General features: G+C 40.5%; 13 protein-coding genes across 17 annotated transcripts; 7 read left to right on the top strand and 6 right to left on the bottom strand.

Annotated features, from left to right (window-relative positions):
* Nucleotides 1-4,093: 4,093 nt before the first annotated feature.
* On the top strand, nucleotides 4,094-33,693 carry pdgfrb (platelet-derived growth factor receptor, beta polypeptide). Its single transcript, XM_085362305.1, has 23 exons — nucleotides 4,094-4,478; nucleotides 15,445-15,519; nucleotides 16,119-16,436; nucleotides 16,688-16,945; nucleotides 17,094-17,224; nucleotides 17,619-17,784; nucleotides 19,641-19,821; nucleotides 21,457-21,572; nucleotides 21,757-21,880; nucleotides 22,018-22,229; nucleotides 22,626-22,720; nucleotides 22,798-22,930; nucleotides 23,959-24,063; nucleotides 24,437-24,547; nucleotides 25,757-25,913; nucleotides 26,169-26,335; nucleotides 26,664-26,776; nucleotides 27,103-27,225; nucleotides 27,448-27,559; nucleotides 29,748-29,847; nucleotides 29,944-30,049; nucleotides 31,022-31,311; nucleotides 31,950-33,693. The coding sequence occupies exons 2-23, from the start codon at nucleotides 15,471-15,473 to the stop codon at nucleotides 32,095-32,097; spliced, it is 3,315 nt and encodes a 1,104-aa protein (XP_085218431.1). The 5' UTR covers nucleotides 4,094-4,478; nucleotides 15,445-15,470; the 3' UTR covers nucleotides 32,098-33,693.
* Nucleotides 33,694-34,154: 461 nt separating this feature from the next.
* Nucleotides 34,155-46,037, top strand: csf1ra (colony stimulating factor 1 receptor, a). The gene is made up of 22 exons (XM_085362295.1): nucleotides 34,155-34,269; nucleotides 34,630-34,692; nucleotides 36,130-36,408; nucleotides 36,522-36,809; nucleotides 37,160-37,296; nucleotides 37,393-37,558; nucleotides 37,690-37,891; nucleotides 38,225-38,340; nucleotides 38,462-38,573; nucleotides 38,719-38,918; nucleotides 39,191-39,282; nucleotides 39,414-39,540; nucleotides 39,675-39,779; nucleotides 39,946-40,056; nucleotides 40,195-40,357; nucleotides 40,437-40,528; nucleotides 40,623-40,726; nucleotides 41,951-42,073; nucleotides 42,164-42,275; nucleotides 43,362-43,461; nucleotides 44,487-44,598; nucleotides 44,895-46,037. The coding sequence occupies exons 2-22, from the start codon at nucleotides 34,647-34,649 to the stop codon at nucleotides 45,033-45,035; spliced, it is 2,928 nt and encodes a 975-aa protein (XP_085218421.1). The 5' UTR covers nucleotides 34,155-34,269; nucleotides 34,630-34,646; the 3' UTR covers nucleotides 45,036-46,037.
* A 6,301-nt stretch (nucleotides 46,038-52,338) lies between these two features.
* hmgxb3 (HMG box domain containing 3) lies at nucleotides 52,339-67,575 on the bottom strand. Of its 2 annotated transcripts, none has more exons than XM_085370713.1 (21): nucleotides 67,414-67,575; nucleotides 66,461-66,612; nucleotides 66,165-66,339; nucleotides 64,216-64,722; nucleotides 63,990-64,097; nucleotides 63,745-63,879; nucleotides 63,426-63,661; nucleotides 62,252-62,361; nucleotides 62,084-62,164; nucleotides 61,800-61,882; nucleotides 61,588-61,695; nucleotides 61,333-61,473; nucleotides 60,792-61,099; nucleotides 60,003-60,130; nucleotides 58,232-58,363; nucleotides 57,940-58,124; nucleotides 57,591-57,813; nucleotides 53,975-54,108; nucleotides 53,654-53,773; nucleotides 53,250-53,459; nucleotides 52,339-53,123 (listed from the first exon to the last, which is right to left on the bottom strand). In XM_085370713.1, the coding sequence occupies exons 2-21, from the start codon at nucleotides 66,598-66,600 to the stop codon at nucleotides 52,530-52,532; spliced, it is 3,858 nt and encodes a 1,285-aa protein (XP_085226839.1). In that variant the 5' UTR covers nucleotides 66,601-66,612; nucleotides 67,414-67,575; the 3' UTR covers nucleotides 52,339-52,529. The 2 variants fall into 2 exon arrangements, with proteins under 2 accessions (XP_085226839.1, XP_085226831.1); XM_085370705.1 differs by lacking the exon at nucleotides 67,414-67,575 and adding an exon at nucleotides 67,119-67,250.
* Nucleotides 67,576-68,106: 531 nt separating this feature from the next.
* Nucleotides 68,107-70,051, top strand: LOC146638708 (SLC35A4 upstream open reading frame protein-like). The gene is made up of 3 exons (XM_085362283.1): nucleotides 68,107-68,132; nucleotides 68,475-68,573; nucleotides 69,564-70,051. The coding sequence occupies exons 1-3, from the start codon at nucleotides 68,118-68,120 to the stop codon at nucleotides 69,759-69,761; spliced, it is 312 nt and encodes a 103-aa protein (XP_085218409.1). The 5' UTR covers nucleotides 68,107-68,117; the 3' UTR covers nucleotides 69,762-70,051.
* On the top strand, nucleotides 70,052-71,303 carry LOC146638707 (putative UDP-sugar transporter protein SLC35A4). The gene has a single exon (XM_085362271.1). It carries the CDS (start codon nucleotides 70,280-70,282, stop codon nucleotides 71,255-71,257), a length of 978 nt encoding a protein of 325 aa, XP_085218397.1. The 5' UTR covers nucleotides 70,052-70,279; the 3' UTR covers nucleotides 71,258-71,303.
* Nucleotides 71,304-71,722: 419 nt separating this feature from the next.
* LOC146638706 (uncharacterized) lies at nucleotides 71,723-78,965 on the bottom strand. Its single transcript, XM_085370693.1, has 13 exons — nucleotides 78,837-78,965; nucleotides 78,679-78,753; nucleotides 78,510-78,592; nucleotides 78,296-78,406; nucleotides 77,941-78,069; nucleotides 75,244-75,383; nucleotides 74,802-75,159; nucleotides 74,570-74,696; nucleotides 74,364-74,488; nucleotides 73,563-73,682; nucleotides 73,226-73,393; nucleotides 71,883-72,033; nucleotides 71,723-71,799 (listed from the first exon to the last, which is right to left on the bottom strand). Exons 7-13 carry the CDS (start codon nucleotides 74,865-74,867, stop codon nucleotides 71,723-71,725), a joined length of 834 nt encoding a protein of 277 aa, XP_085226819.1. The 5' UTR covers nucleotides 74,868-75,159; nucleotides 75,244-75,383; nucleotides 77,941-78,069; nucleotides 78,296-78,406; nucleotides 78,510-78,592; nucleotides 78,679-78,753; nucleotides 78,837-78,965.
* Nucleotides 78,966-82,357: 3,392 nt separating this feature from the next.
* Nucleotides 82,358-87,204, bottom strand: cd74a (CD74 molecule, major histocompatibility complex, class II invariant chain a). The gene is made up of 9 exons (XM_085362260.1): nucleotides 87,004-87,204; nucleotides 85,161-85,330; nucleotides 84,610-84,704; nucleotides 84,416-84,472; nucleotides 84,244-84,327; nucleotides 84,059-84,137; nucleotides 83,511-83,711; nucleotides 83,351-83,413; nucleotides 82,358-83,239 (listed from the first exon to the last, which is right to left on the bottom strand). The coding sequence occupies exons 1-9, from the start codon at nucleotides 87,090-87,092 to the stop codon at nucleotides 83,223-83,225; spliced, it is 855 nt and encodes a 284-aa protein (XP_085218386.1). The 5' UTR covers nucleotides 87,093-87,204; the 3' UTR covers nucleotides 82,358-83,222.
* A 2,785-nt stretch (nucleotides 87,205-89,989) lies between these two features.
* Nucleotides 89,990-139,112, bottom strand: LOC146638704 (bifunctional heparan sulfate N-deacetylase/N-sulfotransferase 1-like). Its single transcript, XM_085362248.1, has 15 exons — nucleotides 138,948-139,112; nucleotides 105,038-106,055; nucleotides 102,062-102,544; nucleotides 101,219-101,306; nucleotides 100,671-100,825; nucleotides 99,656-99,841; nucleotides 98,356-98,484; nucleotides 96,180-96,362; nucleotides 95,638-95,734; nucleotides 95,195-95,318; nucleotides 94,155-94,329; nucleotides 93,865-94,035; nucleotides 92,585-92,694; nucleotides 91,941-92,043; nucleotides 89,990-91,854 (listed from the first exon to the last, which is right to left on the bottom strand). Exons 2-15 carry the CDS (start codon nucleotides 105,581-105,583, stop codon nucleotides 91,735-91,737), a joined length of 2,670 nt encoding a protein of 889 aa, XP_085218374.1. The 5' UTR covers nucleotides 105,584-106,055; nucleotides 138,948-139,112; the 3' UTR covers nucleotides 89,990-91,734.
* Nucleotides 139,113-141,569: 2,457 nt separating this feature from the next.
* rbm22 (RNA binding motif protein 22) lies at nucleotides 141,570-147,460 on the top strand. Its single transcript, XM_085362223.1, has 11 exons — nucleotides 141,570-141,631; nucleotides 142,750-142,803; nucleotides 142,910-142,939; nucleotides 143,081-143,213; nucleotides 143,312-143,412; nucleotides 143,612-143,784; nucleotides 143,920-144,120; nucleotides 144,961-145,125; nucleotides 145,500-145,588; nucleotides 146,382-146,510; nucleotides 146,667-147,460. Exons 1-11 carry the CDS (start codon nucleotides 141,578-141,580, stop codon nucleotides 146,819-146,821), a joined length of 1,284 nt encoding a protein of 427 aa, XP_085218349.1. The 5' UTR covers nucleotides 141,570-141,577; the 3' UTR covers nucleotides 146,822-147,460.
* Nucleotides 145,298-154,633, bottom strand: LOC146638702 (myozenin-2-like). 2 transcript variants are annotated; one of them, XM_085362237.1, is made up of 6 exons: nucleotides 154,490-154,633; nucleotides 152,004-152,097; nucleotides 149,911-150,059; nucleotides 149,584-149,665; nucleotides 148,741-148,924; nucleotides 145,298-147,971 (listed from the first exon to the last, which is right to left on the bottom strand). In XM_085362237.1, the coding sequence occupies exons 2-6, from the start codon at nucleotides 152,083-152,085 to the stop codon at nucleotides 147,788-147,790; spliced, it is 681 nt and encodes a 226-aa protein (XP_085218363.1). In that variant the 5' UTR covers nucleotides 152,086-152,097; nucleotides 154,490-154,633; the 3' UTR covers nucleotides 145,298-147,787. The 2 variants fall into 2 exon arrangements, with proteins under 2 accessions (XP_085218363.1, XP_085218357.1); XM_085362231.1 differs by having other exon boundaries at nucleotides 145,299-147,971; nucleotides 149,512-149,665.
* Nucleotides 154,634-167,514: 12,881 nt separating this feature from the next.
* On the bottom strand, nucleotides 167,515-171,380 carry arl3l1 (ADP ribosylation factor like GTPase 3, like 1). The gene is made up of 6 exons (XM_085370681.1): nucleotides 171,363-171,380; nucleotides 170,132-170,275; nucleotides 168,430-168,546; nucleotides 168,120-168,170; nucleotides 167,835-168,020; nucleotides 167,515-167,612 (listed from the first exon to the last, which is right to left on the bottom strand). The coding sequence occupies exons 1-6, from the start codon at nucleotides 171,378-171,380 to the stop codon at nucleotides 167,565-167,567; spliced, it is 564 nt and encodes a 187-aa protein (XP_085226807.1). The 3' UTR covers nucleotides 167,515-167,564.
* A 6,474-nt stretch (nucleotides 171,381-177,854) lies between these two features.
* rgs14b (regulator of G protein signaling 14b) lies at nucleotides 177,855-191,269 on the top strand. 3 transcript variants are annotated; one of them, XM_085370644.1, is made up of 15 exons: nucleotides 177,855-177,980; nucleotides 181,333-181,354; nucleotides 181,514-181,665; nucleotides 181,784-181,876; nucleotides 183,537-183,680; nucleotides 183,777-183,950; nucleotides 184,797-184,878; nucleotides 185,009-185,073; nucleotides 185,255-185,473; nucleotides 185,711-185,787; nucleotides 186,144-186,270; nucleotides 187,233-187,314; nucleotides 188,139-188,188; nucleotides 190,124-190,223; nucleotides 190,958-191,269. In XM_085370644.1, the coding sequence occupies exons 1-15, from the start codon at nucleotides 177,855-177,857 to the stop codon at nucleotides 191,230-191,232; spliced, it is 1,788 nt and encodes a 595-aa protein (XP_085226770.1). In that variant the 3' UTR covers nucleotides 191,233-191,269. The 3 variants fall into 3 exon arrangements, with proteins under 3 accessions (XP_085226770.1, XP_085226786.1, XP_085226778.1); XM_085370660.1 differs by lacking the exon at nucleotides 177,855-177,980 and adding an exon at nucleotides 178,640-178,725 and having other exon boundaries at nucleotides 190,130-190,223; XM_085370652.1 differs by lacking the exon at nucleotides 177,855-177,980 and adding an exon at nucleotides 178,640-178,725 and having other exon boundaries at nucleotides 184,973-185,073.
* Nucleotides 191,270-201,381: 10,112 nt separating this feature from the next.
* slc34a1b (solute carrier family 34 member 1b) lies at nucleotides 201,382-215,158 on the top strand. Its single transcript, XM_085370632.1, has 12 exons — nucleotides 201,382-201,442; nucleotides 201,517-201,702; nucleotides 202,056-202,202; nucleotides 202,482-202,625; nucleotides 205,262-205,373; nucleotides 205,756-205,951; nucleotides 206,623-206,718; nucleotides 207,179-207,242; nucleotides 207,620-207,787; nucleotides 209,546-209,662; nucleotides 213,898-214,022; nucleotides 214,580-215,158. The coding sequence occupies exons 1-12, from the start codon at nucleotides 201,382-201,384 to the stop codon at nucleotides 215,156-215,158; spliced, it is 1,995 nt and encodes a 664-aa protein (XP_085226758.1).
* Nucleotides 215,159-227,704: the final 12,546 nt, after the last annotated feature.

Here is a 227,704-nt window from a genome sequence, read left to right as displayed (position 1 = left end):
TACAACTTAAATATATAAAATTAAAGGTTTATTTACTCAAATAAGAAATCGTGAGGAAAAACGTGCATTGTATGAACTAAATGTAAACCAATCAAGCATATTACATTTGCATACTGTATTGAAAAAAACATGGAAAATGTACATGTAATTAAATTAGTTAAAGTCCATATTTTAATTCTATACATCACAGGAACATTAGAACATGTAGAAAACATAGCTGTAGAAATGGGCTGCTTCCCTTCAGTGGCAGCTATGGCTCTGACCAGATAATACACTTCAGTATCATCATTATGGCAAATATAAAGAATTTTTTATTCTCTTAAGCTGTTTAATATACATTTGTAGTCCTTCAGACTACATAGGTTTTTCTCCTATTTTGTCTTTTTCTTTTTTAGTTTCTCACAAAACAAAATCGAACATGGTTCTCCTTTGTAACTCTTTGTGTTGTGAGCTTGATTAACCAGAAAAACAAATGATAAAAATCCTGAAAAACCACTCCAGTGCTCTTTATCATTTATAGTCTGCTCTGATGTAAGACCAATAGTGACATAGGTCAAGCAAAAGCAAAGTTGCTTTGCTCCCCGCTATGTCATGGCTCAAAACGTCCATATGAGGGCAGCAAAAAGCTGAATAATAGCAGATAACTTTCCTGGTTTGGAGTCTTTCAAGTTCAGTCATACAACTGACCTGTCGTTAACAAGATGCACACAGTTTATTTGTCATCATCATTCTCACTGTTAGCTTTTTATTCTTTCCATCTTCTGTTGACACTGTGCCTTATGCTATATATTGCACTTATCAAGTCCGTGCATGAGGTCCTCTATATAAAACGATCATAAAAGATTCATGTCACTATCAAGATAATCATTCTCAGCTACAGTGCCTATCAGCTGTTAGCAGGAAGCTGGCTGAAGTTAATGGACATGGCCTGATCATTAAGGAAATTGCAACATAAACATGAAAACATATCATCCAACGCTTGAAATACATTGATGGCGACCACAATGCAAGCCAGCTTGCCTGAAAATAAATAAATGTGGTAAAAGCACTTATGAGGGTATGTCTTAATGTACAAAGTAAAGTTTGACCTCGATAAACCCTAAACATTTCTATTACTGTATAGTTATAATTCCATATATAGAGATTTAGTTTAAATCTGTTTAACCTTAAGATGCCTGTTTCCTTTTTTAATCTATTCAAAAATCACCGCTCCAAAAAGAGAGCTGGTATAAGGAATGTTTTACCCTTTACAATCAGCATCATGGTAAGTTATATATTTAGTTTAAATTTAAGCCAACCACACTCCCTAAATGCAAAATAGATAGCAATGCATTGTTGTTTTGTTGCCTGTCCCACTTTGTCTTCTCTTTTTTGACAATGTGTTAGACACCATGCAACTAAATTGCACTAAGATGTGAGTGTAGAGAGAGGGCGCGGATGCAGTTTCTGTCATTTCTCCTCCAGTAATCTCATTCATTCCCATAACTAGTTCTTGGAGTAACAGATCAAACAAATCGTTCCATTTGAACAGTAGCCCTAAACTAAATATCTGTAAATTGATCACAACATTTGGCTAAGACAAGCAGAAACTCTTTTGCACTGGAGAAGCCTGAACCATAGAAGGTTTTCTGTTTTTGGTTTAGTTTATAAACTAGTTGATTAACCATTAACCATTGTTAACAATATTGCTTCACGGAAGGAAACTCTGGGTTTGAATCCAGCACCCAGCTGGGGCCTTTCTTTGTGGTGTTTGTAGGTTTTCCTGTCGTTGCATCATGGGTTCTCTGTGGGTACACAGTTCCACAATCTAAAGTCATGCATCTTATGTTAACTGGTGATTCTAAACCGGCTTTAGGTGTGAATGTGAGCTGTCTGTTTCTGTGTCTTAGCGAGTGATAGCAGCTTCACCAAGTTGTATGTCGTCTTTTGGTGTATATTAGCTGGGATAGGCTCCAGGGCCCCTAAGACGCCAAACTGGATAAGGAGAAGAAAGTGGATGGATGTGTGTTTGCGGCGGGGTGTAGTTTGCAGATCAGCTGCAGTGGGGGTGGGGGGTGGAGTAAAGGGTTCAGGAAATGGCGTTAGGGGAGGTTGACCAACACAGCTAGCCTTCCCTATTTCAGTAGGTTGCTGAGACTTGACAGGAGTTGTTGTGTGTGGTGTGGAGCAACAAAGGCAACTGGAAGGCTGCGCTAATAAAAGCCCTGCAAATAAATATCAGCTGACTTGTAAGGCTGTGTTCTTCGGGTCCTTTTGTTATCGTGTTTTATTATCTCATATGTGATGATGCTGTTATGATGATGTTATATGTTGTATTGCTTCTTCTTGATTTTTGCTATCTCGTCTATCTCGAATGTCTATCTCGAATGTCTTATAACTGTGGTTCATTCTCAGATTTAGTCCCATCACATTGCCGAAATCAAGCTTTAAGGTGCCCCAAAGTCATATATCCTTTATCGGGACAACTTGAAATGGAGGCAGGCGTAGTTCAAACATTTCTGTCAGTCTTCATCTATCAGAGGTCCAGCAGGTTCAGCTCCAGGTCTAGAGTATATATGCTCCCTGCCTCTCCAGGTCTTTGTCTCAACTCTTGTACCTCTATAATGGCCTATGCTTGACAAACACAGCGGTGTAACTTTTACCTTTTCCTGAAACCCAGCAGGAAAACAAGCGTATAGTGTGTTTGCACTGCTTTGCACTCAAGCTATAACACTAATTCAGATCAGCAGTGAGAGAAACTACTTGTTAGCTGCTGACAGGCTGAAGAGACTCAGTATTGTTGAGGCAGAATATTTTGGAATCCCACTTGTTAAGAGCTGCTCCACTCTGTGGGGGTAAACAAGGACTGCTGCCATATATAGAGCAGTAGACATCCCGTTGTGGACTCTCTCCAGCACTGCTTTGTAAAAAGATGCTAAAATTATACATCTCATGCTGATAAAGAATCGTGTGTTCATGAGTGTTTACATACGTGACTGACGAGCACGTTATTGCTGTATTACTGCCTTTTTATCTTTTGGGTCTACAGTTTTATTGACATTACAAGCAATGAAACGCCTACAAATAGATTCAAGAGTTCAAATAAGTGGATTTAGAGCAGGTTTATTGCAAGTAGGTGCTAATTACATAGGTAGAATTAGAAAGATGTAAAAGGAGGAACTGTCCCTGTGTGGTGTTGCTCCCCTCCTATCTAATAACTGGAGGGGGCTTGCTGGCACTCTAATTAGTGCGAGCAGGTCTTTTAGATTTGCCCTCTCAATTAAAGGAGAACATGTTAGTTTCCAATTTAGCTCCTGTTCCCCTCCCCTCCCCCCATCTGCCCCAACCTGCTTGTTAGATAGAACAGGTCTTTATTCAGCTGCAGTGTTGCGTAGCGAATCTCAGATCATCCTCTCATATCCTGGGAAAGGATTGAATTAGGAAGAAAGCTAGTATTGAGAGCAGACATATTTACATGGTTTTGCTTGTGTTTATAAAAGAGAGGATAAAAGGCCAAGGGAAAAAAAGGGAGAAAGAGGGAGTGGGGATGGTGGGAGGTGTTGAGTTATTTCATGCAGGGGAAAAAGAAAACACGTGAAAAAAATATGATATAAAAAGCGATGTAAAAAAAAAGTTGGTTCACTAAAGCTAAAGTCCCCACTTTTAACCACTTTTATACCTGTTTTTAAGAGTGTGATTATGTAAGGGAAGTTATTTTTCCTGAGAAACTGAGACTTCCATGTTTGTTTCCAAAGCAGGGTGCAATCAGCGCTGCCAAAATCTTTTTTTTTTCTCCTGGCTGGACCACTCACTCACTCTCTCACTCTTTCTCCTCCTTTTTATTGTGTTTGTTGTTTTATGGAGGGGGTTAGATGCGGTCCAGATTGCCGTTGCCAATAGAGACAGTCTCAGTTCACCTCCACTCCATTCATAAACAAATCGCTCCGGCTCAGACCTCTGAGCCTCTACCTTAGAACAACAAGCAGAACTGGATTTGTATTTTGAAGTTTCGTCGCCCTGCTAGAAACTTCTTGCTTTCTGCTTCAGCTCTGTTTCACTGCTCCCTCCCTCCTCTCCCTCGTCCTGCTCTCTCTCAGCTTCAGCAGGGGTGGACACTGGCGCTCTGCTTAGTGTGGATCTGTCAGGGGTGGAGTGTGCACAGTTTGTGTGTGCGTGTGTGTGCATGTTTCTGTTGGGAACTTTTTTTTTCTTAGAACACTCTTTCTGAGTGTGAGAGTGGAGAGAGAGAGAGAGAGAGACACCCGCGGTGATGTGATTTGACTAAACAAACAGCCGGGCTCACTGCAGTACCTCCTCCAACGGACTCCTGGGACAGGAGAGATTAACCTCAGAGTGAACATCAGAGGGATCTATACATTTGAAGCAGCAGCCCCTGTAGAGACATCTCACTGGAAGTCTCTCCAATTTCCTTCTGCTGGCCGGCAACCTTCTTGGTCAAAGAGGAAAGATTCTTCTGTGTTTCTGGGGTTCGTCTGAAGGTAAGAAGCATACTTCTCTGTCACCGTCAAGTATTTTAGTATAAGTTCCAGCTGCTCGACAGCTGCTGGCAGAAGTAAAAAAGGGCTGTGCAAAGTGTTGAAAATTCACTTATCCTGTACGGGAAGCCCACTGTGACAGATTGACTTTCACAGCCATCTGACATAGATGCACTTCATCCTGAACACTGGACCCAAGTTTCTTATAGCTTTTTTAAACAAAAAATCTGATTCGATTTGACAAGAGAACAACTGTATGTCTTTGTGATGTTGTTGCTGTCTCTTGGTGGTGTTCGTTACCCACATACTTGTGTGTGTGTGTGTGTGTGTGTGTGTGTGTGTGTGTGTGTGTGTGTGTGTGTGTGTGTGTGTGTGTGTGTGTGTGTGTGTCTGTGTATATACAACAGCCATTGCAACGCTGCGTGAAAGAGCGTAAGCAACCTGTTCAAACATCAGCAAAGTGATGGCTTGCATCTCTGTACACAGCAACTGTTTGACACTTTGACATTGGACAACTTTAACATTGTTTATTTTCCCACTAACAGAATGCATTTGACAAGGTGTCCCGGGGTCTAGCGTACACACAAACACAGTAGGGTTTATAGTACAAGCTGTTTGTACGCTCTCCACTTTGTGCTTCGCTGCTAAAGGGCTTGTTTGTACAGCCCTCTTCAGTCACCCAGAGTGAACCAGGGGTCCTCTACACCAAACCATTGGTCACTTTCCTCCCTTTTCAATCTTCTCTGCATTGATTCATGGAGAAGCTCATTGAAGAGCAATGGCTGTGAACTGATATCAGCATCTATCACTGTCAACAGCATCCTCTTTGGAGGAATTCCCTTTAAGTGTTAACACATACCACCCTAAATTTATAGTTGTGTTACTCAGTCTCCCTTTTGTAATGTAGATATGTCGTAAAACCAGCAACCTGGTCTCATCTCAAGAATGCCGAGTCCAGCCGGCATAATTAGTTGAATCATCGCTTCCTGTTCATCAGAAGATTTTAGTAGCTGGAACGAGTTATATTATAGCACTGTGAGCCATTTTAATGGCTGTGACACATGTGGCATACATGTCTTTTCAGTATATTCCAACACATGTTTTGCACCTGAAAGCCTTCCTGCCTGACTGTTGTGTATGGTGACTTTGGTATTTGTTGTTGGGTTCGTTAGCTGCACATTCATCTTCTGCATACAGGGGACCTTTTTGACATCTGCTGTAATCAAAATGTTGTTGGCATGTGTTTTGTGGATGCTCTTCTCCTCCTCTACAGACAGGAGTGTCCTTTTGAAGTTTTTGATCTTCTCTGGCGCTGTGGATGTTTCACTCCAGGCACTGTCTGGCATTGTTTTTGTAGATGAACCGCTGGAAGACTGCATGCATGTCATACTTTTACCATCAATGGTGCTAGACTGCATTGCATTCGTTTCATAGCTTTAAAGTCGGCTTCTACTTTCACGGCACCAACTTATAAAACACTTGATCAGCTGTGACAAATCTTTATTGTAAGATTTGCAAAACTTAGTTTAGTTTTGACTCTGACAAGTGGGGATTTTCCTGTCTTGCGTCAGGCTGCTGGTATGTACTCCAGCGGAGTGCTCCTCTCCGGCCCCGATGAAGTGCAGCCCAGCCGGCTCCATTCCCCCTGGCCCGGACCTAATCCGTCGACATCAGCTGTTTCCTGGCTCTCTAGGCCTTCTGCATGCCAGCAGCTTTGAGAAAATGTGCTTCACATTATGACCATGCAGAAAGCATGCCAGGAGTCTGATTTAACTCACATGTGCAGATATGTAACATTTTGAGCTCAACAACAACTTTTGAAAAATACTGATCCCATTCTGTCCTGTTTTCATTTATCCTCTGTGACTTCAACTCAAAGTTGAGCAACCCTCATCTAAAAAAACTTGTTTACAGAGGAAACACTGAGTTAAAATACTTACACACTCTCACATCATGTTGTCGTGACACGGATTGGTTCGTTTTTCAGATTCACAGAACAAACTCTGACTCATCCCCTGGTGGACACTCATTGGCTTACTCATTATCCACCACCAATATTTTTTGAATGAGCTGTTGCTTTTCTTAACACTATCAGTCTAGAGCCTCTTTTTACGTCGCTGGTTCTTTCATGCTGTACTTAGATTTTATACTTGAGTCACACAGCTTTAATGAAAAGCACCAAGTGGTGCTGCAGTAAAGCATCCTGTATGGCTGTCCATCTGGCCTCCCCCTCATTGTTTCCCTCCCACTCACACAGAGCTGTCAGGCAGCTGCATCTCATCTTAAGACAGGAAGTGAGTTTGTTCATTGAGAAAACATTCATTTGATTTATTATATATATACTCTTGTCGCACAATAACAAACTTTTGAAAGGGGATCAGCCTAAAATCGCAAAGAAAGGTGTCATAATCATGGAAAAAAAAACCATTGCACTGTGAATACAGTACAGAAAAATACTAGAAGACTATTAAGAGACTACTTCCTCCATAATGACTTATCTTGTTGTAAACACCCAGTCACATTCCAGGTTTCCTCAGATCAAGATTTAGTAACATTTTAACTAAGATCTAATAACAGCTGCTGAGTTGTCGCTAAAGGGAAATAACAGCCTGACACAAATGAGCTTGTTGTATCTTTTGATGCATTTCTGAAATAAATATTTTTTATTTATTTATGTAACTAAATGCAGTTTGACATAAGGCCAGTATAGAGCATGGGACTGATGTGCTGCACACAGTTTATACCTATTGCTTATTTCCAACCCTTGTCTTTTGTTGGGCTTTTTGTGCAAAAAGAAAATTTATATCATTCATTTACATAAAACCACAATACACTTTGAATGCAAAACTACACTAAATCCACATATTACAAAAATATAGTGTAAAAAAAGATAAATAAAGCTTAAATAAGTGTAAAACCAAGAAACTGATGAGAAAGGTCCACTACATCTTTCCCTTGTTTTCAGTCTATGTGCTAAGCTAAGCTAATCAGTACCCCCAGAGTTGCATTAATGTTTTCACTGAACTCTTTGCAAAAGATGAAAAATATTTATTTCACAAAATATTGAGCTTTTATTTAAAGTGTAGGACTTTGACTTATAATGTGGTCTTTTTTTATTGATTTTCCTGCCTTTACTCAAGTAAATGACTTGACAGCTGTGTCCAACCTTGTATGAGTGTAACATTAGTAAGGTGTTATTATGAGTTCCTCTCTGGATTTATTGCATAAGGATTAATACAGGCTTACTTTCAACAGGAAGTTTTGGTCTCCATCAGATTCGTTTAAAGCACCAGGCTTTCTCCCTGGAGTTTGTTCTGTCCTCTTTCCAACAAAAACATGTTGGAAATGGTGATGCAGTGCAATGAGAAAGGAGGATAAAGGAAAACAGTCTTTTGTGAGATAAGAATATTTTGCACAGTTAAAAATGAAGGAGCATTTTGTTAAGTTAATCTGCACAGTTTAGCTTCACTGAAAGCAAGACACAAAAATGTGGGAAACTGCACAGCAGTTAAAATTACAGAATTTATGCACAAATAGCACAAGTTATCCACTAAAAAGAAATTCCCTGTGACTGTTATTCTTCCTTCTCCGTCTCCTTGGGTTTTTTTTTTTTTTTAGGTAAACAGATGGAATTTAAAGTCAGTCAGTCCTAATTGTATTCAGCTGTTTCAATTTCTTTCTTTTTGGGAGGGAGTGCAGGGACTGGAAGTGTGTGTAGGCGTATTTCATTTCTCATGAGGCAGGGGGTCTCATATCGTGCAGCAAAAAAGGAGGGTACCACAATGAACATGGGTGGAGACGTTTTTGGAGGAAAATCTTTGAAGGATGTTGTGTCGCTTATGCTAGCAAATGTATCTGCATGAGCTGCATTATCTGTATACCCTATAAGCAATTTTATTGAGTTGACTGGCAGTGACAAAATCACATCCAGCTGATTTGAAAGAGGAAAACTGACTTCAATGACAGAGGCTGCTTAAGTTTGTAAATCGTAATCCCTTTTTCCTTCATTTTGGTTCCTGAAAAGTCATTAAATTGATCTCAAACGCTAGCCACATCTAAGGCTGTCATTCTACATCCATGGGTTTCACACAGAAGCTCTTTACATCTCCCCCGACTGCCACTACACACAGCATTTACAACTCTGTTTAAAAGGCACTGAACCAAAATCCGCAGTCTCCCAAACATGTGTTGCCTCAGCATGAGTATAGAGTTACTTTGGTTTCTGTGATAAGACCTCACAAGCACTGTGTCCAAATACCGAACAGAAGGAAACCTGTTACAGGAGTACTAGGCAGATTTTTCAGTGCTGATAATGCAAACTTGAGATGGTTTCAGTGCAGCTGTAGCTTTTTAAGTTTCAGCGTACAAGCACTTTTTGTCCAGCAGAGACTTTTCTAATAGTCTAACAGTTTTCTAATAGTGTCCTGCTGCATAATAGTGAAACCTACTTTGAGGTCAGAACAAGTGAGTCACACATCTGAAGAAACCTTTTTAGTCATGACCACAAAAACACAAAAAAATGCCCTTTATACAAGTTGGCTGGCATGAAAATACATCATGACACCTAAGGCTCTGGAGTGGAAAGACATGTGGGGTATGACATGTGCATTATTGGCAAATGGCAACTGTTAGATCATCAGTGAGTGAGAGGTTAGAGATTAAATTTGTTTAGTTTGTTAAAGATGCTAAAATTAGATAGATGAGATCAACTGGAAGGACACTCAAAAAGTGCAGTTATATCTTTAAAGAAAGTGACCCTGATTCAGACCAACGTTTAAGAGCTGCTCCCTGTGTGCTCTAAGCTTTCTGCCGAGGCTGAGGAGGGTGTGCAAATTTTCCGGGCAGTAAAACTGCTTTATTCACACGTGGACTCAGTAGGAGATTATATGGACTTTAACCTGGGGAATGATAAGGTAAAGTCTTCTCGTGTCATTTTTATGCAGATGATCTTCATTTACATTTCAGTAAAAAGAAATGATATCAGGACATAAAAGCATCGATATGCTTAATTTTTTTTAATATTTCAGTGAAAGTAAAACTAAGGCTATTGTGTTCAGACCCAGTGGTGATTGTGCTGATCCTCTCTTGGACTTGGGCCATATGTAAAACCCACAATAACCAACCTTAAGTGTCAAACCTGAGTCTGATCTTAAACTAGATAAGGAGATGAATTGTCTCACAGAGGCTTTTATCCAAGGTGAAATCTTATCAGTTTTACAACTCATTTGAAGAGTTACACTTCCTTAACAACATTTTATTTGCACAATTGTCAAAATGCTGCTAATCTTTAATCAAATACTTATAAAGAGGAGCAACTTTTCCACTCAGCCTCCTTCCCCTGACTCCCCAGTCGTTTTAGGATTCTTTTAACATTTTTATTTATTTTAAATCAGCACCAAGATATATGGCTGAGCTATTGTCTACACATTTCACATCAAGGTCGTTGAGATTTGTGGAGTCTCTAAGATTAAACTGAATACCAGTTGCAACTGTGCTTTTTTTCTCTGGAGTCGTATCTGCCCATATTAGGTTGAGAATTAGCTGTTTGATGTTTTGGTGTAATGTACAAAGTGCTGTATGAATAAAACTGGATTGGATTCAGACATCATTATTCTTAGTGGTCTTCCAATGTCTTGAGGAGTTCAGGGGTGCAGTGCATGAATGAAACACTTCTGGAATAACTGAGTAAACATCATGAGTCGCAGCCAGTATGTTTGATCAACGTGCACTGCAAAGTGCAGATCAGACAACTTGAAGCCTTTCAGTGAAGAGTCTTGGCAAAGAGAGTCTTGATAGAGAGACGGGTCCCCACATTTGAAGGGAATCACTGATTACAGGCCAAAGTATTAACTCTGTGTCATTCTAGTATGCCACTTTTAAACATGTTATGGTATTTTTTCAAGTGCTTTCTGAGACATGAGGACTCTCCTCCCAGTTAAGAGCAGGTCATCTCACCAGATACCCTGGTGGTCAGTGTCCTCTGTGATCCCTGAAAGAAGAGTCTCGTTTCCTTTTTCGGTAATTTGACCCTGGATCTAATGCCTGTAGCATTACAATATCTTTCTTTTTCTTTTTCTTTTTTGCTAGAAGATGATCTCAGAGTTTAAAAATAACATTTTCCTGCTACTTTGAACTTAAACATTTATTTTTGATAGCATAATGCAACCTCTGTAGACTTTGGTAATCTTTTATTTACAAATGTAGATATAAGATGCACATTTCACTAGAAATTAAGAAAAAAAAATTGTTGTATTTTTGTAGCATTTTAATTTGTGTCTTAAGATTAATTGCACTGCACTGATTTTCTTTTACGTAATCATCAAAGGACATCCTAGCTGCTTGTGTCTAGCTGCTTTTTTCTGCTGGTCCCTGGTTGCCAATAACATTAATTAATGTTACTTTAAATGCAATATATTGTTCCAAGATTATACTACAAATCAAAGAAAAGAACAATTTCCATTGCAGTTGTATTTGTAAATCAAAAAGTATTCAGTTTCACACAATCTCCAAAAGCAGTTCCTGCTAAAAATCAGTTGTATGAGATTGTAGCCGAACCTTTCATAGGGCTTCACTGTGCTATCATTTTTACAGCTCCTGTAATGTACAAAGTGTGCATTAGTAGAGTTATTGGAGTTGATGGACAATGAGGCCGCCTGGGGTGGGAATAGTGCATCATGGGTCTGCTACAGAGAGACCAGAAGGTTTTCCTCAGGGGGGATGATCAGTTCAAGATGAGTGATAAAAATGGAGGTTTATTTTAACAAAGAATCACTGGGTCAGTTTTTTCCCACAGAGCTTGCCAAGTCCTGCTGTTCAGAGATACGTCAGGAAAACGTCGCATCCTTCAAAAAACTAAAACTAAAAAAGACAAATGTGGCATGTGCATTTATTCTGCACTGTAGATAGTCTAATGATACACTGCATGCCCTATAAAAATCTTGATTGTCAGCAATAGTTCACATTCTGAGCTATAATTGTTTTCATTGGAAAGATGTGACTGCTAAATTGGAGAAGTTTGTTTTTTTTGTATGGTGGCTTCCTGGGCACTTCAGCAGAGTAAACATCACAGTCTGTGATGCAAGTCTGCGTGTGTGCGCCTTCTGCTGGCTCACTCCGTTCTTTGATGTGGTTTTACCCATAAGGTATATTCCGTATGTTTGCGTGCTCCCTTTGCTGTTTATCCCACCGTCTGGTCTGGTGATGTGTGCAGTTTTTTTTGTGGTGTGTTAATGGTTTGTCATGCTTTGTCATTGGTTTAATTGGTCTATTCTTGCCTGCCGTTGTTTTGTTTCTGTTTCTCTGTTGTTTTTCATATCTGGTGGTGAGTTTACATCTTTCGTCTGTGAAGCTGGTGAATCAAAGAATGTTTTTTTCCTCCTTGTAGAAGTCTTATTGCTGTTAGATTTCTACTGATTGTTGTTTCTGAGCCTATTTGGATTGGTGGTTGTGATGGTCTGCTGTGTCCATGACACACATTTGGTTAACACCCACACAGGACCGCAAAATTTCCCAGAAACAGGAAGTCGGAGCCTTCCAGCTGCACTTTGGGAGGCTTTTCGAAAATCCTTCTCTTTTGTTAGAGATTACACTTTCCCCCCCTCCCTTTTTTCCAAGTGCAAGCTTACCCCCGCTCGGGAGACGCTCAAGCAAACAGTTTGCTACAAATGTGGTTCTGACAGTCGTTCCCACCTCATCGAGGACTGCTTTATCATTGCCAGATGTTTAACTGAAACATGGAGCTACAGTATATATAGATAATCCCTGGAGTGGGATTACGGGGTGCTGGGGACTGGCGTTTACACACTTAGCTGAATCCTGAGGCTGAGCGTGGGCTGCGTGCATCCCAAGGAGGTTGACTTTAGCATTCTTCCTCATTAGCTGGTGACACTTTGAGTGTAGTAGGATTGTTTATGAAAACTGGGAAGGGTCAATCAGCCACCAAATTCCCAAGCATCTGTGGGAAACCTCATGCAGAGTGATAAGAATTTATCCCCCATTGTGATTACTATGCCATCACTAACACAAATATCACTTGTGGTTTTTTGTTTGTTTGTTTTTTTTGTTGTTGTTTTTTCCAGACCTCCAAGATTACTACAGGAATGCAGTATACCATTTCAAAGATTCAAAAGACACCAATAAACATCTGGGTTAGAAAAATGCTTTTGAGATCCTTTAAGATCCTCTACACGTTCTAATTCTCAGATTGAGAAGCCCTTCACTTAGTTTATGGACCTTTCTTACTGTAAATGACTCTTTTGCCTCTGTGGTGCAGACAAAGAGCTGTCCTGTGGTTCAGGGATCAAACTGTTACCAAGTGCTTTATTAACATCTCTGAAAGGTTGCCAAGCATTCTTGGCAGATTCACTAGTGGCCTGACCCTTTTAAGGCTTCATAACACTGTTTGTTCCCATCTCGCACAAAGATCTGACCAAGGCAAAGATGAGCATTAATCTCAGTGTTAAAAGTATCCCTCCTGTGGTAATGTTCACTCTCCTAACTCCTGTGTAAGTGGTCTTCTGACTCCTTTGGGCCATGATCCTTGAGAGCACATCCCACTTTGAGGTCAGTGGCTCCACAGTGTAGTGCTTTACACGTTTGCTTAACAAGCAAAAGATAATTGGTTTGAACCTGGAAGAAAGCACAAAAGGGTTCAGGAAGAGGATCCAGCATAAGAACTTTAACCAATCAAACACCCACTGTAGTGACTCCTGTGAGTATGGGGGCAGCTGAAAGTAGCTTTTCCCCCTCAGTGTTCTCTGGTCATGTTGTCCCAATGCCCATCAACCAGTGTTGGAACAACCAAACATTGTTTTTCTGTCCCTTCTCAAGCCTAATGAAAACACCTCGACTCTTGTTAATCTCAGCATGATCTCTGTTGTTTGATTTTTAGATGTGAATTTACATCCTGTAGTAGCCCTTAATGTACCAGTTTGGCTTGTTTTAGCAAACATATCATCAGCAGCCAGTCACAGAGCTATTTGTTTTGTTTTCATACTGCCAAAAGACACATGCCTTTGGCATCTCTGCGTTTGGCTGTTGTCGCTATCGTTGACACTGAGGTTACTAGTACTTGTAGAGTGCTGATGTATGGCTTCCTCGGCGGACCGGACCTTGTCGCATGTTGGCGGGGTCCCCCGGGAATGAGGTGACCCCTCCTCTTCTGCCGTCATCACCAGCAGGGTCCCCAGTGTATCAGCAGCCCTGGGAAAGTTTCAGTTTTTCTGTGGGAACGTGAACTGTACACCCAAATCAGTGACAAAAAGGGGAAAAGGCAGGAGAGGTCTGGCGAGTGTTTCTGTGTGTGTGTGTAAGTTGTATGTATGACAGGACTCTTGTACAGCATGTGTCTGTGTGTACATTATATGCATCCAGTATCCATTATGTGCCACTAAGAATGTTTACGTGCACATGTGAATGAACTACGACACAATAAAAACATAACATCTCTTTCACTCGCTCTTGCTCTCTCTGTCTGTTTCTCCTTCACCCTTTTTTATTGGAAGCAAGAGGCAGGGGAGGAAATGGACCAGTCATGTTTTTGGAGCAACTCAAGAGCTGTGAGCTTTTCGTTTTGGGAGCGGAAGTGCCAGAGGCAGTTAATTTAGAGAGACAACATGTATCTGGTTTGAGTAAATGTCCTTGGGTTAGTCACAGAACTTTTTGTGCTTCACCACCACTATCAAACTAATCAGCTGTGTCGTCTTGTTTAAACCTCAAAACACCACCTTTAGTAACGTTGTGCAGCTCGATGGATACAGCAAAGGAGGTCTTGCCAAAGATATTTAGTTGATGAATGAAGCGTGAAGCCTTTTTGTTCGTGATTAGATGGAGAGATGTAATCTTCAAAACATGTGTTCTATTATGTAATGCAGGAAAATGGCCCAGTTTCTTAAAATAGAGGTGGTGCAATTGGTGTACATTATCTTATAAAAATGTTAAATTGGGGAGCGATTTCTAGAGATACATTTCACAATTTTTCCATTGGCTCACTCCCTCTCTTCCTTCTCCACCCTCGCTCTTCCCAAGAATCAGTCTTCCGCCCTCTCTTTTTCCCACCCTCGTATAGGCCTGTGATCCATCCTTAACTGTTTCCAGACGCCTCTGTGCTGCAGGCCTTAACCCCTATCCTAAACATAACAGCAAACCACCTCTCCCCACTTTCCTTTGGCCTCTCACTGTGCTGTACAATTAGAACTTCAAGGTCTTTGATAACAGTTTCGATGATGGTAAGCATGGGTCAACTTTGACCCCCCCAAGTGCTGAATCCATTGATGCTGACATTGCTTTGCTGTACAACTCGATACCCTATTAGTAATGCCAAACCATAGCAACCTTTCAAAGGTTGCTTTGTCAGCAGCTTTTGTGACTGCCCTCATTTTTACTTTTGTTTTTAGCAAAACCAATTAATGGCTCAGCATGGCTGTGGAATAGCTCGGACGCAGCATTGTTGCCAGCGAGCGCGTTGCAAAGCCGAACACAGTGACCCGTTTGTTAGCGGGCAGAATGCTGGTGAACCGGGAACAAAAAGAGCCAGACATTGTTGCTCTGTCCTGGTGCAGCGAGGCATCAAATACCTGATGAGTTGCATCGGTACCTCAGTTTCTCTGTGAGGGCCAGTCGCTATTAAAGAAAGCAGCCTGATAACAAACTCAATACTTTTTGTTTCTATTTAGTGGGAGAAAAGCATAGTTTGGTATCATTCTCTTTCATTTGACGCCGTTTGTTCTGACACACACGATTTATTTTCTCACTTAACCTGACTTTGTGGAGCCTGCGAGAGCAGAAACCAATCCATCATGATATGAAGCTCATCCTCACATGGACAGATATTAAGTCTGTTCAAGATTTGTCTTCATTGATTTGAATAGAAAACAGAATTTTGCTGTTGTGTTCATTTTCACTTAACTGTTGAGGCAAAATACTTCTGAAAAGGATCACTCTTGTTGTTTGTTTGTTTTTCTTTTTGCAGAACAAAGTGACTTGAAGGCCTCCGTGATGAGGAAGGTGACAGCATCCCCGCTCCACCTAACAGTCACATTTACAGGTGAGGCCTAAATTTTACTTCAGCAACAAAAAGTGAAACTGTGTAAGAAGAAGCAAAAGTCATTTGCAGGGAAGCAAGAAGCTTGAAGCTAAGTTTGGATGGAGTATTTTACAATTAGGGGAAATAGATACTGCAAGACTGGGACTCTTTTATAACAAATCACACTTAATATGATTTGGATATCTAATATAACAATTTAATATAAAAAATGGATATAATTCAATGGGTTATAACTTATATCTTATTAAATTTGCAAAACATGTGGTCAGGATTATGGGGACAGCATGTTTCAGGTTTTATTAAGTAAGTATGAAGTCATTCTGTTCAGAATGTTTAAAGAATACAGCGACTTCTTCTGTGATTCATTAGCTGTGGGATTTCACAACACAACTGATGCATTCACTCACCTCTTTCAATTTAAATGTATTTATCAATGACAAGGCGTCGTCGCCCTCCCACTAAATTGCTGCAGACAACTCACATCCTTCATCATTTAAAGATAGCGCAGGACTAACACTGTTGATTTAACCTTTCACCTCCTGCTGCAGTCTCTGTGACCTCCATCCTGACCTTTTTTTGTCTTGCTGTGCAAACTGCAGCTCTGCTGTGTTTCTGCACTGAGCTGCGCTGCCTGGAGATCACGCCCGGTGACAAAGAGTTTGTTCTGGCCGAGGGCTCCTCTCTTACCCTTACCTGCAGCGGCTCAGGGGAGACCACGTGGAAGTTTAAGATGGACGACGTGCCGTACTTTCAGCTGGAACCATCTAAACCGGGTCACCAGAGTTACGAGATCGTGCAAAGCGGAGCCACATCCAGCGTTCTGACGTTGTTCAATGTGAGCTGGAAGCACACAGGCGTGTATCAGTGCATTGATCAGCGCACGCGAGACACAGAGGAGGTGGCTGTGTTTGTCCCAGGTGGGGCCTGGTTTGCTTACCTTTGGTTTACCTTCCTGATTCAGAGTTTGCAAAGCTAACTGTACAGTACAATTGAACAAAAACTGTCTAAGTTCCATGCTGCATGTAAATAAAGAGCTTCTGAAAACACTGTGATTTTGAAAGCGCTCTGAAGAAGAGTAAGGTGAAAAACCTCCAGGAAGTTCTTTGAGGAAGACGCAGTAAATCAATAGAAAAATATTTTTTGTCATAAAAAATGTGTCTGTCTGCAGATCCTGACGTGTGGTTCATAGAGAGCTCTCACGGCATGGTAACAAAGACCAGTGAAGAAAGCACCATCCCCTGTGTGGTCACCAATCCAAAAATCACTGTCACCTTGCACGAGAGGGACACTGACATACCCGTAAGTGGGGTGTATGTTCCTAGTGAGGGCTACAAGGCGCCGGTGGAGGACAGGAATTATGTGTGTCGGGGAAAGCTGAACGAGGAAGTGCGAGAGTCTCAGGCTTTCTATGTCTTCAGCATTGTGGGTAGGTGTTCAGGTTGAAGAGCTTGTTTTAGAAGTAGTTCTTTCCAACTTAATAACTTGATCAGCCTTAGTGCAGACATTATTGTTTAGTTACATTACATTACCACACCCTTTTCACTTCTCCCTTGTGTTTTCTCTTCTCGTCCCAGTCCCAGAGGCCATTGACGCCTACATCAATGCCTCGAAGACGGTCCTGAAGCAGGGTGAACCACTGACAGTAAACTGCACAGTGCACGGAGTGGAGCTGGTGAATTTTTCTTGGGATATTCCCAATAGAGGGGTGAGTAGGAGTGGAGCAGAACAAGCGCTATTGTTCCGTTTTCCCTTTGTGATCACTCTAAGGCCTCTGGACCAAGCCCAAATTATATCAAGATGTGGAGACACACCTCATAGTTTTTATTCTGCTGTGAAACTTTACTCACAGCTCACATTAGGCTGGTATTGTAATAACTGGGTCTCTGTAGGTCCTTGTTTGGATAACAGCGAAGCTGAAATGTTTCCGTTTTATCTTTGATGATGAAGTTTTATTTTTATGGCTTTATTAGAACATGTTTTAAAACGAACTCACAGCTTTTCCTAATAAGTCTGACTGCAAAAATAAGAGCTCACTGAAAGTCCGATTTCAATAAATTCATATTAAAACATCACATCTTATTCTTGTACTTGTCTCTAAGCTTGACTTCTATGAGCCACTGACTGATGTCCTGTCCCCCACGAGCATGCGCTCCTGCCTGGTCTTCTCCCAGGCCACGGTGGACCACAGTGGAAAATATGTCTGCCACGTCCATGAGGGCATACAAGACCAGAGAGCCTCTGCCAGCGTCAACATCACTGTGCTTGGTAAGATAAAACCCCCCTTGCACACCCCCAACCTTTCTCCCACCTTCCTCCCACACACACACATAGACACAAAAGTAAAACAAACTGATGCTGTGCAGATTATTATTACCTTTTGCTGACATAGGAAAGACTGCTTATTATGTCAACCTCTGGATGTTACGGTGGGAGAGGAGTTACTTTTAAAGGAAATGAAGATCACTTCTATTTGTTTTTCTTCAAAGTGTGAAATAAACTTTTGACACGGTGTGGATCCCTCGAGTGATACATTGAGAAACAGAGCTGTAAATCAGTGGGTACAGCAACTTTATATTTAGACTCACAGTGTTTATGTAACTGGGGTTTGACTTCAAATGTTAACATACAGAAAGTCAGCATCTTAGCTGCTAAGGTAAGCGGGATTCATCATATGTACTCTTAATGCTCTGTCTCCTGACCGTCACTGCATGCCGTATAGGTCAGTTAATGCTTATTCCACCTGCACTGAGGTGTGTTATATTTATACAAGCTCGAAGCTCCATGTTTAGTAGAGACAGGAGGCCAGGACAGTTTAATGGTGGACACTGGACATCTCAGTGGAAAAGATGCATAGTGTCTGACCACAGAGGTTCAAGAATGTAGAGCAGCAGTACAGAAGCAGCTTAATAAATGGTTTTGTACAGAGAAATGGTCACATCAAAAAGCCTTAGACCAAGAAAAGCAGTCTGAATAGAAACAGGGGAAAGTAGTGCCCAGCTATGTGAAACTAGAAAGTATCTTTTAGGATTTTTCTTTTTATTCTCTGGCCTGCAGAGTTTTGGTTTTGGTTCAGTCTCACTGCTCTCCTGGACAAAATCTTTGGTTGCAAAAATATCAGTGGAGTGGAGAGTAGGTATTCTGCAAAAGTCTTGTGCCACCTCTTATGTCTTTATATTTTGCTTCCTAGGAGACAGACTTGCTTTGAATTTCTTTTAAAGTGGTCTTGAGTAATAGTTTTCCAGGCTTCCTTAAGATGAAAATTAAGATAATTAAGATTTTGATACTGGCTGCTTTTCCAACTCATTTTCTGTCCAATTTTAAATTGTATTTTGAAGCATCATCCTGTTGTTGTTGTTATTGTTGTTGTTGTTGTTGTTTTCTGGTTAAAGCTATGAAAAATTCCAAAGATAAGACAGTTTGACAGACATAAAATAGTATTTTTGCACTGACAAGGTGATTCCCAAAGAGGCTTTAGCCAAAAACTGGGAATACCTAAGCAGGATGTGCAGCATGTCCTTAAAAAAATTGAGGAAATCTGAATAAGAGAAGAATAAAAGAGAAGTCACAGGCCTAAAAAATAACCTAGAGCAGATGAACAGGACCTGAAAGTTATGTCTTTAAGAAATAGGAAAACAATCCAACAAAGACCTGAAGCAGGATCTGAGAGATGCATCTTTGCCTTTATTTGATCCATCTATTGTTCTCTGATGCCTCATCATAATGGTCTCAGTGGTAGAAGCCATTCTTTAGGAAAGCCAAATTACACACAAACTGGACTGAAAATCAGTGGCAACGGGACTTAAGCAGTGAGAGTCTACAGCCATCTGTAGAATACAGCTGATACTCTGTCATGAAACAAAAAGCGCCAACATCTAAAGAAGAACCTTGAATGTTCATTAAGTAGTCTGAGAGAACTATTCCTGAAGAATACTTGCTGTACCTCTTGGAATGTTTGCACGTGCATCAATAAGTCACTACATGTGTTTTCTATTTTCCTAGGAAAATGTAAAAAAATGAGCTTTGGCAACAGACTTTTTCACAGTACTGTAGTTAAGCTAAAGAGAAAAATAATTTACTACATTTAGTGCATTGCATATATACTTTGCTCTTTTTCTTGTTAGAAAACGGCTTTGTGGACATCAAACCGCCTCAGCAACGAAACATTTCCGTCAAGCTACAAGAGAACGTGGAGCTGAGAGTGGCGATGGAGGCGTACCCTCCCCCACAGGTTTACTGGACCAAGGATGGCGCCACCATCAAGGGAGACAAAATCATCAACACGAGACAAGAGCATGAAATAAGGTAGAACATCCAACCAGTATTTAGTTTCACGCACACCACAAAGCACCCAAACACGTCTACGGCCTTGATACATTTAAACAATTAGCACAGGACCTATGATAGGGCGACAGCCTCCACAGGTCAGTCTGCTCCTGTCAGTCATCGCCAGATAAGGGTCTCCACAGAGAGAAACACGATACCCTCTGGAGGGCTGGACGCCATCGTTCATCACACAGGAACCATAAACACCAAATGCTTGTCACAACTTACTGAGTTGTGTCTTTCAAACGGATGTCAAATAAAGCTTAAATTTGAAGGCTATGTTTTCACATTCCTGCCAACACACATTAAATATCTAAGTGAGATATCAACCACAGGGATGATGATAGGTAGCTAGAAAGAAACAACCCATGTTAACGAGTTCCATGAAGTCTCCGGCCGTAATAAATAAGAAAGAGAAACATCAAGATGTTTTTTTTCTAGTAGTTCACAAATAGAGAGAAAAAGTCACCACCTCCATGCTGACAGCTATGTACAACACATGAGACAAAACTGTCATGTCCCCTGATAATGAGGTACATCATAAACTTTATATCTTCTTTTGTGTTGTTTAAAATTTTAACCCGGGGTGCTTCTTAATATTTTCATATCTTACAAAGTCTCTTGAAGACTTTAGAAATAAGATAAGATAAGATAAGATAACCTTTATTAGTCCCACACGTGGGAAATTTGTTTTGTCACAGCAGGAAGTGGACAGTGCAAAAGTTATGAGGCAAAAATTAGAATACAATAAGAATAAATACAGTACACAACTGTACAGAATAGAATAAAATAAAATACTATATACAGTAGAATAAAATAAAATAAATATACAATAAGATAAAAATAGAATACAAATACAAATACTATATACAACTGAGTAAAAATACAACGATGACAGAAAGGATTATTGCACTTAGTATTATTGCATATGTATGGATGTGTGTGCTTGATCAGTTAAAGTCTTTATTATGGAGTCTGACAGCAGTGGGGAGGAAAGACCTGCGAAATCTCTCCGTCCCACACCGTGGGTGCCGCAGTCTCCCACTGAAGGAGCTGCTCAGTGCTGTCACAGTCTGCTGCATGGGGTGGGAGATGTTGTCCATCAGGGATGACAGCTTAGCCGCCGTTCTCCTGTCACTCACCACCTCCACTGGGTCCAGAGGGCATCCTAGAACAGAGCTTATATGAGTTTGCTCTCATATCTAAAGAACAGTTCATTTAGTGTTCAGCCCCATTTCCACAAAAGCTGGAACACTGTATGAAATGTAAATGCAAACAGAATTCACTGATTTAGAAATTTTATATAACCACATTTTTTCACAACAGAACATGAAAAACATAATTAATATTTAAATTTACAATATTTTTACATAACAGTAAAATTAAAAAAATGATTTTACACATGGATCATTGCATTTTGTTTTTATTTACATTTTAAACAGTGTTGCTGCTTTTTGGTTTAAGAGTGTTGTGTCTCTTATTAAAGTAGGTCTGATTAAATTTGTAACTTTTTGCCAGTCAGCTTTGATTTCTCCAGACAAATAGTCAACATTTTCAGTACTGGAAGAAAAAGTGTATATTTTATTTTTTAAAAATGAATTTTTTGTACCTCAGGTATGTCAGTGTCCTCACCTTGGTGAGGGTGAGGACAGACCAGAAGGGCCTCTACACTGTCCTTGTTACCAATGGAGACGACTCAAAGGAAATGACCTTTGACCTGGAGGTCCAAGGTGAGCCTTTTTTTTAAGCTGAAATGTTCCCACGTGTTTTGTGTGCTGTGGGGTTTTGTGTGGTGTTTTATATTTTTTGACCGACTGTCTGAAAGTGGTGTTTGTGAATGGAAAAAAGCTGAGGACAGATTGTGTTTTTCTCCGAGTCAGCAATGATTAATGGCTGCTGCCACCCTGTGTTTAGTTCCCGCTCAGATTAAAGACCTGACCGACCACAGTCTCCCAGGGAAAAAACACTTGGTGACCTGTGTTGCAGAAGGGGTGCCAGCCCCAACCATACAATGGTACAGCTGTGGCAGCATGCTCAAGTGAGTCCCTACCACCCATTTCTCCATTGAACTGTCACAGAAGGAACACTAGGTGGCTGACCAAAACACGCTTTGCTTTCAGTGCGTCTGTATTTGACTGGAAATATTTCACCCTCCGATCTAATGTTCTTCTGCAGGTGTAGCAACCAGACAGAGGTGTGGAAGCCGCTGACACCAGAGCCAGAGGTGCTGAGCATCCATACGAACGTGAGCTACAATGAGACAAGAAAGGTCAGTCAGGTTCGCAGCCAGCTGACCTTCCAGACACCTCAGCAGGCCGCAGTTCGGTGTGAGACCAGCAATCAAGAGGGGCTCATCAGCAGGCGGGACATCAAACTGGTATTCAGCTGTAGGTGTCATGGGATTATTTATATATATATATATATATATATATATATATATATATATATATATATATATTAGGATAGATGAAGGATATTATAGAACATTATACTTTAAGTTTGTCATTTTTTTATTATACAAATATAGACTATGCCACTTTACTATTAAATGGGTAAATGATAATATAGGATTAAATTAAATTGTATTTGGCTCAAACTGCACAAACACTATAGGAAAGTCTGATAAGTTTATAGAGACACAAAGCAAACTTTGTATCCTTTAGTAGACTGTATGTCTTAGACAAAACATAGCTTCATTTATACTTATAAATTAATTTCCAGCATGTGGAGATTCATGTTATTTATATTGTGTTTAATGTTCTGTGTACTCTTGCCTATTGCAGCCCTTTTCTCCCAGGTGGCAGTGTTGGCTGCTGTTTTAGCCTTAGTGGTCATTGTTATCATGTCTTTCATCATCCTCATTGCAATCTGGAGGAAGGTAAGAGAAACTCAAACATTTTTTAGTTTCCATTTTTCAATTTTCCTTTCTTCAAAAGCAATACTGTTTGTTCTCAGAAACCTCGCTATGAGATCAGATGGAAGGTGATAGAATCTGTGAGCCAGGATGGGCATGAGTATATCTACGTGGACCCCATCCACCTGCCCTATGACCTGGCCTGGGAAATGCGCCGTGACCACCTAGTGCTGGGTGAGTCCTCAGTTAAGAGAGATGATGAGCTAAGCTCAGCTAAAAAAAACTAGTCCTGATGGAAATCCTAATATCTTGCATGTGTGCAGTTTAACTTAAATCTGCTCCCGTTCATGCAAATTAGGGAAACCCAACTTAATGAAGATCAGAAATTGCAGTGTTACAAATGATGCTGAAAACAAAGGCAACAACAACATAAAAATATGAATCATATTTTTATGTTGTGAAGCATAATAGCAAATTTAAATGGCATAACCAAATTAAATTAGATTAAACTATTAAAAAATAATTAAAAAAAAAAAAAAGGGAAAAAAAGAAACAGAACAGAAAATGTCTTTGTAATTTTCTCCCACTACATTAAACCTTTTTAATAGAGGTTTTCCATAAATGGTAAAATATTATGTGTGGTTAAAAAAATATGAAAAAAATTATGTGGCACAAAAAACAGAGTTTTAAATCTATTAAAGCATCAACACACTGAGGATTGAACAAATATTTATTATCTTAGGCATTAAAATTAGCCTAGTCAACTGAGGACACTAATTCGTTGTTAGCTGCAGCTAAATTTTCAGCTTGTCACTTTTTATTTGTCTTAATAGACGCATTTGCTTCCAGACATTTTAAACTGGAGCTTTTGCCCGGTAGCTCTAGTGCTGTGGGTGGTTTGTGTTGTCTGGGCACAGTCGACACTGGAATACTAAACAAACCTTGTTAAACGTCTCTTATCAGCTCCAGTGGCACTTCATTTTTAAAGCCCTATTCACAGAGAGCTTTTAAACCTTCATGTCTAATGACTGACATGTTCATAGTCAGCTGCTCACCTACAAACAGGACACATCTCAACATCGAGAAAAACATCATATGCTCTTAATAAATACTATTTATCTGCAATAATCTTCCCTTCTTCAGAAAATAACATACATTTGCTGACACCAATATTTTAGTTAAAAATGGTCTCCCTTACTTTTGCAGGTCCAATGTGGGCCCCATTCAGACTCTGTCCTTCTGAGCTCCTCTTTGTGTTTCAGGTCGCACTCTTGGATCAGGAGCGTTTGGCAGGGTGGTCGAGGCAACTGCGTATGGTCTCACGCATTCGCAGTCCAGCACAAAGGTGGCAGTGAAAATGCTGAAATGTAAGCCCTACAATATAAAAACAAAGCAGAAAGCCATGTGCGTAATTTGTGTGAACAGTATATTGTCGAATTTCCCAGAGGAACCCACCCGAGGGATTAATAAAGTTCTATCTTATCTTATATGAACCCCCGCATAGCTGTCAGATGTTGTGACACCAGTGCCATATTCCTTTGGGCTCATAGAGAGCAGCAGCCTGCTGAGCTTTAGTTTGCTTGCCAGCCTGATTCAAGTCATAGCTCACAGGTCATTGAGCAGTTTGGCAAAGGCACAGTGTGTCCTGCTCTCAGGGTATCTATTTCCAACTACCCTAAGTTTATGCATCTAATTTTTCCAGCTTTTTCTTCCCTTCTTTTTCCATCTTCTGACATCCAGCTACAGCCAGAAGGAGTGAAACTCAGGCCCTGATGTCAGAATTAAAGATCATGAGTCATCTGGGTCCTCACCTCAACATCGTAAACTTGCTAGGGGCTTGTACCAAACATGGTGAGCATGCATCACAATGACAAACTGTGGAAAACTGCTTTGATACACATGTCTGTCTGCTCATTTTAGCTTTGTTTAATGCAAAAGGTACCGGATAATAGTGGTGAAGATTTGTTTAAGTCAAAGGCGGGAAGTTCAGTGGCATTTGGTGCTGGATTGGCCTATATTTTTTTAACATTAAAGTCACAATACATTTACCATCAAAATAATCAGTACAAAAGGTTACAAGTAAGAAAATGTGACTAATAGAAAATGATTTTTTAAATATAGAAAAGTACAATTTATCATTTTGGAAGTTTGCTTTTCTTGCACAGAAACAAGTTTATTTCACTGGTCAAAGGAATAGAAAAGCATTCTTGGCTTTCTTACACATGATTAAAAACAAAACTACTGGAAACTGAAAGCATAATGAAATGGACAAAATTAGTCAACCAAGTAAAAATAAGGTTTTGAACCAGCCTGTTTGTTAGAAATTTGATGTAACCCATTTACCATAGCATGCTTTTTAAATGGACCTTTCTAAATGGCTCTTTATACTACCTCACCAGACTTCCTAAACCCTTGTCTAACTTCTTAAAACAGTGCTTTGATTTACCCTAAAATGGCATGCAATGCTTCTGAGTGTGACTCTACCATTCATAGCAAAAGGGTTCTCAGAATAATACCCTTGGAAATGTAAAAGTTTGCTACATCTAATAGTGAATATACTCACATCACTACTGACTACTGACTCTACTGACTCTACAACAGAAAAAAGTATCCATTATTCTACTCCCACCCCACTTTTTTTGGGTAACGATGTGAGAACTCCTGCTCTAGATTATATAATTCACATTACATTGCACTTTGGATAATGAGTTAATGAGTGTTGGCATGTCTTGCACTTTAAATAGCTGTGGAATTTCTTTAAAGAATGCTGAATGAAAGAAAACAGCCAAGTGCATTAACTGTAACACATCAGAGCTTACAAGTGGGGTTTTTTTTACATCTAGAACAGCTGCTTTTGCAAAGAGAAGCAGCAAAAGAGAGTCCCTCAGTTAAATATGCTCAAAGCATAGAGTCAGCCACACAGTGAAAAAAGTACTGTATAAAAGCTCTATATTTTTGAAAGTTATAGTTGATTTTATGAGGCATACATAATACATACAAGTATAAAGAACATATTGTATTAATATTGTTATTGTTTTACTTCTTGTTCCCTGATCACAGGCCCTTTGTACCTGGTGACTGAGTACTGTCGCTATGGCGACCTGGTGGACTACCTGCACAGGAACAAGCACACGTTCCTGCAGTACTATGCTGAGAAAAACCAGGACTACAGTTGTCTCATCTCCAGAGGAAGCACCCCTCTCAGCCAGAGGAAAGGGTGAGCGAAGCAGACTGGAGCTTTCAGAGCTGCACAAAGGGCGTTTTTGTATGATGTGGGAGGTTCTTTTTATTAAAACCTCCTCTTATGTACTTTGAAACATTAGGTAAATATACTTTATTGATTCCTAAGGGGATATTTTTCTGTTGTAAAGTTTCAGATGATGAAGGAGCATAAATAAACAAATATGCCTTTAAGGTCAGTTTAGTGCACTTTTCAGACACAATAAATATATATATATCTCCATCCCTCCAGCTATGTGTCTTTCGGAAGTGAGAGTGATGGAGGATACATGGACATGAGCAAAGATGAGCCCTCAGTCTACGTTCCCATGCAAGAGCAGATAGATTCCATCAAATATGCAGATATCCAGCCTTCTCCGTACGAGGCTCTCTACCAACACGGCTTCTACCAGGAACAAGGTTTGATTTGAGCCAGTTTACCACTGTTTTAAAATCACTTTAACCATGATGGATGATGAACTCTGCCACTATAAGCTGTACTTCTGGTTGAAAAGCACAGTGCTTTACATATAATAGACTAATGAATACTTGTTTTCTTAACTGATCAAATGCTGGAGATAATGTACAGACAAATGTGGCAACATATAAAGAGCCTGATCTCTTTTTACCCAGGCAGTCACAGGACAGCCAGAGTTCCCCCATCACAAAAGACAATGTCTTCATTCATGTTCATCACCTTCCTTTTTTTTTTCTCCTGCTGATCCTTTCACCTTGTCACTGTGTTCAGGAGTCAACAGATTAGACCTGGTGATCAGCGACTCTCCCAGTCTCACCTACGAAGATCTTTTAGGATTCAGCTACCAAGTGGCGAAGGGGATGGAGTTCCTTGCCTCTAAGAACGTATGATATTTTATAAAATACTCATCTCAACCTTCTAGATAACTGCCATTTTGTGCCCATTTAAACAAAGATGAAATTAGAAAATTAGTCTTAATTTTCCGATTATGTAGAGAAGAATTGGAAGCTTAGTTTAGCATAAAAAAATTTTGAAACAGAGAAAAGAAACTGGAGAAAGCAGGTAGCCTGACTGTGTCAAAAGAAGACAGAAGAAATAGAGATCAGCTAATCAGCATCCAAATTTGCAGCAATATGTAAAAGGAAAAATTGTGCTTATGTGGCAACCTCATGATGATTACAACAGGTATATTCGTTTTCCTCCTCCGCAGTGTGTCCATCGTGACCTGGCTGCCAGGAACGTCCTGATCTGTGAGGGCAAGCTGGTGAAGATTTGTGACTTCGGCCTGGCCAGAGACATCATGCATGACTCCAACTACATCTCTAAAGGCAACGTAAGTATAAAAAAAAACCAGTGGTTTATGGAAAAACTTATGGAAAGTTATTCTATTCTGTTCTGACAAGTTTTCACCTGTTTTGGCTTTTTATCCGCGTATAACAGAAATTTAATAGCAGCAAATAAATTCTAGCTGGACTCTTTTAGCCCTCCTGACTGTTGCATGTTTCAAATTAGGAACAGTGGTTCTTTAATAAGATGTGTTTCTTCTTTCATTCAGACGTTCCTTCCCTTGAAGTGGATGGCACCTGAAAGCATTTTCCATAATTTGTATACCACCCTAAGCGATGTGTGGTCATATGGCATTCTGCTTTGGGAGATTTTCACACTGGGTCAGTTCAGGCACACTCACATCAACACACAAAAAGCTTTTAGTCCTACTACTGAAGTGCTGTATTCATATTGTAGAAGAGAATCACCTTATTTGTAAGTGATAATATAGGACACTTTGTTCCAATGTTCCCACTAAATTTTCATGTGTCTGAGCGAACACACAAACTCCCTGAGCGATCCCTTGGACAACTGTGAGCAACAGCAGACGTGTGCACTGTGGTCATGCCAGCATCCAAGTTACATGGTTTATTATTATATTTATTATTTATTATTAAAATAATCAAATTACAGCATTTACATTTTTGTTAGACTACTTTTAATTAACTGCTTTAACCCACTTACAATGAAAATTAAAAAAAATCTTGTTCATGTCCTGTGTAGTATGTTAACACTATTGGAAGTAAAAATAACTTGAACTCCAATTTTGAAAACAAAACTTTTTTTTTCTTTTTGTACAGTGTATAATGACCAATGTTGGGCAATTAATTATATAGTTACTTCTTCAAAAAAGTAACTGAGTTATGCAAACAGAAAAGTTTTTTGCAGCTATTTACTTAAAAATGCAGCCAAGGTGTTTTTTTAAATATACATTTCAAACTATTTACAGAACAATCAGCTCTTCTGCATGAAATTTGATGCCACACAAATTATTTGTGCCACTCCAAAAAATAATTTCTGTCCACTATGAGATAAAGGAGAACAACAGCCTGATACCTGCAGGCCTGACAACAGGAGCTGTATCACTCCTGTAACACCTGTAGCATTCAGTATTCGCCTCATTGTTCTGACACACAACAAAACTATTGACTACACTACACACTAACTACACAAGATTTGCGCTAAACATTGCAAATCTCTCACATCTCAAAACACCTCCGTCACTCCTAAAACTTCCCTCTTCCTAAACATCTAAATACCATGTTGCCATATCATTTTTTGATTTGTCGACATGGTACATTTTTCCACCAATAGGAAAGGGTGGGGTTTTTTGGTGTTGTTTTTGCTCACAGGCGGAGAGTGCTTTCGAGCGTTTTCCTAATAAAACGCTGTTTTTACCGTTTCTTCCTGCAGTAAATATAAACAATGATAATATTCAGGAAGAAAACCAAATATTGCAGATATTTTTATCATAACTCTGGTTTTACGTGGCCTATCGACACAATTTAAAAACTAGTATAAAGTCCACACTCTAGTATAAAGTCCAAAACTAGTATAAAGTCCACACAACGTGTACAATCATCTCCGATGATTGTACACGTTGTCATTAACGTGGCTTCACTCCACATCAGCCACGCCGCTTTGCTAGCTAAAACACAGGTGTCGGCACATAAGGACGCTGTCATAGCCTGTCAACGACGTTGATTAGCTGCGTATATACAAGTGTGAATTGCATTATAGGCTGGACTATGGGATAAGGGGGCATCGTTCTAATCCCATACGGGAGCAGCCAGTCACTTACTGACTAACACTGCAAAACAGAATTGTTAGTGTATTAATCTTAATTTCAATTCAGGTTAGAACTCTCCTGGACTCTTTACAAACTTCTCTATCCTAAAGTGTAACCAATAAAGAGACATACAATTTCCATGTGACAGTAAAGGAGAGTATAGGAGGCCATGGCAAATCTTCTGTTCTATGTCTAATTGCAAGTACGTACCAGTTTCTTTGAAGCTTCATATGAGGTCAGTCTTCCAATTAGGCACAGTCAAGCTTTGAAATCAGCATTTCCTTACTCGGAGTATAGTGAGTTTTTTGTTGTTTGTTTTTAAGCATCCTTTCACCATTTTTTTGAAAGTACCATAAAAACAAAGTTGACAGTTTGTAGGATATGCACTTGTAAGCAAGAGTGGTGAAAACATACAATCCACTTTTGTAAGCGAGACACTTACGAAATTCTCTGTATTTCCTTGTCTAAATGTGAAATTAACTGGACTTTATGGGTCAATTTTTCTCACAGATCTGGGTCAGAATAAATACTTTACTTTACTGAAGTTGAAATAATAAGTCAGTGTTCTGCTTCTTGGAAAACCCATTAAATTCACTCAATGTCTCAGTGTCTCATAGGCTGAAACAATGTAATTCTGTGTGCAAGGTTGCATTATGTTGGATACAGATCTCAATTAGATTCCTAGCCTTTGCTTCTGATTTCTAAGTCAGCTTTTGAATGATCTCAAATGTTCTCTGCAGGAGGGACCCCCTACCCTGATTTGCCCATGAATGAATTATTCTACAGTGCTTTGAAGAGAGGCTACCGAATGGCCAAACCCACCCATGCCTCCGATGACGTGTGAGTCTCACTTTCACCGTGACATTTTCTTGCCTTTTCAACAACTTTTGAAAAGAAACACACTTATTTCCTTATTTCATGTTGCTCATGTTGCAGTTATGAGATTATGAAGAAATGCTGGGATGAAAAGTATGAGAAAAGGCCCGAGTTCTCATTTCTGGTCCACAGCGTGGGGAATATGCTGACAGACAGCTATAAAAAGGTACATAATAACACTTCCTAGTAGCTGGATGAGATATTGGCAAGCATTCAAGTACTTTACATTGGTGCAATTTCACAGTAATTTCACTTTAACCTTAAAATTGAACTGTAAAAAATTTGTAAAAAAACAAAAACAAATTGTACTTCAGTTTTATGGTTATATTTTTATGCTTCTGCTTCAGCCAAACTCAGATGGAAATCTGGTGTTTTTTAAGTTCTTTTTCAGTCACCTTATGACATTAGCAATAATAGTTACTTGTTTTTTATTCTTTAAAATAAAGCAGTTCCACACTAAACCCTAACCCCTTCTTTTATTCAGTATTTGTATTACCTCCCACCAATACAGTGATTTAAATATATTTTTAAACTCTTTTACAGTCATTTACCATTAATACATATTTTATAAGTAACACATATTACATATGTTGCAAGTGTTTTCAGAAAGTGTTGGCAATATAACCTCAAAATGAAATCACAATATTTAAAAATCTTTCTAACAATTTTGATATTTTTGACAAACAGAAAACAGAATAGAAATACTGAATGATTTATTTAGTAATATTTTATTTATTCCAGTAAGTAATAATAAGTAAATGAATGACATTTTCCATGTTTTTATTGCATTCATTATTATAATGAGCTAATGTCACCAATGCCACACTACCTACCTTGAAGTGTGAAGCAAGGTGCCAAAAGCAGGAGCATCATAGCGCAGTAGTTGCACTCCATATGACAGCTCTTCCTGTCAAATGGAGTGCAACTAGTGACTTGGAGACTATTGATGTAGCTCTCTTTTGAATATATTAAATCATCATCAGAGGTTAAAGAAATTACCCCTTCCTGAGTTTAGGTTTGTCACAGTCAATAAAAAACACAAGTAATTTCACTAAAATGCTCATCATCATTCTTCTTACAAGCTCATCAGACTGCTCCTACGCTGTTAAGGTAATCAAACTCTCTCTCCTGACAACAGAGATACAACCAAGCCAACGAAAACTTCACGAAGAGTGACCACCCGGCAGTCGCCCGCACCAAACCTCGGCTGACCTCACCCTTTCCAATCACCAACCCAGCATTTGGCACCCCATCTCCTGTCACACTCCAATCTCCACTGGATGCCTACAACCAAAACTCAAGGCCTAGACAAGACTTCAGACAAGAGGCACAGGAAGTCATACCGTCATACAACGAGTACATCATTCCCATTCCGGACCCGAAGCCAGAAGACGCTTTCACTGACGTGCCATCGGAAAGTCCTGGAAGGTACAGAGTCACTGAAAGGATGCTGCAAATGTGTGCCAAGAGCAGGGATTGAAACAAAGATGAATTCGTGTTTGCTTAACCCAAGCAGTTTTTTCATCCAAACACCCACTCATCCAGATGTTGAGCTGAAACAATAGCCTTATTATGGAGAATTGTTTTTACTGCTTAGATAAACACACACTCAGCATTAATGAGAAAATGAATGTTTGAACCACCAAAGTTTTAGTTTTAGTCACATTTAACTTGAACATAGATTTTTTTTCCCAGTTTGGGAGTGATCCAAACCAGTGATGGAAATGTTTTTGTTTTATATTTGAAGTCTTACCTTGTAACCTTTGTCCAAGATCACTGACACAGATCACTGATTTTTTTTAGATCATATTTGGTAATAAAAACCAAATAAACATCCACCATTTAGCTGGCATATGAAAATAATATATACGGATATAATAAGACAGCTAGCACCTTGGGCTTTTATACCACCAATATATGTTTTGGTGGTTTTTATGAACCTTTTTATGAACAAGTTCATGTTGAAATACTTCATCTAGAACAACACCTCAAAAAGAGCCGTCTGTGTACGACTTTGTGATTAAATGCACTGTGTGAACTTGTGAATGGTTTTTTTTCACCTTCAGCTCTGTAGTTGTGGGGGAGGAGACCGACTCCATGTCTCAGGACACTGCTGACACCCTTCCAGAGGAGGACCGGCTGGAAGAGACCAGCGAGAGAGACGCTCTGTTGGGCTCCTCCGGGACACCCGAGGTAGAAGACAGCTTCCTGTAGCCAGATGTAGGAGCCCAGAGGAAACAGATTTCCTTTCTGGGGCTGAAAAGGGAACGTGAATAAACTAAAATGTAGCATAGAGACTGAGATGGAAATCTCTGTATTTTCACTAAGCACACAGAAAGTTTCTTCTTTTGTTTTTTAACTACAAGTAGTTAACTACAAAATTGTCTTCTGTCATTCGGTTGTATTAGGAAATTTGCTACAAATTAATGCGGTACCCTCCTCACAATTTACACTTAGTTTACAACGTGTAGTGAGGCTTATGAGGCCTTATTAAATAAGTGCTTTATCTTTTAGATAACTAATCAACAACTGTTCCCCATATTCACTGTTCAAAAGTAGGCTGCATTTCCTTTTTTTAAAAAGTACAAAATCATTGACACAATATTGTGAGAAAACCTCGAATCCATTTTTCTGTGTAGAATTCGTCCACGTTGCAACAGGCTTAAGTGGCCGATTGAAGCCAACTAGACTTCTATTTAGGTTTCTGAAGACATTTCACCTCTCATCTGAAAGGCTCCTTGGAGGTAGTCCTAAGAGTTGCTCACCCACCCTGTTATCATGTGAGTTCTTAGGATCACCAGACCCAAGGCATGGGTCAAAGTGTGAGTTTCACCCATGTTTCCCTAATGACTCACATGATGAGGACCACCTACAGATGACAATCAGGCGTGAGGTTAAAGACCTGCTAGCCCACATCAGGGTTTTTAGAGCTAAAGAGGCTTTTCAGGTAAGAGGTTAAACATCCTCAAGAACCTGAAAAGAAGTTAATTTGCCTTTAAATGACAAGTTCGACAACATGACAACATTTTGTCCTAAAGCATGATCAGATGTGAAATGGCGATATATAAATGAAAACCTTACCTTGGGTACAGTCAAGAGGACTAATCGTAGTAAATACAAACAGGTTCCACATGCACTGTTTTAATGTGAGATATACTTTATTTTTTAGTTTAATATGCCACAGCGTCTGTGTTTTTATTTGTGTATTTTGAATATTATCTTGTATGTGATGTGTGTGTATGAAAACTTTTGGGAGTTTTTTTTGTCCTGTATGCTTAACTCATAGTTCTGTGCCAGATTTGCACTTTATGTAGAAAATGTGGATATTCATAACAAAAAAATAATTTCAATTATGTGAAAGTTACATCGCAGCAACTGGGGATCTAATGTTAGAGTGATTATGATATGCAGTTTCTGTGACTCTCAAGTGAAAACAATAAATACAGCATATCACTGCCTTAGCACAAGATGGCACAGATGAGTGCCTTTGTATAGACTGATTGTTGTCTCGGGCTGTTGTTGCTTGCATATGAAGGGCTGCTGCTCAAGAAATAGATAGCCATAAATATGTACACATGAAAAAAATCGAAAAAAAAAAAAATACCTGTAGTCTTCTGTTGCTTTGGATAACACTAACTGTGTTTCAACGTAATTCACCACTTAAAGGAAGAACACGTCTTTTTATGTCCTGTAGCCTTTCTTACTCTATGTAAAATGCACAAGATCACTGTTATCACAAGCTATGGTACCAAAGCTCTTCTTAACGTTTACAAATGTATTTTTTATATGTGTCATTTTCTATGTTGTAAATGTGACAATAAAGTGTATAATCGTAGTATTGCTTGGATAACTGGTGTTTTCTTTGGTGTCTCTCACTGTCATTTCTGCTGTTAATGAAACTCAAGCACATTAAAAAGAGGAAAACTTTCTGTAATATTTCTGTGATTTAATTTTCTCACTCTCCATTTTCACAGTTTATTACCGAGCTGCATTTCTAAGCCTGACGCATGTCCAAAGTTCAGCGGAAATGAAGATGATTGGTCTCACCTCTGCGGATGTTTCGATATTATTGTGCCTTTCAGAGGCCAATTGACACTGCCTCATTAATTTGTTGAGCATGATATGCTGACTGCCCCCCCACCCCCAACACGTCGCCTCTCTCTCACACACACACACACACACATTGTTCCTCCACCCCTCTACCACTTGCTCTCAAGACAACTTTCTGTTTGCTGTGTGACTTGTGGCAAAAAGCCTGTAAACAAGAAAGAAGAAGGAGCGCGGAGACGCACAGAAAGGGAACGAGGAACTCAGCTGTGTCAGCTCTGGATGCTGGAAACTTCTGACTCAGGGAAGTTATTAGATCCAAGCTGAAGACATCTGCAGGTGAAAACACTGGAAAGAAATATGGGCTGCTTCTATAATTCATAATTCTGTGTTTCAAGTTAGAGTGACTCTTTACTTTTAATACATGCACCAATGAAATTCTTTCTCGGGGTATGTCATTCTTTAATTGTTTTTATGATCTCAAGTTTTAATATTTCAATTCTGGTTTTATTACACTGGTAATAATAATGGAAACAGTTTGTTCAGTGTTTTTCTTGATCATTCAGAAAGAAGTAAAAGATGAAATTCAGTGATAGCAACAGTTGCTTCTTTGGGGGGTTTTGTTTTTAAGCTCGCACCCATCACTACAAATCAGGTTTTTTCTTCCTGCGCTAATAAGTAACAATGTTTAAACTCCAGGTCTGAGTTGATCAAGGATGTTGTCCTACCTTATGCTGTGGCTTGTGGCCTCCACTGCTTCAGGTAAGCTCTGAAAAGCAACAATTTCAATTGCTGTGATTTTGCCCCCTTATATCAGATGTTTGCTTTTCATTTTTGTCTTGTTTTTGAAAACTAATGTGGACTTACATGTTAAAACCACAATTTGTTAGATGTGAAAGATGACTGGGTAAAGCACGTAACTGTCACATTCCCCGATAGACTTAAAGAATGAAAAGTACTGTGTGAGTAAAGTTTGTGTAACACTAAAAGATTAAGTTAGTGAAATCAAATTAAATGTGCTTACAGAAAATAGCATTCATCTGTTTATGTTTTTAAATGTGAGATGTAAACATGTCAACAACATACTCATCATATTTGGACTGATGCACTTGTACTCACAGCAGAGAAGAGCTGACAGCCTTCTCAGCTGTTGATTGTCTTCAGTTTTGGGGGTTTAGGGTTGTTCTTGTGATAATATTTAACATCACAAATATAAGTATCACCTGACAGCCATCCAACTGCAATTTCATTTATTTGCATTTTAATAGATAAAAGCATCTCTTGTTTCGCTGAGTTAGGTCTGAATGAATTAGCTTTGCTTTCTGGTTGATTATTGTATAACGTTTATAATGGGTCATATTGAGGTTGCATGAATAGCTCTTTTAAACAGCTGAAGGACTTTGGGGCAAAGGTAGCTGTTTACACTGCTGAGCAGGACATCAGAAATAAAATGCTGGCTTCACATGACATTTAATTTTCAGTGTCTTACATTGTGCTCTGTGTCGAATACAAAATGCTGAACGTGGAATCTCAGTTCTGCTTCAAGATTCAACACGCACTGTAAGAAAGGCCGAATGGAAAATTTTATGACCTCTAACTGGAAAGACGTCTCAGCTTCTCCAGTGTCGGTAATTTGGCGTAATGCACTATCCAGTTTTTAAAAACGTCCAGATTCTCACCAAAGTAATCAAAGAAATCAGTGTTCTTTGTTGCAAAAAGATATGCTTTATTAACCCCTCAGGGTTTGGCCCATTACACGAAATCCCTTCCTCAGAAATGGCTAATAAATATTTCTCCGCTCTCATGTGTTTAAAATTCTTAAATGTGTCTCTAGTTTTATTTTTGATGTCAAAGGCAAAGGGTCTAAGCAAAAATGACAGCAGTAATATTTGAAGTTTCCCATAGTAACTGTTTTTTTACCCCCACTGTTGAGATATAACAACAATGTGAAAAGCAGAAGTATCAAGTATAGATGGAGCCAAGAGTCTTCAATCTGTTTCCTGAATCATACTCTTAAAATAATTCTGAGTCACAGAGCAGATGAGATAATGAAATGGCGAGAACAAAAATAATATGCAACACAAAAAAAAATAAATAAATAAAAACCCTCAGAGACCATCAGGAACAAATTCAGTTCATTAAATCGTTTTACCCTATTTTTCTATGTCATTTTAATTTGTGCCATTTTCTTATTTTTAGCTGAGTGGAGGCGTCCAGTGATCAAGTTAAACTCCAAGGTGGTTAAGAGCGCTGAGGTGGTGGTCAGAGCTGGAAGACCTCTGGATCTGAGGTGTGAGGGTGAAGCACCTGTAATCTGGCAAACCAGACTACCCAAACACAGACGCTACATATCCAGGGGCAATGGGACTGTCCGTACTTTTAAAGTCGAACGTCCCACCGCAGAATTCACTGGAACGTACAAGTGTTATTACACCAGCGGGTCCCATCGTGACTCCTCGGTGTATGTGTATGTAAAAGGTGAGCTTCTGTTGTTCTGCTGCAAGCTTCCTGAAGTTTGTGCTTAGCTGGATGTTTATTAGTGTTCAGGCTAAGTTTCGCATTAGTTAATTGTTTGAAAATCCTTCTTCCAGATCCAAGTCATGTTTTCTGGACCAGCAGCACATCCCTGCAGGTGGTAGCGAAGGAGGGTGAGAGCTACCTGCTGCCCTGCCTACTGACCAACCCAGAAGCTACAGACATAAGCCTGCGCATGAACAATGGCACTTCTGTGCCACCAGGAATGAACTTTACCATCTTCAGAGACCGTGGCATTCTCATCCACAGCCTTCACCCCAGCTTTAATGCTGACTACATGTGCACGGCCAGGGTCAACGGAGTGGAGATGACTTCTAAGGCTTTTTCCATCAATGTCATTCAGAGTGAGAAAAATAATTTCCCAAAGCTTTTTTTTTTTTTTTTTAGAATTCCTCTAAACTGAAACTTGTCTGGGGTGGCTGTAACTCAGGAGGTAGAGCAGGTGGTTCAGTCACTGGCTGCTTCTGTCTCTGGTCTGCATGCCTAAGTATCCTTGGGCAAGATGCTCAACCCAAGTTGCTCTCTGATGCGTTTATAGGATTTGAATATGTGTGAATATTAGATAGAAAGCACTTAGGTGTAGAAAAATGTGCTTTGAGTGCTCAAGTAGGCACTCAAAACACAAATATAAGAATCAGCCCATTACCACTTGTGTCTATTTTGACATTTGGGTATGATTTTTCTCTTTTTCTAGAGCTCCGTTTCCCTCCATACGTCTTCTTGGAGACAGAGGAATATGTACGCATAGTTGGGGAAGAACTCAAGATCCCATGCACAACACACAATCCCAACTTCTACTACAACGTCACCTGGAAATACACAACCAAATCAGTCAGTACAAGATATTTCTACGTTTTACAGTGATACTAATCAAAATTTTAATTTTTTCTTTTTCTTCTTTAAACATCTTTATGTATTTGTCTTCAGGTCCCAAAAATCACTGAGATAGTTCGCTCCAATGGTGAAAATCGCCTGGACATAGAGAGCACACTGACTATTGCTGCTGTGAACCTGGCAGACACAGGAAACATCTCCTGCATCGGTTCTAACGAAGCAGGGGTGAACACTTCGACCACATACCTGCTGGTTGTGGGTAAGCCACAAAAAAACACCCAACAGCTAAAACCTCTTGGAATTTATAAAGAAGAGCCTAACGTATTCACTTTATAAACTGTTTAATGATTTCAATAAACTAAAATGTTTGTCTCTTCATTGTTTGAGCAGACAAGCCTTACATCAGACTATCACCCCAGCTGTCGCCTAAGCTGGCCCACAAGGGCCTCTTGGTCGAGGTGAACGAGGGAGACGATCTGGAGCTCAGCGTGCTCATCGAAGCATACCCCCACATCACAAAGCACAGATGGGACACGCCGACATCTCTCAACACAGCCACACAGGAGAACAAGCTCATCCGATACAACAACAGGTGGACTAAAATAGCTTCATGGGAAAGAAACGTGCAATACCCCTACTCATCATTCTGGTATCTCAGCAGTACAGTTAGAAAAGTGCGAAAATCAAGTGTACTACAGGAAGAGGAAGTTTTACTAAATTTAAGATTTGCTGTCCTTGCATTCTGTGTAAATCTGACCAGGTCATTATATTTCCTCAGGTCATGAAACTCAAAGAGGGAAGAGTGCTGTTCTCTTTTTATTTCACCAATGATGCATAGGAGCTGTCTGAATTCAAGACACCAAATTAGTCACTTCTGGTTCTGTAGATATTCCTCTTTTTCACCATTTATTTATTTTTGTTTTAGATACCATGCTATTCTGCAGCTGAAAAGAATGAATATACAGGAGCAGGGCCAGTACACCTTCTATGCTCAGAGTGAAATGACCAACGCATCCATCACATTTCAAGTCCAGATGTATCGTACGTGACAGAAACACAAACTAACATCGTTAAATTTTTTTCTTTGTCAACTGGTCGTATATCTCGATCATTCACTGTTGACTAATTATTGTTTTTCCCCCTCATTTCTTCCCACTGGCAGAGAGACCAATTGCTGTCGTGAAATGGGAAAATGTAACCACACTTACTTGCACTTCGCATGGCTATCCTCCTCCCAGAATCCTCTGGTATCAGTGTTTTGGAATCCGACCCACGTAAGTATAACTGCGCATAAAAGACCTCACCCAGTCTCTGACCCTGTGAATGAACACAAACTGTAGTGATTTTAGTGATTTCTCTCTGAGATAAGATTAAGCACTGACGTTTCTGTCAGTTTATTGCCTTTCTCTATCTGTGCAGGTGCAATGAAAACAATACTGGACTGCAGCTGGCAATCCCTCTCCGAGCTCCTACAGTGGAGGTCCAGAGGGAGGAGTACGGGGCTGTGGAAGTGGAAAGCGTCCTCACTGTGGCGTTTTCCAACAGGAGGATGACGGTTGAGTGTGTGGCTTTCAACCTCGCTGGCGTCAGCAGTGACACTCTTGCTGTGAACGTTAACGGTGAGCACTCGATCATATGTCCATTTTAAGGCTGCTCTCTAAATTTCTAATTTCTCTAGAGTACCATTACTGGATGTGGTTCAGATCTAATCTAATGTTTCTTTCATGGAAAGAAAAAAAATGTTATTTCTCTTCTTTTCTGAGCATGTTTATTAATTATCCTCAATAAATATGCAAGTGCTAGATAAATTCTGTTTAAGGACATCAGCTTGTATGTCACACAGCCAGTCTTAATGAGGTTAACTCACATTGAAATCTCTCTCTATGAACAGACTGGCCCTTTACTTCCCTTCTGATTGGAGCGGCAGCGATTTTGACCATCCTTCTTGTGCTCCTCATTTTCCTGTTTTACAAATACAAGCAGGTAGGTTGAGTCAATTCTTAAAAAATAACATCGCAAAATAAACTGTAAGAAGCATCTCCAACATCCAAATATGACGCCCAAAAACATTTATGAAAGCAGTTACTCCATTCTTTACTGACTTTATTTTTAAGAAACCGAGGTATGAGATCCGCTGGAAGATCATTGAGGCGAGAGATGGGAACAATTACACCTTCATTGACCCCACGCAGCTGCCCTACAATGAAAAGTGGGAGTTCCCTAGAGACAAGCTCAAATTAGGTGTGCAACGTGTTTGTCAAATTGACTAAATTCTCATTATATTACATCAAAATAATAATAATTGAATATTTGATTGTAAATTGCAGACTAGGTTGAAGTCAAAATGCTCCTCTGTGTATTTTCTCTACAAACAGGGAAGATCCTGGGTGCAGGCGCATTTGGAAAAGTTGTTGAGGCCACTGCTTATGGAATGGGAAAGGAAGACAATGTGATGCGCGTAGCTGTGAAAATGTTAAAAGGTTTGGATCCACTGTTGCACTGTGAGTTTTTTTGAGTTGAGCGTGACAGATCTTTCATGGAAAATAGGACCTAACTGAGAGGTTATTGTCCACATGAGCAAGTCAGACTGACTCTGTGTAAAAGACATTATATTTAGACCTCTGAAAAAAAAACCTGTTTCTGCAGCCCGTGCCCATTCAGATGAGAGGGAGGCTCTAATGTCTGAACTGAAGATCTTGAGTCACCTGGGTCACCACCAGAACATCGTCAACCTACTTGGAGCCTGCACCTATGGAGGTCAGAGAACGCAGATGAAACGGAAATACTGCAAAAACTTGTGTTAAAATTAGAAGTCATCCATATCATGGAAAATCCTGTTTAACTAAGCATGCAAGCTCATTTCAACGGTCATAAGATAGCGGGTTTCCTCATCAGGTCCAGTGCTTGTGATCACTGAGTACTGCAGCCTCGGCGACCTCCTGAACTTCCTTCGCCAGAAGGCAGAGACATTTGTGAACTTTGTCATGAATATTCCCGACATCATGGAAAATTCTACCGACTACAAGAACATCTGCAATCAGAAGCAGTTCATTCGAAGGTACATCAGCAAACACACTTAATGAAAGAGGACATGTGAAATGTATCCAAGCACTGATATCTCTGTTTACTTTTAACAGCGATAGCGGGATCTCCAGTGAAACCTCGAGCACCTACTTGGAGATGAGACCCAGCCGCTTAGCAGAGTTGCCAACTGTGGAATCATCTGATGGTAAGCTCGTCATCAGCCTGAGGTTTAAATTGTTGAAAATGATCAGATCAGTGTGCTGATCGCAGGATTTTATTCCTATCTGATTCTTTTCTAGACCTTGTCTGTGAGGAGAGTGGTGACTGGCCGCTGGATATTGATGACCTGCTCAGATTTTCCTTCCAAGTAGCTCAGGGCCTCGACTTTTTGGCCAGGAAAAATGTGAGTTTAACACTCCATTAACAAATTAGAAATTTGACGCTTTCTGGTTTGTGAATAAGAACAGAATGTGATTCACAAATTGTTACAGCACCGCATTTAATTTGAAATAGTACAACACAACAATGCTGAAACTTTGTTGTTTTTTTATATGACAAATTATTTCATGATTTCAATTTCATACCAGAGACAAAAAAAATCATGCATTGGAAAGCAGGATGGATGTGAGGTTAACTGGTCAGAGGGCCCGGTGGCGCCAGTGTCCGGCAGCCTCGCCTCTGTCAGTGCGCCCCAGGGTCGCGCTGGCTACAATGTAGCTTGCCATCACCAGTGTGTGAATGTGTGTGTGAATGGGTGGATGACTGGATATGTAAAGCGCTTTGGGGTCCTTAGGGACTAGTAAAGCGCTATATAAATACAGGCCATTTAACTGACCGCAGGTGTAACATGATTTCATTAAGAAGCTTCCAGGAAAGGCTCAGACTTTTAGAAGTAACAATGTGGAGAGCGTCACCAAACAGTTTAGGATAATGTTTCTCTGTTTAATATTGCAGATGATGTAGATAGTAGATTATCTAAGATACATAATGTCATTATAAAAATCATACAAGGAGCAATGGCTGATCTTTAATCCGTAAGTGACATTCCAATAAAAATAGACAACGAAGAGGAACTGTGGTTTGGCTAATTTAAAAATCTTTATGGGAACAGGGGGAGCTTTAAATGGACATAAAAATGCAAACCCACATTATGCATGTATTGCTGGAGTGTGGCTCCATAGCAAGAATTATGAATATGAGGCATTATCTGATTTAAAAAAAAATGTGACAAAGAATGCATTTGAAATCTTTTATCTCATAAGGTGAGACAACCTGCTGTGACCAGTCCCCTTTCCATGTTTTTAAAGCTGATATCAAAATCATATATTTCTTTCAGTTTTAAAATCTTTTTTATTTCCTTTTTGCTGTTTAAAAAAAAGGGGTCTTAATGTCTTACAAAAACATTGCTTTCAGCTTTCATTTGTTTTTACACAGCGTCCCTGTGTGTTAAACCACTCCTCTGGGCTTATGATGGGTATTTCCCATCACATATTTAGTCATAGTTTGACGTTGTACATTTCTTAATGGAGATCTTTCGTTCTAAATTAAGCCTTCCACTGATCTTATTGTCTTTCACTGGGCAAAGCTCTACAAGCAGAAACAAACTGTGTGAAATGCGTGTGTGCAGTGTATTCACAGAGATGTGGCTGCGAGGAATGTGCTCCTGACCAGTCGCAGAGAGGCAAAGATCTGTGACTTCGGTCTGGCACGGGACATCATGAATGACTCCAACTATGTGGTGAAAGGCAATGTAAGCATTTGATCTGATAAGAGCTAAATATTGCTTACATGGTATCCACTGCAAATCACTTAATTTGTTTGTGTGTTGTTTTGTGCAAAGGCACGTCTGCCAGTGAAGTGGATGGCTCCCGAGAGCATCTTTGACTGCGTGTACACCGTTCAGAGTGACGTCTGGTCCTATGGCATCCTCTTGTGGGAGATCTTCTCTTTAGGTAAGAATGCGTAAACATGTGATCTGTGCTTGTATTTATTTCATGGGTTGGTGCTGAAAATCACATGTTATTCACTACCAGAGATGGGCAGTAACGCGTTACTGTAATCCGATTACTTTTTCAAGTAACGAGTAAAGTAAGGGATTACTATTGCAAAAACGGTAATTAGATTACCTTTACTTTCCCGTAGGAATGCTGCGTTACTGCGTTACTAAAACCGTGAATCTTTTGCGAGAATGTCTCACGACAGTGACGTAAGCGAGTGCGCCGTTGGTGACAACAGCTGTGTGCAGATCAACAGTGGATCACATATCGAGTGCAGGAGAGAGTATGAGCGTGCAGCGTTTAAAGTGTGGAAGTACTGACCTTACTTTGAGTTTGATTCCATAAAAAGTGACAAAAACATTAGTGTCCGCTGTGCGTGGGAAGAAAACTTCTTTTTACAGCGAAAAAAAACCCTAAACTTCCAAGGAAGCACCGAGTAGCTACGACGTAATGGGAAACTCACAGAGCTGCCATATCCTTCCACTGACCGCAGCACACCTGCACCAGGGTAAACCTCCGCCTACCCAACTCCTGCTTTACAGGTGAAAATAGAGCAACAGGACCGCTGAGTCTTTGACTTTATTTATTTTCTGCTGTGTTTTACTTGCATCTATTTGAAAGACTGAGTGTAAACACACAAAATATTTTATTTTATGTGGTGGAATGTGCAGAAAATAGGTTTAAATGTTAAACTAATTTCTTCCAGTCAGAGAATGTTGCATATAATTAAATTTTTGCTTGATGCATAAAGTTAAAAGATTAAAACTAATAAAACAAGTTAAAAAGAGACTTTTCCATTTGATTACATTTTGTATGATGGATTATGCAGAAAAAGTAGAATTGGGCTGAAAGATCTATCGCTTTATCACCTCTTCAGGTTGTAAATCGTGTTTTTAAAAAGTAACTAAGTAACTAAGTAATTAATTACTTTTGAAAATAAGTAATCAGTAAAGTAACGGGATTACTTTTTGGGGGAGGTAATCAGTAATTAGTTACTGATTACTTTTTTCAAGTAACTTGACCAACACTGTTCACTACTAGGCAAAAGCCCCTACCCCAGCATGGCTGTGGACACTAGGTTCTACAAGATGGTGAAGCGTGGCTACCAGATGTCCCAACCAGACTTTGCTCCACCTGAAATGTAAGTTTGACACTTCAGCAGCATGGCTCATTCAGGGATGAGTCACTGCTTCCCCTTTTTCTCAAACACTTTATTTTGTCTGAGGCTCTTATCCTGCTAACCATCACCTGATTATCAGTTGAGTTTTACGGGCGTATCAAGTGACTATCAGCAGAGTTTTTACGACTGATACAATGACAAATAATCCAATTAAAGGCCTTCGTATCAGCTCCTGACACGTAGTTAAGCAATAGTAGGAGTAATACTATGGTTATGCTTACTAACCAGTGAGATCAGCTGATAACATGCGGTGACTTTTGACTAGTAATAGGTTAATTTAATATAACAGACTTATTAATGTAGCTGATTGTGAATAGGCGCTAGCCTCCCAAAGTTCAAACAGTCTGCTTTCTAAATGGTCTTTATGAATGAACAAAGATCCTATTTTTTCCCCTTCCTGCAGTCTCGCGGGCTATCTGACATCTGAAATAACCGACAGATGAGATAACCTCATAATGCACTTCCATTATTCATGAATTTCATTTGCTTTTGGGTTCTCCCTTGACCTCAAACCTAAAACTAAATAAGTCCAAACTCCAAACTTTGCAAGCCATCGAAATTTAAAAAAAAAAACGATTTTATTTTTTTGCGATACAGCCCTAACATCTGTGTGTGCTGATTTGCCATGGCATGTCACACTAGCCAGGAATAAATGTGCTGTGGAAATAGACTGAATCTGAGTCAGGGCCAATTCATTTCTTGTTCTGCTGTGAGTCAGGCCTCAGTTCTGCCTGTTAGCCACATGATCTCAAAGCTAGAGAACCATGTAACTGCTATTTCATGGCAACTAAATGGAACTGGAGGGGCAGGGGTCCTTATAAACAAGTCTGTCTTTTTTTTTAACTGCGTCACCGCCTCCATAAGCCTCTCCTTATTCATCTAACTCGGCTTTACACCACACAGTCTGAGGAGTGAAAATAAGAGTGCAAAACCCCTTTAATGTACACCATGAATTGTTTCTCTGAAAGAACTCTTTTTGATTTCAGCTACGGTATCATGAAGATGTGCTGGAATCTGGAGCCGACAGAGCGTCCCACCTTCAGCAAAATCTGTCACATGATTCAAAGGCTACTTGGGGACCAACCTGAGCAGGGACAGGTGAGTTAGTCTGCATGTGCAGTGTGGGAGAAAGCACCCAGGGAGAAAAACATGTGGCGGCCCGGCCAAGATGACCTCGGGAAACCCTGTTTCTTTTAATGCTCCTTAAGAGACAGCAAATTTAGTTGTGAAGTCCAAGACCAATTACACGATTTAGATTCTTTGCGATAATGTCTGTTTGGGTGTTGTTCCAACTGAAGATACTCACAATGCCACTATTTATGTCAGTCTAAAATATAAACTCTGTAATCATGTTTTGTATAACTCTCACCATCTTGATGATACCTCTTCCGCAGTTAATGTACCAGAATGTGCAGGAGCAGGTCACGGAGGGTGAAGGGTGTGACGAGTGCTTCGACAGCCCCTGTGACCAGTCTTGTGACCACCAAGAAGAAGAGCAGCCTCTGATGAAGACCAACAACTACCAGTTTTGTTGAAAGGCCTTACGCTCAAATCAATCAGCAAACCAATCACTCTTCAACAAGGATCAGAAAACTGGCATGATCTCTAGTTTGCAGCTTGTTTCAATTGCCGGAGAGTCGTCTTATCAGCTATTTTTTGCCTGTCGTGCCTGCTCTCCAGACAGACGAGCAGCTGCGGCAAGCATGTGACCTGCCTCTTTTGCATGCGATCCATGACTAGAAATTGCCACGTCTAAAATGAAAGGAGGAAACAATGTCAACAAGTCACACAAGGTATCAAAGGGTAGTTTATTCTAAAGATTGCTCCATGGCAGACTGTTTATTAGCCCTTCTTCTGTTCTCTATTTGAGGTCAAATCTGTCAGTTTTTCCAAGCAAGAATCCGCCTGATTCTTTTGTTTTATACTTGTGAGTGTGCTCTTAATTATCTATTGCACACCATGTTTATTATACTTTTTATTACCGCCAAAGGAGACTCAGAATTATGTGTTCTTCCATCAGGATCACTGTCTTTCATTATTTTGGGGGTACAACAGTCGGAAACACTGAATTAAAACAATGAGAGCCTTTCTTCTCTCCAGACAACTTGTGTTATATTAATTACAATCAAAAAATATAAAGCGCTCAAGTTTTTCCCTTGATTAAAACATGCTAAAGGAGCCAAAGAGGAGGCAGATAATGAGTGCAGTGTTTTCCTCGCTGGGCTTTGGTCACGGCTGTATTTCTTGTGACACACTTGCAGTAGCTGTTAGTGGGTTGCAGCATGTGATTGTTCGACTTCAATCTAATTAGTCAGCGTGATTTTAGAACAAGGAGTACGACTGAGCTGAGCAGGGAAATCGGTAGATGTCTTATGGAGCAAAAGAACAATGTTTGGTGTTTGGGGTTGATGGGGTTAGCAGGGTGCAGCTGAATCTTGTACTTTCCTGTAGCGTTACATGATAAGTTTCATGCACATGTGTATGTAGCAGTCAGCCTACACTGCCAAATGTATGAAGATTATATGATCATATAAATATATATATATATAAGCTATACGAGAGACAGAGACTGCCAATTTCTGTGACTTTGGCTACTTTAAATGTGCTTGTATCTGAATGAAACAGAAGTGAGATGTCGAATAATGTACATATAACACATGAATCAAGAATGATCTTTATTTTCACTTAGAAGAGAAACATGAATATTTCATAGATGTGTTATGTCTCGTTTTTTTCTTTTGTGCAAATGAGACAATCAACAAAAAAGCTGCAAATTAAGTTGTTGCATAACTGCAGAGGCGTTCATTAAAAGATTTATCACCGAAACTCTGTGTTTCAATGTAAAGTTTTATATTATCCAACTGAAATGTTGTATTTCACACCATTTTTTTCCTTTGTTGTTCCTAACTGTGCCGACAGAAACTGTTTCCTTCGTGTTCTTCTCTCCTCGCTTCCTGTTTTTATTGGATAACATCCAGTCCACATTTCCCACAGTGTCTGTCAACAATTGCGCAACTCTAAAATCTTTATAGGGAAGTAATAATCCGGCTTCAGTTTCTATGTCAGTCTGGACTCTTTTCCTTCTCCGTGTGGGTTCAGTTAGAAACCTATTTCATTCTCTATCAGTTTCAGACACTTTTCAGGAACTATCTTGCTCTACTTTATCAGGTGCTGAAATTTGCTCTATCAAGAAGCTGAGATATTACTGATTTTGAGCAAAGCATGATCATCATCACTATCGTCACTGGGTTGTACTCTTTTTGTCAGCTGCTGTGTGTAAAACTTTAAAAGAATCTACTCTCATATATGTGACGTGCGTTCTTACTGTGGCTTGAAACATATGACAAACTGTAAAGTATCTGTTTTGTCCACTCAAATTGTTCCTACTTTATTTTAAATGAATATAAATGTTTTATCAAGAAGCTGGTTCAGATTTGAATCTTATTTCTCATGAAAAACGTGAAAGTCGTGGAGTAAATAACAGTACTTCTGTTTACATTTTAGCTTTTAAGCATTTGCTGGGACTTCATAGATGCTTCTCTTCATGCCTTGATTACAAGAGGAAGTTCATGTGCGTAATGAGGTTCATAATTTGCTGGAAGAAATTGCAGCAATTTTTCTACACAGTCACCCATTTTCTCAGAATTAACTGGACAATTTATTGACAGGGTGTTATTTTAAAAAAAAAAACGAAGCAGACTTAATATCTGTTGATTCCAAGTGTCAAATTTGAATTTTATAGTTTTTCATTGTAATTTTAAATGTGATACTCAAAGAGATCTCAGTGTGAAGAACGACATCATTATACTGGAAAAAAAAATGAAGAGAAAGAGTAAAAGGTTTAGGAGTGTCCAAAGCAACAGGAATGAATGCAATGACCAGCTCAGCAACACCAACAGGCCTGAAAGACCTCAGAGGACAACTCAAGTGCATGAAGATCTTCACAACATCTAACTAAAGGAAGTCCTGAGTCAGAAGAAGTCACATTGTTTTCAAGCTCTGCAATTATGAGTGGAAATAGAGGTTTTACACCAACATACAGTATACTTAAAAAAGTTTAAGGTCGAGATATATTTGTTCGTTCATTTTATAATTGCACTTTCATGAACTTTAACGTCTAATGTGTTAACTGTGCCTGTAGAGTTTGACATGTCACGCTTTTTATTCTTGCAGTTTCTCTGACCTTGGGGTGAATTGACTCTTGGGAATACTGCCAACTGTTTTAAAGCTTCTTCTTTTTTCATAATCTTTCTCACTGTAGAATGATGAACTTCAAATTGGTCCCAGATTACAATTATAATCATTCTCTGATGAATAGCAACAGCTGTTCCTTTAACATCATTGCTGAAGTCTAAAGCCTGATGTCCTTAATGGCATTGCGTTAACACTTGAATGTGTCAACCAAGCCAATACTTTTATAGAAGTGCTCACATTAATGCTAATGAGGTGAATCAGGTGCATCTGATCATCAGCACCTTGCTGCTAATAAATAAATAAATAAATAAATAAATAAATGAATAAAAAATAAATTAAATGAATGTAAATTTTTTCAAACACAAGTTCCTGGGGCCCGGCAAAGGCTCCGATCTAGTCCCCTGGATAACTTTGGAAAATGTGAGGGACGGCTTTAATTTTGGACTTCTAACTACATTTATGTATATGTAATATCTTATACAGCATTGGATATTTATTAAAAAACAAACAAACTTCCTCATGGCTTCCTCAAACTTCCTCATATTACATTAAAGTAATTTTGTAATAGATAAAAAAGGAAATCACAAAAAAGTTCATTTTTCCCCCAAAAATCTACCAAAATGTGTGTTTTTTAATGAATCCATAATAATAATACTAAAAAATTAATTCACATTATCTGTGAATTAACAAAATCTTTCAATTTTATAGTTTCTGGGCATTCTTGAAAATAAGCTAGCACAACTTTTTTCTGTAATTTTATACATTTATTTCTTGCAATTTAACTCCAAAGAGTCATGCAGATGGAGTTCATTTACTTCAGCAGCATTTCTTTATCATGCAGAAAAAAAATATATATGGTTGAACTTGCACTTCTTTTTCTAATGTTAAAGAGGACATGAAACACTACACATATCAAGGCTAACACACATTGTGGAGCGCTGCTCTCAAAAACTGAAATAGTTGTAAGTAAACTTTATTTATTAAGCGCTTTTCACGGACAGACAATCACAAAGCGCTGTACACAAATATTAAAATAAACAATAAAATCAATAGACATTATATACAATGTAAAAGATCAAATGTAAATAATGTAAAAAATATAAAATATGTAGATAAACAAAAGGCTTGTTTGAACAGAGGAGTTTTTAACTGTTTTTTAAAAGAATCCACAGAGTCAAGCAAACGTAATTGTAGTGGTAAACTGTTCCACAGCCTTGGTGCAACAGACTGAAAGGCTCTGTCCCCTTTTGTCATTAGTCATGTACGGGGAACAACTAAGAGACTGAGTGGAGATGACGAGCAGCAGTGTATTTTATAAGAAGCTTGTATAAGTAATCTGGCCATTTAGTGCTCTGTATGTTAAAACAAGAATTTTAAAGCGAATTCTAAACTCTATTGGGAGCCAATGTAAAGAATATAAGATGGGAGTGATGTGAACACGCTTAGTAGAGCGAGTTAGTAATCTGGCTGCTGCGTTTTGTATTGTCTGGAGGCGGGAGAGAGATGATTTATCCAAGCTAGTAAACAGGGAATTACAGTAATCTAAGCGTGATGACACAAATGCATGAATGAGCTTTTCCAGTTCAGCTGAGGAAACCATATGTCGCAGTTTAGATACGTTTCTTAAATGATAGAAACAGGAACGAGACAAAGATTTTACATGAGAGTCAAGGCTCAGAGAAGAGTCAAATATTACTCCAAGATTTCGAATATTTGACTTGACAGATGGACAGAAAGAGGCAAGAACCTGACTGATTTTAGAATGTAGCTCAGGAGGAGCTATGATCATGGTCTCGGTCTTGTTAGTATTTAGAACGAGGTAGTTGCTTGAAAGCCAATCAGAAACCTGGGTTAAGCACTGGACTAGGGTGGACAGCCTATCCAGATGATGAGGCTTAAAGGACATATGGAGCTGAATGTCATCAGCATAAAAATGATAAGACAGGTCGCTAAAAGATTGAATGATACCAGCTAAAGGAAGCATATAAAAAGTTGTAACGCTGTCTGTGACACTGGATTGAAGAAATGCTTAAGTGGTTAAAGTGTAAGATTTGAGACTGAGCATGTGTAGCACCTTCTTATGCCTGTATAAAACATTATGTCACTGGGATGGTCTGTTGGTTGTTGCCGCTAATACATTTAAATTAGTTTATTTTAGCTAATTAGTGACAGAATTGTTGTAACGTTTGGGTTAGTACGGAGCATCTATTCAGTTACTGAAGGCAAATCATCTCAAGGCAGAAGACAGAATTTGTTGATGTCCATGGATTCTAGACTTAAGGTAGTTATTCACTACAAAGGATTTTCAAGTAAATTCACAACTTTTATAAACCCCTTCAATTAAAGCTGAATGTCAAGTGTTCCTTTGACTGTGAGGTGTCCACACTTGAAAAAGACCAGACTTTGAATTTCACTCAACTTTATTTAGACCAACTAGTTTGATAGCTGGTAGGTAGCAGCAGGTAAAAAACCTTTCAACACAAAAATAAAGAACATTTCATTAACCATTCAGATAAATTACATGCATTACACAAAAGACAGATGAAATAACAAAATACACTTCAGTAAAGCCATTTACCATGTGGTTAACTGTGTTAATTTAACTGTGGTTCTTAAATAAATATACACAATGTGTCTTCTTTGCATTTAACACTTTTTTATAAACAATTGTATTTTAAAGTATACATTTTAGAGTTCAACCATTTTAATAGAGACTTTAACTAAGGATTTTCCTTACAAAGAATTATTTTCTTTAAATCAAAACCAAACATTTATTCACTAGTTTTACGATCCACCCAAGGATTTGGGGTAACTATTTTTAATATTAAGTAACATAAATATGTGGGAACACTAACTGCACAAACAATTTATTCAAACTTAAACATTCTTTTTTGTCAATATAATTTTTTAAACTTAAATGCAGCAACTATTTCCCTAAGCGTAAAACATTTGCACAACTGAGCTTCCATAGTTCCAAATATATGTGCAGCAAATGTGAGCTCAAGAGCTTACCGATAGCCCGTCTTGTTCAAAGTCTTCGTCACAGTGGAAAAGTGGATCGTACTTTGTTTGCTGTCCTCTCAGTATGTCGCACACGGGTCAAATGACTGCTGCATGCATTTTAAGGTCTACTAGGCACGCCCACCCTTGATTGCTCTAATGTGGCTCACCTGGCAGGGCGGCGCACACCAGGCCGTGCTTGGTTGTTGATTGCACCCAAGGTCTAATCAGCGGCCATGCACAAACAGCAGCACCGAACAGGTAGTGGGCAGGAGGAGGAAGAGAGGAATAACAGCCACACCTACTAGGTCAGCGCGACACTGAATGCTTGCCGTCTAATTGTTTACTTAATATTTGATTAAAAATCCAGTGTTGCAAAAAAACAACAGAAACTTGCTTTTTTTCCCTTCACATCTATTCTAATCATCTAATTATATATTAATTAATCATAATTATATATTAATTCATTAATCCCCAAAGTACACCCAACATTGACTGAATTAATAACATAATTAGTAATTTGCTTACTTGTAAACCTCTCTTCATTTCCTCAAGCAATGAATGATGTCAGAAACTGTATCCTGGAGCTGTTTCACTTCTTTTACCTTTGTGGGACTTCAAAAACCATCCTGATGTTTGCAGCCTCTTTCATGTGATGACTTCTTGTCATTCTGAATGTCAGTGTTGCTTGTGGGTGGCTTTGATGTAGAACTGAGTAAGGAAACTTCACAGACAACAGATTTACAGTAGCAGACATTAAACCGTTACAAAGTTTCAGATTTCCTGTTGTCAAGTCTAAGTTTATCAGTTTATACACATGTTATTTATACATTTAAATAAAGCTGCAAAGCCATTAATTTCTTTATATTTATTTGTGACAGAAGCAGTTTAATTTACAGACTACTTTTGCATATTACCACTATACACGGCTGCTTCGGTGCCACTTGATCAACAGGTGTCCCTACTAACAACTCTGCAGCCCCAATACTTCCATAGAGATTCTGTTCATCCATTGTTCATTTTAACTGCCAGGCAAAGTCTACGTTATCTTTATCAACACCAGAAAAAATGAAAAAAAAAAACCACGAATACTTCACATAGACAGATATATTACATATCTTTTATGCAGCTGTTTCTTTAAAGGTTGGCTACTTCACTTGAGTCAACCCAACTCATTCAGTGTGGCACAAATTAAAGCAAAAACTACCAACAACGGTCTATCACCACATTATCATATATTACAATTAACATTTTATAATCGCTTCCCAAAATAAACATCAGTCCAAAAGGCAGCGGGTGGCAGTTGAGAGGTAAGAGTGTAAAAATGTAAAGCAGGAACGCCAAAGGGTTATAAATATACCAAATAATTCAAAGCTAAATATTTACTTTCATGTTTGAAGTCGTAGCTGAGTGAATAAAACCCTGCTTACATTCTTTCAGTCAGAGGAAAGCACTCATTTACGAGCAGGACTCAAGGTTACTTACATACATTACATATATGTTCTGTTCTTTTTTCAATCTTTATTTCCTGTTGCTAAAAAAACATATATATACATAGGTTACATTCATTTAGTCAACTGAGAAGGACAGCTTTGACATTTCATTACCATCAATCTGATCTACTTGTTCTCACACTTAATCTCTAAAACTGTTTCAACAACTTGATACAAGATCACCATCTTAAAAATACTACCGGTACTATTGTCAGGGTTAACCCTACAATCACTACAATCACTAGTAGAACTTGCATGTTTCTAAATTTTTGCAGCCATTATACATTCAGTCCACCTCCCTGCCTGCTTGCTCACATATCTCGCTTTCTAAGCCAAATTAGCTTATTCATCCAGAACAACCTCAAACGTCTCTATTACTTCCTCCTGTGCCTGTCCCTCCACCCCACTTCCTTCATCTTCCTCGCCATCCGTTTTTATCTGCGCCACTCCCAGTCGGTACAGAGAATCCCTGATCACGACCTCTCCAGGCTGGCAGGCCTTTACAACTTGACTGATCTGCTGGCTCACGATGTCTCTGCTGGTGAGAAAATCCACCAGACGGTTGTACAGGTAATAATAAGCAGTGTTGTTGAAAACAATAGGTTGTTTCAGCGCACGGCTCACAGAAGGAACGCTAGAAGAACTTTCTGTGGAGTCACTCTTCAGTGTATCTGACTGTTCTTTATCCGGAGCACTCTTGTCATCTTCCTCGCCCTTCTCCATCTCTATCTCAGCTACCAGGCTAACATAGGGCTCGAGGTCTTTGCAGACGACCATAGAATGATGTTCTGGAGCAGCAGGCTTCTGGGTTTCCTGTGGAGGATGAACCAGCCAGCAGGAAGAGGACTTGGTGATGGGGTGGACCTGCTGGTTCTCTGCTCCGGAGGACAGGTCAGCACTGTACAGCTGGTCCTGGAGCTCCGGACATGACACGAGCTAAAGAAGACAAAGGACAGTTTGTCTGAGGAAGGCACCACACAGAGTGTTTACCTCGTAACTTTTGAATGCAAACTACTATAATAACAGCTTATTTCGATCACACTAAACACTGGAATCACACACCACTGGTTTTTCAAAAGGGTCAGAGAAGCAGCCTTGATTTCTGCCCCACATTTGTTTCGCCAGCTGTGGGTACTGCAGGTCAGTGCAAAGGGCCACCTGACGAGCACTGTCACAAACATAGACTGGAGGCCAGTAGCGAGATGACAGCAGCAGATCAACATGGTCACGAGCCGTCTCTCCTTTCACCAAGTACTTAGACGCGCACATGACCTGGGCACAGGCATCACAGAGAAAACAATTATACTTTTTAAAGTGTGTAAAATCACTTTTGTTTGTTACTTCTTTAAAATACTTTGGTGTGTTTGCGCCAAATGACACTTGCAGATGGATGCATGTGATACAAGTTGATCCATTTAATTCATTTGTTTTGACACATCTGGATAACATCTGGCTGCTGTTTTTACCTTGTGGGGGCAGACTTTGGACAGCTTGCCAGCAGTGAGGTGTGCAGGGGGTTGTGTGGCAGTGGAGAGGCCGCTATGAACGACTGCGTATAAGGAGATCAGAGAGGCCAGCAGCTCATTCTAATTCATTCAAATGGAGACAGAAAGCAGGGTTTTATTATTACAAACTCTCACACAAATATGAGAAAATGAACGAATTAACAAAGCAAATTAATGATCAAGAAAACAGATTTTTGAAGATTTTGCTTCATAAGTAGTAAATTTAGTTCCAGTTCCAGTTATTTAGTAGGAAAAAAGTGACACACACACACACACACGTACCTTAGTGGAACCTGGGGCGATGTTTGCCCCACAGCAGTCCAGGACTTTTCTCAACTCGTCCTCAGTGTGATCTTCAATCTTGTCGAGTCTCAGCTGACTGTCGTGAATGAGGCGTACCAAAACTGATGGATCTCCTGAAGCACATGATGAACAATGCTGTCTTAAAAAATGGCTACATCCCTACTCCATCATCTTAAAGTCACTAGTAACATTATTAGATACATTTTCCTAGTACTGGGTTGCACTTTATTGTCCAAATGGTGACAGATACAACAAAGTGCTGGAAACATTCCTCAGGGATTTTAGTCCATACTGACATGAATGATGTGACTCTCCGGTTCAACCACATCCCAGAGGTGCTCTATCACAACGAGATTTTTTACTGCTAAGGCCATTTGAGTGCAGTGAACTCACTGTCATGTTCAATAAAGATGTTTAAGATGATTTGAGCTTTGTGACATGGTGTATTATACATTAGAAGATGGGTACACTGGATGGATCCATGCTTCCATGTTGTTTATGCCAGATTCTCACCCTAAAATCTAAACGTGGCAGCAAAAGTCCAGACTCCTCAGACCAGTCTTCTGTGGTCTTATTGTAGCCTTGGTTTCCTGTTGTTAACTAACAGGCGTGAAAACCATGTGCTCTCCTACTAAAGTGGCCCATCTGCTCACATTCACTCCTGCATTCACACCTATGGGCAATTTGGATTAACCAATTAACCTATCCCCACTAACTGCATGTCTTTGGACTGTGGGAGGAAGCCGGAGTACCCGGAGGGAACCCACGCAAACACGGGGAGAACCTGCAAACTTCACACAGAAAGACCCCAGCCTGATGGTGGAATTGAACAGCACCTTCTTGCTGTGCGGCAAGATGCTGCTGATGATGATGATGGATTTTTCCTCTTCTTCAAATTATTCTCTGTAAACCATCTCTGTGAGATGCTGTTGTTTAGGAAAATTCCAGTACATTAGCAGTTTGCAAATTACCACCCCACGTGGCAACAATGCCCCAGTCAAAGTCATTTAAATCATAATTCTAATGATGTGTTTGATCTTCAGCAGGTTGTCTTGGCCACGTCTACATGCTTAAATGCATCGAGTTGCTGTCAGATGATTGGTTTACACATGTATTAATGACCTGTTGAACCAGTATATCTAATAAAGTGGCCAGTGAGGGTATATTAAGCTCAAATATTATGGCTAGGCTACCTGTGAGATTTCATAGTTTTGCTTTTTCATTGCAATGACTTCTTCTAGCAGTGGATACCGATCTAATACCCGTTACTAAATCACCATATTGGTGCAACAATCCCCTAATCTATGTTCTCCCGCCGCTCCTGTGGTTCTGTAACATTTCCATGTTATCGGCAGTCCGAGTAAAGAAATCCTTGATCTCACTTTTAGTATGTTTTTAATCCTCCGTTTCCTGTTTACAGCATCTTACGCACATACAGTGCACATGAATGGTCATGTGAGATGTGTTTACTAGGGGTGCAACGATACACAAAATTCACGGTTCGGTTCGATACTTTGGTGTCACGGTTCGATATTTTTTCGATACAAAAAAATTTTCATGCCTTTTTAATTTGTCATTTATTAAAATTATAAATATATATTTTAACACAAAAGTACAGTTTTTAAATTTAACCCTAACCCTTGTGCGTGTTGTTTTTTAGCTCGTCATATTGCAGCCACAGAAATTCTTTTGTCCATGAAACCATAAAGCTGCACTTTCTTTTTGCCTTATAGTCTGATTTGTCATAACTTCTCCGTTTTGTGGTAAGCTTTTCTTTGGCTGTCACTTCTTCACCCTGACCTGTCTTATTTGGCTCAGCAGAACTAAAATATATATCTGTCTGTGAAGGTTCTCAGTCATCCAGGTCATCGTAGTGAAATATATATCCTGCCGCACTCACATAAGCTCAGCGATTCTCTGCGCGATCAACCTCTCACATGTTTAAGCTGCGGGAGATTTCACTTGTCATGTTTGCATAGTAAGCTAACAATTAATAAGACGATGTCAGAGGAATTGGTGCACAAATTATCATCACTCACAGATCAGTGCTGTCGCTCTCTATACACAGTTCGCGCGATTGCAAAGTGAAAGCAAAAAAACAAGCGCAAATTCAAACACGATTTCAATATGTCACATATTGACAGTGGCTCACCCAATGACATAATTACCCAGCTACATTTCTGAAAGAATGCAAAAGCATTGACATATATTTTTCCTTCCTACAATAGCCCGACAGGCAGGGGAGAGATAGCCCCGGGACGTTGGGCTAGCGATATTGCGAGCCCTGTATCTGATTGAGGAATCACTCATCTTTGGAAAAGAGAGTTTATTACAGAGAAATGTCTCTTTCCAAAATAAAAGCTATACTATCCGTTTCTTCTGGGCTATATTCTCAGCAGCATATTAAACATATCAGGTCTCCATAAGGAGAATCCTGTGCTAACAGCTGTCTAAATGACTCGGCTAAAGTTTGTAGCATGCATGCTTGTTTTTGTCTTTGCACTAGGATGATGTCGGTGTAAATGTGCAGTCATATTCGTTGTGTTCCCACTAGTGCTTTCAGGTTAATCTCGTTGAAATAACCTTAACGCCACAACACGGCAAATCTCCGTTAACGAGCTACCCTATACAGAGGGGCTAGACGGCCAACACGTTAACGAGCTAACTGCGCTAACACACTAGCTCCCACCCATGTAATTGAGCATTGCATGGCACATCCAACATACTGTTTTACTTTAGTCCATGACTCGCTTACCTTCAGGGTCATATGTCACATGAAAACCAAAATAATTCCAAACGCCAGATCTGAATGAGGGTGGGGAGGTCCACTTCTGTCTCGCTAGCTTGCCCTGCGCTCTTCCTTCTGACCATCCTGTCTGTGTTGAGTGCTCAGTGAATCTGCGTTCGACTACTCCGCCTAGGCTGCACTCTCGAGCCTAGACGGAGTAGTCAAATGCAGATTCACTGAGCGCTCAACACAGACAGCATCGTCAGAAGGAAAGTTGATAAAATAAATTACAAATTTTGTATTGTTCTTTTTTTTTCTCCCCTTTGGTTTTCTTTCTTTCTCTCCCCCTCTTTCTTTCATTCTTTCCCCCTGTCCTATCCCACAGTCATGTCTGTCCCGTTTGCAACTGAAAATAAAATAAATTCATAATTATAATAAAGGTCAATCAAATGGACCAATATGATGATCCACTTAAAATAAATCCTCTTGGCATCTTTCTTGGCCTCAAGACAACAATTCTGATGGCTATAGATCCAAACGGGACACAAAAAAAAAAAATTGAAAAAAAAAAAAATTGAAAAAAATTGTATTGTTCGATACATATGCGTACCGAACCGAAAGCACTGTATCGAACGGTTCAATATCGATACGAATATCGTTGCACCCCTAGTGTTTACTACAAAACTGTTTTTTTTAAACACTATTACGTATTTATGTTCTTTTAGCCTTAAAAATCTCCATTATATTTGCTTGAATATAGTACTTATTGCACTAGAATTTAATCACTGGAACATCGGACACCCCTTAATAAAAATGATTTATGCATGTGGAGATTAAAATCAGCAGTAATTTACAGGAAGAACATACCCGAGGACTGCTCAGGGTGTGGCAAGACCTTGTCCTTCTCTGTGTTGATAACAGTGGGGCTCCTCATCAAAGGTGGAATGAAGGGAGCAATTATGGAAGCATCTACCCGTGTGATAGGGATGTCTGTGGGGAAAGCTGCTTGCTCAATAGCCTCACTCTCCATGGTCAGCCAGAAGTCATCCACATGTACCTCATCTGACACTGAAAACTCAGGCCAGGTAAACTGCAGAAAGGTCACAAGAGGACACAACAAAAGAGCACACAGTCAAACACATATCTAAACAAAGCAGCCATTGCCAAAACAAAAGTTATGTGGCATTAATTACAGTTGTTATCACCAAACTCTCACTTCTACATTCTTGAGCTCCAGGACATTGTTTGTGTCTCTCTGTGCAATTTCTATCTTTGGAGCAACGCCGCAAATGCCACAGATCATATCGTTGTAATCTCGGATGGTGAGGCACTCAAAGGCCCAGTAGCCACTCAGGAGAAGCTCTTGAATTTGAGATGATTCATCTGGATTAAGAGAATGGACTGGGGGCCAAAACCAAAGGAGAAAACAGACTGTCAAAGCCATTTTTAAAAATGTAGACCCTTACAAAGTAGAAGCAATAAATGCTGAGTGTAATAGAGGATTTTACCAGGATGACTGGGGACGTGGTCCACTATAGTCTTGGCTGCCTGATAGGGTGACTGGCCTAGTTTGATGCTGGCCCTGATCTTCAGAAAGAGGTCAATGCTCACCAGCAGTCTGTTCCCAATGTTGAACAGACCTGTTAGAATAAAGAAAGATTCATTTAGTATTTATTAGTATTAGTATTTATTTATTTATTGTCATTGTCAAGAACAATGAAATTGCGTTTGGGGCTTCCATACAACCCAAAAAAAAGAAGAAAATAATAAATACCCCTTAAAACCCAAGTGTACATATTTAACCCAGTGTGACTCCAATGCAATAAGACAATCCTTAGCAATAATGTTCATCCACTCGACGCCAGAGAATATGGCTACAGGCTAAACCACACCTTATAAAAAAGCTTCCTCAGTAAGAGCTGTTTATATCCACTCAATGCTTTTGGTATGAATACACAAGGAAAATATTGTTTCTCCATGGTCAGCCAAAAGTCATCAACATCATCAACAACCCCATCTGATACTTTGACCATATTGAGGCAGGTTGAAACGTTAACCTGTCCTTATATTATTAAAGGTTAGTATGGAGTTGAAAGACGATGACAACAGTTTTTGAAAATACTGATAGATTTGCATTCACTGGAGTCTTATATGCTAGGCTTTTAACCAATCAGTGAAATAATTACTGCAACTGGTAAATGCAACATTTTACTGCAGAAGCTGACCTTTAAGGGCACTTTTTGAAGAAGAGCTATCCCAGGGCAGGTACTGATGGAGTTAACATTTGAACAAGCACCAATTTCTTTTTTGAAAAAGGAGCGACTGATGAGTAGCAAGGCTAAAAGTAGTGGACTGCTGTCTTTTCTAACATTTTAAGCAAACAGAATTGCAGCACCCTTCTTAGTTTTACTGTTTTGGTCTCACAGAGCCACCGTTACTCATAATAGCATTGCTGTTTTGGTAACACTGGAATTTCCATCACGACTGAAGACTTTGCCAACTTCTTTTCTGTCCAGTGGATCACAGAAGCACAGTGTACTAAAAACTGGATAAGTCAAATTGGGAGCATGGGCCTATAAATGTACAGATGTTGTCAGAAGTTTACATACAGCATAAATGTCGTGGTATTTTGGGGTATTGTTGATTTTTTAGCTGTTTTTCAGGGTGTAATGATTGTGAAGCATACATCTTTAACAACTTTAGAAAACAAGAACTGGTGCATAGGATTGAATTTATTTTAAATTTTCTCTAATCCACATAGAGTCAAAGGTTTTATGCATTTTAAGCATAAGGTTAGTTCATTCATTTTTAAAAACGTTTAAGCTGGGGCTTTAGGAAGACCATTCCAGAAGTCTAATGTCAGCTTGTTTTATCCTTTCAAAACCAGTTTTGATGTTGTTTGGGATCACCAGCGAGAATTTAATAGGCTTTGGCCTCATCACGTTAAAAAACACAGTAGAACCTCAGCACCACTTATTGAAAGATTTAGATGAGTCTGTGTATGTTTTTGACCCTGTCTGGATTAGAGAAAATCCAGAATAAATTCAGAACCAATACTTCTTTGAAAAAGAACAGTTCAAATAAATAATTAAAATTACCATGGCATTCATGCCTATGATAACTGAATGTAAATTTCTGGTCATTACTACATATGTGCCAGCTTGTGCCTACTGAGAGCTTCTGCAGACAAAAGGTAGCCAGTCTCCTGAAGAATCTTTATTTAATTCAAACAAATCCCATAATTATATGTGCAATATACCTTCAATTGGCTCTGCTTACCTGGATGAAGGTCAGTGAAGCTGTGCAGGGCCAGACACTGAACATTGAGACAAACCTTGAGCTGCAGAGAGACTGTCTGCATTAGAGTTTCAGTGAGCAGCCAGCAGTTCTCCTGTCCTGCAACAGTGCTAAAATGTACAGATACAGATAATGTAAGATACCAGATATTACAATAATAACTTTTTTAGCATTTTTCAAAACACAGAGTTACAAAGTGCTTAACAGTTTGAATAAAAGCCACAGAGTGATGATAACCACACAGAAACAAAATCAACCATATACGGTCAGACACTCATTCCAACATACAAGCAAATAGTTGCAAATTACGGTCAAAGTCAAGGGGGAAAATATTAAGGGAAAGCTAACCTATAAAAATGACTTTTCAGCAGTTAAAACCAGTAACAGTGAAGTTGACCTGATGAGTGTGGAAGGCTAATCCACAGTTTAGGTGCAACAACCTCAAATGCACAATCACCTCTATTTTTAAAACCCTGGTTTAAGGATCGGAGAGGCCGGCTGCAGTGACGAGGTTTCAGAAGCTCTGCTATTTAAGCAGAGGTCAGAATTTTAAAGTGGATTCTCAAATTCACTGAAAGCCAGTGAAGGAATCAGAGAATAGGTGTAATATGTGACTGCTGACTAGTTTTTGTAAGCAGCCTTGCTGCTGTCCTGCTGTAACTGGGGGTTAGATATGGAGGACTGGGAGACACATGTGAAAAGTGAACTACAATAATCAAGGTGGGAGAATACTAAAGATATTAAAACTAATCTTGTCATGCATCTTCTTACCTCTGATCACCTTTGAAGAGAGGGTAGTTACACAGGCCACAGTGAGTAGCTGCTGACTCGTAGTACTGAGGCCACCTAGACTGAAGCATGGTCTCTGCCTCGGTGCTGTTTTCCTGCTCCTGATCAGCCACTTGAACAAAGACAACCTGGAAAGTGTTGAGCTCCTGGATGAGGGTTAATGTTTCCTGAAGCTCAGCCTCATTCTCAGGAATCTGCAAAGAGCTGCGCAGCAGCTGCACCGTATTTTGACGCTGGATGTCTTTTTGGGCAGGACTAAGGGGATTGTATGGACACAGCAGAGTCTCAGACTGAAAAGGGGAAATTAAGAAATCAATGGAGACAAATGGATCCGTATTGAAAAATACAAAAATGTTGGTTTTAAAGTAAAAGTAAAGCATTTAATACATTTGTGTTCAGAAGTTGCTAAAGGTTTCTGCAATAATTATAGTGAAGACAAGTAAACGAAAGTGTTACAGCTGTAACAGCACCTTACAGCACCTGCACTTTGGAGAAAAATTGGAGGAAGGAAGGTTTTGTGTACCTTTGTTGCCTTGGCATTCTTCTGGGTCAGCTCGCAGCCACATTTCGGGCACACTGCAGGTTTGTGCCTGTTCTTATAAATATAGTCGCAAGATGGGTTCTTACACCGACCCCTGCCTCGTGCTGTGGACAGTCCCAAATCCTTAAAGAATAAAGAAGTAAATTACCTAAATATCAACAAACAAGCAATATAGAGGGACAAAAGTACAGGTTTGTACACAATTACAGCAAAATAAACTGCAAAGAAGATACTCACAAAACTGGAAACTGTTTGCTGTTTGAAAGGCACAACTGACAGGATATTCACTCTCCTGTCAGTCAGAGAAGACGTGGGCTGGCCTCTGTCAGCTGCGCCCGGAAAATCCTATGCAAATGCATGCAGACAGTTAGAAAGAAGAATTAACTCTGCTGTTTTGCAGTTCTGTGTGAGGTTTTTCTCTGTGTGTGTAACCATATGTATGTGTTAACCTGGTTAGCTGTGGTCGTTGGGACAGCGTGGCCGAGCTGCTTTAAAGTGCTGGGTTTGAGACCTGAGAAACTCTCTGGTGGCACTGTGGTTAAAAAAGAACCAGATCAACTGAGAGCTAAAACCTCAGAAAATACAGTCACATCGAGACACTTCATGATAAAATTGGTCTGCATGTGTCAAGAACAAGTACAGAGCAGACATGTAATAAAACCAGACAGAAGCCACAAATGTGGAAATTGCACAGAATGAAGAATAATTAGAAATACAGTCAAATGATCATTACCATTCGGTGAATTATTGTTGTGTGAATACTGACATTTCTCTTTGTCAGGTGGAACAGTTATGATCTGAAACACAGCACGACCTAAAACACAAACACATATGTTGACGCTGTAAGAGCCCAATTAAGCACATGCACCAAAACATTACTGCTGGCTCTGTTTCATTTCACCTGTGTTGTAGCAGGCAGGAAGGATGGGCCTCACAGGCCTCTTCTGCACAGTGGTACTGCTCTTTTCCTGGCCTTGGATTGAGGCACTTTTAGGATTGTCTTTCACTTGTCTAGAAATAAAAGAGTAAGTATGTCAAGTCAGATACAGTCTAGTGTCAAAACACAGAGGGCAGCAGGCAGCTGTTTTAACAGCACAAAGAGGAAATGAGTATAATTCAACTTCATCCACATTTTCAAAATGGCCCTTTTTTCCACACATTTTTGGCAGTTCTTGTTATTAAGGAAGGTACAGTAAGTTAAAAGAGAAAAAACAAGATAAGTGTGCATTTTTAAAAATAAACAAATCCACTAATGCACATACAGTGCTGTGAAAAAGCATTGAGCCACCTCAAATTTCTTGACATTTGGTAGGAAAATGACAAATACGGGCATACAGATACAAATCTACAAATACAGGTACATGCCATTGATTTTAGTGCCTTTTTATGCTTCAGTTATTCTGATATTATTGTTACATGGCTTAACAAATATTAAAAAAAATTCAAGTACGAGATTAAAATGAGTTAACGAAAAATGTTGATAGTCCTTCAGAAAGCCCTGAGAATTAATACTCAAAATGACTTTGAACATTAAAAGAAAGTATTGAAGAAAAATGTAAATATAAATGACAGACTACAAGAAGCAATCTTGAGACTTTTGCATTGTACTTTTCATACTGCATGCCTTCTGCAGCTAAAGCATAAAAGCCATAATCCAGCGGTCCCCAACCCCCGGGCCTCGGACCGGTACCGGCCCGTGAGTCGTTTGGTACCGGGCCGCGAGAGTTGAGGCTCAGTGTGAAATGTATGGTTTTCAGGGTTTTTATCGTTTTTCAGCGTTATTTTGTTATAGTTTTTATCGTTAACTCGGTTTTCCTGCGTCTTTTCACATGTGTTATGAATAAGTCTTCTTTTTTCGGTACCGGTACTAGTTTTATTTTGTTGTATTTTTCCACGACACCTTAAAGGCCGGCCCGTGAAAATATTGTCGGGCATAAACCGGTCCATGGCGCAAAAAAGGTTGGGGACCGCTGATGTAATCAACTTGCTTCTTTAAAAGAACGAACACACTTAATATCTGATTTAATGGCCTTGTGAACTCTCAGACAGTAATAATCTGCAGAAATGACACGCACCTTGTTTGAGCCGGTTGTTTGGTGCTGCTGCCCTCTTGTGGCAATCCAGCTGAACGAACAGGCTGCTTTCTGGCGCGCCTCACAACTTGTCCTTCTTTGTTGACTCCAGTAGTATTTATTTTGCTGACAGCAGCACCTGCCTTCTGAGTTGTTGGTTGTGTGGTTTGACAGCTTTTATTAGCTTTTTTTTTAGCTTTTTGCCTTGAAGCAGCTTGCTTCTCGTGTGACTTTTTTGCCTATTAAGAAAATGGCAGCCAAAACTGATTAGAATCACAAGTAAATAGTGAATATTTTTTTCTTAGGTTTCATTAACACTTACAGCGGGTATCCATTTACCACCCAAGTGGCTCCCACACTCGGGGCATGTTGGTGGCTTGTGGCGGGTAACGTAGACAAATGAACAGCCAGGATTCAGACACCTCCCTCGACCTCTCCGAGTGTATGTCTTCACAGACTGATGAGAAGAAGAAAATATGTAACTTCAGGTCTTTCAAGTCCTAAAAATTAAATGTGTACTCTTCCAGATACAAGATTTTTCTTTATTTGACTAATATGCATGCTTACCATTTTATATGAAGGTTTGACACTTTGCTCTATGCTTGCTCTAACAGGGACCATCACCACCGGGCCCACAGAGCTCACAGTTGCCAAAGACTTGGGCTCCAGTAGGTTCTAGGGTAAGGCAAGAAGTAAGCAAAATACATGTGCTGTTATTAAAATTAGGTGATTATATAAGTTAATGAATATCAGTCTACAACCTGGCAGAAGATGGAGGACATTTAGGTTGTACCTGGGTGGGTATGATGGCCACCACCTGTGTGGTTTCCCCCTGTGTTTGCTGCACCATCGATGCACTGTAACTACTACTGCCAGCTTTTGCCTCATTTCCTTTCAGTATGACCCGATTTGCCATACAGTCACCAGAGCTCTGTGAGACACTGGAGTCTCCAGAAGCTGTTGCTTTCGGTGAGACAGAGGAGGAGGAAGAGGTGGGTGGAATTCCTTGGAGGGCAGGTGACACTACTGCTGTTTCCCCTGTTATTTCATCAACAACAATGGGGTGTTCAGAGAGTTCAACCTTACCAGCCAACCCTAAAGGTGTCAACTGGGGTTCCTGAATAAGGGAGACTGAGGGCAAGCCATTTTCAGGTGGATTCTCCGTAGACTCAATGCTGAGCTCTGATTGAGAGCTTCCCGGCTGGAGACTTGAAGAGCAGCCTTTGGACAATACAAAGTAACTGGTTCTTGGTAGGATTTTGCGGAAGCCTGGCAGATCTTTGGAGAGACTAACAGATGACTGAGGAAAAAGCACAATCGAGACATTTTTTTTATGGCCAAAAGAATTCATGATAAAGGAAATAAATGAATCTCACTGGAGGAAGGGCTTTTTAATCAGCTGTCTACCAGTGGCAATGTTTTTAAAAAGACAGGTTGACTTTGTGGAATAATGATTAATTTACTACTAGAGTGTCTACTAGTACAGTATTTATTATAATAAAAATACTTTTTACTGTTAAGTTTTTACTGAACTTTTTAACTCAGATGAGGGAAAATCTGGATGTTTTGTTCAGAAAACAGGAGTAATTTAAAATCTGAATCAGTTACCATAGTAACAAATTCTGACTCTTCACGTCCAGCTAAACACGGTTACATGGTTTCTTTTGTTGATTCATAGCTGATATTTCAAAGAAGATATCCATCCATCCATCCATTGGCTTCCGCTTATCCTTTTCAGGGTCGCAGGGGGCGCTGGAGCCTATCCCAGCTGTCATAGGGCGAGAGGCAGGGTACACCCTGGACAGGTCGCCAGTCTGTCGCAGGGCTAACACACAAGGACAGACAACCATTCACACTCACATTCACTCGCACATTCACACCTAGTGGCAATTTGGATTATTCAATTAACCTATCCCCACAAGCTGCATGTCTTTGGACGGTGGGAGGAAGCCGGAGTACCCGGAGAGAACCCACGAAGAAGATAATGGAATGCATTTATTTGCTAAAGTTTAGGTATTCAATTCATATTTACCTGGGACTTTGATGTTCCAGATAAATATGAATTGATGCTGCTGCCCTCTTGTGGCACTCCAGCCAACTAATAAATATTAGTTGACGACTGCCTTAACAAGCTGTTATCCTTGTAAGAGAAAGAGATCTAGCATATCTGTGGACATGCTAGATTTATTCTCAGATCTTCACTGAAAATGTTAACATCACTCACTGTTTAGAAGTTATAAAAAGTGATTGTTTTTCATGATGTGATTGGCTGCAGTGATGGGGCCCTCCTATTATATTTATAAAATCATATTCTACGATCATAGTAAGTCGTCCCTTGGAAATGACTTGTATACTTCAAAGGATGACTGCATGTTCACATATAGCAAAAGTAAGGTTATGTACCTGCGTTTATGAAGGCTGCAGACATTTTTCAACGTTCTGACACTATTGTTCACTATGTAGGAATATATACATATTTTGAAAGATAGTCAAACACTATTGAGGAAGGTCTTAAATGTAAATTAAATCTTTTTTCCCATATATTGAACTAAGTATTTTTCTAATTTATTTGTAACAGACTCATATTGCCAGGTGAAAGTGCGCCAGTTTTGAATTCTAGCATAAGTGTTTAAGAAGGTTTAATCTACAGATTAATGGATTTAAATAATATGGTCTTCTCAGCTAATCCGATACGCTGGTTTGTTTACATTTAAAAAAAAAAAAGTTGAGACTGCAGCTTACTGTATCTATGCCCTCCTTCTCCAACTTGGCTTTTTCCAGGTAGTAGCTTTTCTCAGCTACGCTGAGTCGTTTCCAGCTCTCACTGATACGCTTGTTGATCTCAGACTGTGGCATATTAGAGACTCCGAGTTGCATAATCTGGTGAACATCAAAGTAGTATAGCAGATAGGCAGACCTAAGGCAGACAACACATTCCAAGTCTACAATTAGAACATGACATTTTTAAGACATTTTTAATGCCTTTGAAGCTCAGCCAGTGATGAAAGAAGGGTTGAAAACCATTTTATTCATGTTACCTAGGCTTCTTAGGTTTCTCCACACTGTCATCTTGAGGTTTGCTCTTCCTCTTTTTAAAGGATGTCACCTCCATTTGGCTGTAGGCACTCTCCACCTCTTCTGTCACTTTAACAACCTCAAAAAGCTCCACTTTGTCCATGTTTCCAAAGATCTAGGACAAAAATGACACACAGCAGGGGATCCATGTTTGAACTGTCAAGAAGATGGAATTTATTGCAGGGGTGTTGTGTCAAAGCGTACCCATCTCCACTTCACTTCAAAAAGGGAAGCACCAAAAATAGAAGCATTTAGGCTTTATTTAACCAAGTAAAAGTCTCAGGGAGAATAAAGATCTCTTATTCGGCAGTTAACTTGCCAAGAGAGCAGTAAAATAGTTGTAAATAAAAACACAAACGATAAGAACAGACAAAAACACACATTAGACGAGTGAATACAATATCTCGTTCACATGCAGTAAATTCTAAAGCTCAAATTGGAAACAACTTGCAAATTTGTTTTTATGAAATTCCATGTTTGCACATCTTAGCTATTTTATGCCTAATAACATAATAACATGCAACTAAGGCACAAATCATTAGCGGGCACAATGTTTGAACAGTATGACAAGGGTGATTTTACATAGTAACTGCAGTGCTGTTGACATAAAGTTTATTTCACCTCCTTTCCTCGGGTGATGAGAGGCAAGCAGAGGTGCTCATAAAGGCTATAACTAATGAAAAATAATACTAATAAAAGTACTGGAGTGTGACTAAAGGTTATTATTTGAATATATCGCTGCAAAAATGCCATGCACTTTTATCCACATTGCTCAGGGAGAGAGATACTAAACCAAACAAACATGTAAAAACCACCGCTCCTTCCTCGTTTTAAAGGTAGGTTTAATGGCGTGTGTTAATACTGCCCGCACGGTCAGTCAGTTATCCAATGAAATGCCTTCTTATTGAAGTCTTACCTACGACGGCCCAAGGTACTACAAACTACTCTGAACAACGTTTAGAAGTCGCCGAAAATGTCCATGCATTGTGTTATTATGCTAAGTAATGCTACGTGTTGCCTGTTCTTTACATTAGATAAAGAATTTCACGACGCTAGTAAAGGTGTAAAGTAGCCTCGTTGCTAGTCGTCGCATGAAAAAAGATGGCGGTTTGTTGCCATTGTCATTAACCAATCACATGCCAGAATGTATACATTAAACCAATCACGTAAGACGTTTTTGCCACGTGAAAGTGCAGTGTGCGTCCTACGGAGTAGTGCTTGTGGACACAAGCAAGCGCAATTGTTTTCCGGTTAAATGCCTCTAGAGGGGCTACAGTAGAATAACAGGGTAGAGAGTGGCTTTGAGTGGGATACATAAATCGGACGCATTTAAAAATTAAATATTCCCCATAAATCCCAAAGCCAAAGAAATGCATTTGAAAAGTTTAAATGACGTGCATCCTGACAATGATTTTCATAACTTTGCACGACAGCGATATGGAAGGGAAACTCCAAACTTTTTCTAACCGTACTTTCTCATACGCCTGCCAACAGCACCAAATTTCCATTTGTATAACTAACGTATTGCAAAGCATTGATTTCCAGGCTATACCAATCGAGCGGACAAACAGCTGCAGCACAGACTTATGAGCCGAATGCCGATTAACGCACCGAGCAAAAATGGCGGATGACAAGGTTAGTGAGAGTGTGGTCAGGCTTAAAATGTTTATGTTGTGCGCTTAATCGTATGTTAGCGATTGCTAGAACAATAAAATATATTTTTCTGTTAACAGCGTTTATTTTGGCGTTTATTTTAACAGGGTAGGGATCACTTTTACATGAAATTGTTCGGCTTTAGTATTACCGCTTGTAGCTGTGATAACTTCGACAGAAGTGTGGAGTTTGTTGGAAAAAAACAAATGTGCTCTTCGTAAAACCGCTGGAGACAAGTTTAGGCTGACACCTGTCCTCGGGTAGATTAATTTCGAACTATCATATCATTTCTAATGGGAATTTGATTAACTGCTTTTATTACAGGATCCTCTGAAACAGTTAAGAGATCTAACACAGCTCAAAAATCAGCTGGATGAGATCCAGAGGCGAGTAGAGCACGAAGTATCTGCAGGAATTCCCCAGGTAAGTTATTACAAGTGTCCCAGATAAGTGGTCAGTACCTTGAAGCACGTTCTCCTTGTCTAATCTTGCTGTAGGAATATACAGTCGGTGGCCACTTTATAAGGTATATGATGCTATTACCGAGTTGGATCTTTTCTGTCTCCATTCTTTATGGCACAGATTAAACAAGCTACTGGAAACATTACTGACAGCTTTTTTTCTCCCCCCATCTTGACATGTAAGCATCAGATTTGTTGATCAAATGTCACACCACGTCCCAAAGGTGCTCTATTCCATTGAGATCAGCTGACATTTAAGTGGCATGAACTCATTGTGGCTTTCAAGAAACCAGTTTGACATGATTTGAGCTTTGTGACATCAGGTTTGAGATACTTTGTCTACCTGTAGGTAGATTTTGTCTGTAATAAGTCATCCATTCCCCACATTTTCATCAGAGACACAACAGATAAGTATAGTTCAAAATACCGAAAACAAAACTGACAATAATTTTGAGAACAAACAGCTTGTCGGACTGGGGAAACCTAAATAGGTGAGAACCGAAAGGAGCGTGTATAGAGGCGTGGTCCCGCTTCTGAAATTCCGATACTTAATCTCCAAGACAAGCTCACCTAGCACCAACAATCATGCCACATTCAAAGTCACTTAAAATCACCTTTCTTCCTTACCCTGATGCTTTGTTTGAACTTCAGCGTCTTGTCTTCACGACGTCTATATGGCTAAATGCACTGAGTTGCTGCCATGTGACTGGCTGACTGGATATTTGTGTTCATGAGCAGTTGAGTGGGTATACCTAATAAAGTGACCGGAGAGTGTATATCATTGTAAATGTAAAGCATTTCCGTTAGCAGTTGTATTACGACTGATGAATAAAAGTGAATACTGGTCACTCATTCAGACTAACGGAAGCTAAATTGTGATTGTGGTCTATGCAGAATATATATTTACCCTTAATGAAATATCTTCATTTGTGTATATTGTTTTGCCTTGTAGGGTGGTTCAGTGTTGGGATCGCCATTTTTGAAAGGCTTTTTGGCCGGTTATGTGGTGGCCAGACTACGTTCATCTGCCTTCCTGGGAGTACTGCTGGGAACAGTCACTGGCATGTATGCAGCGCAGAATTATCAAGTGCCCAACATTGAAAGGACCTTTAAGGAGTACATGAACAACTTGAAGAAAGGACCAAAGTAATCTGGGATGACTGTTTGTCTTTCCAGTGACTTTACAGAAGTACTACTCTTGGAGTTCCCGGCTCGTGATAGATCAGGACTTTTGCGTAGACTGAATTATGAATGTAAACATTTAACTCAAATTTTACTGGGGACTGAATTCTTGCTTCTTCTTTTTTTTCTTGCATTTTTGTTGTGAGGGAAGTTACATGCTACTGTTCCACTTGCATCTGTCCAATGTTAACCCTGACCTTGAGCCTTTATATTTCATGACCTGTCTTAGTTTTGGTCCAGCTGTTTACACCTGTCAGATTTTGAAGTAGTCATATAAAAACAATTGAAAATATTTCCTACATCTTTATTGTTCAGCTAAAACATGCTACATAGAGAAATATCTATCTATTGTGCAATTACCATTTAAATGGCTGTAATTTGCTGCTTGTCATTTCAAAGTAACCTTAAGTGGGGGGGTTGATGCACTTTAGCAAAGCTTGAGGTTCAGATTGTTGGAAAATAAGTATTTATTGTGTGTCATCGATTATGATTGTGATTGATAATGTGGGGCCCAGTCCCCCAGCAAGGATTAAGAGGCAGTTGGTGAAAAGAATTAGGTGGGGGTTTCTCCTGGGGCTTATGGTTCTCATCTATGGTTCTCATGCACCACTCATCACTCTCACTAAGGTAGATGGTAAAGTCCCTTTTAACCCTTCCTCGTGTGTTGTAATGATTGAGTTAGCTAAACTGCTCATCTCTCTGATGACTCTTGTTCTCACTGGTGGTACATCAAACTTGTGTGCTTTTCCACGCCTTGCCTTCGTGGCACCCTATGCAGTCCCTGCTATACTTTACGCCCTCAACAACAACCTGGTTGTTCTGATGCAGGCCTACATGGACCCAAGTTCATTCCAGGTACTGTCAAATCTTAAAATTGCCTCCACTGCCCTGCTTTACTCCCTCTGTTTGGGCAAGAGCTTCCGGCCTGCTCAGTGGTTAGGCCTGGGGCTCCTCATGTTTGCAGGCGTGTTCCACAGTTACAGTAACCTGGATTTGGAGGAACCTGAAAAGGGTGAAGCTGAGGAAGTTGAAAGGCTTCATATCACAGCCTGGGGGCTTTTCCTTGTGCTGGTGTACTGCTGTGTTTCAGGGCTGGCAGCAGTTTACACAGAGGGGATACTGAAGAGCCAGCAGCTTCCCCTGAGCCTACAGAACCTCTACCTCTATATATTTGGTGTGGTAATCAATGGACTGTCATCTTTTTCCTCTGCGGCAAGTGACAAAGGCTTTCTGGAAGGCTACTCGTGGATGGTTTGGGTTATCATTGCAGGACAAGCAGCAAATGGACTCCTGATGTCTGTGGTTCTCAAACATGGCAGTGGGATCACCAGACTGTTTGTCATTTCCTGCTCCATGCTGGTTAATGCTCTGTTGTCTTGGTCCACCTTAGGTTTGCAGCTGACTGCTTTATTCCCAGTACCTGTTGCTATGATTGGATTGGCAGCTTACCTTTACTACAGATAGTGCAGTCTTTAATAAAAGAACCACCAGCACAGTTTGACCCCACAAAAGCTCTCAGTGGAGGCTACCTAAACTTTTGTTTTTTAGGGTTTTTTAATGCCTTATCTTCCATCTGAAACTTGAAACTCTTCTTTTTTTTAATTTGGATTCAACACGTGTTTGTGACCATATTGCTCATACCTGTTAAGTCATGTTGCCTAATTTGACTTTCCGATTGTGTTACACTGCAGTAAATTCAGATCAGACAGTAAACAAATGTTATATGGAGTGAATTATTTCCGATGACTGCTGCTATTTTTTTTTTTTTTTTTTTTCATTTTTTATCACCTTCTCTGCCAAGAACAACATCAGAGATAAAGTGTTATGCAGTGTTTTAATAACCAATAAACTGTCAAAAAATAGTTTTTTTATTTGACATTTATTTCTCATGATTTACAGTCCGCACACTGCTGCGTAAAGACATTCAAGTCACACATTCAGTGTTGACGGGGGATCAGCCATGGGATCACCTTGTGCAGCTAGCATATCCTTCAGTTCTGCTGCTGCTGTTTAAATAAAAAAAACATTTTTTTAAGCATTTAGTTATACAACCACACATCTAGCAAAGGTTACATAATTTCAAACTGACATTTACGGAGTTGCTTATTCTCTGCCTGCAGCTGCTGGTTCTGTGCAGACAAGTAGATGGCATCCTGCACCGCTTCCAGCAGCACACTTCTGTATCTGCCCTCTGAAATCTTTCTCTGCTCTTCGCCTACCTGACGAAACACTCTGAACACCTAGGGAGATAACAGCAGGGGGGCAATGTAGAAAGGATATCATTTAGTAAAGCTTTATACAAGTATTTTTATGAAGCAGCTAACAAAGTCATTTTATATAGAGCATAGTCTTCTCTTTAAAGTCAAAACTGGTATTTGCTTACTATGATCAATATCAAACTGTGGTCTTGTAAGCTGCCTTACAAGCTGTTAACTTCAAAAACTCATCTTCTGAGTATGTGTGGCTTTCTTTCTGTGGATTTCTCTGTAGGAATAACCTACTCTTTTAAATGTCACGATGGTCTGTCTCGCTTGCATTCTTAATTGCCATGTTTATAGCAACACACAGCAACACTAGGCGAAATGCTTAATAATTTTAATGTAAGTCTGAAGTACTAAGAGCAGGAAAAGATGCAAAATATGAACTTTATATACGTGACTCCTCCCTCCTCATACAGCTGAATCAGCAAATATCATCACTCGTGGGGGATGTGTCAGCGCTGCATTATCCATCATCAGAGCATTACGGTCTATGGCAGTGCTTCCAAATATAAATATGTGATGTTTACTGTACATAAATCCTAACGGATACAGGAATATAGTAATCAACCATACAAAGATACATATTTTTAATAAAGTTATACAGTAAATTTAATTGCTGTTAATTTGATTAACTTTCCATAAAACATTTACAGGCAAGTTCATACGCATGTTTACAATAACTTGTCATCACTATGTGTTGTCATGCCCTGTGATGACCTGGCTGCCTGTCCTGAGTGTATCCCCCACCTTTCATCAAAAGTTAGCTAACAGGCGCTAGGATATAGATACTGTCTTTTGAGCTAAAGGGAAATCTTGTATTTGATAGCTCAGCTACTATAAAACTTGTTGCACATTTTTAAATCAAAGAGTTAAATGTCAGCTTGTGTTTTACGCAATTGTAGTTATCGAGAAGAACAATATTTACATGCATAGCTACGACCTCTCTTAAATAATCTGGAAATCCAGACGAATTGATGACAGCTAAAAATTTACACATGGTATTGATTTCCAAGACTGAGTCACAAATTCTGATCGTCCTTATGAAGATAGAAATGTAACTTTGGTGTTTTTAATTTCAGAGGCAGTTCAGGCAGACATGAGTTTGCTGAAAGTAACAAACTGATTAAATGTGAATAAGTCCTGTTATTTGAATCATGGTTATTTCTCCCACCTGCAGGCTCTCCTCCCTGAGACAGTGCAGCTCTGCTCGGTGTCTGTCATATTGATCCTGTAGGTCTTTTTCAGCTTGCTGGGCCTCGGCACGCAAGGCCTCTATCTGCAGTACTAGGACCTGTCTCTCTCTGGTCAGTACCAGCAAGTCCCTCTGAGGACCTTCTTTCTAATACAGGAATGCACAAACCATAAAATTATTCAAGAAAATAACATAATTATACAGTGAATTCCACTGCCTGCCATAAATCCAGCCTTGCATTAATTCAAACTGACTCAGCAACCTCAGTTAAGATGGATCACAAACAGAATAGTGTTAGTGTATCTCATTATCTCACCGGTAGGTTTTCCTGTGCCAAGTCTCTCTCCATCTTCTCCACCTCCTGCTGAATTAATCTCCCATGATCCTCCTTAAGTTGCCTCCTCCGTTCCTCTGCTTTGTTGTATTCCAACTGAGACTAATCATTAAATTGGCAAAACAAATGCCGTTGTGTGGGCTGCCCACTCTTGTGCACATAAATAATTTTTAGATGGTGAAAAGATTATTGATTCAGCCTTGTTACTGCATTATCCAACCACATGCATGGTTTTGGAAAATGCCCAAACCCCTTTTGTTCTTGCACATTTTAACATGTTGTCGGAAAACCAAATCTGGACGTCAGGTTAAAACCTAGAAGTCCAAGAAATTCGCTGTAGACTTGCGTCGATCAGGGCAGGAGTGTTGAACATCTTCCAACATTTCAACTGTTACCAGGAGCCAAATTGAAGTGGAAGCTTAAAACTTTGATGAGTTGGTGTTTCAACCGAAGTGAGCTGAAGGTCAGCATTACTCCAACATCATGCCTATAGAGAGGCTAGATGGAAGCTGGTCGTGCATAAAAGACAAACACCTACTTGCTTGGAGCTCACTGAAAGGACTAAGTTCAGATGTTTCAAAAAAAAGAGTAACACTGCTCATCTCATCCCCAAGGAAAAGCATTTCAGTGGCAGAATCGTGCTATGCATATGCTTCACTGCAGCATATGTGGGACTATATTCCCCATCTACATCATAGGGTATTCAAGTAGTGAAGGGGTCTGAGTATTTTCTAAATGATCTGTAATAAATTAGAGTTTGTAATGCCAGATGATGTGCTTTACTTGTTGACAGGCAGGGGAATTCCCAGTAGCAGCTCCACTCTTGAGTGTCTCCTCCCTGAGAGCCTCCTTCAGCTGCTGGATTCTCGCTACTCTCTCCTGGACCTTTTCTGCATTCTCTTTACCTTCTGGGAATATGAGAAACAAACAGAATACGCCGGCTGTGGTTAGCCATATGGAACCGTGACTTTTGAATCTGAGTATTTTACCTGTAATATGTTCTTCCATTTCCTGCCTCAGCTGGTCCTGTAGACATTTCATTGTATCTGTACCCTGCCTGCTGTTGGGGTGATGATCTCCAGAAAACAGCAGATTGCTATTTGAGGTCTTGCAAGTCTGCCAAGTAATATAAAACATGGAGCTCATTTTATTGTGTTGAAGACACTTTGTGTTCTAGTTTTTGCTACACTTGTGAATAAATGTAATAATTCGGATATAAACCTTTATTTTGACTTTTATCTTTTCTGATTCTTCCCGTCTCTTCTCCCATGATTGATTTTTCACCATCTGTTGTGGTGATCACAGCACAGACTCAAACTCATTATTTGGGAAGCATTATTTTCCATGAGGCTGATTTTATGAATTACCTGCAGGTTTTGCGTGAGCTCGGCCAGCTCGTAGATGCTGTGAACTTCACTGTCCCCCTGTGACATTATCACGCTTCTTAGATCAGTGATGCTGTCACGAATCTTTTGCTCAGTTGCCCTTGGACTCCAGCAACCAGTGGTGGGCTTAGTTGCAAAACCTCTCACTTTCTGGGCCAGATTTAAAGCAGAAGGTGTCTCGTTATCTAGAAGACCTGAAAGAAGGAGGGTTATTTTTGTTTTGTAAATCACACATGCATATTTATTTCTTTGTATGTTGATGTGGTGTAGCTCAGTACCTTGAGGGTTAATGCAGTAAATGAGGACAGTCCTGCTATTTCCTTTTAAGGCATCATTAAGCAAATGAGGCAGGAGGCTCACACTGATATTAGCAGCAGGATTTGGGATTTGGTCCAGGACCTTCAGCAGTGGGTTCACTCTGAAAATATATATCAAATATCACAAAGTGGATATGCTATCCAACCATCCAGTTATTTATATATATATATATATTTTTTTTGCCGTTAATCTGGGTTCAGGTCCCAAAGATGCCCAGACCTCCCTCTCCCCATCCACTTCCTCCACTTCCTTCAGGGGAACACCAATACATTCCCAAGCCAGCTGAGACACATAATGGGCCTGGATCTGGGTCTTCTCCTGGTAGGACATGCCTGAAACACCTCATTCAGAAGGGATCCTAGTCAGAAACCTAAACAACCTTAGCTGGCTCTTTTTGATATGAAGGATTAGCAGCTCTACTCGGAGCTCTTCACCCTGTCTCTAAGATATCAGGACATAATATAATATAGTAATAGCATATAATATCATATCAGAAATTAATCTGGGTATAAAATCAATACATAAAGATATCTAGGCCTTTACAGGTCTTTTAAAATGAGGTAAAAACAACTTGAGCTGAATTACAACACATGACAAATTACATCGTATTATTATTATTTTATCAAAAAACTAAGGCAAAATGCAAAGGAAGTATCTGAAAAACTAAGTACACCATCCACCCATCTTCATGTTGCAGGGGGAGAAGACTTAGCAGAGAAGCCCACACCTCCCTCTCCCCAGCTTATCTGAAAGAACACTGAGCCAACAGAGAGACATCATCTCTCTGGCATGTCCTGGTCTGCCCCGGGGCCTTCCCCTGGTAGGACATGCCTGAAGCATCTCACCTGGGAGGCATCCAGGAGGCCTCTTAGTCAGATACCTGACTAACCTCAGCCAGCTCTCTTTGATGTGGAGGAGTAGCGGCTCTACTCTGAGCCCCTCCCAAATGACTGAACTCTGCACCTTACCTCTAAGGGAGAGAGCAGCCATGCTAAAAGCCAATTCCAAATGACCTGCTGAGATTGAAAAGGCGGTTTGTGTTGTGTTCATGCTCTAGCACACCGACATAAGAAACCATGCTGTAAAATGTAGAATTAATAATTTTTAGCTTGAATAAAGCTTCTACTCATAAAGAGAACTGATATCAAAAAATTACATTTCTGAGGCAAATGCTGTCCTCCCTGTTGATCTGACCTAATTAACAGGACCATATAACTGCAGACATTTTTGACTCATCGCAGCCAGAAAAGTACAGGTTTTACTAATGAGGTGAAGGCTGCAAGATATTTCAGGCAATCACTCTAGTGTACTGCGGCACTCGCATTGGCATACTCCCCTCACATACCCAACACCCTTTTAATCATGCTGGTATAAGCTGTCAGTTCCCTGCTCATTCTTTCACTGCCTGCCTGTGAACACTGCTTTCCCCAAAAGCTATGCCGCTACTTCCTTCCATTGTTACTGAACATATTTCAAAAGGCCATCCCCCACCCCAGCATCTACCTGTAGGCTCTGAGTCAAATTCACTCCCTGTTGAGTTGGATATGTTTTCTTGTAGAGATGAAGATCTGAAGCTGGTTTGCTGAGTGAAATAACATTAGTGTCATATAGATTTTTGTTTGCAATGATGATGGACAGGCTGACAGATGAGGTCAGGCAGGAGTGTCCTTGGACTATAGTGTTTGTAGGCAACATTGTGGTCTTTAGTGAGAGTAGAGAGCACGCTGGATGAGGTAGGGTTAGAAGCAAGACAGAATACATGTGTGTGAATAAGAGGGACACCGGTGGAAAGGTGAAGCTGTAAGGAGCAGAGGTGGTGAAAGCAGATGAGTTAAAAAAAAAAAAAAAACTTGGTTTGTTTCAACCATCCAAAGAGGTGAAGAAGAGGCAAGTGGAGTGAGCGGAGACAAGGTTCAGGGGTGGTAAAGAAGTGAAAGGGAAGGTTTACAAGATGGTAATGAGACCTGCTGTGATGTATGGTTTGGAGGTGCTGACACTGACATAAAAAAGACAGGAAGCAGAGGTGGAGAGTCTCAGATTTTCAATAGAAGTGACCAGAACGGACAGGATTAGAAATGAGAACATCAGAGGGACAGCTCAGGTTGAGTGGTTTGGAGACAAAGTTAATGAGGCAAGGCTGAGAGGGTTTCAATATGTGCAGAGGAGGGATTCTGCATAAATTGGACAAAGGATGTTGAACATTGAGCTCCCAGATGGGAGGGAAAGAGGAAGACCTTAGATAAGATTACAATCCAAGGGATAGTGTGAGACGGGGGGCAGATGATACACTTTGGCTACCTTAAAGTTGTTTATAGGACAGATATAGAATCACTTTTGACTGGTGTAGATTTGGCCCCAACATCACTCTATTACAAAAACACCTACTCAGAAAGTCACAAGAGGTACATTCCTCAACTACAAGAATCCATCAAGAAAAGCAGTTGTTCCTACAAGAGGATTTTGTTCAGGAATAGCAATATATACTACTTATCTCCTATAATCTATGCCTACAGCCAGAGGTAAAATAAATAAATAAATATAGCACATCTCCCTCCAGATGATGACCACAATCAGAATAATGCTTTATCAGTTTGTGGTAGATCATTTCAAGTTCCACTTGCCCATGTAATAGAGATCTCACTGGCTATGTCACTGACCCTCTGAGGTCAGTCCTACTGGCTCCTCCTGCCAGGCTGAACAGCTGAAATCTGCTGCGGCAGACATCTGACTCCACCTCCTCTGGATGGAGTTTCCACTCAACAGTCACCATGAACAGGGAGCTACATCTGAGAGAAACACAGCATAAACATTTGACAAGTTCATATGGAAATTTATGAAAAAAAGGGCAAGCTGACTGACACCGTGCAGAACAACTCAATCATAAAAGCCAGAAGTAAATTTTTTATCGCTCAGGCACTTGGATTTATTGCAATTAACCAATTTAATGAATGGATCCAAAGTGATTTTGTAAATGGATTAGAGTTCATAAAAGTTGTGCTTTGTATGACCTACCGGCTGGAAATGGAGCCTGTGTTCGCCTTCAGTGTTTCCCTGCATGTTTCGTACAGGTTATAAGCGTCTTCAGCTGAACGCACACACACCTCACATAATCCTCCTATGAGACTGAGAGAGAAAAGCAGGCATGAGCATATATAATACAGCTTCAGTGTGTATATGTTTTATATGAGGTCTTTGTTTATCATTAAAATGCAAAATTGTGACACACCTTCCAAGCGCTGGATGTGTTACAGGTTGTAGAGTCTGTCTGTTGAGGCTCAAGAGATCCACTGCACTGCCGTCTGGATAAAACTGACATTGAAAAACATTAGCTGTCATCATGTGTTTTATTGCATCTATTATCCTTTGGGGCTCTGCTACTGAATACAAGGACAAACCTGAAGGGATGACACAGAGATGAATAACTCGCCTTTCACTCTTGACTCCATACAGCTGAACAGGTTAGCCACGACCTACAAGCAAATCAAGGGTATGATTGAAAATATAAACACATAAAATCTGCAAATATTAAATGCAGTTTTGTTTAGAGCTCCACCTGTCTGATGACACTGCTGTCAATAAGAGCTCTCGTCGTCTCTGTGGAGGCTCCACATATCAGCAGTGCTGCGTTACACCCACTGGACATGTACTCGGTGAGAGGCTGCAGGAGCTCAGGGTGAAAACTCTGCAGATTTACACTCAAGTCTTTCAGTTTCCAGCCATCAAAATATCAGGTAGTGAAAATATGTGCAGTGGAGCAGAAAAAGGTTAAAATAAGAGGTCAGGAGCTGTTTTGTACCTTTATGCTGTCAACAGTCACAACTTGGTCGAAAGAGAAGGCCTTGGCTGCCTGTTTGAAAGAATGTAAGCAAGCTTGAAAGCAAATTAACAGATACTTTCTGAAGCATGTGTGTGAAGTCAAATGACTTACCTCATTATTTGATGATTTGTAGTAAACACTATGTCCTTCTTCATCAATAACAACAGATTCTTTACTCTCTGTGCATTCAAAACCGAGTTACAGTCATTCTCCAGTGACAGTATAGCAAATATACAGGTATACTGTCACTGTCCCAGCCTTACCTGGTTTTGTTGTAAGTACAACTCCCACTCTCACTGCGTCAGCTCCCTAAAACATTAAAGATCAATGACAGAGACTCCAACAAGAGTGCCTTTAAATTCTGCATTATTCTGATGTAAATATACCCCTGCTTTAAAAAGATGCTATTTATATACTGTGTAGAATATGAATACTCACAGGTGCATCCATGTTAACAGTGGCCATCCTGCGTCTGACAGCCACTGGCGCACCTGGATTTCATTTCAGATGGATGAATTATTAATGATCCAGAGGCTACTTCCACTGGTGAAAGTGAGCAGGGTTCTGTTACCAAGACGGACAGAGCGGTCAGAAATGGGGTCACTGATCAGCAGTACTATCTTTTTAGGCAGGGAAAAATAAAATAGGATTTATGAAGACTCGCTCCATGATCACATATACAGTTTGTACACACTAGAGAAATACAACAGCTGTGACAGTATAATTAAAAACTCATTTGTCTTCTATTGCCCTTTTTATGAGAAGGCACACTTTATACAAGGGTTGTAAGTTAAATAATGGCTATACAATGGTTATACCATGGTTAATTATTAATTGCAAGAACATGCTGCTTGTGTTTTACTGACTTAACCTTGTAGGAAACATAAGGGTGATAGCCATTATTTATTTGAAAAATTGGCCATATATATAATATCCATTGGACCCAGTATTTTGAGTTTATTATATTTCGGTTTAATTCTGCTTCATGGATTGTTTTCTTTTTCTCGTAGTGATGATGATTATTATTAGTTTCTTGTTTCTGTTTATCCGTGCTTAAGGATTTGTTCTCGGTTATATCTCACGTTTAGTTTAGTTCAGGTTCCATGTGTCATTCTCTGTCTGTCTGTCTCTCAGTGTAAAGTCTGCGTGCTTGTTTAGTAATTCATGTTTCCTGTTTTATTGTGAAAGTCTTGTCTTATGTTAGTGTGTGCAGCTTGGTTCCCCCCGTCTCGTTAACCCTGATCTCTCCCAGCTGTGTCTCCCTCCTGTTGGCCATTTCCTGATTACCACCCTGTGTATATTAGCCCTGTGTTTTCCTGTGCTCAGTGTTGTGTCGTACCCTCAGACCCTGCCTGTGTGTTCCTGCTTGGTTTCATGGTTGGGTTGGTTTGGTTTGGTTTTTGTTTCATGCCAGCAATAAAAGCTGTGGTTTTAGTTACATTTCGTCTCGGAGTCCTGCATTTGGATCCACATTTCCACCTGCCTGCACACAGAGCCCTGACAATAGCAAGAAGGCTCCTGGTCTGGACTCCATCTGGGAGTCCAGACCATGAGTTTCCCCGTGCCTTTGAGGGTTTCTTCCAGGTATTCTGGCTTCCTCCCAAAGACGTTCACTTAATAATTTAAGACTCAATTGGGAGAGCAAAAAAGATCCACAAACTCTTTTAATAAATAGTTAATAAGTTGTCAATAGACTTCTCCTCTACTCTGGATGGATTCAAAAGACTTCCTCACAGCCCTGAAACTTTTTGTTATAGATTATTATTATTATGAAACCTCTAATTAGACCCTTTATAAAAGTTGAAAGTAGAACCCAACAAAGATGGATGCTGTAAATGTGGGCAAAAATAAATAGTGTCAAAAATCAAGTGTGATGTTGCATCCCGCTGCTCGGCTTCACATGCTTCAAGACACAAATTCATTATCAGAGTCTCCCGCTGGGCTGCTGGTGTGTCGCATACAAGTTCTCAGGCAAGTCCTCCACTACACACTTGTCTGTGTTATCCAGGAAGATGATGGCATCCCACTAATGGGGCTACTGCTGGCATAAAGAATATCATTCTGCTCCAGTTTGCGCAAAGCTGAAAAGCCTGGTAATAAATACACTTTGTGGGTTTCACGACTAAACTTAAAGCAAATCTTATCCTTGCTTAAAAAGCAAACTGAAGTGGCTGCTCTTAAAGTGGTAATAAGCCTCAAATGAAACGGATGACTCAGTGAGTCAGCAGAAGATAAAAAGTATCAGATCTAGAGAAGATAATATGTCATGGTTTCAGCGTTTAAATTTACGGCTTCAAATACAACAAAAAATGTTTTAATAAAGGAAAAGAATTCCTGTTAATATTAAAAAAGGAACTGGAACTAAGAGAAACTTTAATCTCAGAGAATCCACATAAAATTTCATTATAATACGTGTTTGCTTTATTTGACAGTTTGAAATGGTTCTTTAAGTACACATTTTTGTTTTTTATTCATATTTTTTAAGGGTTTCCTTGTCGTACAGTGAAGCCAAGCAGAGTTATAAACTCTTAACATCCACTTTTTACAGCTTGAGACCTTTTGGTTGCCAGAAGAATATCTCTGTAATAGACTGGCGCCGTGTCCGGGTATATCCTGCGTCTCACTGCATGCCAGCTGGGACAGGCTCCAGCCAGTGGTTAAGATAGTGGATGGATGGATATGGGAGAACAAATCTGTAGCTAAACGTGGATCTTATGTGTTTTCATGTCCAGCCAGTTTAGACATGGATGAGTATTTTTTGTGTGAGCTGTTCACCAAGTTGGAGCAGGTATGTGCAACTGGCTTAATCCATCAGTTATTTTCCTTTTCTTCACATCTTTTTTTTTTTTTTTTTTAAAGAGGACTCACTGAGAAAAAACCTAATGTTTTGTACATCTTCACCACTAATGACGAAGAAAATAAATTCACACTTTTGCACCCGTCGTCCCAGATATGCGAGCCTCAAGTGGGCAAATTTGCACCCTTAACATGATCTTGGGTAACTGTCAAAACAGAAGGGACAGAAGCGAGCACCGTGGTTTTCACCTTTGCCTGTTAGATCGTGTTAATTTGATGACTGATAGTGAGAGTGGTGCTTAAAAAAAGATGGGGGCACTCTTTTTTTTTAAGAAAATGTGAGAGAACTCAATTTCTAAAAGAACTAAAAGGATGAGTCGGTGCACTCATGCACATTTCAGGTTCTTTAACGGCAAATGTATTGAGTGTCAAAGTGTCTAATTTTTAAAAAATGCCACAAAATCCAGGACTGAGTGAGCAGCGTCACTGCATCTAATCAGGTTAAAGTTTATTCAGACCTTATTTTGATTACAGCTTAAGCAATGATTTCTCTTAACTGTAGATAATGTGAAAGATGTAATGCAAGTGGTGTTAATAGGAAAACTTTATTCATCAACCTTATTAAAACAAACATGTCATAAAAGAGTAACTTTATCATATTCACATCCTGTGAAGGATAGGTTAGCCCACAGTTTATGGTATGTATTTATGGTATGTAGATTTATACTAGCTAGATTTCTAGTTGGAAATGCAAATTATTCATTTATTTATATGTAAAATAGCAACATCTCTTTCCAGATTGTTCCTAGTTGCTTTGGGTTTTTTTCCTGACACTACTTTCTAGCAAAATATTAGAACCTATTTAAACTGCCCTCTGTGAGGTTTGGATTATCAGACCAGCACGGGAAGAAATTAGGCTGGTTTACATTAATAAATGCAATTTTTCAATGTTCAGAGCATCACAACCAAGCTTCCATTTTCCTGCATTGAGTTTAAGAGAAGGAGATGCGGTAAACCTACCCTTTAAGCATTCATCAGAACCAAACATATTAAACACTCACATAGTTTAATGTACTTATTGTAGATTATACAAATATACCCCAAAACAAATCTGACGTAAAGGCAATTTTTTTTTCAAAATTAAATGCACTAAGGTGTAACAGGCCTCTATTGATCCGATTTCAAGCAGCCACAAAAAAATGGTTAAAATCACGAGATTCCACGCAAAACGAGCTCATCAGGGATAGAAGCGTTAATAATTGAAGTGCGGCATGACGTCTGTCATTTGCAGAGATTGCTGGATGAAATCTTTCTTCAAGATTTGCTTCACTTTTGTTTTTCATCTGGAAAAAGAGATGAAAACAGCAAACAAAGTGATCATGATGATGATGCCAGTGAAAAATCTCACAAATGAAAAATCATCAAAAACAAAGAAACTAATCTGAAGCGCTCACCATCCATGTCGTATGTCTTCTGCATCAGCCTGGGTGCAACCATCATGCGACGAGGAAATGCAGCTAAAGTTAACAGGAAAAAAACCCATCTGGTGTCATTCACAACAGCCTCACCAAAACTACACATGTAAGAAAAGATCCTTTAATCCGTGTCCTCTACCTCTCTGGCACTCGGGACGGCCACGCATGGTGGTTCCCTCGATGGGATGGCCCTCGCTATCCACACACCAGCAGTAGCCGGTGGCGTGCCAGCACTGCATTGGCTTGTAGCGGCCCTGCTCGTCACACTGGGGCTTGTATGAACCAATCTTGCTGGGTCCGGGTGCTGCCTCCACCTGGCATTTGGTCTTGATGGTAGTGGCTGAGCGGAGAATATTCAGACATTCATTTTGGTTTTATTTACCAGTTAAAAATTAAAAAGTCGTTAATAAAGACTGTAAAAAAAAGACATTTTGTTGAGAGTTTAATGGGAATACAGATCTCAGATAGCTTAGCACAGCTCACAAACATGAAACACGCATGAACAACATCCAATAATTTTTCAACATTTTGTATTTCTTTCTTTTTATATATATAAATCTCTAAAAAAAATGACTTAAATGCCAAACTAGTGCATACTAGTAAAACAGGAAAATCTGTATTTGCTGTTATAGCAACTATTTGGGTAATAAAACACTTAAAAGTGAAGGAAAGAAAAGTTGAGCTAACCTGACTGAGGTGTGGGGGTTGCAGGCTGCTGCTGGGCCATGTTGAAGATAAGCCAGTAGCGCATCCAGGTCTCAAAGCTCTACAATACAGAAAGTGTTAGATAAGCATGGCTAAAAGGACAGTCGCCATTTTTCATTTCTATTTTAGCTACGTTAGCAATGTGATCACTGCGTGTGACGCTTCACCTTCCACTCGCTATCGTTCATCTGCTGCTTCAGGGTTTGCAGGTTGGCCAGGAAGGTCTCGTTGAACTGAGGCAGCTCGGAGTCCTGTTCAGAGCACGTTCGAGAGCTTACCGTCAGCAACACATCAACACGCAGGTAAGGAATGTGAGGCTAGACAGTGTTTGCAACCTACCTGCATGAGATCCATCAGCTGTTTCTCCACACTGACAATGGCAGTGTTCTGCAGTTTCTGGAGGAAGGGAGCATTCAAGTTGAAATTAATTATTCAACTTTTAAATCCAAGCATTAGCAATTAATTTGAAGCCTTAAATGAATCCCAGCTGCACACAAATATGAACTTTTTCCCAGAAGATGGTGTGCACTTACAGTCAAGGGGGTCTTGGGTGCTGTGGAGTCCTCGGTGAAGTCCATGAGGAGGGGCAGGCTGTTCATGGGCATGGCCATCCTCACTGGAGCCACAGCTGAAAAAAAAAATTAAAAAGAAGAAAAAAAATCAGCGACAACAACAAAAAACTTAAATAAATGCAAGTACAAGAAAAAGTAGCTCTTTTTATGTCTAAATTATTAATGCTCAGCAGAAACAAATTGAAAAGTTGGACTACATAATAAATAGAGAATTAAAAAAGGAATGTGTTTTTGTTTCTTTGTTTAACAGTATCTCTCGAGACGCCTCTGTTTGAAATCTTGTTTTAATGCTATTAACATAAAAATATCACACAGTTAACCTTTTTCTCCCCATGAGTCACAATAAACTTTCCATTTCTCCATCCACCTTCAAACTCAGCTTCTGTAAAGTAAACTCTCACTTCCCTCCTCAGCGTTCCAGCCCGCGTCCGCCTGTCTAATTAAAACTACTCAAAATGACACATCCCCTTAGGGCTCTGTGTGGCCATTAAGGTTTTAGCGCTCGACTTTACCGTGAGATGAGCGGGTCAGCTGTTTGTTAATTCTGTCCGAGTTCTTCTGTAGAGTGTGGATCTGCTGCTTTTGGCTAAACACCGTGTAGGCAGTGAAGACCTGGCTGGCCACCAGCAGGCAAGCCAAGGTTGTCAGACCCGCAATTTTCAAGGCACGACTGTTGGAGCCTCTGTGAGAAATAGAAAAGTATGTGTCACTAAAAGGTTGGAGGTAAATCAGGAGGTTTGGTGGAAGAAATGAAGGACATAAAAAACGGTAAAACAAAACATGGGATTCCAATAAAAAAATTCTTGGTTCGAAAGTGACGTGAGGGGATTTCTATAAGTGTGTGACATTTTTAAGGCCTGGGTGAGTCATTTGGATTTTGGACAGTCCACACACAAAAACACAATAACAAAAAAAAGGAAAGCCACAGTTTCCTTTAGTCAAACCTGTAGATGATGAAAAATGATCATGATTAGTGTGTAAAATGTTAATTTACCGCACATTACGTGATGTAAAGGAAGGGACAAATCTGTGAAGAAAACAAGGAGGGGGAGGGGGGGATTGGCCTTTGTCTCTCCTTTGTTTGCCTTTGAATTTCCTTTAAAATTTATTTTCTTTTGTTCCTTTTTTTAATTTGAATCTTTAAAGATATTTGTTTGGTTTTTCAGTGTGGGGGGCAGGAGTTGAAAATGGGTAGGATATGTTGGGGAGGAGAGATACAACACACAGCTGCGATCCAGCTGTCTGGGAATCAAATCAGTAAACCATAAAAAAACAATTATTTTCCATCATGTAAAGAGCAGCAAATCTGGAAAATATATAATTAAAAAAAAAAAATTAGATTAGATAAAAAAGAGTGATCTCAGATCTAATTACTGCTCCTTCTTTTATTTCAGCCAATAGAATGTGAGTATCACTAGTTACTAGGCAGATACATTCTTCTGGCTTCAGCAGGAAGTCATATTCAACTATGATTCAAGTTCAACTTGCAAATTAAACAAAGGTAGATAGGTGTAAAATGATTTTTCTCAAATGCAAACGTATAAGGACAATGTTACTTTTTCATTATTGCTGGAAAACATTAATAGTGAAAGTCAGAAAGTCATATGTTTACATATCCGCTTTTTAAATTGCGACATTAGTCTGTTCGATGCAATTTATTTTTTTATTTGTTTATCATAAATTCATGTATACCGCCAATATAATCTGTGTCGTAAAGGAAAATATAAAGTTTGTTTATCTATTATTTCCAATCAACAGTCCACACAAAACGTTTATTCATAAATCAGATTCTAATCGATTATTAAGTTGTAATTCTTGTAGACTGTATTTATTTCTAACTTGAATTGTTCCCAAAAAAAGGCATTTTCTTTTCTCTATTAGCCAATAACAACTGCTGCGTCACCAGTTACTAGGCAGACGCCTTGTCCTGGCTGAAAGGGGAAGTGCGGTTCAGTGAAATTAAGAAGTAAAACGAAATGTTTTAAAAGCATTATTTGTTGTAAACATGAATACATACATAAATAATATTATAATATATAATTATAAAAGATAAAAACGAAATAATTTTACTGCTCTTTTAACTAAAAAGGAATAAGTGCAAATCTGAAACAGATAGGCCTACCTTCAAAGTTAAATGTCATAAAATGTATCTTTGCTATTGCTAAATGAAATTAAAGGAAATGTGATACTGCTGCATGTAAGCAACTAACCTTTGGTGAAAAACTTCAGTTTTTTTTAATTTATTCTGCTCTATCTGTGTGAGCCAATTTAAAAAGGTGCACTTTATTGAAAATAATAATAATTTTTAAAGATACAGCACAAACAGCTGCTATGGATAAAGTACACTCTTCTCACCCTCTTGGTGCTGCAAGGGGAAGAAGCGTCTCCTCACTGTCTGCCAGGTTTCCCCTGGCCAGGGGTGCATCGTCTGGAGAGTGGGCCATCTGTGTTAGGAGTTCTTTCCGTTCCTTCAAGCAACAAACTGAACAAAGAGCAACACGTCTAGAGCATAAATTGCCTACAAAATGAGGAAAAGAAAACCAGACGGGTTCCACAGAAAGCCTCTCTATTTAAAAAAAAAAAAGAACAAGAAGTTGTGGGACGGATCACTAGCGCCACTCTGATTGGCTGATTTAATAGCATCATCTGTTGACAGAGGCAGACAGCAGCGACATAAGCGACGGTTTAAGATCTAGAATTTACCATTATTGTTTGATAGTATAGTATTTTCAGTTGCCTCTGCTAATTCTAGCAAGTAAACATTAATTATTTGTAAATATAGATAATGCTGCTAGTAATAATACTACAGTAGTTTATTAGATGACTGAATTACTACATCAGTGAAAATACATACTTTAGGTTTCATTACTAAATACTGCACATTATGACATTTAGGTAGTTGTATTAGTAGATAAAGTACATGTTATATAATTGAAAATAATATAATAATATTCCCATAATTACAAATAAAGGCTAATATTACTATTATAGCTTAAAGAATAAAGAAACAGTGAATCAAATCATAGTAATATGCAGTGTTCTTTTAAAACAAAGTTTTCGACATTACAATTACAACAATGTTAAGGGAAATGTGGTGAGTACATTTGTCTACTTTTTATGTTGGCCTTTTTAGGAATAAGATGAGACTTCTTTGTACACTTTAAGGTGTTTTCCCCAATGAGGAAACGAAAAGAAGAAATATGAATTACTTGTAAATCTGGTGGACTTTAGAGTAAAAGACTTATGTAAGTAAGTAAAAGTTTTTACTTAATAAAAGTTAGTGCTGAATGTGCTATCAAGGGATTTGGTTTGTCTGCTTCACGTCTCCATAAAGTGAAACAAAAAGAAAAACAGTTTGTTTTTCAATCCAAACCAGGAGACTGGGAAGCTTCTAGAAATCTCTGCATAATGGTCATCATCACGTTGAATGCTTTTAATTTACAGCTACCCCTAAAATAATAGTTCATACAAACTCCCACCTGTGGACTGTAATATATTTAAGGACTTATTTAGGACTGCAAAATTTACTACCACACGTTAACATTTTTACAGTCACATGACCTTGGTGCTTATAAGGCTGGGTCAAAATTAGGAGGTCTTTAAGCCAACTAATTATAACCAAAATATTTTTAGGCTTCTTATACCCATAATGATATTTTCAGGGCTGAAAAACATATTTACGCTCTGTTAAAAACTGCATGCACTTCGTGTCACAATTTAATACTCAAGTCTTTATAATTCACTGGAAAAAAATACTTTCAAATGTACATTTTGGTTAAGAAAGAGTTAGTGGAGTGGAAGTAGAGTGGAAGTGAGTGGCTAGTTAAAACAAGCCAGCATCAGAAAGGTGTCCTTTTATAGTAATGCAAAAAAGAAAGTACAGAGTACAGGCCACCTTTGGTAGCACTAACCATCCGTTGATGTTTGCAGGTGTTAGTTTATGCACAGCTCTCTTGAGGTCCCACCCCAGCAATTCAATCAGATTGAGATCTGAACTTTGATTAGGACATTTCTTTTTTGCCATTCTGTTGTAGATTTGCTGCTGTGCTTGGGATCACTGCGATGTTGCATGACCTAGTTTTGTCCGAGCTTTAGCTGCCGGACAGATGGCCTCTCATTTGACTGGAATACTTCAGTATACAGAGGAGTTTATGGTTGACTCAGTAACTGTAGGTGACCAGGTATTGTGGCTCCAAACCAAGCCCAAATCCTCTTGCCAACTATGCTTGACAGCTGCTATGAGGTGTTTGTGCTAATATGCTACGTTTGCTTTTCACCAAATGTGACTCTGGTGAAACATTTCTACTTTGTCCTTTAGACAGACAAGACCGTTCAAAACAATCTTGTGGTTTGTTCAACTTTCCAAACTTAAGCTGTGGTGACATGTTCATTTTAGAGAGAAGAGGCTTTTGGCTGGCAAAACCTTAAACAAGCCATACTTGTTCAGTCTTTTTCCAATTATACCGTCATGAACATTTAACATGCTAACAGAGGCCTGAAGAGTCTGACATGTAGCTGTTGGCCTTTTGTTGTGTGCAGTATCTGAGCATTGTACTGACTGACCTTTAGGGTGTCTTTGACGGGACTTTCACACCTGGGAAATTTGTAGTATTGTGTTACAAGACACAAACGAATGCTATAAAACCATCAAACCACCAAAACTGCTGTTCTAGAGGTGATCAGACTGTTTTCAAGCAATTAGCTTTTAGCTAGCAGCAACACAAAGTTGCTTACACTCCTTAATTCCTATGGATGGACTTCACAGGACTGCATCCAACCCTGGAAGAAACTTCCCTTTTCACAAGACTCTGTGAGCATTTTGACACTAGGCTCATCTTCTAATCTCAGGGGTGGATCTACAGGGAGGCAAAGGGGGGCAACTGACCCAATGCTGTAGATCCGTGCTCCCCCCACCCCAATTTTCTGTCCCCAACTAATTTTCTCAACCTAATTGTCTTTGTTTTCTTAGAAGAGATCATGCACTTAATAATTTAAAGTGTTTTGTGGATATTTTGTTGACATATTCATATAAATAATTTCCCCCAGGGATCAATAAAGTATTCTGATTCTGATAAGGGATTTTCACAACCTTCACTGAAGAGGTATGTGCCACCCTGCCTAGACCTCTTGCCCCCACCCAAATGTAGAGTTTTCTAGATCCGCCACTGTTTAATCTTGTTTCCATATTCTTATATAATCATAGCATGAGGTAGGCTTTTGCATGACTTTATTAAATGAAAGAGCTGTTTATGTAAAACAAACAAACAAAAACAGCTGGAAGCCAAACAGCAGAGAAAGGAGAGGAAAAAAGATCCAACTACTGAAAAATACAGTGGTGTTTTATTTGCAAATTAAAAAGCACCGACAATATTAGTTACACTGTAAAAATTATTGACAACAATTACAAATCTTTATCATACAGTCCAGGAGATTAGTACCATCGTTGCTGTTATGTGTTATCATTTAATACTTTATATGGAGAGACTCAGTACCTTTGTACAACAGTTGGCAGTGAGAGGACATGAGAGGAAAGAATCTCAGCGACACACCTCTGCACAGTGAGGAGAAAAATAAAATAAAATAAAAATTTCCACACTCCCCCTCAGTAGAGCACTGACATTTCACACAATGGGCTGATGGAGAGTGTAAACCCAAACACATTCAATAATTTAGGTCTACAGAGGGTTTTCGCATTATTTACATTATAAAGTCACCGTCATGTGCATTGTTATAACATCAGAACATCGTACAAAACTATTGCAAGAAGAGCAGCTTTTTGTTACCTACGTTTGACATCTAGTTGCAGTGGTAACACCTTGACCGACAACCAAAATGTCTGAGCGGTCTCTCTGGGCGAACTGTTGGTTTGCCGGGTGACTTTAAGTGTTTGTTCTGTTTTTAAATAAGCAGAGTCAGCTTTTAATCTCCCAAACGAAACCTTTTCTATTGAGTGACATGAAACAGAACATAAGAAAACATAAACAGCTGTGATTAAAAAACAAAACAAAACAAACAAACAAAAAACAACAACAATGCTGACACCAGATTTTGAGATGCACAATCTTCTGAATCTTGTGGGACCAGAGTGTGGCGTTAACATACAGTAGCTAGCTTATGATCTTCTTCTTCACAGATTGTAGTAGGAACAATTTCGTGAGTGTGCTTTCCAGTAACCTTTTATCTTCAAACAATGTGCTTTCATCACCCGTCCTATGTTCCTGCTGTAGCCAATCAAATGGTTGTAAAACTGGCTACAGAGCATGCTAAGCTGAAAACAGTGTACGCAACTGTACTGTACATCTGGCCCATATGAAACCAATGGCGCTAAAGTGTTTAATTTTGGTACATTCTACAGCAATGCATTGCCATCCGCATTACAGAGACGTTAAAATCAAAGTAAAGGAAAAAAAACACTTTAAAAAAAAGAGCCATGAAAAGTCCATGTGGTAATAGTTTAAGGAAGATTCTTGTCCTGGCACTTGTAACGTGATAACTAGATTCTACCAAGGCCTATCAAATAAGGCTACAACATGCAGCCTAAGTCAAGACTTCAGACGTCCCATTCTCCCTTCATACAAACACGTGCATCAAAGGCATTTGGAACCAATGTCTCTCAGGCGATCGGGATATCATCCATTAAGCCTGCTTTAATGTGCTCCTTACGTGAAAATTCATTGGCGGGGACACAGGTGATGCTCTCCATCACCTGTGTCCCACAACTGAAATTTCAGACTTTATTCCCTTCCTCTGATTTCCAGGAAGAAGTTCAAGTGATGATAAGTTTGATTGAGGAGAACGGCCATGTGATTATCAAACACCGACAATTCCTCGTGTGCGTCCTCTTGAGTCTTCCCCGGTCTCTTCTTCAGTGCACACCGTTAAGGCTTCCATGTTCCTGGTTTGCCCACTGTTGCCCTATTTAGGAAGATCACAGTTGAGTCTTGAGTTGTATGCGGATGTCTCATCCTCAAATCTCAGTCAAAACAAATTGGGATCTTCAACATTTCAGGCCATGAGGCCAGTGAGCCCCAGCAGGGAATATTAGTGGTTCAGTATGAGGAGGTGTGGTTTTCCCCTGTGGTGCTGCTACCTGGTGTGGACCAGCTCTTCTCGGAGCCAGCTTGGTAGAGGCTGTCCCATCCTGTAGAGCAGCTTAGACAGCTCAATGTTATGATCCCTATAGTACTCCCTGAGGAACGCCTGGGACTGGAGAATGCAAAAATAGAGCAAATATTAAACTAAAATATAGCAATTAAAAAAAGATCATACTATAATGTGATAATTCTTCCTACCTCAGGGTCCATATCAGGGTACCTGCGTCCTTTACTCTTTCCTAAACACTTTGTCTTCCCCCCCTCCAGCAGCTGACACCAAAAACCTTTTTTAGGGTCGAACCTGGACGTAAAAAACACAAGAATACACTGAGAAATAAGAAACGACTATTTAGAATTTCAATTCTAATATTGAAAATCTAAAATCTCCCCCCAGTTACTGTGTTTCCGTCATATTTTCTTTGCTCATATGTCCACGTGCTGTTTTCTAGCGCGTGGACATATGAGCATGTTTGACGGCTCCACAAATAATCCCATTCCAATAAGCAACTTAAAGAAGTGTGATGTTCACACTTAGAACTTTCAGCATGTATTTTAGGAGGGTGGGAGAAATCTTTTTTTGAGCTGACAAACCTTCAAATTAACCATGAGACAAACACATTTTTAAAAGCCAAGTGATTTAGATTTTTTTTAATGTAATGATTTTTTAAATGTCTTAATTCTTTACTAGCAGGAGCTGTTGATAGCTAAGGTTTTTTAATAAGCTAATGACTCAAATCCCATCTTTGTATTTACATTTGAAGGCAGGAAAGCTATTAATGCAGCTGCAAGTTCATTTGTAAACTTGGCAGCTGAAAGCAACATGCTGGGATGAAGATACTTACGCTAAGATCTTGTGATAGTTGATAATGTTAGTGAGGCCAAGAAACTTCTGGATTTTGTCCATGACTGAAGCAGGCTCGGTTTTCAGCATCTGTCCATCCAAAACTAACACCTGGGAAACAGTATGTGAACAGGAAGAGGATAGTTGGGTATGCAGAAAGCTATAAGACACTCTCAAATTAATAATGAGCAGAGCTGATAAAGGAGTTTTAAGACTGATACCAGTTTATTTGCTCATTTAAGAATCAGGTTTATCGGCCGATATTTCCTTTCATATGACGCATAAACAGATTTCCATAAAGTTTGATATGCGTAGTTAATTATGAGTCTTTACTAGGATAATATGGCAATGAAATAAAAAACATATCTTATTTAAACTTCACATGAAATTGTGCTTTACGATCTGCCCAACTCTGCTTGGACCAGCTGGTTGTTTGGCGTGTGGAAACGTGTCACGGACAGGAAAGTTGTGTAGTTCCCTCTAGTGAGCAAACTATGAACACGAACACTATAAACATGGTTGAAGAGAGATCCTCCAGCCACTTCTTTATTTTTTAAATTCTAATTTCTCAATAGGACTAACATATTGGCCAATATATTAGTCAAGCTTTAGAAGTATTATTTATTATAAATGATCATATTTTAGACCTGCAAGTCTGAATATAATGATCTGTTAGCCAGAATCCACCAGAGCTGACTCTTATGGACGTTCTTGTTCAGTAATGACGCTCACAGTTAATCCCGACTCATTGTGCAGCTTAGAGATTTTGAGCAACAAGTGTTCACTTTGCTGTTGAGTGTCCCCAAAGAGCAGCTCTCTTTCTTCAAGGTCACCCGCATTTGAAACACTGACTATGAGGAATACCAAAGAGAGAACAAGCCACCCTTACCACAAGTGATTTACCATACCTACATTTATACAACCTGAGTGTTAAATTCATTTAAATTCAACTATTAAATTAGTTGTATACTTTGTAATTAGTTTAGCATTTTTATTCTTTGATTTTATTTCAGTTTAGTTTAAGTGTGTTTGCTTGTTTTAGTTTAAAGTTTTGCCAAATTAATAAATAATAGAAGGACAGAAATATTCAATTCTTCTGTATTCTTATTTTATTTTTGTTAGTGTTCAAAGTCCACAAAACCTTTTCAGGTAGTTATCTTTATTTTTTCATAGTAGTGGTAAAGTTTTTTCACATCTAGCATTGTTTTAGTTTGTTATAATGACTTTGGGTGCATCTGCACATTTCCCCCCCCACTAAACAAAGCATCCTCCCCTCGGTACCTGGCTGGAGTGGTAGAAATTAAGCCAGCGCTCCAGATGGATGGCATACCAGCCTGGCACCAGACAGCGATTCTGGAGGACCCGTAGTTTGACAGGAGCATCACGCCCTGCAGTGATGACGTCGTGGAAAGAATATTTCAATGCCACTGGGTCATCGTGGGCTCTTTGGTGCTGCATACAGACACAAAAGGTGAAGAGAGTATTTTAATTGGGATGAAATAATTCTCTAACTATAATACAGCAGCGTTTATTCAAAAGTTTGGAGATTAGTGGAGTAGCAGGTCACCAACCTGGTACCACGAGTAAGCTCTGTCTGCTGGGCTGATGAGGATGGTGATGATCTTGGCTTTGGGTAGGAGAGCTGCAGCCCTCTGAGCTGCCACCTCAGAGTCAAAGTAGTTAGCACTCTTCTCAAAGTAGTAGTCTGAGCTAGTATTGGAAGGCAGAGGGAAGTATTCCATATACCTAATGCATTAAAAAAACACACAAAAACACAGCAAAAAAATTACAAGCAGCCAGAGTTGATCTGGTCCAATTTGCAACCTGCAGATAAGGATTATTTCTCTGTTCACTGTGTGGGTGATTGACCATGCACAACAGCTTGGCACCCCGAGTACAAAAAAACCATCTAACACTCTATAGTGTTATACAATGTTAATATTTGGGCAGCCCACTCATAGAAATTTCCAGCCTGCCAAGTAAATTTTGTGTTGGATTGTTTTCAGATTGTCTGCAGTGGCGCGTGAAGCTTCACTTTAATGCTGCTCGAAGTCAATTAAACCTGCAGGAAACTCAAAACAGTGACTTTTTTTTAGATGAATGGGTGTTAATTGCGTTGCTGGTCTTGCTCTCGGCAATGTCACAAATGAGTGGATTTGTTGTTGTGAGGTGGCGTCGTTTGCTTTTTTTTTTTTTTGCTTTTTACTAACAAAGTGAAAATAAATTGTTCACTGCCGTTGCCACTTTGTGTTTTTTTTTCTTTTGATTTAACTGCAAATGATCTAACCTGTGCTCCTACCTAAACATATGGGAGAACGTAACTCCAGATGCAGGTGCAGCAAAGTTGTGAAGCAACTGTGACTATAATTACAAGTGAAAACTGCCTTTTTCCACTCACAGTCCGGCGTATATGCCAACACGCCGAAGAGGGATGTTAAATTAAGAGCACTGTGAACAGTTGCTGTCAGTTGCTTCGATGCTGCAGCATCACACCAGACAAGGGGGGGTGGGGTGAAAAAATGTGAACATTAATTATATTATGGGGATATTTCTGACTCGTGAAGTGTTACTTCCCACTGCACAAAAAAGAGGCGAGTGTAAAAATACATACCAGTCAATGCCTCTGTGGTAGTTATGCCCATTGAAGAACTGGATCTCCTCAAAAGTCTCCTTGCTGGGGTAGTTACTGGTCAGATCAGGGTGCATGCCAAGAAACAGGTAGAGTGCTGTTGTCCCTGAGTGAAGAACAGCACAGCAAGCGTCACTGACATGATGAAGATGGTGAGAGGAAGAAAGAGGAAGTCTCTAACAATATAATTAGAAAGCAGATTTAAGTGTAATGTAACAGACATCTACAGTCAACCACGGTGACAACCTCTCATAAGATAACTTCTGCTTTTGAACTGAATGGCTGAATGTACTGAGTAAAGCTAAACATGTATATATTGTTTTTTCTGTATATGTCTGAAATAAAGATACAATAACAATGGCAATCGTCACATTTAATCACTTCTAGCTATGTCCTGTAGAGGGTGTTGAAGTACTGCTTCTCACCTGTCTTCTGAGGACCAATGACGAGCAGTTTGGGGAAGCGGTCACATGTTTTCTCTTTGGACCAGATGTCCTTGTGCCTTTTGTCCTCGCAAGGATCCTGTAGCCAACAGAAAACACATTGAAAAAACATCCAGTGTTACAAATTTTTAACAGATATGAGAGCAACCAAATGGTGAAGTGGCCATCATTAAGGTATTACGCACAGGCTTTGCTTGATTTATGACACGGCCTAACTTGGGAAAATCTAACTACACGTTGCAGTGTTGCAAATCTCAACAATTGCGATAGGCCTGTGCGGTGGTGATATATGGTGTATACTGACTACAGCAAGGATGATACCCCCGTAATGGGCTGTAATTGTATCTAGCCTGCTCATTAAGCTATGCAATAGCTGCCACTGTGAACATATGCTGTTTTTCTCATTTTCATAGCTCTAAGAATACGTGCGCAGACTTGGAGCAGGTTCTGGAATCGTCCCTCCTTTGTGAGTTTCAGTAAAATATAAAAAATAAGGAATATTACACTCAGTATGTTCTTTTCACCTGCCAGAGGGGATCTCTCTCAGATGGGAACAGGCTGAAGTACTTCTGAGCCAGCTGGACAGGCGGCAGGGTCTGCATTTTCAGGTTGGTCCATGTTTTGACAAACATGACCAGGCTTTTGAAGGTGTATAGGCCGAGGCGGTCGTTCCCATAGTTGGACAAATGGGTCATGAAGATGCTGATCTGCGAACGGAGAGGGAAACATGGAGAGAGAGTTATAAAAGGGGAAGAAGACAAACAAAATATGGTCTGAACTGAAAACGTGGTAAACTGTGTACATTATGTAACTGTCTGTGATTATGTGAATTTGACAGGAAATAAAACAACAGAAAATGACAAACATTTAGTGAGTCCAGCTTTTCAAGTGAGAAATGTCTGCCTATGTCAAACAAAAGCAAATCCTAACTCTGGTACATTATTATGAGCACACTTTGCCAACAGTACTACAGTACTGTGAAAAAGTCTTGAGCCACCTGTCTTTTAGAAAAATATTTTGCTTCCAAGTAGCCAGATTTCATTGCAAGGTTTTATGAAGGTCTTTCACTTTTTCTTACCATTATCAGAGGAATGTTCTCAGAGGAATGACACTAAACACTGACCTATGAATCATTCAAGCACAAAAAGGCCCCGAACTCAAGTGATGAACCAGTCGAGCCTACACATAACATAAGGCAACTTAGCAGTTTTGAAGTGCATCTTCAGGCACTTTGTTACTTTGTGCAAAAATGTGCAAGATAAAAGAGTTTTACACATGTAAAATAGTATTCTTGCAACACAAATGTGATTTCCAAAGAGCTATCGGCATACCTCACCACAGTGTACAGTGTGTTCTTTGAAAACCCCAAAGCAAAACATAACAAAACAGTTTAAGGAAACTAGATAACTGAAAGACAAAAGAAGAAGTGGTAAGCAAAAATGGTAAGCAAAATTACCCAAGAACTGAACTGAAAAAAGGTGACAAAAGGTCTTACAGGGTGATGAACTGAAACATAATTTTTTTTAATTTCAAATCACTCTTGAGACGTACGGAGGGGGTCAGGAGCCCAACACAATGGAGACTCTGTCATGGTTCGAGGGGCTGGGCTCTTGTCAAAAGTGAACTATGAACACAGAAATGTATCGACAGATTTGGATCCACCATGTGATAGCATCCAGAAAGCATCTGATTGGCAACAGCTTCCCTTTTCAGCATGACAAGAAACGCAAACGAATGGACCAATGCAGTAAACGGTCAGAAAAACAAAAACAAAAAATGCAGCACTATCAGTCATGGATTGGTCCAGACCTCAATATTATTGAAACAGTGTGGGAACATCTTAACAAAGGACATAGCAAAACACAGCCAACACCCCAAAATGAGCTTTGAATGTCTTTCGAGAAGCCTGGAGAGCTTTTCCTGAAAACTACATAAAAAAAGATGACAACAGAGCTTGCCTAACAATGTTTTGCCTGATGTGGTCAGTCTAAAATTTGACCTCCGCATGTTTTCAAATTGTACAAACTGTGGTTTTGCCCCGGATACTATTTTCCATTTATGCTTTACTGCATTTTCCTAGCAAAATATAAAGAAATGAGGGGTGGTTCGAGACTTTTGCACTACATTATTAAAAAAATAAAAATAAACATATTAATCACAGATGAATGACTCTGACATTCATTACTATCACTATACAGTATAATAGACTTTAAATATTAGAGCATGCTGCCCCAGTTCTCAATAAGCCACTAAAACCTTCAGATGAACTTTTCCTGGATCACAGTTAATTATACGCAGTATGAGGGAAAAGGTTTCGAGCAAAAGAGGAAGTGGCAGTTTAAAAAAAGAAAAAAAAACTGTTGAAACAACACTTTATAATTATGTGACACAAACAAGTCTCACTTAAAAAGTAAAGCCTTGCAAAAATTATCTTCAGACCAGACTAACCCATTTATATCATCTCAAACAAAACATGCTGACAAACACAACGAATTCTCAACACTGTTTTTGCTCCAGCGACAGAAGCTTTCGCAGCAGAGTAAAAAAAAAAGAGTGCGCTTGATGCAGACATCCCTGTGTGACTCACCGACTAGTCATTGTCCCGTCCCTCGTTTAAATTTCAATTTACACCATCAGTAAAACGGTTTTTCCAAGCTCGCAAGACTATCGAGGTGCTGTGCGGATGTGTAATTGACTCACGGGGTTCAGAAGAACAGTGAGGAAGAGCTCTCCACCATTGATGAGCTTGTCCAGCTCATTCGGACTGCCCGGGTAATCTTTGTAGAAGATAGTGTGCGTGAAAAGACCACAGGTCTGTCTGGGCAGCACCTGCGACACGAACAAAAACACAAAGTCACCAAACCAAGAGCGAGGAAACAAAAAGGGAATGAAGTTACACACTCACGTTAAAAAAAAAAAAGGATCATGAGAAGTGCATTGTCACAAATAAATACACACCATCAGCCCTCCGCTGAGAGCAGAGCGAAGCTGTCAGTACTTCAAGCAGTTACCCCACACATTGTTTGCTTCCAATAACATTCATATTATGCAGCTCATCTAGCCAAGGCAAACCTCTTATTCACTCCGAGTCTATATGGAAATTCATGGAAATGCGTTTACAGTTTGGAGTGTCAGGGGAACTGAATATCAATCATCAGTAAGCAGTGGAGACTGTCCATTCAGACTGCTCTATCTCAAGGACAGGAACAGAACTGTGGGACCACACAGGCTGACTGAATGCCAGCACTACAAAGCAACTGGACTGAGGCTGCACTGCCTCTTATCAGCAGTGAAGGTCAACCTGGGAAAGAAATGGATAAGATCCCCCCTTCACCCACCCACCTTTTAAAACCTCCTGAATGTATTCTATTCATCTTTAATTTTGCTCTCTTCAGCACCAACTCGGATCCGAAGCTGAATAAAGTCAAGTGTATTTTTCTTTCTGTTTTTTTTTTTTGAGGAGGGAGTGCTGACATTTCAATGATTGCTGTATGCAGACACTCGCTATGCTGTTGCCAAGGATGTCAGTCTCCATTATGCTGCTGAGGCCTCCTAGGCAGCGCAACCTAGACAGGTGTCTCATGCAAGACTGGTTCACTTGACTACATTATCATTTGGCACTCGATAGGAAATACAACCAAGCAGGACTGGCCTTTTGCAGGACTCCTGATTCCAAAGATGGAAAATAATAACACTGTCATCACAATTATCATCTAGGAAAAGCGGGCACGCTGAGAGCAGTAGATGAGGGGCAAAAGAACAGGTTGAAAAGAGAGTTGGTCATAAGAGAGGAATAAATATAAAAGAACTGAAGGAGGAGGGGGGAGTGATAAAATATGTAAATAGTAGAAGATAAATAGTAGAAGAGCCCCCTGAAAGGGATTATTGGCTCAGAAGGTAATGGATGTTGAGAAGCCAAGTGGAGAGAAAGCTAACAAGCCAGAGGTAAGAAGATAACGAGGCTTTTTCGAATGCCTGGGTGTATGAAAAGTTGCCTTACACTGATGCCGCTATGGATGAAACCTCGCCGGAAGCGAGCAGGCTTTAGATGCGGGTACTCTTCTGTGCTGGTCACCTTGATGCCCCACACCTTCTTCCAGGCGTCGTACAGCTGTATGTGCACAGGGTAAACGCCCGAGTGGTGAGGAGCCACCGCGTAGCCCATGTTAGTGGGGATCCCCTGCTCCTGGGGATGAAAAAGAAAACGAGGCGAGGTTTAACGACACCCGTCAAGCTCTGGGGATATTGAGAATTGTCTGAATTTGAAAAGGGTGTCTGCGTTTTCTTTGCTGTATTCACACTGACTGTATAAGCAGAAGGAATTCACAGGAAAACAATGCAGCGTGTGCAAATTTATGCAACTAATAACGGGCTCGCTGTTCTGTTGCTCATATTACACCATTTAAGAGCTCTACCAAACCTATAATTTCCCGTTGCTGCTGTGCAGTTAAATCTTAGACTTGTTTTTTAACTGTTAAAGGGGTCATAGAAGATGCGTCGCACGTGCTAACATTGTTAGTGGAGATGGAAATCATTCTTTTTGAACAAGTTCATTTTTATGCGTCTCTGTTTGAGGAGTGAGTGAGCGAGCAGTGAGGAAGGAAAGAGCAGCCACAGCGAGATATTAGATAAGAGCCGAACGACGCCTCAGCAAGCCTACTTCCACAGCGTCTTCTTGCACAGAAGACATGCAGGTCCGAATCTTCACATCTGATTAAAATTGCACTAGTTTTGCATTCTTAATCAAAACAACGCAAGACTTTTTTTTGGCTACAGGCACAGATGCACCAGATGCCCTTTTGTATTACAGACAAAACAGCTGCTCGAGGCACGTGTGCCGCTAACTGAAGTGAGCTTCAATCTTTATTGTTTTTGGGTTTTTTTACTTGCAAAAACGTCACCAGCTCGTCCGAGACTGCCTATTTAAATCAAAACAGCAGGATATGCAAAAGATAAGGCCGATCACTGTGTTTACTCAAAACAGCGATGTGACCTTTACCCCCAAGCTGACTCACCATGGCAAATTTCTTGTTGAGCAACATCTGCTCGGCCAGCACGGACTGGTTATGAAATAGATGGGGCTGCATGTGGCTCCACATGTGAGGAAACCACCAGAAATCCTTCACATAGGAAAGCAGCAGGTCATCTCCCAGGTCCTCCTCATCAGATCCTGGACGTAAGAGAGAATAGCATGGGAAAGGAAGAGGGGGAGATGGAGGGAGATGAACGGGGTTAGCGCAAAAATGAGGGGCGGCGGGTTATGAGGAAATTGAAGATATAAAAATGGGAGATGACAAAGAAGAGGCAAAGGTAAAATGGAGCGAGTGATGACAGGGAGAGGAAATGAAAGTCAGCAAGGCAAAGGGAGAGACAGAGTTCAAATATTAGAAGGAAGCATTTGAGAAATGAGAAGCAGGAAATGGACAAAGTCAGGGCATGACAGAGAGGACAGAGAGGAGAAGCAAAATTAAAGAATATGAATCACGACTTCACCAGCTTGAAGTTTTATTTATTTTAGTTTATCTCAGCAACTGGCAAAAGTTCTCGTCGGGTTGCATCTCACCAGCGTGAAAGAATTTCCCTGAGAAGCCCAGATTGAAGGTGAAGTTGGGCACATGGGTGCGCAGCTCCCTCTGTGTCTCCAGCAGGGCCTGAAACAGTAGGAGGAGAGGAGGGTGAGTCAATACACGATGCGCTGAAACCGGTGCACGAGCGCATTAATGAGAAAGCGCGAACACCCGTTCGGTCTTGTGCCCACATGCATATTTTATTCTGAAAGTTTCTTTCGGTAAACATCCAGCATCCACTCCCAGTTGCCTCACTCCTCTCCTCCATTCTGTTTGATATTTTGCTCTCCTCTGATTCGGGTGTTTGTTTCATTTGATCTCCGTGCTGGATGAGGCTCCCAGTGCACACCCCCTCTCTCTCGCTCAGATTTCTCCATCATGTCAGGGTGTGATGCGTCTCTAAAAGCTAGCTGCTGCGCTGCCAGTGAGGGGGGCCTTGATGCCTCTTCCATAACTTTTTCTCATACCCTCTGCCTCCACATGTGAGGCGAGCCTGTTCTGCTCTGAGGGGACGCAAGCAAGGAGCTTTTCAACATTCTTTGTATGTCTCTGGGCCCCTGAAATATTCATTGCTGTGGAGCTTCTGTGACAGTGTGAGCAGTGGGGCCTGTCAGCTTTGAGCAGCCTACTGGGACGAATGCATTCAAAAGGAGTAGAGGAGTGAGAAGAAGGGGTTTCTGTATGACTGGCAGAGGGTAGAACATGCTATGTGTGAGGCAATTTTTTATTTTCCAGCAAAGGGCTGTTGAAAAACAGCGGCTAATGAATAGATAAGTGGGTTCAGTTACTATTCTGAGAAGATGTTTTTCTTTTTTTAGCACTTTGAAACACAAACTCACCTTTACGTCAGGCACCTTCATGCGGGTACCCTCTCTGCCCACAAAGATGTCATCTATATCCACAAGGATGTAGCGCTCCAGAGAAAGCGAGAGTCGCTTCCCTGTCAAAAAGGCCACAGCGTCCACAAACACCAGCTTGTGCAGCCAGAAAGCCAGATTGTTGCCGAACAAGACCCTCTGGATGCCGTCGTGAAGCCCCAGGTCCTGCACCACTGATGGCAACAGAGCAGCATTCTGCCCCATCGACGCGACGCTCTCAGCTGATTGGGTCTTGGCCAGTAACACGGGTTCGTATGTCGAGTGGTTGGACTGAAAGACGGTCCAGTCATCTCCGGGGAGAGGACCTGGCAGCGGCTGCCCAGATCGAGTGATAAAGAGAAGCGGGGACTTGGGGTTGACCGTGCAGTCCTTCAGACCCAGGTTAGAGTGAAGAAAGAGGGGGAAGCCTTTCAGCTGTGCACTGAGCAGGCTGTTTTCATTGGCCTGATCAACACAGAGAGACAGAGACGAGAAAGAAATCACACAGATTCATCATACACTGGAGTGATGAAGACAGAAATGCATTGGAAATAACTCCCCAATTTCTCCAGTCATGTGTGAAATAAGGAATGTCAGGCCTGCTCAAACGTGAAGGCATGAGGCAGCTTCTACCTGCTATGCTCAATCTGCTATGCCCTGAGATTGCAGTCAAAATGAATAACCTCCTGCTGTGTTCTCAAAGACTCTGAGACTGAGACTTCAGCAAAGGCTTAATGAAATTTCCCCGCCAAAACTTGCCATTCCCTGATTCTCTCTTACTTCATCTTGCACTTCAACATAACTCTTCCTTAGAATTTCAACACAGTGTTTGGGTGTTAGTTAGAAACATTAACACTAATATACACTGTGCAGTGTCCACATGATGGTGATTATATCTAAAGAAACGTTCATTTGTAACACTCATTTACCTCGAGGCTGTGGATGTAAATAAAGTGATTACCCATGTCATCTAATTGATTTTTCTTTTCATCACATCTTATCAGAAACTAATATGAAGAAAGTGATACAAATACTAATTACAAATTAGGCCTGCTCTGTGAGGTAGACTGCATTTAGAGCCTGTCTGACATTAGATTTTTGAGATTGACAAAATTACAAATATTTGGTGATTTAAAAGTCAGATTTTTTTTTCTTTTAGATGCACAAAATATAAACGCCTTTCCCTAACGTTTGGTATGTGCAGTCATTTATGAGTCCCTATTAACAAACCATAAGGAAACCATTTAAATATAATCTTGTTTATGTCGTGGATTACTCGTTTACGCTCCGCCCGACTGTGCTCCAATCAGCCGTTTGCCGTTGTGTTCGTGGCCGATGCCGACAGGGCAGAAAACTTGGCCAACATTTCAGTCAAGCTCGAATTTCATTGAAAAGGAGCATTTTATTCTCCGCAGACTACACGTGACAAAAAGTGTATTCGCTTGATTTGCTGTATGATTACTTACAGTCACTTCATGTTGCACAACTTAAGTCTTCCTTTAGAAATACAAAACAGCGCGTGGGTGTTAGCGAGAAAAGTTGACACTAACACAAACTGCGTGGTGTCACGTCACCGTTTTTCCCATTCATGTGTGCAAACTATACGTTACATCTCTGATCATATTTAGTAGTTTTAAAAATCTAATAAAAAACAAATCAGCTGATTTTCTTTAACCATTCGTTCATTCTGGCTTCTTTTGCCCCGCATCATTTGGAGTTAAATTACCCCGAGGCTGTAGATAACAACTATTGCAATGCTTAACTATCTAATTGTATTTATTTTTCTTTGTATTTTATCTTATCAGCACCTAATATGTAGAAAAATAAACAAGCACACATGCAACATCAATTTCCTTTTCCATATATCAGGCGTGCTTTATGAAGGAGATGAAGCCTCACTAATACACAGAATTTTTATGATTTCCCTAACAGTTGTTAGATGTAGTTATTTATGAGTCTTTATTAATATGAGAAAACAATATCGATATATTGGCAAATGGCTAATATCAGCCACTATATCAGTCGAAATATTTTATTTCATTTAAAAAAACAACTATTTTATTCTGCACAGACTACACATGACCAAAAACATACCATATCATGTTTGCTATACGGGAAATTCTACAGTGTGCAAAACTCTGGAGACATGCTACTCGTGTTCACGGTCATGTGAACCCTGTAGAGTTTTAACTGTAAACAACACAGAGTTGTAAATCACAAATAATCCAAATAAACTTTGTAGGGCTACATGAAAAAAGTAGCCAAAGCTAATTACAGATGCAGAGCAGATGCAAGTCCACTGTTGTACAGCTGGAGTCTAATTAGAAGCAATGCATCTGCGTCTGTAGTGGACTTCATGTGTATGTAACAAACTCGCTGATATCCATCAAGGAAAGGCCAAAACGGGACAACGACATCAATCATGCAGATGTGTAAGTGTACTGGTTGCTTTCTCTTTCTCCTTGTGGTAAATTCTGCCAGGAAACCATGACCTGCCTAAAATTTCTTCTACATCTCTAGATCTTCTGTACATGGCTCAGAAATGGTGATTAAAACCATAACACCTTAGAAGAAAGAAAAAAAAGCTGGCCTTGGGCAAACATAAGCATCTACGGATTTACTGATCTAGAGGAAAAAGGAGAGAGCATGAGAGAAACACAGAGGGAGAAGGAGGCTGGGGAATGCATGTGTAGGTTAAAACAAAGCAGAGAAATAAGACACTGAGGAAGAAAAGAGAAGAAGGCCAGATTGCAGAATAAAGAAAAACATTGATACAGAGAACATAAGAGAGACAGAAGACACTGCCGTGGGACAGAGTGATATTGAACCAGGCAGGTCTTTCCAACTCTGTGAATCCCATCTCCTTAGAGACGGTGGAGCCAGATGGACAGGGCAGAAGGTGTGAGTGAGAGAGGGGAGAGAAAGGGGGAGGCAGAAGGAGTGTGGTGTTGTCCTAACCTTGAAGAAGCCAATGATGCCTACTCCATATTCCACACAGTATTTGTCCAGCAGCTCTCGGTTCCAGGCGTCCAAGTTGACATACTTGAGAATGTTCTCATAAATAACAAGTGTAAAACGCCCCTTTTCTTTGTCCGTCAATGTGGGCATGTCCCCTTTGCCAGGAGAGATTTCAGTCCGGTACCTGAATCGGCCAGACTCCAAAATGGCCACAATCTCCTGCCCCAGTTGAGAATATTGGCTTTCCACAAACACCAGGACAACAGGTTCTGTCCTTGTCCCTCCGGGATCTGCCCCAGGGCCCCCTGAGACAGGCCGCAAAGGCAGCAGTCGGGATGGAGTGACCCTTGGGTCATCGGTGTCGGCGGATGCTCCCTCGGCTCCGGATACACCCCCTCCTGATGGCTCCAGCTCCCGCTTGACGCCATATAGGAAGTAGGCTGAGATGAAGACGCTGACGGTGCAGAAGAGGAAGAGAAGTATCAGCGAGGTCTGCAGGGGGAGGAGACGGACCTGCCGACGGAGGCGGGTCACACATCCCAGCATCGTCTCACGCCACACCGCTCTGCCGCGCCGGCTCAGCAGCACACCTTGGGGGACAGTCTCTCTCTCGGTGTGGATAGAGGACAGCGAGCAGGGGATTCTCAGAGCAAGGTCAGCCTTGTTATGGAGCTAAATATAAGAAGCATTAAGATAGCAGCTGCAGGAGCTACTGGAGAAAGAAATGAGGCGGTTTTGGTTCTCCCTCATATTGCAGCACTGCTTATGTCACCATGGCAAACAAATAAGGGGCCTTGGACTGCTGGTACACACTTATGCCTCGCGGGGAGAGCTGGCAGGCCGAGTCACTGGTGGAGAAAGATGATGGAAGACTCCATCACCTGTCCATCATGTAAACCTGTCAAGCATGTCCTGGCTCGATTTTGCTCCACTCTTTTGATTGGAGAATAATCTCTTGAGGAAACAAAGGCCACGCAGGTCATCTCAACAGCATTCCCCCAGGATTAAATCTCCTGACCTAGAAAAACGGCAAGACAGAAGGAAATAGCGTTAAAATCTAACAGCACAAGCATCAGCTCCTATAGAACAAACAGCATATCACATTCTTTTGTTGAGTGGGATTAGCCGTGTGTGGGAGATGTTGCATACTGGCAGTGCCAGCACTCCAAAAGTTCGCTCCAAAGTAGTCCTTGCATTCACCTACACAAAGTAAGAGCTGCCAGTTTTCCGCTACACACACGCACACACACGCCTAACCCCTGTGTGTGCAAACATAACACACACACACACACACACACAAATCACCCGCTCACGCAGCCTCCACACAATCAATAGGCAAAATTTGAGTGACAAAGCTTCAGGGTGAGCCAATTCCCAGTTCAGCTCAGAATTGTGTGACTGCGTGCAAGTGAAGCCATCGCCCATGGGGACATTCGCCTTCTATTTCTCTCAAATCCGCACAGTATCGGAACCAAAACGGAGAGAAGAAAGGAAAAACAAGCCGATGGAAGGGAAGCGATCCAAGAGCAGAGGAGTGGATGGGAGTGACAGACAGACCTGGCAACAAAAGGATCCTTTACTCTTGGAAAAAAATCCCTTATCACACTCTATATACATTTCCATACCCTCAGCAGACCTAACATAATATACCAGCCCTTTAGGCAACCTCCATCAAGCCAAGTGTGAAAAGTAAAGCATCCAGCATGAGAATGGTATGAGCGAGTCACTTACAAAAACATCATTTCTCCATTAAGTCTCCTGGTGGAGAAATGAGATGGAGCATCATTACCTTTGCATGGAAAATGGTCTGACCATTAAGCGGGAGAGCTATTGCAGCGTGCACACATCCCTGTGTAAAAACCATAGATGCTGCATTAGAGACACATACCCCTCAACCCGAAGACATTAAACAGTGACCACGAAACCCAGCAAGACACAAAGGGGACATAAAGTAGATGTAATAATGCCATTAAAGGGTTTATTGGTAACCCGATAAACCTAGGTTTAATTAAAAGTAAGCAGTAACGTCAAAAATACACAAGTGGCCGCGCTGAGCTCGGCTCAAACGGAATTCCAAAGTGGAGAAAATCAAGTGCATCCGGTGTCCTTTTAATGAGAATCAAGGTCTGGCAAGCGTCTCTGCCCCGGCTATCCTTCCAGCTAAGCTTAACAGGATGCCTTAAATCTGCCTCCTGCAAGATCTGTGGAAGAAATTGCACGTCTTTTTTCTCTGAGTCGTGTCCAACTTCTCCCTTCATGGGGATGCAGAGACTAATGTAAAGAGAGGCAGTGAAAAAAAACAGTGGGTGTTCAGAGAATATATCACAGCGGTGCAGACAAAAACCAACAGAGCTGGTTGCTTGAAGATCCCCGGGTACCTTGTTTGTTCCTTTCTTATGGAGCCAGGGTTCGTGCCACAGCATATCAAAGTATGATTAGCCACAGGAAGTGACTCCTGATGGAAACAGTGAAGCAGAGGACATGACCAGGGTGACAACTATTACCACTGTAAAGAAGCACAGTTTTCTTTTTAGATTTCTCAGCGTCAAGATGCTTCAGAAATCTACATGGCTCCAATAATGAGGACCAGAATATTAATCAACAAACCTTATTCACTTGATCTTAAAATTGTATCACGATGATGTGTTATGGTTTTATGGTCATGGGTTTGTTTTCCCAGCATTTGAGTTTTTGGACTTTCTAGTTTTGTTTATTTACTCGATATATATTGAGATCTCAGGGTTGTGTGAGGTTTAGATTATGTCTTGTATTCCTTCTCCTAGCGAATTTAGTCTAGTTCTCTTTTCCTCCCTCCCGTGTCAAGCCTCTTGCATTTAGTTTATTCATGTCTCGTGTATGATGTTTTCCTCATTAAGTCATCAGTTCCTGTTTTACTTTGAGAGTTTGTAGTCCTGGTGCTTTGTTTTTACTTTTGCTTCCTTTGTCTTGTTCACTGTGATTTGGTTTAACGGTGTCTCATTCTCCGCAGCTGTTTCCACTCCCCCCATCACCCTCCTGTGTAGATATACTTGCTGTCCCCCCTTGTCCTCTGTTGTAGTATCTTTTCACCTCACCACAGTGAGTTCCTAGTTTTAAATTATAGTAAGTTTATAGTTTTCCTCCTTTTAAATATGTGAGCATATGCCTTTTGGCATATGCTCACCTTATTTAGTTTAATGTACTATTGGACATTAAACTAAATAAGCAGCTAGCTCTAAGTTGTTTTGTTCAATGAGCATAGAGGCATGATTGCGAATACCGGCTGAAGTTCAAACTTACTATTGAAATGGAGAAGAAAGGTGATTTAAGTTACTTTAAATGTGGTATGGTTGTTGGTGCCAGATGGGCTGGTCTGAGTATTTCAGAAACTGCTGATCTACTGGAAATTTCCCGCACAACCATCGCTAGAGTTTACAGAGAATATATCCAGTGAGTGGCAGCTCTCTGGGAGAAAAATGCCATGATGCCAGAGGTCAGAGGAGAATGGCCAGGCTGCTGTGAGCTGATAAGATGGGAACAGCAACTTAAATAACTGCTTGTTACAACAAAGGTATGCAGAGGAAGATCGATGAATACACAACACATCCAACCTGGAAGCAGATGGGCGACAGCAGCAGAAGACCACAACGGGTATCAATCATATCAGACAAGAACAGAAAAAAATGAGTCTTGATTTCTGCAGCAGCATTCAGATTGTGGGGTCAGAATTTGGCATAAACAACATAAAAGCACGGATATATGCCTTGTATTGGTTCAGGCTGCTGATTGCAGTAAAAGTGTGGGATTATTTTCTTGGCAGTATTGTTGCCAACCATGTCCATCCCTTTATGCATAGTGAAGCAGTCTACTTATGGCTGCTTTAAGCAAGATAAGACACCATTTCACAAAGTTCAAATCATCTCAAACTGCTTTCTTGAACATGACAATGAGTTCACTGTACTCAAATGACCCCTACAATCACCAGATTGTCAATCCAATAAAGCACCTCTGGGATGTGGAGGAATCTACATTACAAGATTTATATCGCGGACGTGCAGCTGACAATTCAGCAGCAGCTGTGTGATGCTGTCATGTCAATATGGACCAAAATCTCTGAGGAGTGCTTCCAGTTTTAAAGGCAAAAGGGGGTCCAACGTGTACCTAATGAACTGGCCGGTGAGCGTATGTCAGCAGATATGCAGGAAGAAACATTGAAATACACAAGAATATTTGTGATAAGAGAAACAACAATGTAGATTTAACAACAAAGTAACACATTTATAGTGGTCTATTAAGAACATGGACACTAAAGATTTATTTTGTTCTGACGAATAGTCAAATGCCAAAAGATTTGTTTTTAAAACAGGAAGAAACAAAAAAGAGAAACAAATTAATCCTAACCGGTTTGGTTGAACGCTAATTAGTAAAATGTTTCCTCCCCAAATGATAAACCTTCTAATGATGTATATATTTTCAGATTTCTCCATTTCCAGCCATAGTGGCCTGCCCCGATCAGAGCTATATTAAAGTCAATTCCTGTTAATGTGTAATCAGACTGAAGACATGCTATCTTTGGCCGTGTCTGCAGGGAGACAATAAGCACTGCTGTGACTTTAATGACACTGTTAACATGGCTTGGAAGCAGATCTAATGGCAGCGCGGAAAGACTGAGCAGACTCACAGGAAACCACATTTCTTGCCCAAATCACAGTAGAGATGACCGCCTCCCAATGTTGACCTTCACACTGCGATGCAGTGAGCTACAGCTGAAGAAAGGAAGAAGGCAGAGAGAAAGAGAAGGCCTGAGAGGCGGAGTGAGAGAAGCAGACACAAATAAAGGGAAATCTCAAGGCCTTGAGTGCGAAGCAGTGAGGTCAGACCCGTTAAATAGAGAGTACAATACATTAGACCATGATGGGGCTGAAGATAAAGCACCTAAACCGAATAATGGCTAATGGATCTCAAAATGTCTGCATGCCCATCTCACCTAATGTGCTACGTATACCTTGGAAGAGGCCGAGATAGAGCTGGAAACGTGCCTGTGCTCCTTTCTTCAAAATAATAGATTCAAAAATGCAGAGGGAGAAAGCAAGGGGGACATGAATATTTCATGCTTTGCAGAAGCTGATGAGAGGTATAGCCAGCAGACATATTGGGTAAGGTGAAGAGAAGCCAAAAGGGTTCACAGACACCACGGTGTTCCAGTCTGCCAGAGTCCTAACTCATGCATAAAGGAGCGGCAGTAGGAGACTAACGCAGATCCCATAGCCAACCTTTTCATTCTTGGTGATGGAAAGAGCTCAGACCAAATATGAACTCTGTAATTGCACATGTGGACTAAAGCCTCCCTAAATAGAGGTGGCAGACCAGAGTAGTAAGAAAGGAAAAAATGAAAGACAATAGCAAATGAAAGGACAAGTTGATCAACTCGTACAAGACAAGAGAAATTAGCGAGAGATTCATCCCAAAGTATAACCATCAATCCCGACGCTTCGAAAACTACAATTAAAGCACTTTGCTCATTATTTTAGAGCGGCTGATAGACACGAGGCGACAGAGTGAAATGTAGGCAGAAACACTAGCAGGTGACACCGGGGGCAGACTGATGCTTTTCCTCAGGGTGGGTGGTCACTTAAACCTGCTCGCTCTACATCGCTGGAAACAAGCCAGAGCCATAGTGCTAGATTAATGAGAGACAAAGAGGAGCAGGGGGATGGAGGCTAGTCCTCAGCTGTAACAACTCTCTGGAAAAACAACGCTACGGTCGACCATATGCGGCTTCACACGTCTCCCCCCCTTTTTTGCCCCCTCCCCTCCCTCCCCGACACTGCTGCTGCACTTCTTTTAAAGTGTGAATACGACTAAGTGTCTGAGGGATTTGCGAGGACAGTCGGTACATTAACACCAACAAACCAGTGTCAGACTCCGCCGTAGGCGATCCCTTGGACAAATAAACTTTTAAAGGAGATTTAGGCCCTCCACATCCCCTCAGGACCCAACAGTTCCCCCTCTTCTCCCCCCCTGCTGTCCCCTCTCCAATCTGCCCCCTTTGCTCCTGTCAGACAGAAATAAACGATGACCCTCAGCGCTCAATCGCCACAGGACTTGGCAACTGCACGTTTCCCATGGAAACGCTGGAGTTGGGTTGCGTTCAAAGGCATGGAAGCTGTGGCGAAGGAAAAACAGTGAGGGCGCTAATCCATAGGACCCTCATCGAAGGGCTGCTGGTGTGACCACATACGCAAACACACACAAGACACTCCAATAGTAGATAGGCTTGTTTGCGTTCAGTCCTGGACAACACTGCCAAGTATCGTGTTCAAACACTAACACTGAACTTGGTCTTGTGTTTGCAAAGGCCTGAAATTTTTCAGCGGGGCATGCGTCAAGGTTAAATGGGTAAGAATGACGCTAGTGTAATCCATAATCTGTAATCCTGTTAATCTGCAAACAGCACCAAATGTGCTTATGGCAGCTCTGTTACTGTGTGAGATACCTTGAAGGGATTAAGAAATGAGACACAATAGAGCCACTATGGTGAAGTTTTGACAGTACATTGGGAGGGAGGCTGGGATGGCAGCCATGTTTTTGATTTGAGAACTGAGATGTCCACGACGCTCGCTCAGAAGGCTCACTCAAAAGCCTGACATTTTCGAAATGCTGACTGTCCGCGGCTACAAGATGCCCAAGTCTCAAGCAGTAAATAGCAAAGCCGGAGCAAATTTCCACATTTGCATTCTGCCTCCTACCCTTTCTTAAGAGAGATTAAACTTCAAAAAGCAAGAATTTTTCATATTTCTTTTGAAGCACATCTAAAAGCAACAAACGGGCACATGAGAGCAGCAAGGACTCGCCTTCTTAAAGAGGTTACGTTTAAAAAAAGCCACAGTCACAGTTCTTTTTCCCCTTGAGCCAGCCTTGGCATTCATCAATATAAAATCAATCAATCTGAAATTTGAATTCCATTTTATGCATTCATTGTAGCTGCTGCGATTAAAGGCTTAGGCCGTGAAATAGTGTGGAGCGGAGTACCGTATCCTCGCTCGGGCTACCGCCTCTCACCCTTCAGCCAATCTGAATGCGCGAGCAGGCAGCTTCATTTTAGCTGCAAACATTTACACCGACACTTCCCTCTCCCTCCGTCTCATCAATTCATTTCATGCCACTGCGTGAAGGACAGAGGACTCGGGAGGGAAATGTAGTTTTGCCTTCTAATTCTCCAGAAAGTGCCTTTCAGACAATTTCCCCTTACCAAACCATGTGGCTGAATTATCACATCATTTTTCAGCACCTCAATTTGCTGTCCCCAAGACTGAGGCAATTTCGCAGAAGAAAAATGCCTTTCCTCGGTTCGCCCATGCCCTTCCAATTACTTCTCAAGGCCCCACTCGATGACCTCGATCCCAGCGCTGTCATAATTGAAATGATTGCAATGCTATTCTTTGACATAGTAACGGGACAAGGAGAGAATTATCTTCAAATGCGCACGAGGTAGTGGAATCTTTACCTAGGAGCAATTATCGAGAGAATGGGAAGACGGTAACCCTGCCCTCAGACTTCTATATTTAAGAGATCACATCAGATCCCATCAACACAAACATCATCGTCAAGGGAGACAACCTAAGTAGGCGTTGGCATAATGGCATGATTACACATTTATAATATGTGAGAATGATTAAGACCGAAATGAATAAGAAACAGGAGGAGCAGGGAATAAATTATACATGGCACTCGTGAGTCATTTTCATCTTGGAGGCTCACAAACCTGGCTGCCACCTTCCTTTAGTTTTCCAGTGGGTATCTGAGAGCAGAGGGAAGTGTAAAATGGATCACCTCACAGTGGGAAAAGCAGTGCGGAGTTGGGAGCCATGGGAAAACTGTGGCTGAGCGGAGAAGGATCATTAGGGAAGGGTCTAAGTGAGATGTGAAATGGTATTGCACCCCTGGGCAGCAGGATGGAGGGGCCGAGAGTGGAACCGGCATCCTCATCAATGGCCTCGATCACTTCCACGGAACATGTGAAAAGCAGTACACACACGCGCACACACCAGCAGCTCGGTGCCACGGTATATCTATTTATAGACGCTCCGTGTCCCATTTACAGGCATAGGGGGACACTGGATCAGAAAAAGAATATGTATAAAAAGCTGAACGTGTATTAAGATGGACAGTCGAACCACAAACTCGATCGTGCGATTTACACAGGGGACAAATTAACCAGATAATAATTACATAATGAGACGACGGTCTGATTAAGCCAAAGAGAAGAAAATAATTGACATCATTTTGGAAACTGTGCATATGATTACTTCTTTAAGTGACACAGCAGACTATCAGAGGCATTAGCCGCAGGGTAAAGCGATCCTACGGCGTCTGCCATTGAAAATGCATATTAATTTCCTTCATTTGTCTTCCTTAATGCTCTGACATCACGGATATGGGCGTCCTGCAGGGTTGAAATTATACCCAGTGACATGTTTATGTGTGGAAATTACTGCAAAGGTGGTGAACAACCCGCACACCGGCAAAAACTACACTTCAGAGAAAGGGGAAAAAAGGCAAGCACACTCTATTGGATTTCTGAGGGTAGAAAATAGGTTTGTAGAGCCTCGGACAGCCAACGTGAGGCAGAGGGAGGTGGCGGAAGAGGGAGGAAGGGGTTGGTCATTTATCATTTTTGTCAGTCCTGGTAGAAAAGGGAGGTGGGCTGGGGGGCTTTCATATAAATTGAGTGTAGGTGGAATCAATGTGGCGTTGTTGGTGAAAGCAGGGAGGGGTGAGCCAGCCAGATCAATGCTGGTGGGAGTGCCTGTTTGTTCCCATTGTTTATCTACTGTCATCTCAGGATGCTAGTGAAGGACAAGAGAGCATGGCGGGCAGCCTGATGTCTCCATCGGGAACTGAAGATCCCTGACGGGTCTCTCTTTATGCAGACAATACACATCACTCAGAGGTGAAAGTCGCACTGTTCGCGAATAACGCACGTCTCCGTGAATGTGAGTGTGGGAGTCGGGGGTTCCTGAGTGGAAGGGGAACGTAGAGACAACAGCACTTAAGTGTCAGCGTGGTTTGATGCTGCAGGGTCTGCTGATCAAATGCCCATTCAGCTGAGAAAACCCTACGTAGTGCCCCGCAGAATGTCTGACTGAAGCACAACGGTTTTATTAGGACCTCCCCACCTGCAGCAGAACAGCAATAAGAGATCTGCTGACCTGACATGAACCAGAGATGCTATCAAACGGCAACAACGCGCATGATGGCCGCAGACGAATAGAAAAGAAAGCGATCAAACTAATAACAAAATCTCCAGGCAGGCTGTTACACGAGTCGTGGCACTCACATAAACAATTTAAACGTCTAATCTGCTCAATCTGAGGGGAAACAGAGGGAACGCAGCCGAGGTGAGCTTGCATCCCGGCCTGCAAAAAAAAAGGGGGGCAAGTAAAATACCTGCTTATGAAATGATGATGGGCTAGATTCAAGAGCCGCCGCCCTCCCACCCAAATTTCAGGTATTATGATTCCCAGAGGATCTCTTCCTCTCTCTCGTCTCCTTTCCTCTCCCTCACTTTTACACCTTCCCTCTTCCATCTTCCCGTCCTTCATGTCCAGATAAGAACCGGCCCGCACTGATCTGTCTGTGATTCGCGCAGCAGAAACGCGTTCCCATGAGAATATCGCAGCGCGGAAGAATAGCTGACACAAGAGATGAGATTCTGTTGTGCTGCCCATATTTTTGCCTGCGAGATCAAACAGATATGATCCCACCCACACCCCCGTAAGAAAACACACTCATAATCATCAGCTTGCTTTCAGCGCACAATCAAGAACAGCAGATAAATGGAAGGAAGTGGAAATTTGTCTACAGTATGTTTTACATAAACAAACAGCGCACACTTGACACATCCAACTGCAGAGAAACACTCAGCCTCGTGATTGGCTTATCGCAGTAACAATAACTACACACCGGATTGTAGGCCCAGTTGTGAATCTTATTACAAATCCTATGTGTTGCTTGAAACTGAGCCTGAGACTTTTTTTTCCTCTCCTCTCTCTTTCTCTCTAATTCTTTCTTCCACAGCCGCGGTTTGAAAAAACACGACCGCAGTCAAGCTCAGCGATACTTCCAGCTTTTCCAACGTGGCAGCACGAGTGTCTCTGCTTGTTTCTTAATTGAAAGAAGAAGAAAAAAGGACCAAATGTGAGCAGTTCATTTGAATGCAATTCCACGACCTTTTTTTTGCATTAGCTCCATATGTCAATATTAATGTAAAAGCTCTCACAATGGTTACATGTTTTGGACCGGGGAGAAAAAATCCCGGCAGTGTTACATACTAAATGGTAAGCAGCAGTGGAAATACTAAACACGTCTATATAAGCCATCCAGTGATTGAAAAACTTTAATTCATGGCCATCTTCAAAAACTGAGCATCTCTGCATTGGAGGACACTACTTTGAAGCCAAGCGAGAGGTCTGCAGCAACTTTGAAGAACCTACAAGCCTCCATGGCTGAGAGATGAGAGACAATGTACAGTTGCCCGGGTGATTTACCAGCTAGTTTTCTGGTAGACTGAAAAAGAGAGAAATCACTGTTAAAAAAACTGATGCCATCTCAGCTAGCGTTTGCCAGAAGGCATGTGGGAGAATTTGGAACAAAGCTGAAATAGTTTTTGGAATAAGGAGAAAAATGAGCTTTGCTTCCCCCCCCCCTTCTATCACACTAAATGCTATGTTTGGTGTAAACCAAACAGTGTGATGTCATCATAACTCATCCTTCATCCACAAAGCCTGGTTCCTGCAGAATCATGCTTGGAGGGGCTTCCTTGCAGCATAATTTGGTAAAGGTAAAATAAATTCAACAACAAAAGAAGGGGAAAAACGAACTATGGGAATCTCTGTTATGAAACTATAAAGAGAAGGTTTTGATTTCAGCAAGACATAAATCCCAAACACAGGCCAACAGCTACACAGGAGTGGCTTTAACACAGCTATGTTATTTTATTAAAGTGGCTAAGCCAGCTTCCAGACCTCTGTGCAACGCAGAATTAGTTGCAGGACTCCAAACTTGCGGTAGCTGTGCAACTTACTGTTCACAGCTATATGTGCAGTCCCAACATTAGCTTGTAACCGCTGACTGCAGACTTAAGCTAAAAATATTTAGCACTCATGTAGTTAAACCCTTCTTATTTTTGTGAATCTGTTGATCTGTGTGAACAAAAGGGAGCAAGAATTTACGCAGCGCGTACCACACCTCTGCCGTGGCTTTACGGCTCTACCTGCACCCTGTCACGCTTCCTTTCCCTTGCTCTGGTCTCATCCCAGAGGAGAGCCTGAGCCATGTGTGGGTGTCACAGAGCTGACAGGTCTATCTGGGCTCTGTCTACTGTGCTGGCTATTCCCATTTCCCCTCTTCACCGCCTCCTCCACAGCTGCTGTGTATCCGACTGTGACACCACGCCTGCACGCGCACGCACACATGAGGTATATCAGTTTACAAAAGGGGGAGGCTTGAGGCTACGCACGAGGTCAATCCCAGAACACCTTTAAAAATCCAAACTATATTTTAGCATCTGTTAGATAAAAGAAGAGAATCAGAGAAAAGTAGACATATGTAAGTGGGAAGAGAGACACTGCCAGACCTGTGGATAAACAGCATCCTATATAGACATGCATATCTACTGTTTGACCATTTAATGGAGTGTATATTGCTGTTGTTGTTTATGGGTGTAAAAGTGTGCACGTTTCTGCACGAGTGCGTGGATGTTAATCGGCAGTGGGTTATGGGTTCTAGCACTCAATCGGAAAAGCAGACTGTCATATAGTGTGTTAGCCCTGTAAAAATCTAAAATCTGTCTCCTGCCACGGATCCATAATAAGGCCCAGCAGCTGCTCAAGTCAATGCGGTTCAAGCACACGCCGCCACCATAAACCCTATGTAACACATTTCTCATTTAATACGCCTCTCAGACGTGTGCTCTCCTGAGCACACAAGCAGCCTCTTGCACTGACACACGAGGATTTGCACGCGCAGATGGGCCGTTTGTGTGTGTTCTTGCTAGCTGTGGCAGGTGTGGTGACGGAAGTGGGGGTAAGAAGGAGTAAACTGATCCATCCACTTGTAGTCCCACTGCTATACTATAGCTCCTAAAGGAAAACTTCCAATCAGCTGGGCAAATCAATACACCCAAGCTTCAAGATATGGTGCTCAAAAGCTAAGTAGAAGCACTTAAGGTGAGAGGAATCGTATTGATTACAAAGGGTTAACGTGACCATATGTTCTTAATACTTTCTCTTTCTGAATGACTTGGTCAGCTGATTGATAAAAATCGGTAATGCTTTACTTTTCACTCCGTGGCCTTGTTTTGAAACCTAAAAGTACATCCATCCATCTACAGCCAGCCATGCATTCAGCTGTCATAGGTCGAGAGGCAGGGTACACTTGTGGTAGGTATATATATATATTAGGGGTGCAACGATATTCGTATCGATATTGAACCGTACAGTGCTTTCGGTTCGGTACGCATATGTATCGAACAATACAACATTTGTAATTTATTTTATCAATTTTCCTTCTGACGATGCTGTCTGTGTTGAGCGCTCAGTGAATCTGTGTTCGACTACTCCGCCTAGGCTGCACTGTCCAGCGCAGATCCACTGAGCGCTCAACACAGACAGCATAGTCAGAAGGAAGAGCGCAGGGCAAGCTAGCGAGACAGAAGTTAAGCTCTCCTTGCAACAGGCAAATTGAACCTCATTCAGATCTGGTGTTTGGAATTATTTTGGTTTTCATGTGACGTATGACCCTGAAGGTAAGCGAGTCATGGACTAAAGTAAAACAGTATGTTGGATGTGCCATGCAATGCTCAATTACATTGGTGTGAACTAGTGTGTTAGCGCAGTTAGCTCATTAACGTGTTGGCCGTCTAGCCCCATGCACGGAGCGATCGGCGGTAGCTCGTTAACGGAGATTTGCCGTGTTGTGGCGTTAAGGTCATTTCAAAGAGATTAACCTGAAAGCACTAGTGGGAACACAACGAATATGACTGCACATTTACGCCGACATCATCCTAGTGCAAAGACAAGTGGAAGCAGACAAAAAAAAGCAAGCATGCTACTAACTTTAGCCGAGTCATTTAGACAGCTGTTAGCACATGATTCTCCTTATGCTGCTGAGAATATAGCCCAGAAGAAGCGGATAGTATAGCTTTTATTTTGGAAAGAGCCATTTCTCTGTAATAAACTCTCTTTTCCAAAGATGAGTGATTCCTCAATCAGATACAGGGCTTGCAATATCGCTAGCCCGACGTCCCGAAGCTAGCGATTTTTTCAGTCGGGCTACCAAAATCTATCTCTTCCCTGCCCGTCGGGCTATTGTAGGAAAAATATATGTCAATGCTTTTGCATTCTTTCAGAAATGTAGCTGGGTAATTATGTCATTGGCATCGGTGAGCCACTGTCAATATGTGACATATTGAAGTCGCGTTTGAATTTGGGCTTGTTTTTTTGCTTTCACTTTGCAATTGTGCGAACTGTGTATAGAGAGCGACAGCACTGATCTGTGAGTGATGATAATTTGTGCACCAATTCCTCTGACATCGTCTTATTAATCGTTAGCTTACTATGCAAACATGACAAGTGAAATCTCCCGCAGCAAGCTTAAACATGTGAGAGGTTGATCGCGCAGAGAATCGCTGAGCTTATGTGAGTGAGTGTGTAAAAGCATTTCAGTTCTGCTGAGCCAAATAAGACAGGTCAGGGTGAAGAAGTGACAGCCAAAGAAAAGCTTACCACAAAACGGAGAAGTTATGACAAATCAGACTATAAGGCAAAAAGAAAGTGCAGCTTTATGGTTTCATGGACAAAAGAATTTCTGTGGCTGCAATATGATGAGCTAAATAACCAGGGCTGCACATAAGTGGTCCGCAGGTGCGCATTCGCTGTCAAAATAAAAAACACGCACAAGGGTTAGGGTTAAATTTAAAAACTGTACTTTTGAGTTAAAATATATATTTATAATTTTAATAAATGACAAATTAAAAATGCATGAACATTTTTTTGTATCGAAAAAATATCGAACCGTGACACCAAAGTATCGAACCGAACCGTGAATTTTGTGTATCGTTGCACCCCTAATATATATATATATATATATATATATATATATATATATATATATATATATATATATATATATATATATATATATATGTAGCTCCTCAGTCACAGTGTAGCATTGACCACAATGAAACACTGCTAGCTGAAGTAGATGACCAGAAAGCAAACTGGTAAATCTTTTATCTGCACTGCAAGTTAAAACACTGAGCACAATGAGGTTCAGGATGCCACGACATCTTTGCTCCAATATCAATTATTCAGCATTGCCTTTTCTAACCCTTTAATTATACATCAATGTTAAGATAACTAAGGCTAAGGACGCTCACTGTGTTTCTGCTTACAAAGACACTGCCAATGAAACCCGGATGGGGAAACTTTAGCCTTCAGTTAAGGGCTGAAGGAAGACAGAAGCAAAACGGCCTCCAGGATGCTTTTCCCTGCTGTCGAGCTGTCATTTACGATGTGTCCACCTCACCCACTGTGTGATCAGAGATCAAAGGGTTAAATGAAACTCTGGCCTATAGCCCTGTGCTTACATTATTCAACAGCTTGTTACAACAGCCTGTTCACTGATCTCACACACAGGGAGATAGAGCTGGAAACTCCAGGGAGGGGAACACTGGGGACGAACAGCCAGATTTAACAAAAAAGGGATGACAGAGAGACTGCGAGGCTGGAGAGAAGAAAGAATAGAAAGAGGGGTGGACCTCAGGGATGTTTTTTTTTAAAGGGTGAGCTGCGGTGAAAAAAGGAGGACTTACTAGGATGAAAAGAGGTATTGAGAAAAGGGGAAGGATGAGAAAGTGGTGAAAGATTGTGAGCACAGGTGGATGACCTGCCAGTGCTCACAAGGTTGCCAGGGGGAGAACTCCTGAATATGGATTTTTAACCTTTGCCCAGAATTTGTTAGCTTTGTGCTCAACGTCCATTTATGCACGTCTCAAATACGGTGAAACATAATGGTGATGAAGGCATTCCGGGTTTTCCTGACAAAAAAAACAAAAACGTTCCAAATTCTTCCCCATCTTTCACTTCTCATTCTCAATAATAGACAGCAGAGTTTTGTCTGGCTGGCAGTGTGTTCAAACAGATAACAGTATCCATTTGCTTTGGACTGCTCTGAAATAGTCCTCTCAGACGCGCACTTACACACGCGCAAAGCAACAAAGCAAAACAACATCCATCAGTTGAGCACTGAACTGACAGTGACCATGTTTTGGGAGCGCCCTGTTTATAGTCCCAGACTTGCGCTGCTGCTCAGTGAGCGGTCTCCTTTGTTCATTAATTGATTGGCCTCCCCTGCTGGGCCCTCAGTAACTAGGTTACACAGATCCATGAAAAGAAGAGGACTGCCCCCCCCTCGGTGAAAGGCGGAGGATAGACAGACAACTCCGGGGCAGGAATCCGAGTGTTAATATAACTAATGGAGTGAGGACGACGGTAACTTTATTGAAATCACCCTCATCTAATTAGAGCGAGCAGCTGATGAGAGTGAAGAGGGACTGGAAGGAAGACTGGATTCCATTATGCAAAGGGTGATCTCACCATCAATCGAAAGGGTGAGGCTGGGGGAAAGGTAAAGTGATGGCTGGGAGAGAGACGGAGAAAGCACTGACAGGACCTCTAACATCCTATCACTTTGCTCACTGGCACTTCTGCTCCCGACAAAAAGGAAGAGCGGCTTTCTCTAAAACAATAGAAGGGTTTTTGGGAAGAACGCATTGGGTGATGTTTTGAACTTTCCTCCCACATCATTAGCTCTGACTAAAGCACCAGATCTTTGGTGGTGCTATTTGAAAGCGAGTGACCTCTGTGGCAAGATGAAAATCTGCACACGGTGTACTGGCTTTGGGCAGGAAAGGCAGCTAAATGTTAACATTTTGCTTCTCTGTCCTGAGGTCAATGAATTAAAAAGGCACTGGAGAAGCATTCCTCTTTGGAAGTCCTTCGAATATTCACAGACTTTAAAAAGAAAAGGATGCAGTGCCAATAAGTCGCAGATTGCATTCCTGTAACTCACTCTGTATACTTTATACTGTCACACAGAGGACGAAATGTATCAGTGTGATCTCTACTCATAAGGGGCTCATTCTGTGTAATATCTGCGTTAAAAATATATTCTTGGTATTTTGGTCAAAATATAAGCAAGTCTACAGTTTAAGGTAGTTAAAAAAAATAAAAAAAGATGAAGGAAAAACTGTCACCCTGCCGTCAGCAGCACAAGCAGGCTGACCTCAGACCAGCCGCTATAGCCATCAACTAACCACTAACAAATGTTTTTTGAAAAAACTCAGTCATAAGACACTAAAGCCTGGGCTGCTTAGCGCTAGCAGATTTCTTTTTAATTTTTTAACAGGGGAATAAAAGACAACTTAACTTGGACATTTCTTTGCATAAAAACAATGCAAATGAAATAATGCACAGTTAATAAAAACGCCCCTGCACAAAAAAAGGGAAAAAAAGGACCGCCATGACCCGAATTTAGATTTAAAGAGGCGTGAAAACCTTCTCGCAAACAGTAAATGTCTCGCCCAGCCCCGTAACTCATCCAATAACAGAGACGGAGGCCTGCTGTGCCTTCCCCGCCTGTACGAGGCACGACAGCTGAACCAAATGAGGGTCTGCATCTACCCCGCATACCTCAGAGGATACAAGTTTCCACCACACAGTTTATCCCTCAGGTGACAGGCCTGAGCTCTCTCCACAAACGAAGAGGAGCGCAGACAGATGGGGTGGTGGGGAATGTGGCAAACACTGCCGCTATCAGCCTGATGAATATGGGCGCTGTGTGCGCTAGTGGCGGTCAATAACTGGGGGAGGGGGGGATGAGTGGTGTGGATGACACTGGCAAAAGGTTGGAAGCTAAAATAAAATCAAACCGGGCCTAAGGCAGCCTTTGAAATGAGGGCTCATCAGAGCATGACTCTACAGAAATTTTTTTGCCAGCGTAGCACTTCTCAACCTAAGTGTGGCGTGACAACTCGCAACATAATATTAATATAATATTTGATCCGCCCACCCCCGAGCGATGCAGTCATAATGCATTATGAGCTTCAGAGGTTCAAGACCCTGAGCAGCAGAACAGTTGACCGCTTCTCACGAGAGACGACTTCCAGGTCACATGATTCCCATGCAGCGGAGAGGAGGTTAATATTACTGTCACTAGTAGCTGGAGGGAGAAAGACAGGGGGAAGAAGCAGAGAAAGGGAAATACAAAGCATGCTGCTGGTATTTCTTCAGACTTCAAATTACCTGCTTGGCAAATTGAAAGGAGAGGGAAAAAATGTCCAACTTCTCCTCAGAGCTCCTCTAACGGTGTTGTCTTTAAAACCTTTATCACTAATTCATTGCTTCTGATTTCCCAGCAGCAATGGTTGAAGCTTTGTCTTCTGTCTAATTGAGAGCCAGAGGCTTCAGGCTCTAATCAGTCAAAGGTACTAACAGCTTTTCTTGGGCGAGGATGAAGTCAAACACGGAATTATCGTACCAGTGTGTGCAACTTCAAATTACTTTAGTTTCAAGCTCTCCAAAATGGTGATGTGGCAAGAGGTAAAAGTGTCAAGCTGTAACGAATGTTGGGGTTTGCTGCTTGTCAGGATGTGAATTCTATCACCGAGCGGCATTCAAAGAATGTGCCACACATTCAAGACATGAGTTTGGAGCAACTTTAAGCACACGTAATGAATAAAAACTTCCAAAACCAACCCTCCCTGCCCCTCTGTTTTTGCTAGATCTCACTACACCCCCACCTTTCCCCTCACTTATGGAAGAGTACACTAGTCTAATTAGCTGAGCCGTATCCCTTGATGACTCCGCCATTTCCTCTCACTGGGAAGATTAACCACCACAGCACTCCTATCAGCCTCCACATCAACACAATTAGGTGAAGAGTGAAATGTGAGGCATGTCGTCACATTTCCCCAGCTTCATTAGGGCACACGAAAGACAGCTTGACGACAGACAGACTGCTGCATCTGCAGACCAGGGAGGCTCTCGAGCAGGTATACTTAGCAACCATATCGGCATGGGATGCGGTTAGAACTTGTCCTACATTTGACTGGCCAGATTTATTGTTGATAGCAGAGATTATAACAGGAGCTCAAAGGCCACTTAACATTATAGTCAGCTGCTTTAAGTTTTCACCTGTGTTGCAGCTGATTAGAGCTCAGCAGTACCAGGATGTCAGCCCATTATTAAAATCTACCCATGGGCTTAAAAAGGTATTATTTCCTCAAGAGGTCTATCGGATGACCGGCCAGGGACAGGAGTCTCGTGGTCGGCTGGGAAGCCTCACATATGTCCAATTGCAAGCCGGTCCATTTCATGTGTGCGGCGGCACAGGCAAACAGTCATGTACACAATCAGAGCCACACACTAGCATGTGGTTAGCATGGGAGCTCCTCGCTGTGAGTGAAGGCACAAAGTTCGCCAAAGTAAATAACTGGGAGACCACCATGCATCGTTAATAACAACAAACCTGGACAGACACTTAAATCACCCTCACCAAGCTGAAAATGCCCATTTTACAGAAGCTGACAAAGGTGAAGCTACTGAGAGCTAGCCAGCCACAATCCAGCAGCCTCGGTATGAGCAAATGATCATACCGAGCCATCGTAGTAGATGGCTGTCCCTACCCAAGCCTGGCTCAGCAGGCTTCTTCCTGTTAAGAGTTTTTCCTCCACACTGTCTCCAAGTACTCGTTCATGGTTATTGGGGATTTCTTTCTAATACTGTGATATCTTTGCCCTATAATAAAGAGCCTTGAGGTAACTGTTATTATGAACTGGCAGTATATAAATAAACTGAATTGAACTGCACTGAAAATCAGAATGTCTCTCTCTCTCTCGAGGAGAGTTCACATAAATGCATATTTTCAAATCAACTTCTGGTACTTCCTGATAACCTTCACAGGGGTGTCTCAATCTGGGATGCACCTATATTATATATATCTGAAGCTTTGTAGATGCTGAAGTAGTTTTTAGTAGTTTGCCAGATCATTTAAACGCACAATTTAAACGCACGCTTAAATAGCACAAGGCTGGAAAGTGCATCTGGTTTTACGCTGTCAGGTTTGGGTAAAATCTGGAAAGATTCCTATCTGTCAAACCACCAAAACTATTCCGGCATGCATGAGGATGATGATTTTTGCGATGAATATAAAATCGAAGCATAATAAATCAATCACTGGCATCAACTAAGATAGTTGTCTGAAGAGGCCTAAAGTCAGGAAAGAGAAGCATTTATTCAGTCTGACAAGGAGCCTCCTAAAGACAATCCATTGTTTCAAACTGCTTCCAGATGCTCTCTTACTTTAAACTGTTGCATTTTCAGGCTATGATTTGTCATTCTTCCAGTCAATGCTGGGGCTTCCTGTTAGCCAAGCCACCACCCAAAGCATCCGCAGAGAGCAAGTGAACTTCAGGAACACTTGGGTGCGTTTGTATTCGCTTTTGTAACGAGACATGTTTCAATTAAATGCAACGAACACAACAACGCGAGTCTGAAACAGGAGGAGAGGAATGCCCCGTTCCCCACAGTCGACATGCTGTTAAACAGACAGCTTTATCAACACCAAGAAAACATTTTTAGGAGGAAACTGACTATTTTATCATTTCATGGAAGGTTCACTGTCAAAACAACATGAGGTTTAGAAACAAAAGTCTGCAAATCAAAAATAAACTTAACCTTTGTAATATTACTCCACAGCCAGCACGCTATACTACAAAATGCAGCCAGTTCTACTAATGATACCATTAATTAAAGGCTCCATTTGTCATCCGAATGTAAACCAAGCCCATCATTAAAGCTCAAAACACTGAACGGGAGCCTACCATAATTCATTAACTAACAAGACACACAAAAATATCCAAGGCAGCAATTCAATCTCACAACGTTCAGTGTGTACTAAAAGATTTGCTTTTCTTTGTCACGTGGTAGATGTTTGGGACACAATGAAAAGAGCTCTGAACTGTGAGGCTGCAGTGCAACACCACGTTTCAGATGTACTGACTTCATAATTGCAAGGTTAAGTATTTTGTGAATACCGATCCACACCAGGTGGCCAACACACACTGACCTTTTAGTAAAGAAAAGACCATCTGGATAAGAGGCTGGCCGTGAAGAACTGCACTAATAAATCACACAGAATCAGAATCTGAATTTCATACAGGGTGAAGATTGTTTAGTACTCTTCAAAGTTAATGCAATTACTCTAACTACCACAATTATTTCACAATTTGACGATGGCTTCAAGTTATCCTCAAACACCTTTCACTGCTTTTTTTGTTAAAGCAAAAATCCTCAGTTGTAGCTCAGTGGGCAAAGGATAGGAGTCAGTGGTTTGGCAAAGAATGAACAGCCCGCGGTAGACGCCAAAATAAAAATGCCACCCCTTCTTTCAGTGAATCAAAATTTGTTTTGAAATAAGAATAAATTCTGAATTGGAGTCAAATCGGTAGACTGCCAATGATTACCATCCTTATGTAACAGGCATTTGTGACTCTTTTGTAATGCTTTATGCACCAAGTAAGAAAAAAGCAGAAAGATGAAACGAAAATAACAGTTACTCACTGCTGTGATATTATCCTTTGAGTCACAAACAGTCTTTTGTTTTATTGAGGGCTCTAAAGTCAAGACGATTTATGAAGAGGTTGATTTTATGCTGGATTTTCTTTTTTTTTTTTTCACATTTCAAAATGACCCAGGCACATGGTATAATGGCAATATACAGTGACCAGCCACTTTGTTAGGTACACCTGCTCAACTGCTACCAGCAGTAATCAGTGGATAGACTGCTGATGCTGGTCTATAAAGCTCTGAATGGTTTAGGACCAAAATACATCAGTGACCTCCTGACCTGAACCTTCCAGATCCCTCAGGTCTAGGGATGGGTACCGGTAATGGCATCGGTTCCGACATAAACGGTAGTAACCAGACCGAAAAGCAGCGCACATTTCGGTGCTTTATTTCGGTGCTTTTTTTCCTGAGATGTCATACACTTTGGATTCTAGCCAATCATTTCACCTTTGCAAGCGTAGTAGGCGGGCCCAGGTACGTACGTTCTATTAGAGCAGAGCTACAGATTAAAAATGCCCAAGGCGAAGCGGTCAAAAGTCTGGCTGTACTTCACAGCAAAAGATGCAAACTCAGCAGCCTGCAACAAGTGCTTTAAGCTGATACTGTGCAAAGGAGGTAACACCTCGAATCTGATGAAACACCTGGCGACGCATAGCATTTTGTTAAAAGCCGAAAAATGCACCGTATTTGATAACTTGCTGCGAGCCCTCACACCATGCACATCTACTGCGGGTGGGTTGCCTGTTATTGGACGCGGAGTTAGCAACATCCCCCAAGAACCCGAGGAGTACAGTCCTGGCCCCTAGCCCTGCCAGTATAGCAGAAATGATGACAGATGATGATGGCAGCAGCAGCTGTTCTTCTCTGAGTGAGTGGCTTAATGTTGTTCGTGTGTAATTTACGTTGAGTAGGCTAACCACGTTATTAAATTAATGCACGTAAGGTGAACTAGCAAACACCGTCGTAGTTACATGCAGCTGTCTTCTTGTTTGACGGCAGATACTCCCTTCACCCTGGCCAAAAAGCCTAAAATGACCAAAGAAAAAGTGGAAAACAGCTAAACATGAGAGGTTTTTGGACAAAGTTTGTGTTTTTTCCATTGTTTAAGCACTGCTTCCAGCCAAGAGTGATACCATATATGCCCTATAGCTGCAGAAAAGGCTAGCATTGTTATCTTTTTTACAAAAAAACAGCTAAACATGAGCGGTTTTTGGACAAATTGTGTGTTCTCCATTCTTTAAGCACCGGTTCGAGCACCGTTTAAGCACCAGCACCATTTCAAAAGTACCGGTTTGGTACTGGTGTCGGATAAAACCTAAACGATACCCATCCCTACTCAGGTCATCTGGATCTGTTTTTTTTTTTATCAGTTCCCAGAGTCAGAACCAGACACGGAGAAGCTGAATTCATTTATTTGAATAAAGCACCAAATTTGCAATGTTTCATTTTTAAGTTTAAATTCTAAAACTTACATTTTAACTACTGATTTTATCCATCTATTTTAAATCATCCTTTTTATACGTTTTTATTTTTTTAATGTCTTTATAAAGCACTTTGAATCACCTTGTTGTTGAATTGTGCTATATAAATAAACTTGCCTTGCCTAATCAAAAAGTCACATGACAGCAGCTCAGTACATTTAGGCAAGTAGACGTGGTCAAGACGACTTGCTGAAGATCAAGCTCAGCATTAGAATAGATATGAAACGTGATTTAAGCGACTACGGACACACGACCTGGCACCAACAACCATGCCATTTCACAAGCATTTCAGAAACCTCTGATGTACGAGGGTTAGGGAAACACCCCCAAAACAAATCGAAAGAAAAATTGGTGCAACATAGCATCATGATATTTTGCGTGTTGATGTTGTATTGATACACCAAACATCAATGTTTTATTAAATAAATAAAAATACTTATCTCCTGCACCACCATCCTGAGAGAATATCAGCAGAGCAAACTGATTAATTACATTAAATTAAAATCCATCCAACACAATTAAGCTGCCTCTTAATTCAGAGCAAGTGAATGGCTCAGTCGCATGAGGGGTAAATGGGACAGCAACCTGCTTGCACTAAAAAAAATAATTAAAAAAATATAAAAAGTGGATGTCTGGTGATTATATTGATTGTTTCCCCACATTCTCCGACTGATTGCAAATTGTGGTGATTGAACGGTTACCCAGACCTTAAGGGTGCTGCACAATTACAGCCACGTTTAATCGCAAAATGATTGCAGAGGTCGCCTGATAAGAGGCAACCTTTCTGCAAAAAGTTGCATATTGCAGATTGCCAACATGTTGCAATCGGTCTGAATGAGCCTTTGTCAATGACCACAAATCGAGAGGACTCAACACAATTGGTTGTAACGTATAAAACAGGAAGTTTGCTGAGCGCAAATATAACCCATCTTCAAATAACTGCTTCCAGCAGTATAACGCACCACTTTACAAATCTCAAATCATGTCAAACTGGTTTCTTGAACACAATAACGGATTCACTGTACTCAAACAGCGTTATAGTCACTAGATCTCAATCCAATAGAGCACCTTTGGGACGTGGCAGAACAGGAGATTAGCATCAAGGATGTGCAGCCAATAGTGATGGGATTTCCGGCTCTTTTTAGAGAACTGGCTCTTTTGGCTCGGCTCACTAAAAAGAGCCGGCTCTTTCGGCTCCGAACCGGCTCTTCAGGTTGTTTTGTTGCTTTAATTAAACTTATTATTAACAATAATATAAAATTATGCACAAAAGGAATTACTAATGTAAAAAAAAGTGGTTTTATATGTGGTGGCCCCTAGAGACAAAGCACGTACAAACTCCAAAACACATTCCTAGAGTTAACTGAACTTCCAAATCAGAGCTACCTAGATCACTTAAATTACACAATTGAAAGCATATGTGTATGGTTTGTGTATTTATACACAAGCACTCATATATATTCAAATAATTTAAAAAAATGTTCATTTACCTGTTACTACCACACACCAAATCCGGTCGTTGGTACTTCCTGGCTTGTGTAGCCACTAGGTAACAAAAGCTCAACACTGCCCATAGCATCCTGGAGCATTTCTGTTGTGTTTTGTATGTGCTTCAGAGTTTGTACGTGCTTCTGGAGTATTTACGTGTTTTGGAGTTTTTACAAGTTTTGGAGTTTTTACGTGTTTTGGAGTTTTTACGTGCTTCAGAGTTCGTACGTGATTTGAAGTTTGTATGTGCTTTGTCTGTAGGGGCCACCGTAAATATACTTTTATTTATTCACTCCACATAAAATGTAATAAATAAATCATATAATACAAAAACCAACAAGTCACAGTTCAACTTTTAACTATATAAATGTTCCGCTTTTTCCTTTTAAACCAATTTGGAAAATCTATGAGGAAAGTTCCAGCACCTTGTTGAATCTGTGTCATGAAGAACTGAAGCAATTCTAAAAGAAAAAAAGGGGTCCCGACCTGGTAATAAAGGGGCCAGTGAGCATAAATAAGCAAAAATATCCTTGCACAATGTTTTTTATGAAACATTTGGACCTTCTGAAAAACTTTTTCCCTGCATGGAAAACAGTCAAGGACAAAAAGACTGAGGCATCCTCATGATCAGACATGCTTCCAACTGACATAAGAGTACACAGAACACATGTCGGGCTTTTTGAAAACATCTGTAGGCTCAGAGAAGTCTGTCAGGCAGGCAGGGTAAACAACATGGTTACTAGCATCTCACTCCCCCATGCTAGCCAGGCCTGTCAATCACATGAATCAAGCTAGTGGCTGCAATTCAAGTGGTTAAAGGAAGCCCGAGACACGGAAGACACGAGCTACACCGCACGAACAAAAACATGGCAATTTATTTAAAAAGGAAAACAGACACAGAAAGACAAATTTGAGTTTAAGGCTCAATGAAACAAAACACAACAAATGTGTAGCTAATTGAGATGTTCAGCTCAAAGAACTGTTGTGGTGACAACTTGAGCAGCAGGTTCAAAAATATGTAACAGAAGAAGAAAGAAAATGCGAAATCTGCCACTGAACAGGATGGGACAGAAAAGAGCAGAGAAGCGAAAACATGCAAAGGGAGGAAGACGAGCGCATCGGAACAGAGGAAATCTAACAAAAGACAACAGAACTCAGTCGGAACACAGCGAAGCCGAGCACAACACACCAGAACAGGCTGTAATTGTGTTGTGCGGGACTGACCCCAGCGCATCCCAGCAGGCACTGCATGATGAATGGGCCTGGCGATGACTACATCCCACTCCCCTCCTCCTCCTCCTTCTCACATGCTCTCTTCTCTCCCTCTCTTCTCTGTCGCCACTGTTAGCCCTTCTTCTGTCCCTCCCTTCCCCAAAACCGCACTCTATTCAGCTGCTGCCATCCCACAAGATTAATTTGCATTCAGTGCACTTAGTCCTCGTATTGTGCTCTGACACAATGACATATTACAGTGCACAGCACACCTATTAAACATATAGTCTAGCTTGAGGGACGATGCTTTTTTTTTTTTTTGCTCGATGGTTATGATAAAGTACAAATGTGTGCAAGCAAGAACCGTGAGGGTAGAGCTTTATTGGTTACAAACACAGAGAGGCTCTGACACGCGAGTCCAGGCGGAATCATTACAGGAACAGTTAGATAACCTCGATTAATGATTTACTAGACCCAAACTAATAAACTGGGTTAGATTGTGTTAGCGGCGGTAGCGAGAGCAGAGAGACCTTCAGGTTAGGCCGCATGAGAGCGAACACCAGCAGTAAGAGCGAACTAAAAAAGGAAAATTAAAGAGAGAGAAAGAAAAAAAGTGATAGAGGTGTTGGTGTTACTCCATCCTTGACCCTAAGGACAGAGACAGTAATGCATGGGAAATGGGCTTTTTCCTCTAGCTTTTTAAGCTGTTGTTTCTCTTTCTGCTGTTCCATCCTAACAATGTCCTGGGAGAAAAAAAATAGGGATACAAAATTTAATTTGCTACACTTTCTCTAGCCATCACCCACTGTGCCCGGGGGCAAAAGAAATGGATTCTGGAATTTATAAAGATGAGTGAAATAAAGAAATAAAACAGGGCACTCAGGAGAAGGCACCAGAAACAATGGCACAGAGGGTGGCAGGGAGAAACGAGAGCAGAGTTGGAGGAAAGTGGAGGGGCGGGCAAGAAACTGGGAGACTGTTATGTAGGCCAGACATGAACTCTATGGTTATCATAAACCAGCGCTGGGGCGCGGCCAACTAAAGACCAAGGGGTTACTCAAACAATCAGATGAGGGTGATGATAGCTGCCACTCCTGATGCTATCACGGCTAAACACGGAGGTGACTGAGGGGTTAACAAGTCATTACCTCACCCTGTTGCACTCCCAGGGGAGACACAGCATAGAGTTGTGGCAGCAGTGTATATGTGTGTGTGTGTTTTCCTCAAAGCCTGAACTGCACCTTTGGGCTAGCACTCAACAAAGGGAAGCTCAGCAAAGTGACGTCAGTACGGGGATGAAGCCAGCGTGCGGGAAGAAAATGGGAAACAAGGGTGTGGAAGATGGCGAATGGGGAGGTTTTGGACCGTATAGTGGAGTCACATTACTCCCCTGCAGCTCTGCTCTACCTGTCACATAAGCACTTTGAGGACTCGACACAAAAGCCTGAGCCTTCACAACTTCAAATGCCTGCTTTGCTGGGGCAGATCAGAGGCATTGGAGGGATAAAGGAAAGAATAAAGGTGAAAAAAAAAGTGCCAGGCTTGCTCAATGTATATTCACAGGATCCCCGTCATGAATATCATTATCAGATTCTTGACTCTATTTCATCCACTACTCAGTCCTACAGTTTAGGGGGGGAAAAAGGGAAGGGGGGAGGTTCCATCTCGGCCCACTGAGAGCCAATGAGCTCGGTCAAGCTGCAGCAGAGAGTTGGAGGCCATTACTAAGAGAAAACAAACACAGACCTCTGGCCAGGCACATACAGCCCGGCCCAGACACCTGTGTCCCATTCACCAAACATATCCGGGCACTTAACACTCCACAGAGGGGGTAGGGTTGTGTTTGTGTTTTCAGGCTCGCACACCCCACTAAAGTTCCTTCAGTTTGGTTTCTTTACCCAAACAAGCCTCCCAGCCTCTCTGCAAGGACCGAACGCTCGCTGCCGTACGCTTTCCGCTGAGAGCGGCCAGCCGTTATGCCGCCTGACTGTCACAACTGACCCCTCTCGAAGCTGCGCCCTTTGAATAAAAACTGGCCAAAAACCTGGCAAAACAAAGCTCATTCATCCTGCTGTCATTTGCAGTCTCCAGCCGTCCTTCTGTCTAGGTACCCCAGCTGTGTCTGGACCAACCTCCGCCAACACCTGTCCTGCACAGACAGGGACAGCTACACACACACAGGCAGAGGCATATCTCTCTGCCACACAGGATGAATGAGAGACAGCAGGCTAGGCAGACGTGGCACCGCCTCGGATCAGTGGAGGGGTACGCGCGGAGCTGCCAGAAGCTAAACCTGGGGTCGGCACCGTCACAATTCTTTCCACCTCAGCAATTCAAAATGGAAAAGAGGCGTGTCATCAGCTGCGGTCACTTTGTAGCGCTGTATTCTCAGTGTCTCGGTATGATTTTATGAACTGATATGGAGATGACCCATAACCCTGAGGATGACTCACAGTTTCCAAACAAAGATGAAGGGGGAGGAAGAAAGCGGGACCGAGCTGTTTAGATGTATTAGCGGCCGTTTGCATGCTAGAATGTTTTGTTTGCTCTGAAGTCAAATACACTCGCAGATGGGAGCCGACTGGACACCAGATGACTTGCTGTGATGTGGTAAAATCGTCTGCTTTGGGGCCAAGAGACGGGAGAGAGGGAAAGAGAAGAGAACAGGGGCACTGGGCACCAGATGCCCTACAAAAGTCAATGCAGTCCTGGTGGGATGCCACCACTCTGGCGCGGTCGACTCTCAAGCAACTGGACGGAGAACAGAAAAGAGCGTGCCACAGATCTGCCTGCTCTTATGTTGTATTGCCGTCCCAACGAACAACAACTATCATTACAGGCTAACAAAGGAAAACTAAAACCTCTACCTGACTTTGCGTAGGTGTTCACTGCCTGCTTTTTTTTTTTTTTTTTCCACAGTATCACGGCTCATCGTGACAGCGCTGTAAACATAAACTCGAGTTGGCAAACAGAGAACACGGGTTGCCTGACAGCGTTAGGTCAAAGCTGTGATCTTGTTTAGGCTCGAGGAAGAGCCGTCAAACAGCATGAACACAGGCCTGAGCACTGCAAAATACAGTACAGACACTGATTACACTGTCAGTTATCTGTAAATTGGTACACTTAAGTACATCTAATGCAACCTGCTACACCTCCTTTTGTGAAGGTCACAATTTGTGCGCATGTTAGCAGCTGTAGTCCGTAGTGCTCCCGAATTTGGAAAGGTTATTCTAAATTTATTCTCACTTCATGATTAAGAAAAAAATGATGGAGCTTGTACTTGTGTGACACGTGTGGTCTTTGCTTTTTGTGAAAGCTACTTCATTGAGTCCGTTTCACACTTGGTGGGTGGATTACTGGGACCCAAAACAATGCAGTGCAGAGACTGAAGTAGTTTCCATGGCCTGTAGTCAGACAAACATAAAAGGGAAGTACTTTATAATGACAGCATGAGACTACATTAGGGGTGGTGCAAGTAATCAACGCAATCAAAGCCCGGACAATGCATTCCAGTGGAGAACAAGCTGCAGCTTAAACTCACCCATGATCACTTATAGTGAGTACTAAGACAGAGACCCAACAACGTGACGCTCTACAAGCACTGCAAATTGAAAATGGCTTATCACAAGTACGACTGCTACGCGCAGGCACTTGAAGAAAAAGCATCCAAGAGTGCTTTGTCAAGACTGCAGCAAGCGCAAGACACAGTATTGTTTACTTTGTGTCCTCATCCAAGCACGGTACATTACGATTATAAACACGAGAAACCCTTCTGTTAGTAGCAGACGCGTTAAAATTGATTTCGAGAAAATGGCCTGAATGAACGACTGTTGGTAGAGGATGTAAATCATTTCTGTTATTTCCCTTGCCCACAGATTATTTTAACTGCACATTACTCCGACTAATGAAATTAATCTATGTCATAACAATTTGGTTATGACAACAATCATCCGAGTAAAAAATTTTTTAAATATAAATCAAGGAGAGGGCTGCTGTAACGTAAAGTAATTCAATTAATCAATGTGTCACAGCAATACTTTTGAATTTCAGGACCAGTACTTTTCTAATTAGGCGTCCTATTTATTAGGGCTAATATAATAGTATTATTATTAATGTGCTAACAGGGCAGGTAGTGAAATTAGGTGAAGATTAAATAACTGACATGCAGTATTCAGGTGGGGAAATACATATTAACCTTTGGAACAACTGTTATATTAATTGACTTATTAAAAAACAATCATTAGATTAATTTTAAAAAAGTGTAATTATTAAGTGGTGCCCCATATTATATTCACATGCATGAAAAGCAGTGGTCAAATGTATATTTGGTATATGGCACTGCTTAACAATTTACTAGTTATTAGTTATGCAATTTTGCAAATCTTGCAAAATTCCACTTAAACCTTAAATTCTCCTACTGCCTGTTCCTCAGTGACATACATGCAAATAGATGAACTTTTCTATTTAGAGTAAGGGATGGATGCTATTTGCAACTAAACTGTATACAGACTGAGACATGCATGCGTGAGAGCGTGCACACATGCCAGTTCGACAGTAGGTGAGAGTATGTTTGTGGTATGCGTAGTGCAGTCACACACGGCCGGGGCCACGGCAACTGAATAAACACAACCACCCTCATCCCCGCCTCCACCACCACGCCAACTACCGTTACCTATCTTCCCTCAAAGTTCATGTAAATGAGCTTTAAGCACCAAACCTATAGTTTAAAATATAATCATCATTGATTTCTAGTGTAATATGTAAGACGGGCTTAAAATTTAAAATACCTGGATGCGTTAAAAGCATTTCTTAAAGCAACACCGAGACAAATCACTGACAGATCTCTAACTCAGTTGGAAAAAAAAAAGAGCAAACCAAACATCTAAATGGACAAAGGAGGGAAAAAAATCTAATCATATCCGATGACTGATAGCACTTATGATGAGGATGGGGGGGTTAAAATATCCGGCGGTGAAGTGGTGCGTTCCCATTACGGCATCTCTCCATCTCTGAAAATGGCTTCATTAACAGGCCTGTGCCGAGAGCTCCCTCGCCGAGCGTACGAACGCGCAGTACCCCGAGGGTCCACCGGAAAGGCTGAGGTGAAGTCCATTAACACCCGACAGCTTGTTTTTTGACCACTAAATAAAACAAGATACTTTTTCTCTGTCTGCAGTATAAATAGCCTTTAGCTTAGGGGCTGGAGAGCACGAAAACTCTCCACTCGAAGTAGAAAATTAAACCCATTGATTTAGTGCTGTTGATCTGGAGGAAAGTGAAGATGTAAAAACCCGTACGAAGAGCAAGGTCACGCAATATTCAGAAGCCCGTGGACCTGAGAAACAGCTTCTTATCAAAATTTATACAGAGGGTAGCCAAACGAGGCTCTTTTGTTATTCATTAGAAGCAATTTAACAGCCAATCTTTGTTCAGTGTAACTCCCGCTGTGGGCCTAATCAGAGCACAATTGAGTTTAATGTACTAAAGACAACTGATGTTTTTCCTACTACGTCATTCATTCATTGTATCTTTTTCTGGATGAGCATGTCAACTAAAGAGATGTAAAGGTCTCTATCTTAGCAGTGGTAAGGGGAAATGGGTGTGATAAAAAAAAAAAACCCTGTTCCCTGCCATATCTCATGACCTGTCTTGCTTTTCTGGCATTCATTCTGACCCCTCAGGCAACTAGAGCCGGCTACCTCGAAGCCCATGACATAGGTCTTAATTTCCCAGCACTTACACTCCAGTCATGTGTCATTTGATGAAACACAACACCCCAGTTACCATTATTTGTCTGGATACAGGATCCTCTGGAATGTATCGGATTCCTGCCTCAGGGGGTATGCACCTCAGAAACATGGTCCTGCCTCCACCAGCGACTCTCTTCCACCCTCCTCCCCCAACCCCCTCCGCTTTCCATTCAGTAAAATTCCACTAGAGGCCTGCTTGATTCGCACTGCCTCATCGCCGATCAGCCTAGCACGCATCACAATAGAGGAACAGTTTATTGTATTGAGGGCAGTTTTCCTCCTTTGCGTCACACTGCCAGCTAAAGAGTAAACATCACGCTGAACTCTACCTTTTGTGCAACCAAAGTTGAAGCCAGGTCACACTGCCATCTGTGCATGAAAGCAGGTCCCGGAGCTCTTAATGAAATTCAAATAGAAAAAAAACGATTTTGTGCTCTGGTGCAACAAGGGTCACAACATATCTCCCCCTCCCCAGAGAGCAACAGTTATACCATGCGGTACTTGGGCTGGTAGTACGGAGTATCTCTGAGTCACTGGCCGGCGTAATTCAGTCTAGGGAATTATGACAGTGGAAAATCATTTCCCCGGGCCGGGGATGGGAGGCCATGGCTAATCGTTCAGTAATCTGATCTGCCTGCATACTGTAGCATTCAGCTAGCCTCGCCAGCCACTCGCACATGTGGACACCCCTACCGCCTGCCAACTGTCTGGATGGACGCTAGTGCCATTCAAAGACAACTCTCCAGGTTTTCCCGAGGATTACAGATGATATCGGATCATTTGCTAATACTCGGTTGTGCTGCGCTGTCTGAAATGTATTTACTTTTCTCCTGCTCTCCAATACGCCTCATGGTAGCCCAGCCTAAGCCCAAAAATGCCACCTCCACATTCCGGGACAGAAAAGACACTTAAACGCAATCTACTTTTTAGAGGCTACAGTGGCGCAATCTGCCTCTCGAACTCTGGCTTATTAATCCAAAAGCTTCATTTTAATGAGGGAACATCTGACTTTGTCTGTCAGACAGCAGGCTCTAGCTGGGTTTACGTCGAATTGCAGATTCCAGTATCTTGTGGAGCTAGTGGTGTTGTAGTAATATGTGAATAAAAACCATAGGGAGCAGCTCTGTGGCACAAAGCAGTGCTTATAACCAGCAGAGAAGGTTGAGGGTTGTTGGGGGGGGAGTTGAGTTTGGAAAGATGCCTGGCTTCGGCCTCACACTAAAGAGAGGTCTGCCCCCCACACACAGAGTGGAGCTACAAGGAGCAGTGACATGGAAAAATACAAGCGCTGGCAAGTTGTTGGGCCCTGCAGCTCCCAACAATTACTGCACATAGCTTTAAATGTGATGATAGTTACTGCTTACAATTAAATTTACATCCACCTCTACAAGGAGATAAGCAACGACGAAGGGCTGGAGCCTCTGATCGACAGCCGATCTCCCTCTGTTCCCTGTTAAAACCTTAAAATCTACAATGACATACTGCCTGTGATCATGCCTCATTCTGATAAACGCTCAAGACGCGCCTCGGTGACGCGATCTGTCATACAGCATCATACCCGCGCTATTTTATCAACCTGCGTGTATGTGTGTGTGTGTGCGCGCGTGTAGGCATTGTAGCCCTGCTGCGCTGTTTCACAGGTATATCTAAGTGAAAAGATGTTGATATATGATCAAATGGATGCGGCAGCAGTGGCAGCCTTCATCAGCTGAAAGCGCTAGATCACAGCATGGTTGGCAGCCAGTGGGAGCAGTCAGATGGAGGGTTAGAACAACCAGACAAACAGTTGGCACGGATAAATAGAACACAACTTAGGATCTGGCTTTCCACAAAATTTTGACAAACAAATGACAGCAACCTCACTCCTTAAAAAAATATAATCTGAAAATGGAATAAGCCCCACTTTTTTTCTCTCTCTCTCTCTCCACAGATGCAGGGTGGGACATTTGATAAACAACACATGGCTTGGGAATAGCAAAAAAGGAAAAGAAAAAAAAGTTAAGCAATGGTCAAATGAATCTCTTGATACATAAAATCAGCAGGGCACTGCTTTTCACTTGCAAAAATTTGCTCTGCAGCTGAGGCAAAATGCAGGGAAAGTCCTTGTGACTTTGCCAAATACATTCTGAGCGTGAGTCACTGTTCTTTAGTAATCTCACTTGAGGTGCACACTTCCATGCTCCAACGCCCCAAGGCAACAGATTTCAGGCAGGTCTGGACTGCCTACCCCCCTTTTTTCTCTCTTTTCTTTTTTTTTTTTTAAGTGTTTATAGTTTTTAACGGATGCGGTGCTTGGTGGAGGCATGCATTTGCTCTATTTTACGCCAGACAAGAGCAACAAAGCAGGCTCACAGAGAGAAGACACAAATCGTATCTGAGCCTTCCTTCTGTGCATGGCTGGAGCCCTTTTACAACAACCACCAAGCCACATGTAAACATATCAGAACCGGGTGCATTTCTCGTGCATTTGAAAATGTCCCACTTTCTCAGAATACAAAAAACCCCTCATCTGGTTAATAATTTGACCTAATCAGCTTCACATTATTAGTTGTAAACAGTTAGTAAATTAGAAAAATCAATAAACAAACACCAGCATTTAGATGACTCCTACAGGTATCTGATAAATCCCATAATAACAGCTTTGAACAAGCAAGTTTCAAGAAAAAAATATGATCACCTAAATCAAATGAAGTCATATTAAAGCACTAGTTACACTCCCGTGCTAATCTTTTGTCCACCTCTGCCACGCGCAGCAGACACTCGCATAAATCTGTTATTTTACGCACACTATCATTCGCCTTTTTAACCACAGCACTGTAACAGGTCTGCTGTTAACACTGCGGCCGGATAGCGCAAACTTATGGGAGGGCGATAATTTCCTAACACCGTGCACACTGAGCCACAAAGTTGTAGAAAGCAGTTCTGCTCGGTGCCGAGCTGTGCCGTCTGGTCCCCTCGATAAAGGAATTCCCGTGAAAATCACGGAGCGGTTCTATCCTGAGCACAAACTTCCACCCGACGCGCTCCACGACAATAACGTTAGCCCCTCGATCACCGCTGCTACGTGGACGAGCGTGAAATCTGTGCCGAGGGGCCGCCACCATAATAACAACGCCGGGGCTTTATGTTCCCAGCTAGTGGGCAGAGAGAGAAAGAGAGGGAGATCAGGCCGAAAAAAAAACTGGCCTCATCTCCGTCTGCGCCAGACAACTAGCCTGGCCTGGGGAGACCGAGCGACGAGGCTTTCGGTCGCCTACCAAATAGCAAAAACACCGCGACGCTCCGTGCGGTCGTGTCGATTTTCACTCACCTTGTCCGTATGTGACGACGCACGGATGTTGTGCACAGGAGGCCGGCCGGGTTGAATGTGGTGATTTAAGCGCGCCGGGCTCACGTCGTCTCGGTTTGCTGTCGGCCGTGATGTGGAAGCGGGCAGAGCGGACTCGGCTGGGAGAAATCGGGAAATGTGAGAAAGACCCTGTCTCCTGCAGCTCTGTGCACAGGCAGTAGCCCATAACTGTCGTCAGGAGGCGCCAGCGCGGCGCATTTTTCCTCCTTCTGATATGCGCATGCATGCATGCAAGCTACAGAACTCCTCAAAGAAATCACTGTGCGATCTTGTTCCTGCAGGAGATTACTGCGGGAGCGTCCCTGATCGACAATGCGGAGATTATTTGTCTTCTTGTGCTTCCACATTTGTCGAAAACTATTACAATTGCACTTAAAAGTTTTTGATATATTTTTTTAGGAAAAGGGGTAGTTGAGGGAAAGGAATGCTATGCGCACAAGGAGCCAACATTTAGGTCATTTAACCGGTTTTGCATCAGTCTCTGTTTCCTTATAAGAAGCACTTACACAGTGTTGAGTCATAGTGGCTTTATCACTGCATTACTACAGTTATCCTTTCACACTACGGTATTTTCATTATCTTGTGAAGGATATGTCTAATGGAATACTTGTATTTGCAACCATAGTCTTGGTGATGCTTAATAATACAAAACATTTCACAGCAAACATCAATATCTTTGAATCATCTGCAATAAAACTGGTGACGACGGTCCATAATAGCCTAAATAACAACCAACTGTCTGTCGTGTCATGTGCCAAACAGATTCACACAGTATCAAGGCGATGACTTCTTGAAGCAGCTCTGTAACACGAAGCATCTGAGATGCGGCAGCACACCTACACGTCCTCTGACCTTGTGACTCTTGCAGTTGGTGATTTTAATTACAGGCCGGTTAATCCGAGACAAAGCTGTTCTTCAAAACAACTGGCTCACATGATCAAGGAGAAAGGGTCAGAAAACTCATTAGGACAAAAGGGCTGTGCCCAAAAGGTTTGCTTTGTTGTGCTATAGGGCAAGAGACTGTCTGTTCACCCCATTTGAAGAAAAACAACAGGACAAGGCCAGTGGAAATTTCTGCTCCCCTATTATGTAAATATGATTACTCAAACCCTCAATCATTAACAAATGGAGCCACCTATCTGATAGAATTCAACCAGTTTACACTTGAAATCCTAAATCTAGGTAAGAGATCAAAAGAAAAAGGACAACATGGGGATTTTCCACTTGGAGGTGATCATAAAGAATCCCAGACGCTTCATCTTGACTTGCTAAAGGGCAGCTGCATGCTGCCAGTGCTCCAGACCTCCATCTAATCCCTGCCCTCTGACTCCACAACCTCTCTGACCTTAAATAAACATTAGGGACTTAGTTGCCATCTGTAATCTTCAACATCCTTTGGCCCACTAATTGGAGTTTCACACCGCAAAGACACCCTGACCTGAATCAGAGCAGGTGGATAGACAAACTGTGTGTGTGTGTGTGTGTGTGTGTGTGTGTGTGTGTGTGTGTGTGTGTGTGTGTGTGTGTGTGTGTGTGTGTGTGTGTGTGTGTGTGTGTGTGTGTGTGTCGAGGACACAATTGGCCTACACGAGCTCTCACACATCAACCAAGCAGTCTGTCTGTCTTCTGTTTTTCCCTGTCTCCGGAAATAGCGCTTTACAGCCTTTGTTTACAACAAATATCTCTGTATCAGCACCTCAGTTAAGCAAATAAAGCATTAAAGTCATTTTAAACCTCCCCACAGGCTGTAAGCCATATCATATTAGGTCACTGATTTTTTTTAAGACATACTCAAAAAACACCAGTTGCGTTTTCTGTTTTTGGGGTAAATTAATATTATACACCTTCACAATTAACAGTTCGTGTCATAGAGCCAAAGGGAAAAGCACACAACAAAAACACACTCAGGTTTACACCCAAGGTGCAGATGGACGAGTCGGGGTTAGTATTTCTACTATACTGACAGTTATTCTCTGATATTTACGTTCCCATTTTATTTTATCGTAAACCTGATAGTTTCTTGAAATAGAGCGACATCCTTAGGTGAAACGTGGCTATCTGGCCCGCGGTGCATTGTGGGCTTTTGTAGTCTCGCAGACTACACAAGATTCCCACATCCCGCTAAACGAAACACATCCTCAAACTGACTCCTGATAGAACACATCCTAGACTTAAAAGTAAAAACAATAGTCAATTTAAAAATGTGTCGCCTTTCGCCCAGTGTAGAGCGAGGTCTGCAGGGTTGCCAGTTCTGCAGTTTTCCCGGAACTGGGCTACAGTTAAAATGCTGCAGGGTAAAAATTATTGGTTAAGTAGACACATTTCGAAGGAACTTACATGTACATCTATAAATACAAATTCATTTTTGAAATGAAACAATGCATACATGACTAAGCAGTTATATACATGTTTACATATCCCAGCAAACTGGTTCTAGTTCACATGTCATCCACTTACAGGTACTCTCTGCCAGCCGCTGCCTGTACCGCTACCAGCGTTGGCTGATGTGGGCGCCAGTTTTGATTGGCTATTGGGGTGGTTTTTCACGCACAGACCTGGCAACCCGTTCCGGTTGATCCACAGTCTGCAAAATGGCGACTTCCCTAGGCTCCAACACTTACAACAGACAGAACTGGGAAGACGCGGTACGTTTTATTGGGGTTATATGTTGCCGAGTGGTTTCAATGATTGAAGCACATTATGTTACGTTTCATTTCACGAGTTAATATAATCGCGAAACACGCTAGCTTTTTATTAAACTAGTCAGTTTTCTCGATAGTTAGCCTTCCGCTAGCTAGCGGTAGCTAGTTGTAGAAGCGTGGCTGCTAGCTTCATTAGCTCACCTGTGTACATTATTGCTTTCGATATTTTACATTAGTTCATGGAACATACCTTTTTCCACTGGATCCAACGAGACCATATTATAGAGTGTAGTAAAAACGACAGTGACTGAGCTTACAGCTATCATTGCTAACGTAACCTAACCCTGCGCTGTGTGATAGTTAACTGGCTGCACCTATAAAGGCCAGCACTAGCAGGCTAACAATGCTAAAACGATGGTAGGCGGGTGAAAATTTGCTTATATAAATGAATATGAGGAAACGAAAAAAGCCACATCATCCTGGGTGGAACCGCTCTAAGTGACACTGAAAAAACGAACCTTCTTGTTAGGCAGGTTTGACAGCGGCGAAAATATTAGAGAAAATTTAGTCTAAAAATAAAGTCTTTACACTACTGGGTAAATTCAACAGCGACTGATTGTTATATAAGGTCACAAACAGACCAGTCCTTAGTTGGAAACAAAAAACGTTTTTGTGACCTACCTAAACATTACTTACCCTATAAGGCAACAAATCAGTTTCCCTTATTGAGCTATGACACCACAGGGCATTTATCCAATGTTGGTTTTGTTAAGATGCTAGTCTATAAACTTTGCAACCCTAGATTATGTAGATGTCGCTTCAGCCATAAGATCTGCCTATATTTAGATGTTTGGCTGATGCTGTCTGTGAGACGGATTAGGGCAAGGCCGTTTTCAGCACCCAGCACTTGGACTGAAACAGCATCCTTTAACAGATGGCAAAATAGGTCCCATAGCACGTCTTGTATTCAGTCTTACCTGTACGTGTGCCAAGGTGCTCACAGCAGAAGGTGAAGCAGAGATGGGGAGCCAAGTCGGTCTGTTGAATAACTTAATTCAAGGAATTGTTGGATAAACCGAAGATTACAGTGCTTGATTTTCACGGTTCTTCTTTCTCCTCAGGATTTTCCAATTTTGTGTCAGACATGTTTAGGAGAAAATCCTTACATTCGTATGGTGAGTGAGCATCCCTGTGCTTTCATAGCAAATTCAAAACTATTTGCTTGTAGTGTTAATACCAGCAAATGTGCAAGTCCAAATATGGTCATGCTTTGTTTTACAGACCAAGGAAAAATATGGGAAAGAATGCAAGGTATGTTTTTTTTGTTTTTGTTTGGGGGGGGGGTGCCTTAACTGTTTAAATTGTGCATATTTAGCCCACATTGTACAGGCCTTTTTGATGCATGACAATAAAGGGCTATTCTATTCTAATACGTCGCTCTCCGCCTATCAGATCTGTGCTCGGCCCTTTACAGTGTTCCGATGGTGTCCAGGAACACGGATGCGTTTCAAAAAGACAGAAGTCTGTCAGACCTGCAGTAAAATGAAAAATGTTTGTCAGACATGTCTGCTGGACCTGGAGTATGGTGAGTCTCCTCTGGGTTTTGTCGCTGTGCAGATTTCATGAGCTCCTCATTTATATAGTTCTGAGCGTAACCCTCCTGTCATATCTTGTGTTTGACAGGTTTGCCTATCCAAGTCCGAGACACTGGACTCTCCGTTAAAGATGAGGTTCCTCGGTCAGATGTGAATAAAGAGTACTACACACAGAACATGGAGAGAGAGGTAAGCTCCTTTCTCATGACTGCAGTATGATTTTTTTGTTTGTTTGTTTTGGTTTGGGTTTGTTTATTTTTTAAGTTGTTATGCTTGCACAGTGATAACAGTCTTTACTGGTCCAATGTCTGATCCAGTGGTTTTTTTTCAAGCAAACATAAGAGAGATTTTCCATCCATCATGCCTCTCTGGACTTCTTTGTTTACAGATAGCCAATTCCGATGGCACTCGGCCAGTGGGCCAGCTTGGTAAGGCTCCAAGTTCTAGTGATATGTTGCTGAAGTTGGCTCGGACCACACCATATTACAAGAGGAACCGGCCACACATCTGCTCCTTCTGGGTCAAGGGAGAGTGTAAGAGAGGGGAGGAATGTCCCTACAGGTGAGTGCCATGATGCTAGTCTCCATGGAGCTGATTCTTTCTTTTGATATCAGCTCACATATATTAAGACATCGCTATGGGTTAGTTGAAGTTTCATATCATATTTATTGTTTTTCTGTTGCCCTCTTTACACAGGCATGAGAAGCCCACAGATCCTGATGACCCTCTAGCAGACCAAAACATAAAGGATCGTTACTATGGCATCAATGACCCAGTGGCTGACAAATTACTAAAGCGGGCTTCAACTATGCCCCGACTGGACCCACCAGAGGACAAATCCATCACCACTCTCTACATTGGGGGGTTGGGAGACACTGTTACAGATGGAGACCTCAAGTAAGCATTTCTGTTTCATAATGACCTCTTTTACAGCTTGCTGTGATAATTTATTGTTATGCCTCGATGCCCGGGACAGCTGTGGCTGGAGGCATTGTGTTTTTGGCTGTCTATTCATCCATCTGTTCCATTCCTATCTTATCTCTCTCATCACTATTTAAATCAGGCACAAACAAAGATGAGCTGGTTAGAATAATACAAAATACAAATGTCTAATTATACTAAAATGATCATAGCGTATGTATCTTTGCATGCTCCTTATCGCCTCCAACACAAGTGCACTAATCTTGATGAAACTTTGTATAAACATTGCCTAGGGCCCTGTGAGTGCCGACATTTATATGGCCTATAGGAATATTTTATAGAAATCCCACAGTCGTTTATTGTTGTACATTTGACAGTTCAATTGAGCGGTGCAGTGTCAGAATAGAATGTTGCCACAATATAATGTATCATAGCATTACACTGTAATGATCGTAGCATATGTATATTTGTTCCTTCTCCGCGATGCATAGCAAGGGCGTTTGGCAGTAATACAAAATGCTGATGGGATGTTCTACGAGAGCAATTTGCTGACTTTTACTCAAAGAAATAAGTCAGGAAAAGAAGAAGAGATTGTGGTCATATGTCACGTTTGGTCAGATTCTAAATTGGTAACACTTATCTTTCGTGCCTGCTTAATAAACTCTTCTAAAGCTTCCGCTACATGTATTATTAGGCTAGACAGCTGTTGTTGCCGGCTAGAGGGTTACAGCCACAAGCGGATATTGTTATTTCTACTTACTGCAACACAGCAAAATTTACAAAGTATTTTTATTTCACTATTTTGTGTCATTGCAGGAGTCACTTCTACCAGTTTGGTGAAATCCGAACCATTACCATAGTCCAAAGGCAGCAGTGCGCTTTCATCCAGTTTGCCACGCGGCAGTCAGCTGAAACGGCTGCTGAAAAGTCCTTCAACAAACTCATTATTAACGGACGAAGACTCACTGTCAAGTGGGGAAGGTAAGAATCCGATCAAAAGTTAAACATTGTCCAGCTTTGTGAATATTAAGAGCAACACCAGAAGGTACTGAATCCATTAAAGGGGGCTCATAACAATGTAAATTACAAAACATCATTTTGCAATCTGATTTATAAGCTTAACTCCCATAAACCCCCACCAAGGAGAGCCATTTAGGTAAAGATGTCAATTTTAAAAGTGATAATTTGCCATGTTTAAAGGTAATGCCCTGACATAATGCTTGACTCAAAGTGGAAATGTAGAAAGAGTTTAATCAAATTATGTCAGGCAGGAGGCTTAAAATTGATTTTGTCCTGGATGGTGAATGTTGCAGTGTCATTAGTCATTGTTTGACTTGTGCTGTGTGCCCATTTAGGTCCCAGGCAGCAAGAGGAAAGGAGGGAATCAAAGATGGTGTCAGTGAGATGGGTACCAGACTTGATCCTGTGCCTGGACTGCCTGGAGGTGAGTCTCGAAGAGTGTGAGGATGTGTGTGTGTGTGCATGAAGAACATTTAGAGTTGTTCTTGCGGCGCTGAGCATTTGTGGTAGGTGTGTATGGGCAGGATTTCAGCTGTGCTTGATTTAGGGTTGAAAATGTTCCTTATTTATCTTATACTGAGCTATTCAGTTCATCATCTGTCCCACACCAGTCATTTTAGTTTTTCTCCCTTAAACCTTCAGTTCTGTACTGACACTGGTGGGGAATAGAGTCACTGCAGAGGGGAAAAAAAGCTGAGTGAATGTGACTTTTGGAGTAAAGCAAAGAGTCTGCCGTTCCTTTTTTTCAGTGTTTCAAGGTAGTTGCACTTTAGAGCACAAATAAGATTGTGTGCAGCTCCACACAACCTTGGAGGAAGTTGCCACATTTGCAGATTTCATGTGAATCCAAGTGGAACGGACACTTCATCTGCTGTGACTGCGTATGTACTGCAGCTCAGGTTCAGCTGTCAGACACAGCGAGCAGAGGAGAAAGCGAGCTGTTGCATGCTGTTTGATGTCTGCATCTAATTCTTATTTGTTGTTTTACAAACTCTCAATTAACTCATTCACTGCCAGCCATTGGCAGTGAATGAGTTAAACCCATTGACTCATTCACTGCCATTGACGGCTATAGACGTCAATGGCAGTGAATGAGTTAATATGAAATCTGTGCGTGTAGAATTGGGCTAATTTGGCAAAATCGGACATAAAAACATCTTGCTGGCCTGTTGCCATTTCCTGTTTAGTTTCTAAAACTTTGCTCTTCTTTGCACTAGCTCTGCCTCCACCGCCAGCTCTAGATGAAGAGCCTCCTGCCAACTACTTCAACCTTGACCCCAGCTCCTCTCCTGCTGTCATGAACATTGCATTACCCCCACCTCCAGGCATCAATCCACCTCCTCCAGGTAAAATTATGACTTATTAATGTGTATTTTATAGTATAGTTTATGAATTTTTTTTTTTTTTTTTTAAAGGCATCAGTCTTGGTTTAGTCACTTACATAGGTGTACACAGTTTGTAATTGTAGATACTTAGCATGTTTATTTCCTTTGCTCCCTTAGGCTTTGGCCCTCCAATGTTTCACCACATGGGTCCCATGGCCCCGCCTATGCCCCCTCCAATGAGCATGAGACCTCCAGGTCAAATCCACTACCCCTCTCAGGATCCTCAGCGCATGGGTGCCCATGCTGCACATGGAGCACGTCATGGCGATTAGCAGTCAGAGGGAAGTCGTGCTGTTATTAGATGTCGCTCTTCTCCTTGTATTCAACCTGGTCAGGACACATTGCAAACTGGCGGTGAACCCAAAGGCAACGTCTGGGAGCAGGACATCGCATAGAAAACAGTCGGGTTTTTTTGTTATGTTTTTATTTAAATACTCCACCTGCAGAGCAGTGAATGATGTGAAGAAGCACCATCTGTGTCTGGAGAGACGACAACCAGGATCTTGCAAGTTGTCAAAAAGTAGCCAAAACGGCATCTGAACACCGGAGCCTAACGTTTTAAAAGACTTTAAAAACAAGAGCGCTGACCACACGGGTTTCAAAGCCTCCTGTGGTAGGAACCATTGTGTGTGTATATATAAAATGTTTTTCCTTAGGTTAAACTTGTATTTGTCACATTGTGTGTAGTATAACGTGCAGTTAGATTCTGTTAATTTCAGTTGACTTTTTTATCTGACATCATCTGACTTACTTTATTGTAAGGCTTTCTTTGAATATTGTTTTCATTTGTCATTAAAACGGCTAACTTTTTCCATCCATCGTCTCTGTGTGCATTATTCATCATTACTTGTATAACGGCGTCTGGCAGCTTCTGATTAATAGAGAAGATGTAAAGCTGCAGAGTGAAGGGAAAGGAGAGGGCAGGCAGACATTGAGACATTGATGGGATCAGATACTGCTCGAGGTGACAAACAGGAACAATAGGTAGGACTGATCAGCCTGTGGCAGCATTGTCCTGGACTTGACTGAGTGTGTAATGAACTTGGGAGTTCGCCTCAGCTCATCAATCCACTCGGCAGTAGAAAACCACTTTGTATATCATGCAGGAGTACTTTTTTTCTTCTTCTTCTCCCCTGCGGTGCTTTAGGATTAACAGAGGGTTCGTCTTTGTAGGAGGAGAAGAGCGATCATAGGCCAGAGTTTCAGTCTTTAGCTTCTTTTAGTCTGTCAGCTTCTCTTCATAGTTCATTAGATTCAGGGCAGTAATCGGGTCCCCATCCCCTGGGTGCTCTGTTGAAGTTGGGGCGACGGCACATGCGGTCCAGAGCGATGCCAGGAAGTTGCTGGGATTCTACAGCCTCAAAGCTGATCACCGGGATCACCCGTTTGCTTGCCACAGCGCCCCCAAATGGCATTGGAGATCTGAGAAACAAAGAAGAGTCTTTTGTGGTTAAGTAAACACTTTATGGTGGAACATTACCTAGAAGTGTTAGCTTACACTCCTTCCCTTAAAGCGGGTGTCTTTCACATGATACCTAATATGAATTTGGAAGTCCCTGCTCTAAACAGAAGGCTCTTTTAACGGTTAAAAAAAAAAACCCCTAACAGGCATTGGGGGTGAACTTGACCTCCTTTACTAACACTGCTGCTCTCACTGTTAGAGTTCAGATTTAATTAAGCCTTCATAATAACTGTAAGTGTGTAAAAAGATCCTTCCACATTGGCTTCAGTTTCAACCTGGCTGTCAGAATTTATTTATCTGACAGCTTCAAGTGAGTAAAGCCAGTTGGTCTTTCATATATTCTCCGTTTATCCGTCTGCCCAAGCGTAACCTTTGTCCTGCCCTCGCTTGTGTGATGCAATTCCTTGTGTGCCATGAGAGACGTGATTCTCTTTCGTGTGCTGGTTTGTCCTGTGGGGCCATTTAAAAGCTTGCAACCCCTCAGTAGATCGTTTTTCAAGAGCCAGTGTTCAAAATAGCCATCACAGATACGTCACTCCTAAGGAAGTGCAAGCCAGACACTGGATTAATTTTCAAACCATGGAAACATGGAGCGGAGCCGACGGGAAGATATGATAGTGATGGATAAGGTGGTGAGGTCATCTGTGGGACTATTTGTAGAACTGTGGGCTTCTAACAGACTAAGATTTACCACTTTTTGATTTATTTGGGGTGAAAGGGCAGATTTACCTGTTGAAGCACCTGTAGTTGGAAGCCTGTAGTCTTTGTGGGGGCTGGGGCAGCTGAGTATTGAGGGTGTTCAGGAGCTCCTCATTGTCTCCCAAAGCTTCCATCCATGGTGAGCAGTAGGATTTGGGGATTACCGTCATGTTGAACTTCTCACGAGGAATTTCCTTCAGAGGGCCGGAATACCCTGACATGAGCAAAAATGTAGTATCAGCGGCTAAAAATAGCACACCGCTTTGGGCAAAGAGAAAAGTTTGACTTCAGTTGTGAGTGTGTGCTAAATTCTATGTAAATGAGCTCAACTAAAAAAAACTCAAAACCCACTAGATAAAAATCATAAAAGCTCTCCTTATTAAAGCAGACACAGATCTAATATGAATATGTTTGATATCACCCCTGTCAATAGGAAATAGGAACTACAGTAATTAGATCTCAGTGTGAATCCCTGATAATAAACAGTGCTTATCTCACTGTCAGTCAGAGTGTAAGCGGTGCCTTCTGTTGGGGCAAATACACAACAGCACTCGGCAAAGATGCTCACACTTAATTGCTTTCTACAAACTGCCAACTCTCCTGGCACCAATAACCATCAAACAAATCCATGTGCCCGATGCATTTCCAAAACAAAGGTGAGCACTTGCAAACCAGAGTGTGCTACAATGACCATGCATTGCTCAAGCGTTTCCTCTAGCCAGGCACTGGCATTGCAACGAGCAAGTCTCATGGCTTGTGCTTTTGGCAGTCCTTGGCAATCCTTTCATTGTCGTGTATTACCTGGAGCCAGGACATCAGGACTGCCCTTCTTTGCTACAGTCTTCTGAAGGTTCATGACCAGGCTATGCTTACCAGGGATGGAGAAAGCCTGGTTCTCTTTTCCTGCCTGCACCTCTTGGATGACTTGCTGGGTAGGAATGGGCTCCGCATAAACCTAGGAAAGATACTGGGTTAATTTACTTATTACTTTCCTAACAAGTTTCCTTGTTGTGATGCTGATATGGCAGTAATTCTTCATGATGTGAGGTAAAGTGGCCTCTTGCTGTACTACAAATTGCACAAGGGCTAAGAAAATGCTTTTTTGCTATTAATCGTAACTGTTCGATCCATGTAGCACACTAAGCTGTTACAAGAGAGTATACACATGAGAAACAGTTTCCTAATCTCTCACTTTCTTACATTACTGGTGTTGGCAGCACTCTCTACTGTGAATCTCTCAGCCCTCTTCTGTCTCTCCTGAAACATGCGAGAACCCCGATTAGAGAGAAGGTTGAGCTCCTCCATCATCACGTCTTTTGGAACGCTAATCTTCTTCCCCAGGTTCAAACCTTGTGCAAAACAGGATACACAAAGAGATACTCATGTTTTAAAAACTGATTACACGTGGCATTTTTTAAGTTACAGCTCATACTACAGAAAATAATTTGCTTCAAGATTTTGTGCAGTGAGGCAGCGTGGATGTGACCCTCCATAAATACTTTTAGCTGTTGGTGCTAATTAATGATGGCAGCAACTTGCAGACGTTTGGAAGGAGAAGGGCAGTAACAACAGGCTATTAAGGACCTTTGGCAAATCATAAAGTTCCCTCTGGTCCTCTTATTTCTGTCAACATTAAACAGCTGAGAGGGACTTATATATAAAAGTAAAAGCATGGGAAGCCTCACTTAGTTGGTATCCTCAGAGCTTTTGCTCAGGGTCTCTTCTTGTGTGATATCCCGGCACTGTGGAGGGTCTCAAATAACCTCAAGGTGATGTCAAGAGGTGTGTAATGTCTGTTGTGGTCCAAGGTTGCATGGGTAACCGGCATATAAATAGGCTCTTTGGATGAAAGACTTGTGTAAGAGCGGCTCTCTTACTTGCACATGATAAGTGTTCGGGGAGGTTTGGGCATGTGCCATCCTGGAGGAGCTGTCTTTGATCAGCTTGTGTAAAATTCAGTGGTGGGAGTCACATTTTGCTGAGTTTAGGAGACTTAGTTTCAAAGTGTAGCTGGCAGCCAAAACTGGAAAACAAACAGTGCAAATGGGATGGTCCCCACTGGAATGTGCAGAGAATTTCAACAGCACTTTGGCCTTCCGGGGATTTCAGTATACTACAGTTCATTTCTCTCCAGGCAGTGGGCCAGCATGTGCTGATGTTTGGCTCAGTTCAATCTGTTGGTCCCAGATATGCTATATGTCACATGGGACATGGGCTCATATCCACACGTTATTTTATGGAATATGAGGAACTGTGATCCTGCATGAGGAAGTTAAGAGTAGAAGGTATGTGAGGGTGATACAAGACCTGCATGAGAACAGTGAGAGATTGGTGAAGTGTGTGGTAGGAGTGACAGAAGGGTTCAAGGTGGGAGTGGGATTACTTTCAGCCCCTTCCTTTTTGCAATGATTGATGGAAAAAAAAATGGCGCTGGCAAAGGTCGGCAGCCTTAACCCAATTTCCTTCGGGGTCAACCTTCAGGATCAATAGAGTTTTATTGAATTGAATTGAATGGACGGGCTGACAAATGAGATCGGACACAAGTTTTTGTGGACTATGATGTTTGCAGAAGATATCTGTAGTGAGAATAGCAAACAGATGGGAGAGAGCCTGGAGATGCGGAGGTATGCTCTGGAGAGAAGAGGAATGAAAGTCAGTAGAAGCAAGACAGAAATCATGAGTGTGAATGAGAGGGACAGAGGTGGAAAGGTGAAGATGCAAGGAGTGTATGCAGTAAAGGTGGATGAGTTTAAATATCTGGGGTGATCCAAAGCAATGGACAGTGCACAAGAGAGGTGAAGAAGAGAGTGCAGACAGGGTGGAGTGGGTGGAGATGAGTGTTAGGGGTGGATTTGTGACAGAAGGGAAAGGGAAGGTTTTTAAGATGGTAGTGAGACCTGCTATGAGGTATGGTTTGGAGATGGTGTCTCTGACAAAAAGACAGAAGGTGGTGCTGAAGATGTTAAGACTTTCATTGGGAGTGACCAGGATGTACAAGATTCGAATGAGTCGTATAGAAGAGGGATAGTGGAGAAATGATGCTGAATATAGAGGCACGAGAAAAAAAAACACAGAGAAGATGGATGTAGTGAAGGAGGACATGCAGAGAGCCTCTGTGAGAGATAATGGGATAAAGGTAGATGATCTAAAGGGACCAACTAAAAGAAGAAGTAGACCAACGTGCATAAAAGCATTGAAACTAATATGCAAATGTTTTGTACACATATGTCAGTTCTATTTCCTGATGCCCTGACATAGGCAGTAATAAAACAAAGCATCTAAAATACACTTACCTCCCCTGACTTCCTTAGACAGACCCATAGTCTGCAACAACCTCTGCTTAGTCATGTGATTCACGTCTGACTGCATCATCATTCACAGCTTCCTCTAAGGAACACATACATTTTCATCATCAGTATAAGGGCTAATGTGTAATTTCTCCCATATAACATAAACACAGAATCTTTCTAATCTGTCTTTCTTTCTTTCTGATTTAGTGACATTTTATGTTAGATTTGTATTGTTGATTGTTATTTATGCTTAGAAATATTTACTTATATATGCTTAGAGTTTTGTAATTAGTTGTAGATTGGTAGAGGTTTTGATCCTTGATAGTCTGCAAACTTTGTGTGTATTAGACAGCACTTTGGGAGCATGAGAGGTCATACCGTGTCTTATTGTTTTATGGTAGGATTAACGTAGCTACGTCTGTTCTAGTCTAAGTGCTTTTCTGTTTAGATGAACTGCTGGACTTCCTCACCGGGGGGGGGGGTCTAGTCTACCCTCTTCCTGACCAAGGATGTTTGACCCTTTGATCAGCAGTCCACACACACACACACACACACACACACACACACACACACACACACACACACACACACACAGGCAAGGTACTCTTTGTTTGTATGTAGACGTCATATGTTAATGAACTTATGCATATTCATGTAACCTCAATAAAAGAACAGTGGTACGGGAGAACGGACGAGAGCTACTGGGGTCAAGCGAAGGAACGGCGCTCTGTCTGGTTCTCTCCCGTGCACGAGTAACATGAAGAAGTTTGCCTACTTGTGTCTTGCTTGCAGTGTAATTATATTGTCTTAACGTTCCAGCGAATAGGTTTATGCTACAAACCTATCATTTTATAATTAGATATTTTTATATCACTGATGTTGATAAAACTTAGCTATGCCACCCCTCACCCATATGCCACAAATCCTTAGTAATGTAACCCAGTACTTAAAGAAAAATGTTTGGATTCTGTGTAAAATGTAAGAAATACAGATTACAAAAAATTACAAAAGATCGAAAACCAATTTCTTAAACGAGAAACTGAATTTTTTTTTCATACTGAATATGTTAAGTAGAGAATTATCTTTTGGTCAGATGGATTATAAACAACTTCTTGCACAAATTCTCTGCATCCTGTGGGTTAAAAAAGAAAGGGACTATCCAGCTTAGAGGTGGAAAGCACCTACCTGCAAATTGCAGAGACTATCCATATTATGCAAATCTGGAGAGGCATTATTGATGCTGAACGTTATACACAGGCATCGGAACATACAGTTGGGTTCATAAATATTTGGACAATCACACAACGCTTGTAGCTGTGTCTCTGTACACCAAAATAGATTTGAAATCACACAGTCAAGATGTGATTGAAGTGCAACTTTAATTCAAGGGGTTCTATAAAAGTATGGCATTAACTTTCAAGGAATCGCAGCCAATTTTATAAACAGTCCTCAAAAATAATTGGGCAAAGTAACATACATACAAATATAAGGATTGTCTATTTTAAGAAAATACCAATTGTACTAATTTGGCTACTTCAGATCTTTAATATTTAATTTGCCACAGAATAACAACAGAGATAGGCCTCACCTGGTCAAGAACCTGCTTGTAAATCAAAATCCAATTACTTATGATCCTCTGAAAATGCGGGACTGTGTTTAAAAATGCCTGTGATTCCCAAAGAGTTCATGTATTTTTTTAAACCCCTCAAATTAAAGCCTAAAGGCTACACTATAGTCACATGACTGTCTGATCATAAATCCACTGTGGTGGTGCACAGAGGCAAAATTACGAAAAGAGAAGGTCTTAATTATTTTACTAAAACTAAACCATATTCATAAGATCATGACTGTAAAGTTAAAGACTCTGGGCTCTAAACTTGGGTGCCTGCAGTCCGGGCCTGTCAGTCACTGAGAGCGTTTGGTGCACCATGAAACCCAAATTATGACAAGGGAGACCGCAAACCGTTAAGTAGCTGAAATCGTATATCAAGTGAGTACAAGAAAATAATAAACTTGGTCAATAAAGTCCTCAAACCCTTACAGGCTGTCTGTCGCCTGTAGAAAAGTTAAAAAAAAAACCCAACCAACCAAAAAAACAAAAAACTGTATAAAAACAGTACAAAAAACAGTTTTTGTCAAAACAAAGTTAAAAATTAATAAAATCATGTCAGTGTTTACATTTAATCTGCACTCATTTCACATACATATAGTCAATGATGATTTGCACTGCATCACCATACTCTTTTTTAAAAGGTGGCCCAGCTTTCTTTGAAAAAAATGTATATTCTGCAGATTTTTTTTGGTACACACGTACTCCGGTCATGGGTCTAAACAAAACGGGCAGATTACTTCTTTACAATGAAAATAAAAATATTCACTTAGCTGTTCAGTCATGCTTCTGATAAACAGTCATTTATGAATCCTGTGTCTTATGTCACTCCTTATTTGGATGATACAAAGGTTTGCACTCCCCTTATTTTAGTCCTTACCTGCTTCTCTTGCTTCTGCTGCCTGCCTGTTTGCCGGGTGTTGGAGCTGGTTGGGGTGTTTGTGTGGTTTGTTCTTTTACTGTTGCTGGGATGCTTCCACGCTCCACTCTGACACTCCTCAGCACAGAGGGAGCAGTCTGTATAAAACTCATCCCAAGATGCCTCCAGTGCTTACCTCACTGAGTTTATTTTAGCAGAGGGGTAAGAGGGCGAGGATGGATCGAGGGAGTATTTGAGGAGGAGGGGTGGCACTAGCGATTTAGGGAAAGGGACGAGCACAAAGATTTACATCCTGACCTCAAGCTTCTGTGATGATAAAAATCGGATCCCTTCAGCGTGTGTGTTTGATGACAGCAGCTGTCCAGACACTTGCGCACTGAGGCCAAGCCCCCAGCCTCCCCCGTTGCAAACTTGGACACTAGAACGCGGTTTTGGAGAAAGAGCTTCAGGACTGATCCGAGGTTGTGGCTCTGAATCTAGTTTGGTTGTTCTTTGAGTTTCTAGAGGTGGGAGATCTTTAGCTGAGTTATTCGGCTGTGTAAATGATCACAGTAAGCAACCATGCAATACTTTTACTATCTGGATTTAATTTATTTGTTGGTTTACCAACTGCAGAGAAACTCCAATAGTGACTTGTGCATAAATACTTTTTGCCTTGCACAATGCGTAATGACCTTTAACTTTATTTTTGGATGCCCTTTTTGAACAAAAGTTAATTTTATCATGCAGTTTTTCTTCCCCCCCCCCCCCCCAAATTGATTCATTGAGCTCAGCAGGAGTCTGGAGGGGGGGAAAACCATTTTCTTTATCCCTGCTGAGATTGGATATCGATTTTGCACCTGCCCTGCTCCACAATACCACTATCTCCCAGTGGGAAGCCTCCCAGCCTGAAAGAAAATGTGAAGTCATCCCGAGTCACAGAAAATCAGCTGCAAACAAACAATAAAAGCTGAAGAGTTTCTGCCCATTAAAGGTTTATTTAAGAGTGTTTGTTTAGTAGAAAAAGCAATTTTGCTTTTTTTTTTAAAAGAAAAACCCCCTCATAAAGGTTTAAACATTAAAAGAAAAAATAAATCTGCTTTGTGTGGTTCAGTCACATGTCGGGAACAGTGAAAACAGTTCATAACTCAAGTCTACTCTGAGCTAGATAAAGTAATAAATAAATAACACACACATACACATTCAGATTTTGTGCATTGATAATTTTATTGCAAACAAGAGGATGATAAAATGAAGGCAGAAGTTTCTCAAATTGGTCTCATCTGTGTTCGAGAGGCGTCTTCCGCAGGGAGTTTGTGTCACATCGAGAGGTGCACAGCCACCAGGCACTGACAGCTGACACAAGAACAAAAGAGTCCCATTCAGACTCAAGGGTTTTGTGCAATTAGGGCGCCTTTAAAATCGTTTGCCCCGCTGGCCTTCAGATGAATCCTTATTGGCAGAGTGAAGAGCTGGAGAAAGCAAAAGCAGCAGTATAAGTACACGTCTTTTTATAGCTTCCCGCTAAAAGCTAAATGCATTAATATTCAGCTTGCAGCCCTGAAAAAGTCATCATTCTGAACTTTTCTTATCGCTTGCAGGTGCCTTGGGGAGGACTGTTGCAAGTCAGTCAGCTGGGGAGGCGTCTTGCTATATAGTGCTAGTCAGTCTGAGCTTCAATCCAGTGAGAAATAATGTATGGGCTTCTGTGTGAGAGTCATGACTTCATCAAGGAGTCTTACGGAGACGATGTGTGGAAGCTGGTCAGAGAGAGCAGATGTCAGGTGGGTACACTGGCATGGCTTTATGCTTTATAGTCATCCATGGACTAATAATATATTTTAGGTCTGTAGTGTGTGACTGCATCCAAGTCAACATGATAGCACTTTTATTCATTGCTCTGTCACTTTTGTCTGAAAGGTCATAGTCAACAGGCCAGAACAGCTTCTTCACCTAAGTCAGAGCGTTTGCATTTGCAGGTCTATATTGAGAGTTTCATTCCCCGGATTGCAAAGGCAGCATGTAGAGTGACAGCAACACCCCACAAGAGGCTGATGAACTCCTGGGGTGTCTGCTTCCTGGGTTTTGTTGAGAAATATGGTTATGACAGGATCCTTGAGGTGAGAAAAGATACAGATGACAAAACTGTCACGGCTGTTGTTCTGCTAGTGGGTGTTACATGAGTGTAATACCATGCAGCTTCTTCCATATCCAGAAGATATCGGTGGGTTTGGAATAGCTTGTGTAACTGCAATAAAGGACTAATAACACTTAGATATAGCTGGCGGACTAAAACATGGACTGTAAATGAAAGATATTCAGAGATAAGATGAAATAACATCAGATTGGATTATTTTTAAAATGGATGAAATATTCTGCATTAAACATCTTAAATGACTTTGTCCCTGTATGATTACTTTATTAAAAAAGTCAGAGTAACATGTGACTAAAGGTGTAATTTCTCTGTAGTTAAATTGCATTTCACTGTATTTTATCAGCTCTTTAGATTTTTCCCCACCTTATGGTAGAGATGTAGTAGGGATTCAGAACAGTGATGGTGAAAGGAAGAAAAAAAAGTTAGGCTTTGTTTCATCATTTTACGATTATTTAGGGATGCAACTTTGATGATTTGTTTTTTCTTGTAAGGCGGTGAGGGAGAACAATCCTCAGAGGGTTTATATTCATATGATAAAGGGACAATCCATCATGCACATCAACATAGTCAGGATTAAATAAAGCTAAAAAAAATAAAGATGTAAAAAGGCTAAATTAATCCAGTCCATAATACGGCCTGTGCTCTGAGAATTACAGCTTACTTATGATGTACGATGAGGAAATCTTGTTTTTCAGCAAAATTACCATGAAATTATGCATCACTTAAAACAACCTAGAATGTACTTAAATGTAATTACACTCTAATTTGTTTCCAGAAAAACCTGACTTGTCACCCCCTTATTCTAGTGTACCTACCTTAAAGTATTTGTAGGTAAATATAATTACATTAAAATTCAAATAAAATACAATGAATTTCCAGTTACTTACAAAGGGATTACACGCTTTGTTGCAGGGCACATTACAAAGGGTTTCCAAAGTCATTCTCTCTCCATCCAAGTGCTGTGCCGACACATACGTGACTTTGTCAATGGCCTTGATAACTTTCACGAATACCTGCTACCCCAAGGTGCAGCCGCCGACCTTCTTCTGCCAGGAGGAGGAGTGACCCTCCACTACAGGTCTGCTACAGCAGGGGTGGGGAGGTGGTTGGGGACTGACTGCAGCGTTGGGCTGGGGCAGACAGGAGACATAACAGACATAAAAGCTGGAGTAGAGACAAGGAAATGCTGCGTGGTTAATCTCTTTAGAAAGACATTAGATTTTCTTTGTCTGTCCCCTGCAGGAGTAAGCGATAGGACACTTTGCTAGGGGTCAGCTGAGGCAGATGTGGAAACAATTTTATGACACTGACATCCATGTGGAGGTGCTCTGTGAGCAGATGACTGGGGACTACTCCCATGTTACCATGAGGTGTGGAAACAGAGAAAAACATAGAAGATCAAGTGGTGGGAAGAACTCTTTATTTTCATTTATTGCAACTGGATACTTTTTTTTTTCTGCATGTATTTTGGAAGTGACAGTTAAGATATAATATAAAAACATGAAATCAGTGGTTACCAAATCCTCATGCCCCGCTGCCTTTTTCTAAAGTTAAGATCTTCATGCTTCTTTCAACACAGTTTTTTGAAAACTTAACTTTAAACTTTTAAAAGAAGCACTCATCTGCTTCACTACACAGGCTGAACTTTGATAACTCAGCCTACCGGCACATCATGAAAGAGGATGAGGAAAAGCAGAAAACCTTTCCCATTACTTCTGACTTCTTCTTTGAGGTCTTCCCCTTTAACAGACAGGTAATTATTTTAAATTGCCCCCTCTTTATATAACCGCTGGCAGTCTGGAATGAAATGAAGACACACTCACTGATCCTTTAAATGATTTAGGACATGGTGGTGCAAAATGTTGGCTCGAGCCTGGCTACAGTCTTCCCTGATCTGGATGGAAAGAAGTTCAATGAAACCTTCTTGGTGGCTCGCCCCCTTGTGGAGTTCACCTGGAACATGGTGAGAAATTTCAGACGGCAACAATGTTCTTGTTAACAGCAAATAAAGTTCAGACTAGACACTAGTTAGATTACAATGTAGTCTTTAAAATATGAGCTATTCAGAATACTGATCTAGTATTGTGTAAACAGATAATCTCCAATCCCAAAAATCTGTTTCAGATCATATTCAAGCAGCTAGCTAAGCGAGAGGAACCATCAAACCAAGACCGAAGCTTGTAAACAGTCACAGGGGTGTGTGTCTGATTTAGAGGACTTGTGGTTTAATCAGATATACTGTAGTCAGACACAAAGTAGTGCCTGGCTATTTAAATTTCATTCTTTTAAAGAAGTGTGCAGTTAAACTGTTAAACTGTCTGTTCTTGTGCAAGGGAATGAATATTTCACCTAGAGTGGAATCAAATTTTTGAGGTCCTGCAGTTGCAGAAATTCAACTCTTTGATGTTTTCAATTGACTTAATTTATTTGACCTGATCCAAGCCCGGGTAAAACACGTTCATGAGTCTCAGTGCTTCAGCTTGTTTATCCGCAGATTCTGACTATGAAAATGTCAGCTGCTCTGCTGATGTACATGTGGAGATCATGGCCTACCAGTCTGTCATCGGAGATGATTATAAAGGTCAAGTCCTCTCTGTTATTCGCAAAAATGTATGGCGAGACTCGTTGGGTTCTTCAAAATATTTATATATATTTTCAATACCTCTTTCTTTTCTTTTCAACATGAAACTGGAGCCAGTAGAAAGTTTCTGAAGTCCAAAGGCAGCCCAGAACAAAAGCTGAGACAGAGTCAGGCAAGCTTTCTCTCAGTTAGCGCTTCCTATGCCAAGCTGTTGTATCCAGCTTCACTCTGAACACACAGATATGAGGGTATTATCTGTTTTCATCAAACTGCCATCAAGAAAATGAATAAAACTACTTCCCCAAATGTCAAACTACTCTTTTAAAAAATGCTAAGTCCATTAAATTAAGATGACATTGTTATCACAGTGTGCAAACCATTATCCCCCGCTGAAATGTACTGCTGAGTATCTACAGTTAAAATCTAACCTAAAACACCTCTCTGAATGTTTGCTTTCTCACCGTTTGATTGCCCCTCTTTTAGGCGGTAACAGTGCTAATGCAATGGAGAGCTGGAGTGATGGGAGCTGCTGCCTCAAACTAAAAGGACAAATGAGATACATGCCAGAGTGGGAGTCCATCATCTTCCTGGGAACCCCTGTATAAAGCCTCACGTTCACCTCCAAAGACACAAACATGCACACACACCTACACACACACACACACACACACACACACACACACACACACACACACACACACACACACACACACACACACACACACACAGAAGGAGAACTTTATTAAAAGGCTGCAGTTGAAAAGTAAAACATTCTAAAAAGCAGCAAGAGCTAAAGTGAATTACGAGTGAGAAATAAAAGCCTGGGCAGTGAATCAAATCAGAGGCCCATTCTAACAGCACTTACCATGCATGAAATGAGCTGCTAATTAGCTTGTAATCAGACAGTGCAGCTCTTGTGAGCCTAATGGGAACCCATTTGCAATTGAGAGTGTTTTCCACTGAGTACATTACAAAAACACCCCCCTCCTCTTCTAAAACATTTTGTTTTCCAAGCAAAATGCCCTTATCCCTGTATTGACAAAGCTAGTGAAATATCAAATGCCACACCACACTGCTTACATTATTAATGTTGCAGGAAACTGAAAAAAATAAAAATAATAATGCATCCCATGATCACAGTTTTTATAATTTTATAAGTAATGATAGTATAATTTGATTTTATTACACATAACTACCACTATCATTGTTAATTAATGTATTTTTCCACCTCCACTGTCTTTCACTGCATGTGGAGGTTGGAGAGCCTCAATGTGATGTTTAAGACCGGCTTGTACATCAACGACCTGAGGCTGCACGACTCGAGCAGAGACCTGGTGCTGGAGGGAACGCAACAACAGTGAGAGGAGCTAAAGAGAGCTCTCATACAGGTACTTGGTGCTAAAGTGCAGCTGTATTCTGTATGAGTGATCGGCTCGCTTGTCAACCTGTATTATGCAAAGTTGCTCTAAAGCCCAGCTTTCAGTCTAGCAGAACCAGTTTACCAACCTTTTGCACAAACTAATACTTTTTCTCTCTTTCTTCTCACTGGGGAAAACCAGGAGCAAAGGCAGTCGAGTAAGCTGGAGGAGAGCGTGAAGTTGCTGGACTATGAGATGAAGAAGACTGAAGACCTTCTTTACAGGATGATGCAGAAAGGAGAGCTGGCTGTGAACACTTCGGCTGTTAGAAAATGCTGTTTTTCTACTGTCTGTACCAAGCTAAGCTAACTATTATTGCACACAGGTGGTACTGTCTTTGTACAACATGCTGGGAAAGAAACCTTGAAGGTAATAAAAGGTCATTTGTTTACAAATGTTCTGGTGAAAAATGTGGCTCCATGTCAAAGAAATGTTTCTTCTTCTTCCACAGAAAAAGGCAAGTGAATATATATTACCAGCATAACTTTGATAAATTTTACAATGTCTTCAGCGGACTCAGTTTGCCTCATCAATATTAGGATACAGACGCTGCCCTTAAATACTTGCCTTTAATTGGCTCTAATTAACTCTAAAAGAAATTGAGATGAAAGAAAATGGTCCATCTATAATGAAGAGGGGAGTACTGAGGGTAGCTGTCATAACAGCATGATTTGCTGTGGCTGCGCTAGGGAGTGAAGAAGGCCCCGAGACATGTGTGCTCTGTGCACTTACTCTAACTCACACGCATGTATGAAGCACTTAAAAAAGTCAAATTTTTTTTTCATTACATCTCCAATCTAGCATTTACTAAAGCATAAACTGAGCTGTTTATATTGTGAAGAGTTCCCAGACACTTTGTGTCTTTTCTCCCAGGTTTTCCGTGATGTGACCTTCCTCTTCAGTGACGCAGGGATTTACTCGCATTTGTAGCCACATCACACTGAGGCAGGTGGTCTCCATGCTCAACACCATGTACACCCTATTTGACACGCTCAGTGTGACACAACACATCTTTAACTTTTTTCTTTCTTATTGTAAAGCACTTTATACCCAAGTGTGTTTGGGTAAGAACACTTGTCCTTTATTATGCAGGTTGAGTACAGTGGAGATGCAGACACGGTAGTTGCTGTGACATGGCCTTAGACATGATGCACTCCATAGATCACCTCAAAGACCAATCTAACAGCAAAAACATACCATTTTTTCTTGGTGGGTAGAAGCTGCGTAAACTCCGGTGACAACAATCAAATACAATTTAATACAAGTTATGCTAACTTAAAATAAAGAAATTCTGTAATATTAATTATGGTAGTAGACATATTTATTTATTAATTTTAGGAAGCTTAGGGTAGTTAAAGGAAATATTATTGGAAAATTAAGGGAGAGGCGATAGAATCCCTCTTACATACACCGCACAGCTTTCTAAAGAATGCTTTAATGAATGTATGACAAGCAACTGGAAATGGGTCATTGGCTAGAAGCTATTCATCACTGCAGGTGTCTCAGTCATGGTGGATTGTTGCTAGCCAACTCTTGCAAAAAAAAGATCCACAAAAATAAAAGTCTGTGCATGATAATAATAACTGAAAAAAATACACAAATCAGGTTTAGACTGTACCAGTCCCACAACTTGTCAGTGTGGAAATGTTCCTTGCTCAGTATGTATGTATAGTCAGAATGTCTTTATTTAGTTATTGTTGGTAATTTGGGGGATTTTCTGGGGACTGATGACTCTGTCAATCAGGAGCTGCACATTCAGCGAAGCAGTGCCTCCTACAAGCACCTGAAAGGAAGCCACCTCATGTCTGAAAGGAGGGGCATCGTTAGCATCAAGGTCAGCGATCAAAACTCTCCCCATAGCAACGACACCTACTTCATTTGTTGCGCATAACGAGCCATTACAGAAACATGTAATCAATTATCTATTGCTGTGGAACAAATACGCATCATAGTTTAAATCAATTCAATACAATTTACCTCAAGAAATTGTTTAAAGTAGCAAATGACAGAAATAAGAACACAGGTCTCAAAAAACAGAGGATGAGGCAACGACGTAACAGTATTAAATAGTCTGAATGTTTAGAAAAGTATAACGGGTATGCCTGGATATTGTGGACAGGCCTTATGAGACCCAAAGACTGAGGGTTTCATTTGTGTTAATGGATGCCTACCAGCAAACAGAAAGGATAAACATTTATGAACCTCAGAAACACATGAAATAATAATAACTGACAATGTTTTGGCTCTGGGGAGTCAGCACACTCAGTATTCACAGCTGGTAATTGCAGTTTGCTTCTTGATTTACTGCTTTATCAGTGAGCCCGACTTTGAGGCTGTACATTCAGCGATAATACCGGCAAAGTGACTCCCAGAGGTTTCTGAGGCACCTGATTACACACACCAATCTCAAGAAAGCAACAGCAATTGATTTTTCATCAGGGAACTAAGAATCTGGCAGCTGCCATTTCACTTCCAAAGCAGAAATTGTGCCTGTGAATCTCTGTCTTTGAATATAAGTTTGTATGTTAGGTACATTTATGGTAGAAACCCCCCCCCAAAAAACAACAAAAACCATCAAATTTCTCTTCTTTTTTCTTCCCTTTGTACATTTACAAGGCAATGTTGAAATAGAAACATAGTGGCTGAAAGGCAAAATGGACAAGCATTGTAATGCTCAGGCAGCGTGTCCTCAGTTTGAGACAAGGACCATCAGTAAAGCCATCAGCAAGGCCACCATATTGGACCCTGAGGCCACAGGGGATGAGCAGGGACCGGTAAAGGTTCGGCTGAGACACGCTTGAATGGTGCGCACTCTCATTTGCTTTATTGCCACAGTCATTATCTCTGATTCCTCGAGGCTCTTTCTGTCTCTGCGCTCAGGTTTTCCCACTGGTACCAGGGGAAGACAAGGATGATGTCAAGTATGTTCGCTCTCATCGTATGAAAATGGAGATTTCAGGCCATTTTCTGGGGACTCGTTGAAGGAAAGCAGGATGGAGGAGATAACTGTTCATGAGTTGAGAGAAAAACTGTGGTGCAGGAATTTTTAAATTGCTGAATTAAATAAAAAGATTTTTTTCTTTTGCTTTTCATATATACACAGTTGAGTCAACCTTGCTGTTTTGTTATTAGGATGATTAAATAACGTCTTCCTTCTCCAGTCTTACTATAATGATGGTCTCCAGGACTCTCACCTTGATTGGGACTCGCGTGGGTCAGAGGACAGAGACGACACTGTGGTTCCCGCTGCTCCAAAAGTACCATGTGCTCTTTATCATGAATCATAAGATAGTAATGCAATCGAAGCTAAAATGCAGTCACGTAGAATTCAGAATGCTGAATATTAGCCTATAAATGACAGATAATGAAGATCATCTTGTGTTGATGTCTGTATATAAGCTGTAATGCTCAGAATTACTAGTGACCTCATGTGGTGTTGAATTTCCAATATGGAAATAATTCATTAAGCTCCAAAAGTGCACAAATTGATTTTATTATTAGTGTTAATTTGCTTCACGACTGAACAGACAAGTCTCAGTTTCAGCCACTAAAGCTCTGTAAGCTTGTGTCTTCCAGCCAGACACAAGCTCAGTAATTTCCTGCACTCCTTGTTTTTGCTGCATCCAAATGTGATGTCTTGATTCACCCTTTAAACAACCTCTCTCCCCCCACCCTGTCCCTTCTCCTTTCTCTCTTTCATTTGTTAGAAACACACAGCAGTGGCACAATAAAATCACCTGTCACCTCAGTGAAAATAAAGCACGATGGCTGCTGGGCTGGGTGCCAATGCATTTATTATTGTTTTTCTTGTGATTCAGTGGCATTCAGACTCATGTGCACATATATTATACATATATTCAACAGATTTTTATTGGACACAATAGCTATGGATCTATGACATTTAAGTGCATTTGGATTCGTCTTACCTAAACTCATGTGAGCTTAGGAGGAATCCTACTAACAATACTGTTTTGGAATTATGCTTTCATTGCACTGCTACTGCAGGAAATTCCCAAGAAAGCTTAATCACAACCACATGACAATTATCTTGGTCTGGCATCACAGTCAGACAACATTCCCTACTGACTGGTTATCAGATGAGCTGCACTTATATGTGGCGTCCTCATGATCTAGGCTGCATCCGTTATCTGCATGCGAGTCTTTAAGCGACGTACTGATGGAGCAATGGAAGCAGAAGGCGTAGAAAAAGGCTGAAAGGAGCAGGAGAAAGACCACGCAAAAAATGACCACAATCAGGAGGGTGGATCCTTCTATGTGAAAGCGCTCACGTGGCAGAAGTGCTGTGGTGGTCAGGAGGCTGAAAGCTGTCGGGCTCGCGTCAAACCTGGGATGGGGAGTGAGTGTTGGGAAGGGCGGCTTCATGGAAGACAGGTAGGCATCTTCTGGCATGATGGATATGTTCCGTCAGTGGGTTTTGGAAGGTTTTGTTGTGGCCTTAAACAAACCAACCAACAAACAAACAACAAAACATTTTAACTAGCGTAAAATGAATGAATCCAAGTGGAGTTTAAAAGCAAGATAAGCATACAGTATATGCAGTGATAAGCCAACCTGTTGAAAAGACAACATTTGGCAATAGAAACAGTTATTTTGAATCTCTATTAATGTAATGACATTTTGTAAATTGTTAACCCTTTCAAATGTAAACATTAGCTTTCTGTTCTGTATTTTTAAACTGGCAGGTTAATGAACACACAGACAACCAAACACAGAAAAAGTTTTTTGATTCCTACCTGCAGTGTGTAGTTGCAGTGTTGTGGTCCAGTTTCTGTGCAGGATTCAGGATTTCCTTGGTAAAGGAGGTAAGGCGAGCTTTGGGGAAATGAAAGAAATGAAGGAAGGGAGAGAGAGAAAGGGCTATACCGAGGAAGAGCGGCAGCTGCTTCTGGACCAGGGATAACAGGGATGGTTGCTATGGCAACACTTGCCAAGGGGCTACTTGCATGAGAGTGACATCATGTCTCTTTAAGATTAAAACACGTTTTATTGTATAGAAATTAGGAGATTTTTACATTTTAAACAATCCAGAGGTAAAGCCACTAAATTGTTGCCCAGTAACCTGAATGAAATACATAATTTATTTTGTATTTACAGAAAGCAATAAAAGCATATGCTCAATCACACTTGACCTTTCAAACAGCAAACAAAATCAGAGGAATTAGAGAGTGTCAGATCACTTATGTGCAAATAGAGGACTCCCCGTCTGCCACAAGAGTGATCCGACCCTCTAATGCTGCCACCTGTGGGCGAAAGAAGCAGCACTGAAAAGTCCATTGCAAACCTCATTTCTCCACCAAAGACTGTACATGAAAAGAACTCAACGCCCTCCCAGCCCCTGCACTGTCTGGTCCCTTTCAGACTGCCATAAGGTTCTTTAGTACAACTTGTAATTGGTCCCACACACCCCTGCTGTGCTCCCTCAAAAGACATTGAATGTTTTAAGGCTTGCTCCAGTATTAGTCACCATGGAGATGACTCACTTAATCAGCCAACATCTAGCGTTTTGTTAACACTTACCAAGTAAACAAACATACATTTAATTTTTCAGAACTACTCAAAAATGTCAGACTAAAAAAAACAAAACAAAAAAAAGGGGTGGGTGGGGGATATTAATTTGCATAATTTAATGCAGAGCAGAACACACGGAGTAAAGCCTGCCAGCTGATGTGATTTTAGAGTGCTTTCAGATGGCTAATTGCGGCTCCAAACAATAGAAACAAAAGATCCATTAAATCCAACTGCAGCAAAAGCAGGGCCAAAATGGCTGAATAGAGGACTTAGCTTACACCAAGGTCAGCGTAAAGGACAAATATGTGGAGAATGACCACAGGGGTAACTGCTCGAGTACCAGGACAGATTAACTGATTCAGGAAGTACCTTTTTTTTTAACACATCTCAAGACAGAACTTGAATAGTAGATGAGACTATATGCATTTCTGCTTGAATGCCGTGCATTCACAGCTGGATGTGAGATGTGTCATATGACCAACCACCACCGTTAGAGCAGCTAGACAGGTCGCACGCTAATACAAAAGTCTTGGAATTAACATAGAAAACATCTGAAGAAAAAGAATCCCTGCCGAAAATGTAGACAACCCCTCTCTGTGTAATTTCCTTCTCTCTGTTGTTCCGCTGTGACTCAAAGATTTGATATCTTCTTCTGCCACGCAATGTGAGTGTGTAATTGTAAACCCTCTTCCCTCCAACTTCTCGCTTTTCAATGAGCCCCTCACTCACTGTACGGTGTAAGTGCTTGTCATCGTAGAGTGGAAATAAAAGCAAGATGACAGCTGAGCAGGGGCAGATCAGCTCGTTATTGTTCCTCTTGTCACTCAGGAGATGATTTACAGTCACATTTGTGTGTTTCTGTCACTGACAGCTATTATCTGACCCGTAAATGCCTTTATTGTCTGTGCATGCATGCATTCGTGCTTGGACAATCTGATTACTGATGGCTACATTTGATTTGAAAACAAGGAAACACAATGGCAGAAATGACTAATTGTTTTATTTGTTAAAAATCTCATGACACATACATTACACTCACACTGAGCTGGTGTTTGTGTAACTGACAGACCACTACATAACTACACACTCAGCTTTTCCTTCCCCCAAGAAAGCACACAGTTTGAAGAGACGAGGATAAAAGAGGGAACAAAAATATATTTTTTAAGGACGGAAGAATGACCAATGTATGCCTAATTGACTTACTGGGGCTAAAATGTGTCTTTATATTGGCTAATTTTGCATAAAAATGTCAGAAATTGTAAAAATAAACTTGTTTTTTAAATCTGTAAGGGGAGCTGAATCTGTTATAAGTGAAGTCTGGAGATATTACATGAAACATATATATTTTTTAAAAATTCCCTTATGTGATCTCTGCACTGTTTCACTCCGATCGGTTTTGCTTGGGATGATGATTCACTTCTTCTTATTCACAATGTTGTTACAAATCCAGTCCATCCCATCCTAATGGAGAAATGAAGACAAAAGAAAATGATCCAAACGATCCAAGCATGGAAAACAACACAAAACCATCAAATTAATCACGTTAAAGACTTCACTGAAAGAAACAGGGTCTCTGTTTCAATTGATTGTGGGCCCAGTGAATAAAGGAGGGACATGCAAAGCATTTGTTGCCAATTAGATTCCATATGAGGGAGAAATCAATAAATCAAAGTCAGGTCTGACCTGAACTCCCTCGCCAGAAACAGCAGAGCAGGCCTGAATCTGCCACTCGCGGTCCCGATACGTGTGCAGGTTGAGCCCCTCGGCGATCTCGCTGGCCGGTGATGCTGTGGCCAGATCCTGCTTATTGGCAAAGATGAGCAGCGGAACGCCCTTCAAATTCTCCTCGTCAGTCAGCTCGGACAGCTCCTGCACATACACACATAGGTGCAACTTTTGATTCTATTTTGTGCACAATAGCATTACCGTTAGTAATAAGGCTGTTAGTAAAAGGGTTTAGACACTCACCAGCCCCGTCTCTTCAAAACGCTTCTTGTCCGCACTGTCAATAACATAAATCTAAAAGAAGAGACATGTTACAGTGTTATCACATCCACATTTTCTGAAAGTTTACATTTTATTATCTGCAAGAAATTATTGTTAAAAAATACTAGAGAAGAATGTGGTCACATCATGTCCAAAACATCCTTAAAGAAGTGTTTAATCTCTGCTTATATGTGGGATAGTGTCCTGAGGGTTAAAAAGATATTAAAATAACATAAAACTTCTCTACTTTACTGTGTTATTGATTTAAAATGGCTTAAAGTGACCTACTCACCAACAAGTCTGTGTTTTCCAGATACTTTTTCCAGAAGGGCCTGATCTTTCTTTGTCCTCCGATGTCCCAAACGTTAAGTTTCATCCCATGGGAGGCAACACTCTTTATGTTGAAGCCCTTAAGAAAAAACACAGCACCTAGAGTCACTGCCCTGCCTTCAATTTAAAAGCTGTTTCCACCTGATAAGGTAATTCATGAAGTGTCACTGTACTTGATCAGTGGTTACACTCAGTTGTTTATAAGGATATGGTTGCTCTTCATAACACAACACCTCTGTTTCAGTTGGCAAAGTTGTATAACAACTTTATCCCGAGGGCCATCCGAGGAGCAAATCTGAGGATAAGACTCGAAGGATCAAGGTAAGTGTATGTGTTCATGTGTCACGTCTGATTTAGCTTCGACTATTGCCATACTGGACTGCGTCCTCCCTCCCTGGTGTCTGATGAGCTTTCACACTTGCCCAGTACCGGACCTGGCAGTACATCAACTCAGTGTTGGCTTGTCTCGGTAGAGTAATACAAGGTCATTAGATAACGACATTAGAGCTTAGATAAATACATCAGAGGGAGATGAGAGAAAAAAAAGAGAAAAGGAGAGAGAGAAGCAGTCATAACGCCAACCAGGATGTTCTCAGAAAATGTGTGGAGAGCATGCAAATCAACAAGGTCATGTCGGGCTACAGTTTATCTCGCGATGAAGGGTTATTTAACAGTGTAACAGCGTGATCTGACAAATCTGGTTAAAGCATGTGTGGTGTGAGGCCAATGATTGCATTTTACTGTGTGGGTCAGGAAAACAAGGGTCATCTGAGTCTCATTACTTCAAATGTGCTCTGATTTAGCAGATATCACAGTTTCCTTCCACATATAGCTTTGCAAAAACTGCATAAAAATCACTTGCAGCAACAAAAACATGATATTCCAGAAACACGCTTCGCCGATCCATCAGCTGTTTGTAACACTTCCTACGTCCATCAGCGCGAACTATCACATGACCGCATGACCTGCCCGAAACCGGAAGTGACGTCATTTTGCGGAAATGTAGTTTTTTACGATCGGGCCCTTATGAGCTTGTGTTTTACTTGTTATGTGTTTTAAAAAGTTATGTTTGAGTTTATGACTTTCTGTGTCGTTTCTGGGATGCTTAGGACTCATATTGCACTGCTGGAAATAGTTTATTTTGATGCATATGCTGTTATTTTGCAAATTTGCACTATAATATTTATTTTCGTTTTTCCTGCAGTATATAAAAATTGGTGTATTTCAAAAATAAAACTATGAAGACACTCAAAATAAATTTCCTGTGGTGGGAAACTAGTTTGTGTAACTTTTTTGTATTTACAGTTTTGAGGGATAAGCCTCTTAAATTTCTCTAACTAGAAATATATGTTAAAAAAACAAAAACGATTTTCAATTTTTTTGTAGTTTATTGCACTTTTTTGCAATTTATGTAATTACTATGCACCTAATGCAGACATATTATTAAAGTTTGGGCTATAATGGTTGTATTGATGTATAGCAACTTGAAATGCTCCCAAAAATGGCTCCACAGCATGTAAAAATATAATATAAGCTCTGGCGAACTTGGTTCTATGGTAGGTCTTAAAGGGTTAAACAAGGAGATGAAAACACAATGATCAGCATGTGTTCTAATGTTATAGAGCGGATGCACACTGCTTTTTGAACACATAACTTCCTCTCACCTGCGTTGGCGTGATAGTGTTCACATCCTCAGAGGCGAGGCTTTTCAGCAGGGTGGTCTTGCCAGCGTTGTCCAATCCTAGAAGCACTATCCTGACCTCCTGCTCTGTGGATCCCTTCAGTTTCTCTATGACAGAGAGTAAGCCCTGTGGAGAGGCATGGGGCAGGAGGGGCAGGCAGAGCAATAAGGCAAAGAAACTGTCAAGCATCGACTCCCTCAGAACTGAATAATAATTAAATTAAAGCATAAAGCCAGCCAACTTTGTATGTAAATGTGAGTAATTAATACAGTCAGGTTATTGAGAACTAAACACAATTTGAGAGTGCATCTTTAGCCTGGGCCAATGAACTGCTTTGTAATTTAAAAGAAAGTAATCCAGACTAAAGTCTAATGGCTTATTCCTTTTCTCCTTTTTCTTCTTTTTTTTTACGAAGTTTGTGAAAATTCAGCTCTGTAGTCTTTACATAATCCTTCTGAAAAACAGGAACCAAATGGCAGCCGTCACATTATTTTGTCCCAGCCCTAACCTTTGGAGGCAAACAGAAAATACTTATGTACAATGCATCCTTTTTTCTTGGGTGCATTGTTTCTCTCATAAAAAACAACAACACTAATCACACTATTACTATCCAAAAAACAAAATTACATGAATAGACAAAAATAGCTTTAGCCTCTCAAAACAAAATCCCACTGACCTCTTTCTGATTTGAGGCCAAAGCTCCCCTCACAGAGGCCTACTTGTTTTTCTTCCTCAGTTTTTGAAAAGACTGTATTGCTACCACAGACACCCTGTGAGGATCACTGTGTTGCTTTATTTAGAGAAGCACTGGTGTAAAAAATAGCTCCATTCATATAGCTGTACATTAATGTGATTAGTCTGCAGGGTTGCACAACTGCAGACAGTGCAGCAAGGCTGCCATATTGTTGACTACAGGCACCATAGTTTTCAACATTTCATTTGCATTTCTGGTTAACTGTACAATAAAGAGATTCCATTCCATTCCAAGAGATTCAGGAGTAAAATCTTAGTTACTGTTCTGTATTAACACAAGGAGTTCAGATAATCCATCGTGTCTGTGAGCTGCAAAGACACACAACACAACCGCAAAATACTTTATGTCTCATGGCCCACTGTTCAGGTCACAGCTACTTGTAAAACCTCTTTTTTATGCAGACTCATAAGGTTATCATTTGAGTTTGTAAGTCTTGCTGCTCCAAATCAGGTCACCTACCTTTTGAGCTTCTCCCATGTTGGTGTGTTTCCTGTGGCGTGGCTGGAGGGCTACAGCTCCATTCTCCAGTGAAGCTCACACACAGGTGTGTTAGCTATCCAGTCACCCAGCTATCCAGGAAAGGGACCAGCAGCCTCTGTCTTTTTCCCTTCCTTCTCAGTAAACCTGGGTGGGTTACGTGATGCGTTTATGTGATAGTAATGTCTACCTGGACATGAACTGCTCCTCAATGTAACTGTAGAGTTACAAGAAGGAAGAGAGGCAGGGCGTATGGGACTGGGATTAAGAGGCCAGAATTAGCCCTAGGCATCCATGCAAAGGCAACCCCATCCCCCTCCTCCCCCTTCCTCTGTCCATCCCTCCGTCTCCACTTTGCAGTGGCTTTACCTGGATTATCCCTTAGCCACCTGTTATAGAAGGAAACTGAATAAACAGTCCTTCCTGACCCACTCATACATGCGGATAAATAAGTTTTTGCCATATGGCCGGGAGGGGAACCCCCCCAAAACACTGCTAATGCCAGGCACTCTGGCAGCATGAAGACCGAGTTTAACACTTAAACTTCAAATCATTGCATCCTGACATTGAATCGAGGCACCTAACGCTATTACTATGTTCATAAGTCAATCTTCAAATCCCACATTCATCCCTCTCATGGATAGGAGTAGACAGCATTACACTCCCATATATCCATTACATGCAAGCCACTGTAAAGCTGAGCAGTGTGTGCCACTGTGAGTGGAGCATTCAGCAGGATTAGTGCGAGCATGCCAATCCTGTGTGTGGATTAAAACATTTCTAGGTTCTTTTTTTTTTTAAACTGAGCAAACTAACAGAAATGCAACGCTACATTGTGGAAAAGTGTGACTTTAACTGATTAAACACGCACACATGCACTCAAAAACAGAGATTAAAGAGTATTTATTCAATTTGTGAGCATTCAAAAGTCTGAAATATCAAAAAGATAAATATATATTATGTTGCATAAGATCAGAATTTATTATATCAAAATATGATAGAATGTTTTCTTTTTAGGACTCTCTGGGTGTGACAGGATATGGCCCACCAGCAGCCTGTCCAGCCTGTCTCTGTCTCACCCTCTCCCTGTGTTTATCTGCAGAGAGAGAGCATTCAAATCAGTCAGATGTGTCATTCTGAGTTCTGATGTGTAGATAGATTCAAGATCATCAACGATATTGTTCAAAGTTGTAACTGAAGGCACCAGCCTGTTAGCTTAGCCTCGCACAATTACTTGTAATGCGGCAAAAACAGCCTGTTTTCACCCAGACATTCATAATAAGCATCAAAATTTGTTGTATTTTATTGATAGTCATATCATGATAGTTAAGTTAGTTAAAACTAGAAAAACTTCTTTCTTTCTTTCTTTCTTTCTTTCTTTCTTTCTTTCTTTCTTTCTTTCTTTCTTTCTTTCCTTCTTATTGTTGTCTAATACCACAGACATCTTAAAATGAGCTCTTACCACTGTCTCTTTTCAGCTTACACTTCATAATCAGTCCCATAATCAAAACAAGGGCCAAAGCTGCAACACCACAGACCACCAAGATGATCACAGTGTTGTCTGGACAATGACACACACATAGACAAATACACAGGAAGTGAAGACACATGGTATCAAGGGCTGTTGATAGCATGCCATTATACACATTTCTAAAATCATAACATATAACAGAAGTATACAGATGGATGGACTTACTTTTTACAGACAGTGTGTATGGTTTAGAATCACAACAGTAACGGGAGCAGTTTACTGAGCAGATGTATATGTCAGAAATTGAAAGGGCACTTTGGATAAGAAAGGTCTTATTATTTTCTTTTTGTTCGACCGCCTTATTTTTCTTCCACTGAAAAGTCACAGTTGAATTTTCACATTTTTCATTGCATGTGAGAGTGACGTCGTCACCCTCATTTGGGCTGGATGGCTCGCTGCTGATGAACACTTCATCTGATGGGCAGAGTAAACATGAAAAGCGAGGAAAGCAACAATAAATAATGTTAGGTAATTAGAGTGTGCTCTGTTATAATCCATTGCTTCAGACAAAGGTATTCTCAAATGTTACATTCAGTGCATTGTTTAAATGTTGCTCCTAAAGAGAAAAAAAATGAAGAAGAATGAACACTGTCACATTCAGCATTATTAAAAAAAAGAAATTTAAACGTAATCTGGTCGACTTTCTTTACTCTTAAAGATTTAATTTTAGAGATACGCAATTATCAAAGAAAAAAAAAGCTTATCAATATTTAATTTATATTTCATTTTAGTGTCAGACACAACCTTAGGCTGTTATCACACCTCTCTACCAGTTGCAGTCTATTCAAGTTCACAGGATTTATAAAAAACAAACAAACAAAACAAATAAAAACAAAGTGAGGACTAACCATTACACAAAGTGCTGTTTTCACATTTCGCATAAGTATCTATGAGAAAAACAGATGAAAAAAAATAACGTCAGGAACATTTTTCCAATGCATCTCATTTTGCATTTTATTGGCAGGCAATGTTCAGGCACATTAGCTGCGACATGACATTTCCAGATGTACAATTTTCCTTTTCCCCCATCTGCCATAGTTTACCCTGTGATGGTACATTTCAAAAACTCAACAGTAACACAGGCAGTCAGTACCAGCTACGATATCAGAATATAGAGCGAATTATTTAGAGCTAAACTGGCACATATACAAACAGAGAACAAGAAAATATAGACATATATACATAAATGTAGGTGAGTGCTTACCAGAGAGGAGATAACCAAGCATGAGATAAATGATAACCATTCTCTACTAGAACAGACTGGATTCACAACCGTTAAGAACAGTCTGAGAAATTAATGTCATTAATATCTAAAAAAAAAGAGCATATAGAAAAATAGGAAGAACAAGTTTCATAGCAATGAAATACTTTAAAACTTTTAGACAAAGCATTAAATATATTTTTAAAGTTATACATATAATACGTAATGCTCTTACCTGGATTGCCTCTGACACACAGACCAGAGTGATGACCCGCTCTGCTTTGCTTAACTGAATAGTCTTTGCATCAGAAGAGGCACGGCAAAACTGATTCTAAACACTGATAGCAATGCAAATATATTCATCCCTGGAATATTATAGCATGAACAAAGCAGCTGTTTGTTGTGAAGGTGCATGTGACGACAACGATGACGGTAAAGCCGCCGCTGCTGCTTTCATGTAACATTGAGTGACGTTTAGGTCAAAATGATGAGATTTCTTCAGCTCTGATCAAAACACCCAAAACATAAGGACACATGCTGAGAGATGGAGCTGTGCTCTAATATAGCCTGTTATCAGGGAAACATTGGTTTACTTAGGCAAACTACCCTCTGCCTCTGTGCACACAGTTTATTATGACACATACTAAGATGAACTTTTCTAAGAATTTGGAAGAATAAATCCAAAATGATTTAGTTTAAAAGGCACCTCAAAAATACATTACTGCCTTTTACTGAAATCATGCATTACTTTAAACAGTGACTTATTCAAACAGTGGCCACTAGAGAGTGCTGCTCATCACAAAATCGTATTCATTTTTTTCTGAAGGGCTCCCGTGCAGCTAAATGGTCTACCATTGATTGATTGATTGATTGATTGATTGGTAATTTATTTCAACATGTGAACAATATACAAGTACATTTAGAAAAGAAATGAGAGAAAAAAAATATACTATACAAATTACATACAAAAAAACATTCTGATTAATTTACATGTTGAAAGGGAGTGGGAAGAAGTATACACTTATTTAATCCCACCCCTGTCCCATAAATTATCAGTGAATATTTAGTCAGCTTCCTTACTGATATAATTTGTAATAAAAATAGTGAACAGATTTCTGATATACTATATACTATAATATCACATCATGAATTTTTTGTTTGTTTGTTTTTAAATAGAGACATTCACTTAATTTAAATATTTTCCTTTTCTTTATAGATCGAGAAGATCATATTTTTATAACTCTTTTTGAACAGTTTTATGTTTGGACATTGCTTTAATTCCATATTCAGTTTGTTCCATAGTTTCACTCCTTGAACAGAAACACAAAAGCCTTTTCTTGTAGTACGTACCTTCATTGTTTTGAAGTTACAAAAACCCCTTAAATTATAACTTCCTTCTTTCAAAAAAAAAACATACTCTGAATATTACCTGGCAGTTCTTTATTTTTTGCTTTGAATAGAATTTGTGCTGTTTGGAATTTCACTATATCGTCAATTTTCAATATTTCAGACTGCAAAAATAGTGAGTTTGTATGTTCCCTATAACCTGCATTGTGGATGATTCGAATTGCTTTCTTTTGAAGAGTAAAAAGTGAATGTAATGTGGTTTTATAGTTATTGCCCCAGACCTCTGCACAATAGCTTAAGTATGGTGAAACCAGTGAACAGTAGAGAATATGAAGTGATGTTCTGTCGAATACCTGTTTTGCCTTGTTTAGTACTGCAATGCTTCGTGATACTTTGGAATGAATATATCTTACGTGAGCTCTCCAGTTAAGTTTTTCATCTATTATTACCCCCAGAAATTTATTTTCACTGACTCTTTCAATATCAACACCATTTATTTGAATCTTTGCATTAGTATTTAAACTACTATTTCCAAATAACATAAGTTTAGATTTATTCAAATTTAATGATAATTTGTTTTTATCAAGCCAGAACTTCACTTTACTTATTTCATTAGTCATATCCTCCAATAAATTCTGCAGATCATCACCAGAGCAAAAAATGTTTGTATCGTCAGCAAAGAGAACCACTTTTAATACTTTGGACACTTTACAGATGTCGTTAATGTACAAGTTGAAGAATTTTGGACCCAAAACTGACCATTGCCAAAACATGTTACACACTGCTAAAGCTAAATGCTTTACAGCACATTCAGAGACTGAATTGAATAAAACCTCTGTTTTGGAAAATGCATGCATACAAACCCACACACACACACACGCTGGACATGCAAACTCCACACAGAAATAGAATGACTGGCTTTGCATTCAAATTCTCTCTGGGCCACCTTAACCAAAGTGACCAGACGGTAAATAAGATGAATATGGTTGAGTAATGTGGCCCGTTGCTGTTTACATTCAATTTGTTTAGTCAGCTTAACGTTAATCAAAAATTTCCCTTACTGTGGCCAGTCTCGATAGATACCTAAACTCATCAAACACAACAACAGAAAACAATAGTTCACGGAATGATGACACAAGGCTACAATTTTGCTATTCCATTTGCCATCAAGCTCTTTATAGTTGCTGATAAGAAATAACAATGAAACGGATTAAGCCACACTCTAATTTTCTTGGCCTTGTACCAAGTGATTAAAGAGAAAACTGACTTGTTAAAAGGAAGCGATGTAGGAGAATGTGAGCAAACTGGTATTTTCCCAGATGTGCTCAGGCTGCTATTTGTGCAAAGTGAGTCCATTCTACATGGACCTCAACAACCTTTCAAATCAAACAGCTTTGGAAATAGTTTTAAATGAATTTACAACTGTTTTTGAGGCAAATATCAGCCTGCAATCTGTGCTCATTAAAGCACTTAAGCAGCTCTAGTTAAAGTCATAACTTTCTGTTTTTGAGTGTAAATTCAGGAAGCGTTACAAACTAACCTTTGTTTCCTCTGCTTATAAATTGCATAGTGAGACCACATGGCTTTAGAAATGTGTACGTTTCCTTTCAGTTTTAATTCTTCCACCAATCAGTTTCACTTAATACATCTCTACTGAAGTTGATCCTTTGCTTTTTATATACTACACATTCACTTAACATGCTTAACGTGATCAAGCTACTGTATAATCCTCAACATTAACATGGTACTTCGGGAAAATTATCTATCTATCTATCTATCTATCTATCTATCTATCTATCACTGGCTGCCTAATGATTCATACACTGACGGCCTACGACATCCTGTAGCGTTTCACAAAAATGCCCTGTGGGACCAGGAGGTGCCAAATGCATGAAATATGCATGAAATTCTCGTGCTAGTTAGTGTAGCATGTTTTTTTGGTATCAATATTGTCTCTTTTATTATATAGCATATATGCTAACATGTTGAGTTGTTTTTCGATAAACCACTCTCATGAGTTTTGCAAAACACTTAAGTGAAGAGTTTTTTTCATGTTATTGTAGCATTTAATGTGTTAATTTAACAGCACTACTAAAACATTACAACTCAAATGTACTATTAGCTACTAAGTACTAATAATTAGTATAGCTAAGTACTATCAATTAGTATGGCTAATGTGATATCATAGCTAAGTAATATAAATTCCAAGCTGCCAAAAAACTATCCCGGGGTAGAGGGCCGCTGATTGTCCAGGGCTGCTTGTGAGCATGTCAGGGCTTAATTAGTTGTTAAGTAGCACCCAATTGGCTGTAGAAAACATTTATACAGTCACGGTAGCGCCTGGCTAATGTTGTCTACACTGTGTTCTGTTCTGTATTTTCTAGTATCGTGAACCATGGTTACTTTCAGCGGAGTGTATAACAGGTTTTCTCGCCTGGCAAAAGTTGCAGCCCAAAAGCAGCAACGGAAATATAACAAACTGTGCGCCATAGCAAGCAACATCTTGGGCAACAACAAGAAGGTATGCCACATACAGTGTGAGCTTTCGGTGCATGTGTGACTGTGCAGTTTTAGCCTGAGCGTTATCTTGAGTCATCTGTTTGCAATAGCGAGAGAGTGGTACTGTGATGATTTTTATCTCTTATCATTTCATTTGAATCTGCGCAAAGCCATGTAACGAGTTTTGCTTTCAGATGATCCAGAAACGTGTTAAATGATACCCTATAGCAAAATTGGGCTTATAGCAAAGAAAGGCTTCTTTCACGAGGCCCGTTTGAAGGGTAAGACTTGAAATGTGTGTGCTTTAGGCCGCAATGAGTTAAAAGTAAAACCGACAGATTCTGAAACTAAGGTCTAACACTAAATCTGCAAAATTGTCATGTTTATTTAGAAAGATAGAAAGCCAAAATAACCAAGCGTTTCATTGACTGCGCATAAAAAAGCAGAATGACAGTCTGGCTGCCTGTGTACCCACATCACAGTGTTTCTCAAGATGTAGGCTGAGAGCAGTTTGATCATAGTAACCATACTTCCTCTTTTGTGGCTTGTTGCTATGGTAAGACTTCCCTTCCAGGCAGGAAGTGACAGGAAGACCCAAGTGATGAGTTTTGTGTGTGAGTGTGTAAGGAGTGTGCATCAAGTTTGGGTGGAGCACTCTGCTGCGTCCCCTGACAGTGTGCACATCGTAGGACTTCAGCTCTGAAACTGGTGTCTGGGCCATCATGGCGAAGAACAGCAATTCTTTAGAGATCCCTATTGGCCACATGGTGAGTTGGCACCATTCTTGTTAGGTCTTACTTGGTTCTGTGGCCGTCCTTTGGGTAGTAGTTCTTTGATACGCTTGTTACATATACGATAGGAGGCTTTGACCGGCCTTCCACAGTGACTAGTCAAGGCATTTTAGTGTTGAGTGTGTTGACTACGCTTCTTGTAGCTGTGCAGGCACTCTAAATCTCCCTGTATGCTGTTTTGATCTGCTTTTAACGGTGCTGTTACTATTAAGCTGACTTCCAATCCAGAGTATCAAGAGTACGGTTTGAGCAGTTGTCTCGTGCTGGCTTGTGTTTTGCCTCCAGTCTTTGATAGTGCCAGAATCAGCCTGTGTGGCTACACTTGGTTGCTACTGAGAACAGGCTGGGCCATTCTGAGCCAGAAGGAGAAACTGAGCCATGCCTGTTGTCCAATCTGTCATGTGTAGGCTGAGTTGGCTTCAGTGTTCTCGATGTGAGACCATTGCATTTCTTGAAATGGTTCAGTTCTGCCAAAAAAAGGTGTGCAAATGTATCAACGGATATTAAGTCACAAGAGCAGGATGTTGCCGTAGTCTTAAAAAAAGGGGCTTTCTGTGGCTTGCGTTTGATGTCTGCATTTTGATATCGCTCCTTTAATAGATTTTTCAGAGAGTTAAAAGTGCATTTTACGAGAATGCAAGGTTTACAGCTAAGACAGTGACGAATCGATTGTTTTCATTAGTGTTTAGAAAATGTACTATTGACTATGAAAGCAGTATTTGCATAGCAGAGCAAATAACTGAAGAGGTGGAGTCAGAGAGACTCACACCTGCAGAGATAGACAGCCCATTTCAACCGTATATGGTCAAAATGTAACAATAGACAGGGGCTGTTGTCAAGATCAGTTATTTTTGGTTACAACAACGCACTCTCTGCTTAGAGTGCGTCGATTTATAGATATATCTATATAGATGTATAGATTTATCTCAAATGTAAGCTTGTAGCAAATGTCAAGCATAAAAGGATACAGTGACGTATTAGGAAAAATAAAATGCTAATTTTTTATTGTATCGACACATGAGGAGCTCTACAGCGAAACCCATTGATTCTGTTTTGGGAATTGAGCAAACTGACCTTTGATTAGTGGATGATTTTCTCCTCTTCCTCAGCCTGTGTTGCCTTGGTTATGTATCTGAATTTCACTTTAACTATACAATGTAGATGACCAGTTTGGTTTGTGTTGCACTAATGTAGCTGGGTTACTTTGCAAATTGTGCCTTGCAGGACTTCCTAATCAGAGCTAGTTTTAGGATGACAGATAACTTTATCTAGTTATCTATATCCAGTTATATAGATTATAAGTAATGTAACTTCATGATTTAACATTTGACTAAAATTCTGAACTGAAATCAAGATTAACTGGCCATGTTGTCAAAACCTTGATGTTTACATGGCCTTCATTAACAAAATAAACAAATAATTAAGAAGCTTGCCTCAATGACTTAAAAAGCTAGAATATCAAGTACAGATCAGGTCACAAAGGTAATATTAAACACAGAATGAAAATGAAAGTAATCTATTCATAAAAAGTTAAATGCTCTACTTTAAAAGCAACAGTTACTGTGCAGGGTTGTGAAGATATTTGCCTTTTTCTGTAATGTAAAGGATTCCGTTACATTAGTATTATCAGTTAAAAACAACGTGTACTGTTGCTTAATAGTACACTTAATAGTACATTGATTAAAATGGCACTCACAGCTGTCAGTTCTGAAAATGGTACTTTATTTATAAGACCTATATCCTCCACACACTCTGGGCAAGTTGCTACCACACAGACTATACAGACATGTAGACACACACACATTCACACCTTTGGGCAATTTTAGAATCAGAGCCCACACGTCTGTGAACTGTGGGAGGAAACCAGAGCATGAAGAGGAAACCTTGACAAAGCTCATAAATGTATCCATCGACGGTCTCCTATGGATTAAAACCAAAAATTCTGCTGTGAGCTAATTTGCTGCTGTTTAAACAATATTTCCATAAGCTGAAGCTTTTCTGTGTATACGTCAGATCAGTATCTTGGTGACTTGAAAACATGTTTGTGATCACAGCTTGTAGGTTACAGGTGTTTAAATAGTCTGCAGATTTCATTCAGTTTCTGTAAAAAAAAAAAAATGTGTCGGTTGAAGCGAACATTTACAAGATGTGCATTTTGTGTGCTCTGAAAGCTGAATGAGGCTTATTGTCACCAGTTTTGCAACCACTTCCTGTAAAAACAGCCTTGGCTGATTGCGCTACAGAGTTACAGGTTGGAAAAAAAAAACAAGAAGAGAAAAATAATGTGCAGCTGCTGTTCGTGTTTCCCTTCCTAAAGGCTTTTATCGTAGTGCTGTATAGTTGTTGCAGTAATATTGAGTTGTAGTGAGAATCTCCACAATCCTGTGTAAACGGGGCCAAAGTAAACTTTCTTCTTTCCTTTTGACTGTGCAGCCTGAAGAAAATATACGTAGGATAAATTTGAATAATATTATCAGTATTATACAGACAATAACAAAGAGTATTCAGTATTAGGCTTTTTCTCAGTTTTAGTTTTAACTGTTGAAGTAAAGTTCTTTGACAGATTGCTCTCTCTGTTCACAGAGCCAGGCAGTGTCAGATGGAGGTAAGCATGAGCAGCCAACTTGCATGCTGCTAATCCTGTACATATCTCAGTTCTACAACGTGAACATGTCTGTGCATGAAAATATCTGATTCAGTCTCACTCTTGGTCATGCTTTTCTGTGCTGATAAATGGGTGTGTTTGTGCCTGGATATGCTTTAGATTTGAACATGTCCGCACGCGGCTGTGGCGGCAGCAGCACCAGCCTTCCTGGGACTCCAGCCGGAGAGCATGGCCCAGCCAACAGTGTCATGAGCTGGGCCGTGTCATTTGAGAAACTGCTGGAGGACCCCTTTGGGGTCCGTTACTTTACGGTGAGGCAAACTAATGTTGGAATTTTTCAGTTAGGAAAAAGTTCAGGCAGAGTTCAAGTGTTGACATTAACTAATCATTACCCATACCTAATAATGCTGTGTGTGTGTTTGTCTGCAGGACTTCTTAAAGTCTGAGGTGAGTGCGGAGAACATTTTATTCTGGCAGGCTTGTGAAAAGTTCAAGAAGATTCCGGCCACTTCCTTGGATGAGGTACAAACTCTCTCTAAACTTTTCTTTTATGTATTTATCTCTAATTAATACTTTATTGCAGTAGTTCTTGTACTATGGGAGACAGAACTACTGCAGGACCAGATGTGTAAAGTATGGAGTGAAGTAAATATGATTCTTAAAGGGAAAATTAACAAGAGTTTGATCATGAAGTTGTGATGGCCTTCAACTTGGATCATATTTGATGGGTGTGGAGTGTGAATTTTCCTGCCTTCTGAAGTGGGATATGGCAGGAAAAATATTTGTAAACCACTACCCTGATAGCACACATTTGTTAAAACACATGTTTTGTAGAAAAGAAGTGGACTGTTTAGTGGGAATAGGGTTGCCTTGTTGCTGTAACTATGGGTGTCTCCAGCAATCGGAGGATGGCAGTGCGTCAGTAATTCAGTAATATTTTAGTTGCTTTTCAAGTAACATAAGCATTTTTCTGTTGTAATTTTGAGATGATCCCTCCAATAAGTCATTTGGTGCACTTTAACTGCTGACACTAACTTTTAATTGCATCAACCACAGTCAAACAGCCAGAAGCTGTGCATTGTTGGCAAAAAATAGATCTGCCATATGATAATTTTTATCAAGTCAAGTCAAGTCAACTTTATTTGTCAATTCTGCCACATGTACAGGACATACACAGAATAGAAATTGCGTTACTCTCAACCCTAGTGATTAGAAAAATGCAAATAAAATAATTAAAAAGTAAAAATTTAAATAAATTTAAATAAATACAATACAATTTTACGTATAACAAAAAAAGCTATGCAATATACATATACAATATTCAAGTAAATGGCTGTTTATGGCTGTTTTTGGAGATTTACTTTGTGAAACAATGTGCAGAAATTGTAAGTATTCAGTTATTAAAAATGAAGAACAGGTTTGGTGGGAACTACTTAATTTTCCATTTTACAGAATGGTTGTTACAGTTACCAGCTGTTGCAGTTTGCTCTATAAACTTCTTTTGGCAAATATATTGGAAAGCAAAGTTATGTAATGCAAGCAAATGCATCATAATTTGGAGGACATTTGTATTCCTCTATAACAGTTTATATTTAGTGGTTACAATGAAAACCTGTGTAAACCCCATCACCAGGACCAATGTGTTAATATCCACAGTAGCTCATAATTTAGAGTATTCAATGGGATATAGTATTGTGTTACACAAGTAAACTAACTTTTACCATTTGACTGTGGCTGACCTGAATCTTTCTTTCACCTCCTGTGGAGATTATTTCCATTGGAGATTGACTGAGGAAATTAAAAAAAAAAAGTATTGAAAGGATCCAAATAGATCATACATCAGCCATAATTATGTAGGTGAAAGGTTTACCTTATCCTTTAGAAATCTGTATGATTTACATCAGAGAGCCACAGAAAGGTTTCCTTTAATTTATGCTACATAGAGTGTGCTTAACGCTTAAAGTAATACCACCATGTAATTTGGGAGCTTTGCAAACAATAAGTGACTTACTAGAGGATTTAAGAAGGTGAACATTCAAATGAAATCCACAGGGAAATTAACAGAGTGTCTGATCTTACTTGTGCCTCAGCACTTCATGAACTGTAATTAAGAAACAAAGTTTAGCTGATTGCTGACCTTCAGAATAGTTCAATCTGACAGAGCTCTTGCTGTTTTTTCCAGCTGAAAGCAGAAGCTCGCTCAATCTACAGCACCTACCTGTCTGAGAGTGCTCCCTACTCGGTGAACATTGATGACACAGCAAAGACGGAGGAGAAGGACCTTCAGCAGCCTACACCTGACATGTTTAACAAAGCTCAAGCGCAGGTTGGTATGAATCAACCCTACTACTTCTGCTTAGTAATTATGACTCATTTTTGACACACAGATGACTGGGTGCCCCCTCTTGTTGCTTTGCTTCAGATATTTAAGCTGATGAAAATGGACAGCTACAGGCGCTTTGTACGGTCCCCTCTTTATCAGAGCTGCACTTTGGCAACAGTAGAAGGCAAAGGCCTACCTCGGCTCTCCAATGAGTCTCCGCGCATGGGATCCTGGGAGGATATGGCCTCCAAAGTCCCCTTAAGGGAAAAGAAGGTACCGTATTTTCCACACTATAAGGCGCACCTAAAATCCTTTAATTTTCTCAAAAATTGACAGTGTGCCTTATAATCATGGTGTGCCTTATGTATGAATTCTGGTTGTGTTTACTGACCTAGAACCGAATTTACCGAACCGAAGTTAGCAGGAAGTTAGCTTGCTAGTTTCCACCTAAACATGATATAGCATGTTCTGACTGAGAGATTTCTGAAAAAATAAAATGTACAGCTCTGCTATCACTTCTAACATAAATGAAAACACAAAACTAAACAGCAGTGACTTTTATAGGGTTGCTGAAGTTGGGCTAGCTGGTATATAATGCTGTGCTACATGATCGCTAGCGACACAGCTATGTTAGCATAACATAAACACAGTGAAGCTGGAGGATGAACGCTAACTGTTTTCCACTTGATAAAAGTTAATGTGAGGGTTCTCGGTGGTTGGGGACAAATGCAATCGCATGGCAGGACGGACCAAACTTCAGTCAGGAGAACAACTCAGATAATCCATCCACAATACGAGGTTAGTCATTAGTATACTGCAACAACATGGGGATAGAGGAGCTGCAAGAGAATTCAACATTAATGAATCAATGGTACGGAAGTGGAGGATCAAGAAGGATGAGTTGAGTAAAGTTTGACTTATCGGACTGTTTTGTTTCGCTTAATGCGCCTTATAATCCAGTGTGCCTTATGTATGAAAACAGACCCATTCATTGACAGTGCACCTTATAATCCGGTGTTCCTTATGGTCCGAAAAATACGGTAGATGGACTGAAGGTCGAGATGAAGAATACCTGTTTTATTATTCGTTTGACATTTATTTCATCGCTGCCTCCAACAGAGCAAGAAGTCAGACCCTAACAGCTTTCTAGGTGGTAAGAGTGCCTCAGAGAAACAGCGACAGAAACGAGGATCCTGGGGAGGTAATGTGTGCCAAATGACACATCTCATGCTTCTTTGATATCTTATGTACATCTTCTGACTTTATTTATTTATTTTTAAATCTCATCAATAACAATGATTCCAACTCCTATGGCGTGGTTTCCTGGAAAGAGTCCCATTTGTCCATCAAGTCGACCAGTAGTGTGGAGCTTGGCTCCATCTGCAGGCATATGGAGGTCAGTACATTTATAAAGCATTTAGAGTTGGTTGGAATTATGGGAAATGAATGTTAATTTACAATTTATATGATTGGAGGTATACAGTTAACAAAACTAATATTTGAGGTGACAAGTATTAGTATAGAGGAAAATGTGTGATTGGGATTACACTTTTCTCATTTCTCTGTCTGTGATGTAGAATGGTGGCTCGAGTCCCCGCTCCCCTGAGCTGGGGGGTGGAGGTGGGAGTCGTGTAGGGTTGGAGGGGGGATACTGCTGTGTCTACTTGCCTGATGGCAGTGCCTCTTTGGCACCCACGCCTAATGGCCAGCCAATCAAAGACTTGCTGACTAGCCTTTGTGAGAAAAGAGGCTTCCCACTGAAAGATGTTATCATTTACCTTCATGGCAAGGACAAGGTGAGCACTTTTGCTGTGCTTCAGCTGCAACTTTAAATCAGGAGGCATTTTTGAGGAACTTGAGCCACACTGTAAAGTTGTTTACAACAGTGAGCATGACCGACGACTGCCTCCTTCCTGTTCTGACATTTTCGTGCTGTGTTATCTCACCCCCTCAAAGTAACCCATGTTGATGTTCACATCTATAGAAATCCCTCTTGTTTCTTTCTGTTTGAAACATAATTTCTCTCTCTACAGCAACCATTATCGCTGGACCAAGACTGCTCCGTACTGAGAAATCAGCAGGTCTCTTTAGAGCTCAGAGTGACGTTTGCGTGAGTCAACTGAATGACTTCCTTCACTTCCTATTTTCTCCTGTCTTTGACACCATAGCAGGCTTGCACACCCCCACTACATGTCCTTTCTTACCATATTAGAGGGAAGTCCTTGTGGTAATATGCACACAAAGTCTAGCTCTCTGAGCATTAATCTTTGTACTCTTCCTTCACATTGACTAAATAAAATTCAAAATGTAATCAGAAATGGGTTTCCTGCTAAGATATCCCTTGCCAGCTGCCCTCGTGACTACAGACATTGTCTGACAGTAATTCTGTACTTCTGTTCCATTGCATTTGATTCAGTGTGAGTCACAGTGTGAGAGGAAAGTTATAGAAATAAGTGTGTGTTTCAGGGTGGAGATTGCCTTCACTGGTAAAACTGTGGGGATCATGGTGAAGTCTAGTAAGACACTGCAGGAAGCTCTCTCTGTGGTGCTGCAGAAGCACAATATTAAGCCACAAGAGGCCTTGGTCACCATGGTGAGTGTTGCATATGAGTAGGATTATAATATGTTACCTTTTCTTTGAGTCATTTCCATATAAAGATTAACAATATTGTCACTTTTAAATGAATGATTGATTTTCTGTGGTTGAATTCTACCGACAAAAATATGTGAAATGCCTTTTAACCTTTAATCTATTAGGAAAAATCAATGTGCATGTTTACCTATGTAAACATGTAATTTCAAAGTGTTACACCAGTGATTCTTTTCAATATTATAATATCAATATCTATTTTACATATTTTTCAGCCATGTATAGTCTAGGATTATTTTGAACTATAGGTCTTGCAAAGATACTCAGTAGAGCAAAAAAGCTGGAAATGAGCGTCACTTTTAAGGATGGATTTCAAAATCTGTCACTAAATGAATGGCACACCCTTGTTGGCATTGTCATTGTAGCTGCATTGAAATGAGTCACACACTTGAATGTTTCTCACGTTTCAAAGTTTCACATTACATTTTTTGAAAACTTGCTTTACTTAAAACCTTTATCTTTCTCAGTAATGGGAAGCTAGCTGCACAGAAAACATTTTCCAGCCACGGTTTCTTTCATTTCTTATTACAGGAAAGAAGGCCTCTGTTTGCAAAGCTGCTACATTTTAATGAGTCATCTTCTTTATTTGTCAACTTTCACAGACACAAGTTTAGCTTATTGTTTTAATGAAATTGCTTTAGTAAAATTACTCATTTTAGAAATAATGCATGGTTCAGATTATTAAGATATCATTTTGAAACTAATGTAAGCAGCTTCTGTGTGTCCTTAAGATGCTGGTTCTACTTTTAATAAACGTTACACTAGTTTGTAGTGAGTAATGAGATTATTTTAGTAATGCATTGTCTTTTCTAAGTTATGCACAACCCATTTACTGCAGAGATGATTGATTCTCATAGTACTGTTCAGCTAAGTATGTCTGCATGTGTGTATGCTTTGTGTTTCAGGTTGGAAGTGATGAGCCTCTGAATGTGAGCACCAATGTGTTTAGTCTGGCCAATAAGACGCTCCGACTTGACAAAATCAAAGGTTAATATACTTGACCTTTTTAGAAACCCATAAATTTACCTCAATATGAAACAGGCTGATTAATGTTTATAACATTAATTGTAATACAGCATGCAGCTACCAGAGGAGCACAATAAGCCACAGGATGAAAACAAACCTACTTAGCTGATAAGTAAATGAAAACAGTCTTCAGTGAAATCAGATAACAGCACATTTCATCTCTCCATCAGCTGATTATGTTGACGATACATTGGCCATTATTGTGTGTTCTCTGGTGCTGTCTGTGGCTCCTTATTGATTTAATCGTTTCTTAATGGCTCGTACAAAGTGTTTTTCAGCTCGTGGTGCTCTCTCCCTTGAGGCTGTCTGAAGAGTCTTTTCACTGTCCATTTTGCGGTCATGTTTTTTCTGCATCACTGTTTGCATGTTTCTTTCTTTACTTTGCTTTCCTCTTTGTGCATTTCTCTTTTAGCCGCTTTTTTTTTTTTTCTTTTAAATTGAAGTTAAAATGTCTGAGTCCATTTGGTTTGTTGAATGCTGTGCCACTTTCAGTTCACTCACCTCTTTTCCTGACTGCTGAGGCTAGATCTGACTTCAGTTTGGATCAGTGCTCTCGGCCTCAGATTCTTTTTATTTTGTTCAGGAGGAACTAAGTAGATTCAATTAGAGTGGTTGTATCCCAGGAGGACCATTTTAATACTTAAGATGTTTTATCTGCCTAATGTCAGTGTTTAACGTAATGGGTATGCTAAAGTTCTGTAGCATCGTCAGCTTTTTGTTGACTACTTGTACACTGAAAATAAGAGTTCTGTTAGAAACTCATTTCCATCTTTGTGTGTATACAGGCAAAGAGCAGACCAGCATTTCCAGAGGCGGCAGTTCTGCAGCCAACCAGGTGAGGCAGTGTTTATTGAAGCGTCAATAAAACAGCAACAAAAATAATTTTACCATCATGAAGAAACTTTGAATTGCTGCTTTGTGATTCTTAGGCATAAATATTCTTTTGTGACTTTTGGGTAACTTATTTTGGAAAAATAACAACTCAAATGAGAATTTTTGTATGAAGCCAAGGCTGAACATGAATAGTGTTAAACAACCTTCATTACCTTCTTAGACAAGTCCCTATGTTGCCCTTTTTTGTCTATTTTATGGGACCAGTCATTTCCCTTTAACAGTATCTATATAAACATGCATTATATAAATCTATGAAAAGTGGTATGTTGCAGTGTGTAAATGGGCCTCATTCACAAACTACATTATGTCAAATCTATATAATCTTTCTGTACAAATGTTTAATGGACTAGTGTAAGCATATACATTCTGGTACTCTGCAAAGAAGACTTAAAACCTCCTGATCACCAGATGGTTTTGGGTAATTTTAACGGACATCTTTGTATTCAAGGTAAAATAAGAATATTGTCAGAAATGATCGTTTAGTTTTCCAACTTGGTATCACAAAATGTTTACAAAATTAAATGACTATAAGGAATATGTTAGCTAAAATGATTTAGGCCTTAGCCTACATTTTTATCCTTTCAATATGAGGTCTCACCAGTTCAAAAACAATACAGAAGGCAAAGTCTGAGACATTTCAGGCTATATTGCTTTAATGATTTATTTATTCTTATAACTTTTATCCAGCGCACTCCTTCTGGGAAGGCTTTCTACAAGTTTTAGGAGTGTGTTTATTGGAATTTTTGATCATTCTTCCAGAAGCGCGTTTGTGAGGTCAGACGGTAATATTGGACGAGAAAGCCTGGCTCACAGTCTCTGCTCTAATTCATCCCAAAGGTGTTCTATCAGGTTGAGGTCAGGACTCTGTGCAGGCCAGTCAAGTTCTTCCACACCAAACACGCTCAACCGCTGTCTTTATAGACCTTGATTTGTGTACTGGTGCGCAAGTCATGTTGGAACAAGAAGGGGCCGTCCCCAAACTGTTCCTACAAAGTTGGGAGCATGAAATAGTCCAAAATGTCTTGGTATGCTGGAGCATAAAGAGTTCCTTTTACTGGAACTAAGGGGCTGAGCCCAAGTCCTGTAAAGCAATATGCCAAAACCCCCTCCCCCAGACTGTACAATGCAGTCAGACTACCACTCCTCTGGCAACCAGCAAACCCAGACTTGTTCAACAGATTGCCAGATGGAGAAGTGCGATTTGTCATGTTTCCACTTCTCTAGTCCAGTGGCAGCGTGCTTTAAGACTCTGGCGTTTGAATTGCACTTGTTGATGTAAGGGTTGAATGCAGCTACTTTGCCATGGGAACCACTCCATGAAGCTCTTTACACACTCACTCTTGAGCTACTCTAAAGGGTACAAAAGTTAGAAGGGGTGTGTGACCTCTATGCGCTATGCTGCTGAGGTCTCAATAAACAAAAAACATGTCTTTTTATTTGCCATTCTGCCCTTCAGGTGTTGGTCTTGTGCACTTTTGAATTATTTTTGGCACTGCTGCAATTTTAAATTGCTCCCTAGATGTCTTTTTCTAGCCACCTGTATGCTTCAAATATGCCATAAATATACCTCAAACTCCAGCTGATCTAATCCTTATGTTGAGGAGCATCCCTAGTAATAAGAGTTGGGTCTCTGACTGTGAGCCACACACCTTTTCTTCAAGATAAAATGTAAGTTGAAGTGAGACACACTAAAGGAGGTTCGTTTGTACTGCAAGGAGGAGCGATCTCAAACTAAGTCTGGAAATGGTATATGGCTGCACAAGACGCCGTCAGATTCAATGATTAAAACTAGAAATGAAAACTTACTAAGTGTTACTGAGATTTAAACCTTGTGAGCTGAGAAATGGTTTGTTGATGATGCTGAAATCTGTTTTAGTCCCAGGGAGGAGCAGCAAGTACAGGTCCAGAAGCCAGATCACTGAGCCAAGACAGAGCTAAGGCTCAGCCAAGGTCTACCAAGAACCGCGAGATGGACGGTAGGATGACTTGGCAATATCTAGTGTGGTTTGGTTTAAGGTTATTGAATTAGCTGAGTTGTTTTCAATGTGGGGAAATAATTTTGTTATATCAGTCTTTATCTGCATGCCAAAATATATACATGTAGGTAATACTTCATTAGAATATACATGATTGTTGCATCGTGAAGTTGTATGACTATCTTTATTAGCCAACCCATCTAAAAAGGATGGGCATTTTGAGGCGTATGCGTTTTAGCTTTTTACCCCTCAGCTTTAAAAGGCTGATGGGGTATTGTGGTCACTTGCTGGATGGGTGGCATGGACACAGGTTTGGGTATCTGATATCTTGAAAACAATGCCTTGTAGAATTTTTTTTATAACTGATACCATAGATGCATCCCCTAAAAGTCTTGGATGAGTTTGAATCGGTGACCTCGACCAATGGAATGCAATGGGTACTTCTGCCAGGAGGCTTGGGCGGGGTAGGTAGCACCACTGGCAGGTGACAGTATTGAGGTTTTTTTTTTTTTTTTTCTTTTTTTCTTTTTTTTTCTCAGATGTTTTATATTATTATTGAAATTCTGTTCAATATCAAGATTATTGTCAATATATCAACTATTTAGATTACAAATTAGATTGGATGAAACTTTATTAATCCCTTGGGTTGGTTCCTCCGGGAAATTCAGATTATATTACATTTATCTGATTATCAGAACAAGAGGGCAACAATAACAATGATTTGTCCATGCCAGGGTTCCTGGACATGCTGACGAGGGCTCAGAACTCCAGGGTGGATGATCAGCGAGGTCTTCTCACCAAAGAGCAGCTGGAGGTTCCTTCCTTCCTCCAGCTGCCCACAGATCAGGTGCAGGAACCAGAGGATCCCAGTATAGCCAGCTCTTCCACTACTGACTCCAAAGCAAAATCTGAGGATAAGAATTCAGCTGAAAATTCAGCCGAAGCAGCGAAGGAAGCCCCCGACTCTGCTAAATCGAAATCCCCAGACATGAGGGAAACAACAGTTTGAAAGACAATCATGTGTTGGATGAACGAAGATGTGATCAAAAAAAACTACGACGAACATTTCACAAAACTGTGATATGATTAATTTAAGAAAATTAATGCAAGAAAAAATTAGTCCTATAGCACTTTTTTCTAATTGTTCGCAGTATAAGCTCTGAGAAAGCGGTGTGCTACCACACGCTGCTCTATACTTTTGAATGACCTTCTTTTAAGCCAATTTGTAAATAAGGCAGATCATGGCAAGCATTTATGGTGTCGTTCTAAAACACTACACATCCTTATGGGGAAAATGTTTGCTATGAAATGATTAATTCAACCTTATATGAAAAAGTTATAGGTCAGAATGTCACCCTGAAACTTTAAATGTTTTAGTATACATTTTATTCATCCGCTGATTTGTAATACTGTACAGATTTTGATATATCGTTCACATTTCTTCTGTTTTTTCACAGCCGTACTTTGCAGTAATGTTTTCTTTAAACTAAGCACAGGAAGGAGTGACTGTCCAAAATGGGTTTCAATGTTTTTGCACGGTTTCTTTGCTTCAACATGCATGGAATATTTGATGCAGATTTATTATTTAATATATTCTTTTTAAATTTGTGTGTTGCATGCTTTAGGTGTGTTGTGTTTTTCTTTTTTTTGTGTTTTTTTTTTTTTTTTTTTTCTCTTCCCTTTTTTTTATTTTTTATTTTTTTTAAATTATCCCTATGTTTGCTGTGACTGCACTTTGCAAAGCCCTGGTCATGTCCTGTATTCCTGTTCTCTACATCTCAGACTACAGATCTAGTTCATTAAATGAGTAATGTGATAATAAAAATGAAATGGTTGCAATGATTCTAACGATAATCCACAGGGTGTATTGAAAAAAATTAAAGTGTTTTATAAGAAATTGTTATCCTGTCTGTCTGCATTTATTTATTTATTTATTTATTTTTGGGGGGGGGGGGGGGTGATGAATCACTGAGGTCAGTTTCTGGCTTGAGAAATGCTACGTGATTGGGTTTTATATGCAGTGCAGTCAGACCCCACAACCCCTGTGGACCAACTGTGTGATTCATACAGGGTAAAGCAAGTCTTTACACATGTAACTAGCATTGATTACATTATTCATTCTTGAGTCTTCTGGTGTATCTTGGTTAAAGGAAAGCTCTTCGAAAATGCTGTCACATAATGTCCTTTTTCTTTTTCTTTTTTTTAAAAAGAACCAATCACAGCACTGCAATGCTATGATTGGCTCTTTAAGTTGGTTCCGTGGCCAATGACCAGCTTAATCTGTCTGCAGACTTGTTGCTGGAAGGTGGCTTCCTGTTGTATTTGGCTATTGTATGGGTTACAAAACAATCTGGATGAGTCATAGATGGTCTCATCAACATGAATGATGTCAGCATTATGCATATTTCAGAGTACATGTTTTGAAAGTATCTCAGTCAAGCCATCTTACATGCATCATCATCTGGTATAATGTGATTGTCATTGAAATAACCTAAAGTAATGATGAGAGCTGTGGACGTCAGCATTGATGTGCAGTGTACAATACCTGTCTGTCACACCCACAGCTTCCCACTGCCAGCCTGGAGACATTAGCACACAGAGCTTTGAGTGACACGCCTGGTGGTAGTCTTGGATGTGCGTGGGGGAGGGGGGGAGCTGGCTGGCTGGCTACTGACTCCATCCGTGAGTGGTGCGTCGGCGGAGCTATGAATGGGCAGAGAGGGGTGTACTCTCACAGACACCATAGCAGCAGTGAGATGAGGAGTGTCATTTACTCCACTGCACGCCTACTGTACTGAGAGGAGAAAAGAGAGGGAAGGAGGTGAGTGTATGAATTAACCCCAGGCATTTCATTTGTCTCATTTGCGATGATTGCAGGGCTCATTCAGTCAGTAGATGTGGGTGCCTTTTTTTCTCCTCTTTCCATCACCCGCATCATTCATCCTCCACTCCCTTCTGTCACTCAGTGCTTTACTGTGCTTGATGAAAAGTACTGTGCCTCCTTCATTTCCTCATTCATGGAAAAGCACGTTTTCATTCAGACTGTGCTAGCGCTCTGTCTTGTCTCTGTTTTGTTGTTTACAGCTTTCAGTTTGAGCTAAGCTTCATGTCCATTGTACATCTGGATGAATAACAAGCAGGTTCTGGATTTCTAAAATAGTTCTTCTAATGGGAGCTCACACCGCCTTAGAGAGTCCTGCAAAATATGTGTAAGTGCTGTAAAACAAAACCTGTCCAGCCGATCGATGCAGGCACATTAATGTGGATTGAAAGATTGTGCACAGTTGAAGGGCAGTCTTCAATCAGTCTTCAGTGGGTTAAGAATGAAAAGATTATGGAGTCATAACCATGACTCGGGTATCAGGTGAGATACACATGGCTCAGCTGTGATTCCGACAGAGGGCAGTTGTGCTGGTCAGCTACTGACTTAATACATCCAGCTGGGTGTAGTTGGGATGTGTGCATGTCCCACCTGAGTGTGACAAAACAGACAGCACATCATCATCAATTACACGGCATAATGTCCTTGACACTGAGCCATTTTCATGTGCTCTCTTCCATCACTGCTCACATGCTGACCTTGGTGCTCCAGCCATCTCGCTGTGTGTTGTCTGTGGTAAAACAGCCCATTTTATTACACAAATCCTGGCCACGTGAAGATTTGCGATCAGCATGTTTGCAGACACTTGTGTGGTGGCTGAGAAATGTCAGACACTGATTTTTAACTCCTGGTTTGAATTCCTCCCAAAAGACTTGAAACCATCAACACATGGCTGAAGCGATACAGGCATCCAGTGTCATCACTGTTTGACTAAATCAGCGAATGAAACTAATGACTTCTTATTGTGTTTCCAGGAGGGAGTGATTTGGCAGACCTTTAGGTTGAGCAGGAAGAAGGCAGGAGTGACAGTGTAGAGGCAGAACACACATCCACAGGAAACTTATGCTTAAGGAGCTCTTGTCATGTTCTGTTTCTCAGTTAGGGAGTTAATTAGTGTTGACCCGGACGCAAAGATAGGCTCTGTGTGAGGTTCTTTCAGGGTTATGGATTCAAACCTCCGGAATAGATTTGCTTCTTACGTAACGCAGATGTGAACAGCAGCGTTTATTAAGGATCGTAAAGGCTACGTAGTCATTAAACTTTTCTGCCTTATCTTTTTCCTTCTGCTGCATCTCAAATTGAGTCTGTTTGTTCATCCCTGCAGAACAAAACTTATTCAGTAGCTTTAAATGGTAAAGATTGCTTTGCATGTGTATGCTCCCGTCTGTAGGGGCATGTAAAAGCTTTATGCATGTACATTTCTTTTTATCTATATCAAAAAAAGAGACGTGATGATTTCGATGTGCCACCTTGATTGTTGCTCATGTGGACTAATCGTTGGCGAAGTGTTTCTAAAAGCCACAGGGGTTTTTATCTCTGCTACAAAGGAGCTGGACTTCCACCCGCCTCAGTCTAACCTATACGATCCTCCACTTCTTGGCTTCGTCTGCAGTGGAAGAATTTCTCTTCTACACAAAGATGAAAAGACGGTAACAGAGGAAAGCAGGGGTTGACAGAGTGAGGCAAGCAAGCAAATCATTCACATTTAGGTCATTTCCTTCAGCGAGTTGGTCAGAAAGAGCACTCAGGACTCTTTGAATGCCTGCCCTGCCATCAAGCCTCAGATTATCCTCAGCTGTCCCTCAAAGGACTATAATGCACATTTTAAAGTAAGTGCAGAGAGTTCATCATCCCTCCTGACTGTACCTACCGAACAAACATACATGTTCTGCGGTAATGGAACTTGTATAAAAGAAAGCAGAAACTCCACTGGTACTGACCAAGTGGAGTATTTCTGGCCTCACTGAATATCACATATATTCCACTTCAGGTAGGACTTTGTACCAGAGTTCCCTGCAGCATCAAAAGTGATGCCACCATGATGTCAGCCATCACAGCGAGTGAGTGCGCTCCCGTTGATCATTTCCTATTCATTCTTTATGAGCCCTGGGCTAAATGCTTCCTGTAAGCTTAGGCAGAACTGGAGCCCAGAATAGTAGACTGTTTGACTTCAGTCAGAGTGTGTATGTATGTATATATATATATATGTATGTATATATATATATATATATATATATATATATATATATATATATGTGTGTGTGTGTTTTTGGCATTCTAGCCTCATCAGTAAGTAATAAGTAAATTGTAATTCCATGCATCTTGGAAAGAGATAAGCTGTCTGTTAGATGTGCTACATTTTGAAAACTCAGCAATGATTGACGCTTTAAAGGCTCTGAAAAAAAACACAGCTTTTTGTGAAATGACTCAGTTGCCTCAGTTACATAATGGTAATGTTGCATATGTCTCTGCACCAATCAGGATTTAGAAACAGGTATTTTTTTAATGTAGAAACATCAAGGATATGAAGTTATTTCTGTTACTATCACATCATTTTTCATATTTATTAGGTTGCAATATGCCAAATTACATTATTAATTCAATTTACAGTTATTTTTATACTATTCATTCACAACAGCAGTCACCTCAAGTTCATTTATATTATAAGGTAAAGACCCTACAATATTAAAGAAACCCCAAGAATTACACAACCTCCTCCGAGCAAGCACCTGGTGACAGTGGGAAGGAAAAACTCCCTATTAACAGGAACAGACCTTCAGCAGAACCAGGCTCAGGGTGGGACACCCATCTGCGGTGACTGGTTGGGGGGGGAGGGGAAGGAGAATAGAGGACAGAGAGACAGAACAAATGGCAAATCATAGGAAAAAGAGCCAGAAAAAAAAATACTGGCAAAAGTGATAGATCCACTTAGATGGTGTTTCTGCTATTCTCTGCAGGATGTAGACAAAAGCATCAGAAAACTACAATAACTTCCTAATTTTAAAGTTTCCGCTTTCAATAATGTTGGTTCCCATGTTCAACCAAGAGCTTTTAAGCTCAAGTCTTTTGTTTGAAATACCTATGACATATTTTATTTCTTCTTTTTGAACAGCAGCACTGAACCACCCCTTCACACCATTAGAATCTCATCGGTGTGCCTGACAGAGAGAAGCAGACATCAAAAGGGAGGCTGATGGACTGTTAAAAAAAGAAAGGGAAAAAAAGTCTCTTGTTCACTGAACCAGACCCAGTGGTGTTTTGTCCCTCAGCCAACAGGGCTCATGACTCCAGCTGTGGCCCTGGCTGTGACTGTTGCCTAGTGTTCTCTGTGGTCTTTCAGTTCTCGAGGAATCACTGTTTGAGTAACTGTGTGTGTCCTTGTTCAGAGCAGTCCTTTTCACGATTTTATTTGCTGTGACTTGCTGTTTTGCTTTCATCCTCTGAGCTAAAGTTGAGCTTCTGTTATGTCAACCGTTAGGGCTCCAACAAGCAATGTTTATATACTGAAATACAATTTTAAAAAAAATATTTGGTGGATTTATGTATAATCAAACAAGGTCAGAAGAATTACCACCCCTTCTTCCCCCCCACCGCTCCTTTTTTTTTTTAAAGTATGCCTGTTTTGCCAGTAGAGAAAATTGAGCCAAGCTAACCTGTAATCAGTCATAATTTTTGCTTCTAGTGAATCCCAAAGCTAAAAACAAACAACAGGACACTGAAATCTGCAGTAGTGTATCTCTGAGTCAGAGACACCCTCTAGTGAGAAGAGCTCATAACTGCACACTCTCTTGCTCCACTTGGATCTCTTGCAGTGGATCAGACCGCTTAGGGCAAGATTAATTGTTTGCATTTTACTGGATATATTAATGACTTTCCCTTGTCTGTTGTTGTTGCGTGCAGTCACGCTTTTTGAAAGTTTCTCTCGTTTTTTCTCCTAACCTTTTAGTTGCACAGCCAAAGTTTGCAAGAAAAACAGAGTGATCCATCCTAAGTCCCCACAGCCCCGAACTTCTGAGGAAAAACTTTCAAGTCAGCCATGGAGCAGAAGACAAATGAGGTACTTAAGAACCCGATACTCTGATACACTAAATTTTAATCATTTGCCGTCTAATGCGACCCTTCCCTCTGCCTAGTGTCCCACCAGCACCTCTCCTCAGAAACACATGAAAAATAGGTCTAAGTCCACAGAGGAGGTACAGCAGTCAAAGAAGGTGAGCCTGCAGCAGCCTGATGTTCACCCTAGCACACTATTTCTTCCCTCACCCTATGAGTCAACCTAACTGTCTTTCCTCACAGGCCTTTTCCTCACAAAAATCACTCCCAGGCAGACCAGAGCTGGAGAGAGTGAAGGTGAGATGTATCACTGTTCTACTGTATTGGCATTAAAGCCTAAAGCTATGTTTAAAACCAGAGTTTTATTTTTATTTGTTGCAGGAATGTCCTGATGGCTCTGAGACACCGCCATCCTCCAGCGAAGAACTGAAATGATGAACAAAGCCAAAAAAAGATGCCATAAAGCTACATCATCATAAACCTGAGACATAAAATGTGCAGATGTACACAGCGGAACATGCAGAATAGTATATGAAAAAAATGCAAGCCGTGAATTGATTAAAAGGAGAGAATTGGACTAAAACACACACACACACACACACACACACACACACACACACACACACACACACACACACACACACACACACACACACACTCACCCTACCGCTGAAACAACATGTATGTGAACAAAAGGACACCTGTGATGATATTGTTTCATTGTACTGTGAGTGGTGTATACATGCCACCTGAATGTGTAGTAACAATAAAGTGATGTTGCTGAGTGAATCTGTGTTTACTAACCTCCACTAAGCCAACTGCCAAATAATAAGGCTGTCGGAAACAATACAGATAGATGATGGTGTGCAGCAGAGGATGAAAGAAGCACAGCTTAAAATCGAAATCTTTATGAAATCACCCAATAATATGTAAGATTATCCCATCGATGCATTCAATGGCAGTCTCAGTGTATTTTTAAATAAAAATAAATAAAGGTGCTGATGTTTAAGGACGGAAGAGCTGCTTCATCACACATAAATATATGTATCATTAGTTTCAAATGTTCTTTTCACCCTGCAACGTCTCCTGCAGTTTTTTTTTTTTTTTTTTACAAACTTGCAAGGTCCGAAGCCCAATTTGAAATCTGGCAACCTTCTGCCACCCACGCAATCCTTTAATCATAACTCTGATTACTGCATGAAACTACGATGGAGTGTTTTCTTCTCGGTGATTTATTTTGATTTGCTTGTTGAAGTTCTGTTGATTGATTTGCTCGTTAAAGCCGATTCTCTCTTATGAGCTTTACGTCTGCCACCTACGATAAGAAGTCATTTAAATTCCATGGGTTTTATTTTAATAGTTGTGATTGCTTTTTGTTTTTAATTGTAAAATGCGCCTCCTTGGCCAGCAAGCCTGCAGGCCTAACTTCAGCACCCACTAGGGGGCTGCAGCAACCACTTTGGGAATCGCATAATCTGAAACGGAGGCCGTACATGTGGCAGGATTGACGCTTGTTCCTAAACCAGCAGCTTAGGTGCTCAAATCCTGAAATCGAGTTGATTATTTGAGTCTGATTGTTTCAGTTCTGTGAATGTGAAGCTCCAGTTAAGATTTTAGCTCTTGTGTTAACAACAGACATGAAAAACACACAGATCTATATAAAATATCAGAGTGCTTTTTCTTTTTCTCAAAGCGTCATTACTCCCTTCGTGTAGATGACAACAGTGATCAAGGTAAAAGAGATTAGTATTAATCTGAATGACTTGTGCTGATTAGTGTCACCTAGCCAGTCAAAACAAGAACAGAGTCTTTAGAATAAGACACACACCTGTGTAGAGATAATTAACTGACGTTTTGTTCATAGTGTTATGGGCCCCTTTGTTAAAAACCCAGAGGCTTTGCTTTATTTATTTTTTAATATTAGATAAACCAAGCAGGACGCCTTGCGTGGCAGAATTTAGCCCCCGTCTGGTTCGGCATGCTGTGCAGTAGCAGCAGCCACCCTGTGACTCGCACATCTGGAGATGGGATTAACTGCAACGTGGAGTGTTTTTTAACCAAAGAGCTCTAGAGCTGCTCAGTGTGTGTTTACGTGATTACATGTGTGTGTGCGCACGCGCGCGCGTCCATGTGCGCTGGTACATCTGTGCTTCGTTTTTTTTTCTCTCTCTGTATAATTCTGCTCCAAATCTCAAGGATTTCTCCTCCAGTTGCCACCTACAGCAGCAAACCCAGCTCCCTGAAAAACAACAAGGCTGTTATTTCTCTCAGGCTCCCAGATCTCATAACAGATTGGAAAGCAACAACTTAGTCTAAAGGGTTTATTAAGTTCATAGATGCAAGTCTGGCGTCAGCAGGCTTGGGAGATTTGGTTGAGAGCACTGCTGATATGACAGAACCGCGGCTGCACTAATCATTAACAATTACCCCCACAACAACAAAGGCGGGCGCTGCGTGTGGATAGTGGTGCATGCGTGTCAAGAGGCTCTCAGAAAATCTCCTTGATAGTCTATTTCCAATCAAAACAGGCTTGATGCTGAGTGCTGGCAAAGTACCTAAGTACCTGAACATTCTGTACAAGTCAAACAGATTACGCTTTGCGTGTCTGAAATACTTCCACTGACTTATCTCGTGGAAGAAGTGATCATTTAATACCCCGGCTTTAATCTTTGCCAAGACTACGAAATGTGATGGAAACAGCCGCATGAGAATATGAGCGGACTTAAGAAAACAGGAGCAATCTCCCAGGTTTATCTAAAACACGCCACTAGATGTCAGGTTTCTCCTGCATTGCTACCTAAAAACCTCGAGTGAGAAGGGCTGATAAATCACATCAAACAGGCCACTTCATCTTGCAATCTTTATCTGGGGCCCAAATCAGGTGAAAATAGCTGGCTGAACAAACATCATTTATTACCTAATACACAACAGGCATTTAAGACCTATGCATCATTAACTTAAGACATTGTGTAACTGATTAACAATGCTGTCTCTGATGAGAGAGCAAGTTAATAACCGAGAGATCACGTAGATGTTTCCCCCCTGATACCTCCACACTCGGTCTATTTAAAGATGTTTTAGTCTTCAGTTTGATACCTTCCTTTAGCGGGGTCATGAGCAACACCTAAGCCTTTGGACAAGGTAAGAGGCAACACTATTTTACTATATACACTTTTTTTTTTTTTTAATTCCAGCTTTTATTTCGATGTCTCATACATACTTTTAGAAAATCTTGCCAAGTAAGCTGACTCACACTGACAACATTGGCTAAATGCTTGAGAAAAGCCTGCATTTTTCTACAAAGCAAAACAAAATTGCAGCAACACTAATTGAGAAATTATCCATGTGAGTCACAGAGACAGCCTTAAACACAAACTTGCACGTAACGGCACAAGAGCTGAGACGGGAACGGTGGCAGACTGACAAACAGACGAACGGGGCAGTTAGATTAGAGGATAACATTCAGTACACACGCTCACAAAATCAGCTCAGATACATTCAGAGTTTATCCTGCTGCAGTGGGCTGTTTCTCCCACATACAGACAGATGTACATATGTTAACGCAGGCCTCCGCACGCATCTGAAACCTGCAGCAGGATGACACGCGCGGTGAGGATGATGCAGTGACTGTAATTACTGTAATTTCGGCTGCTGTAATTACTTCCATCCTCTTTGCTTTTAAGAGACATTGGTACTCCCTCCTCCACTGGAGTCCCTGAAGTGGAAGACAGAAAAAAAAGAAGGGTGGGATGGGGGTGGGGGTTTGGGGGGGTGGGGTGGGGGGGGGGGATCTCTTCAAATCAAGAGCATGAAACCCTTTGAAGAGACTTGCTCTATAGATGCTGGAGAGTCCCTTGAAGAGCTGGCTCGCAGCTGTAGGAAATGGAAGACAGGATAAGCTACACGGATCCTAATGTGTTCTTCATGATCTGATGAGGTTGTTTAGTTGTTTGGGAGGTGAGACGCCTGACCTCACATCACGGATAGCTGCCAATTACATAACCACGTGGGCTGCCTTCGCTCTCTTCTAATTGCTTGTCTGTTGATCCCTGTACCTCTGTGAGAGATGGGCTCATATACACACTTGTTGGTCTCTGTTGGCTTCTTTTTCTTACTGCTGCAGGTGGCTGATAAATACATCCACTATCAGATCTGTTCCCTCCACGGTGGTAACATCCTGCGATTTTAATTGCTTGCATATCTCCACACAGCACTCACAGCGCCATGTCCTCTCGATCTATAACCATAGTGTCCTCTGGACGGAGCACGGAGCTCGGCTTCAGTGGTAACTCATTAGTTTAAATTCCCACCATTCTTGTTTTATGTCTTTGAATTGCCTGACTCCTCTTCTGCTACCAGGGGTGAGAATACACTCGGCTCAGCTCCCCTCACATCCCAAACTCCCACTGGCAGAGGAGGACAGGGAGTCTGGCATCGGCTCCACCCTTGACCTCACTGGCAGCTTTGAGGGCTGTAACCAACATACCAATCACCACTCCGACAAACCCTCACTGATGGAGGCAGGCACATTCCCCGGGGAGAAAGGTACAAGAGAGGCATAAAGAGGAGAGTGACACATACATCTCCCACGCTGGCAGCAGGTTTAACCTCTGAGGCGGTAAATTACAACAGCAGAAGCGAGCCACAGGCTCATTAGATAAGGACATGCTCAGGAGACACACAGTGCCGGTGGGATCATGTGGCCTCTCACTCAGCAGTGTTTGGCTGCATATGGGTTATGAATGTACTTTGTCAGATGGCTTCTATCTCTACATGTGAGAGGACACAGCTATCAGAGAGTCGAGCAGTGGCCAAAAACATGCTGCCGTTTTGTTTCATCAGATAAAATCCCTTAAAAAAAGATTTCAGTCTAACCGTCTCTTTGCTGTTTTCTCCAGACAGATCTCCTCAGACCTCAGCAGCGAGTCCAAACAAGATCAAGAAGGTCCTTATCAATCTATCCAAGATCCCTCTCCTCTTCCTCCTCCTCTTCCTCTTTGTTTGCTCCTTGGACACTCTGAGCTCTGCCTTCCAGTTAGCAGGGGGTAAGCGCTCTGACCCTCACTGCCCCATCAGCAGGTTCATAGTGACTCAGTCTGTTGATATTTGACAAATAAGTGAGTCACCGAGCACCAGTTCACACCATCCTACTGGGCCCTGCTGCTGTATAATTTACTGCCGAGTTTGATCTGTGATCTTCTTGAAATTGGGGAAACAAACAGTTTGATTTTTGTTTAACATTGCTCTTGGCAACCTTGTGATTCCTAAGACTGGTATTTTTTTATGTGTGTGTTTCTGTGTATGTGGGCGGCATATCTAACCAGGTAAAGTGGCAGGGGACATTTTCCAGGACAATGCAGTGCTGTCTAACCCCGTGGCAGGGCTCGTGGTGGGGATCTTGGTTACTGTGCTGGTTCAGAGCTCATCAACCTCCACCTCCATTGTAGTCAGTCTGGTGGCCTCCGGACGTGAGTAGGCACATAAACGCATGTGCAAATGTGTGAGTGCCAGAATTCAGGTGTGTGCGCGTGTGTGTTTATTGTACTGTCTGCACAGTAGGCTTATGTCTCTGCAGGTTATTATTTTGCATATATAGATAAGTTAATAAACAGAAAACAAAATCCATTACCGTAGCAATAAAACCAGAGAAAATAACACCCCCATGGCGCCTTATTGGCAGCAAAATCAATTTGCAGTCTATAGTTCAAATCGAAATTTTCTGCCTCAAAGTCCTATAACAACCCGTATTCCCTGTGGAGGGTTGAATCCATTATGATCGGTTTGTTATTTGGCATTAAGGATTAAATTAGCAAATAAAGTTTGGGTTACATTAACAAACTATACCAGAGGATTGTTCTTCAGAGAACAGGAAGATTTGCTTGCACACATTTCTCCACTAACTAAACTAGCAGATGAACAGCTAAGAGTGATGTTTCCTGTCATCTAGCATCTAAACAACCCCTTGAAAAATATTAAAACGAGCATTGTGCTAACTTTTCGCTCCATAACTCACATTCACGGGTTTATTAATCTCCTGAAAGTGCTAGGAAAGTCTATTGTAAATGATTTATTTGTTGCGTGCTACTTTTGGCTGCAGATTAATGCACCGTTGTTGCTTTTATTTTATTTTTAGCTTTCCACTATTTAGATGTTTATGTCAGTTTTCAAACTTGTATAATGAAAGAATGATTAATGTATAGTACTGTACACAAGTCTTGAGTTGCCCCTCATTTCATTACATTTTGATTCCAAAGATCTACATGTGGTCTTGAGCAATAGTTCTCCAGGCTTTCTGAAGGTCTCTCAAAGCATTTCATTGACTTTTCACTTACTTTCAGGTCAGTCCCCATACCTGACTGTTCTCAAAAGGACATTTTTTTGAACCACTGAACACTGACCTATGAATCATTCAAGTTTAAAAAACACCACCTAACTGAAGGGGTGAACCAGTGTTATGTCTACGCAAATAGAAAGAAACAAATTGCACTTTGTTACAGACTGTCGCAAAAACATTTGTTCTTTTCATTTTTGAATCCACAAAAAACAAAAAATGCCAAAGATAATACAGCTGGACAGGATAAAATAGTAGTTTTCTGCCAACAAAGTAGTTTCCAAAGAGCTGTTAGCTGAAAACTCAGTGTGTCCTTAAAAATTGAGTAACCTGGACATGTGAAGGACAAAAGAAGAAGGCAGACCTAAAAAAAAAAAAACCCTATATACAGCAGACAAACAGTATCTGAAAATCATGGCCTTAAGAAATAGGAATGTAATCAATCAAAGATCTGACACAGGACCCGAGAGATGCATCTGGCCCTTCACCTGATCCAGCTACTGTTCAATGATGCCTCATCAGTAATGGTCTCAGTGGAAGGGTGGCTGTCAAGAAGCCATTTCAGAAGAAAGGAAAACAAGCAGAAAAGGCTGAGGTATGCAAGATTACACAAGAACTGGACTAAAAATGAGTGGCAACAGCTCGTACGGAGTAATTAATCCAAATTTGACATTTTTGGTTCAAATCCTCATCATTATATCCAGATGAGGTCAGGAGAGAAGCACAAAGATAGAGATTAAAACACAGTAAATGCTATGTGATGGTTTGGGGCTGATGGAGATCTTTTTTTAAAACTGATGCAATAATAAACAAAGTATTGTTGATTTTGATCCAACTCAACATTATTGAAGCAGTCTGAGAACATCATGACAGACCAACATCCAAAGAAGAGCTTTAAATGTCCTGCAAGAGCCCAGAGAACTATTCCTGAAGACTGCTTAAAGAAAGAAACTCTGTTTTTGCCTTATATGTGTATATTTGCATGTTTCAATTAAACACTGCACCCATTTTCTATTTTCCTTGCAAAATATAAATAAATGAGAGGTGGCTCAAGACGCTAACTGAGACCCATTTCGAGATTCCAGTACTGCAGTTGCAATTTGTAAAAATGATGTAAAATAAGTGTAGTCTGACAGGGTGAAGCAAGATTAGAGGGGCAATCAAATCCAACCTTTCTTACTCTGGGTAATGTCTCATCATCTCAGTCAGCCTTGTGTAAGACCATTATGTGGTAAGGTTACAAGAAAATGTCCAGGCTTTTGCATGTAGGTCTTCCACTTTTGCTCTGGGTAGTTAAAGTGAATTACATCAGTATGCAGGAGTTGCTGCTCTGCTTCCAAAGATTTGTTTTAAATAAGAGAGCCATGAGGATGATTAGAGGTAATTACTGGAGACTGAAAGATATGGAAAGGCATAAATGTTTGTCTTCCTGACGTCTGCCCTCTGGGTCATCGCCATTAAAGGCGTATTCAAAAATAACCCATCTCCAAAGCCGTCTCACTTAGCCTAGAATTACAATCACCTCTCATTTCCATTAAAACACATGTTGCATCAAAAAAGTACAAGGCCATTTTCTGTAATTATGTATATATATATATGTATATATATATATGTGTATATATATATATATGTGTATATATATATATATATATATATATATATATATATATATATATATATATATGATGCATTACCATTTGCAATGGTGTTTATGCATTTACAATGTTTAGTTTTTTTTGTAACATGCTTCTTCATTTTCGCCTCATCTCATAGTTTTAGAAGTCAGGTCGGCTGTTCCAGTCATCATGGGGACCAATATTGGGACTTCGGTTACAAACACCATAGTGGCCATGATGCAAGCGGCAGAACGAACCGAGTTTCAACGGTGAGTGACAAAACACAGCAAGACCGAGGAGGAGAGTGGAGGTAGAATAGGGTGGGGGTTGAGGCAAGAAGACACTGAAATGGAAAAGTGAAGTGGATAAGTGGTTAGATGGAGGGAAGAGGGAAAAAGTGTTAAGAGAGCAGAGGAGAAAGTAGAGGAGGATGATGAGAAAGCATCAGCAGCTGTAGCTGCAGCTTCACACTATAATAATGGCACCAGTCCACACTAATCCTATACCAGTAACCAGTGCCCCATTACATCACTGCCAAAGACCAAAAAAGCAAAAGCTGAGCTGTGAAAAGGAGATTAACAAGCAATCACTCTGAGTAGTTTATGATGCTCCTGGATAGCTAACACAGAAAATGACTGTGATCCACGATAGTGCTTTTGCCGGAGCAACAATCCATGACTGCTTCAACTGGCTGTCAGTCCTGGTTCTGTTGCCCCTGGAGGTGGCGAGCGGGTTCATGACTCGGCTGTCTCACCTGCTGGTCACCACTCTGAGGCTCGAGCCAGGGGAGGAAGCACCCGAGCTACTCAAGGTCATCACGGAGCCAGTCACCAAGCTTATCATACAGGTAAAACCATCAGACGCCATTTTTTCTAATTTACTGTTTACTAAGCCCCTTCATTGGACTGCAGCCCTCTATGATCTCAGCTTAGTAACTGTGATGTTACTCACAGCAGGTCAGCAATGTTGTGATTTATTTGTAATTTATATTTATTTTCTTTTTCTGTCCAAAACCAAACATCACAGAAACCAAAATGTAAGAAATAGATTAAACACAACATGGTAGAAGGCAATTCTGAGCACATAATTGATGGGTGTCTCTGTCGAAACACCATAACTCAAAAATCTTCAAATAAATTCTGATTAAGCTTTGTAGGGGTGTAGAGTCGGGTCATCAGCAACCCGTTAAAATTTGGCTTATCACAATTTTTCTTCTACTTATAATGCCTGAACTTGACACTACACAGCAAAACAATGGTAAGGTTATTTCAACATCATGAAAAAGTAAAGTATAAAATAAATGATGCACGTCATATTTAGAAATATCTGGAACATGTTTTCAAGTAAATAGTGAAAAATGTCACCTCAAAACCATCTCATGTATCATCTAACTCGTTAGCTGAGGTCACTGCTGAAAACTGATAAACTCGATCAGCAATTCAGCTGCCAAGCAAAAAAAACAAAACAAAACAAAAAAATTGTGGTGAAAAATGAATGTACATCTTCTTTCACCCTCAGCTGGACAAGTGTGTGATCACAGGGATCGCCATGGGGAAGGAGGGCATGAGGAACAGGAGCTTGGTGAAAGAATGGTGCCAGACCAACCTTGTTATGGTAATGTCTCATCTCTAGCCCTGTCTCCTTCACATCGTGGGGCGATCGTGGCTCAAGATTTGGGAGTTCGCCTTGTAATCGGAAGGTTGCCGGTTCGAGCCCCTGCTTGGACAGTCTCGGTCGTTGTGTCCTTGGGCAAGACACTTCTTTGCCTACTGGTGGTGACAGAGGGCCCGGTGGCGCCAGGCAGCCTCGCCTCTATCAGTGCGCCCTAGGGTGGCTATGGCTACAATGTAGCTTGCCATCACCAGTGTGTGAATGTGTGTGTGAATGGGTGGATGACTGGTTGTGTAAAGCGCTTTGGGGTCCTTAGGGACTAGTAAAGCACTATACAAATACAGGCCATTTACCATACTGTGTCACTGTGTACTGGCGCCAAATGGAGCTTGTCACTGATGCCAGTAAAAATGGCCTGGCTAATGTCTTTCTTTCTTTCTTTTATCTATCCATAAATCCATAGTCTCATCACAACGTGAGCACTGAAAGCTGTGACTCCAGCCATGACTTGCAAACACACGTGAAGTGTAAGTTAACCTAAAGTCCTATCTGAATCTGAATCAATCATATAGTAAGCCGGAACCAATCTGTACAACCTCATATCCAAAGAAGTTAACATAATGCCATAATGTTGGAATACAAGCAGTGTGTTCTGGATAAAAGGCTTCCCTTATTTCAACAAGAGAAGGCCAAAACTGAACTTGTCTTCTCAAGAAATTTTTATTTACATAGCAAAACAGTCGATACAAGTATAACTAAACAGTAAGAGAACATTATCAAAAAATATGGCAAACTAAATGGTGGTAAATTGAACTTCAAGTTTTGTCACTTTCCATAGTGTCTCAACTCATTTGGTAAGGTATAAATGCAGTCAAATATCCTGTTATTGTGGCTTTCTTTGTAGGTAGACATTTGTTTGCATCTGCTGAGATGTCAGACCTCACAGTGGGCCTCATCCTACTCGCCACCTCGCTGGCTGTCCTGTGCACATGTTTGCTGCTTCTAGTCAAACTGCTCAACTCTCTTCTTAAAGGCCAAGTAGCAAAGGCCATCCATAAAGTCATCAACACAGGTTAGTCTAAATTTGAGCTACCAAATGAATAAATAAAAAATGAATATCTTGACTTGTTAGGAAACAAATAATGGATTGCATTTATATAGCGCTTTTCAAGATCCTCAAAGCACTTTACGATTCCACTATTCATTCACACACTGGTGGAAGGCAAACCACAGTTGTAGCCACAGCTGCCCTGAGGCAGACTGACAGAAGCAAGGCTGCCATATTGCGCCATCGGCCCCTCTGGCCATCACCAGCAGGCGGTAGGTGAAGCGTCTTGCCCAAGGACACAACGACCGAGACTGTCCGAGCCGGGGCTCGAACCGGCAACCTTCCGATCACAAGATGAACTGCCAACTCTTGAGCCAGGATAAACCCATCAACCCATCAGCACTAAGTAATACAGATAACCCATCGTGTGTTATTTGTATTACTTAGTGCTATGTGTAGCTCCAGGAAGTCACTGTACTGAACAAACAGCAAAACATCAACCAGTGTTGCTAAAGTTCTCAAAAAAGTAATGTATTACACAATACTTGTTATTTTTTAAACTAATGCCTTATGTTATTTGGAGAAAGTACTTCTCTATCCTACTCATGAGATGAGATCTTTCTTTTAGTGTTTAAATTTGAATCAAAAGAAAGGTGAAAACTTGGCCACAGAGGACCTCACCACTGAGACTGTACTGCAAAAGCATTTACAGGTTGAAATGGAAGCTAAAAAGCTAGAAGAAAAATAAAATTACATCTATATTTCCTAGTGACAAAGGTTGCAGGTGCAACACCATTTCCCCCTCACAGCAGAAAAGCTGACTGTAGTTGAAAAAAATGCTCTTTTCTCTCTTTCCACCCACCTCTTTATAAAGTGAGAACCAATATAACTGTTACTGCAATGTTATTACTGAAATTAACACACTAATACATTCCATTATTGCATCACATAAAAATGTAATGTGATTGCATGAAGATGTACTTTCCAACACTCATAATAACCCAGGTTAAACTGCTACAGTTACTAAAGGAGAAAAGGCCAGTGTAACTAAGCTGGAAGAAACTGGTGTGAGAAGGCACTTGGAAAAGGTGCAATGGGAGTGGAAACCTCTGCAGGGATATACTAACAATGGGCAAATTTACATATGCACATGGATCGTGTTCAATTCAGTAATGACCAAAATCTCTATCAAGAGAAGTGCAGATTGGAAGTGCAAATTTTCACCCAGATTGCTGATGAATTTTTGAGAAACACCATCAGCAATCTGGGCAAGCATTGTGAGCTGTCCATGGTACTGAAATGCTAAACACAATGGTGAATTTAAGCTTTTTTTTATTTTATTTTTTTTAATTCTTATTATGTGTCAGTATATTATAATTATTTGTTTTATATGTGTGAGGGATGTTGTGAAGCCTTACAAAATTCACACAAAAATCATTTGAGAGTTTATTGAAGCCCTGCCTGACTTCTTGATTTGAAAAGCTTCAGAGCTCAAGTGAAACTTCCAGCTCATATTGGCCAGCTCCAAATATGCATGTTTCCTTGCCTTGTTAACCCATAAGAGGGAGTTCTCAGAATGAGCTTTCAGGGTCCTGGTAGGTGTTTATGAGTGCCTTTGATCAGCAATTCTTCTTAGTTTTAGCATCAACGGGCAGATGAGTGTAGAACTGACATTTTAGTTTTTAACATAGATTTTTAACTGAAGGGGGTTACATGGAAAATGTAAGCACTTTATTCTTTAAAGTTAAAAATGATTCAAGTTTCTCTTGTGCATCACTGCAGACCTTCCCTATCCATTTGGGTGGCTGGCAGGATACATCGCCATGTTTGTGGGTGCAGGTGTGACATTTGTGGTGCAGAGTAGCTCTGTCTTTACTTCAGCCATGACTCCTCTTATAGGTGAGTGATGTATGTTTTTGCTCTTTTGAATGTCAAAGTCTGCACACCATGTGCACAAATCTTTGCCAAGCTTCGTGGATTTTATCTGTTTATTCTTTTTTAACTTTAGTCGCCTCAATCAATTCGGGCTGCATGATTATAGGCAAAAATCACAATTAATTTGTTCAATATTGGTATCTATCTATCTATCTATCTATCTATCTGTCTGTCTGTCTGTCTTTGAGAACAGAGTTTACAAAATGCTTTAGCAGATAGTTAAAGGTCATTCAAGGGTCAAAATCCATGCATATTTACAGGCCATATTCTATTGAAAAAGCTTCCTTTACTCTGCCAGCTAATGGAGAGGGCCAGCAGTGCCCACAAATCCTCTTACAAAGCTCCTATAATAAGAGGCTTGGCCTATGAAACTCTAAACTTCCATTTGATTTGTTGGAACAGGCCACTCTTAAATTGTCTCCTTCTACAGAGATTGTTTAGGTTTATCTCACTCATGCTGACCTACAATGAGCCACTTGTTTGGTTTAATTGGATGATATAATTGTATTTGGTCATACTTTATAAATAGAGTATACTTAAAATATATAAAAAATGCTTTATTGTTGGTGATCAGCTTTAACCTTGTAGGAGCAGCTTGCTAAATTAAGTGCTGAGGAACGGCATGACTAACGCTATAAAGAAAATGATCAATCCTAGAATGGGGACATGAATGTTTTCCAGTGATCATCACTAAATTTCCTATAGATGGCACATAAAATAATCCTCACCTCACTAACTTGACACAAAAAACCTTGAGTCACCATGAAGCAACTGAAGGACAGATTATGACAATAAAAACACGTGTTTTCAGTAAGTGGCTGTTGCATTGGTGTCAGTTTCATTTTCAAGTGAATCCTGCCTAAGTCAGTGTCACCCTAACCCTGGCGCAATAACTGTCTCTGGCTCAAAAATATATCAGGAAGGTTACGTAATGTCCCTTTGTCCACTCTTTGCTCAGAGATTCGCAGATCATACAAAAGGAGATGTAACAGTCTGAAGACATTCTTTGAGGCTTTGATGCAGGAAAAAACGGATTTGTTTGCCTCCAGTTTTGACTTGACGCCTCATATGCAGCAATAATGTGGAAGTTTTGTCTGGGTGGCAACATGCTATTTATTATAAACAATTAATGTTTCATAGTACTCAGACATTTTTTCCCCATGAGAAGATATTAACATTTTCCAGAACAATCAATAATTTCCTGTAAGTTAGTGCTGCTGCAACCCACACAAACAGTTATACAGGATACTTACACATGGCAAATCACTCCAAAAGCCAAGCCACCCACATGAACAGACCTGCAATTAACCCATGCAATATAATAGAAACTTTAAAGTTGTCCCTCCTGCTAAATTACATTCCTGGCTATCGACCTTTCCCACATATTAAAGCACATACACATAATATATAGCTTGGGTATCATGGAGATACAGTGTTAGACAACAGGAGAGCAATACAGGCAACCTTACTGGTCTTAAATGTCTTCAGGAGGCAACAGATCGCCCTTCCTAACAGTGGAATAACTAACTGTCTTCATTGCCACTGACTCTAAACAGCAGTGGATACTACCATCCCTCCGGACCACACAGCACAGCCTTTAACTCCCCAATGACCCACTTTTAACTCTTTTTAGTGTCTCCCCCTCACCCTCAATTGCCCACACCTGTCCCCCCATCAGATTGTCTTTCTCATGAAACCAATCACCTCGATATCTGTCATGTTTTAGCCTTCAATTACATCACAGAGCTTATGCCATACTGTGAATAGATTAAAGTGTATAGAAGGAAATCTAAAACATTTTATAAAAATACCAGCATTTCATGGCAGACCTATTACTTTAACTTCCGTCATTTTGACCATTTGGAGGTCAGGAACAAGCAGCTTGTTAATTGCTGACTTTTTACATACCTTTCCTTTTAAGTGGGTGTGGAGGAATAAAATCACAGTTCAGAGGTTTTTGAAAGTGGCCAAAGCTTTTTGAATGGCCAGAATAGTGAAAAAGCAGAACATTGTCCATACAACTGAGAAAAAACCCTTTAAAAATAAACCTTCTAACAGTGGTGTTAATAGACGACACATTTGTGGTATTTCCTCCAAGTGGAACTCCCATCAGTGGAGCTTGAATTAGATGCAACCAAAGACACTCTAACCACTGAAACTTACTGAAACAAACTTTCCAATAAACAAATAAAGGTATGCATGAAATACATGTTGCAAGAGAGGTTTAGGAGAGGTTAAAACTGAGCAGTGTTTGTTTTTTTAAGATTGAGGAACTGCTGAAAATTACTTTTTATCCACAAATATGCCAGAACAGTGTACCAGTGTAAAGTTTTTACACAACTTTGTTTTTCAGTTGTCACAACAGGGGACACATACAGAGAGAACTCCACTGATAACAACACATAAGAATTACTGTTGTGTTCTTGCCATAAACTGCACTCTCCCCCCCAAGGCCAGTGGTTTCTCTACAATATAAATTCTAACACCGCAACCTCTATCCACATGTTTATGGTTATCCTGATAAACTATTAATAAAGGAACGAAAGGTTTGCTGTATTGCTGTTTAATTTGTTTAATTTTGTTTAATTAGCCATGTTATTACCTCTGTGGCTGCTTAAATTCATTTATCTTCTACTTGTCTTTCCTGTGGTATGCCACAAGGTTTCAGTTATATCTATCTACCTATCTATCTATATACATATATATAGCCCCAAGATATTTCCTAGTTACCTAGTTGCGCATCTTGTTTTCGTCCATAGACTGTTAAAAGTTGGACAGCAGACTGTTTCCTTCAATTTTATGAGACAACAGAAGCCCTAACAGATTTGTGGTCAGGGTAAGGGTAATTCTAGGTTCTTTTCCCTTTTTGCTAAGTCTTCTGTGAGAAGCTTTGGTAACCCTTGAGTCGCATTAAATCTCTGGTTTGCTCTTGTTTTTTCAGATAAGAAATGTTGTGAAGTTGAGTTCTATTGTCTCATGCACTAAATTCCAAATTCTTATTCATACCTTCTGGATTATTTTAATTTATTATTTGCTTGCTTTAACAAAGCTTTTTTGCATTCTTGGCAGATTGTTCAGAATGCCACTATGAGACTTACATATCAGTCTGATGCTCATTCATTTCCGGCTTTCAAGTAAATTCAGTGTCCACTGACTACCAAGATTTTGTTTTTGACTTTTAGAGCACTACATGAACAAGCGACAGCATAGATCACTGAACATTTACATCCATACATCTTGGGGGTCCTTGAGGACCTGCTGGCTGTCCATCATACTAGACAGAGAACTATAAAAAAAAGCCCATATGGAAAAGATATATATAAATCTTATAAAGTTTTTATCTGTCTTGTATGAAACTTGTATGAAAAGCATACAAGAGTGAAAACACATATAAGATCCCTTGAAAAATTATATAATGAAACTTGTATGTTTTGTATACTTACTAAAAAAATATATGAAAGTAATGAGAAAGTGGCTACTTTCATGAGTAAATCATGTAAGCCTTATATGATTTATATATGATTTACTCATGAAAGTGGCCACTTTCTTGAGTAAATCATATATGTTTTTACTATTTCTTTTCCATATGGGAGAGTTCACGGCAATGGCCTCCATAGACTCTGGAATGCTTTCCTCTTAGCCTGACAACTGGTTTCTTTCTAAAGGCAGCTAAAGCTTTTTGTCTTTATATTTTTAGCATTTTTGTTGTGGAATTTTGGTGCTTTATGAGTACAATTTTTATTTACTTGCTTTACTTATATAAATGTCTTCAGCTTTCAGTTGTGACCTTCTTTTGGCAGTCACTAATCATCCTATCAGCCAAAGATGTAGTTTAACCTTTATGAGAAGGATTTCTTTAAAAAATTAAAATACTATCTGGTGTTCTCAAATGGCACGTACAAAAATATCTTTCTTTCTTTATATCCGCGATGTTTCCCTTCGACTATCTCAATAAGTATTACGCCACCTGGAGAACAATTTTCATAACTTATTGGGTTATTACTGCTAGTATATAAACAGGGCTAATTTCTGAGATCTATCATAGATGGCATTTGTATTTGTCACAAAACATCTTAAGAACTCTCCGTATAGCTTAGTGGTGCTCTATAAATATTTCAACAGGAACAAAACACTAATTATATTTTCTGGTAAACCAATACGATATGCTTTACAGCATTTGGCTTTGTCATCTTCATCAGGTATTGGTGTAATCAGTTTGGAGCGAGCCTATCCTCTCACTCTTGGGTCCAACATTGGCACAACTGCCACAGCCCTGCTGGCAGCTTTGGCCAGTCCTGGGAACAAACTTGCTGCTGCCATACAGGTAGGTTTTGTTTGTTTTTCTGGATACAAAGGACATATAATAATAATAATGATGATGATAATGATAATGATAATGATAATAATAATAATAATAATAATAACAACAAAAATTTCCAGAGGGTTGCTGTGGAAAATGTAATTTAAAACAAAACAAACATCACATGTTTAAACTGAAAACTTTGATTTTGCTTTGTATTTGCTGTGTTTTGACTTCATGGCCATAACCTGCTGAATCTGAGCTTTGTATAAGTAATCAAAATCAGCCATATACTGCCAAAATAACCCTCTTTTTGCCTAACATATGGTAGCCGTTTGAAACATGTAACCAAAACATAGCAAGCTATAGCTAGGCTGTAGACTCCGCAGTGTGAGGTATTTTGTAATGTAGTGTTACAATAAGCTACTCATGAAAGCTGCGTTGCATAATTGGAATATATTTATGATATCAGTGTGACATTATAAGAAATCAGTAGACGCTTTCTACTGGTATGACTTTGAGTTGACATCAATACACATTAAGCATTTGAATTCTTAATTATTAGGTCTCTTGTCTTCTAGATTGCTCTGTGTCACCTTTTCTTCAATGTTTTTGGCATTCTGTTGTGGTATCCTTTCCCATTCATGCGTCTACCGATAAGGATGGCTCGTGTTCTCGGTGAGCGCACTGCCAAGTACCGCTGGTTTGCAATCTTGTACCTACTCCTCTGCTTCCTGTTGCTTCCATCACTGGTGCTGGGCCTCTCACTGGCTGGTTGGCAGGTGATGGCTGGAGTTGGGGCTCCTTTCTTGGGTGTAACCATCTTCATTACCATGGTGAATGTAATGCAGTCCCGCAGCCCCCATCACCTGCCAAACAAGCTCAAGAACTGGGACTTCCTGCCCAAATGGATGCACTCTCTCAAACCACTGGACCACCTAATTGCCAAAACAGTTCTCTGCTGCAGCTTCTCTTGTGAAGACAGACAAGAGGAAGAAGAAGCACCAATATCTCCAAGTACAACCTCTTGCAACAAACACACGGAGTTTGCTCAGCTTGCTTACAACAACCCAGTCATGGATTACCTGCATGAGAGAAGACCAGATGTACCAGTTCTTAAATTAAAAGGTTTAGAGAGGTGCAACAGCACTCCTCTGTAATTCATCCAATAATGAGGGTTTTTGACAAAATGGAAGAAAAATTCCATTTTGTCAAAAGAGTAGGTTTTAGAAAAGTAACTTTTAATTTTTTGGAAATAAACTGATTTGTGATTCCTGACTGACTGACTTCGTTTGAAATGGAAAGCAATTTTAGGATGAGATGTGAGTTCAGACAACACCAACTAAGAATCAATGAGGAGAACAATTTTTTTTTGTTTTTTGTTTTTGCCAATTTTTAACCAACGATTCCCTCATAATGAATGTCTATACTGACCTTTTAAATACAAATCTATACAAAATGTATGACTAGCCTAACTGACGTTAATAAATGGATGATTAATCCTTAAAAAAGGTTTCATAGAAGAGATAGTGGTTTTTTTTTTAATTTTACACTCATTTCTTGTAAATTAGTGTTTGTAAAATCTACATTATGATGCAATGCCATGGCCTCTCTTACCTATTAAAACATAATGATTTAAATATAAATTATTTGAGGTAAAACTGGGAAAAACATTGTGAAAGTGTTGGTATTTATTATGTAATCATGCATAACTATTTAGACAGACACTTTCATCATAAAAATCAACCTTATAATAAGATTGCATAATTATCCATATCTAGATTATTATAACAAAGCACAAAACTTAAAAAAAATGCTTACTGCAAACTAGTTACTGCATTCAAAGCAGTGGTAGGAAACTCCTACAATCCCTCTTTTGATCTCTGTTTTAATTGGAGTTTAAAAAAAAATGATTCGTATTTCATTATTTTGAGAATTTCCTACATTTCTATGACATGTTCCTGGTCTTGTTGACCACAAAAATCACTTTTTTACTACAAGTAACATTGTCTGTGTCTCAGTCATCCAAGTCATGGTCATTTTAGGAGCGACCTGACTTCTTCATGTCATGAAGACATTTCACCCAAGAGGCTTCTTCATTTCCTGAAGAAATTAGGTGGAAATACAGACAGTCTCAAGGTCCCTCTTCAACTCTGTCACTACTGTCCCACAAAAAATACACACAGATATGATATGTACAGTTTCACAGTTTGAAGATTCCCTAAAACTAAGATTTTTCTTGTGCATCTAAAATCCAGCCTCCATGTAGCACCTGTACCTGTTTTCTTTTTTTGGGTCATATTTACTGCTGTCAAATGTCAACCTGTGTTAAATTTGACCCAAACAGTGAGGATTTACACACAAACATCAAGGATTCCACAAAGAAACCAAATAATTTTATCCAGTTTAAGAATATTTAATAAATTCATTAAAAATAAACACCACCATGTGTAGGAATGCCAGAATGAGTACATAACAATAACAATTATTAGGCCTTATTTCCCACAGAATGCAGAAATGGTTGAGGAAGATATTTATTTTATCTTCTAGTTTTTGTAGAAAAATCAAGAAAAAGAAATGAGCGCTGTTTAGTCCAGAGTTTAATAAAACAATCATATTACCAAGTGGAGAAATGTTTGATCATTAAGTGAAAATACCATGTACTCACTGGTTATATAAGTCTTAGTGGGCGACTGAATACACAGAGACTCTACAAGGAATTCAAAGAATCACCACATTAGCTGCTTGATGTTGTCTACAAAGAAGTGCATGAATGTGGCATGAACGTGTTGCGGGCTGTGTGTATGTGTGTGTATGCTTTTCCAAGTGGGTGAGTATGCACACTCGGGAGGTGTTGCTGAAAGTGTGAATATGTGCCGTTTTCTCTGCTGTTCTGAAACAATTGATAAAGAAAGGGGAAAAAAAGAAAAGAAATATGGGCTTGCTGAAATGCACTGATGCAATCAGAGAGCAAAGTCAGACACTTTCACTTGTAAGGTGATAGACAGACATGACGAACTGAAGAGCAACCATTAGCCTGCCAATAACTTTTGTTCAGAATTGTCTAAAATAAGAGTTTGTTTATTAAGATTAGTCATCTTTGGTTTCACAGCTCACCTTTTCTTTAACGAAAAGCATCGTCTTGTCTTCATGTCTCTCTGATAGTGTTTCGCTTTGATGTTCAAAAGTCGCCAATACACATGCCAGTCTGCACTGAGTTTACACTGTCTTGCTGATTCATTTGAACCTTGAAGGCATCGAAGAGCAGCATGAGAAGAGAAACTACCATGAGTCCTTGAACCTCATTCTTACATCCACTCATTATAAAATACACCCAGCTCTGTTCCTTCTCGTGAGAGGTGATGTGAGTGCTGATAATCATTTGTGTGGGTGCAGTTTGGATCAATGCTGGAGTCCAGCAGGGCAGGATCACTCCAGCCAAGCCTTTTTGAGTCCAAGGATTCACAGTGAGGACCTGGAGCTGCTAGAACTTTCTGCTGTTTTTTGTTCAGTCTCTACAATATTGCAGAGAAAATAACACGATCGTTCACACATTCACGCCTCTGAGTGCCCTTTCTCTTCACTCATCCACGATGTGTAAAGTGTTTCAATCGTTTTTCCATTTCTCCCAGTGCGATCATTGTGATCCCATTAACATGGAATCTATTACTTCCTACCTTATGCTCTCTCACACTTATTTACTCTCTATGCTCTGTGCGAGCAAAGCAAAAGAAGAAACCAGTCCACCAGACTCAATTAAATTCTGTTTTATTTATATAGCGTCAAATCACTGCAGCAGTAGCCTTAAGGCACTTTATATTGTAAGATCAGTGGGAGACCTGTGCAGCGCCAGTGTGAAGAAAAAACTCCCTTTTAACATGCAGAAATCAGACAGAACCAAGAAACACTGGAAGAGAGCCAGAGATTAATAATAACAAATGATCAATTGCAGATTGGTGTATAAACACATGGTGTGTGATGATGAAGTCATGCCGCACACATTTCAGCAACTGTGTTCATGAACCCTTTCAACCCTCAATCCTTCCAATTTTGCTTGCAAGGCATTATGCTTCACCGCCCAAGTGCTGATTTAGCAATAATCTGTCATCAGCCTTCTCTCACTGTGTGATGAGAAGGCATTACAACATACTTATTCCACATAATCATCCAGGGACATCATTACTGAAAAGGTGAGGGCAGAAGAGGTGTAAGGAAATAATGATTCTGAAGTCATCTGGTGTTTTGGGTTCTGAAGCAGCAGTCAATATATTATTATTATTATTATATCAGAGTGTATGAAGTTAAAACGAATGAGTGATCTTTTTTGATTCCACAACATTTCCGGTGGTGTTAAAATTGCCTCTTTGATTTGTGATACTCAAGCGCAGAGTTTTAGTTTAATATATATATATATATATATATATATATATATATATATATTAATTAATTAATGTTTCTATAGAAACATTAAGTTAAAGACCCAGTGCCATCACATTGTCTCTGCTCCTAGCACCAGATCTGTACTCCCTTTTGGATTAGAAAAATGTCCTTTATTCTTCAGCCTCTCATAAGAAAACAAATTGATCTTTCATGGCCTGTGGCTGTTGGGCCTGATGGGATTACGTGTTTATCCAAACTAGCAGAAGCTTCTGCACTTAAACAGTTTGCAGTTCTGTTTCAAAACAAAGGTACTATTGTCCGACTATTACATTATCAATAAACGGGCTGGTACCAATCACCCTCTGTTTAATTACACTTTTCTTCTAATAACACGTATAACACGGACACAGTCCTTTGTTGTTTTTCTGATTGATCAGTAAGCCTGCACACGATTTGTTGAAATAATGAGTCTAAATATAGTCAAAACACAGGTGTACTGCAATATCTATAACTCCATAGTGTTTTATGGGGAAGCACAATTATAGAGCATACATAGAAGCTGCACAGTGCAGTCCAGGCCACCTCTCACTTGTCCAACACCTGGAAATAATGGTACATGTTAAACAATGTCCAGAAGTGGAAATTATCACTGACAGCTTCATTTCAGGTAACTGTGTTACAGTTTTTCTCAAATGTTAAAACACAAAAGCCAATCCTGTAACCCAAATGACCAGTAGTCTAAACACATTTACTAAATGTAGCCACCATATTCCAGTACCATAAACACATGTCACATGAAGACACAAGTCACAAAACACAACCCTCTGTACTCATAAATCTAAACACATTTTTCCTTGCTAAAACACATGTTGCAAAACAACTCTGCTCATATCCTCAAATGAAAGCCCATGTGATGCAAAATGCTTGCCACAGTCACCAATCTTTGAACACAGGGAACACACCTGGCGTCATTCACTACACGCAATGACTCAAAATTGAAGACACTTGTTGCTAATGCTGTACCCACATGTAAAAGCAAGTTCAGAGTGCACAGTATGCTGAAGGTTCCAAACAAACACTATGGATGAAGGCAGAGTCAGGGGAAGAGGAATTTGATGCAGAGGAGGGAGAAGAGCTGGCCCTGGAAGAAGAGGAGCAGGCCAATGAGGAAGAGGAGTTCAAATGAGAGGAGGAAGAGGAGCAACCAACGAGGAAGAGGAGAAGGCCAACATGTGATTGTGGTGTGTGTGTGGTGTGAATAACGTAAATAAAAAAAACTTCACACCCTGTTCATGTTTTCAAGATTACTGTTGTGTGCAATAGATTGTTTTTGCATTGAGTTGTGTTACAGTAGTGTACGTACATGCAGGATTTTCTATAGATTTATACTACTCATATGAAACTCACAAATCTAAATGCCTAATCCTCTGCAGAGATCTACGACGATCCGTTACTGTATAGTTTCTAAAATATGCATTGGCAGTTATGAAACAAAGAACCTTCTCACAAATTGAGCATTGTGTTTTCAATTTTTTTTGCTGTAGTGTGTAATGCTGTGTATAGTGTTTACAGTTTTGACAGCTTCGAGCTGCTCTCTTGGTGTGGGAGTTTGAGTTTTGCAGTGGGAAGGTGTGGTTGTGTTTATGTAGCTTTAGAGAAGGGTGTTGTGTTTGGACATTGGGGGACCTGGTGGTAACGTTTGTGAAATGTGTTTTAGCATTTGAGAAAAACTGTAATACAGGAAGTGTTAAAACTGAAGCTGTGCAAATGAGTTATTACTGTGTGGGCAACATTCACACACTGTAAGCCACTGCCACAGGCAGGTAAAAAAATTCTCTGCCACAATCTAATATAGTCTAATGGTAGCCAAACTGGAAGTAGTGGTTCTGGGCTCTTATCTGCTTAGGGAGCCCCTGGGTGGAAAGTGGACAACCAGCCTGTGCCATTTAGTAACATTAGCATACAGTTTCGACTCAGTACTTTCAATTTAAAAATGACCCTTGGATTTTCATATTTTCCCCTCCCCACTCAGAGAAATAGGGAGAGAGAGCGAGGAAGAGAGAAACAGATGTGAGTGTTTTTGGGGGGGACTGGCTCTTTCGCTGCTGGACAAGGTGGGTGGTTGATTTGAAATATTCAGTGCTTTCAGTGTTGATGCTGATATTGTGTACAGGCTTGTCGTGAAAGTTGTTTATACAGCATGTTAGGGGTTCCTGAATGCTGGCTGATGCAATGATGCTTCACTTCAGTTACCTAGCATGCACAGAATGTGTCATTTATTCCTGTTTAAACGGCAAAACAAACAGCGTTATTATTCTTATTCAGAGCCATTTATGGCAATCATTTTACACGACGCGGCTTTTTAACGACTGCAATTTCTGAAATGTTTTGATAAGTTGGTTTGCTGTTTTGATAACTTACAATTACATGTGTGCATGTGGCTGGAATTATACCAATCTCAAGGTCATACTCAATTTATATCCCGCGCTGAAATATTTCAAGCTCCACATTCACAGTAAATCTTGCTTTATCTGTTTTATGCATTGGTGCTTTCCCTTAACTCCATCTGGGCCAGGGCTTTCAATCATCAGTCAGCATAATAATGCAAACAAACAGGATGTTGCAATGCAGTAGAGACAGACAAGCGAACATGTTGTATAGCACTGTGAACAGGATGCATCTAATGGCAAAATATAAGGAAATGAAAGCAGAATTTGTGAAAGCAGGAATAAGAATGAGCTGCAAAGTAAATATGTGCATTAAAGAAGAGACTGAAATCTGATGTCACCAAAGCAAGGTGGTTTCTATTTTTAATCAGCCAAAAGCCATGTGTTGCCTGGTCCTCATGACATGCATAAAGAATATAAAAACAGCTGAATGTAAATTGCAAGATTGGAGGGAGTATATTTAGCTTCCTGTAGACTTGCTAATGTGACACACACACACACACACTCTGAAAAGTATGCAATGTATAATGTTTTTTTTATTTCAGTATTTCCTCCATATGCTATTTTCTGTTCTCAATTTTCTGCCTTACTGTTGCTTCATGTGATTTATTCTGTACTATTTATTATATAATATTACTATTATTTTCATTTATTTGGTGATGTGTGACCTAATATGTCCATACACATAATGTCAGTATGTCCATAATATTCTCTATATCTCCATAATTCACGTGTTTATGGAGTGAAGGTGGAAGCTGGATCTCTCTAAGCCCCAAATCATGCTTCATAATATAGCTACCCCCCCTGATTTACTCTCACTTGGCCTCCCTTCATTTACTTTGGTTGCAGCTGAGCGTGTTTGTCACAGGTAGTATAAAGTCAGTGATTCAGTGCGTATCTTGTCGCTTGCCTTGTTTTTGGAAGTGTAAGTTGGCCGACTTCTGCCAGAACCCCGCTGTTGTTCTGCCAATCTAATCCAGTGTCCATATGAAGTCACTGATGCAGTTTTGTTTAAGTCTTTTGCCTTAATCTGCATTGTTTTTCCCAGTTCTGCTTTAATTATCATTATTATTATTATTATTATTATCATCATCATCTCTCTGTATTTATCTTAGGTTGGTCAGGCATTTACTATGTAAGTGGAGCGTCTGATGTGCCACTCAGCTGTTTGGACTGGTCATAGTCTATGCCAGCTCTCCCTTCCAGAGCTGAACCACACCCTGCCACCAAACTAGATTATACCATTTCATTTGAAGTGAGGAGTGGAGCACTGAGTACCTATGTGCACTCCTGGGCTCTCATGAGTGTACTGGAGGCTGTTCTGTAGGTGGTTGTGGTGGAATTAAGGCACGATGGGTCCAAAGATCATAGTTTTGAGCCATCTTTATTTCATGTGGCTGCAGCTCTCAAGCTGCCAGCCGCAAATACACCACACCACAATACACACCAACCCCTGAGTCCCCGTGTTTATACCTCGGCGGGCGTGATTAAGGATGCCGTGCAGGTGCGTCCGCCCTCCCTGCACGGCACCGCAGACCACGCCCCACCACAGTGGTCTTCACCTAGTTTCCTCGTTTTTCTTTAAGATTAATTAAGGCTGATGGTTTTTACTCTTTTAATGTCCATGCCTTTTGATTTTCTGATTAGGTCTTTTTCGATTATAGTATCAATGAAGTAGGATTTTAATTCCTTACTTGTATTTGGAAATCTGCTTTGTGGCTTTTCTTCTCCAGCAGCTCTGTTCCCCACACATTTGATTTGACATCCTTGTCTCAATATAATAAATCTTTGTGTCTCTGTTAGTTTACAATATAACTGAGAGATTTTATTGTATGTTAATATTTTCTGGGGTGCAATTCCCTGGTGTTATTGCTGGCCTCCTTCCCTTTCATTCCCCCCCCCACATAGTGCTTTCCAGTCTCAACGCATCAACCACGTGTTTTTACTGGTAGCAGGTGGCAATTATTAACTCTGATATTGAAAGTGAAGATAATAAGCAATAAGTTCCTCTTGCACCAGACTTTAACAGCAATTAAAGATAAATGATTAAGAACGGCTGCAGCACTCATAAGCACTTTCTGAAACATTAATTGAACATGTGTACCTATGTCTCAGCAAAAATAAGAAAGCAAGTAAAAAAAATAATAAAGTAAAAGTGTCATGGTCCCCGTGCCTGCTCGGCTGGCCCTGTGTGGCTACATGTTATGTTTTGTCTTTTCTCTCTCTCCTCTCTCTCTGCTCGCTGCCTGGGCGGAGCTCATTGTGAGCTCCCGGCCTCCACCACCTGTAGGCAATCACCTGTGGCTCCTCACCTTGTTTGCTCCCGCTACTTAAGGCAGTGACTGAGAGCACCTCGCCGCTGGACTATTGAATAACGCTCGTCAGTGCTACTTTAGCCTCAGCCAGTTTTGAGCTCTGTCCGTGAAAGTTCCGTGCTAACCCTTGTTCTCTGTATGCAGATTTCTCGTGTTTGGTTTGGAGACTCTGGACGCTTTTCCCGACCCCGCTCTGCACCCCTGGGAACCCTGGCCCCCTTCTCCTTCACCTGTATATAGTGCACCTGGAGTGTGTAAATAAACCTGTTTTTCTGAGATTTCAGTCTGCGCCGAGTCCTCCCTGCTCCTCCGTGACAAAAAGGTAAAGTCAGGCATCAAAATGAAAGAAATGAGGCCTGACTAATTACATCAATTTGTATCTTCATTGTTTCTCAGCAGCAGTGACTATGAGCTCTTCATAAACCAACATTTTTTTAAATGCCTGTTTGTTACTGTGTAATTAAAATAATTTTAGTCAGTATCTGACAATTGATTGTGCTGCCAAGTGAGATACATGGAAGGTCACATACTGTATGTCTATTGTATCTGAGCCAACACATTTCAGTAGATGAGACAGCAGTCAGTTAGCTAAACCCAGCCAAAAAAACAGTCTCTGGTTTATTGTTTTGTCTTTGGAGCAACAGCAGATACTTAACCCGCATAATGCAGCAATACTGAGCAAACAGCACTGAACCACAGCACTGTTTATTTTGTTAGTATTTATTTACCAAGGCAAGCTGGAAAGTTAAAGCTGTGCATCAGTCTCTTTGTCATAAAAATATATGACAATAATATTGTGTAGTATGCAATGCAAAACAGCAAAAACATAATGTTAAAATATGTGCAGTTACTGATGATTTACAGTAATGTGTATATCAGCCTTAAAAAGTGCACCATGATGGAAGTTTAAACTGGAAATGAGGAGGATTTGTCCGATCACAAGGTGGCTCTGTCTTTCAGTCTGGCCCGTGCTGAAATAGAGCAGGTCTTTGTTGCTGTCCATCAATCTAAAAAGGGGATATGAGGCTGTTTCCAAACAATTTGAAGTCCATCATTTACTGTGAGAAAGATTAGTCACAAGTGGAAAAAACTCAAAACATTTTCCAATATTAAATACAATGAATGTCCCAGCACATTCGCCCCAAGTTAAGAGAAATTACAAAAAACACAAGAGCTACATCTCAGACTCTAAAGGCCTCAGTTAGGTTGTTAATTGAATTAAATTCAAAAAACATGGAACAATTTGTTTGAAAGCGTTGCTGAAAAAAAGCTTGTTCTCTCTAAAAAGGTAGCACAGCTTAGGCTTGCAAAGACACGTTTGGGCAAACGTTTGGAGCAAAGGGTTTTGGACAGAGTGGAGCTGTTTGGCTATAACGCACAGCACTGTGTTTGGAGAAAACCAAACATGGCACATCTGTACATGCCAACTGTCAAGCACGGTGGGGGTGGTGGTTGGTGGAGGTTATAAATTGTGTATTTTTTTGTAGCCACAGAACCTGAGAACCTTTGAGTCATTGAGTTGACCACAAGCCCTCCTGTTTACCAAAGCATTATATAGTCAGATATGAGGCCATCTGTCCAGCAGCTAAAGCTTGGCCCAAATCGAGTGAAGCAACAGGACAATGATCTCAAACACAACAGCAAATCTACAACAAAATGACTGAAAAATTAAAAAATCCAGGTGCAGCAAAGTCCACACCTCAACCTGACTGAAATGCTGTGGGACCTTAAGAGAGCTGTGCATAAACAAATGCCTACAAAAGCTCAATGAACTGAAGCAACAATGTCAAAAACAGTGGGCCAAAATTCCTCCACAACAATGTGAGGTTGATAAAGTCTGCTTCAAGTTATCGCTGCTAAAGGTGGTTCTACAAGCTATCAAATCATGGGATGTATTTGGCTTTTCCTACACTGCTTTTGCATTTTGGCCTAGTTTTTGATAAATAGATAATAACTAGAATAATATGGCACGTGTTGTGGGTCATCTCAGGTTATATTTACCTAATTTTAAGACCCGGTAAATTATTTTTTATTATTTTGTTATTTGTTACACAAAAGTAATAAATTAATTGTCTTGTTAATTAACAAGATTCAAGTATTCTGTTGGAGTAAAGCAGAGGTTGAGGTGGCGATAGACTGTGGCTGAAGATAGCAGCTAGTTACGGGTTTCTTATAAATGAGGACTAGACAGAGAGAGCCAGTTGGCTGAAGATGTGAAGAACACTGAAGCACAGTGAAAGAAAGGGTTTCACCAGATAATGCAAGAGTTGCAAGTGATGATTCTAAATGTTACAGCTCCAGCTGGAAAAATCTGGCTGAAAAAGGTTGAAAGAGCTGGCCAATATGATGAAGCTGGAGGTGATTAGATTATGACGATCAAGTGCATCGTTCAGGAATTCAATGGGGAACTGGCGAGCAGCCTCACCTCTGAAACCTCACAAGGGAACAAGCACACACTCTCACAGAAAGAGAGAAAGAGAAGAGGAGGGAGTAACGGGGGTAGGTGTGAGATGTTGGACTCCATTAGAAGCACGAGGGGTCAACGGGAAATAATTACACGTTCCTTTTGCAGCTTTTTTTCTAAAGCATTTTTTATGTCCTGTCATTATTATATAAAGCGGAGTAACTGTTTTGTTACAGGACTACTTCATAATGGACTCTGATATAGCTATGACCTTTTCAACTAGACTTGTTTCAACAGAGTGTGTGAATGGGAGCTAATAGTGCTAGTGATAGCTCAGGCCACTCTTGTGCTCTTTCATGTCTACCTTTCTTGTCTGAGGAGCTTTTTTCTTCCCCATCTGAAAGCTCACTAGTTTGGTTTTGTGAAAGAAAATGGCATGTTTGAAAAATGATTGCAATATAATAGGGGTGGCTGTCAGCAAAAGAACAGAAATCTTGGCAACACAATATTATGTACAGAGTATCTTGCTAGTATGTGATAACAAAAGCATCAACAAGTGCCAAATGTTTTCAACAGACACTGTAAAATTACTACACTGGTTAGTTTGGAGATATTCTGATATATTCTCTTAGTTTCCGAATAGATTTATCATTTTTAAAAAGGCACTTTTGTATCATTGTAACCCCATGCAGTCTTCAGCTGTACAAAAAGGACTTTATTTCCTACCTTTATTTGGTGTTGTGGCCAGCAGTTATGGAAATCTTTGCCTGAGCTCATTTGTTTTTGTTGATAGCCTTCTAATCACATGCACATGCTCACAATCAAGCATAGCCAAACAAGGGGAAAAAAATACAGACGCTCATGCAGCACAGCTCAAATGAGCCTTTAAAATGCTGAAAAGAGAGCATTGTATGTGCTTGTTTATCCTCTGTGTCTTAACCCTGGAGAACCCATGGGGTCAGAGCCGACCCCATGGGTTCTCCAGGGTTAAAGGAGAAAACATACAATTAAGAGCAATAAATAATTAGTTCAGCGAAACTTCTGTGTTCAGTGGGTGGTAAAGCTGACTTCCAAGAACAAGGTACGAAGATGATGATGAGGCTCATGTGAAACCCTCACACAGATTTATCACAAAAGTTTAGACATAATGAGTATTTTTTTTCATTATTAGTATTATAATTTTTTGCAAAGCGATGAAACGAGCATTTGCTCACTATATATAATATGTACAAGTAAAAGTCACAATCCTGCTTAAGTAATACAAATGTTCAAGTGTTAAAATCTGTTCAAACTATCCATGATGAAGAATTATGTACATGATGTTACCGGATCATAAGAATTGATTCATTAATGTTGCGCTCACTTTAATGTTGTAGCTGGAGATGATCCCCTTGGGGACCTTGCATAATTTATTATACATTTAGATTTTAAATTTTGCTAAATTTTAAGTAAGTAAAGTTTTAAAATCGAGTATAGAATTAGTACAATGTTTCTATTTAAATTATAAGTAGAGGTAGAAATAGCCTAAAATACTTAAATAAGATACAAGTGAAAAGAAAGCTGTACTTCAGCATGCTGGTTTTATCCATATTGTCATGCAGTGGTGCTGAACATTGTAAAATCACCAATAAACAATATTACTCTCAGAGGAGTAAATGTTGCCAATGATGCCATAGAGTCTTAATTCAATTTAATTAATTCAATCAGATGACCCCCTATGAGCAAACACTTTGCGACAGTTGGAAGGAAGAACACCGGTTGAGGGTGAGGAGAGGAAGATGTGACAAAAGACACACTGTGAGAGAGGGCCAGAGATTATTACTAACACAATTTATACATAGAATTGTTGGATTATTAAAAAAATAGATGTTACCAATGGTTTGGTAATGCCCCATAGCAACATGGTTCTACTCAGGATATTAAAAGTAAAAATTTAAACCTACCTCGAGCTGCATGTCTTCCAGCACACCCTGAAATGACCCTGAACAGTACATATCATCAAATAGTATCAACTTATTATTTCTATGCTAAAAATTATGTAGATATATACGATTAAATGAAACCCTGGAGGTTTCTGAAAGCTGGCCAATTTACACAGCTGATTATCATAAAGACATAATTTCTTCAATACACACTGATTGCTTTTTCCATGTTTCAAGC

The sequence above is a fragment of the Diplotaxodon limnothrissa genome, linkage group LG2 (genome assembly GCF_057381915.1).
Source record: "Diplotaxodon limnothrissa isolate DT_005_m linkage group LG2, D_limnothrissa_male_GT1.1, whole genome shotgun sequence".
In the NCBI taxonomy this organism is placed as follows: Eukaryota; Metazoa; Chordata; class Actinopteri; order Cichliformes; family Cichlidae; genus Diplotaxodon; species Diplotaxodon limnothrissa.
This window is presented reverse-complemented; position numbering and strand designations above follow the sequence as displayed.

Bases quoted from the DNA above. Each gene is read 5' to 3' on its own strand.
- pdgfrb (XM_085362305.1), top strand. From the start codon at position 15,471: ATGAGGAAGGTGACAGCATCCCCGCTCCACCTAACAGTCACATTTACA. The intron at 24,064-24,436 runs GTAAGCCCTACA...TCTGACATCCAG, and splicing joins GGCAGTGAAAATGCTGAAAT to CTACAGCCAGAAGGAGTGAA. The intron at 31,312-31,949 runs GTACAGAGTCAC...TTTCACCTTCAG, and splicing joins CCATCGGAAAGTCCTGGAAG to CTCTGTAGTTGTGGGGGAGG.
- csf1ra (XM_085362295.1), top strand. From the start codon at position 34,647: ATGTTGTCCTACCTTATGCTGTGGCTTGTGGCCTCCACTGCTTCAG. The intron at 37,297-37,392 runs GTCAGTACAAGA...ATTTGTCTTCAG, and splicing joins GGAAATACACAACCAAATCA to GTCCCAAAAATCACTGAGAT. The intron at 40,529-40,622 runs GTAAGCTCGTCA...ATTCTTTTCTAG, and splicing joins AACTGTGGAATCATCTGATG to ACCTTGTCTGTGAGGAGAGT.
- hmgxb3 (XM_085370705.1), bottom strand. From the start codon at position 67,250: ATGGCATTTTTGCAGCGATATATTCAAATAATAACCTTTAGTCACACT. The intron at 63,662-63,744 runs GTAAGTGTTAAT...TTTTCTTAATAG, and splicing joins GTGGTAAATGGATACCCGCT to GCAAAAAAGTCACACGAGAA. The intron at 53,460-53,653 runs GTAAAAACAGCA...GCCTGTGCCCAG, and splicing joins CCAAAGTCTGCCCCCACAAG to GTCATGTGCGCGTCTAAGTA.
- LOC146638708 (XM_085362283.1), top strand. The intron at 68,574-69,563 runs GTAAGTTATTAC...TTTGCCTTGTAG, and splicing joins TATCTGCAGGAATTCCCCAG to GGTGGTTCAGTGTTGGGATC.
- LOC146638707 (XM_085362271.1), top strand. From the start codon at position 70,280: ATGATTGTGATTGATAATGTGGGGCCCAGTCCCCCAGCAAGGATTAAG.
- LOC146638706 (XM_085370693.1), bottom strand. From the start codon at position 74,867: ATGGTGAAAAATCAATCATGGGAGAAGAGACGGGAAGAATCAGAAAAG. The intron at 72,034-73,225 runs GTGGGAGAAATA...TTATCTCCCTAG, and splicing joins TCAGGGAGGAGAGCCTGCAG to GTGTTCAGAGTGTTTCGTCA. The intron at 71,800-71,882 runs GTCAGTTTGAAA...TTATTTAAACAG, and splicing joins GAATAAGCAACTCCGTAAAT to CAGCAGCAGAACTGAAGGAT.
- cd74a (XM_085362260.1), bottom strand. From the start codon at position 87,092: ATGGCCCACTCTCCAGACGATGCACCCCTGGCCAGGGGAAACCTGGCA. The intron at 84,705-85,160 runs GTAAAGTCGAGC...TTTTTTTTTCAG, and splicing joins GCTGACCCGCTCATCTCACG to CTGTGGCTCCAGTGAGGATG. The intron at 84,138-84,243 runs GTGAAGCGTCAC...TCTGTATTGTAG, and splicing joins TGAACGATAGCGAGTGGAAG to AGCTTTGAGACCTGGATGCG.
- LOC146638704 (XM_085362248.1), bottom strand. From the start codon at position 105,583: ATGCTGGGATGTGTGACCCGCCTCCGTCGGCAGGTCCGTCTCCTCCCC. The intron at 101,307-102,061 runs GTGAGTTTGTGT...CTACTGTTTCAG, and splicing joins TGAAGGTGCCTGACGTAAAG to GCCCTGCTGGAGACACAGAG. The intron at 92,695-93,864 runs GTACCGAGGGGA...ACTGTTTCCCAG, and splicing joins ATTTCTACCACTCCAGCCAG to GTGTTAGTTTTGGATGGACA.
- rbm22 (XM_085362223.1), top strand. From the start codon at position 141,578: ATGGCGACTTCCCTAGGCTCCAACACTTACAACAGACAGAACTGGGAA. The intron at 144,121-144,960 runs GTAAGCATTTCT...GTGTCATTGCAG, and splicing joins GTTACAGATGGAGACCTCAA to GAGTCACTTCTACCAGTTTG. The intron at 146,511-146,666 runs GTAAAATTATGA...TTGCTCCCTTAG, and splicing joins CATCAATCCACCTCCTCCAG to GCTTTGGCCCTCCAATGTTT.
- LOC146638702 (XM_085362231.1), bottom strand. From the start codon at position 152,085: ATGATGATGCAGTCAGACGTGAATCACATGACTAAGCAGAGGTTGTTG. The intron at 149,666-149,910 runs GTAAGAAAGTGA...TATCTTTCCTAG, and splicing joins GTGCTGCCAACACCAGTAAT to GTTTATGCGGAGCCCATTCC. The intron at 148,925-149,511 runs GTAATACACGAC...TGCTCATGTCAG, and splicing joins TCCTGATGTCCTGGCTCCAG to GGTATTCCGGCCCTCTGAAG.
- arl3l1 (XM_085370681.1), bottom strand. The intron at 168,171-168,429 runs GTGAGTAGGTCA...CTCTTCTTTTAG, and splicing joins TGGAAAACACAGACTTGTTG to ATTTATGTTATTGACAGTGC. The intron at 168,021-168,119 runs GTGAGTGTCTAA...GTGTATGTGCAG, and splicing joins GTTTTGAAGAGACGGGGCTG to GAGCTGTCCGAGCTGACTGA.
- rgs14b (XM_085370644.1), top strand. From the start codon at position 177,855: ATGGTTACTTTCAGCGGAGTGTATAACAGGTTTTCTCGCCTGGCAAAA. The intron at 181,666-181,783 runs GTGAGGCAAACT...GTTTGTCTGCAG, and splicing joins TTGGGGTCCGTTACTTTACG to GACTTCTTAAAGTCTGAGGT. The intron at 186,271-187,232 runs GTGAGTGTTGCA...TTTGTGTTTCAG, and splicing joins AAGAGGCCTTGGTCACCATG to GTTGGAAGTGATGAGCCTCT.
- slc34a1b (XM_085370632.1), top strand. From the start codon at position 201,382: ATGTCCTCTCGATCTATAACCATAGTGTCCTCTGGACGGAGCACGGAG. The intron at 201,443-201,516 runs GTAACTCATTAG...TTCTGCTACCAG, and splicing joins CACGGAGCTCGGCTTCAGTG to GGGTGAGAATACACTCGGCT. The intron at 202,626-205,261 runs GTGAGTAGGCAC...CTCATCTCATAG, and splicing joins CAGTCTGGTGGCCTCCGGAC to TTTTAGAAGTCAGGTCGGCT.